We start from the raw sequence: 243,793 nt of genomic DNA on the forward strand, positions 1-243,793 counted from the left end.
GGCCCTTGGTGGAGTACAGGTTTGTATTTGCTGTAGTATCCATGATTCGACTCCACAATCTTCTTTGGAGTAATTCTCTCTTCATTCTTTGGATCTGGGATGCACTTTGGATAATGTTAGAGTCGGTCTAGTAGCCCTCCACCAGCGATCAAAGCTCTTTGCATTTGCATAAGTAGGTGTCTCATCAGTGTCATCTTATTGCATTCCATTAGGCATGCCATAACCCTGATGGAGGAGCTGGTGTCTTTATTCCCCTCTTGGCACTGCTGGATCAAGTTGTTTCAGTCATTAAACTTTTTCAAAGTTACTTGTCTTGTCTTGAGAGCAAAATTCTAGGTCTAGGGTTTTGGTCAAGTTTGTCTTCAAGGTCATGTTTCTGAAGGTCAATAGGTGCCCAGCAAGCCAGAGGGATGATTTTCAAAGTGTTTCTTCGAAAGATTCTATCTTGTACAGTTAATTTTCACCTTGGATTTAAAAACCCTGTTTTTAAAGCCAAGGTTATTTCTCAAAATTTTGTAAAAAATTGTAAAAATTCAAAGGGCTTCAAAGGATAGCATGTAACCCTGGCTCCCTTGCCAAGATCCCTCAGATGCTATCCCTGCAAAAATTATCAAAGAAAAGCATCAAATCAATCAATTTCAGGACAAAAGGAAACCAAAAAAGTCAAGTTTATAAAGTGTCATGGAAAAAACATTATAAAGTGGGTTATGATATGAAATTAATTCAAACAAGGCTATAAAAGCCCTAATCTCCCTCTATCAAGCCTCATTATGCATCCAAGTGATAGAACAACTGATTGCAAGAGAGTTTGAGCGAAGTTTGTGAGTTGGGAAGGCGCGCGACCCATTGAACCAGGCGCGCGACCCGTCAGAGGCGCGCGACCCGTCAGGAGCCCTCCGCCAGTGTTAAGTTATAACGCGCGCGACCCGTCAGAGGCGCGCGACCCGTTGGGTGAGGCGCGCGACCCATCAGCGCTCTCTCTGCAAAAACAGCCAGCAAACTTGCCAAGGAACCACGAATTGCCAAATTTTGCAAGGTAGGCCCTCCATCATGAAAAATTATTGCTTGCTACAGTTCAAGAAAGTCATGATTGTATTTGTAAAAGTCTCCATTTGCAAGTGAAAAACTCCATTGTGCTTTGGTTTGAAGTTGTAAAAATTGCTAGGGTTTATGATGTTGTTTTGAGGTATCCCATTGTTATCAGTTTTTCCCATCTCCCATTTCATATTCCTTATCATTCTATGTAAATTTCCCTTCCAAATTTGTGAAGAGCCCTAAACCCTACCCCTCTTCCCTAAGAAAGAAAAATTAAACCCTAACCCTACCTCTCATAATATCCTTGTAAATCAAATTGTATAATGATGTATATGCAATAATTCTTCCCCTAAACTCCCTGTTTTATTATTATTCCCGTTTTCCCTTTAAAGTATCCCTCCCCTAACATTTCCCTCGTGCTCCTTGTCCCCTTGAAGCAGCATTTTAATCAGCAGTTTACAAAGCAGAAACAGCAGTACATTTCAGACACTTTGCTCTTAAAACAATGTCAGAAACCGAAACCAATTATGAGCAAAGTGATGACCATGCATCAGCTTCAGAGTTTGAGATACAGAGGAGGCCTCACAAGGGTGGAAAGGGTGGTCATCATAGGAGAGAGGAGCCCACCTCTTTGACCGATTTGCAGGCTTGTCCAATGGCAGTATCATGCTTCCGTTATATGTCTTGTTATGAGTTTTGCGAGAGGATCTCTCGGATTCAACATCACAGGGAGTTGGCTCGCTTATTTGTTTTGCATTTGCATGATGGACATGTGAACCTTGTCGGGGTGGATTTTACATTGACACCCGAGATGATTGCTCAAGCCACAGGAATACCTAATGTCGGAGAGGTGTGGAATAAGCGCAAGATGTTGGACAATGTTTAGTATGAGCCTTTCGTTAGACCTGCATTCATGAGACACTTGACGGGTGTATTTCCCTTCAGATTTCTGAGGAGTGAGTATGCTCCCATGATGAGGCTTATCATGCTCTATTTCACCTGTGAGGGCAGATTTTCACAGATATATTCGTACCATATTCGCCTATTGATGCATTTCACACGGGTACGGATGATGAACATCCCTGTTTTCTTGTGCCGGAACATTGAGAGGATGGTGCCCGTGATGCAGAGGAAGAGCCCAGCACAACAATATAGGAGCCTCTATCATTATGGTTTGATTCAGCTTGTGGTCATACATCAGTTGGCTCAGCATGGCATCCCATGGGAGGAGTTTATCTCTCGTGAGTTCTTCACAGCACCACTACCACATCCTGAGATTGTTTATGAGGAGGGAGGACCATCACAGCAGTATGATATTCCTGAGACTAGACATGTCAGCTCTTCTCCATTGGTCACTTATCAGAGAGGCCACAGGGCCTTATTTGCAGCAGCTAGGCGAGTATTTTCTCCACACCAGGTGGAAGGGGTCTCGCCTTCTTCATCAGCACCACGAGTGTTATCTCCACACCAGGTGGAAGGGGCCTCGTCTCCGACAGCAGCACAGGTATCAGAGAGGGGCAAACAGCCCAGGATTGATGAGGGGCCATCAGGTGTTCCAGATATAGAGCTTGTTGATCTTGATGTCAGTTCTCCTAGCCTAGAGTCAAAGGAGATCATTCAGCACCTTAGAGCTGAAAATGATGCATTGCAGAAGAGATTAGAAGGGGCACAATGGACAATCACATATCTAGAACAGCGCAACAAGCAGTTGGAGGATGAGCAAACTCTTGATGAGTTGTGGAGGATTCGTAGTGACCGCAACTTGAATCGAAGAAGACCCGGTGATTTATTGCCCGTTGAGCGAGAGTCTATGCTTATCCGGCTCAATGCTCATTTGGAGAGGCTGTTGGCTAAGGCCAACCAAGATAAGAAATTGTTGAGAAACATGAAGAATCATTATTGGGCACGGATGCACGTGTGCAAGGCAAAGATGAAAGTGCTCCAAAGGCGGTTGGCCAAAGCACAAAAACGGAGAAAAAGGCCCGATCCCCTCCACATCTTGGCCGAGGCTTCCTTAAAGGAGCATGGCACTAAATAGCTCAGCCCCAACACAAATTCCAAGAAATTTTGAGCATTTTGGGTCAATTTTGGTTTTTTCAGGCAAAAAACAGGTTTTGTCCTCTCAACGGGTCTCACCCTCCGCGCGACCCTTTCATTTGGCAACTCCGTTCCGGGAAAACTCAGCATTTCTGGATTTTTCATGAAACGTTACACATGCTCACCCATTGCCAAGAGATTTTATGAAGTTTTGGGCCTCCAGAAAGTCAAAAAACAAGCAAAAAATGACTTTCTGCCACATTTTTGACACACAGAAAGTAGTCTTGGGAGATTGCAATTTTGGAGGGGCAAATGACCACCAAATTCAGAAATTCCACTTGGGTTGGAAAGTAGCCATCCAGAGCTTTCCAACAAGCCTACTCTTGCCCCATTTGGACACCTGGAAGTGCCCCAAAAGTGCTCTCAAAGGCGCGCAACCCGTTCAGGAATGGCGCGCGACCCATCAGGCAAATTGCTCAGGATTTCAGTTTACAGCTCAGCAAAACGCAGTTTTGACTATGTTTTACTTTTTGGAGTTGATTTTTATCCTCCTTGTTGTAAATTATGTAATTTTATGATACTTTTACACTTATGTATCTCTTCTAGAAGATTCATTCATGAGATAGGTGAAAATTAAATGAATGAATTGGTTTCCTAGTTTATAGAGGCAAGTTGTTTTGACTGCCTAGTTTTCAGTGCTTAGTTTAGAATTGGTTGAAACAACTCCTAGGATAGTGAGCTCGACCCCTAGAGGCAGGGAAATATGTTAGATGATCTATATTATGTACTCTCTTTCTCATTTTCATGGTTGGACTCTTGAGGGAGAAACTATTATTGTATTATTCACTGTATCTCTGCAATTTTTGGCAAAGGAAGACCAGGGTTTTGCAGTCCTTTTTGGGATTCTTGTGGTTACATGTATTGATGGTGTGTTTCTCTTTGTACTTGTAAGTGTGTTATGTGAATCATTTCCTTACTGTTCCTTCTGCAAATTAGGCAAATGAAGTGTTAAAGTAGAATTCATGACTGTCATGCTCTGCTTTTAAGTTTGCTTAATATCAATGTTTTCAACTGTTTAAGGAGAATTCAAAGTTATTGTTTTCTCTCCTTAGCTCCTCATCTGTCTTTCTCATCCATTCACCTCTATCAAAGGCATCAATATTGTCTCCTACCTCGCCCCAAAGAACCCCCTGCAGAAACTGTGTCCAATCCCCGCACCCAAAATTGCCATTTCCCCAATTTTCCACCAAAAACCCTAAAAATCCCAAATCAACCCTTTTGATCAGTTTACTAGCCTAAAATCAGTGTTACCCTATTGGTTATCTCGCCCATTGAAGATTTTGACCGAGATAGACCGGAGAGAGCCCTCTCCTGCCCCGTAGGGCTAGCTACGAGGCTAAGTGGTTTGATGTTGCCTTGAGGTTTACCTTTCTCAGCCTGAGGTGAAATTTCAAGCGCTAACAGATAACATACTTTTTCTTCTTTTGGATTGTAGGAAAGTGCATCGGCATAGCTTTTCGCACTATTCTTAGTGCTTGAGGATTCTCCTTTGAAACCTATTCCAAACTTGTCATGTTGAGTTTTTTGACTTTTTAGAATAGTCTCAAGTATTTGAGAGATTTTATAGCCCTTTTTAATTTGCTCCAACTCCTTTCTCAGAGACACTATTTCAGCCTCATGTTCTTCACAAGTCTCTTCTTTTTCTTTTAGCTTTGCTTCCAAGAGATCTTCTCTCCTTCTTGTTTCCTCGTTTTCCACTTTGAGAGAAATGATTTTATTCCATAGTTTCTCATTTTCTTCAATGGCACTTATTAATAGTTCATCTACATTTCCTTCCAGCCCTTAGTCATCATCATTTGTGAATGCCATGAATAATGTTTCTTGGTTTTCATCATGGTCACTTTCCTCATCTAATTTCTTTTTAATGACCATAAACTCATCCTCATCAAACTCTTCTTGCTTAGAGAAGAAGTTCTTCTTGTTGAACCCTTTCTTTTTGTGTGCCATTCTTTTAGAATTTCCTTCATCATCACTATCATGTTTATGAGGACATTTTGCTGCATAATGACCTATTTTTCCACACTTAAAACAGATAAGAGGGTACTTGCCTTTAAGCTTAGATCCTTTCTTCAGCTTTCGTACAAATTGAGCCAATTCGGATTCCACATCGGACTCATCACTACAGTCATTCCTTTCTTTCCCCTTCTTTGACTTTGAAGCCTTGAATGTTGCATCTTTGGAGCTTGGGCCACCTTTCCTCATCTCATAGGCAGTGAGGATTCCATGGAGTTCATCCATCTTGAGGGTATCTAGATCCTTTGCTTCTTCTATGGCGCTTATTTTGGAGTCAAATCTGTCTGGAAGAGATCTTAATACCTTTTGAACAATGGTACTTTCTTCAATTTTTTTGTCCAATCCTTTAAGGGAGTTGACCACTTCAGCTACTCGGAGGAGGTATGCTGCAATATCTTCTTCATCTTCCATCCTCAGATTTTCAAATTATCTTCTATGAGTTTGAATCTTTGCCTTCTTGAATTTTGAGTCTCCATCGTATAAGCCAACTAGCTTCTCCCACATTTCTTTGGCAGAGGTACAGTGCATGACTTTTGTAAACTCGGAATCAGTGATTCCACTAGTGATGGAGTTCAAGGCCTTTGCATTTGCAATGTAGGCTTTCCTCTCGTCTTGATCTGTTGGAAGAGTGGTAGGCATATGGTACTCATTTTGAACAAAATGCCAGACTTCAGGTCCAAGGGACATTAAGTAGTAGGTCATTCTTTTTTTCCAGAAACCAAAGTTAGTGCCATCGAACAGAGGAGGTCTTCCTGATGCTTCATGATTTCTCATCATGGTTGCGGATCCTTCTTCAAGCTATTAGGCTAGTATGAAGAAGCCTGCTCTGATACCAATTGTTGGAAATACTAGGGGGGTGAATCAGTATTTCTTTTTTTTTGTTGTTCTTGTTGTTACCAAAAGCACATATATATATATATATATATATGAAACACATAAATAGATAGTTGGAATTAATGATTTTATTAACACAAAAATAGTGCAATGAAATAAATACAATATATATATATATATATATATATATATATATATATATATATATATATATATATATAACTGGTTGCAATTAGTTGCCAAGCTCCAACTTGGACTTCAGTGAGGCTCCAACCTCTAGAGCACCAACTCTGTCTTGCAATAGTTCTGCACTTAGGAGCACCAACTCCCAAGGATTTCAATCCTGTTTAGTTCAGAGGCTCCAACCCAAACCTAGTATCAACTGTTTTGCTGCAATTTTCTGCACCCAACCCTGCTGAGCTTCTGCCTTTCTCTAGTTCTCCTGCTTCTCTGGTCTCTCCTGCCTCTTGCCTGTTCTTCGGCTTCCTCTCTTACAGATTATGCATTCATCAACAACACTTCACCTTGTTTTTCTGTTTTTATGTGTTTTAGACACCTCTGACTGATCGTTTCCACTTTCCACCGCCTTTTTGGCTTCCTCCTTGGTCGTTGTAGATTCCTCTGCCTCGCTTGATCCTTCGGATTCCCTCCGCAGTCACTGTGGCTTCCTCTGAGTTGTTCGAGTTCACTGATACTCCATGGACACGTAAAGAAAAACTCAGAGAAATCATTGTTATGAGTTACACTGTAACAACGTTCATTCTTCCAATCATTATGGACATACACAGGGTTTTTCCTCCAGTTTAACGGAGATGTTGTGTCCCAATCGCAATCATAATCGCCATGATTCACCCCTTTTAACTAACGTTTAGCCTCCTGAACCATCAGAACAATTATTATAAGCCTTTCGGCCTAAAACACCCCACGCAAACCAAATATTTATTTACACAGAGAATATGAGAAAAAACAGTCAAAGAGACTAAAGGGCAGACTTCAGGAAATATTACACCCACACCTATTCCTGTATTGGGTGGCAAGGCTTCATAATATGCGATATGTGACGAATGCGATGATGGATTAACTCATATTGCAATGTTGCGGCAGGTCCATGTGTATATATATATATCGCAATCGGGAGTTTCCCTTGGAAGAGGTCTGATGCAACATTGCTAATCGCTATCGGCGATCGCAATGGACCACTTGACATATAGTAACTCCGCTCCCGAAGTGCCGATGCGATATACATCGGCAATCGAAAGTCGCAAGGGATCAGGGATCGATGTTAGCGCAGACCACTCTCTTATAGTGATGCGATATTATATGTGCCAGACTACTGATAGTGTGTTTGCCATATACTTAAGTCTTTCGCCTCGATAATGTATTATGTGCATACTTATATGAACTATGCCTTTTCCGTTCCGATATTGTAAAAGCATGCATATACATGATATGTGCTCCCGCTCTGTCAGCTTCCTCTATAACTATGTTTTGGCCTCCGATGGCTCTGTTTGCATCCGTTTGCTCCTCTTCTTTGGCATATATGTATGGTATATATATATGGCTCCTCAGTAGCTCCGATAGCTCTATTTTGGCATATATGGCCCCCGAATGTTGTTTAAATGCATGCATATATATATATATATATATATATATATATATATATATATATATATATATATATATATATATATATATATATATATATATATATATATATATATATATATATATATAGATATCTGAGTTCTGCTCCTCTTGGCTCCTTTTGCTCCTCGAATATTGCCATATTGACATCAATGACAATATGTGTCCAACAAATGGTAGTTATTTTCTATTACTGCGTTTGAATGCAAAGTAAGTAACAATGTTGAATGATGCAAAATGGGAATAATAAGAATGTATCCAATTATAAATAGTTTATAGTTTCAAGAAGCAAACAAACATTATTTTATTTAGGATTAAAATTCAAGTATTGTATTTATGGTTGAATTACCGTAACACATAAGTCAATGCACGTCATGAATAATTTTTATGTGCTTACACTGAGAGAGTGTGTATGTTTTTGGGGTGAGAAGGGGAGACAAGGGGAGATAGAGATATAGATGGGGAGGAGAGAGGGAAGAAGATAGATGCAAAGAGAGGGAGGGAGGAAGAGATATAGATATGGAGAGAGAAATGTTAGAGAGAGAGAGAGAAGGGGAAGAGAGAGAGAGAGGGAGGGGGAAGGGAGGGAGGGAGAGAGGGATAGATATATATGAAGAGAATGTGTGTATGTTTAGGGGGTGAGATAGAGAGATAGAGAAAGAGAGACAATGGGAGATAGAGATATAGATGGGGGAGGAAGAGATGTGCTTACATTGAAATCAATGCACACTATTATTCTAATTGCTTTGAAATTAATGTACATCATACATATAGTTGCATCAAATCAGAAATCAACATCTACAGTAAAATTAATGCATCTAGTGCAAACAATCAAATAAGATTAGAAATCAAGATATATACTGAAATCAATGCATCTAGTGCAAGCAATGAAATATGATTAGAAATCAATATCTACACTAAAGCCAATGCATCTTATGCAAGAAATCAAATATGAGTAGAAATCAACATCTACGCTGAAATCAATGAATCTAGTGTAAGGTATTAAATAGGATTAGAAATTGACATCTACACTAAAATCACTGCATCTAGTGTAAGCGATCAAATAGGATTAGAAATCAACATCTACACTAAAACCAATGCATCCTGTGCAAGCAATCAAATAGGAGTTGAAATCAACATCGACACTAAAATCAATGCATCTAGTGTAAGGTATTAAATAGGATTATAAATCGACATCTACATTGAAATCAATGCATATAGTGCATGTGATCAAATAGGATTAGAAATCAACAACTACATTGAAATCAATACATCTATTTTAGTGAAAATCTAAAATATTCATGACTTTCTAGATCTAACTTCTATGTTTGTATTTGTCTCTGTGTGTCTCTTTCTTCTTCCCTCTCTCTCCACCTTCCATTTTGTGTCTATCTCCCTCCCCCTCTCCTTCTCTCTCTTACCCTCCCTCTCTCCCCCGTCTCTCTCTATCAGTCTCTCCCTCCCTTTCTCTATCTTTCTCTTCTTCCCTCTCTCCCCCTGCCATCTATATCTATACCTCCCTCCATATCTCCTTATTTGTCTCTCTATCTCAACCCCCTAAACACATGTCACACTCTCTCTCTCCCCTATATCTATCTATCTATCTATCTCTCCATCTTCCTTTCCCTCTCTATCTCTTCCCCTTCTCTCTCTCTCTCTGCCCCCTCCATCTATATCTCTATCTCCCATCTATCTCTCTTCCTCCCTCCCTCTCTTTGCCTCTCTCTTCTACCCTCTCCCCCACCCCATCTATATCTCTATCTCCCCTTGTCTCTCCTTCTCACCCCCAAAACATACACTCTCTCTCTCCATATCTATCTATCTCTCTCTCCCTCCCTCTTCCTCTCCCTCTCTCTCTTCACCTTCTCTATCTTTCTCTCTCTTTCTCGTCTCTCTCCCTCACTACTCTCCATCTCTTCTTTGCCACTCCCTCTCCACCTTTCTCTCTCTATGTCTTTCTTCCCTTTCCAACTCCATCTCTCTAAAGTCCTCTCTATTTTTCCTTCCTCTCTCTCCCCTTCTCTCCCACCTCCCTCCGTCTCTCCCCTGTCATACACACTCTCTCTCTCCACCATCCAACTCTGTCACTATCTCCCTCCCTCTCTCCTTCTCTCCCCCCCTCTCTCCCCCCTCCATATTTATGTCTCCCTGCCTTTCTCTTCCCCTTCTTTCACTATCTTTATCCTCTCCTTTTCTCTCTCTTCCCTCGATCTCCTCTCTCCCTCATTCCATCTTCATATCTCCCTTATCACTCCCTATCTCTCTCCACCTCTATATCTCAATGTCTTTGTTCTTCACTCCCTCTCTTTCCCCCTCCAAATCCATCTCTCTCCCTCCCTCTCTCTCCCCCTCCTCTCTATCTTCCTTTCTCTCTCTCACTCTCTCCCACCTTTATGTATGTCTCCCCCACTATATTCCCCCTTCCATCTCACTCTCTTTCTTAAATATGATCCCATTGTATTGTATTTAAGAAAGTATCTAAAAAAAAACCTTTATGTCTGTCTCCCCCACTATATTTCCCCTTCCATCTCACTCTCTTTCTTAAATATGATCCCATTGTATTGTATTTAAGAAAGTATCTAAAAAAACATAATTGGTTGTAAAATACTAAACCTAGATTTTGGATCAATCATTTTAAAGAAAATACAATAATAGAAAACTTAAAAGAATCATACACTATCTTTCCTCTATCATTGTTAATCACTTTGCTTTCTCACTTCGCTTGGATCCAAAATGCATCTATCCCGGTTTTTTATAATATTATTTATATTATATAAATTTCACATATGTATATATAAAAGTATTCTCACTTTTTGATTTATTAAAACCTCCATTTAATCTCTATGGGAATATTGTTAGTAGTTGTGAGGATGGAGAGTTTAGATATACCTCAAAAGTAATTATAACTTTTTTTTTCTCTTAGATTTAATTAAAAAAAGTTACAAAATTAAATTAAAATAAATAATTTGTAAAATATTTTGATTTTGAAATAAGTTATGGTTTTTCGGCATGCGGTACTGATAAGCCATGGTATTGGCCCGTGGTATTGTAACAGAATAATTAAAAGCCTAGAACCATAACATAACAATCAAGAGTCTAGATGGCCCATGGTATTAATAAACCATGGTAGTAACCCATGGTATTATAATTTTCTTCCCTCCTCTCCCTCTCTATCTTTCTCTTGTGGGTATTGGCCCATGGTATTGTAAAAAAACCTACTTAGAAGTTAATAATATCCATGGTAAATATTCATGATTAAAAATCTTGTCATATTGTAAATATTAAGTTTTTATCCGCTTAGTAATTAAATTTATATATGGAACACAACTATATTTATTTGTTAACTACAATTGAGCGACATTACAAATGTTTACTTACATAATATTTCTTACATTACATCTACACATGTGCCCTATACTGGGGAGCGACTCTTGGCCCAATAAGTGAATCGGGTGAGGGGAAAATACTAATTAAAATAGTGGCCAGGGGTGGGGAAAATACTAATTAAAATGTAATATTATTAAATTTTACATAATATTTCAAATCACACCCCATCCTAAATATTACATTCTACTCAATATTTCCGTTGAGGGGAAATATTGAGTAAAATGTAATATTATAGTATTATATTTTATGCAATATAACATAGTAAAAAGTGGATGGAGGTAGACAAACATATTAGATAAAATGTAATAATTACATTTTTCCTAATATTTCCCCACCTCTACAAACAAATTCTTGCCAACATATGCATAAACAAGTTTTACCTTTATAGGCTACATGGATTCAACGCCATCATTTTCTACAACTAATTATGTATCTAAATATGACATCAAACTAACATGAATCTAGCCTAGTTTAAACCCCCCCCCCCTAAATAGATTATATTCCAAAGGAATTCCATGAGTCAATATTTTGTTATTTTAATTTTATTTTCACAAGTTACGATGTTTACATTACATTAATTTACACACCTCTACCATATTTTAATTTTATTTTGACCTAGTCGAAATGTTAACATTATATTACTTTACGTTAAACATTTAACTTTAAGCACAAAATCTCTTGCATATACATATACTTTTTTTTCCCGGGGAAAATTCGTAATTTTTTATTAGAATGGAAATTTACATGTTGTAAATGCCAGTGGCATATGTTGTATGTGTGGCCATAGCCATCAAAATATATAGGTCTGTACAGAACTACCCACTAAGGGTATACAAAAATACAAAAAATTTATATAGCATAGATTATTGATATGATAGTGTACAAAAACTATAAATTTAGGGCCTATCGACCCTCTATTGTAGCTAGTCGATGTGGGGTCTATGATAATACTGAAAAAACTCCACCTCCCTCTGTTCTTGTATCAACCATTGACCTCTGGGTTGGTTCATTGCCTCCTTGGAAAGATGATATGCAATCTAGTTGCACTCCCTATAAATACGAAGATAAGAAATTTGTTCAAAATGAGATTTTAAGTATAAGGCATCATCCAAAATGATTATGAGAGAATGCACATGACATGCAGATGTGCAATTGAACCAACTAATGATGATTTTGGAGTCCCCAAATATATGAATTTATCTACAGTCTTGTGCCAAGGCAAAATATAATAAGTGTCTGAGCGAAATGAGTTTTGCAAAGTTGTTTGTGCCAACACCCAACCCCATGCAAATTGAGAAAGAATGGTTGTCTGATAGGTGAAGTAATATACACCCCCCACATCCCTGGTCTTGGGAAGATCCATCAAAGTAAGCCCAAGGATGATTATGGTTGATAGCTTCAGGAGTTATAGAGCAAGTAGGTGGGGGTTGATCATCATCAGGCAACTCATTATAATTATTGATGATCCGAGTAATAACTAATGGCCACCGAATTTGCAAGTTATTGAAGATGATGCGGTTCTGACTTAACCAAGTGTGCCAGCAGATAATCAGTGGGAGATTATGGATCTTCATGTTGGAGGAAGTTGCCCACCAATTGTTCCATGCCTCCTTGATATCATGCCCATCCCATTGCTGTGTGATAGCCAGGGAAGAGAGGACTTGTTCCCAAATGTGTCAAAATGTTGTGCAGAACAGGAAGAGGTGCTCATTTGATTCCTCGTCCTATTGACAGATGACACACCAGGTCGGACCAAAGTGAGATCTCTTCATCAAGTTGATGCCTGTAGGAGTTTTATTCATGATGACATTCCACATAAAGAGACGGGTTCGTGGGGGCACCTTAAGTTTCCAAAGAGATCTCCACCACCCCTCCAGAACAGGTGGCTTGTGCGCAACATGAATGATGGGGTATCCTACCTTAGGGGAGTATACTCCGTGTGCTTTAGGTGCCCATATGAGTTCATCTTCGTCATTATATATGCGGACATGTGATTCAGATAAAGCATTAATGTAACCCTCCCAATCATGAATCCACTGTTCAGGAATACCAAGTGTGTCTGCTGATTTCCAAGCCTGCATGAAAATAGTGGTGCTCTCCTGATCCGCTATTTGAGCTATCAAGGTTATGCCCCTGTCATTTAGGAATTCAATAAGGTCTAGTGGAAGTCGATACAAATTGCCACAACCCGTCCATGGATCTGAGCCAATGCGGACTGATGTTCCAGCTTTAATTCGCCAAGTAAGGTTATTCCTAATGGTGGGGAGGGTTTGAAGTACAACCCTCCAGATAACTGAAATACCCTGTTTGTGCCAAGTTGGGAGGCGGATCCAATCCATTAGGTGAAGCGGCCAAATGTATTTATTTATTATCACTTCAGTCCACAGGCTTCTGGATTTTAGGAGAAGCCAACCTAATTTGGCAGCCAAAGCATGTGCAAAGGCTGGAAGATCTTTGAGGCCCCATCCTCCCCATTTCTTGGGCAATGCAATATGACTCCATCTCACCCATGCGAATGGCTTCCCCTCCTTGTGCCCATTCCATAGGAATTTGTAGCATATCTTTTGGATTCTCGAAAGAATACCTTGTGGAATCCATGCTAAGGACATCCAATAAACCGAAGTGGCTTCCAATACTGATTTGATAAGCACCAACCTCCCTGCTCTGGATAAGAAACAATGATTCCAATTTAGCAACCTTTTTTCCACCTTAGTCACCAGCCAGATCCAGTCAGCTATTTTGTACCCATGGGATTTTATGCGGAACCCTAGGTATTTAAGTCCATCATCCAATTGGTGACTTTGAAAGGGGAACTTCTGATAAGCATATCTGGTTTCCTGTGGAGTGCATGCCGAGAAAGTGATGGTAGACTTTGGCCTGTTGATTTCCATCCCAATGGCAACACTGAACAATAGCATGATGTCATAGAAAGTAGTGAAGTCTCGGATGCCACCGCTGAGGAAGATAAGCACATCATCGACGAATAGAAGATGAGATATAGTACACTGATCAGTGATCTTAAGACCCTGTAGACACCCTTCTCTTCTTTCATGTAGGATCAACTTGCTTAGACCTTCCATGACAAGCAGAAAAAGTAAAGGGGAGAGTGGGCAGCCTTGTTTGAGGCCCCTCTCAGCATGGAAAAAGTTGGAGGCAGACCCATTGATAAGTACACTGAAAGAGACAGAGGAAATGCAACACATGATCCATTGTATGAATGAGATAGGGAATCCAAGATGAGTAAGAAGCATTCTTAGATAGAGCCAGCTGACCCGATCAAAGGCCTTTGAAAGGTCGATTTTGAGAATAGCTCCTTTAAGATGCTTCAATTTGATGGAGTGGAGTGCTTCCTGAGTAGTACCAATGGCCTCATGGATCTGTCGATTGTGAAGGAAAGAAAACTGTTCAGATGAGATGTTGGCCGAGAGAATAGGCTTGATACGGTTGGCAATGATTTTGGCTATAATTTTATATAAACAATTGCAAAGGGATATGGGTCGGAAATCATTGAAGGATTGAGGAGAATCCACCTTAGGGATGAGGGCAATGAAGGTGGAGTTGATAGCCTCATACATGCGCCCCGTAAGTCGGCATTCCTCAACAACCTTGAGAAGGTCCATGCCTAAAGTCTCAAAAAAGGCGAGATATAATTCTACAGTCCATCCATCAGGTCTGGGACTTTTATCCTTCTTGAACCATTTAAGTGTACTTTCCAATTCCCCCATAGATACAGGCTTGTTAAGGTCTTCAGATATATCAGGGTCTACAAACCGCGGGAAGAGACCAGCAATATGAATAATTTCTGCAAGCGAAGTCCCAGGTGGAGTCTTGAAAAGTTATTGAAAATGAGAACTTCCCAGATGAGCCAGCTGGTGGAAGGTATGAGCATACTGACCATGTTCAGTAGGAATCTTCCAAATAGTATTACAAGCCCGTCTCCCTTTGGCATAATTGTGGATTACACATATACTTATATTAGCCGACACACACACATATATATATATATATATATATATATATATATATTTATTTAATTTTTTAATGTAATGTTACATGACAACATCTCCCTCATGTACTGCGCTATAGAGCACCTCTCAGCGTAATTATTGTTAGATATTATTTTCAGGATTCAACTACATTAAATAAGTCATTCACGTATGACCATTTCCATGAGAGGTAGTCGTAACTGACTAATTTCTCATGATTTTTGAATAGTTCACTTAGCACTCATTACATCGGGTGATGCTCACAGGGGTGAAGAAGTGGTATTGAAACTAGTGAAATGAATCACATAGCGTCGATCATCACTTCTGGGGCTTGCACCCGGTAACCAGAACTTCCCGAGAGGTCACCCATCCCAGATCGCCTCTACCTCAAGCGCGCTTAACTATGGAGTTTTTCCCCACAGTCAAGCCCACTTAGCTTGCTACCCCATTTGCAAAACCTTAGCAAGTATTGTGCCTCATGAACCATTCAAGAAGAGATCCCTTCACTCTTTTTGAATTTTAAGTATTAGGGGTTTTACGCAGTGCATTATATTAGATTTTGGGATTCAACCGCGTTAAGTAAGTCATTCATGTATGACCATTTCCATGAGAGGTAGTCGTAACTGACTAATTTCTCATGATTTTTGAATAGTTCACTTAGCACTCATTGCATCGGGTGATGCTCACAGGGGTGAAGAAGTGGGATTGAAACTAGTGAAATGAATCACATAGCGTCAATCATCACTTCCGGGGCTTGCACCCGGTAACTAGAACTTCCCGGGAGGTCACCCATCCCATATCAACTCTAGCTCAAGCGCGCTTAACTGTGGAGTTTTTCCCCACAATCAAGCCCACTTAGATTGCTACCCCATTTGCAAAACCTTAGCAAGTATTGTGCCTCATGAACCATTCAATAAGAGATCCCTTCACTCTTTCTGAATTTTAAGTATTAGGGGTTTTACGCAATGCATTATATTAGATTTTGGGATTCAACTGCGTTAAGTAAGTTATTCACATATGACCATTTCCATGAGAGGTAATCGTAACTGACTAATTTCTCATGATTTTTGAATAGTTCACTTAGCACTCATTGCATCAGGTGATGCTCACAGGGGTGAAGAAGTGGGATTGAAACTAGTGAAATGAATCACATAGCGTCAATCATCACTTCCGGGGCTTACACCCGGTAACCAGAACTTCCCGGGAGGTCACCCATCCCAGATCGCCTCTGGCTCAAGCGCGCTTAACTATGGAGTTTTTCCCCACAATCAAGCCCACTTAGCTTGCTACCCCATTTGCAAAACCTTAGAAAGTATTGTGCCTCATGAACCAGTCAAGAAGAGATCCCTTCACTCTTTTTGAATTTTAAGTATTAGGGGTTTTACGCAGTGCATTATATTAGATTTTGGGATTCAACTGCGTTAAGTAAGTCATTCACATATGACCATTTCCATGAGAGGTAGTCATAACTGACTAATTTCTCATGATTTTTGAACAGTTCACTTAGCACTCAATGCATCGGGTGATGCTCACAGGGGTGAAGAAGTGGGATTGAAACTAGTGAAATGAATCACATAGCGTCAATCATCACTTCTAGGGCTTGCACCCAGTAACCAGAACTTCCTGGGAGGTCACCCATCCCATATCACCTCTGGCTCAAGCGCACTTAACTGTGGAGTTTTTCCCCACAATCAAGCCCACTTAGCTTGCTACCCCATTTGCAAAACCTTAGCAAGTATTGTGCCTCATGAACCATTCAAGAAGAGATCCCTTCACTCTTTTTGAATTTTAAGTATTAGGGTTTTACGCAGTGCATTATATTAGATTTTTGGATTCAACTGCGTTAAGTAAGTCATTCACGTATGACCATTTCCATGAGAGGTAGTCGTAACTGACTAATTTCTCATGATTTTTGAATAGTTCACTTAGCACTCATTGCATCGGGTGATTCTCAACTGATAGGCCTCAGCCTTAACTCTCCAACACAACTTACAAATCTCAAAAAGGCTCAATATTAGCCAAGTTATGCCTCAAATATTACAGACACTAATAAAACAAATTCAAACTGCTCTTCTTATAACTCCCATGGCAGGGGTGCATTGGTAAAACCTTTTATAATCCACGGGAAGGTCTCAGGGTCAAACCCACTCCCGGGATTGGATTTGGTAATACATAGCAATAATATAACTCGATGCAACCATATAGTTTTCAAAAGGATTAAACTGTTACCTCCCACCATATCACAAAACGTTAAATAAATATTTGTGCCCATATTATATAAAGCAATGTCGCGGTGTATTGGTAAAGTTTTGTGGTGTTGTTTCAGAGGTTTCGGGTTCAACCCCGACCTGGTAGTTTGACCTCTTCTGCTAAGTAGTTTGATTGCCACGTGTCTTGTTGTGAGACTGACATGCACCCTGTTCTAATATTGCCACTTGGCCTGCTCTGGCCCTTTTTTTGTCTATTTAGGAAAAACCTCAGAGTGCATTTTATCCCTCGTACGGAGGCCATTTTGCAAACCGAATATACCATTGGAATCATCATGACGAGCTCTTCGACTTGGCGCTACTTTCATGAGCATCTGATACTATAAAATTTTGATCATTTTGAGGAACCTCTTGGATCATTCCTCTCCATTGAAAGCTTTTGGACCACCAAAAGTTTGGTTTTAAGCAGATATGAGGTGAGAGTACAACTCCCTCACCCTTACGATCTTCATCCACCTTGCTTTACTTGGATTCGTGCCTTTGAGTCCCACTTGAAGATACTTGACATCTCCATGCCTGGAAGTGTGGACCTTTCTATCCAAGATGGTATCTTCCTGTAACTCAGTCATACATTCAAGTGAAAAATCATCTACAATTGGAATTTGAACATTTTCCTCTGGATCCATGATCATAGGAGGTTCATACAACTTCAAATTTTCAACATTTACAACTGAATATATGTGCATGTATGGAGGCAAATTTAATCGGAATGCATTGTGCCCAATCTTTTCAACAATTTTAAAAGGACCATACCTTATAGGTTTCAACTTTTTACCTTCACCTTTCATCCTTTCTTTGCTGATGTATAGCCATACTTGATCACCAACCTGGAAGTGATGATCCACCCGATGCTTGTCATGACGCATTTTGTACTTGGCCTGACTTTTCTCCAATTGATCCTGCACTGCTTCATGAATCTTTTGGATTCTTTGAATGAACTTGATTTCTTTGTCGACATCTCCATGTCCATCCTCCTTAGCTTCTTCACCAAACATAAAGTCCATTGGTGATTTTGGCAGGTACCCATAACATGTTTCAAAAGGAGATCTGCTAGTAGAAGAGTGCAAGGCCTGGTTGTAAGCATGCTAGACATAATGTAAGGATTCATCCCACAACTTAGGATGTTTGCTACAATAACCTCTGATCACATGCACTCTTTCTCCCTGTGGTATGCACAACTTGCCAAGATGGTACAATAACATGTCATGAATACGATAATTCAGTTATTCCAACTAAGCACCATGAGTTAGTGATTCATAAACATCTTTGAAATCAGTATCTTCAACACATTGTTCTATGTAACTTTCATGTGCTAAAGAACTATTTTGCAGAATAACTAAAGCATTCAAAGTAGGCCTTGATAACATATCAACTACTTTATTGGTGGTACCTTTCTTATATTTGATTACTAAATGAAATTGTTGCAAAAAACCCATCCATCTATAATGTCGAGACTGTTGCAACTTAGTTTGAGATTGAAGGTACTGAAGTGGCTAATGATCTGTATGAATCACTATTTCTTTTCCCATTAAATAATGTTTCCATTTTTTAACACTTTCCACTAATGCATACAATTCTTTATCATAAGTTGGATAGTTAGCAACTGCTTTAGAAAATGTTTATGAATGAAAACAAATAGGCTTTCCTTTTTATAATAACACTGCACCCATTGCATACCCACTAGCATTAGTTTCTATTTCAAATGGCTATTGAAGGTCTGGTAAAGCCAAGATTGGAGCTGTAACAATTTTCTGCTTTAAAGTATCAAATTCTTTTTGTTGTTTTCCTCCCCACTGGAAGGAGACTTTAGAACTTGTTAAAGCATGAAGTGGTGATGCAATAAAAGAGAAATGAGAAATAAATTTCCTCCAATACTGAACTGCACCCAAGAAAATTCTAACTTCCGTCACATTTTGAGGTCTTGGCCACTTAATAATTACATCAATTTTAGCTAGATCTATTTTTAACTGACCTCCTCCAACTATGTAACCAAGATACACTAAGGAAGTTTTTCCAAATTCACATTCAGAAAGTTTGAGATACAGTTTCTCTCTTTGCAACACATCAAAAACTTGTTTAACATGCTTTACGTGTTCTTGCAAACTTGAATTGAAAATAAGAAATATCATCTAGATACACTATGACAAACTTATCAAGAAAACGACAAAAAACATCATTCGTCACTCTCATAAAAGTTGTTGGAGAATTGCATAACCCAAACGGCATAACCAACCATCCATAAAGCCCCTGCCTAGTCTTAAATACGGTTTTCCATATATTATTCTCTGCAATACGAATCTGATGTTAACCACTTCTTAAATCCAGTTTGTAAAGTAAACAACATTCTTTAATTGATCAAGCAAATCATCGATTCTAGGAAGAGGATACATGTTCTTAATGGTGATTTTATTTAAGGCTCTAAAATAAACACACATTCTCCAAGTTCCATCTTTCTTTGGTTCTAATATGATTGGTGATGGAGAAGAACTAGGTCGAATGAAGCCTTTATCAACCAATTCTTGAATTTGTTTCTTAATTTATTCATTCTCTATGACTAACATACGATACATGTCGATGTTCGAGAGAGGGGCATCAGATTGAAGTTGAAACTCATGTTGTATTTCTCATTTTGGAGGTAAATCTTTTGATTCTTTAAACAATTCTTTATAAGAATCTACTATTTCAACCAATTTGTCCTTAAATTCAGAATCACACCCTTGGAAAGCATCATACTTATCTTTAGGTTGTTCTTTAACAATCATGAGAATAAACTTTTTACTTGAATTTATTAGCCTTTTCATTTGACTAACATTGATTAAATCCAAGTTTGTCTTAATTCTGTGTGCCCTGACAATGTATTCAATTCTGTATTTAAAGAGATGATACTTATTCTCACTTCTATGAAATATGACATCTCAATCATAGAGATACAGACTACCCAACACAACTCCACATATATCCAAAGGAATCACATCTAGCTCAACTTCATCAACAAAATTAGTTGTAATTGCAAACCTTAATCGACACTGTTTGTGACTTGCATCTGAGTATTTTCTTTCAACCATCCTAAAGGGTATGGTTTTGGATGATTTTTAGTTTCCAATCCCAATTTCCTTACTAGTTCCTCAGAAATTAGATTTGATGTGATCCACTATCGAATAATGTGTCTATCTCAGTGTGCTTGGATATGATTCTTATGTGAAACAACTCAACCCTCTTCTTTTCTTCAGTCACATTATTAGATTTTGAAGAAGATGCAGAACAAGTAGAACTAGAGCTAGTTTCAGAAGGAATACATGTTAGACCCATAGTGGTAATCTTATTTTCATCACCGGAGTCAGATCCCAAATCTTGTTGGACTGCAACATTAGCTTTCATTTCACCCTTCTTCTTAAGGAAATTCTTTGGTTTAAGTTCAGGATGAAGCTTCCAACATTTGGAGTCTTCATGTCCAACCCTATGACAATGAGTACAAGTAGGCCTTTCTCCTTCCTTCTTAGTTGTTTCTGATTTCTTCCCTTTCAACTTATTCTTTCCCTTGCCTTCTTTGGAATCTTTGTTCTTTGAATGCTTGAATGGTTTCTTTGAAAAGTTTGACTGAAAAGGTCTGCCACCTGATTCAATATGAATGGCTTATACACACACTTCATCAAAGTCAGTTGGATTAAACATAAGCAATGTATGTGGCAAATAAGATTGCAAACTTCCAATATACTTTAAAAAAGTTTCCCATGTTTCTAATGAAACATTAAGTGCTAATGCATTTTTCCTGAATTATTGAGTAAACTCTTGCACACTCTATCCTTTACCTTGCCTTAAATGATGCCAATCCATTACAGCCTATTGCATATATCCGAAAGGATAGAATTTCTTTCTAAGGGATTTAACAAACTTAGACCATGAAGAGATAATTTTACCTTTTTGCTTCAAATTTGATTGATTTTTACTTTCCCACCAAATCAAAGTTGTTCCCCTCATTTTAAGTGTAGCTAACTGAATTTTTGCAGATTCATCAACAACATTTTGAATTCTGCAATACACCTCAAGTTTCTTTATCCAATTATCTAACTTTTCAAGATTCATTTCACCATCATATATTGGAAACTCAAACTTAACATCAAGCTTAAAAAACAAAGATTTTTTTCGCTTCTTTTGTGAGTCTAAATCTGAACTTGAATGATAAGAGAATAAAGAAGAAGAAGACAAAGATGGAGGAGAAGGAGGTTCATTACCATCAACTTTTTCCTTGCCCGTTTGCTCTTTCGTTCCTTTAGAATATGAAGTTGCATCTCTAGTTTTCTTGTCTTCATAAATTTTTGCAATCATCCTTTGCATATTAAGGAACATTTGTTGATATGTCTCCTCTCCAATGACCTTTGTTTCAGGAGCTTCTCCTTCATTTGGCTCTACCATCTTCAACTTTTGAGAGACTTTCCTCTTTCCAATCTTTGGATTTATCTTCTCAAGTTTCCTTCTCCGCGCCGCAACCTAGATCTAGTCAAAATTCACATTGGCAAATATCCTACTTATACATTATCAACCTTGCTCTGATACAAAATATGATCCAAAAACAATAGAATTGACTATTTTCTCAATTTCACCAAATATTAACTAAGGCTGCTTTTAAGTGAATAAATGAGGAAAATTGATTTTTAAGTGTCGTAAATATAAAACTTGAAATCTGAAATTAAGCATGAACAACAAAAATAAGAAGCAAACACAACAAATTTGATGATGGAGTTCGTCTATCCTGGACTACATCTCCGGGTCTGCTTCCAATGGGCATCCGTTGTATTGAAAATTCTCATAAAGTCTCTTTACATCAAATTCACCATTTTCGAATGTGCACATAGGCATCAATGGCTACTGTCAACGATAGGCCTTAGCCTTAGCTCTCCAATGCAGCTTACAGATCTCAAAAAGGCCCAATATTGGCCAAGTTATGCCTCAAAAGACATATTACAGGCACTGATAAAACAAATTTGAATTGTTCTCCTTACAACTCCCATGGCAGGGGCGCATTGGTAAAACCTTTTATAATCCACAGGAAGGTCCCAGGGTCAAACCCGTTGGCCTCTCGAGATTGGATTTGGTAATACATAGCAATAATATAAATCAGTGAAACCACATGTTTAAACATGGAAATATGTTGCAACCATATAGTTTTAAAAAGGATTAAATTGTTACCTCCCTTGCCATATACAACATTAGTTATAACGGGGTTCATACCATTGGAACGACGGTAATATGTTGAAATATGGCAACAAGAATATTCCAATTTAATTTGTCCTTGAATTAAATTGTGAATTAAAATCGAATTTAGTCTTAACAGCTACATGGAAATAATTAATTAATTTATTTTAAATTAATTGGTTGGAGAAATTCTAGCCGATAATGGCTTAGATATCCGGCACCGGAAGAAGGATAACGGCGGGGAAGAGCACACCTGCGACAGAGTTAAAGGCATGATTGATCGCAAAGGGAGAGGGGTTAAATGGCGGCGGCAGACCAGCCAACCTAGCGATCACTACAGATCGTGCCACAAGTTTCAAAGCACCAAAAGAATTAATACCAGATCACCTGGAAGAAAACCGTATCAAAAGAAATCAGTAACTTTTATGTTCGCGATGATTCAGTCAGGAAGGCTCAAGGTACACAGCATGGGGATTCGGAAGAAGGGCAAACAGGGTCTGTCCGACTCCATCAGTTTCCATAACGATCGATCAGAGGTACATCACACTTGGCAATTTGATCAAGGGTTCACATGCCACCACATTCATTTTAAATCGACCGGCATCAGCCTCGCGTGTGTGAACATCAATCGATCTGATGGTAACTGTACTCTTATCATCAGCAAGATCCAGACCGATTTCGGAAGGATCAACACCCGCACAGGCTATAAAGCTAAGGGTCTTCATTCTGTCCTCATTACTGAGTCTTTTCATAGAGCAAACTCACCTTCAGGGAGAGAGAGAAAGTCTAGTGGGAGGAAACATAGCGAGGTCAGGATGGACGCCAGCGGTTGCCGGAGTGATGCAGCAAATCAGGACCTGTTGGAGGCGAGGCAAGGATATGAAACCCAGGCTGCCGCGAGGAACAAGCGCAAGGTTGAGGAGCTGGTTGCGAAGGTGAAGCAAGCGGAGGATGGGCGCACAGTTGAGGAGATTGCAGCGGAGGTCGACTAGTTAAGGGACCCTGGCACACCGTCGAAAAGGGCCACGCAATTCGTGAGGACTAAGGCCGAAAGCTGGCGAAGCAAAATGCTAATTGCCAAAGCCCTGGAAACGGTGGAGAATGAGAAGCAGAACATAGTTACTGAAGTGATTGTAACGGAGGAGCAGATGGGAAAGATAATAAACTATAACAATACTCTGGAAGGGCGGATTAACACAGTTCATGAAGCAGTGCAAGTTATCAACAGGAAGCTCACCCTCCTCATCCAGATTCTGAGAGACACGGTCAATGCAGCTCCCGGAACCTCGCAACCTGCCAAAACAGGGGCAGAGGACAATGAAACTATTGAAGCTATGAAAGCCAGGATGGACATCCATATGCGGCAGATGGGATTGGATACCATCAGCCAGATGGGAAAATATGTCTAGCTTCTTTCCCGGTGTGGCTCTCTTCGGCTTTATGTATGTCTCTGTTACAGTTTGTCTATGTCTTTGCTTCAGTTTGTCTGTGTATTTGTCTTGCTATGCACTGTCTTGGTTATGTCGGCTGATAGGAACAAGTTAAGGGCAAGCTGCCCTGCGAGGTATGCTGTTTACAGTCCTGTTTTGATGAAAACTCTGAGCAGATGTCAAGTCATGGTTCACTGTATTTTCCTGCTCTCGGTCCGCCATCGCGGTTTTTTTGTACTATATTCTGTTATATAATATAATCTCCTTACTTACAAAAAAAAAAAAAAAATTGGTTGGAGAAATTCAAGTTAGAAGTCTTTCGAAGTCATGCAAGAGTTATCCCTTAAATTAAGGAGATAAGATTGAGTTATATTTGAGTTGTAATTAGTTAACTCAGTTTACTAAGTTAAGTCCAGTTAAATTAGTTCCAAACTGTTTGAGGAACTAATAGTGAGTTAACAGTCAGTTGATGCATTAATGCACTCAACTAGTGCTACTCCAGTTAGCTGAAGATTCCCTCATCAAAAACTCATGCATGTCTATTCTGAGAAAGACCCAGTTGAGATTAATGTTCAAGGACAATGTATTATTAGTTGCATGTGTTTTCTCATGGAGAAAACTCATGCATGCAGTCAAGGATTCATCCTTGAGGATTGCGCAGTTTTGGAGGATTGGTTTTCCACTTGGTAAAAGGCAAATCATCCACAAGGAACAGCGCAAGGAAATAGGATCTTGGAGGGCAGAGAGGAAGGCTGGAGAGAAGCCAAGATTGCCTGTGAGCATCTGTGAGGATTGTACTGAGAGCTGGCTAGCTGTGAGAGCTAAGGCTTTGTATAATTCCTATGTATTTCCACCATGTATGATAATACAATAGTGCGGGGTTTTATCTGAGGATTTCCCCAAAGTATTTTCATGTGTATTGTGCCATTGATTCTTCTTCTTCTGGTTATATTGTTCAGCTCGATCTTTAAGCTTCCGCAAATTGATAGTAGAAGTAGGTTATAGTATTCTGCTTTGATTTATATTGCATTATCAGGTTAACCTACACAAATTTTGTACATGGTATCGAAGCTGTGAATAGTATACTGAGAAAAGAATTCGAAGTTTGAAGTTAGGGGTTGCAAGTGCAAATCGAATTCATATCATACTTCAAGGTTGGCCAATGGTGTTCTATGGCTTGAGACTCGAGTATGACTTGGAAGGTAGCTCGAATTACATAGCATGGAAAGATAGAATGGAGGCTGTATTAGAAGACAATGGCTTGAAGGAATTCATTGATCAAGAAATCCCAAAGCCAGCTTCAACTAATGCACAAGAGTTGGCTAAGTGGAAGAAGTGTGTGGAAAAGGCGAGATGGATCATCCTAGAGGGAGTTCAAGACCATATTGTCTCAAGTCTCCATGGGAAGGATACTCCATTTTCAATGTGGAAGACATCGAAGGACCTCTACCAGAACATTAGCGACCAAAGTAAATTGGCGCTCAAGGATAAGCTTCGAAGAATCAAGATGGAGAAGGATGATACTATTTCCACATATCTGAACAAGCTCACCACCTGCAGAGATGAGCTTGGCAGTGTGGGAATAACTACTGCCGATGATGATATGGTGAGCCTCGCTCTCCTTGGCCTTCCAAAGAGTTGGAATAGCTACCAGGACTCTGTGAATGGAAGGGAGAAACTTTCGGATTGGGAACGAATGTGGTCGGATCTTATGTAGGAGGAGATCAATAGGAGCACACGAGATCGTTCTTCATCCAAGAATGATGATGAAGAAAATCTAGCCTTAGCAAGTAAGGGAAGGGGAAGGCTTCCCATTTCAAATCGAATTCTTCTCATGGAGGGAAGAAGGGTGACATGTCTAAAGTAAGATGCTTTAATTGTCACAAGATGGGACATTATGTGACTAATTTCCCATCGAAGAAGTCCAAGAAGAGATCCTCGGAAGGATCAGAAGGTGAGGCATTAACCTCTCAGTTCGAAATGGACTTTACCCTCATCACATGCATGGTGTCATCGATGATGGGTTGTGTCTGGTATCTTGACAGTGGAGCCTCATTCCACATGACCGGTGATAAAAATTTATTCAGTGCTTTGGAGGAGAAAGACCTCAAGATGCGCATAGATATGGGTGACGACGGAAGGTATAGTGTTTTAGGAGTGGGCACAGTTGCTTTTCAGAGGGAGCATGGAGCTCCTCTCACCTTGACAAATGTGATGTATGTGCCTGGACTAAAGAAGAACTTGGTATCGGTCGCAATGTTGGAGGACAAAGGCCACGATGTTGTCTTCAGTAAAGGAAAGGCATTCCTAAGACACATAGCCACGGGTCAGACCAAGAGGATAGGGATTTAGGTGAAGAATCTCTATAAACTAGAGGTAGATGGTTGTGCAGCATTGAGTACGAAAGCAGAATTGGTGCAAAGCCAAGACATTGGCGAGTTTTGGCATAGGCGATTGGGCCATTTGCATCATGGGGCTTTGAAGATAATGCAGTAGATATCTACAGGAATTCCCAAAGGTAAACTTGAGCAAGTTGACACATGCAAAGGTTGTACCTTGGGAAAGTACACCAAGTCTTCCTTTCATGATCGAGGCAGTCGAGCAAAGGCTATCTTAGAGCGAGTTCATACTGATTTCTGTGGACCATTCTTGACAGCATCTACAGTGAAGCAAAGGTATTATGTGATTTTCATTGATGACTATTCTCGTAAATGCTGGATTTATTTCATGCAGAAGAAGGACCAAACCTTCACAAAGTTTTGTGAGTTCAAAGCTTTGGTCGAGAAAGAGTCAGGGAAGAAGATCAAGGCCTTGAGAAGCGACAACAGTGGAGAATATGTCTCTCAAGAGTTTAAGGACTTCTGTGCAGTGGAAGGAATTAAACGAGAGTTGACGGCACCTCATAACCCACAGCAGAATGGGGTGGCTGAGAGGAAGAACAGAACTATTGTAGGGGCAGCACGGGCAATGCTGCATGACCAAGGCCTACCACTTCACTTGTGGGCTAAGGCATGCAACACAGCGGTCTATTTGCATAATAGAAGCCCGCATCGCATACTTGGGATGAAGACACCAGAGGAAGATTTCTCCGATAAGAGACCAAATGTGGGTCACTTCAGGATCTTTGTCTCATCGGTATATTTCCATTTGACAAAGGATGCACAGAAGAAGCTTGAGTTGACAACAAAGTTGGGGATATTTGTGGGGTACACTGATACACCTCACAACTATCGGGTGTGCTTGCCTACCAGTCGAAAGACAGTGGTTCGCAGAGATCTCAAGTTTGATGAGCAGAAGGCCATGTGATTTTCCCTTGAGAGGGAGCTCCAACTACAAGCTATGGAGGAATTGTTGGTTCCTAAAGAGGAGGAGCCTCAGACTGATGCGGAGCAGCCGCATGCAGAGGTTCCAGGAGTGGAGACATCCACTCAAGCAAAGTCTTCCAGAGATGGACGGAAGCACACAAGAGAAGCTGGCAGATTGTTGGAGGATGCGAGAGAGAATGTGGGAGCACCATCCTCTTAGCACAGACAAAGGAGGTCACCTGAGAGGTACACCGGATACATGGCCCTTGCTGGGGAATGTGTTGAGACCGAGCCATCTTCCTTTGAGGAAGTAGTGCAGCAGCCGATTTGGGTTGATGCTATGGTGGAGGAGTATGACTCCATAGTTCGTAACAGTGTTTGGGATGTGGTTACGAGACCGGAGAACAAGTCATTTGTGAGTTCTCGTTGGCTTTACAAGGTAAAACAAGCTACTGATGGTAGTTTGGAGAAGCATAAGGCAAGATTTGTTACCCGTGGTTTTTCACAGGTCGAGGGGATTGACTATGATGAGACCTTTTCTCCTGTCGCAAGGTACTCATCTATCAGATCTATGTTGGAACTATCAGCACAGATGGGTTGGAAGATCCATCAGATGGATGTGAAGACTGCATTCCTCAATGGCCAGATTGAAGACGAGGTGTACATAGAGCAGTCGGAAGGTTTTGAGACCTTCGATCATGAGTCGCATGTGTGCCGACTCAAGAGAGCGTTGTACAGGCTAAGGCAAGCACCTCATGCTTGGTACACCAGGATAGACAACTACTTCACCGGGTTGGGCTTCAAAAAGGGTGAAGCGGATGCCAACCTATACCACATCATGGTGAAAGGTAAGTTGTTGATCATCGTAATTTATGTTGATGATCTCATATTGACTGGTGATGATCAATTGATCGTGTCTTGCAAGGAGGACCTTGCAAGAGAATTTGAGATGAAAGACATGGGTCTCATGCATTGCTTCCTTGGCATGGAAGTGTGGCAGAACGATGGGGAGTTGTTTGTGTCTCAAGGAAAGTATGCCAACGAGATACTCAGGAGATTCTACATGGAGAAGTGTAAGCCCATGCAGACTCCTCTAGCAGGTAACTGGAGGAAGGAGGTTGCTACTTCAAGAGAAGTGGTAGAGGCTACTGTGTACAGGCAGCTTGTGGGTTCACTGATGTACTTAGTGAACACACAACCAGATTTGTGCTATGCAGTGAACCAACTGAGTCAAGCGATGGTTCAGCCTACCAAGATGTTTTGGAAGGTGGCAAAGCATGTATTGAGATACCTCAGAGGCACATATCAGTATGGATTATGGTATAGATGGACAAAGGGTGTGAAGCTACAGGGCTTCACTGATGTAGATTGGGCAGGGAGTCCATCAGATTGGAAGAGAACATCAGGATGGATTTTCAACCTTGGGTCAGCGGCAGTTTCTTGGTACAATAGGAAACAGAGGTCGGTTGCACTCAGCTTGGTAGAGGCAGAATACATGGCTGCAAGTCAGACAGCATGTGAGGCCATGTGGATGCGGAAAATCATAGTTGGTTTGTTTGATTAGAGGATGGATCCAACTATGATCTATTGTGATAATCAGAGTTGTATCAAACTCTCTGAGAATCCAGTATTTCGTGATAGGTCCAAGCACATCGACATCCGGTATCATCATCTCAGAGACTGTGTAGCAAGGAGGATCATGTTGCTGCAGTATATTTCGACAAAGGAGCAAGATGTTGAAATTTTGACAAAGGCATTTTCAAAGTGTAAATTCGAGTTCCATAGAGACAGGATCGGGGTGGAAGATAATCCCTTTCTTGTTGAGAGGGAGTGTTGAAATATGGCAACAAGAATATCCCAATTTAATTTGTCCTTGAATTAAATTGTGAATTAAAATCGAATTTAGTCTTAACAGCTACTTGGAAATAATTAATTTATTTATTTTAAATTAATTAATTGGAGAAATTCAAGTTAGAAGTCTTTCTGAAGTCATGCAAGAGTTATCCCCTAAATTAAGGAGATAAGATTGAGTTATATTTGAGTAGTAATTAGTTAACTCAGTTTACTAAGTTAAGTCCAGTTAAATTAGTTCCAAACTGTTTGAGGAACTAATAGTGAGTTAACAGTCAGTTGATGCATTAATGCACTCAACTAGTGCTACTCTAGTTAATTGAAGATTCCCTCATCAGAAACTCATGCATGTCTATTCTGAGAAAGACCCAGTTGAAATTAATGTTCAAGGACAATGTACTATCATTTGCATGTGTTTTCTCATGGAGAAAACTCATGCATGCAGTCAAGTATTCATCCTTGAGGATTGCACAGTTTTGGAGGATTGGTTTTCCACTTGGTAAAAGCCAAATTATCCACAAGGAACAGCGCAAGGAAATAGGAGCTTGGAGGGCAGAGAAGAAGGCTGGAGAGAAGCCAAGATTGCCTATGAGCATCTGTGAGGATTGTACTGAGAGCTAGCTAGCTGTGAGAGCTAAGGCTTTGTATAATTCCTATGTATTTCCACCATGTATGATAATACAATAGTGTGGGGTTTTATCTGAGGATTTCCCCAAAGTATTTTCATGTGTATTATGCCATTGATTCTTCTTCTTCTTGTTATATTGTTCAACTCTATATTTAAGCTTCCGCAAATTGATAGTAGAAGTAGGTTATAGTATTCTGCTTTGATTTATATTGCATTATCGGGTTAACCTACACAGATTTTGTACATATGGTTTGTAACCATAGTCCGACGGTGGCGTATAGTTATAACATTATACCGGTGCTGACATATATGGATCCTCATGGCATATCGGTTGGAACTGTCAGTTAACTTTGGCATGCGGTTGTTGTAATATAGTTGCCTCGCATGCTAACTTTGGAGCTCTGGTAATCTTGTTTGGTAGTGTGTTAACATTATCCGAGGGTTTGGCGGGTCGCCGGGTATGGCGGGCTCTGCCAACCCTTCCCCCACCATATCACAAAACATTAAATAAATATTTGCGCCCATGTTAAATAAAGCAATGCCATGGTGTATTGGTAAAGTTTTGTGGTGTCGTTTCAGAGGTCGCGGGTTCAATCCCCGAACTAGTAGTTTGACCTATTTTGCTGAGTAGTTTGATTACCATGTGTCCTGCTATGAGACTGCCACATGCTTTGTTATGAGATTGCCACTTGGTCTGCTTTGGCCCTTTTTTTTCCTGTTTGGGAAAAACTTCATAGTGCATTTTCTCCCTCGTACAGAGGCCATTTTGCAAACCGAATATACCATCGGAATCAGTGCGATGAGCTCTTCGACTTGCCCCTGGTTTTGTGAGCATCTGAGACTGTAAAATTTTGAGGATCCTCATGGATCATTATATCTAAAAAGTTACGCTTTATTTTGTATGAGTGTCTTTTAGGAAAGTTAAATAAAAATAAAATAAAATTGAAAAACTAATGATTATAATTATTAATCAAATATTTTGACTCGGTATAATTACATACAAATAAAATAATAAAATAAGAAATAATAATATAAAAATAAAATAGAATGAAAAATAAAATTATTTAATTGAAATAAAATAACCAATTTACACTTATGAAACATTTTGACTCATGGTTTTCATGACCCATGGTTTTTTCCCAATGGTATTCTTCTCTAATCTAGCTTAAAAAAAAAAAAAAATGATAAACTTTTTTATTATAATTTCTTAATTAAAATACTTAATTTCTCTGTGTTTTTATCTTTATAAAATTATATTTTAAAAGAAAGTTTTCATGAAAAATATGGAATCTTGTTTCAATGATTTTGTTTATGTATTTATAGTCTTTATGTTTGAAAAAATAGGCTCTACTTTAAAATTTGATAAGACATTTTTCATTATAATTTCTTAATTTAATAAATAAATAAAAAGAAGAGTTATTTTCTTTATCATGTTTCAATGATTTTAATTCATGTATTTATACTCTTTATGTCTGAAAAATTAGGCTTTAGTTTTATATAATTATGTATTATGTAAACTAATGTAGATCCATCTTAACTCCAAAACTCGAGATCTATGAAGCTGAGAGAGATCAAATATTTCGAGGTGTAAACCTTTCCTCAAGTTCAATCTTTAAACCTCTCTTTTGAAAGCAAAACTTGAGGAAATGTTTGCACCTCAAGAGATTTGATCCCTCTCCAAGCTTGATAGATCTGGAGTTAAGATGGATCTAGTTGGTGTAAACATTTTGATTAAGTGAAATTACATAAAAATAAAATTAAATATTTAAAAATTAAAATTAAAATGAAATTAAAAATAATAATAATAAAATTAAATTGAGCAAAAATAGTCAATTTATCCCATTGGCAAGCCATGGTTGTCAAAACTTGGAGCCTAAAAACTACAAATGATCAATTAACTATTTTTGCTCAATTTAATTTTATTATTATTATTATTATTATTGATTTCATTTAAATTTTGTTTTTTTTAATATTTTATTTTATTTTTATGTAATTTAACAGAGTCAAAATGTTTACACCAATAGATATATATATATATATATATATATATATATATATATATATATATATCCACTAAGACCAATATGGTTTATCTACCTTAAGAAAGTAAGAGATTCTTTAATGCTTTATTTCTATGATCGAAAAGAAGGGACAAAATTGTTCCGAGATCGTCATAGTTTTACTTACTTAACAAGTCAAGAAGGTTGGTAATGTGGCAAATATTTTGAAAATTAAAATAGATGTGAATAAGAGCTGGGCATTCCAAGAGAAAGTGTTTTTCATCTTCAACCCTCTTAATATCGCAAATGTGACAGACTCCTTTGTCCCAAGGTGTTTTGGTAACTAACCAATGCACGATTTCACTTTGAAGCTCATGAGAATTAATTCTTATATTGACAATATTCATTTTCTTCTTAGCATTGGTCAAGTTAGAAAGATAATTCTGGTTATCAAGATTGAGGTTAATCACCTTCTTATAGTACCTTAGCTTCCTTAAGTGAGAGACTCCTTCATCCCAAGGTGTTTTGGGAATTAACCAATGCATGATTTCACTTTGAAGCTCATGAGAATTAATTCTTCTATTGACAATATTAATTTTCTTCTTAGCATTGGTCAAGTTAGAAAGATAATTCTGGTTATCAAGATTGAGGTTAATCACCTCCTTATAGTACCTTAGCTTCCTTTTTCCCTCTAACTCCTTATCATCCCACAACTTATCCTTAAATTTGGAAGTAATAATATTTTTAATATTATCCTTTATCTCCAACATATCTTCTCCTTTACTCCCCAATGGTCTGATCAAGACTGGACATCCTTATGCCAACTTTGCTTGAGCCAAAGGTGGGGGTTTTGGATAGAGTTAGAAGTAATTTTGGGGAACCTCTTGGCTTCCATGTTGTATAGCTTCTTCTTATACATGAGATACCTAATCATAACCATGCTTTCAATAAGGGAAATGTTAGCTTCAATAAAGAGGATAGGGTAGGGAGTATTTCCTTTAATATTGAGGTTGTATGTTATAAATTACTTTTGAATAAGCTCAATCTTCCTCCACGATTCTCAGATATACTGCAACCTCAAACCTCACATCCATATAAAATAATAAGGGTAATGAGAGTCTCTAAGAGGACTTTTTTTTACTCCATACCCAAATATCTATCGAATTACAATTATTTTCAAGCCCATAATAAGTTTTCCATCCCCCAATTATTCTTTTCTCAATGTTACAATTCCAGTTGAGTTGATGACGGATGTGGATTCCCAGATACTTGTATGAAGAAACTTTCTTCAAGTAGTTATTATCATAAATGAAATTATCATAGTTAATCTTTTTGGATTTAATAATCATGACCTTAGTCTTATTGATATTAATAGTCATACCCATCTTGGATCAGCAATCTTGGAGGATTCTAAGCTGCTTGTCAAGATCGTCATGGAGACTCGGTAGAAGAACGATATCATCAACATAAAGGAGAAGAATAATGACCATACTAGTGAGCCTGGGGCCATCACATCCTACAGCTTCCAAACACTCTCCTATATTATCAATGTAAATGCCAAAAAGGGTAGGGGATAGGGGACACCCTTGCTTAACTCTGATATTGCATTTAATTTCTTCTGACCAACCCTTGGTGGTCCTAAGCTTGGAAATAACATTCTCGTATAGCCTAGTCACAACAACCCTCAACTCAAGAGGAACCATTATCTCTTCTAGCCTCTTCCATAGCTTATCCTAAGGAACTGTGTTGAAAGCTTTTCTAAAGTCAACAAAACAACAAAAGATATCAATTTTATTATTGTGACATTCCTCTGCAATGATCCTAAGAGTAACAAGATGGTCTATAGTTGAGTGATGTCTCCTAAATCCAACTTTCCCTTTAGCTCTTTTATCATGGATTTCAAGTCAAAGGCTAATCTTCTTTTCCAAAATGAGTCCATAAAGTTTGGCTAAAATGTGGCTAATCATAATGACCCTATAGTTAGAGGGAATGTTTTTATCCTCACTTTTAAAGATAGGCACAATACGGCTTTGCGTCTAAGGCTTAGAGAAACCTTGTTTGTGCCAAATTGAAGAGTTTGTGCATATGAGGGATGAGGATAGACCCTTACCATTTCAAAAATTTTAACTTGGTAACCTTTCCCATTAGCAAGGTATTAGCGAGACGCTTAGTCCCAAACTCCACATCTTCTAAATAAAAGATATCCTCCTTTGTAGGAAAGTTCAAGATGGTGCCCATGATGTCAAGGGAATCATAAAGATTCTTAAGATAGATATCCCAGTTCTTTAAGGGGATCAAATTATTTTCTTTCATTTTACGAACAAAATTATTCCTCCAAAACATTCTAGGCTCAACTTTAGAAAGGTAAAGAAGATGATCTTACCTCTTATTTACATAGGATTTTTTCTTCCTTTCGATACGAGGTTTGTACAAATTTATTTTTTCAAGCTTTACAGTTTCATTAGGAGCATCTCTAATCACTTTCCTAGCAATTTTACAATCATTATCATACCAAGGGTTGGAAGTTCTATTATTCTTTTTATAAGACACCTTAGTAGAGAACTTGTTAATGGTAGTGGAAAGGGTTTTAATAAAATGTGGTAGATGTGATCAATGTTAGCATTGTACGTTAAGAAATCTAAATCCCCTTTTAATTTAAGAATAGATATATTTTACTTCTATCAAAATGAATGTGCTTTTGACTCTCATAATTCTCTTGCATGCGGTTGTTGTGCATGTCAAGGTTAGAGCCTTATGGTCAAAATCAGGCTCATGGTCATTTAGGAGGTCAAAAATTATAATACGGTTAAGAACCGTTGGGTAATAGATATCACATAATCCACAACACTATTGCCAAGCCCATGAATGCAAGTCATTTGGCTAGAGTTTGGTGATGAGCCACAGTATCTCAACAGAAATGTTGAGACTCCCAAGACTACCAGCTTTAAGTATCAACCCAGGTGTGACGGTGTTATATGCACAGTAGGTCAAGTTCTACTCATGCCACCTTCAAGCAATGGATCATATCAAGACATGTAGATATCACTCCTCCAACTAGCTTAAAGAACTAAATTGCATGAACAAGAGAGAGTTCTAATCTACTTACAGGAATGAAAACATTATTATTCTAATTGAATAAATGAAAGTGATATTCATCCAAATGTAAAGATTGACTCTAGTTGCAGAAATGTAAAGACTGTGCTAATTATAGAAATGAAAAGTGATAGTCTACTTGTAGAATGTAAATCTATACTGTAATTGTAGAATGTGGAAAATTGCTTTGAAAAAAGAAATTTGATATTTTCAACAACAATGCATGTGACTAAAAATCTTAAGAAAACATGAATTCAAGAATCAAGTCTAATCTAAATCTATGTTGCATTGATGAATCACCCTTTTTATCATTGTGTTCAAGGAAACTTAGCTTTAGTAACAAAATCCATGTGTATTTCATAAGAAAACAATCATTGTTATTCAAATGTGGAAATCCATCTTCTAATTCTAATTGCATATTTGTACTTGTAGTGAAGGAAATGTGGATCTAGACTGGTATTTGGTCCTCCCCATTCATGGATTCAGAGCGTAGGGGTCATTATTCAATCCCAAGAGACAAAAATCAAGCTTTTAGAGTAAATATGGTATAGTTTGGATAATGCTACAAGATGCTACACGACTGCTACAAGATTGCCCTGTTTTGCTACAGGATTGGATCAATGAGCATCCTGAGGGTAGAAAAAGTGTTTTGAAGGTGCAAAAAAGTAGATGGTGTATGAAGGCTACGTGATGCCTTTTCCAATATTAGCACCCCTCAAAGGCCCATCTTGCACTTCTCATGGTATCCTTCAATGACCCAGAAATGTGGTCTCGGTGGTAGAGTTTTGAGGGAAATGTGAGATGTTGAGGAAGAGGTTGATGATGAAAAAAGAGATGTAGGATGATTGTGCCAACCCTGAAAGCCATTGGTAGTACCTGCAGACCAACAATTAATCCATTCTTGTTCTTGAAAAGAATGCCAAACCAATGATCAAATTGCAACAAAACAAACTAGGCAAAAAAGGATGAGTTGAATTCTATGAAATAAAACAGAGAAGGATGAGTTGAATTTTATTTCATTAAGAAATAATCTATCCTACAACATGCATCTAACCTACATACATGAAAGCTTGTAAGAGATATGATTTTAACTCCTAGATTGCAGAAACAAAGTACGCAAGAGAACAATGAGCTACAACCTCAAAATCTACAAAGGAAGACAACTACATATTTTTGGTTTACTGTTGTAGACTCCTCAACCACACTTCCCACAAGGGAGGTGGTAATCAGGTCTGTAACCACAATTTTTCTGGCAAGTAAACTTCTACTAAAACAAAGAAGGAAATGCTACTACTAAAACAATGCATGAATAAGATACATAAAGAGAGACTAGAGCCTCTGGGTTGGGCCCTAACTCAAGGGGGACTCATCCCTCTGAAACTAACTCAGATGTGGAACAACAATAAACCTTTCATTAACGTAAAATGGAGTTCAAATACAACATGCAAATAAGAATGGAAATGACGATCCCAGGCACTTGGCTTTAAATATCTTTTCCTTGCTCCAAAATTTTGAATCCTAGTGAGCCCTTAGGCTTGTTTATTTATACAAAGATGACCGAGGGGCAACCTCCTTGAAAAGAGGACTACTTCCCTCCAAAATTTTGGAAAAAATGGATCTAGCTCCCTTAGATCTTTGCAATTGTTTGAGTTCATTGGCTACCAGTAGACCTCGAGTTGTTGATGAGTGATTCTAGGGATCAAGTCGAGTTGAAGGAGAGTAAATGTAGGGTAAAATCCTCCTACATCTCCTTTAGATGCCTCCAACGTGCCTCGGCATAATAAATGCACTAACAAATGCTCTTTTTTCTGCACATTAACCACATTAGGCCATGAATAATGACAAACACCCTTTAGTCTTCTTACTAAGCACATTATAGCAAAAAATATGTTAATTAATGTAAGAAAAGAAGAATTTATAGGTTGGAGGATAACAAAATTGGCCTTATAATATATCTATTGATGGGGCCCATTAGTTGGCCACCTATTAATTCCATTACAAATTATCAGGTCTTAGGAACTACAAAGTTTGATTAGCTCAGTACCAAATACGTTTTCGGTAATGTCTTCATAATTTCTTTTGAATCTATTGCCTGTGACAAAGTCCTCTTCTAGCCAGAGGGGATTAGGGTGAGAGATATTACTTAGGAGAGTAGCCTTGTTAGTAGTCATTCTAGCATTGAATTCCCCTAGCAAGAGGATATTACCTTCATTCCTTAGACTATGAATATCTTGTTCTAAGGTATTGAACCAACAGTTCTTATCTAGGTTGTTTTTCTTATGGGAGGTAGAGTTGATAGGAGAAAAATAAAAAATTGCAAGATAAATCATATTGGTGTTAAAGTCAGAAATTTCAATCCAAGTATACTGATTGAGGGGGTCGATCTTATGAAGCCAAATATGAGAAGAAATATTATTTTTTATATAACAAGTTATTCCTCCAAATCCCCAATGAGAGGATTTCTTGTTCCAGGTTGACCAAACAATGAATGCATCTATGTGGGAAACCTTAGATTCATCATGCTCCCAAGTTTCAAATAAGAAAATAATATTAATCACTTGGTATCCAAATGAACATAGAGCCTTTATGCCATGGAAAACCACAAAAGTTCTAGAAAAGGATCTGGAGTGTTCCCAATTCCTATTTATCACCCTTAATTTGGTCTCTATCTCTCATAATAACTTTCCTATTTCCAATGATTGCCCACTTGTCTGCCTTTCTTTCCTCGTTTATATTTTGAACCTCTTTCCTTAGTTCAACTGTGTCTTATGGTATAAGATCCTCATTTATAAAGATTCCTGACCCTTTTAGGCCTTGAGGTTTACTAATTATATCTAATTTATGGTCATTATAACTTACCTTAACGTGGATCTGTCTATGTTTATGCTCGAGTATCTTTACCACCATTTTTGCTTTTGTTAGATAAGTTGTTTGAATTTGTAACTTTGTTTTCAATTTTTCTTTTACTATTTCTAATGTTTCCTCGTTGTTCTGCTCTTTTATACCAGTGATTATAAGGTTCAGGGCTCTTTTATGGCGCTCATGATCTAGTTCAATTAGTTTGTTCATTTCTTCTTTTATGGATTTAATATATAGTTTATTCTCTATGCTACTTAGGGCCGAATTATTATTTATTTTTTCTTTAGTAATTTAATCTCATCTCTCAAGGTGCCATTTTCTTCAACCATTCATTGTTTTTTGTGTTCTATTTCTTGCACCCTATCTTTCATTCCTTGGAGTTCAATCTCGAGTGCTACCATTTTATTTTCTAATTATTTGTAGTTGTTGTCAAGCCTTGTGGATATTTCTAGCTTATGTTCCATAAGCATTGTAGATAATTCAAGTTTATGCTCCATAAGAATTGTAGATAATTCTAGTTTATGTTCCCTTTCTCTTTCTTCTCTTCACTTTTCTAAAGAGTCAATATGATCATAAAGACTCTCTAGAGTGATTTTGTTGGGCCTCCCTTTACTAAATGAAGACTTAGACATATGGGGAGAAGTACTCATAATTTTAACAAATATAAATACCAAGAAAAAGACAAAGTAGGTAAAAAGAACTTATGAACCTGGGATATTTGTGGAAGAAAATTTACCCTAGGCGTGAGTATTCACCGAAGAGTCGCATATTATTTTCATCGAGAAGCATAGATAGGGTTCACTATTGAGCCACAAAGATAATACAAGCCACAAATATTATAGTATGAGCTGCAAAAACTTCTATCCACCATTTAAAACATTATATTTAACAATGTCAACAACACAATTACTCAAATCTCTACACCATATATAGGTTTTGTCGCAGGGCTACAAAGATAATACTAAGACACACACACACACAAGCTTAGATCCATCTTAAGTCTGGATCTACCAAGCACCGAAGGGATCAAATCTCCTTTCACTCTAAAAGAGGTTTTCACCTCAAGAGATTTGATCCTTCTCAAAGCTTGATAGATCTGTATTTAAGATAGATCTAGGCTGGTTAATTATATGTTTCAAAATTTGATGATGAATCATTTTATTTACATTTATTTTAATGTAATATGCATATTGTGATTTTTTTGTTCGAAAAATTGTTTGTATTTTTATTAATAAAAATAAAATTACAATATAACAAATAAAATTGATTTGACTTATTGCACTAAGAGGCGCTCTCTAGCCTAGTATGGAAGAGATGTTGTGATGTTATGTATGTAAAAAAATAATAATAAAAAAATAAAAAATACTTCAAAATAAAATAATAAAATAAAAATTCCACCTTATTATTATTATTTTTATTAATTTTTGTTGGGTGTTAAGGTAAAGTTGGCTTGATCAAGTTATTGATGGCTTTTAAGATCTAGGTTTAAGAGAACCCATGGTATTCATGTGGAATATAGCCTATTTAAAGGGAGAAAGACTCTTTATTTATAGAAATTAAATGTTAATCTGGATTTTGTAGTTATAATATTTTCATGATATATTAAAACTTTTGAAAGGAAAAAGTTTATTTTTGAGATGTTTTCATAAGACAATGGGAAAATTCATTGTGTGAAAAATTTCCTAAATAATTTTTTTATTTACAAATTTTGAGCGTGTGAAGGATCAAAAGTGCCCTTCCATTGGCAGATCAAATTGTAAAAATATTTTGGACTGAGATCAAGCTTTAACAATCATGGATCGAACAATTAGCTCCACGGTGGGAGAAGATACAAGGGGAAGCCTAGGTACATCAATGGATGACATGACAGGAAAGGAACCTATCGATGGAGGGAAGTTTGTTTGTTTGTTTGTTTTTTTTTTTTTTTTTTTTATTTGTAACTTCACTCTATCACATTCTCGAATCTCACTAGGGTCGATGAGATAGTGGGACAAGGATGCCCAAAATTTAATGCCCAATATATATATTATGGTTAGCTACAAGGTGATTTGGATAAAAATTTGATAATTAAATACAATATTTACAAAAGTCATGTCTAGAAGTTAAGAAGAAATGCAAAAAATATACATTGTGACATTAAACATTTGCGCAAAACTACCAAATTCAGACATAAACAACAACAAAATAATCAATAATTTTAAGACTTTTTAGGGTCTCAAAAGGGTCGTAGAGCCTCAATTGCGAGAAATCACAAACTAAAAAAAAAAGAAATAAAAACTGCAAAAAATGTAACATATTATGAGAAGTATGCGTAGAAAAATATAGATGAAACAAGACTAATTTTATTAATAAAAAATGTTTGTGAGTACTTAAAAACCATAAACGCAGGTCCCTACGAATAACCATTGACTAGATCAAAATCTAAAAATCTGCAATGCAGAAAACCATATACAAAAATTTAGGAAAGAAAACAAAACAATAGAACAACCTTCAAAAACACCTTTGAATGCTCTAATATAAAGTGGGTAGCTTGTTTCTCTGCAAAATCAATGGTCTTTAGCACTAATTTTATACAAATTAGAACTTCAAACATCAATTATTATATCGGAAAACAAGTTAACTCAACCAATAGATGAGTGGAGTTTCTCATAAACATTATCTTCCCTTTGAAAGAGATTTTCTATCACCTATAGGTTTAGTCTCTTGTGACTCACAAAGAATTGTAACCAAGAGGAATGAATGACAGAAAAACTTAGTGCATATCTCTCATAGAAAAAAATTGTCAGCCTGCCTTCATAACCCTCTCCTTTATTTATACTTCATCAAGGTGGTTGGACAGTTGAACCACATAGATCATTAAAGATAATTGTGTTATCTAGTATGATTTTTATTAGAGGAGGAAGGAGGGGTTCTAAAGGTGTATATATATATATATATTCGTTTGAGTTCTCTAGTAGGTGGGACCCTCCGCTATTCCATAATAAAGGTCATTTCATATGATTATCTAATAATATTAATCAAATATAGGTGAAAAATGACCATGCAACCATGCAATATGTATCATCAATCATGTATATGTTGAAACTAATATCATCAAACAACAATATAAAATGTTTTATAAAACATTGTCATTGCATCACATGAATGCTGAAAAATATCATTCCTATGCAAACAATCCCTTGTGCCTCCCAAAATCAAATCTCTTTGTTAATCCATATGATCATGATCATGTGTAAGAAAATATGTTGCACATTTATTAGAACATATCATATGCTCCATATCACTCCCTCGAAAACCATGACATAAATAGGTACTACACACACACACACACACATATATATATACTAAAAATGTCATCTAGGTAAATCAGTGTATTGTTTACAAATAACATCCAAATGTGCATGAACATATTATTAAAAACATCAATTATTCATCACTTCAACCCGTGAGATGGAGCACTTTCGACCTTTTGCTCTTCCTGGCGAGGGTGAGATGTCACTGAATGAGAGGATCCATGAGAGGAATCAAACCTGGTAGTTTGAGCCTTCTATTTCTCAACACTGGCAGTAGGTTGAGGGTGTTTGATAGCAAGTTTGGAAGATTGAACAGCTGGATGAGACAAAATTAGTGTCTGGAAACCTAAGCAGTAGATGGAAGAGGATGATCAACAAGTGCAAAGGGTTGATGTACTGTCCATGGGGAATGTATAATACATGAGGCAACAAACTAAGGATGATGAGGCATGTTTGCCTCAGGAGGAGGAGGAGGCAATGAAGCAGTAGGTCAGCCTTGAATAGAGCATAAAGGTTATGCTTGAATTACATTTTGCCACCCATCTTCATTAGGGTGTTGGGTTGTGTTATATTCTTTCCATGACTATTCCACGTGCGCTAGCCCCCCCTGTACGTTGCGTCGAGCGCTGCCGGAGGGTCATAAGGGGGGTGTGTTGGAATTTGACAACTAATTATGTAAATATGTATAAAAATTGTATTAGTCACTGCCAAGTTGGTTTTATAACGAAACAACAGTTATGTAACAAAGGAGGCTCTTATAAAACTGATGAATGCCCGAACTATTGTAATCATGGAGAATCATTCTTGATCAAAGAAAGAATCCAATCCCTAGCCCCGTGGATATTTCCTTGACACACTGTCAAGGTTTTACCACATAAAATCTTTTGTTTTACTTGTGTGTTTGCATCCAGTTTCCATTCAGTTTCATTTCATTTATTTCTTGTTTAATTAACCACTCAATCCTACAAGAGGTATCAGAGCAATCTATTGAGTGAGTAGGACAAAGGCAGCCCCAAGAAATAAAGTCGTCCGTCGAAGAGCAGCATTGTCAGCGTCAAGAGAGAGTCGTTGTTGAACGCTGCCGCCGAGAGGTTGACGAGGAGACCATTTTAGATTTCTTGAAGATAGCAGTCGTCGAGGAGGTGATAACCACTGTTGGGGAAGAATGCCTCTGAATTTTGAAGCCGCCGAATTTTGAAGAGCAGACAGTCGCAGTTTTTGAAGCCGCCAAATTTTGAAGAGATGATTGTCGCAAATTTTTGAAGCCGCCAAATTTTTGAAGAGAAGACTCTAGCAGATTTTTTGAAGCCGCCGAATTTTGAAGAGGAGCTGTTGGCCCGCTCGAATTTTGAAGACTGCCACCAATTTTCTGAAAAGAAGAAAGAGTTGCCGTCTATCTGTCTGGAGTCCGGCTGTCCGGAAAAAGCCAACAAAAGAGACTATCGCAGAGACTCCAAGAGGTTGACCCTACGCGCGCCAAAATAAAAAATTGCAACTTCGATCAGCAGAAATGAGTCTGGGTATTTATTTTTGCTCATCTTTAAACAGCAGAAATGAGATTTTTTTTTTAGCGCTAGCGAATTTGAAAAACAAATTAGGGTTTGGATTTTTTGTTTTTGGAAATTGTTTTTTGTATACTTGAAGCAATCAATCTGTGAATGAAGATAAAATAAATTCTGGAAAAAAAAAAAAAAAAAACCAAAACAAAACAAACAAAACAAACAAACAAACAAACAAAACAAACAAAAACAAAAAACAAAAACAAAAAAATAAAAAAATAAAAACGAAAAACAAAACAAAACAAAAAAACAAAAACCAGGGTTAAAAGCAAAAAAGGGGCAACATAATTAGTTTTTTGTGTTGAAAATCAGAATCAGGAAACAAAAAAAAAAAAAAAAAAAACCTTGTGGAAAATCAGATAGAAACTCTAGTTGAAGGTAGATTGTGAGAAATTCAAATTCAGAAAATCAAAAAGAAACCCTAGTTGAATGTTAGGTCCCTATAATACTAGTGATTCCCCCATTTTTATTGTCATTGTATCCCTTATTGTTATTATTGTGCCCCTGTTGTTCCCATATTGTTATTAGTGTGCCCCATAGAAACCCACTATTGTTATTATTGTGTCCTTATGTTATTACTGTTATGTCGGCTTGATTATATTGTGACTCCTTAGACTCCTATATATAGAAGGGAGGTTTAGTCATTTGTATCATCCAAGACTATTTCATTTGTGTAATGTAAATGAGGTTGCCCCCTCGAAGAGGCTGAATTCTAAGTTGTTGATCTATCTTTTCTATCTTTTTGTGAGTTGGTTTCCTAACATTTGGTATCAGAGCTTTGAATTCTAGGGTTTCGCTGCTCCAAACAAGTCATCGTGGAATTTTCGCTATAATTTTTTTTCTGCGACGTTTCAGAAGCTAAACAAAAAACCCATTTGATCCGAAATCGTTCTGAACTTCGGGTCCGAATTTCAGAGATTTTCTCACTATATTTTCGGAGATATCATATGCGGAAGTCAGGGTTTTTGCAGACTCCCAAATTACATTCCAAACATGTGACTTGGGGAAAATCGCCATAAATTTTGTTCTGAGCATCAGATTGAAATTTCGTAAGAAGTTTCAGAAATAGGACGACCTTTGTTTGTTGTATATCAGTTTCAGGTACTAAGGTTGAAACAGTGACACGTGGCACTTCGTACAAGTTCGCTCTATTGAACTATTCTATAATCAGGTCACCATGGGAGATTTGGCATAACTCTTCCTTGGAGAATCCAATCTTGATCAGACTTGCGGGGTTAGAAAGGGGACTCAAAGGGCTACTGCAGGATATGATTTCAAATATTTGAGATCTGCAATTACAGAGATACAACAGATTCAATATCGAGCTCTTACAAAGTGAAAAAAAAAGGTGTGTAGTTTTTTTTTAAATTTTGCATAAGATTGGTTTGAAAAATTAGTTTGAAGGAATTCAAAGGGACTAATGAAGAATTATTAGCATTACTTGATGCCTCGAAGAAAGAAAATGGAAACACCTAGTAAGCAACCTGAAAGCTCTAGCATGACTCGTGAAGAAGAGGAAGAAATGCAACATGATATATCAAAATTACAAGACCAAGTACAACAAATTTCACTCTCACAAAAGGTAATTGAAGCCAAGATGAATGGCGTGGAAGCTCATATGAATGGCATGCAAGTCAAGATGGATGGCGTGAAAGCTAAGATGGATTTCATGGAAGCTAATATGAATGGCATGCAAGATAAGATGGATGGCGTGGAAGCTAAGATGAATGGCATGGACGCTAATATGGAAGAATTGAAGATAAATTTGAATAAGTTGCTACAAGAAATGGTTACTAATGGTGAAAAGATGGTAAAGGAAACTCGTGATGAGAAAAAAAGAAATGTTAATCATGATTTCATAGACTCTAATGTTGGATTGAAGATCCACCATGCTCCAAAAATCGATATGGGGAAGTTTGATGGCAAGGATCCCCGAACATGGATACTACAGATGGAGAAATTTTTCGATCTCCATAATGTGAAAAACACACAAAAGGTACGTATTGCAACTTTATATTTGGAACTAAATCAGTTTGTATGGTATCAATGGCTTTTCTCTCGTAAACAAATTGTCACTTGGGCAATTTTTACGGAATAAATGATAGCACTTTATGAGGATAAAAAAAGCAACACTTTTTTTAGCCAATTGATAAATTTCAAACAAAAGGGTTCAATGATGGAGCACATTGAGGACTTCCAAAAATTGAACATAAGGGTAAAAGATATTCCAGAGGAGCATAGGTTTGATGTGTTCATAGGGACTTTAAAGGATAATATCCAACATGAGGTTCGCCTTTGGGAACCTGATTCATTGGAGAAGACATTCAGGTTAGCAAGAAAAATGGAAAGCAAAATTATGGAAACCAGGAAGCCTACCACTCACAACTATAAATATGGAAGTGTTGTTGCCCCTAGCCTTCCACAACCTACAAGGTTGACACCACAACAATTGGAAGAAAAAAGAGCAAAAGGTCTTTGTTACAGTTGTGATAGCAAATACACTAAAGGTCATAAGTGTGCTGAGAATAAATTATTCTACATAGATTATGAAGAGGAGGAAGAAAATGAACAAGAAATGTCAAAAGAAGAGGATATACTCCAGGAACAAACCCTAGATAAAGAATAAATGAATCTGACCATATCTTGTAATGCATTGGCTGGAATTACCACTCCTCAAACTATCAAGATAGAAGGACATATCAAGAAGAAAAAGGTAATATTGTTTATTGATTCGGGAAGTACCCATAATTTTATTCATTGTAAGATAGCCAAGGAATTGAATTGCTTCCTATATCCAGCACCAGAGTGTCAAGTGATGGTTTCAAGTGGAGGAACCATAAATTGCTCTGGAAAGTGCCATAATATCAAGCTATCCATGGGAGAATATGTATTGAATAGCCCAATGCTTTCCATTCCAATGGGTGGTGTTGATGTTGTACTATGATTCCAATGGCTACAATCCTTGGGTACAATAGCTTTTAATTTTCAAGAACTTTTCATGAAATTTTGTGCGAAAGGAAAGGAAGTTGAATTAAGGGATATTGCAGGGAAACCGGGAAAGATAATCAGCTCTAACGGTATGACAAAGCTTCTAAAGAAGGAACAATGAGGCGTAATTGCACAATTATGTTCGCTAGAGGTTCCCACATCGAAATCATCTATTTCTCCAGATCTCCAAAAAGTCTTGGACAATCATTCCAAGGTATTTGAGACTCCCAAAGGTCTCCCACCTATTCGTGATCATGATTATGCTATTCATTTGATTCCAAGAAGTGTTCCTCCAAACATCAGGCCGCACAGATATCCCTATGCTCAAAAGAGTGAAATTGAACGTATGGTTGCAAAAATGCTAGAGGCTGGTATAATTCAACCTAGTCAAAGTTCTTTCTCTACTCCAGTAGTATTGGTGCACAAGAAGGATGGATCATGGCACATGTGTCCGGATTATAAGGAGCTCAACAAACTCATTATTAAAGATAAATTTCTCATTCCTGTCATTGATGAATTACATGGATCAATTTACTTCACCAAGTTGGATCTTCGCTCATGATATCATCCAATCAGAATGAAGACTGAAGACATTCTGAAAACAGCATTTAGAAGTCATGAGGGTCATTATGAATTTTTGGTCATGCCTTTTGGCCTTACCAATGCACCTTCTACATTTCAAGGTTTGATGAATTCCATTTTCAAACCCTTCCTTAGAAAATTTGTGTTAATATTTTTTGATGATATACTAATCTACAGCAAGTCTTGGAAGGATCATGTTGAACATGTTGACAGGGTGCTCAAACTATTGGAGGAGAAACAATTATATGCAAAAAGCTCCAAATGTTTCATTGGAGTACAAGAGGTGGAATATCTAGGTCATATTGTATCTCATGAAGGTGTTAAGGTAGACCCTAGAAAAATTAAAGTCATTAAGGAATGGAAAATCCCCACATCCATAAAGCATCTGCGAGGATTTCTCGGGTTGACAGGGCATTATCGCAAGTTTGTTAAGAATTATGGGAGAATAACAGCACCTCTAACAACATTATTGAAGAAAGATGCATTTTCATGGACTCTAGAAGCAACAAAGGCCTTCGAACATCTTAAAGAGGCAATGTGCCAAGCACCAGTCTTAGCTACACCGAACTTCACAAAACCTTTATTGTGGAATGTGATGCTTCAGGAAATGGAATTGGTGTTATTTTAATGCAAGATGAAAGACCCATTGCTTTTGAAAGTTGTCCAATCAAAAGAAAATATTTACACAAAGCTATTTATGAGAAGGAAATGTTGGCAATACTACATGCACTTAAGAAATGGCAACCCTACCTAATGGGAAGACACTTCAAGGTAAAAACGGATCATGATAGTCTTAAATACTTTTTAGAACAAAGATTATCCTTTGAAGAGCAACAAAATGGGTCACAAAGATGTTGGGTTATGACTTTGAAATCATCTACAAAAAAGGGAAGAAAAATGTTGTGGCAGATGCACTCTCAAGAAAGGATGAGGATTGTCGTGCGCCATTTCTATTATCCAACCAGATTGCATAAATGAATTAAGGGATGAATGGAAGAATGACGAAGAAATGTGAGCACTCATTCAAAAGATACAACAAGATCCCAGTGCATTGATACATTTAGCTGGAAAAATGATTCGTTATGGTGAAAAGATCTCTTATACCTATGTGAGAATTCCCAACTCAAACAAAAGATTCTTATGGAATTGTACACTTCTCCCTTAGGAGGGCACTCAGGATGGCCTTAAATCGGATATTCAAAAGTTTGTGGCGGAATGTTTGGTTTGCCAACAAAATACAGTTGAAAAAATTAAGTCCCCAGGGCTATTACAACCTTTATCCATTCCAAGCCAACATTGGGAGGAGGTTTCAATGGATTTTATCACAGGTTTACCCAAGTCCGAAGGAAAGAGTGTCATCATGTTGGTAGTTGACAGACTTACCAAGTATGCACACTTTTGTGCATTATCGCATCCATTTAAAGCCAATACAGTTTCTACTGCATTTATGGAAACAATTCAAAAGCTAAATGGAAACCCAAAGATTATTGTAAGCGACAAAGATCCCATTTTCACTGGAAATTTTTGGACAGAATTATTTTCTTGTCTCGATACTCAGTTAGCTCATAACTCATCTTATCATCCTCAATCTGATGGGCAAACTGAGATAGTAAACAAACGTTTGGAAGGATATCTTCGTTGCTTTGTATCTGATAAACAGACACAATGGGTCAAATGGTTGCCTCTGGCTGGATGGTGATATAACACTTCCTTCCATATTGCAGCAAAAATGGCCCCATTTATGGCACTTTATGGATATCATCCACCATCCATCACATCATATTTAAGAGAAATTTCTAAGGTTCAAGCAGTGGAAGATCACATCGAACATGAAAAACAAGTTCTCCAATTCTTAAAGGATAACCTCACATTGGCGCAAAATAGAATGAAACAACAGGTAGATCAACATCACAGCGAAAGAAGTTTTGATGTAGGTGACTAGGTATTCCTACAGCTAAAACCATATAAACAAATGTCCTTCAAGAAAGCTAAGAAGGATAATAAATTATCACCAAAGTATTAGGGTCCGTACAAGGTGTTGCAAAAGATTGGTGCTATGGCATACAAATTGGAGCTTCGTGTAGCTTCCTGAGTGCACCCAGTTTTCCATGTTTCATGTTTAAAGAAGGTTAAAGGTGACAAGCTCCCAGTTCAAACAATATTGCCAGAACTTGACAAGGAAGGAAAAATCATATTGGAACCGGAAACAGTCACAAAAACAAGAACTCGACAGCTACGAAATCGATCAATTTCGGAGTATCTCATCAAGTGGAAAAACTTATCCGCTAAAGATTCCACATGGGAGGATGAGAATTTTATATAGAAGCATCCAGAACTACTCAAGCGTTGAGGAAAATGTTTTTCGGAAGGAGAGGGGCATGTTAGGTCCCTATAATACTAGTGATTCCCCCATTACTATTGTCATTGTATCCTTTATTGTTATTATTGTGACCCTATTGTCCCCATATTGTTATTAGTGTGCCCCATAGAAACCCACTATTGTTATTGTTGTGCCCTTATGTTATTACTGTTATGTTGGCTTGATTATATTGTGACCACTTAAACTCCTATATATAGAAGGGAGGTTTAGTCATTTGTATCATCCAAGAATTGTTCATTTGTGTAATGTAAAGGACGTTGCCCCCTCGAAGAGGCTGAATTCTAAGGAATTGATCTATCTTTTCTATCTTTTTGTGAGCTGGTTTCCTGACATTGAAGGCAGATTGTGAAGAAATTCAAATTCAGAAATAAACCCTAGAAGCACAGTTAGAAGCAAATTAGAAAGAAATGGCTAAAATGATGAATGCAAAGTTCGAGGTGGAGAAATTCACTGGCAAGAACAACTTTGCTTTATGGAAACTGAAAGTTAGGGATTTGTTGGTGGAACAAGGGTTTCACAAAGCTTTGGACGGGGCAAATAAGAAACCTCCTAGCATGACATATTCGAACTGGGAGGACTTGGATGCCCGAGCTCTCAGTACTATTAAGTTATGCCTAGCGGATGAAGTTCTCTTCAACATTGTTGAAGAGAGTACAACTGTAAGTTTATGGGAAAAACTGGAAAAACTGTATATGACAAAATCGTTAACCAATAGAATTTATTTAAAAATACAATTATACAGTTATCAGATGAAGGAGGATGCAAAAGTTGCAGAACATTTAAATGTTTTTAATACACTTATATTCCAATTATCAGATATGGAAGTTAAAATTCAGGAAAAAGACAAAGCTATAACATTGTTGTGTTCTATGCCCGAGTCGTGGGAACACTTCGTAACTTCAATCAGTTTGAGCACTGCTGATTCCTTGAAATTTGAATCAGTGGTGGGAGCTCTCTTATCTGAAGAATACGGAGGAAATCCAGTACTAAAACAGCTGCACCATAAGCCATGATAGCCAGAGGACGGTCAAAGGAAAGAGGAGAAAAAACAAGGGGATTTTCCATATCAAAATCAAAGGAAAAGAAGTGTAAGGCGAAATGTTGGTACTGCAACAAAATTGGACACCTCAAGAAAGACTGTTGGAAACGAAAGGACTCTGATAACCCAAAGAAGGAAGCAAATCAAGTTGATTCAAGTATGATAGACGAAGTTTTATCCACTGAAGAATTATGTATGACAGATGAAACTTTACCTGTATGTAATGTCTCTCAGGATTTTTGAAAGTTGGTTGCTAAACTCTGGTGCTTCTCATCACATGTGTCCACACAGAAATTGGTTTACTTCATATGAAGTTGTAAATGGTAGTTCTGTGTTTATGGGTAATAATGTATCATGTCAGACTGTTGGGATGGGAAATATCAGGATTAAAATGTATGATAACACAGTTAGAACATTAACTAGTGTTAGACATGTACCTGAATTGAAGAAAAAATTAATTTCTTTGGGAGTGTTGGATTCAAATGGTTATAAGTTTACAGGTCAGAATGGAGCGCTGAAAGTCTCTAAAGGCACCCTAGTTGTTATGAAAGCAGAAAAGGTCGGAAATCTTTATAGACTCAAAGGAAGTACTCAGGTCAGTGAAGCAGCGATTATGTCAAAGAAAGAAGAAGAAGGTACTCGCCTATGGCATCAACGATTGGGTCACATGAGCGAGAAAGGTCTTCAAGTACTGATGAACCATAAATTACTTCCTGATTTGAAATCCTTGAAGTTGGATTTCTGTAAACATTGTGTGTATGGAAAACAGTGTAAACAAAGGTTTAAAAATGGAAGTCATAATAGTAAAGAAATTTTGGACTATATTCATTCTGATCTGTGGGGACCATCTCCTGTTGTATCATATGGAGGTGCTTTATATTTTTTAACATTTATTGATGATTTCTCCCGTAAAGTTTGGGTCTTTATGTTGAAAAAGAAAGTTGATGTATTCAATGTCTTTAAACAATTTAAAGCAATGGTAGAAAAAAGAATAGGAAAATCAATTAAATGTTTAAGAACTGACAATGGTGGTGAATTTACTTCTCTAGAATTTGAATAGTACTATAAGGATGAAGGAATTGTTAGACACAAAATTGATGTTTATACTCCTCAGAAAAATGGTGTCGCTGAACATATGAATCAAACTCTTATGGAAAGAGCCAGAAGCATGATCAACAATGCTAACCTGCAAAAGGAGTTGTGGGCAGAAGTAGTATCCACTGCTTGTTATTTAGTTAACAGATCACCTTCAGTAGCAATAAATTGTAAAATTCCTGAAGAAGTTTGGTCAGGTCAGTGTTGTGATTATTCACATTTAAGGATATTTGGTTGTGATGCTTATGCTCTTATTCCTAAAAATCAGCGTTCAAAATTAGATCCAAAATCGAAATGTTATGTCTTTGTTGGGTATGACTATGCGGTGAAAGGATACAGGTTGTGGGATCCTACGTCACGAAAGATAGTCATTAGCAGAGATGTAACATTTGATGAATCTTCTCTTTTAAAATCAAATGTTGAAAGAATTGAACAGGAACAGGTATCGCCAAATCAACAAATTCAGTTGGAGGCTAGACCTTTCTTTGAAAGTCGAAAGGAAGGAGAGACTTCTGGAGGAAAAGGTGATGAAGATACAAAGGAAGTTGTTGAAGTTTCTGAACCAATTCAGCAACCAGTCACTCTAAGAAGGTCTACTAGGGAAAGAAAAACTCCCAAAAGGTATGAAGATTCTTCTTCATCTTTTGCTTTGATTACTAAAGATGGGGAACCTTCTTGTTATCAGGAAGCAGTAGATGATACGGATAGCGAAAAATGGAAAACAACTATGGAAGAAGAAATGGATTCCTTAGCCAAGAACAATACCTAGGATCTTGTAGAACTTCTTAAGGGGAGAAGTGTTGTTGGATGCAAATGGGTCTTCAAATTGAAACGAAAAGTTGATGGAAGTATCGAAAGGTATAAGGTGAGGTTGGTAGCAAAAGGGTATTCTCAGGTTGAAGGTATTGATTTTCATGAGATTTTTTCACCAGTTGTAAAACTTGTTTCTATTCGTATTGTGTTGGCACTAACTGCATTACTTAACCTTGAGTTAGAACAGTTAGATGTTAAAACAACCTTTCTACATGGCGATTTGGATGAAGAGATATATATGGAACAACCAAAAGGTTTTGTACAAGATCGCAGTAGAAGATTAGCTTGCAATCTCAGGAAATCATTGTATGGCCTGAGGCAGTCTCCTAGGTAATGGTACAGGAAGTTCGACTCCTTCATGGTGAGCCAAAACTTTATTAGAAGTGAGTATGATCATTGTGTATACTTCAAGAGTTTCAGTGGCATATTCATTATCCTATTTTTGTATGTTGACGATATGCTTATTGAAAGCAAAAGCATGGATGAGATAAACAGGTTAAAGGCTCAGCTCTCTAAGACGTTTGATATGAAGGATCTTGGAGAAGCAAAACATATCTTGGGCATGGAGATACACAGAGACAGGAAAAATGGTAAGATTTGGTTATCACAGCAAAAGTATGTGGAAAGAGTACTTGAAAAGTTCGGTATGAACAATGTGAAACCAGTTAATGTTCCATTAGCTTCCGATTTTAAGCTTTCTTCGGTTTTGAGTCCTAGAACTGATGAAGAAAAGCAGTGTATGTCTCGTGTACCATATGAAAATGTTGTAGGCAACTTAATGTATGCGATGGTATCTACAAGACCTAAAATTCAACATGCAGTTGAAGTTGTCAGCAGGTTCATGGCAAATCCAGGTGAAGAACATTGGCAAGCAGTGAAATGGGTGCTTCGGTATTTAAGAGGCACAAGTGATCATTGCATCATCTTTAATGGTAGTGAAGGATCAGTTTGCGGATATGTGGATGTTGATTATGCAGGTGCTTTGGACAAAAAGAGATCTACTACAGGTTATGTCATTACTCTTGCAGGTGGAGAAATTAATTGGATGTCAAAGCTTCAAGAAACAGTTGTTTTGTCCACTACCGAAGCAGAGTATATAGCTGCTTCAGATGCCAGTGAAGTAGTCTGGTTAAAGGGTCCACTTGATGAGATTGGAAGGACGCGAGAGAAAGTGAATGTATTTTGTGACAGTCAGAGTGCTATTCATTTGGCTACAAATCCAGCTTATCATAGCAAGACCAAGCACATTGATGTAAGGTATCATTTTCTGAGACATGTGATTGATGGTGGAAAAGTAGCTCTCAAGAAGGTCCATACACGGGAGAATTGTGCATACATGTTCACGAAGCCAGTTACAGTAGAGAAGCTACGATGGTGTTTGGCTTCTCTTGGCTTGCAGAAGAGATGATGAATGGGCATGGGCAAGGGATTAGGATAATTGTTGTTAAGGTGGATTTTGTTGGAATTTGACAACTAATTATGTAAATATGTATAAAAACTGTATTAGTCACTGCCAAATTAGTTTTATACCGAAACAACATTTATGTAACGAAGGAGGCTCTTATAAAACTGATGAATGCCCGAACTATTGTAATCATGGAGAATCATTCTTGATCAAATAAAGAATCCAATCCCTTGCCCCGTGGATGTTTCCTTGACACATTGTCAAGGTTTTACCACATAAAATCTTGTGTTTTACTTGTGTGTTTGCATTCAATTTCCATTCATTTTCATTTCATTTCTTTCTTGGTTAATTAACCACTCAATCCTATAGGGTGGCTACCCCCCCTGTCGGGGGTATGCAGGGGGGCAGTATCCCCCCTGCACGGAGTCTGGCGCAGCAGCCCGGGAAAAATGTTTTGGACCCTATATTAGATGGGCAGACCTACCTATGGTTTTGTGCATGGATTTCGAACATGGTTTTGGGCGCGATGGTTTTCGGTCCATGGTATTTTGTAGATCTGGTCAAGGGAACTACGGTTATGTTCTAATCCAGGGTTAGTGGATTAGGGTTTATGGATGCTTCAACATGTATATATATGTATTGTAACATTGAAAGGAACATAATGAAAATCAATTTGGTAGTCCCAGTTTTGGAATCCAGGGAAAAATCTGTGTATATTTGTTTTATGTGTTATGCTCTCGCCATTGTTTATTTTTTGTTTTTAGAATTCGTATGTAGGTAATTTATGTACGGGGTTAAAACCTACATTTGGTATCAGAGTTGTTTTGGCTTCAAGGGGATGCCTTTGCTGCTGAGGGGTTTTGCTCGGGCCTGTGGTAGACCCTGTTCAGTGGGAGATCTGCGGGATCGATTCTTGTGGTGAAAGAAGATGGCGAGCAATGGAAAGATAGAGATCAAGAAATTTAATGGTCATAGTTTTGAGTTGTGAAAACTCGAGATGGATGATCTGCTGGTGGATAAAGATTAGTGGATCACGGTAGATCCAAGTACTAAACCAACGACAGTGTCCGATGAAGAATGGAAGAAGTTGGATCAAAAGGCAAAAAGCACAATACGATTGTGTGTCTCAGATTCAGTATTGTTGAATGTATCAGGGGAAGCTACGACGAAGGCTTTGTGGACAAATTAGGGACTTTGTACCAATCAAATTCTCTAGTGAATAAATTGTTCCTACAGAAAAAGTTGTATAACCTGAGGATGAAAGATGGAGACTCGGTGACAGAGCATCTGAACGCATTTAATACTGTGGTAAGCCAGTTATTATCTGTTGATATTGAAATTTCAGATGAAGATAAGTGCATCAGTTTGTTGTGTTCTCTACCATATTCGTGGGATAGTCTAGTTGTTTCAATAGGTAGCAATGCAACTGCCTTGCAGTTTGATGAAATAGTCTCATCCTTGCTGATGGAGGAGATGAGATGGAAAAATATGGAGAGCCAGAATGGTGATGCCTTGTCTGTACAAGGACAATCCCAGAACAGAAACAAAAATAAGTCATTGAGTGGGAGATCTAAATCTCCAGGAAAACCTGTAAAGGTGTGATGGAAATACGGAAAGGAAGGGCACTACAAAAGGGACTATAAATCGAAAGTTCATGAGAAAGAAAAGGGATATGATGATGCTCCTTCTGCAGACGCGAAAACCACCTTAGATGAAGGTGGGAATGTGTACTTGCTTCTTCTTCAAGTACACATGTAGATCATGAGGCATGGTTGATTGACTCAGGTGCATCCTTTCACTTCACTCCCCATAGAGAGTGGTTCTGTGAGTATGAGAAATATGATGGTGGTGATGTATTCTTAGGGGATGACAGGAAGGCTAGAATCATTGGTCGCGGAAAAGTCAAGTTGAAGTTACAAGGTGAAAGGATTAGAACACTTCTGGGTGTTCTGCATATTCATGCATTAGCCAGAAATCTGATTTCTGTAAGCAAGCTGGATGATGCAGGTGTAAAAACAGTGTTTAATAAAGATACCTGCAAGATGGTCTGGGGAGCACTGGTATTGATGCAGGGAGTTCAGATTGTAACTATGTACAAGCTGTAAGGTAGCACTGTTATTGATGGGTGCAACAGTTTTGTGGTTCCTGAAAGTGGAGCAGACAATCTAGTGGTCTCTGGAGAAAAGACCATGCTATGGCATCAAAGGCTTGGACATATTGGAGAGAAAGGCCTTCGAATAGTTCATGGTAAAGTTATGTCTAATAGCTCTCTAGATTTTGATTTCTGTGAAAATTGTGTAAATGGGAAGCAAAATCAAGTGAATTTCCTCTCTGGTGGTAAGAGGGTGAAACAAATATTAGAGCTTGTGATCTGATATTCACCCTATGAGTGCCATCAGTTAAAGATTTATTAAATTAAAGGTATTACAGACTCGTGTTGGTGTGTGTGTTCTGTGTCATTGTAACAACGGATCGATCAGATTGCCAATACACAGAAAATGGAATGGAAAGACAGCAGAGAAATACAATAAGCAACACAAAGACACAAACAGTTTTAATAAGGAGTGCACCCTATTCTCCAGGGCTACGTCTCCGGTCCAGCTTCAGTGGTGGCCTTATTTTATTTTGTCTTTCAGCAGAGAAATTACAATACAGGGACTCAATATGAGTTCTCCTGAAGCAGATTTTGCTTGGCAGGGTGGTTCTTGGATTCCCCAAGCCACTTGGAGTACACAGACTCTTCTTCCTCCTACCAGCGCTATGACCTTTGGTCTACAGTGGAAAGAGCCAAATGTGATGCTCAGTCCGGACAGATTCCTCTATGGGAAGGCTTGAATCTTCAAGCTCTCTGGTGCTCGACGCTGCCTGTGGTCAGCTCGACCCTCTGTCTCTTCTGCTTGGCTTTACTGTTCTCTGTGTTCAGTCCTCCTCTTAGGGTTCACTGTTCATTGTCTCTCTCGGTCGCTTGGATTCTCCTCAATTCGGATTCCCAGTCTAACTCTAACTGGTTCGACTGTCTATGTTCATGACTTTAGGGACTCGATCCCTATGCCTGTTCGGTTCCTCTTCCGCCTGTCGACTCACCTTCTGCAGCTGCGCTTGGAGTTCCCTGTGTTCGGCATCATCATGAACGCTCAGGGAGTGGCCACTTGTCCTCCTCTAAATGGTGCCAACATGCTTCGTCGGTTCGTTTCTTCAGTTACGCTGTGGATGCGTTCTTCCTCCACCGTGGCGGTCAAACGGATTCCAAATCCCTTTAGAACACGACTTAATTCCCTATCGATTCCGCTTCTTTCCATCGGGCGCAATCTCAGCCGTCCGATCTGGGCCCTCCAGATCCAACGCCATACGCATGTTTCGTGCGGTTGACTTGCTCGACCGATAGCGCGCGATCAACGGCGGTTTTCTCTCACCTCCGCCTGCCACGCGTCGATCGGTGTATGGAATCGCTCCGCTCCTGTCCAAAACCTCTTACCGTTCAAGGGCGCCCCGATCAAAACCGTTGGTTTCCAGAGCGCAGGTCCCACCTTTGTACTTTAGCGCTTTTACCTTTTTCTGCCCGCGGTCCTTCGGTTCCCCCACGCGACCGGGTGCTCAAGCTTTCCCATTTTGGCCCTGTTTGCTAATCGCGCATCAAAAACTTCACCCTTTTCCCATTCCGGGGCTCCCAGGGGCTACTTTGGCCTCATGCGCGATCTCCATGGGCCTCGGTCAGCGCGCTTTGACCGAGGTCCTCGTCGTTCCACGTCGACTACCATGGCCACTGGTTCAGGGTGTTTTTGACACTGTTTTGGATTTCATTAGAGATTTGTTCGACCTGATTTAGTCATGGTTCTTGAGAGTAGTGATGTGTTTGGACCTGTGTCGGTTCCATCACTAGAGTCTATGTATTATGTATCATTTATAGATGACTTCTCAAGGAATACATGGATATATTTCCTCAAGAAGAAATCTGAAGCCTTTGACAGGTTTAAATAATTTAAGACTCTGGTGGAAAACCAAACATAGAAGAAGGTAAAGGTGTTGAGGACAGATAACGGTGGAGTTTTGCAAGAAGGAATTTGAAGAGTTCTGTAAGAAGTGTGGTATAGCATGGCAGAAGACTACTCCATACACACCTGAGAAAAATGGAGTTACAAAAAGAATGAACAATATGTTGATGGAAAGGGAAAAAAGCATGCTCAGTGGTGTCAGGGTAGGACAGGAATTATGGGCAGAGGCGGTGGAGATTGCATGTTCACTGGTCAACAGATCACCTTTATCAACGTTGGAGGATAAGACTCCACAAGAGGTATGGACTAATAAGAAACCTTCTCTTTCACATCTGAGGGTATTTTGATGTGATGCATATGTACATGTTCCAAAGGAGAAAAGAACAAAATTGGATAGTAAATCTGAAAAGTGCATCTTTATTGGCTATAAGGATGGTTTAAAAGGTTATAAGCTTTGGAACCCAATAACAAGGAAGGTTGTGTACAGCCGAGATGTGGTGTTTAGAGAGGTGAAAGATGTTATTAAACATGAAGTCCTACCAAAGGAACCTGAGAAGATAGAGTTTGAGCTAAAGAAGGAAGAATTAGACTCTACAGCAGAAGAGGAATCAGAGGATAAAGAGCCACAAACTTCGATTATGAGAAGATCAATTCGAGAAAGAAGGCAGCCAGAAAGGTATAGTCTATCTGCTTTATGTTCAAATTTTGCTTTATCTATTACTGATGATGATCCCAAAGTTGTGAAGGAAGCAGTAGATTCAGAGAATGGAAAACTCTGGAAAGAGGCCATGGTTGATGAAATGGCATCTTTGCACAAAAATGAGGCTTGGGACCTGTTGGAGTTGTCGGCTGGAAGGAAACCCATTGGCAGTAAATGGGTGTTCAAGAAGAAGATGAATGCAAAAGGAAAGGTGAAGAAATACAAAGCTTGGTTGGCAGCAAAAGGTTATTCCTCAGCTGTTGGGAATTGATTTTGGTGATATTTTTTCTCCTGTTGCCAAGGTAGCTTCTATTAGATTACTTTTATCTGTTGCTGCTTCTTTTGATTTTGAGGTAGAATAGATGGATGTGAATACAACATTTCTTCACAAGGATCTGGAAGAAGAGATCTACATGAAGCAACTTGAAGGCTTTGCGGTGAAGGGTAAGAAAGAACTGATATGCAAGTTAAAAAAGTCTTTGTATGGGTTAAAATAGTCACCAAGGATGTGGTATCAGAAATTTGATACATTTATACGGAGACATGGCTTCACCAGAAGCAAAGCAGATCACTGTGTGTATTTTAAATTAATTGGTGACCGTGTTATTTATCTGGTCTTGTATGTGGATGATATGTTGCTAGTTGGAAATGACAAAGAAATTATCCAGGATTTGAAGACCAAATTGTCCTCCAAATTTGACATGAAATATCTTGATGCTGCAAACTATATTTTGGGCATGGAAATTAAACAAGATCGAGTAAAGAGGAAGCTCTGGTTAAACCAAAGGAAGTATGTCGAGACAATATTGCATAGTTTTAATACGCAAGATAGTAAATCGGTGAAGGATCCTATTCTTGTATGTGTAAAGTTATCTGCTAAATAGTGTCCCAAGATACAAGAAGAGGAAGAGGACATGTCCTGTGTTCCATATGCAAGTGCAGTTGGTAGCCTGATGTATGCGATGGTATGTACTAGACCAGAGATTGCACATGCAGTGGGAGTATTGAGCAGGTTTATGTCAAAACCAGGGAAGGAGCATTGGACAACAGTGAAATGGGTTTTCAGGTATTTGCGTGGCACTAGTGATTGTGGTTTGTGCTACCAAGGAAGACTAAGATTGGATATCCGTGGCTTTGTTGATGAAGACTAGGTTGAAGATCTAGATCGGAGAAGATCTACAAGTGGATATGTGTTTAACCTATTTGGAGGTGCAGTCAGTTGGATGAGTAAGAGACAATATGTAGTGGCACTTTCAACTACAAAGGTAGAATACATGGCAGCCACTCATGCAAGCAAGGAAGCAGTTTGGTTGCAGAGATTATGTTCAAGTATGGGGTTAGTACAACGAACTATAAGGATATACTGTGACAGCCAAAGTGCAATTTTCTTGGCAAAGAACCCTGCTTATCATTCAAAGACAAAGGACATTGATGTTCAGTATCACTTTGTGAGGGATATGGTAGAAGACAAAAAGGTGTTGCTAGTAAAGATGGACACTTTGAAGAATACTGCAGATGCATTAACAAAGTCTGTGAGAACTAAGAAGTTATCTTGGTGTAGAGAAACAATGGGCGTTGGATCAATGACTAAGTTCTCCTATGGAAAGAAAACAAGTGGGAGAATGTTGGGTTGTGTTATATTATTTCCACGACTAGCCCACGCGCGGGGGATTACAAGGTCCGAGGTAGCGCCTCGGAAATTTTTTTTGGACCCTATATTAGGTGGGCGGACCTACCTATGGTTTTGTGCATGGATTTCGCACATGGTTTTGGGCGCAATGATTTTCAGTCCATGGTATTTTGTAGATCCAGTTAAGGGAACTATGGTTATGTTCTAATCTAGGGTTAATGTATTGGGATTTATGGATGCTTCGGCATGTATATATATATATATATATATTGATTGTAACATTGAAAAGAACATAATGAAAAATCAATCTGGTGGTCCACATTTTTGGGATTCAGTGGAAAATCTTTTTGTATATCTGTTTTATGTGTTATGCTCTCACCATTGTTTATTTTCTATTTTTATAATTCGTATGCAGGTAATTTTTGTACGGGATTAAAACCTACATAGGGATATTAAGAGGTTAAGACATTTGGGGTGGCACAGGGATTTCGATGCTCGGTCTATTATAAATAGGGGGTTGTTGGGGTTGTATCATAGACTTAGGGAGATGCTGGCCTGTAAGGTTAACTACGCAAATTTGAAGTAACTACCTCAATTCTTCTGAATCTCCATCAAAGTGAACAGATACCCAAGCCCTCGTATATCTTCTTATCCCCAAGTTACTGTCTCTATTTCCCATTCCTCTGCCTCTACTTCTATTGAATAAACTCATGTTGTAAATATAAAATTCTAAGTTACTTGCAAGTAATGAAAGATAAGGCATTCATCATCAATAAATTAATAAATTACCAGATTGGGGGAGAAGAATTTTTAAGGGAAAAGGGAGTTGCATTGGTTGGTCGATAAGTTTGTCCAAATGTAAACTGTGTGAATCAATAACCTAAAACTCTTTTAAAAATTTCTAGAGGTGCCGCTAATTAGATATATAAAGAAAGTTCCAGAGGCTAAAAAATCGAGTTTGACTTATATATATTTTTAAATTTTGTAGAGACAAAACAGGGAATATATATATATATATATATATATATATATATGCAAGTATAGGTTTCGACTCATTCTTGTTTGAAACGAAGTAAAAACAGTGCCAAAATAGATGAGTATGTTATGTGCACTGAAAACTTTACAAGACACGAATGTTTGCCCTGGATAAAGCAACGATGTCTCAATGCATTTTTTTTAAGGGGTTAAGTGGTTTGATGCAAGAATATTACTTCACAATAATTGCCTATAAACAATTTTTTTTATTCATTTGATGAAAGGACACTGAAAGCTATAAAATGCAAGATCAAATTTGCTGAAGGAAAGAAGCTTCTACTCCTTTTACACTTATTTAATTCAAAAATCACAGGGACAAGGAGCGTATATATTCTAAACAGAGGCGGATATGTATAATATCGACTGTGGTATTATGACAAGGAGGAGCATTTTTCTCAAGTTACATTTGGTAGATAATCCAAATCCTTGCGCAATGACAACAGCACAGTTTTTTTCCCAAGACAATACAGTCTCAAAGGCTCCCATGGATGAGGGTTAGGTTATGTAATTGTAATTTTAGGATTTTACTAACAAAAATCCTGTAGCAAAAAACTAATAAGCGTTAATTAGGGCATTTGAGAATATAAAACTAAAATGATAGTTAAGTAATATTTGGACAACATTTGGTAGCAGGTGAATGCATACCATTCTTGACAAAGTATGATAGTGCTCGTCGTATGAGTAAAATAGGAGTTTAATTTTTTTTTTAAATAGAGATATTCTTAACCCTCACATGAGAAATCACAAGTAAAAACTATAATGACTCGTGAGAATGTATGTTAATTTTGAAGCTACAAGGTTTGCTTTGTGCCCAAGGTTTAACCTCGAAGGCTCACACCAAAATGTGCAAGGAGAGCAAGCGAAAAACTTGACTCTGAAGAAAGAGAGACTTGAATAATTCAACATAATCCCTAAAAGAAATGTATCATTAAGTCTCATAGCATTTGCTCGAATTTGCAGAAAAAGACGAAATTTTATACCAAATATATGACCACTCTAAGCAACATTAACCGAATATAGGGAAAAGGGTAATGCAAGGATGAACAACTCAGAACAATTTCCAATTCATTAATGCTAGAAAACTAGTTATGGCAGTGGATTTCTCAAGATTAGCTTTATGTTGACAGGTGGAAGATTCCCTCCTGCAAAAAGTGAGTATTGGATTAAATTTTGATTATATTTCAATGATTAACTAAACTATTAAATGAGAAACATACACCTTATGAACAACATATTTAATATATAACCAACATTTAACATGTAAATCATAGCATAACAACTTTCATGACAACATAAAATCAACACACAAATTCATTACATGTGAACACCAAATATAAGTGGAAACCCATAAAGGGATAAAACCATGAATTTTTTATTGTTGTGATGTAAAGGAAAGCCCCTACTCCCTTACACATTTGATTTTATGTAGGCTCAAATCTACAGAAGGATGCTACCTCAAGTTTTCTACAAGCTTCAACTTGCAAGGAAGCTCCAACTCCTACAAATTTTCTACAGGCTACAACCCATAGGAGGCTCCTACCTCAACATGTTCCAATATGTTCTTTATCAAGTTGCAACTTGAAAGGAGACCGCAATCCCCTAATACATATAAAAAACAACATGTTGGTTTTCCTGGTCTATAAATTTCCATACCCCCATCTCTATCTCAACTTCTTATTCTCCTAAAATTTGCTTCATATCAGCTCTATATGTGTGCCAAGTAACTAATGGACAACACCTCAATCAACTCTCACATTCTCAAACTCTCTAACCATTCAACCTTGCCAAAAGCACATATTTTTATCAACAAACTTTGATGGTTTGTAGTATCCCATACAAGAATATGAAGTGAAAAGACTTGTCTCTTAGCATTCCACTCATTTGTTTCACACCTTTTGATATTTTGAATATTAAAATAAATAAATGCTTCACCAAATATTATTTTCAGCCACCTGTAATGATTAGATTAACAAGCATAGAAACCATAGCCTTTGCAACATACATTAGCGATACATAACAACTATAACAATATCACAAACACAAAAACATTCTTCATGCCTTTTCCTTTGTTGTCTTTTCATTATACCTTTTCCTTTGCCTTGCATCACAACAATCTCTACAAGATTTTGTCATCAACAATCAACAAGCATATGTAACCAACAAGGATGTGTAACATAATAACTCCAAGACAACCATGCCATCAATGACATCCTACTTTGTTGCTCCTTTTCCATAAAAAAAATATGCAACATCCTCAACATGCAATAACAACATATGAAAGCAAGCTCTAACAAGCTATTCTCCTTCAGCTTTAAATCATAATAATACCTGCATCAACACAATCATGACATCAACAACACCTATTCAATTGTGCATACATTAATTGTGCCATCATACTTTGTTGCTCCTTTGTTATCAAATTTCTTCATGCATCAACATCATCACAACAATGATCAACAATATAGCATCATTACAACATAAGCAACCACAACATCATAACATGTGTTAATTTTAGGTATGTTCTATGCTAGAGCAATTTATTTAAATTTTCACGGTTAGCAATCACATCAGCATTAAGATAAACTGCAGATAGAACATAAATATAAATCGCAAAAGACAAGCCATGACATGAGGACACAAAATGTGGCGCTAGCCAGGGACAAACCCCACAATGTGTGGGGAAACCCTTGATCAATTCTTCTTTTATGTTCTTCAAAGTTCAGCAGAGAAAGAGAGAGAGAGAGATAGTACATTTACAACAGAAGTCAACACTTTGACTTATCTAGATCTAGCATAGATCATTTCGTATACGATGAGATCAGTTGAAGACATTCTGCTTCAACTGATTCTCCAAGGTGACAGCTTCGCATCTTGTCCATTTGCCACACCTTACCATGTAGCACCATGCTTCCCTATCATAGCGCTGGACCTAGATGACTGAGCTGCTTTGCTGCTCATCATGCTGCTTATTCCATGGTCTCATTCATCATCAAGCTTCCCATGCTTATGATTACATTCATCATGATACTGTCCATGCTCTATGTATCATTGTGCTGCCCATACACATGATCTCATACATCATGCTGTTGCCCATGCTCCATGCATCATTGTGCTGCCCATACACATCATCTCATACATCATGTTGCTGCCCATGCTCCATGCATCATTGTGCTGCCCATACACATGATCTCATACATCATGTTGTTGCCCATGCTCCATGCATCATTGTACTGCCCATGCACATTATATCATACATCATGCTGCTCATAATGCTGCCCATCATATTATCTTTCTGTTGCTTCATTATGGAATTCATACACATATCAGCCTTAGCTGCTTGCTATGGCTTGCAGCCTAGCAAAGTAGCTAGGCTATAGTTCCACGCAATACTCCACGCAGTCCCATTATTTCCATATAGGGTTTGCTTAGGGATATGACTGTGTGAACATGTCTTCTATGACATCGTATAACATCCACGTAGAGCAGCGCATCACATTCACTTAGAACAACAAATCACATCCATTATGAAGAGCGTATCACATCCATTTAGAACAGCGTATCACTTCCATTATGAAGAGCGTATCACATCCATTTAGAACAGCGTATTACATTCACTTATGAAGAGCGTATCACATCCATTTAGAACAGCGTATTACAGCCATGAAATGCGTATTACAGTCTCCATGATCTGCGGCTAGATGTACCCATTTCAGCGTATGAATTGTCTCCCATAACAGCGGCTAGATGAATTCATTACAGCGTATGAATTTTCTCCCATTACAGCTTAATGTCTTCCATAATCTAACTATGTGTAAGGATCTCAGTATAATTAGGGCAAGATCTGTTTCCATTGCTGCGTATATACAAGTGTTTTCATTTGTGACTGCGGCTAGGACTTATTAAGCCAGCGTATATTCTTCTTGTCTCGCTGCCTTCATTACTTGAGTTCCTTGACTGCGTTCATATGTACTGCCTTCATTACTTGTTGACTGCGTTCATATGTGTTGTGTTCATTTGGCTTGAACTGCACAGCATATAGATGTCCCTTTAGGGTTTCGTATAGAAGCTCCCTTTCACTATTTAGGGCTTGAACTCTACGTATAGAACCTCATTTTCTAGACAACGTTGAGACTTCCTCCATTAGTTGCGTTTTAAGTGTCTCCATGATCTGCGTTGGTAGGTTTTCATGACTGCGTAGGTAGGGCATCATCTTTGGGCCAACATGTGTTTCTCTTGGTGTCTCACTCCTCCAAAAACCCAAGACGTGGAGAGGAGGAGATCACTCAAGAATTGTGTCCCAAAATGACATCAAATCCTCTTCTATTTATACCAACAACGTATAGGTTGAATAGACATGACGTTTGGGCTTCTTAAGCCTACGTAAGAGCTGATCGGCTTGATAATAATTACATAATCAAAATAAATTCATATCTCCGTAAATTCTTATCGAAATCGGATGATCTTTGGATCAATCCTACACCTCTCGACGAGAGGGATCCAATAAAAATATCAGCTACCATAAATAAGCTGACCCACATGGAGTTTGGCCCTAGTTGCCAATTTTAACACTCCCTCTCAACTAGGGAGAACTCCATCCACTGATCCATATGTCCGACAGTACTATCTCTGCCATCAGTTCCTTGCACTGCTCTGCCCAGCTCTGCTGGCTTAGCTCAGCTCTGTTGGCTCTGCTGGCTTAGCTCTTCTCTGCTCAGCTCTGCTGGCTCTACTGGCTCAGCTCTGCTTTGCTCAGCTCTACTGGCTCTGCTCTGCTCTGCTGAACTATGAAGAAGAAGAATTGATCGAGAATGTCTCATACCATTCTCCACTGACCCGAAGTCAATCTCAGAGTGTGTACCACTGGTCCCAGACCAGTCTCAACCGACCCAAAGTCAACGTCATATAGGGTACTCCTACCATTGGTCCCAGACCAGTATCACAGGCTGAGAGAGTGTACCACTGGTCCCAGACTAGTCTCAACCGACCCGGAGTCAGCGTCATAGCATGTACCACTCTCACTGGTCCCAGACCAGTCCTGCACTGACACGAAGTTAGTCTCAGAGTATGTACCACTGGTCCTAGACCAGTATCATTGATCCCAGATCAATGAAGGTCATCCTAGCGTAGGGAGTACGGTAGATACAGCAATGCATCCATCGGTACTACTATGGTCCCTATCTTCATTTCCCTGCTCATTGATCAGATGAGAGGTACTTCCCATGAGTCCCAGACTGCATGGGTAGGATTCCTTGACAGGAGAACTTAATCAATCCCGTCCTCACATGAGAACTAATCATCTTGCTACATTTGTCATGGAGAACACATCATCTAGACCTCACAGGAGAACTAATCATCCTGCTACACAGGAAAGTGAATCATCATGTTCCACAAGAGAGCGAATCATCTTGTCCCACAAGAGAGCGAGTCATCTTGTCCCAGTGCACACCACCAGGGGAGGGTGAGTCACCCTGTGGTCGTATGTTGCTCCAGTAAGAACCGCAAGCCCCCAGAGCTCCCTAAGCTCAATGTATGCAACATGCAGGACCCTTGTACAAGGGTCTCTTGATGACTCCAAGTCGTTCGAGAAAATCACAGATTTGATCTTTCCCCCCGGGGCTTTGGCGACCTATACATCATCTCAGTGCGATGAAGCCTCCTTGCTCATCGACTTACCATATCCTGGATAAGGTAGTATCTGATGTCTATCTGCTGCAGCAATTGTTGAATACGGGATTCCTCAATAATCAAATCCCTCCTCTGGTTGTTACAGAGAATCACAGTGGTATTCATCATATGTACAAACAGCTCAATGAAGAGCTTTCCCCAATCATGCAGCTTCATACTAGATCGTACTCGTAGATATGTATCCGGTCTCGGCGATGCTTATAACAATCGACTTCTGCTTCCTGCTCATCCATGATATCGAAGCAGAATCCAAAGAGAAATAGCACTATGAAGTGCTCCAGTGATCCTTCACACTGCTTGCCTAATCAGCATTCGAATAATCATGCAGTTTCATATTTCCGGCAATGTATCTCAGTCCATGAGAGATTGTGCCCTGAAGACATCTTAGAATATTCTTGGCACCAATCCAGTGAGGCTCAACCAAATATGAGCTCCCTGTGCTAACTGTAAAACATATGTCTGGAATCCAACTCCCTCTTACTTCTGCAAATGAGAGGGTCTGCACCTGTCAGAAATAGTTCGTCCGCATAAGGTGCCGGTATGAGAGGTCTACAACCGTCGGATAATGTTTTGGATCGGTTTCACTCCTTAGTGAATCTCAGCTTCATCAAACAGCTATCAGTCCTCTCATACTACGCTCGGGGTGTTTTGCTTCAAGCCATAGAGGGCTTTCTTCCACCTGTATACATGAGATTCTTGTTCATGAATCTCAAACTCCACGGGTTGTTTCAAACCTGTGGACCTGCTACATGAGGGGAATGGTCCCCTTGTAAGATTTTCCTTCGGTACATCTCAGACATGTACTTTCATGCTATTTTTGAATTCAGGCTTCCCTGTCACCATCTGACTCATAGACCTCCAGTGCTATGTGTCAATGGACATGGTCCCCAGTGGACTTCCTGTAACTTAATACAACCTTGAACTCAAAAGCATCTTTGAAAATTCTATTTTCAAACACGTACCTTTCCATTGACGAATGCCACCTTAAAACCTTCGACTTCCATTCCTAGGGTTCCTTGCTTTCTTGAAGAGTCGGTCGTGTCCTTGATGACCTGCATCTCTGCCATTCGGACACTCCCTCGCATAAGGGCCGAACTTATCATCAAGACATCTACCTTTCCTTCTACCCTTAGATCCAAACTTCCCAGTGAAGTGATCTTTAGGTAGGCCATCAGAAACTTCTGTTGCGTCATTCTGATAACATTCTCTGCCTCGACTTCACTCTAGGTGAATTATGAGGAACCCATTGATCCTTCTGTCTTGTCCCAACTGTCTTCGGTGATTTCTCTTTCACTCTTGCTTGGGCATTGTCTTCATCTCAGCGCCGATACCATGTTAATTTTAGGTATGTTCTATGCTAGAGCAATTTATTTAAATTTTCACAGTTAGCAATCACATCAGCATTAAGATAAACTGCAGATAGAACATAAATATAAATCGCAGAAGACAAGCCAAGACAAGAGCACACAAGATGTGGCGCTGGCCAGGGACAAACCCCACAATGTGCGGGGAAACCCTTGATCAATTCTTCTTTTATGTTCTTCAAAGTTCAGTAGAGAAAGAGAGAGAGAGATAGTACATTTACAACAGAAGTCAACACTTTGACTTATCTAGATCTAGCATAGATCATTTCGTATACGATGAGATCAGTTGAAGACATTCTGCTTCAACTGATTCTCCAAGGTGACGGCTTCACCTATCGTAGTGCTGCATCTTGTCCATTTGCCGCACCTTACCATGTAGCACCATGCTGCCCTATCACAGTGCTGGACCTAGATGACTGAGCTGCTCTGCTGCTCATCATGTTGCTTCTTCCATGGTCTCATTCATCATCAAGCTGCCCATGCTTATGATTACATTCATCATGATATTGTCCATGCTCCATGTATCATTGTGCTACCCATACACATGATCTCATACATCACGCTGCTGCCCATGCTCCATGCATCACTGTGCTTCCCATACACATGATCTCATACATCATGCTGCTGCCCATGCTCCATGCATCATTGTGCTACCCATACACATGACCTCATACATCATGCTGCTACCCATGCTCCATGCATCATTGTGCTGCCCATGCACATTATATCATACATCATGCTGCTCATAATGCTGCCCATCATGTTATCTTTCTGTTGCTTCATTATGGAGTTCATACACATATCAGCCTTAGCTGCTTGCTATGGCTTGCAGCCTAGCAAAGCAGCTAGGCTATAGTTCCACGCAATACTCCACGCAGTCCCATTATTTCCGTATAGGGTTTGCTCAGGGATATGACTGTGTGAACATATCTTATATGACAGCGTATAACATCCACGTAGAGCAGCGCATCACATTCACTTAGAACAGCGAATCACATCCATTATGAAGAGCGTATCACATCCATTTAGAACAATGTATCACTTCCATTATGAAGAGCATATCACATCCATTTAGAACAGTGTATTACATTCACTTATGAAGAGCGTATCACATCCATTTAGAACAACGTATTACATCCATGAAATGCGTATTACAGTCTCCATGATCTACGGCTAGATGTACCCATTTCAACATATGAATTGTCTCCCATAACAGCAGCTAGATGAATTCATTACAGCGTATGAATTTTCTCCCATTACAGCGTAATGTTCATTACAGCGTAATGTCTTCCATAAGCTAACTGCGTGTAAGGATCTCTATATAGTTAGGGCAAGATCTGTTTCCATTGCTGCGTATATACAAGTGTTTTCATTTGTGACTGCGACTAGGACTTATCAAGCCAGCATATATTCTTCTTGTCTTGCTGCCTTCATTACTTGAGTGCCTTGACTGCATTCATATGTACTGCCTTCATTACTTGTTGACTGCGTTCATATGTGTTGCGTTCATTCGGCTTGAACTGAACAGCATATAGATGTCCCTTTAGGGCTTCGTATAGAAGCTCCCTTTCACTGTTTAGGGCTTGAACTCTGCGTATAGAACCTCATTGTCTGGACAACGTTGAGACTTCCTCCATTAGCTGCGTTTTATGTGTCTCCATGATCTGCGTTGGTAGGTTTGCATGACTGCATAGGTAGGGTGTTTGGTCAATTTAGTGATGTCTAAATTGCAACTTTTAAATGTCAACCCGGGGCTCGTAAGCTGATGAAGTGAGATGTACTATATGTACTTAGGTAACCGTTTTCTTAGTCTTTTGTCGTTTTTAGCTTTTTTAAGTTTGTTTTCGAATGTATCTTTCCTACTGTGATGTGATGGAAATGTAATAAAGCAAGTGAAATGTGGATGATTGTGGTGATCCCTAAGTGATTTCTCAAAACTTAAAAAGTATTCTAAAAGAAAGCTTGAAAAACAACTGCAATAAATTCAATTCTTAAAAGAAAGTAAAGACATCAAATAAAGGACTAATGACATCGGCCCACTGTCTCTGTCGCTGAATGAAAATGAAAATGAAATCTATATTAAATCCAACTAAAAGTAAAAACAACTATCTCACACTATTTCAACTCTTCAACTTGATCTTCTCTATGAAAAGATATCATGAAATGTTAAGCAATGTGAAATCTAAGTGAAACTACATAAAAGAGACTAGTCACAATACTTTAACTTCCTCTTAACCTTTTGCCTTTCAACTGAATTTACCATGTAAGAAACAGTTATGAATAAGTCAAGTAATGTGAGTTCTAAAACAAACTAAATCAAGCTATACTAAATGATATTTTGGCTCCCAATAAAGTTATTTGATTATGGAAAAGGAACCATCAATAGATGAACAACTTGATATCTAAGAGCAGAAAGTAAATATGCAAGTTAAAGAAATGACAGTAAGGAAAATCAAAACTGTAAAACAATGAAGGTCAGCAACATAGACAAGATGATCACGCATGCCACTAGTTATGAAAAGAAAAGAAGGAAAATTGTCCCGGGCTTGGCTAAGAAACCTGCATAACACACTAATCAGTCATGAACATAAAAGTGCATAAATGTAAATCAACAGAAATCAAAGTTTATGTACAGCTAATATACATGTTGAAAAAAAATAAAAACGCAGCAATTTAAAAGACATCTGTACAGCTAATATACATGAAACAAGAAAAGGAAATGCAGGAAATTAAAGGTTACTGTACAGGGCTTCAGCAAACAGGGGCCCTCTGCCTACTTCAGCTGGTTCAAGGAGCAGTTATACGCTTAAATGCAAAACAGTCTTCTCATGTATTGAACATCAAATGTAAAGTACAGTGGGGAGCTCAAAATTACATACAAAACGATTACAAAAATGATTAACTTTACAGCGTTCAAGGACGCTTTATTTATAAGGAGAAAGCAAAACTACTTTAACGAGATCTATGCTATTCAACCAGCTGTTTGAAAACACGTGAATCCTCTGCGTCCCCGGATCTAGGTAACTGTCATCGTGTTCATTCAATCTGGAGAGTATGGCTGTTGGATTCGTGCTTCTAGATTGTCTCTGTGGCTAAGGATGATGCCACCTAGCTTCACGTGCCCAAAAACAGAGCAACGCAGAGCCGTGCCACCGCTGAACACTTCTGTTGACCGGTATTTGCCTCCTTGTTGACCGCGGGCTTTTATGGCTGTTCTGGGTGATCTGGAGGGACACGTGCCATGTCCTTGACCCCTGGAACTTGCCCATGTGGCTCATCTTCTCAGAGGACACCTGTAACATATCGTTTAATAAAACAGCTGCGGAATCCTGTGCTGGCTGCAGAAACCTGGATCAGCTGCGGAAACCTGTGTTGGCTGCAGAAACGCAGCACTCTGAACCAAAATTCTAAACCAAACAACAGTCATCAGCGTAGTTAGAAAACCATGTGAAAAGTCCTAAAATACAATGATTTAATCAACTTGGTGGATGAAATGAGTGGGAAAAGGAGGCTGAGAGGTGTATGGGAAGGTACGGGTTCAAGGCTCTACATACCCCCACTGTGAAGGTGTTTCATGTCCTCATGCAACCAAAACTTAGTTCTTTTCCTCAATCCATGTGCTCTAATGCTTTTGCAAGAACATCCAGCCTTCTTCTCTTTCTCCTTGATGCCAAAATGGTCCTTGGCTTCTTGACTAGACACCTGAACTTCAAATTAATCAATGCCCTGCTCAGCTTCTTACACTTTTTCTTCAACTTTCTATTCTTCTTCTGCCATAGTCCTAAGTGAAGCATGGTATTGTCATGGACAATCTTGTCCACTTTACTTTGCTCTTTTAATGCTTCATTTTCTTGTTTAATGTGCCTGTTTAGGACTTCTAGCTCAAACACTTCCTGTTTTAAAGACTGCACTTGTGCATCAAGTGGCAAGGTGGTTCTTGGTCCTGCAGCTGATTGTTCCAAGGACTCTAGGTAGTTATATGCTTCTTGCTGGTTGGAATCTACCTCAGGTGTTTTTCTCGGCCTGAACTCAAATTCTGGTGAAGGAGGATTGTTTTCTCTTTCCTGCTGAAAAGGGCTTTCCTCACGTGGAGGACTTGGCTCAATGATTGGCTGAGTTGGAGATTTCTCAAGTGTCTCTTTATCCAAATCAATAAAATGAGACTGTTTTTCTTTGGTTTTATTCCCCTTCCCTTTTAGCCTAGTGCTCCTTCTCAGGTATGGACTAGTGCTCTCTTTCTGGGCACTCTGTTTTTCTTTTTGTTTTCTCTTTTTGATGGCAGCAGCATGAAGATGTGCTAATCTATCGGCCAGAGTTTGAGACTCTTCTTCTACAGATGGTTCAAGGGATGGATGTCACTTGAATAGTTATTTTACCTTTGTCCTTTTTCTGCTTTTTGTTTCTAGCTCCCTCCTCTTCTTCCTCCTGAACAGTTTCCTGAGTGTCTACTGTAGGAAGGTCCTGGGCTGTAACATTTCTTTCTTTCCTCCTACTTCTTTTTGGGATTTTTGGGGAACTGCTGGCAGAGGCTTCAGTCACTTCTTGGAAGTGATTTCTGATCAAAAACTTTTCCCAAGTATCGTTATTATTTTTCAATTGATCTTCAATGAGAATTCTGATGAGCCCGTGATGGTAAAGGTGGGATTCAATATGGCCTACATGTTTCTGAACAGTAGAGCTCATTTTCTTCAGGCTTGCTAACAGAAAGTAAGGTAAATTAAGGGCATGGCCTTCCATAAAATTCATCATAATCCTTGCATGATACATGTACATGGTGCCAAAACGACCTTCGCATGTAATAAACTTCTGAACAAGTAATAACAGCGTAGGCCATTCTTCTTTGATTACATGCACAGGAATTCCTTTAGTAAATATAGAAGTATCCATACCTGGGTTTTTGAGCATGACTTTCCATCTTTGATCATCCAGACCTCTGTTTTTAAACCATTTGTCTCCCTCTTGTGGTAAACTGGTTGTTGCTGCTATTGTGGCCTCTGTTATTGTAAATTTCAAATCCCCTACCTCCACTACGTGTCCATTAAAGGACCGAGAAAAGGTTTTAGTGACTTCCTTATTATAACCTCTGAACTTTTGAATAAATTTCAGCCACTTTGCTTTCTTCAATGACTCCTTCGTCTGCGGATACCCCTCCAGGTATTTTGGGCCCTCAGGTTCAGCTCTGAGTAACTTTCCCATTCTCGGCTTTCAACCCCGGCTGAAAATTTTACTGTGTGGACGTTCAAGGGAAAAACGAGCTGATTACGAGATTCTTAAGGTAAGTGGAGTGGCCGTAATCGAAATGCAAAGCGTATGCAGTGACTGTAATCAGGGTTTAGAGCAAATCTATGGAGGTTGCAGCGGAAATGGAGAGTAGGAAATAGTATGAGTACGAGGGAGTAAAGGATAAATAACAGAAACGAGTTCAATGCATGCGGGAGTGGAGTGATAATGGCAGAATAACGGCTGAGTCCTTTTGGGATCGGATGACTTACGCCACGTCTCAACGTTGGCTGCGGAAATTATGGTGGAGGAGAGCCGTAGTACAGTGGGTCACTTCTTCCACGTACGGCCAATAAATGAAAGAGCAGCCCCATTTCGAGTTTGAATTAATAGTGATTATGGGACCGTTAGAAAGGAATGAGGTGGATGGATTATCATCGTGGAAGAGGAGTGATATGGATCTTGCCGTATCAAATCATTGTATTTAGTGGAATTTCCATGATCTAATAACTATGCATACAATGACATTAAATTGTTATTTGGTAGAGATTTTGATCATACCTTTGGAAGTTTGCCATTTGTTGATTAAGGCTTCTGACCCATTATTGCTCTTTGATCTTGCAGATGCCTCATATCTTTGATGCCTTTGGTGTTGATGACACTAGCCTTTGACTGTGATTTTTTTTTGAAAACAGAGTGCTGTTGGCTGTAGAGACAGAGTGATGCTGGCTGCGGAAATCGTTTCTGGCTGCGGAAACTGGTGCTAGCTACGGAAACGGTTTCCAGCTGCGGAAACTAAGACAACACCCCTTTAACTGCACAAAGATAGTTAGAAAAAGAACTAACTGAATGAAAATAGTCCTGAAGGGGACTTTTATTGATGGAATGAAATGAAATGAGTGGAATGAGATGGAAATGAAATGGAGTGAAGTGGAATGGAGATGAAAATGAGATGGAGGTGAAGTGGAATGACAAGTGAGGTGAAGATGGAAAGAAAGAGAGATTTTTTTTGGAAAATATAGTGTCAGGTACCCCTGATTTTCACTCTACATTTTCTGTATAAGACTGCCAATCTATGATTGGTTTTCAGGGTTATACAAAAGATTTTTTTATTTTTTTTTTTAACTGAAAGAAACAAAGACTAGGCTGATGGAGGAGAAGGACTCTTCCCCACCAGCCTCATTGCAGAATTTTCTTGAAACATTTTGACAAAGTCCTCTTTTGAGAGTGGCTTATGATAAATTTTCAATCGGTGGCCATTCACAATGAGAGGAGTTTGAAACTCATCAATAGTCTTGACTCGAACTGCTCCATTGCTAAAGACTTCATCAATCTCATATGATCCAAGCCAATGAGTCTGAAATTTCCCTTTGAAGTCTTTAAACTTGGAATCAAACAGTAACGCCCAATCTCCCTTTTGAAACTTTTTCTCTTTGATATATCTGTCATGCCACTTAGTTCTTTGGTGCTGAACTAGATCAGTCCTTAAAATTGCATCTTGTCTTATTTCATCTAGCTCATTCCGCTGCTCCATTCTGTGCTTTTGGGCTTCTGATAGATTCATCCCCAACTGAACTTCCATCTTGAAGGTCTTGACTTGAAACTCAATGGGGAGCAGGACTTCTTTCCCATAAACAAGTTCATAGGGAGAATGTCCTGTTGTGTTCCTCCATGTAGTTCTATAGGCCCATAAGACTTCAGGAAGCCTTTCTGCCCAATCTCTTCTGTGGAGATGAACAGTTTTGGTGATGATGCTCTCAAGAACTTTGTTTGTAGATTCCACTTGACCATTTGCTTGCGGATGGTATGGAATAGATTTTCTATGCTTGATTTTGTATTCTTCCATCAGCTTCTCCATCAAGTTAGATGTAAATTGACTTCCCTGATCTGTCACAATTTCTCTTGGGACACCAAAACGAGTAAAAATATCCTCAAAAAGAAATTGAACAACCGAATTTTCAGTGGTAGAAGGCAATGTCTTGGCTTCTACCCATTTAGTAACATAATCAGTGCAAACCAATATATACTTCTTTTGTCTAGATGGTGGATTAATAGGTCCAATGAAATCTAAAGCCCATTTTTCAAAGGGTTCGATGAGTACCTGTGGCTGTAATGGCATTTCATTTGAAAGAGTTGGTCTCCCAACGCTTTGGCAGCTGTCACACCTTCTAACATATTGTTTTGCATCTTTGAAGAGAGAAGGCCAATAATATCCTAAAGAAAGGATTTTATAGGCCGTCCTCTTGTCAGCAAAGTGTCCACCGCACGGTTCATCATGACATGCCTTAAGGATGTCAGGCATTTCATCTTCCCGAACACATCTTCTGATCACACAATCTAGCCCTGTTTTGAACAATTCATTAGAAATCCATGAATAATTTGAACTCTCCCGAATAATTTTCCTTTTCTCATTAGGAAATAAGTGTGGAGGTAGCTTCCCTGTAACCAAATAGTTAGCAATATCTGCATACCAAGGAGTTTTAGTAATTACTGCAAACAAATATTCATCTGGAAACTTATCCTCTACAGGAGAATATTCGTTAGTATTTTGGATTCTAGACAAGAAATCAGCTATTGTATTTTGTTTCCCTGGTCTATCTAACACAGTAATATTGAATTCTTGTAAAAGTAAAAGCCATCTTGTAACTCTGCCATTAGTAACAGGTTTGTTCATGAGATATCTAATTGCAGAATGATCAGTATGGACAAAAGTTTCATAGCCAGTTATATAGTGTCTAAACTTGTTGATTGCATGAACAACGGCTAAGAACTCTTTTTCAGTCACAGTATAATTTAACTCAGTAGGAGTCAAATTTTTACTGGTGTAGTAAATGGCATAAGGAACTAAATCCTTTTGACCCAACACAGCTCCTAGAGCTGTATCTGAAGCATCTGTAGAAATATGGAAAGGAAGTTTCCAATTTGGCCCTCTCAAAATGGGTGCTTCAGATATTCTTGTTTTCAAAGTTTCAAATGCAGATTGACAGTCAGGATCCCAATTGAATTCACAGTCTTTTGTAAGTAATTTGAAGAGCGGAGATGCTATCTTGGTGAAGTTTTCAATAAATCTTCTATAATATCCAGTAAATCCAAGAAAACTTCTAACATCTTTTTGACAATTTGGAATAGGTAACTTGGAGATGACTTCAACTTTTGATCTATCAACTTTAATTCCATCTCCTGAAATATGATGTCCTAAAACAATCCCTTCAGTAAACATCATAAAACATTTTTCATGACTTAATGAAAGATTTGTTTCTTTACATCTTATAAGGACTTTTTCCAAATTTTCTAATGCCTCTTCAAATGAATTACCATAAACTGTAAAATCATCCATATAGACCTCTACACAATCATGAATTAGATCAATTAAGATTCCTAGTACTGCCCTTTGAAATGTTGTGGGTGCATTACATAATCCAAAAGGAAGTACTCGGTAAGCAAAAGTTCCCCATGGACAGGTAAATGTGGTCTTGTCCTGATCTTCAGGTGCTACCTGAATCTGATTGTAACCACTAAAACCATCCAAAAATGATAAATACTTTTTGCCTGCTAAAGTATCTAATACTTGATCAATAAAGGGCAAAGGAAAGTGATCCTTCAAAGTTGCTTTGTTCAATTCCCTGTAATCAATGCAAACCCTCCATTTACCATTCTTTTTAGGTACTATAACCAAAGGAGAAACCCACCGGCTATCTGAAATGGGGTAAATGAAGTTTACATTAAGTAACTTTTGGAGCTCTTCTTTCACTATCTCCCTAAGGTTTGGATTCATCCTTCTTTGAGGTTGTCTGATTGGTCTACTATTTTCCTCAATGTAGATGTGATGAATGCAAGTCTTAGGGTCAATATCTTTCATATCAGTATACTCCCATGCAAATGCAATAGAATGTTTTTGCAAGATTTTGGTTAGCTCCCCCTGTTGTGATTTTTCCAAGTTTCTGTTGATATTCAATGTTTTTCTTGGAAAAATCTCAATGGCAGAACTACCAAACTCTTCCATAGAGAAAAGAGACATTTGTCTAGATGATAGACACTCAATGTCAGAATCCAACTGAAATTGTGTGTGGTCATATTCTAAAGATGGTTCAAAGTTTTCTAATGTGTTCAGAATTTGACTATCTTCACTAATCTCAGAAATGGTAAAGACAGGTTGTATAGTGTTTTCATCATCAACCCACTCATTATCTCCTATTTCTGTAATTGCTTTTGCTGGAGGATACAGATTGAACTTCTTTTTCGAATTACCATCAAAAATATACATATCCCCAGACCTACAACTTATGAAAGCATCAGCTGTGGCTAGCCAAGGTCTTCCTAAAATAAGAGGATGTCCTCCTAGATTACTCTTGGGAGTTAAAATCATGAAATCCACTGAATATTCCCAAGAGTCTAAGGAGACTGGAATGTCTTCTAATACACCATCTGGTTTAATAATTGATCGATCTGCAAGTTGCAATAAGGTAGGTATAAAAAGAAGATCAGGAAGTTTTAGCTGTTCCATAGTCTGTCTACTCATGATGTTGATAGCAGCCCCTAAATCAATCAAAGTATTTGGTATTTCTACCCCATTGATATGTGTTTTAACAATTGGGCTACCGAGATCTACATATTTCTGCATAGTAATTTTTCCCATCATGATATCTGCAATTTTCCCTACCAAGTGGATCCTTCTGGTATCTCTTGGTTTCCTTCCTGGTCTTTTAAGACTCAACTCCTTTATTGTTTTTGCTAGAATAGGAATCTCTTTAATGGCTTGTAACAAGGGAATCTTGATACAGACATTCTTCAATTCATCTAGAAAATTATAGTCAGGCAACCAAATTTGTTTTTCCACTCCTTTGTCAATTTGTAATCTTTCAGGAAAAGGAGGTGTGGATAAAGATGCAAGTTGCTCAACTATGGGAGTTGTGGGGGTTAATTCTTTTTCTTTTTCTTTTTGAGTGTTTGGGTTTTGAAGAGATGCTTCAGAACCCTTATTGGCTTCAAGAGACTCTTCCTCAAAAATGCATTGCTTTTGAGCATTTATAGAAGGTTTATCTAGGACTCTACCTGATCTGAGTTGTACTTCATTGAGAGGAACAATCATATAGGTAGGAAATTGTTGACCTTCCATCATGTAAGCATTTTGAGGGTTTTTATTATTGGGGTTTGGCAATGGCTAAGAAGGAAGTTGATTTGACTTCTGTTGGAATGGAAGCAAGAGTTGAGAATTTGGATTCCGTTAAGAAGGTTGTTGTTGTTGTTGTTGTGGAAATGGCAATGATAGTTGTGGATTTTGATTTGGAAGTTGTGGAGCTTGTTGGTTTTGAAAAGATGGAGGATATTGGTAAAATTGAGCAAATCTCCCATAAGGATTTTGCATACCTTGTACCCATGATTGAAAAGGATTTTGAGGTTGGGACCAAGGTTGTTGCCAAGGATTCCAATTTGGTGGGGGTTGAAAATTCATAGAGTTGCTAAACCCTTGATTTTGTTGCCCCTGCCAAGGTCTCCTTGCAACAAAACAGAGAGATTCGATTGTATTTGGATCTTCTTGAAAGACAGCTTTGAGCCCAGGAATTGAAGGACAATCCTTGGTCTCATGATTCTCTGAACAAATTACACATGTTTCTACAACTTTTGCATCCAAGAGACATTCCCTTAGAGCATGTTTCTTCTTACATTTTGGGCAAAAGATGGCCAAAGCCTCAGCTTCTGCTTTCTGTTTATTGTGAATCTTAAGGGTGTCTAGTTGTTCACTAAGACTCCCTAAGATGTCAGTTTTGAATTCATCAAGCATGTTGCCAATCTCAGCCCTACTTACTGATCCAGTTGCAGATTTGTTTGCTCTGATGAGGGAAGGATCTCTAGGCCCTTTTTGAGTTTTAGATTTCCCCCTTGAGAGATGGACACATAGCTCTGCTATATCATTGAGTGAAAGTTGAGATATATCTCCCTTCCCCATCATGTTCAAAATATCTATCCATTCATCTCTAATGGCTTTTAATAGAAGGGCTTTCAAGGTCTCCTCATCTAAGTTACTCATTTTTTCTCTTTTCAAGTTGTATTGAAATCTTTCAAGTAAATCCTCCAAGTTTTCATCTTCTCTTTGCACCATTTTGAATACCTCATCCTTGTGATTGGTGGGCATACAATAGTCCAGGTACCTATCCAAAAATGTTTGTTTCATATCATTCCAAGACCTAATGGATTGAGTGAGTAATCCCATGAACCATTTCAAAGCTGCTCCTTTCAATGTTGAAGGAAACAGTTTGAGTTTTTGAGAGTCTTCCAGATAATCATAAGTTCGACACACGACTTCAAACTCAAATAGAAATGTTTCAGGGTCCTCATTCCTTAACCCATGGAAGTTTGGGAGGACAGATGGTGAGATGTTTTTCATGGTGGCTCGAGAGTCCTCATCGACTATAGGAAATCCAAATGAGTTATCTCCATCCCTATTTCCCCCAATGTTACCTCTACCTCCTCCATTGTTTCCTCCTCCTCCTCCTCTACCTCTACCTCTACCAAATCCAGTTGCTCCTTCCTCTGTCATAGTAGTTTCCCTAGAGACTTCAGAGTCTTCTGGTTCTTCTACAAAGGGTGAACGAGAAGGAATTTCTCCCTCTTCTTCTTCAGATGATTCTACTTCTTCAATTACAATTTGTCTTTCTGTAGAAGGAAGGAAAGGATCTCTTTCTAATTCAAATTCGATGGAAGGTGTAGGAGAGTCGACTCCTGCCTCTTGAATTCCAGGAATCCTAGGGCTAGGAGTGTAAGTTGGAGATGATAGAGGTGTCTCTTGTCTATTCCTTGAAGTAGATGGACTTGTAAAAATCGAACTCTTGGCTCTAGCTAAAAACCTTCCCCTAGAATCTCTTGCTCTATGCATGTCATTTTTTTTTTATTTTTTTTTCAAGTCGGGCTAATAATTCTCTTTCTAATCTTCCAGGTCACTCTAGGTGCAAGAAGAGAGCATACTCAAGAAACTATTAAACCAATAACTTTCTCTTTTCTGATCCTCCAGATCACTCTAGGTGCAAGAGGAGAGCATACTTTGAGAGGTTATCAATTTTCTTTCCTTGAAATTTTCTTAATTTTTTTTTTAGAAATTGGCTACCTAATTTCACTTCCCCGGCAACGGCGCCAAAATGTTTGGTCAATTTAGTGATGTCTAAATTGCAACTTTTAAATGTCAACCCGGGGCTCGTAAGCTGATGAAGTGAGGTGTACTATATGTACTTAGGTAACCGTTTTCTTAGTCTTTTGTCGTTTTTAGCTTTTTTAAGTTTGTTTTCGAATGTATCTTTCCTATTGTGATGTGATGGAAATGTAATAAAGCAAGTGAAATGTGGATGATTGTGGTGATCCCTAAGTGATTTCTCAAAACTTAAAAAGTATTCTAAAAGAAAGCTTGAAAAACAACTGCAATAAATTCAATTCTTAAAGGAAAGTAAAGACATCAAATAAAGGACTAATGACATCGGCCCAGTATCTCTACTGCTGAATGAAAATGAAAATGAAATCTATATTAAATCCAACTAAAAGTAAGAACAACTATCTCACACTATTTCAACTCTTCAACTTGATCTTCTCTATGAAAAGATATCATGAAATGTTAAGCAATGTGAAATCTAAGTGAAACTACATAAAAGAGACTAGTCACAATACTTTAACTTTCTCTTAACCTTTTGCCTTTCAGCTGAATTTACCATGTAAGAAACAGTTATGAATAAGTCAAGTAATGTGAGTTCTAAAACAAACTAAATCAAGCTATACTAAGTGATATTTTGGCTCCCAATAAAGTTATTTGATTATGGAAAAGGAACCATCAATAGATGAACAACTTGATATCTAAGAGCAGAAAGTAAATATGCAAGTTAAAGAAATGACAGTAAGGAAAATCAAAACTGCAAAACAATGAAGGTCAGCAACATAGACAAGATGATCACGCATGCCACTAGTTATGAAAAGAAAAGAAGGAAAACTGTCCCGGGCTTGGCTAAGAAACCTGCATAACACACTGATCAGTCATGAACATAAAAGTGCAGAAATGTAAATCAACAGAAATCAAAGTTTATGTACAGCTAATATACATGTTGAAAAGAAATAAAAACGCAGCAATTTAAAAGACATTTGTACAGCTAATATACATGAAACAAGAAAAAGAAACGCAGGAAATTAAAGGTTACTGTACAGGGCTTCAGCAAACAGGGGCCCTCTGCCTACTTCAGTCGGTTCAAGGAGCAGTTATACGCTTAAATGCAAAACAGTCTTCTCATGTATTGAACATCAAATGTAAAGTACAGTGGGGAGCTCAAAATTACATAAAAAACGATTACAAAAACGATTAACTTTACAGCGTTCAAGGACGCTTTATTTATAAGGAGAAAGCAAAACTACTTTAACGAGATCTATGCTATTCAACCAGCTGTTTGAAAACACGTGAATCCTCTGCGTCCCCGGATCTAGGTAACTGTCATCGTGTTCATTCAATCTGGAGAGTATGGCTGTTGGATTCGTGCTTCTAGATTGTCTCCGTGGCTGAGGATGATGCCACCTAGCTTCACGTGCCCAAAAACAGAGCAACGCAGAGCCGTGCCACCGCTGAACACTTCTGTTGACCGGTATTTGCCTCCTCGTTGACCGCGGCTTTTATGGTTGTTCTGGGTGATCTGGAGGGACACGTGCCATGTCCTTGACCCCTGGAACTTGCCCATGTGGCTCATCTTCTCAGAGGACACCTGTAACATATCGTTTAATAAAACAGCTGCGGAATCCTGTGCTGGCTACAAAAACCTGGATCAGCTGCGGAAACCTGTGTTGGCTGCGGAAACGCAGCACTCTGAACCAAAATTCTAAACCAAACAATAGTCATCAGCGTAGTTAGAAAACCATGTAAAAAGTCCTAAAATACAATGATTTAATCAACTTGGTGGATGAAATGAGTGGGAAAAAGAGGCTGAGAGGTGTATGGGAAGGTACGGGTTCAAGGCTCTACATAGGGCATCATCTTTGGGCCAACGTGTGTTTCTCTGGTGTCTCACTCCTCCAAAAACCCAAGACGTTGAGAGGAGGAGATCACTCAAGAATTGTGTCCCAAAATGACATCAAATCCTCTTCTATTTATACCAACAACGTATAGGTTGAATAGACATGACGTTTAGGCTTCCTGAGCCTCCGTAAGAGCTGGTCGGCTTGATAATAATTACATAATCAAAATAAATTCATATCTCCGTAAATACTTATCGGAATCGGATGATCTTTGGATCAATCCTACACCTCTCGACGAGAGGGATCCAATAAAAATATCAGCTGCCATAAATAAGCTGACCCACATGGAGTTTGGCCCTAGTTGCCAATTTTAACACTCCCTCTCAACTAGGGAGAACTCCATCCACTGATCCATATGTCCGACAATACTATCTTTGCCATCAGTTCCCTGCACTGCTCTGCCCAACTCTGCTAGCTTTGTTGGCTCTGCTCTGCTCTGCTCAGCTCAGCTCTGCTGGCTTAGCTCTGCTCTGCTAGCTCTACTGGCTCAGCTCTGCTCTACTCTGCTGAACTATAAAGAAGAAGAATTGATCGAGAATGTCTCATACCATTCTCCACTGACCCGAAGTCAGTCTCAGAGTGCGTACGACTGGTCCCAGACCAGTCTCAACCAACCCAAAGTCAGCGTCATATAGGGTACTCCTACCACTGGTCCCAAACCAGTATCGCAGGCTCAGAGAGTGTACCATTGGTCCCAGACCAGTCTCAACCGACCCGGAGTCAACGTCATAGCATGTACCACTCTCACTAGTCCCAGACCAGTCCTACACTGACACGAAGTCAGTCTCAGAGTATGTACCGCTGGTCCCAGACCAGTCTCAACCAACCCGAAGTCAGCGTCATAGTAGGTACAACTCCTACCACTGGTCCCAGACCAGTGTCATTGATCCCAGATCAATGAAGGTCATCCTACCGTAGGGATTACGGTAGATACAGCGATGCGTCCATCAGTACTACTATGGTCCCTATCTTCATTTCCCTACTCATTGATCAGATGAGAGGTACTTCCCATGAGTCCCAGACTGCATGGGTAGGATGCCTTGACAGGAGAACTTAATCAATCCCATCCTCACAGGAGAACTAATCATCCTACTACATTTGCCATGGAGAACACATCATCCAGACCTCACATGGGAACTAATCATCTTGCTACACAGGGGAGTGAATCATCATGTTCCACAAGAGAGCGAATCATCTTGTCCCACAAGAGAGCGAGTCATCTTGTCCCAGTGCGCACCACCAGGGGAGGGTGAGTCACCCTGTGGTCGTATGTTGCTCCAGTAAGAACCGCAAGCCCCCAGAGCTCCCTAAGCTCAATGTATGCAACATGCAGGACCCTTGTACAAGGGTCTCTTGACGACTCCAAGTCATTCGAGAAAATCACAGATTTGATCTTTCCCCCCGAGGCTTTAGCGCCCTGTACATCATCTCAGTGCGATGGAGCCTCCTTGTTCATCGACTTACCACATCCTAGATAAGGTAGTATCTGATGTCTATCCGCTGGAGCAATTGTTGAATACAGGATTCCTCAATAATCGAATCCCTCCTCTGGTTGTTACAAAGAATCAGAGTGGTATTCATCATGTGTACAAACAGCTCAATGAAGAGCTTTCCCCAATCAGGCGGCTTCATATGAGATCATACTCGTAGATATGTATCCGGTCTCGGCAGTGCTTATAACAACCGACTTCTGCTTCCTGCTCATCCATGATATTGAAGCAGAATCCAAAGAGAAACAGCACTAAGAAGTGCTCCAGGTATCCTTCACACTGCTTGCCTAATCAGCATTCGAATAATCATGCAGTTTCATATTTCCGGCAATGTATCTCAATCCATGATAGATTATGCCTTGAAGACATCTTAGGAGATTCTTCGCACCAATCCAGTGAGGCTCAACCAAATATGAGCTCCCCGCGCTAACTGTAAAACGTATGTCTGGAATCCAACTCCCTCTTACTTCTGCAAATGAGAGGGTCTGCACTTGTCAGAAATAGTTCGTCCGCATAAGGTGCCGGTATGAGAGGTCTACAACCGTCGGATAATGGTTTGGATCGGTTTCACTCCTTAGTGAATCTCAGCTTCATCAAACAGCTATCAGTCCTCTCATACTACGCCCGGGGTGTTTTGCTTCAAGCCATAGAGGGCTTTCTTCCACCTGTATACATGAGATTCATGTTCATGAATCTCAAACTCCACGAGTTGTTTCAAACCTGTGGACCTGCTACATGAGGGGAATGGTCCCCTTGTAAGATTTTCCTTCGGTACATCTCAGACATGTACTTTCATGCTCTTTTTGAATTCAGGCTTCCCTATCACCATCTGACTCACAGACCTCTGGTGCTATGTGTCAATGGACATGGTCCCTAGTGGACTTCCTGTAACTTAATACAACCTTGAACTCAAAAGCATCTTTGAAAATTCTATTTTCAAACACGTACCTTTCCATTGTTCAATGCCACCTTAAAACCTTCGACTTCCATTCCTGGGGTTCCTTGCTTTCTTGAAGAGTCGGCCATGTCCTTGATGACCTGCATCTCTGCCATTCGGACACTCCCTTGCATAAGGGCCGAACTTATCATCAAGACATCTACCTTTCCTTCTACCCTTAGATCCGAACTTCCCAGTGAAGTGATCTTTAGGTAGGCCATCAAAAACTTCCGTTGCGTCATTCTGATAACATTCTCTGCTTCGACTTCACTCTAGGTGAATTATGAGGAACCCATTGATCCTTCTATCTTGTCCCAACTGTCTTCGGTGATTGCTCTTTCACTCTTGCTTGGGCATTGTCTTCACCTCAGCTCCGATACCATGTTAATTTTAGGTATGTTCTATGCTAGAGCAATTTATTTAAATTTTCACAGTTAGCAATCACATCAGCATTAAGATAAACTGCAGATAGAACATAAATATAAATCGCAGAAGACAAGCCAAGACAAGAGGACACAAGATGTGGCGCTAGCCAGGGACAAACCCCACAATGTGTGGGGAAACCCTTAATCAATTCTTCTTTTATGTTCTTCAAAGTTTAGCAGAGAAAGAGAGAGAGAGAGATAGTACATTTACAACAGAAGTCAACACTTTGACTTATATAGATCTAGCATAGATCATTTCGTATACAATGAGATCAGTTGAAGACATTCAGCTTCAACTGATTCTCCAAGGTGTCGGCTTCACCTATCGTAGTGCTGCATCTTGTCCATTTGTCACACCTTACCATGTAGCACCATGTTGCCCTATCACAGTGCTGGACCTAGATGACTGAGCTGCTCTGCTGCTCATCATGCTGCTTCTTCCATGGTCTCATTCATCATCAAGCTGCCCATGCTTATGATTACATTCATCATGATATTGTCCATGCTCCATGTATCATTGTGCTGCCCATACACATGATCTCATACATCATGCTGCTGCCCATGCTCTATGCATCACTGTGCTGCCCATACACATGATCTCATACATCATGTTGCTACCCATGCTCCATGCATCATTGTGCTGCCCATACACATGACCTCATACATCATGCTGTTGCCCATGCTCCATGCATCATTATGCTGCCCATGCACATTATATCATACATCACGCTGCTCATAATGTTGCCCATCATGTTATCTTTTTGTTGCTTCATTATGGAGTTCATACACATATCAGCCTTAGCTGCTTGCTATGGCTTGTAGCCTAGCAAAGTAGCTAGGCTATAGTTCCACGCAATACTCCACGCAGTCCCATTATTTCCATATAGGGTTTTCTCAGGAATATGACTGTGTGAACATATCTTATATGATAGCGTATAACATCCACGTAGAGCAGTGCATCACATTCACTTAGAATAGCGAATCACATCCATTATGAAGAGCGAATCACATCCATTATGAAGAGCGTATCACATCCATTTAGAACAGCGTATCACTTCCATTATGAAGAGCGTAGCACATCCATTTAGAACAGTGTATTACATCCATGAAATGTGTATTACAGTCTCCATGATCTGCAGCTAGATGTACCCATTTCAACGTATGAATTGTCTCCCATAACAGCGTCTAGATGAATTCATTACAGCGTATGAATTTTCTCCCATTACAGCATAATGTCTTCCATAATCTAACTGCGTGTAAGGATCTCTATATAATTAGGGCCAAGATTTGTTTCCATTGCTGCGTATATACAAGTGTTTTCATTTGTGACTGTGGCTTGGACTTATTAAGCCAACGTATATTCTTCTTGTCTTGCTGCCTTCATTACTTGAGTGCCTTGACTGCGTTCATATGTGCTGCGTTCATTCGGCTTGAACTAGACAGCGTATAGATGTCCCTTTAGGGCTTCGTATAGAAGCTCCCTTTCACTGTTTAGGGCTTGAACTCTGCGTATAGAACCTCCTTGTCTAGACAGCGTTGAGACTTCCTCCATTAGCTACGTTTTATGTGTCTCCATGATCTGCATTGGTAGGTTTTCATGACTGCGTAGGTAGGGCATCATCTTTGGGCCAACGTGTGTTTCTCTTGGTGTCTCACTCCTTCTCCAAAAACCCAAGACGTGGAGAGGAGGAGATCACTCAAGAATTGTGTCCCAAAATGACATCAAATCCTCTTCTATTTATACCAACAACATATAGGTTGAATAGAGGCTTCTTGAGCCTACGTAAGAGTTGGTCGGCTTGATAATAATTACATAATCAAAATAAATTCATATCTCCATAAATATTTATCGGAATCGGATGATCTTTGGATCAATCCTGCACCTCTCAACGAGAGGGATCCAATAAAAATATCAACTGCCATAAATAAGCTGACCCACATGGAGTTTGGCACTAGTTGCCAATTTTAACAACATGGCAATATATGTAAGTAGTTCAACATATATATAACAACATAACAACATTTGTATACGTAAGCAACCTCAACTTCTCTGCAATCTTACCCTACAACTAACAACAAGAAGCAAACAGGCTGCTCCAACAACATGCCAACATACATCAATTGATGTCACCTTTGATCAATGTGACCTCTATAATATATCGTGTTGATTTTTCCATGGCACTCAAGAATTTGGTTTGAGTATAAAATCACGATCACAAACACACTCAAATTCCACAACACTTCTACTTTGCACAATGGAAAATACACAACAATGAATCAACTAGTACACAAGACACATTTTTCAATCCAACACTTATATTACAAATCTTTAATACAATAGAATTAGGGCTCTCATACTAGGGATCATGGCCCTTGCATATAACCCTTATACAAGAAAACAACTAGGACTTGGTATCAACAACTATGATGACCAAGTTACCCTGAACAAAGTACACTTGACCTACTTGCTGATGTAGTGCTTCCACAACCTTTTCAGTCCATGTAACTTGAACTCATCTACAGATCCTTTTCCTTCCCTTCTGCTCATCACATAACTTCTACCTCTCAAATAGCATGCATCTCCTGCACAACAATCTGCCACTATCAATGATCACTGCTCCTTTTGTGTCACTGAACATTGGCCCAATCCAATCTTCCCACTAGCTGCTCTTTTTCTCCTTCAAGGACACCAACACATAGGGTCTTCACCACATCCCACTTCTTACCTCCCTGTTTCTCCAAAGATGATAAACTTAAGGTTTGGAGGTTTCCCTCTTATCCATGATCCAACCCTATGTCAATCATAGAACTAGGGCACAATGACTAGCCCTCTTGATTGCTCTTAGTCTCCTCCAAAAGTCAATCCTTGGGGCATCACAAATTTTCCCACACACAGTGAAAAATATGTATTTTTCCCACTATACTAGGGCTCTACAAGTAGCTTCTAACAACCCACGAAACATTGTACATAAGTTGATTCTATCTGTTGTTCAACACAGAATAGAACAACCCTCCATCCCTAGCAACTCATCAACTTGGAAAGATAAAACAACATACCTCTAGGACGACTTCTTCTGTCCTCAAAAACTCGGCCCTGTGCACACAAAGGCTTGATGTTTTCATCCTTGGTTAGGGCACCTGTATAGCCCATGTCTTGGCCTCTAAACCTCCTTAAAACTTGCGCAAACCCTCACCACAAGGCCTGATTTCTTGCGTTGTAACTCTACCCTTTTCCACAATTGTTCCAAGGTGAAATCTACCTTAGTTTTGCTCCAAACTAGGGCTTGACTCTCCTGCAATAGACACAGAAAATATGGCCTATATATAGAGAGTTTACCCACAAAACATGTTCTTAGAATATGTCGTTCAATCTCAACCAACGATCTACCTAACTCAGCCTATCCAAAATCACAAGAGAGATGCCAAACTCATCCTTCTCTCACTTCAAATCTTCTCCTATAGGTTGTGACTACCTCATAAGTCTTTCTCCAATGATGAATTTCTCTTGGATGGTGTGTGAATGAGGTAACCTTTTCCTTCTTTTTATAGAGTACATGGTGGGTTTCTTTTTCCACCAAGGGTCACCATATAACATCAGAGCCAACCTTAACAAATTAAAACTCCATAAAATCACATGATAAAAATGTTTTCATTCTTATAATGCCACCTCATTGATGCCTTTGGTGCCCCTCATCCCTTCAAGGGTGCCCCACATGCTCTCAGTGATCAAATCATCCAAAACTCTTCTTGGTTTCATGCCCACAACTTTGGCTGCAAAACCCATTGCTTGGGTACTTTGCCCACAAAGCCCATAATGGGTTAATCATCTCCTAAACCTTGCACCCTAGGGTGTGGGAGTACCTCCCAAGCTACACAAATCAACACTCCCTCTTAGCGAGGGAGGTACTTCCACCACTCGGAAGCATCTCGTCATCATCATCACTACTGGAGAAACTATCCCAACTCCTAGCATTCACCACTTCATCATACCCTATAGAATGAACCACACTCATCTCGGTAGTGTCTTTGCCACTAGAAGCCTCCTACTTCTTCTTCCTTTCTTGATAGGCCTTCATGCCATCCCACGGCTCCTTGTCGGCTATAGAAGTCCCCTTACTCCCCACTGACCGTGCACTCTTCTTGGGTTGCAAATTCTCCCTCTGAACCTGCATACTCCCACTATAACTTGGCTCCCTCTAAGCCTCAGGAGCCTACACCTGTTTCTTTCATGATATATAGGCTTACACGTCAGTCGGTATAGACCATGCTCCCTAACTCCAATGACAACTCTAGCAGAGTTAGAGCCTTTGTGCCAGAGTCTCACTTTTCCATCCTAGAAAATCATCTCAAACCCCTTCGCCTCGATCACTGAGACATATAACACATTGTATTCGAGCTCCGATACAAACAATACATCCTGAACTCACAACAAATAACCTAACTCCATCTTGAATAGTATGACACCTAATCCTATGATCTATTTCTAACTCTTGTCACCAACCACCATGTGTAACTTGAAGTCCCATTCAATTAGAGTCTCGAACACATCATGTGAATCTGTGATATGCTTCGATGCACCAATGTCCACATACCATGCAGTCTCGTTGATGGCACTCTCGGAGAAATAAGAAACCAAAAAAATTCCTCGTCCTCCAACCTTCTCGATAGGTCATCCAACTTTGAAGAAGTAGTGACACCTGTTAACTCCTTCCCCTTCTTCTTCTCACTATCTCCCTTTTCTTCTTTAGACAGTTCGTCGAATAATGACCATATTCGCCACAACTAAAACACTTTATCTTACACAAGTCCTTCTTTGACTTGCCCTTCATCCTCCCTACAAGAGTTGTGTTATCATCAGAAGTTTTCTTATTCTTATGAAGGTCCTTGTCTCTCAGTTCCTCCTGAATGAAGTCATCCCACAACTTGTTCTACCATGGAAACTTTTCTCTAGCAACGATCCCTTTGATAAAGGGCTTCCATTCCTCAGTAAAGCCTTTCAAAGCAATCTTCAACATCTCAAAATATGTAATAGTCTCACCGATGGCAGTAAGCTCATCACAAATCTGAGACAATGTCATCAAATACAGGGCCACTGATCGACCATCCACCATCCTGGTGCTCTTCAACTTATCCTTCAATACCAACAGTCGGTTCTCGTTCTTATTTTGGAACATATCCTGAAGAGCTTTCCACATTTCATGGGCAAAGCTATTCCTGATAGATGAGGTATCAAATGATCCTTGACACCATCTAACATGATCAACTTCACCTTCGCATCCAACTCCTCATACACTTCCTGCTCCTTAGGGTCAACTGGTTTCTTGATCTACTTGTCGACAAATTCCTAGATCTTGTTCACCATCAAGACCAACTTGTTCCTTTCCTTACAAGGACTATAGTTAGACATCCCATCCAACTTGTCCCTATGATTCACTTGGCCCTTCAAATTAGCTCTGATACCATGTTGCTTTTTCCACTGCACCTAAGAATCTAGTTTGAGTCTAAAATCACGATCACAAACACACTCAAATGCCATAACACCTCTACTTTGCACAATGGAAAATATACAACAATTCTATTACACAAGACAACTTTTTCAACCCAATACTTGTTATGTTACAAATATTTAATACAACAAACTTAGGGCTCCATACAAAGGATCATGGCCCTTACATACAACCCTGATACAAGACAATAACTAGGGCTTGGTATCAACAACTATGATCGCCAATCTACCCTAAACAAAGTACACTTGACCTACTTTTTGATGTAGTGCTTCCACGCCCCTTTCGGTCCACGTACCTTGAACACATCTACAAGTCCTTTAACTTCCCTTCTGCTTATCACACAACTTTTTCTCTCTCAAAAAACATGCATCTCTAGCTCAACAATATGTCACTATCAATGATCATTGCTCATTTTGTGTCACTAAACTTTGACCGAATCAAATCTGCCCAATAGCTTCTCCTTTGGTCCTTCAAGGACACCAACACATAAGGTCTTCACCACATCCCACTTCTTTCCTTTTTGCTACTCCAAATATGATAGACTTAGGGCTTGGAGGTTTCCCTCTTATCTCTGATCCAACCCTCTGTCAATCACATAACTATGGCACAATGACTAGCCCTCTTGATTGCTCTTAGTCTCCTCCAAAATCCAATCCTTAAGGTATCATGGATCTTCCCACACACACTGACAAAATTTTCCATTTTTCCAATGTATTAGGGCTCTACAAGAAACTGCTAACATCCCTCCAAACACTATACATAAGCTACTTCTATATGTCGTTCAACACACAACAAAACAACCCTCCATCCCTAGCAACTCATCAACTTGGAAAGAAAAAACAATGTACCTCTAGGACAACTTCTTCTATCCTCAAACACTTGGCTCTATGCACACCAAATTATGAGATTTTTAGGTTAGGTCGCCTATACAACCCATGTCTTGGCCTCAAAACCTCCTTAAACCCTGCAAAAATCCTCACCACAAGCCCTGATATATTGCATTGTAACTCAACCCTTTTCCACAATTGTTCCAAGGTGAAATTTACCTTAGTTCTGCTCCAAACTAGGGCTCGACCCTCCTGTAATAGATAGAGAAAATTTTAGCCTGTACATATAGGGTTTACCACAAAAACATGTGCCTAGAATCTTCCTTTCAAGCTCGACCAACAATCTACCAAACTTGGCCTATCCAAAATGACAATAGGGATGTCAAACACGTCTGTCTCTCACTTCAAATCTGCTCCTATAGGTTGTAGCTACCTCAAAAGTCTTTCTCCAATGATGAATTGCACTTGGATGGTGTGTAAATGAGCTAACCTTTTTCGCCTGTTTATAGAGTTCATGGTGGGTTTCTTTTTCCACCAAGGATCACCATATAACATCAAAGCCAACCTTAACAAAATGTTAAAACTCCATCAAATCACATGACACAAATTCTTTTCATTCTTCAAAAGCCACCTCATTGATGCCTTTAGTGTCCCTTAACCCTTCAAGGGTGCCCCACACACTCTCAATGGTCAAATTATCCAAAACTCTTCATTGTTTTGCACACACAACTTTGGGTTCAAAACCCATTGCTTGGTTACTTCGCCCACAAAGCCCATGTGGGTCAACCATCTCCCAAACCCTGTACCCTAGGGTGTGAGAGTACCTCCCAAGCTACACAAATTAACATCAAGCATACCTTGTTATCAAACATCAATTGCAACATACCTTGTTGCTCTTGTCGTTCCTTTGTCATCAATGACAACAATGCCAACATTATCAATATAAGGGAAACAAAGTCTAGAAAACAAACCATTCTAGGGTTTCTTTTGGAGAGAATCTAAACCCAAACAAACTAGAACAAATAAACTAACTTAACTTAGATTTTTCAATTTGGATTCTCAATTTTCTAGATGATTAAGGGAAAGAAAAACCTATCTTTGTTCTTAAAATACTTGGAGGAAGGGCTTAGCTCAACAAAGGATGAAGTAAATAGAAAATAAACTAACTTGGCACAAGATTATACATCCCATGGAATATAATACCAAGATAAAACAAATAAAGCAACTTACTTCACCATGTAACATCCAAGTTCACCCATGAGCATGTTGGCATTATGATTCTGGTATCGCTTTATGATACATATGTTGTACTTGATGGCAACCCACTCATCTCAGATGATAAATTATAGTGCAGAAAAGTTCACGCACTTATATGCAGAGAAAAACTTATTCTATGTAGAGAAAAGTTCACGCACTTATATGCAGAAAAAGTTTATTTCATGTAGAGAAAAGTTCACGCACTTTTATGCAGAGAAAAGTTTATTTCATGTAGAGAAAAGTTTATTTCATGTAGAGAAAAAGTTCACGCACTTTCATGTTGGAGAACTTACCTTTGGTCCATGGTAGTTAGTCCTTGGTATTTGAACCTATGGTTTTGGACCATGGTACCTCGTCAAAAGTGTGTATATGTTGGAGAACTTACCTTTGGTCCATGGTGGTTAGTCCTTGGTATTATTGAGCCCCATGTTTTTGGGCCCCTTGTATTGGTTATCTATGGTATTGATCCATGATTTTAGGAAGAAGCTTGCCTATAAAAAGCAAAGGAAATCACTTGGCTAATTCATTCTTGCAAATCGAATATCTTAAGATCTGAAATATTGGGTTATTGTTTTAAAAGTTTGATCTATGAAAGGGAAGTTGAAAGCGAATCTGTGAAGGGTGATCTCTCGAGCGCTGCAGCTGCAGAAGTGCGGAGGCGCCACAGAAGGCGCAGTGCGGAGACGCCACAGAAGGCGCAGTGCGGAGGTGCCACAGAAGGCGCAGTGCGGAGATGCCACAGAGGCGCCACAGAAGGCGCAGTGCGGAGGCGCCACAGAAGGCGCAGTGCGGAGGCACCACAGAAGGCGCAGTGCGGAGGCGCCACAGAAGGCGCAGTGCGAAGGCGCCACAGAAGGCGCAGGTGCGGTGGTCGCGGCACCACAGAAGGCGCAGGTGCGGAGGTAGTACAGATATCCGCAGATCTATATAAGTGAAGTTGCGATCCTTGCTTAAAATTTGTTTTAACTGCCTTTGACTATTCTGCAGGGTTTTGGGTGCATAACTGATGTTTGGTCACTGGTATTGAGTTCAGATAACAGCATGATTAATGACTTATCTTTATGTACTAGATCTGGTTGATAACTCTCATAATATCATTGTATATGTATGGATCTGGTGATTGGGTGATTCAGAAGGTTGTTTGATTATGAGCTTCAATGTTGTTGTTGGATCCAGTTTGAAAATTTATGAAAAGTGGTCCTTGAAAGAAAAGAAGTAGGGGGTTGTAGCTCCCTTCCAGGAGAGACTGGAAAACGAGAGAGAGTTGTAGCTCTCTACAGGTTGCAGCCTGCATATTGGTAAAGGACTGCACCAGTGCAAAATCATTGTAACAGGGGTTTCTAATTTGAAAGAAGATAGAGACATATTGCAGCAGGTGGTTTTCACCCACATTGGGTTTCCACCTTATATCTGGTGTTCTTTGGTGTGACTATCTGTTTTTCTTGTTCATGCTCATTATTTTATGGTACTGATATGCAAAAATAATTCAAAGTGTAAATAAGGAAGATTTGTTAAAAGAACTTGATAATACTGATTCACCCCCCCCCCCCTCTCAATATTATTTTCAACAGAGCATCCATGAAAAGAGATCACATAACATCAAAAGATCCACCCAAGAAAAAATCACTCTACTAATCCTCCATTGCACAAAAGAGAGAGAAATTGCAACATACCTTAATGCTCATGTTGTTCCTTTGTCATCAATGACAACAATGCCAACATTAACAATCTAAGGCAAAAAAAGTCTAGAATACACACTATTCTAGGGTTTCTTTTGGCCCAAACAAACTAGAACAAATAAACTAACTTAGATTTTTTAATTTGGGTTCTCAATTTTCTAGATGATTCAGGGAAAGAAAAACCTAACCTTGTTCTTAAAATACTTGGAGGAAGGGCTTAGCTCAACAAAGGATAATGAAGTAAAAACAAATAAACTAACTTGGCCCAAGATTATACATCTCGTGGAACATAATACCAAGATAAAACAAATAAACCAACTTCACCATGCAACATCCAAGATCCACCATAAGCATTCCTGACAAGAGATCACATCACATCAAAAGATCCACCCAAGAAAAAATCACTCTACTAATCCTCCATTGCAAAAAAGAGAGAGAAAATTACTAATAGATAGATGTATTAATCCACGTGTGACAATCATCCAAGGGAAATCAACTCCTCTCTATTTATATGAGGGTAATGAAGTTGATAGTCAAATCAATGCAATAACATAAAAGTAAGCCTCAATTGTCCCACACATGTGAGCTTAAGGTTCTCCAAAGATGGCATCATCATCAAAAGGTGTGTCTATCCATGTAAAAAAGTGTAAAGAATAACTTAAGTGATGTATCTTATCCCATAAGTCAAGGATCTCCTCCCAAATGAGGTGGCATATCACAAAAATTACCTTCTCAAGTCCACATCATCTTCAAAAAGCCCTCATGTCATCACCAAATGACGAACTAGGATGATGTCCTCAAGGTAGACGATGCATTTACCCCTCCAAAGGGGTCCCAAGTGATTAACACCATCAATCACCATCAAGGGAAGAGCAATGTCCATCAAGGAGGTACAATGCCAGCGTAAGGGAATCTAGTCATCTCAATGGTGCACCATCTCTCAAAATAATCTCCTAGCACCAAAGCTCAACGTCAAAGGTCTTGGGGCTATACGAGGATCACATCATCAATGCAAAGTCATCATGAATGCCAATGCTCCTCTAAGGGGATCCAACCCCCTCCATCAAATGGCTCGCGCCATCATAGAATGGGGTTGGAGATGCTCTACAAAGTGTTGGAGAATCCTAGCTACATCTACAAGAATCATCTAACACATACTCAAGGAATCAAGTGAGATTGGCATCATGGATACAAAAACCATAAAAGCATCAACATGGACAATATTTAATGTTAAATCCATCAAAGTACTTCACACAAGTATCATCTCCAAACGCCCTACTAGCTTATGATTTTACACAAGTTACCTCACTTAAGTACATAAGGGTTATCACATGACCTTATTAGGTGTTTGCAACCCTAAGGGGAGAAACAGTCCCAAGCCATCCCTTTCAAATGATAGGTGCAAGTGATAAATGTTATAATTTAGGGTTTATTTCATGAAAGGTGTCATAGTCTTATACTAAGTTATGAAAACCATTGTCAACACCTTTGTAGAGGGAGTGCTTAGCTACTAAAGTTATCTTCCCTTGCCTTTGTTTTTCCAAGTAGCCGCATTTTTTTAAAATTTCTTTCTTTGATATGGCTTGTTAAACAAGCTCTATGGGTTTAGCAAGTAAATAATTATTATATAGTCCTCCTTTAATGATGTGTGTTTTATCACTTCATTAGGGTCATATGTTTACAGAGAGTTCATTTTACTTTGATAAATGTGATATGCATGAATACTCTCAAGGACGAGTGGTTATATAAGAGTAGATAGAGCTCAAGCTAAAATTAGCTTTTACTTGCCTTACATGCCTTGCCATTCTTTGGCATTTTAATATTTGGCTCATGCTCTTTATTTTCTTATATTTGCATCAATCTCGGGTATATTCAACCTCTTCTCATAGGATAGGGCCAATAAGGAAGTAACACAAACAACTAACTATTAACAATCAAAAGATAGAATAATAGACATAAGGAAATGTAATGAGCGGAATATTTAGAATATTTGAAATATGTAATAATCCATTATAATTTCCAACCCCCCTTGTCGGTCTGGGCCATGCCTTGACCCTCGAGAATATTTGTAGGGCTCGCCTTTGGTTTGGGCCCAAACTTTACAAGGGTTTGGACTCTATCAAGTGCTCTAGGCCCAAAAACCCTAGCTCTAAAACCCTAATTTTGAAACCCTCATCTCGATGGTTGCTCTAGAGGGGGCCTCTCCCCCTCCCCCTCACCTTTATCACCCGAAGAAGAGGTTGCAACTTTTTGGGCCCTAGTAACCTCCCTGCCAAAGCGTCAGAAACCTGTTGAGCAATAGTCCGAATTTGTGAAAAGGAACGAGGAAGTTCGATATATTGCGTTGTCGACTGGGGCCAGGAGAACCACGCTGATGTATTCTGAATGAGCTTTGATTGGGAAATTCACGGGCATGTGGCCCTCACCAAGAACGATCGAATCATGGACTGAGAACACTAGGAAGGCTAAGATGAAAGGTAACATCGCAATTTACATCGCAGGAAATGGGTTTTTTGTTTTTTTGTTTGAGTTTCGAGAAGACGGGGATGTGATATTCCGTAATGGGCCTTATTTTCTTGGGTCTTGGGGGATGAACTTGAATAAGTGGACTCCGAAATTTAATCCAGACGAAGACTTCCCAACTTCCATTCTAGTGTGGGTGAAGCTACCTCGCCTTCCGCTGTCATGCTAGAGTGATGACTAATTAAGGGCGATCGGTAATGGTGTTGGCATGTATATTGACAAAGCTGAATCGAAGGGATCACAATGCGCTTATGCCAAGATCTGTGTGAAAGTGGACCTAGATAAAGGGCTTCCAGCAAAAGTTAAGGGTTTCCAGCAAAAGTTAACCTAACTCTGTGAGAATGGAAACATAGACAGGTTATGGACTATGAACAAATCACATTTAAATCCCGACATTACCATGAATATGGTCATTTTGCGAGGGACTGTTCGAAAAACCTTCAGCCTTAGGATATGAACAAAACTTGCCTGTTGAAGGACAATGGAAAGCACAAAGAAGGATGGGTAATAAGGGTTTTGACACTGGAAACAAGGCTTAAACGAACAAAGGAAACACCATGGAAACAACTTCGTCAAACCCTTTTTCGATGTTGGAACAAGAAAAAGAAAGAAATGAGAAAGAGGTAGGATAGGGAGAAGCCCAAGAAAATACCTATAGTGGCGATGAGGATGAAGAAATGGAGGAAGGGGAAATGAAAGAGAACACCCCTCCAAAAAATAGCCTGGTGGTATCGACGTCCTCTCATGGCAAATCTATGTCACCTAATCCGAAGACCCCTCTTCAACAAAAAATCCCCTTGAGTAAGGATATAGCAGGAGTTGTCACAAGGCATATGGATCAAATTTTGGTATGGGCGAACAAGGGCAACAATAAAGAGACTAGAAGCACCAAGAAGAGAGGAAGACCAAAACATCAAACCCTGATGGAGAAGGAGACAAAACATAATAAAAAAATGGGTAATCAACCTATAATCACATAGATATTAAAAATTCAAGGGACTAAAAACAAAGTTGGAAAGGATGGCCAGTCATCACAAACCCTCACCTTAAAATGATAATTCTATCTTGGAATATTACGGGTCTAGGGAGCCCCATTAAATCCCAAGAAATCAAAGATATGATAAAACAAGGATCTCCCTGGATTCTTTGTTTGCAGGAGACAAAAATGGAGGAACAAGAGGTTTATAAGGCAACTAGATCCTTTTGGAAAGACAATGTGGGAGTTGCTCAACAAGCTAGGGGTGCCTTAGGAGGCCTTTGTATCTTCTGGTCCCCCTCCCACTTCCATTTAGTAGAAAGTACGAAGCATCAGTTTTGGATCATGGCAGTTTTAGACAACAAGGCAAATGGAGAAAGAAACACTGTGATAAATGTGTACGCACCCATTCTATATGGACAGAAGGCGGAATTATGGAAATCCATAGCTGAAATTAAATAGGGGGGGTGGGTGTCAAAATTGCATAACAGGAGGTGATTTCAATATAGTGCTCATGGCTTCAGAAAAAACGAGGGGGCTCATTGGTCCGAGACCCGTTCAAGGACAACATGGAAGATTAGTTGTGAGATTGGGATTTGATAGATGTGGTTCCAAAGGCTGGTAAATACACTTGGACAAATAGAAGAGTTGGGGAGGCTTATATAGCGGCAACGCTATATAGATTTTTTATCCACAGTGGTTGGCTCCTTAAAGGTGTTGATTGTTCTTTTGCTATTATGTCAAATGGTGTCTCTGACCATCGACCTATAGTTTTACGGATTGACAATGTTGTAAATTACGGGTTGATTCCCTTTTGCTTTAACGTAGCTTGGGTTCAAGAAGAAGGAGTGAAGGATCTCATCATTGAGGCATGGAAATCATCAGTCCAGGGATCCCTGTCCTTCATATGGGAATCCAAACTCCGTCTCGTCAAAGGATCTCTCAAGAAGTGGCTGAAGGATTCATATCAGCCTCCAAGGAAAAAAAAAAAAAAGAGTTGATGGGTCAGCTAGAAAATCATTATAAATTAATCGATCATGCTCATATAGAATACTGGCATCTGACAAAAGAAAGGGAACTGAGAAAGGAAATCTTCTCAGCCAACAGATAGGAGGAAGCATTATGTAGGCTCAAATCAAGGAGCCTCTGGTTGAAATAAGGGGACCTAAACACTACTTACTTCCATAAGCAGGCGAAAGCAAGGGAAGTAAGGAATAAAGTTAAAGAAATAGATCTAGAAGGAAACTAAAAGATTACGGAATTTGAAGAAATAAAAAAAGAAGCTTATCATCACTTCATAAAATTATATACAGAAGAAAAGGTCCTCTTGGAAAAGGTAAATGAGTTTCATAGCAATATTCCTTCAATTATCTCCCAATCGGACAATCTAAATCTGATGAAGCCAATATTGGAGGACGAGGCTTTTTCAGTTATCAGGTCTCTCAACCCGGATAAAGGCTCGAGATCAGATGCATTTCCTATCTCCTTTTACTGTGCCTTCAGGCCCCTAATAAAAAGAGACCTTAAAATGTTAAACCATGCTCGAGAGAAGAAAAAAATAGGAGGTGGTACCCATTCTGCCTTCCTGGCCCTTATTCCAAAAGAGTCGAATCTAGTAAATTTATCCAGATTCTGCCCCATCTCTCTGTGTAATGCCTCCTACAAAATTTTCACTAAAGTCATAGCCAAGAGACTTAACCCACTCCCCTCCCCCTTCATCTCAGAGAATCAGGGTGGGTTTATGAAACGCATGAATATTTTGGATAACATCATACAAGTCCAAGAAGCGGTCCACTCCAGCAAGGCAGGGGGACAAGAAGGAATGGTCATCAAATTGGATATGGCAAATGCGTCTACTCGGGTAAATCATCCCTTTATTTTCTTTGTTCTGTCAAAGCTTGGGTTTGGTCAAGAATTTTTTCTTTGGATTAAGGCATGCATCAGTGATCCTTGGATCACTCCCATTATTAATGGGCATCCAACCCCCCTTTTTATGGCCTTTCATGGCTTGAGGCAGGGATATCCCCTTTCCCCTCTTCTTTATATTATCATGGCTAAAAGCCTCCGCAAAAAACTTGAAGCAGTAAGGGAGGTTGGTCATCTGCCAGGATTAAGAATTGCTAGGAATGTTAAGGAAATCAATCACTTGCAGTTTGCAAATGATACTCTCCTTCTTGGAGGAGCATCTAGAATCAATGCCTCTCGTTTTAAAGAAGTCTTAGACTTTTATATGAGTTTTTTGGGGGTATGGTGAATAAGAAGAAAAGCTTGATTTTGGGATAGAATAGCACTGAAAGCACTTTGAATGATATTTCCCACATTCTGGGATTCCCTCTAGCAAAAACTTGGAGCACTTTCCCTTATCTGGGCCTCCCAATTTCCTTGGGTCCTTCCTTCGAGGAGGATTAGGAAGTGATTCTTCAACAAATTCAAAAGAGAATCCTTTCATGGGGTGCAAAGTGGTTAAATGTTGCTGGAAAGGCTTGTTACCCACCATTTTGTGGGTGATATCCCTAGGAGAAAATTTTCTCCAAGATGGTCCTCAGTGGGTAGCTAGCAGTCCCTTGCAGCCACAAACTAGCTTGTTGTGCCATTTCTCTATCACCTGAGCCAGCCATGTGGTCCATCACCCATCTGTCATGATCATATGTTTGAAGGCGGGCCTCTCGAACCTAAAAGTATGCTTTGTCATTTGGTAATTGAGTAATGTAGTTTGCTTATCATGGACACTTCTGGGCATGGATTAATGGGGGTATTCAGAGGAAACAGTGGGCTAGGTCTGTGCTCTTGTCCCCTAGACCTATTTTGGATGTTAACTTTGGACCCTAGTCCCGTGGGATCTCTTTTACTGACCTTTGGGCTTTAGGGATGGTACTACATAGGAAACCCTTATTGTGGTTGCGTGGTCCTGCTCCCTCATCCACATATATTACTCCCCTTCCACTCATTATAACCCCATTCATCATTTCTCCCACCTAAGTACACATTCCTCCATTAGGTCCACATAGGGTTAGCCTTCCCCTTCCCCTTGCCCACAACTTGGGTCGGGCCTAGAATGATGCCCTAGAGGTTGATGCAGCTGAAAAGAAAGATAAAAGCATAATTGACCACATTCAATAAGAAGATGTACCACAGAATGTAAAAGATGGTCGGGACAAACACATTTAGCACGTTGGAAAAAGCCAATACATGCGTGCCCGCTTCATCATGGCCATCACCTTGGTTCCTACAGGCCCTAGATGAGTCTCCTTTATCATTTAGGAACCCATGATTGTCCCAACCCCTGGTGGGAAATGAACCGCCCTACCTTAAAGGGGGCATCCACTGCTATGTCTCACACATCATGCTCTTACCCCTTCAGCGCCGAGAAATTAATTAAAGAAAAATCATAAAAGACAAAATTCATATAAAGAAGGGTGGAAAAATCAAGGCCGGGAGACATCATGTACCACGATTTCTCTCTCCTATACATTATATACCTAAGTGTGGGCTTCCCTTGTATTAGCTACCCTTTTACCCCAACATGTGACCCAAGGCTGCCCCTTTTATTCCCTACTCCATTCATCTCTCCATCACATGTGACCACCCTTTTAAAGGATGTGCCTTGGACATACTATCCCCTTTAGAAGTAGAAACCACCTAATAGGATACCTGGTTAACCCCACTTGGAGCTTGGAGAAATTAGCACATGTCAAAGCCCATTAACCCCACTTGGAGCTTGGAGAAATTAGCACATGTCAAAGCCCATTATAGAAGGGCATGCCATTATGAAGTCCCCACCTGTTGTCCATGGTTTGTAAGCTCCTTTACTCGATTTCCTTGACGATGTGTTGTACTGGAAGACTAGGGGACACATTGAATCTTATGCAGGATTGCAAATGGTCTCCATCTTGGGTTTGGTCTCCCTATACAGGGTCATAACCGTCCAAAGGGATGCATTAGCACATGTAGGGTGTGTGTTGAGAGCCATGGGCGTCCACAAACAATAGACAACAGTCCATAGATCCCCAGAGATGTTCATAGATTGCTCAAGATTCACCTCTTGAACGAGGAAGATGCACCTGGTTCACCTTTGCCCAGACAACCCCACAGTTGTACTATGCACTTGGCATATGACCCAGGACTTGTATGCTCATGTGGCATCAATTACACCATCATCTAAGCCCTTACAGATGGTCACCAGGCATCTTTGACTTACTTGGAGACCCATGAGGTCACTTGTGTGCCCTCACACCCATTAGGAGCACCATAGGTTTATTATGTGGATAACAAGGGGCCAACCCCTTGTCCATTACTTTTGGAAGTCCTATTAATCATTATGGCACTTATCGACTTCATCAAGCTTCTTAGAGAGCCCAATGATATGTATTATTGATCACGCAACCTCTTGAGAGGCTTGTTATTTTGTTTATGAGCTAGTTTGGTGGGCTTGTCACCAAAAGTTAGATATTTGCACATTATTTCTATTTTAGGGGCTAATGTAGGCTCAAATAGCTAAATCAAACTCCTTAGAGGTGTATAAATACAAATGATGAGAGTTCATTTCTCATCATCACCTGGTTTGGACTTGTATCTCTCTTGAGATTTTCACTATTCCTTCTTGGTGGACAAAATTTTGGAGCATGGATGAATTTTGATGTATGGATTGTCTTTTCTCATCTTGGAGCTTCTTGATTGGCAATTTTATTGGTGGTTGGATATATTTTCTTACATGTAAGTATAAATTTAATGCTATTTATTATTTTACTTTGTCACATACATTGATAATGAGATTTTCACTATACAAGGGCTAGTTGTTGCATGCATTTACTATGAAATTGTGGAATTATGTTTCTATATAGCATATCTCTATGTATGGGTCATGCATGTTGAATGAATTCTCCTAGGGATAATTCTATGGTTGAATTTATCTTGATAAACCCCTTCACCTTGCAAAACGGAGTATAAAATCTTTTAAGGTCACTCTTCTTTGCCCTAATGACAAGCGGAGTTAATCTTAGAGCCTCCTTGACCTAGAAACAAAGTATATCTTCATATTCTTCTTGACTCCAATCTCCCCAAAAGATTAGGCACTGGTCTACCATAACATGATCACTTAAAGAAACATTTTTATTCACCTCTCCTTCTTTATTCTAGGTCCAGCCACATTAGGGTTCCTAGGGAATCATTTTCCCGAAAAACCACCCATGGAAAAACATCGATCTTTTGGCCTCAACTGCGTTGGTGTCTCTCCTAGGCCTCCTCTGACTTTGAGGAAATTCCGACGATGGGGTTGTGAGATACCTCAAACCCTAGCCTCGAGATTGGGTTTTGCCCTAAGTGTCCCTAGGCTAGTTCCTCATAGGGATCATTTTGCACCTTCAACTGAAAATCAATTCTTTGATCCCCTTCTCCTCCTTGTTTAGGTAAAGTATATCATTGGTTGCTAAACTCTGTCCTCTTGAACTAACCTGGGTCCACTTGGTCCTGTGTGGTCCCATACCTTTGAAAAGTCAACTCTTCAAAAACCACTTGGGAAACCAAGTTCAAAAAGGATTTTAGGGTTTTGGAAGCTCCTTTACAATTCACATTCCGCAACTCTAGCCCTTAAATCCACATCCCCTTCTCCTAGAAAGCCTTGTACCTTGCTTAAAAGGAAAGCAAGTCCCATTCTTGAGCCTCCCCTAGGAAAGGGTACCCGAGATCACTTCACACCCATTTTAGTTGATCTAACCTTCGTAAGTGATTCTCTATATATCAGGTCTCCTCCCATTGGTGAAAGTCCGTAAAGAGTAGGAAGCTTTAGCTGTGGTGACAATGGGCTTTAGCTTCATTGTTGCTCTTGACCTAGCAAGTGCCCCTCTAGGACCTCCCTGCTAGTTTGAGCAGTAACATTTTGGCGTCATTGCCGGGGACACGAAACGTGTGTTTTGTTCCCCATACGACATATTGACATAACATTATTGGCGACTCCATTGGAAGAACGAAGCCCTAGTTCTTCATTGAACTTTAAGGTCGATGCTTGTAGGGTGAAGCAAGCATTTTTCTAGGCATCTTTAAATTCACCTTGGTGACTCCTACATATTTTTCATGTATATCTCAAATAGGTTGTCTTTCTTTGATAAATTTCCCGCTTTGGACATTGCTAGCATCCTTGGGCATCCTAATCATGTCGCAGGAAGGATGGTACGTGGGGTGTCCGTGTTTGATGGTGATCCACTCTCTGCAATTGACCACATAGAAAGATTTAATGCACATGCTTCGAGAGAGAATGTTGTTCACCAACTTTGTCCTTGTGTTATTGTTCATGGGATCTCTCGGTGGTCATAACTCATGGATGCATGATCATGAACCTAGGAGCATCTCATATATTGAAGAGTTCATTGATGGCTTTCTTAAACATTTTCAAGTACACCCCGCATTAAGCATCCAAGAGGGAACCTTCATCGAGCATCATGAAGACACTGAGAATCTATGTAATGAGCAGGAATACGAGACCTCCTTGGGTCCACATGATGAAAAGGATGATTTTGAGGACACGTGTTGGGAAGAATGAGTCTATGGAAAGTGAAGTTGAGACTAACCTTACCTTTCTCAAGGATAGTACTCCCGATGATTCTCCTTTTGAGAACCTTGAGGAAGGTGATCCCATTAGCCCCTTAGAAGATGACATTGGAGATTATTTCCATATTGAAAAAGAGAAATGGGAAGTTGTTGGCCCTCAATTTGACTATGCTCCCATTTATGACATCGACAAGGAGGATGAGGTTGAGAGTGGTCCTCCCTTTCTCCCAAGCATTATTTATGAGGACATATCCATCGATACCCTTGGGAAGGAGTATTATCACTTTCCCTTGCATGGAAAGGAGCAATTGGAGATAATTGATTCTCCTTTTTGGGAAGACCATATATTTGATACCAACAATGATAGGATTGATAAGGCTCTTGCTTATACCTACCTTCCTTATGATTCTGGGAGTATATTCAAATCACTTGAGCCTCTAGAGTTGGATTTTCAGGAAAAGGGTCCCATTGAGACTTCACCTTCCCCTTTGCCCTTTTATATTGTTCATCATCTTGAGTCTTCATCAAGTGATTCCCTCACCCCTTGTCATATGATCTCACGTAACTGTGAGCCCTTTCCCCCTTCCAAGTATAGTGTCAAGGAAGAACCCCTCATTGATTACACTTTAACTCCTTGGACACACCCTCGGGGTCTTGATCACTCCATGACCTCCCCTCTCCAATGTGACCATCACCTTGAGCAACCTATTTATTGCCCCCCTTCCTACCCTCGCCTTTCGTTCCCCTCTCATCACGACCTTGTGGCATCTATAAAGCATGATATTATAAGCAATGATTGTGATAGGGAGTTCTTGAGATTGATCTTTCATTCCACCATTGCATACTTAGAGGAAAGCCCTGCGATTCTAGATTGGCTTATTCTCCTTCTCCCAGGGCTTCCTTTTACCTCGAATGGAGATCATATTTTCCCACCTCCCACACGCTTCATCCTCCATACAAATGTATTCACATCCACTTCGGGATTTACTACATGAGTAGTCATACTGGCAGGCATATGTATATTGATATGATGATATGTTGGTTGCATTGGCTTTATGATGACAATTAGCATTAGCATTATTATATGCAGGTTAGGGTAGGATGCATTGCATGCTAATTTTTGCATTAGAAATAATGACATGATATTTCTCATGATAGATTAGCTGCATTTATATTTAAAAACTGCATTTACTTCTATGAGTCGATTTTATGGGTCTAATACAAGCATGTGCAGTCATGAGACGCCGCGAAAGCATGCTACCCCATGAATTTCATCTATTATTTGTGCATGTAACATGTCTACGGTAACCAAGAGATTTTTGGATTTCAAGTGACCTCCCATTCGATTAGCTTCGTCCACTTTTCGAGAGATACATCCAAGTTGGAGCCAAATATTACCCACCATTTTCTAGGTGATATTCCGAAGGAAATGTTTCTCCAAGATGGTGCTCAGCTGGCAACCAACGGCACCTTGCTACCAATTAGCTCATTGTGCCATTTCTCCATCACCTAAGCCAACCATGTGGTCCCTCACCCACCTGTCATGATCGTATGTTTGAAGGTGGGCCTCCTGAACCTCAAGGTATGCTTTGTCATTTGGTAATTGAGTATTGTAGTTTGCTTATCATGAACACTTTTGGACATGGATTAATGGAAAGATTCGACGAAAAAAGTGGGTTAGGTCTGTGCTCTTGTCCCCTAGACCTCTTTTGGATGTTAACCTTGGACCCTAGTCTCGTGGGATCTCTTTTACTGACCTTTGGGCTTTAGGGATGGTACCACATAGGAAACCCCGATTTTGGTTGCGTGGTCTCGCTCCCTCATCCACATATATCACTCCCATTCCACTCATTATAACCCTATTCATCAATTCTCCCTCTTGAGTACACATTCCTCCACTGGGTCCACATAGGGTTAGCCTTCCCATTCCCCTTGCCCACCCCTGTTGAATTTTCTAAGTCTATCCGTTAGAAAATTAATCTCTATTCTACTGGTTTATTTCTTCTACTTGTAAATTCTGAACAAGTTATTTAAAACATTTAAATACCGAAATAAACACAATACAGTCACAACATCTACAGATCATCAGCTACAAGGAAAACAAACACACAAGTGACACCGTTATTTTTGGACAAATGTCCCCGGAAAAACCCAATGCGGGAAAACCGGTGCAGCTATTCTGAGGGTTTATTATTATGCAGTATTTCCTTGAGTACAACTGGGTGCCTAACCGGCTCACCCAACAGAGAAAAATACATGGCAACAATACCTCTATATTTGGAAACAGGTATTCAGAAAACCTGTCCCACGAAACCCTCTCCGGCACAACTGAAGCTCAGCACTGACCCTTCTGGCCTCTGCGTCAGTCTCCTGCTAACCTGTTTCAGCCCCAGGACCCTATGTGTCAGCCCTCTGAGGCATTGTGCAGCCTCTGGGACCCTCTACGTCACTCCAGCAACCTCTGCATAGATGATGCAGCCCCTCTGGCCTCTGCATTGTCTCTAATGGGCTCTGCGTGGCCTGAACTGGCTGTTGCTCTCGCTCTCTCTGCTTTTGCATTGGTCTCTCAGTACTGTCTCTGCCTCTCTGTCCAGTACTCACTGCCCCTCGTTGTTGATCACTGATTCACTTTTGCTTAGCAACCCCGCTCTAGCAAAATGAATGACTGGTCACTCTAGTGTGTTCTCCAAATGACCCTCAAGCCTCCTCTTATACTTTTCTCGTTGGTCCTTCAACGGCTGAGATTAAATCTCTAATCAACGGCTAAGATTAGATTTGGCTTGATCCATGACTTTTGGAACCTTCTAACCCAGTTTTATATTAATACCCATTAATATTTTATTTTTCTTAAGTTTAAACTTAGGAACTCCATTAAAAATATTAATTATTTTAGTATCTCCCAAACCAGGTACAATCTGTCCAAACCATTTCTACGTCTTGGAGATCTCATGTGCTTTAGCCTCTCCACTAATTTTCATGGCTAGAGCACATCCAATGCTACCCCAAATCAACACTCCCTCTTAGCGGGGATTGTGCTCTAGTAATACTCCTCACTGAGCATCACTGATTATCTGGCACCAGTACTTGTGCTGATGCTAGGCCTCCCCGCCCAACATCCTCTGCACTGTTGCATCCTGTACTGCTGCCCATGGCCCTGCCACTGCCACTGTTGCATCCGTACGGCATTTCCCTCTGCATTCGTGTGATGTTGGTCCATCCTCCCAACACTGCATCTGCATTACAACCCCTTCTCATCATGTTGCATCGTGCTACTGCTAACTGCTATTGCACTGCAACTCAGTTACTGAGAAGTAATTGATCCACCCAACTTCTGACATCCCTGTCAAGCTAGAAACACTCCCGATGCTGAAGCCCTCTCTGCCGCTAACAAGTGCTCCCTTTACTGACCTCTGTGTTGCTACAACAACTCCCCGCATCTCGCACCGTTGCACACCTCTCTGTGCCATCCTGCACTGGTGCAACACTCTCTGTGCCTCTCGCAATGTTGCAGCCTGCAAGCCTCGCGTTGCCCGGGGACTCCTGCACTGTAGCACTCTCTGACGCTCCATCCGCACCCATCTCTACCCACATCTGCCAGTCCTGCTACTCCTCTTCGGGGCTCCTATAGCAAGGTATAATCCAAGAGGTTGGGTACCTCAAGGATCCTGCCCCTCATTGCCTGTAGTCTTCCTGACTATAGCTCGATGTCTCCCCACTTCTTCTCAAGTGGCACATGAGCACTCATGGCACAATCATCATCCTCCTCGACTTCTTTCTCTGCCTTCGATGGCGCTGCCTTCAAGTCGGAAGCCTCTTCCTTACTCTTCTTCCTCTTCTCTTGCTTTCCCGTAGATGCCAGAGCCGCATCCTCTTCCTCTTCCTTCTTGATCCTGATCCCTTTGCTACTACTTCCCGTCTTGGTCACTCGTCTGATCTCTTCTTGACAAAGAGCCGCCCACAGTTCTTCCCAATCTGGAAGACTCACCCTGCCTAGTATGCTCTGGACAAATGTCTCCTACTCCTCGAAGACTGCGTTAAGTGCGGTCCTCGCCATCAAGTCCTGATCCGACGTGGCCCCTATGGAATTCAGTTGGTCACAGATCTCCTTCAACCGGTCAAGGAAGAGATCTATCTGCTCTCCCTTCTGCATCTAGTATGACCTTAGCTGATTCTCCAGGAGCATCTTCCTCTACATGGAAGTATGATGGTACAATGTCTTCAAAGTATCCCACATCTCCTTTGTCGTTTGCTTCTCAGCGATATGTTGGACCACATGATCCTTGACCCCATCAAGGATGATGCATTTTGCCTTAGCCATTGCGTCCTCGTACCTTTCATTAGCTACTGGGTCAACTAGGATAGCCATTACTCTCAAGGCGAAGCCCTTAATACGATGTCTGTCTAGAATGGACAAGATCTTGGCCTTCCATACCACAAAGTTGGACGCTCCGTCCAGCTTGTCCTGATCTCTCAGCCCATTAACGGCCATCTCTCTCCTCTTCTCTGTCGACTCCTCTGAGTCTCTCTACTTCCCACCTAGAAGTTCTCGGTTCAACTCCTGCTGAGTCTCTCTATTTACCGTATGGAAGTTCTCGGTTCGACTCCTCTGAGTCTCTCTACTTCTCGCCTGGAAGTTCACTTCTGGACTCCCTCTGAGTCCCGATTTCCCTCTTCGAAATCCTTCTACCAACCGTCAAGTTGCCCCTCTCCGATCTTCTATGCAACTGCAACACTGATCCGGATTCCTTGGCTAGAAATCCACCTCGGCAGCAATACCCTCTACCTTGGTTTTGCCCTGTTAGGTATTGTTCTGACCATAGTACCACACCAGCTTCACTCTCGCAAACTGCCCACAGCTTCCTTTGCCCCAGCAACTGAAGGATTGAGCCTCTTGGCTCTGCGCAATCCCGGCACCGGCAAAACAACTCCCTCAGCCAACTGCATCAGCCCTCCTAGCCTCTGCGTGACCCTGTTTCTTCCCTCCTCAACCTCTGCGTTGGCCTCTCTCAGGCCCAGACTGATGATGCAACCCCTCTGCGTCAACCCTTCCTCTGTCGCTTCTGCAAGGATCAGCTACTGTCACTCAGGACAATTCATTCTGCTGCAAATGCTCTGCTCAGCTGATGCCTTCAGCTCTCCTGTGACCTACAACAACGCTCTAATACCATGTTGAATTTTCTAAGTCTATCCGTTAGAAAATTTATCTGTATTCTGTTGGTTTATTTCTTCTACTTGTAAATTCCGAACAAGGTATTTAAAACATTTAAATATCGAAATAAACACGATACAGTCACAACATCTACATATCATCAGCTAAAAGAAAACAAACACACAAGTGACACCGTTATTTTTGGACAAATGTCCCTGGAAAAACCCAATGCGGGAAAACCAGTGCAATTATTCTAAGGGTTTATTATTATGTAATATTTCCTTGAGTACAACTGGGAGCCTAACCGGCTCACCCAACAGAGAAAAATACTCGACAGCAATACCTCTATATTCGGAAATAGGTATTCAGAAAACCTGTCCCACGAAACCCTCTCTGGCACAACTGAAGCTCAGCGATGGCCCTTCTGGCCTCTACGTCAGTCTGTTTTTGACCTGCGTCAGCCCCAACACCCTCTGCATCAACCCTCTGAGGCACTGTGCAACCTCTAGGACTCTCTGCGTGGATGACGCAATCCCTCTGGCCTCTACGCTCTCTTCTAAGCTTTGCGTGGCCTGAACTGGCTGTTGCTCTCGCTCTCTCTGCTTCTGCGCTGGTCTCTCAGTACTGTCTCTGCCTCTCTGTTCAGTACTCACTACCCCTCGTTGTTGATCACTGATTCACTTTTGCTTAGCAACCCCACTCTAGCAAAATGAATCACTGATCACTCTAGTGTGTTCTCCAACTGACCCTCAAGCCTCCTCTTATACTTTTCTCGTTGGTCCTTCAACAGTCGAGATTAAATCTCTAATCAACGGCTAAGATTAAATTTTGCTTGATCCATGACTTTTGGAACCTTCTAACCCAATTTTATATTAATGCCCATTAATATTTTATTTTTCCTAAGTTTAGACTTAGGAACTCCATTAAAAATATTAATTATTTTAATATATCCCAAACTGGGTACAATCTGTCCAAACCATTTCTGGGTCATGGAGATCTCATGTGCTTTAGCCTCTCCACCAATTTTCATGGCTAGAGCACATCCGACGCTACCCTAAATCAACAACACTTTGGGTCGGGCTTAGAATGTGTTGGAATTTCTAAGTCTAACTGTTAGAAACCCTTCATGCACTTCTTTGATTTATTTCTGCCTACTTGTTCTGATTAGTTAACAAGTTATTTACCATGTAAATACTGAAAATAAATACAAGTACATGCTCAACACATTACAGATCATCAACTAAAGGAAACAAAACAAGCACACAAGTGACACCATTGTTTTTGGACCAATGTCCCCGGAAAAACCCAATGTGGGAAAACCAGTGCAACTATCTGAGGGTTTTAATTATTAAGCAGTTTCATAATACAATCTGGGTGCCAAAACCGGCTCACCCAACAAAGAATAATCTCAGCAGTAGTACCTCTCTACCCGGAAGCAGATATTTTGGTTGAAACAACGGATAAACACTCCGACAGCTCCCAGCGCCAATTTGCCCCATGAAAACCCCAACGTCAACCTCTAGGACTGCGTCAGCCCTTTCTTTTCTGGCCCAGAGTCTGCCCAGCGTCACCCTGGCTTGCCCTGCGTCAACCTCTGGAGGCACTGCGTTAGCCCTTAGAGCCTTTGTGTCACCTACGTTGGCTCTCTGAGGCACTACGCAGCTCCTGGCTACCTCTGCGTGAGCCCTGGATGGCTCTGCGTGAACCTCTCGCTGGCTCTGCATCCCTCTCTCCCGGATTCTGCGCTGATCCTCCTGGTACTATCTCTGCCTCTCTGCTTCTGTATTCACTGCCCCTCAGCTGCAACTCTGATCACTCTTTCGACTTCCTCAACAAACCCTGCCCCATAAAATCAAAATCTTGATCAACTCGATGTGTTCTCCAAGTGACCCTCAAGCCTCCTCTTATACTTTTCTTGTTGACAATTCAACGGCCGATATTAAGTCCCTAATAAACGGCTAAGATTAAATCTGGCTTGATCCATGACTTTTGGACCATTCTAACTCAGTTTTATATTAATTCACATTAATATTTTATTTTCCCTAAGTTTAGACTTAGGGACTTCATTAAAAATATTAATTATTTTAATATCTCCCAAACTGGTTAGATTTTGCCCAAACTATTTCTGGGTATTGGAGATCTCGTGTGCTTTAGTCTCTCCACCAATTTTCGTGGCTAGAGCACATATGATGCTACCCAAAATCAACACTCCCTTTTAGCGAGGACTTTGCTCTAGTAATACTCCTCACTGAGCATCACCCTGATCATCAGGAATCAGTCCCTATGCTGATGTTAGGCCTACTGCCCAACATCCTCTGCACTATTGGATCATGTACTGCTACCCATGGCCCTGCCACTGCCACTGTTGCATCTGTACGGCAGCTCCCTCTGCATCTGTGCTGCTGCCCATGGCCCTACCACTGCCACTGCTGCATCTGCACTATAACCCCTCTCATCGTGCTGCCCATAGCACTGCCACTACTGCATATGCACTGTAACCCCTCTCATCGTGCTACCCATAGCACTGCCACTGCTAACTGCAACACTGCAACTCAGTTACTAAGAAGTAAGTAACTGATCTCCCAACTCTGACATCTATGTCAGGCTAGAGACACCCTCGATGTTGAAACTCCCTCTGTCGTTGACAAATGCCCCTTCTATGACCTTTGCGCTGCTACAACAAGTCCATACATTTCGCACTGCTGCCTCATGTTGTCTTGGGAATCCTGCACTATAGCTCCCTCTGTCGCTCCATCCTCATCCGTCTCAACTGGCATCCGCTAGCACTGCTACTCCTCTTTGGGGCTCCCGTAGCCAGGTATAATCCAAGAGGTTGGGTACCTCAAAGATCCTGCCCCTCATCGCCTGTAGTCCATCTAACTATAGCTCGATGTCTCCCCACTTCCGCTCAAGTTGTGTGTGAGCACTCATGGCACAGTCATCATCTGTCTCCACCTCCTTCTCCACCCTTGCTGGCGCAGCTTTGGTCTCGGAAGCCTCTCCCTTGCTCTTCTTCCTTAGACACTGCGTCACACAATGCCCCAGTTCCCCACAGTGGAAGCATTTGACCTTGGAGAAGTCCTTCTTCTTTCGTTTCTCCTACTTTCCCTCAGATGCTAGGGCAGCATCCACCTCCTCCTCCTTCTTGATTCTGACCCCCTTGCCGCTGCTTCTTGCCTTGGTCAGCCTTCTGATCTCTTCTTGGCGAAGAGCCGCCCACATTTCTTCCCAATCTAGAAGGGTCGCCTTGCCCAGTATGCTCTGGACAAACACCTCCCAGTCTTTAGAGACTACATTCAGGGTTGTGATCACCATCAATTCTTGATCCAGCGTGGCCCCTATGGAAGTCCACTGATCCCGGGTCTCCTTCAATCGACCGAGAAAGGTGTCGATCTGGTCTCCCTTCTGCATCTGGTATGACCACCGCTGATTTTCTAGTAGCATCTTCCTCTGCACGAAAGTATGCTGATATAATTTCTTTAGGGCCTCCCACATCTCATTTGCCGTGTCCTTTTCGGCAATATCTGGTACTACACGGTCCTTGACCTCGTCAAGGATGATGCTCTTGGCCCTCGCCATTGCCTCCTCGTACTTGTCGTTCTCAACTAGGTCAACTAGGATCGCTATCGTCTTCAAGGCAAAGTGCTTGACACGATTCTCGTCTAGAACGGACAAGATTCTGGCCTTCCAGACTACGAAGTTTGAGGCTTCGTCCAGTCTGTCCTGGTCTCTTACCCCGTTCACTGCCATCTCTCTGCTCCTCTACTTCCCTCCTGGAAGTTCTCGGTGTGATTGCCTCTGAGCCTCGATTTCCCTCCTGGAAACCGCTCTGCCAATGTCGAGATGCCCCCACTCTGATCCTTAGTGCAGCTGCACCACTGATCCGGATTTCTTGGCTAGAAATCCTCGGCAGCAACTCCCTCCTCCTTGGTCTTGCCCTATTAAGTATTGTTCTGACTACAGTACCCCACCAACTTCACTCTACAACTTACCCACAACCTCCTAAGCCCCAGCAAACTGAAGGTTAGAGCTTCTAGGCTCTATGCAATCCGAGCACCAGCAAAATCTGCACCTCCTGGCCACAGGCGTCAATCCTTCCGGACTGAGAAAGATGATTGGGCACTGTGTAGGTTGAGTCTGCTCCCCTCTGCCACTGCGTTGATCCTCTTCTTGGCTCAAACTTGATGATGCAGGCACTGTGTCACCCCTTCGTTGCTACTTCTCTGCTAGGAACAGCGTATGTCACTTCGGACAGTTGTTTTCTGCTGTTGTTGCTCTACTCGGCTGATGTCCTCAGTTCACCTGTGATCTGCAACCACGGTCTGATACCATGTTGGAATTTCTAAGTCTAACTGTTAGAAACCCTTCATGTACTTTTCTGATTTATTTTTGCCTAATTACTCTGATTAGTTGACAAGTTACTTACCATGTAAATACTAAAAATAAATACAAGTACATGCTCAATACATTACAGATCATCAACTGAAGGAAACAAAACAAGCACACAAGTGACACCGTTGTTTTTGGACCAATGTCCCCGGAAAAACCCAATGCGAGAAAACCGGTGCAGCTATCTGAGAGTTTTAATTATTAAGCAGTTTCAAAATACAATCTGGGTGCCAAAACTGGCTCACCCAATAGAGAATAATCTCGGCAGTAGTACCTCTCTACTCGGAAGCAAATATTCCGGCTAAAACCCTGGATAAACACTCCGACAGCTCCCAACTCTAATCTGCCCCACGAAAACCCCAGCGTCAGCCTCTAGGGACTGCGTCAGCCCTTTCTGGCCTAGCTTCTACCTAGCGTCACCCTGGCTTGCCCTGCGTCAGCCTTTGGAGGCACTGCGTCAGCCCTTAAAGCCTCTACGTCACCCATGCTGGCTCTCTGAGGCACTGCGCAGCGCCTGGTTACCTCTATGTGAGCCCTCGCTGGCTCTGCATGAACCTCTGGCTGGCTCTGTGTCCCTCTCTCCCGGCTTCTACGCTGATCCTTCTGGTTCTATCTCTACCTCTCTGCTTCTGTATTCACTGCCCCTCCGCTGCAACTCTGATCACTCTTTCGACTTCCTCAGCAAACCCTGCCCCAGAAAATCGAAATCTTGATCAACTTGGTGTGTTCTCCAAGTGACCCTCAAGCCTCCTCTTATACATTTCTCATTGACAATTCAACAGCCGAGATTAAGTCCCTAATCAACAGCTAAGATTAGATCTGGCTTGATCCATGACTTTTGGACCATTCTAACTCAATTTTATATTATTCACATTAATATTTTATTTTCCCTAAGTTTAGACTTAGGGACTTCATTAAAAATATTAATTATTTTAATATCTCCCAAACTGGTTGGATTCTGCCCAAACCATTTCTGAGTATTGGAGATCTCATGTGCTTTAGCCTCTCCACCAATTTTCGTGGCTAGAGCACATCCGATGCTACCCCAAATCAACAAAATGATGCCCTAGAGGTTGATGCAGCTAAACAAAAAAAAAAGCATAATTGGCCACATTCAACAGGGAACATGTACCACAAAATGCAAAAGATGGTCGGGACAAACACATTTAGCACGTGGGAAAAATCCAATACATGTGTGCCCCCATCATCATGTCCATCACCCTGGTTCCTACATGCCCTAGATGAGCCTCATTTATCATTTAGGAACCCATGAATATCCCAACCCCTGGTGGGCAATGAACCGCCCTACCTTAAAAGGAGTATCCACTGTTATCTCTCACACAATATGCTCTTACCCCTTGAGCCCCAAGTAGTTAATTAAAGAAAAACCATAAAAGGAAAAAGACATATAAAGAAGGGTGGAAAAATCAAGGTCGGGGAAACTCATGTACCATTATTGCTCCCTCTTATACATTATATACCCAAGTGTGGGTTTCCCTTGTATTAGCTACCCTTGTACCCCAACATGTGACCCAGGGTTGCCCCTTTCATTCCTTACTCCATTCATCTCTTCATCACATACCACCACCCTTTTAAAGGATGTACCTTTGACATACTATCCCCTTTAAAAGTAAAACCACCTAATAAGATACTTGGTTAACCCCACTTGAAGCTTGGAGACATTAGCACATGCCAAAGCCCATTATGAAAGGGCATGCCATTGTGAAGTCCCCACCTGTTGTCCATGGTTTGTAAGTTCCTTTACTCGATTTCCTTAATGACTTGTTGTACTGGAAGGCTAGGGGACGCAATGGATCTTATGCAGGATTGCAGGTGGTCTCCATCTTAGGTTTGGTCTCCCTATACGGGGTCCTAACCCTCGAGAGGGCTACATTGGCATATGTAAGGTGTGTGTTGAGAGCCATGGGCCTCAACAAACAATACATAACACCCCATGGATCCCCAGAGATGTTTAGAGATTGCTCAATATTCACCTATTGGACAAAGAAGATGCACCTGGTTCACCTTTTCCTAGACAACCCCACAGCTGTACCATGCACTCGACAGATGACCCAGGACTTGTATGTTGGTGTGGCATCACTTACACCATCATCTGAGCCCCTGCAGATGGTCTCCAGGCATCTTCGACTTACTTGGAGACCCATTAGGTCACTTGTGTGCCCTCACACCCATTGGGAGCACCACAAGTTTATTATGTGAAGAACAAGGGGTCAACCCCTCGTCCATTACTTTTGAAAGTCCTATTCATCATTATGGCACTTATCGACTTCATCCGGCTTCTTAACTCGACCTCTTGAGAGGCTTCTTATTTTGTTTATGAGCTAGTTTGGTGGGTTTATCACCAAAAATTAGTTATTTGCACATTATTTCTATTTTAGGGGCTAATGTAGGCTCAAATAACTAAATTGAACTCCTTAGAGGTGTATAAATACAAATGATGAGAGTTCATTTCTCATCATCACTTGGTTTGGACTTGTATCTCTCTTGAGATTTTCACTATTCCTTCTTGGTGGACGATATTTTGGAGCATGGATGAATTTTGATGTATGGATTGTCATTTCTTATCTTCGAGCTTCTTGATTGGAAAGTTTATTTATGAAAATATATTCTCTCACAAGTACAAATTTAATGCTATTTATTCTTTTACTTTGTCACATACATTGATAATGAGATTTTCACTATACTAGGGCTAGTTGTTGCATGCATTTACTGCAAAATTGTGGAATTATGTTTCTATATAGCATATCTCTATGTATGGGCCATGTATGTTGAACGAATTCTCCTAGGGATAATTCTATGGTTGAATTTATCTTGATAAGCCACTTCACCTTGCAAAACAAAGTATAAAAGCTTTTACTGTCACTCTCTTTTTCTCTAATGACAAGCGAAGTTGATCTTAGAGCCTCATTGACCTAAAAACGAAGTCTATCTTCATATTCTTCTTGACCCCAATCTCCCCAAAGGATTAGGCATTGGTCTACCATAAGGTGATTACTTAAAGACAATTTTTCTTCAACTCTCCTTTATTCTAGGTCTAGCCACATTATGGTTCCTAGGGCATCATTTTCCCGACAAACCACCCATAAAAAAACTTCGATCTCTTGGCCTCAACTGCGCTGGTGTCTCTCCTAGGCCTCCTCCAAATTTGAGGAAATTTCGATGGTGGGGTGTTGAGATACCCCAAACCCTAGCGTCGAGATTGGTTTTTTCCCTAAGTTTCCCTAGGTTAGTTCCTCATGGGGATCATTTTGCACCTTCAACTGAAAATCAATTCTTTGATCCCCTTCTCCTCTTTGTTTAGGTCAATCATTGGTTGCTAAACTCTTTCCTCTTGACCTAACCTAGGTCCACTTGGTCCCGTTTGGTACCATACTTTTGAAAAGTCAACTCTTAAAAAACCACTTAGGAAAACCAAGTTCAACAAGGATTTTAGGGTTTTGGAAGCTCCTTTACAATTCACACTCTTTAAACCTAGCCCTCAATTCCTCATCCCATTCTTGAGCCTCCCCTAAGAAAGGGTCCTCGAGATCACTTCACACCCATTTTAGCTTATCTACCCTTCATAAGTGATTCTCTATATATCAAGTCTCCTCCCATCAGTGAAAGTTTGTAAAGAGTAGGAAGATTTAGTTGTGGTGATAGTGGACTTTAGCTTCATTGTTGCTCTTGACCTAACAAGTGCCCCTCTAGGACCTTCCTGCTAGTTTGAGCGGTAACAAGGCTATTCTCATAAAATCTATTCTATGTACTCTCCCTATATATATTGGTTATGGACTTCTTTCCCCCAAAAATATAATGCATAACATCAACTGTATGTTAAGAAAATTCTTGTGGCAGGGAGGAAAGGATAACGAAAAATGGTTCCACCTCATAAATTGGAACATAATTAGACTACCAAAAAAGTGGGGAGGATTAGCAAATAAAGATCCAGAATACATGAATTTGGCTCTTGGATCCAAATTGGTATGGAGATTAATGTCAAATTCTAAGAATGGTGGAAACAAGCCTTCCTTAGGAAGTACTTTCATAAAAATCGGTTGTTAAGGCCAGAGGAAGAAATATGGGAAGGGGTAGGAACTAAAATATGGAAGCTCTGTAAATTCGCGATCCTGGTGGTCCTGGAAAATGTGGGGTGACAAGTTGGGAATGGGCGACGTGTCAAAATTTGGAAAGATTGTATAATTCACAATGAGATAATTTGTGACTCCCGGGAGATGAAGGATTTGGTCAGTTGGATGGAGACGCAAGGAATAAGGAAGCTAGCAGATATTTTGGTCTGGGATGATAATGGATATTGGGCGGGAGGGTCAAGCATAAATCATCCTCCATAATTGGCATCGTCCTCGGACAAGTTTGTCAAGGCTCTCAAGGTATATGCTCTGATTGCTATTGATCGATTAGATCGAAGAATCTGGACAGGGGGTAAACTGAGGCATTATACAGTGAAGGAAGGGTACGAAACATTAGTGAAACAACCCCCGCACCCTCAGGCTTCAAGCATTTGGGGTAGAATCTGGAAAAAGGATGGCCTCCCAAAGGTAAATATTTTTTGTCAAGAATTGGTCCATGAGAAAATTTTAACAGTGGAGAATTTGAAAAAAAGGCAGATTCAAGGACCATCCTAGTGCATCCTCTATAGGAATGCAAAGGAGGACATTCCCCATGTTTTCTTTCAATGTCCATTCACTTTAGAAGTATGGAGAGTGGCTTTACATCCTAATTGTCAAATTCAAACCATCCTTGCAAATTGGTCAGAAATGTTTGAGGGATAGTGCTCTGTTGAAAAGTTTAACTAGGTTCGGTCTTCATAATGACATGTGATTATGATTTTATGTAATGTGATGTATAGAAGAAAAATAAATTTATTGTCTTGCTTGCTTCATGGGTTTCATGAGCAAGAGATTTTATTTTTGAGTCAAGACTCCCATTGAGAGTCTTTAGGAATTATTTGTCATCTAGTCAGAAAATTACAGTCATTGTTATGTAATGAAGTCATGTTACACTTTGTAAAAGGTCAAATTTGTCTATGTAAAGTATCCTCCAAGGCCTTGTCACTTATCCTCTCCAAGTCGGCCTACAACAAAGGAAGAAATTGCTAGAAGAAGTCAGTTTAACCTCTAGTGTTCATGTCGGCCTAAAGGACATGAGATGAGGTGTATATAAAGCCTAGCTCGGCCTCACTTGAAGGCAAGTAACTTGTCTTGAATTCGATCAAGCAAAAGTGCGAAGAAGAGGTGAAACAAGAAGTGCGAAGAAGAAGTCAAGAAGAGGTGCGAAGAAGTAATAAGGAGTTTCTTCTGGACAAGCGAAGGATTCTTCTGGGTATTGCGAGGTAGGGTTTCTTTTGGGATCAACAAAGAGAGGTTTCTTCTAGGGCAGCAAAGAAGAGATTCTTCTGGGGCAGCGAAGGAAGTTTCTTTTGGGCCAACGAAGGAGGTTTCTTATAGGTGACCGAGATAGAGATCTAGAGACCGAGTTTCCCTAGAAGCGACCAGTGGAAACCTAGAGACCGAGATTCTCTAGAGGAAGCCGAGAAATAGCAATGTGAAGTATAGAGACCAATTTTCTCTAGAAAGAGTCGAGGAGAGCAGTTCGAAGGAAGTCGAGAAAGGGAAGAGGCAAAGCATCAAGGTTAGTGACAAGGTTCTTGGGAGGATACTAGAGTCAAGGATCTTTGTCATGGTCTTGGTATTCATCAATTGAAGATCTAGAAGAAGAATTTTGATCGGGTTTTCCTCTCAAGAGGTGAGAGGTTTTGGCCCTGGCTGACAAGCCTACATACTATGTCACTTGTCTTTTTTTGTGCATATTGGTAATTGTCTTGATGAAAAGAACACAATAATAACATAACGAAGAAAAGACTATAAGCTAAGAAGTAAAAGTATATCACAAGCAATTATCAAGCAGAGAAATCTTTTAACTATCAATGCCCTAGACTTCTCAACACTCTCACCCTCCATGGAATCATGCCACATCCTCGTGTATTTGTAAGTGTTGGAATGCGATTTTGAAATATATTTTCTGGGTGGCCTAGCTCGCAAGAAATCATGTGATTTTCAATGGAAGGGAGCCCAAAGCTCTCTCTTCAGCTTGGAACGTCTCTTAATTGTTATTTGATGCAGTGACAGCGAGAGGATTTGATCCAAGCGATATGGATAGCTACTCAGAGGCAGAGAAGCAATGGCTTAGAGTTAAAAATTTGTAGCCAAAATGGGAGGCCTTACTCGGGAATTACCCAAAAAGTCATTCCTCATTCACATGACAGGATAACAGTTTGAGAAATGGAGGGAAGCGTTGGGACAATTTCAGCTATTTTTTGATGGAGCAACGAAAGGAAACAGGGGTTGGGGGTTGGAGGGGGAGGGGCTGTTATAAGCCTCGATGGAAAGATTAGGAAAAAGTTCGCTTGGGGATTGGGAGTAACCACAAACAACCAGGCATAAGAATATGGATTATGGCAAGGACTCTGGATGGCAACAGCTGAAGGTATAACTCAATTAAGAGTTCTTGGAGATTACCTAATCACCATTCAGTCTTGTGTAAAGTGGTTAAAACAAGGACCTAGTTCCAAGCCGAATCATGCAAAGGATATATATTATGATGGGTAAATTTGAATATATAGAATTATTTCACATTAAGAGGGAGCATAACAGGTTGGCGGTTGAGCAGGCTAATCAAGCCGCCAAACTGGAACAAGGAGAACTAAGGGAGGACGAAAGCGCACCCACCATATGTTATATACCATGAAATCGCATCATTGGATGGTCTCGAGATGCAGGAAGAGCATCGAAACAGGAGAAATGTCAGACATGGGGATTAATTTCCTTATTTATCCCTGGGCACAGTGGTTAAGCAATGGGAATTTCTGCCCCAAGATGGACCCATCAATCTCCAGATGGACATTAATGAGAATTCAAGGCAGGCTTAATGACATCTAGGAGGCCGTAGGACATGATTTAAGGCAGGGAGGCTGTGAGGGAATGGTGAACTCCAAGCTCGAGGAGGTTCAAGACAGGTCGTTCATGCGGGAGATTGCCCCAAAGCAAGCTGCAATAAATCTAAATTTGGTTACTGGGAGGGAATTAATGCGTTGCATTAAACCTGAAAGGTCCCCCCGCGCCATCAATTTGAAGCTGGTTGTGGCTATAAGAAGATGGGTTTGGAGAGCTTACACATTGTGGATTGTTGCACATCCTTTCAGGGCTGAAGCTATGGCTTCTCTGTCCGGAAATGGTGCAGGTGGACCTTCAGAGAATGCCCTTGGCATGTTTAGGAAGGAGGTTGAGGACATGATCTCAAGGATCGGTAATACTCCACAATAGGCTTTAACCTGAGATAGTCTTCAAAGGAGAAGTTGGCAAGGACCGATGTATTGTGTGTTATGCAGATAACATGAAAAAAGTTTCTCTCATCTTTTTCTTTCATGCCAGTTTACAAAAGAGGTTGAGGCTGTTGTTAGTAGAATCACCGGAGGAAAAGGTTGAAGGGATGGACAGTTTGTTCAGGGAGCCATCCAGAGCTGGTTATAGAATGAGGTAAGGAAACCCATAACTCCCTACCAGGTTTTGTTTTCTGGGCAATATGGATAATGCCACTTCATTTCAAGAGGACTGTTAGCAATCCGATGACCGTAGCTTCAGAGCAGGGAATAAAGGATATTCTGTTTACTGGGGGATCCAACTTGGTTGTATCCTGGTTGGATGGATCCTTGCAAGCCATAAATCTGAACCTTCATGGGGCAATTCAGATAATGCTAGATTTGAAAACAGAATTCCAATCCTCATGCCATCATGTGTATAGAGGATACAGCCAGGAGGTGAACAGATTGTCAAAACAGGCATGTGGCAGGGCAAATGGTTTCCTTCAGGTCATCAGATGAAGGGATGGGAATAAGAGATCCTTCCTCCCAGACAGCTCTGTGCATAGACTCTCCCCTCAGTCCTGGTATGTCTCTTAAGGCTCTCAGTTTACAGAATTGACTGTTCTTGACTAAATCCTTTTATTTCTTCACAGAAGAAATACATCATATTAATGATAGTGGTAGATATATAGATTGCTTATGCCAGGCATATTTCAGCTCACAGGCATTTTATGCCCCTTAATGGGTGAAACCTCTAAAAATATATATATAATGAAATAAACCAGCATAGATTCATCTTGAGACAAAGAGGTTTATATCTTGGTTTTTGATGCCTCTCAGCACTCAATAAAAGCTGTATACAAATCATGACCAAAAGAAGACTGAAGAAGAAAAATGTGTTAAATGAAATGTCAGATAGGTCACCACTCGGTTTCCACACACTTGTGACAACGTTACCATTTGAAGATGGAAAATCAGAATGAATATAAAACTGAAGTATCACTTGCCAAAGTTATGCTCTAGTATTCACACAATGCAAAGCTAGCTTTAACTGAAAGGGTATCAACAAAGCTAAATTGCAATACAAGTAAAAAGAAAAAAATCTTTGGAGATGAGTTAACAATTATTATTTTCTAGAAATTACAAATTTCTTTGCTGGTAATAAATTGCTTAAGAATAGCTTTCTCTCCATCAATTCGTCTCTTCTCTGACAGGTTTGCTGCCTTTATCTGTCTCTTCTCCTCTAAAATCCACATGAACAGCTGTCGCTGTTCATCTTCAGAAATATGCTGAGTCACAACTGGAATCACAGAAGGTGATGTGGCACTTGAGACAGGTTGACTGATTGTCTCATTTTCAGCATCTTGAACTACTTGTTCCTTGACTTCATCCAAATTAGCAGATTTGGGCTTTGTTCTAAGCAAGACATAACCTGAAAACAAAATCCAATATTTAGAAGTTGAAAAGAGGCTCGATACAGATATGGAACAAAATGATGAGAAGGGACCAGGCATTATCTAACATGAAAAAAAATGTTAGAATCATTATTTTCAAGCCTTCAAATGGATGTTCAATGACCAAAACTGGATCAATACATACAGGGAGGAACTTTGAATAACAAAATGCAAAAAAATAACTTGCAACAATCAAAACTCACTTCACACAGTAACAGTCATAGAATAGATGTAAGATGGGAACTGGAAGCCTCCAAAAGCCAAAGCCCATATAATTTCAAAAAAAACCTGTAATAGATTATGCTGTAACCTAGGGTTTTTTTTGTTGGGGCATCTCAAGGAATTTCAGGTATGTGTGGGCTGGGGTTATTGCCTTTCTAGGAACTTCTCATTTTTTCTCTTTGAAATATGCTGCTGGTCAAGCAACAAATAACCAAGCTGAGCTCTTTGCCCTTTGCATTATTTTGAAAACAGCTGCAGAAAAAAGAATTGTTATGATCTTTGCACCTTAAAAATGATAAGAAACCAATAATTACAGTCCACTTCAAGGGGGACACATCATTTTACAAATAATACTATGAACAAGACAATATTTGATGATACTAAGACTAGGTCTCCTTAGTATATATATAGGAGACAAATGATACAATTATGATAAAATGGGACCATGAGTGGTTCTAACCACTGTTTTAAAAATCGGCTGAGCCAGTTCGAATTCCGCTGAGCTAACTGAACCATACCCCTGGCCGGTCCGGCTCGGCAAAAAAACTGGTCCGGTGGCTGGTTTGTTACTGAACCAGCCGAGCCGGTCACCGACTCGTCCGGTTCGGTAACAAACCAGCCGGCTCAGCTGAGCCCAAGTTAAACCGGCCAGTGACGCCCAACGATATCTTTTGGAGGGAAAAACGGATCCCAAACATAATTCTAATTTGGTTTTAGGTTATCTTTAAGACCATTTACCTCTCCCAAGCCTATAAAAGCTACCCAACCCCCTCACATTTTCTCACAGCTATCTCATTGCTTTTGTGTGAGAATTTGTGAGGAGTTTGTGAAGAGTTGTGGAGTTCATTTTTGGAGCAGCAGTGAAGAGTCTTGGGCAATCATTGGAGCAGCAATGAGAAGCTTCTTGGGCAGCCATTGGAACAACATTGAGGAGTTGGTTTGTTGGAGCAGCATTGAGGAGGCGGTTTGTGCCTAGAGGTAATTTTTTTTTCACTTCTAAAATCTATTTTTTTTTTTTTGGGTGCAAATCTGGAAATTGAAAAGAGTAATTTTTGTAAAAAAATATCAAAATGAAAGATGTTGCTTGGGCATATGCTGAAACGATTGATAATCAAATTAATTGCAAATTTTCTAATAGAAAAATTAAGTGGGCTGGAGGGGGCATTCATAGGCTGAAACAACACTTGGCTCGTGTTAGAGGCCAAATTACTCCATGTGAAGCACCATCAGCACAAATTGGGGAGATTAGGAAGGAGTTGCTAGATAACTTTGAGAAGTTTGAGCAAGAAAAAGCTAGGCAAAAAAAAATAGAGACTGAAATTGGGAGGGAGAGGAGTATAAAACAAATGATGGCTGCCAACCCCAATTTTGATTATGAGGGCTCTTCATCTATCCCTTGCACTGATGCATCGAACCCCTTTCACTATGTTCCTCCCTCTTTGGAGTCTATTCAAGAACAGGGTAAGGGTAAAATGAAAAAGAAGGGTGATATCAAAAGTTATTTCACACCCTCCTCTCCCTCTGACAGTGCACATGGTCCTCAAGCTAATAGAGGTCAAATGCAGCCCGCTTTAGATGACCATTGGAAGAAAGAATTGAGAGAGACTGTCTGTGATTACATAGCTAGATGGTGGTATGATGCTAATATCCCCTTCAAAGCTTCTCGTTCACCATATTATGAACCTATGTTTGATGCCATATTTGCTGCTAGAAAGGACTTCAAAGGCCCTACTATGCATGAGTTAAGGGGATCTCTTTTGCAAAAAGAAGTTTCCTCCATTGATGAATATTTGAAAGATTTCAAAAGCTCATGGGCAAAAACAGGATGTACCATCATGTCAGATGGATGGACTGATCAAAGGAACCGTACCATCATAAACTTTCTTATCTTTTGCCCACAGGGAACCATGTTTCTAAAATCAGTTGATGCATCTGATAGGGTGAAAGATGCACACTTGTTGTTTCAGCTTTTGGATGAGGTTGTTGAAGAGGTGGGGCAGCTAATGTTGTTCAAATCATCACAGATAATGCCTCTAACTATGTTCTTGTTGGTAAAATGTTAGAGGAAAAACACAAAACCATCTTTTGGACCCCATGTGTTGCACATTGCATAGACCTCATGCTTGAGGATATTGGTAAAATAGATTGGGTCAAGAACATTGTAGAGCATGCCAAAAGCATAACAGAATATATCTACAATCACTCATGGATTTTGAGCATGATGAGGAAACACACAGGGGCAAGGATATTATTAGACCTACCATCACTAGATTTGCAACTCATTTTTTGACATTACAATCTATGCTTCCCCAACATAAAAACTTGCAAAGGGTGTTTTCTAGTGATGAATGAATGAATGTCAATGGTCTCACAAACAAAATGGCCAAGATGTGAGAAAGAATGTTAATGAAAAAATATTTTGGAAAAAAGGCAGCAGAGATTGTGAAGGTTGTTGAGCCACTGGTTAAGGTGTTGTGGTTGGTGGATGGGGTAAGATTGGCTATGGGCTTCATTTATGAGGCTATGGATCAAGAAAATGAGCAAATAAAGGCATTATACAAGGATAGAGTGGCTAAGTATGGGCCCATTTGGGAAATCATTGATCAAAGATGGAACAATCAACTCCATTGCCCTATACATGCAGCTACGTTTTTTCTGAACCCAAGGTATCATTATAAAGCTCTTGAGCTAGAAGCTTTGACTAGGGAGGTTAGAGATGGATTGATTGACTGCATTGATCGCATGGTCCCTAAGGAGAGTGATCAACTCAAGATACATCGACAGATCACTTGTTTCAACAGAGCCACAGGTACCTTTGGCAAGAACCTAGCAAGGATTGCAAGGGAAGCAAATGAGCCAGGTAAACAAAAATTTCAATTCTCAAATTCTTATTTTGTTAAATTGTTTATAATTTGAAAGTTGGATATAATTTGTTGAGCTAATTCATTACACTACTATGTTTTTTGCAGCAGAATGGTGGGAGACTTTTGGTAGCCATAGTCCTCAATTACAGAAGTTTGCAATCCGTATTTTGAGTCAAACTTGCAGTGCTACTGGGTGTGAGCGCAATTGGTCTATCATTGAGAGGATTCACACGAAGAAGAGAAACCATTTGGAACAAAAACGGTTAAATGATCTAGTCTATGTTCAATACAACCTCCGACTAAGACGCAACCAATTGCTAAACAAAAGACCTGATACAAATCCCATTGTGTTGGAAGATATTGATCCAGCATCAGATTGGGTAGTGGAGAGTCATCCTACAGAGTTTGACTCTAATGAGGATATTGGTCTTGATTTGGATTTACAGATGGAGGCATTAGTTGAACATAATGTTCAATTGAATGCAGATCCACTTGTACCAGGCCCAGCCCCAAGTCCTCCAGTTGCAGGCACTTCCTCTACTTAGCCACGACGGAAGCGCATATCTTGTCTATCTCAGTGTGCAACTGGTGCGCCTGTTATGCTACTACTTCTACAGTTACAGTTGGAGATGGTGATGAGGAGGAGGAGGAGATGAGGAGGAGGAGGAGCCATCGGTTTCCCTATCTGACTCTGATTCAAAGTCTGAGCCAAATGATGTTGGCTTCTCTAGCAGTAGCCAGTAGTACTAGTGACTAGTGATGTTTTACAGTTTGCTTTTGTTGTAGAGGCCATTTAGAGCCTCCTTGGTTATGTGTTTTTGTTTTGATCTCTATATCATGTATGTATTAGACAGTACACTAGGTGCCATTTTGATATAATGGATATATTCATGAGCCTACTTTGATCATATGTTGTCTTCTCTCTATATTCTAATGCTTTGTGTTTGGAAACATGAACGAAAATATTTAAAATTATGGTTTTTCATAAAAAATAAATATATATTTAATGTATTTTTTACAACAACCGACTCATTGAAATCAAACCAGCTGAGTCGATACCGAGTTGGAGTCGACCCTCGGCCGGTTCCAAACTCGAGTCACAGTTTTAAAACATTGGAACTTCTAACATACATAACAATATAACAATAGCAATGTAATCGATCAATATTCAGGGCTTAATATGGGGTTTTTGGGTTAACATGGAGCTTATATAAGGCTTAACATGCCTCTTCCCTTCAAAGAAGTGTTGAGCACAACACTTCACTATTTGTGGGTGTTTTGCATAAAACACTCATCTTCCAATGCCACTTCTTCCACTGGTAGGTTCTTCCATTTGATGAGGTGCTCAGTAATTGCTCGATTTCTCAATGAAGCAACAAAACTTGTAGCTTGTTTGTGCTTTAAACGTAAATACACAATGTATTGTAGTGATATTTCTATTAATAAGATGAATGTACAAGTATGAATGAATGTTCCTAGGCAGGTGCCCTTTCATGAACGGTTATGTCTTTTAGACATGCCTTTCTATTTAACTAAAGATTATTTAATATATAACTACGATTATTTATCATTTACTTGCATTTATTTAATTTTGTCTAAATTATATTCATAACATTGCCCCTTAAAACATTGCCCCTTTCTCAAAAGTGTTTTGTCCTCAAAGCTTAATCGTTGAAAATTTCTTCACGTGCCCACGTCATTTCAGCATGTATTTTCGTCGTCTTATTTTTTTTTGTCTTATATGTATTGTCCCTTTTATATATATTTTTATAACTCTCTTTTTTCTTTAATCTATTTTTATTATTTAAATTATATAATTATAATAACAATTTAATAATTACAATTAAATTATAATTAATAATTATAATGTTATAGTTTTATGTAATGTAACAATATCGAAAAAGGGTGCAATGGTCGGGGAAGCGATGTGTTGACTGGTGGCGATAATTGGGAACTGTGGATTATTTGGAACAATGTGGACAGGCGGCGGATAATTGGAACAACGAAGACAGGACAACGTGAGACAAAACAGTGGAATGGACGCAGTTGGCAGGGGCACGAGGGTTCCAACAGCGCAATATGAGTGGGTGCGACGTTTCGACCAAGGAAGTCGCTTCCTCCGCCTCATCTATATCATCTAGTCTATAAGCTTACTTAGTTCATCTTGGATTATCCTTATTAATTGTAAATTTCTCTCAGACATTACCAAATCGTCGCTCAAATTGTTTTACTATGTCACGGTATGTTGTCATTTCAAAATCAGTTACTTCTCCTATGATTTCAGAAACTGCAAAACGTGGAGCGTCATTTGACAGAGAATCCACCAATTTGTTTGCTTCTCCTGTATTTTCTTTTTTAATGTCGCATCTTTCTTCTTTGAGTTAAATTTCACTAAGCATCCAACATTCGACTGCTTTCTTTTTTGCTTATTACCATCAATAACAGTGGTTTTGTCCACCTCTCTTTTCTTTGTTGCTACTTTTAGGTATCCTCTTTCTTGTTGATTTCTGGTAGCATCGGATGTGCTCTAAGCCTCAAAATTTGCGGGGAGGCTAGGACACATGTATTCCAGAATACCCAAAAATCATTTTGGGAAATTCCACTCAGAGACGGTTTTATTAAAATAATTAATTATTTTTAAAGGGTGCCCAAGTCTAAACTTAGGAAATTAAAATAATTAAAGGGTATTAATGAAACTGGGTGTGAATCTTCTAGAAGAAGACGAAGATCGAATCAATATGATTTGAGGCATTGATTAGAATGTAATATGGGTTGTCGATTACTCAACTGGAAGATTATAAGGACTTCGATAGGCATTTGGAAAACACGTCGAGTGAGAGATCAAAGATCGATTTTCTCAAGAGAGCAACAACAGTAGTTGTCAGAGAAGTCATCGAGGAGATTTCTTGCAGTGAGGGGCAGGGATAGTTTTTTGGTTGGAGAGTTTCCTGATCCGTGGATACATTATAGAGGAGGCAGAGTGGAACAACAAAATTTGTAGCTTGTTGGCTTAAACGTAAAAATACACAGAAGTATTTGTAATAATAATTTATTAATATATATATAAATGTACAAGTGATGTTGAATGTTACAATGAGGCCCTGCTTATATACTAGGCAAGTGTCCTTTCACGATTGGGCATGTCCTTTAGACATTCCCTTTCACTTAACTAATGACTAATTAACCTATTCACTACTTGATTATTTATTTTTACATTTATTAATATTTATTGTTATTTTATATAACTTATATTCGTAACACTACCCCTTCCTTCAAAAGCTTTGTCCTCAAAGCTTTAATGCTGACAACTTTCTTCACCTTGTGTTTGTATAATTCGTTAATCATTTCGACATGTAGCTCGTCCGTAATATTCGTTTGGATTTTTTTTTTTTAATTTATAATAATAATAATATTAGTATTTTGATTTTGATATTTTTTTTAATAATTAAATTAATTTAATTTAATTATTATATTGTAACTATTATATAGTTATTGTGCAATCGAAGTTATGTGGTGTGTGTTATAATGTCGAACCCCAATATAACATTAACATATTTATCGAGCCAACATGTACTTGACGTCACGTCTTTCAACCTGGGGACACAACGTTTGATGGCGGAGACGGAAGTAACGTTTAAACAATGTGTATGGGTGGATGGTTCGTCAGCTATCGAAACAACGGAGCACGGGCTTGCACAATATTTCACTGTGTAGCGTATGGGCCGAAGCACTAAGGACACAACGTTTGATGGCGGAGACGGAAGTAACGTTTAAAAAATGTGTATGGGTGGCTGGTTCCTCAGCTATCGGAACAACGGAGCACGGGCTTGCACAATATTTCACTGTGTAGCATATGGGCCGACAGCGTATGGGTAGTGTGTATGTAGCGTATGGGCAAACAACATATTGGCAAGCATCGTTGGCGTAGTAGAGCAATTCCATTATGGGGAGAACTTTGGGGGCCAATGTGGCCACGTTCTTCCTCACCGCGCCCCTTGTGACATCGATCAATGTTGTGTGGAGGCCGATTGCCATAGAAACCCTCATTGTCTTCTTTCGCCATGACGCAGCCGTATGCCTCATCGTTGGCAGCAACATTTGTCCTGACAACGTGGAGGAGCTTCATCTTCGCCCGGACTACGTCTTTAGCATTGTTCGATAGCAGCACCGCGTTTCCGCCTAGTCTGAATGTCGATCTCCTGTGAATGACAATTTCTTGCGAATCCACACACGTCTTGGCGAATAGCTCGTCCAGAACAACTTGCCCAGAACAACCATGAGTATTAAGGGTCGATTCGTTACGAGGCACACCTGCTGCCTCCATTTCAACGAGGATCTTATTGGCTTCAGGAAAGAGCCGAAACGGGTCCTTCTCTCTGCATAACTTGCAAATGCAATCGGGCAAAGCATTGTAAGCCGTCACCCCCATGGAAATTTGTCCAACTGACATCTCATTCACCATTCTCTTGGCTTCATTCAATTTCCTCGCAATGCACCATCCTTTGACGAGTGTATTACAAATCTCTTCATCTGGATAATACGTATCTGCCAAATTTTTCACTAAATTCTCTACATAACTTATAAACCCTCTCTCGCAAATCCATTAGACGACAATCTTCTAAGCCTCCTCATTCTGCTTAAACCTGTACTCCTCCATTTTATTGAAGAAAACAACAACCTACTTCTCTTTTCCTGCCTTGAACAGTATCTCAACAGCATTAAGAAGATGAGCAATGACGTGGAGTAGGGATCGAGCGCCACGCTGGAAGCTCGTCGCGATTTGCTTCATAAATATGACAGAGCCCTCTGCATCGTGGAGTCCATTTAATATAATGTCAACTCCTTCTTTATCATCCACGATAATGTCAAGGGAATAAATTAATCCTAAATGGTCGCCAATAATATATTTATTTCCATCCATAGGTGCTTTGTCATATGCTCCGAAAACAGTAACCTGATTAATTTCAATTGATTTAAGCATATTCAGAGCATTAAAGTAGTTAATTGATGTCTGAGCAACAACAATAAACCCTTGTAATGGCTCTTGCATAGGTATAAGCAATGTAGCATCATTTGCAATCTTCATGGTCCAAAAATCTTTATAACTCTTACCATGAGGATCAATATCATAAGCACTCAAATGTCGTTCCATGTTGGAATCCTCATATAACACAACTATTGTGATCACTGAAAGCTCATGCAAGAACTTGAGATCCAAAACCTTTTCTGTAATAATCCTGAATTCAAATGACTCTTCTAGCTCTCCTTTGCTACCAAGTGGAGTTACCTTGAAATGACCAACATTGAGATGTATTTCTATAACCGTACAATACTTAATAAGTATTGATTATGCCAATCTATTTATTATAAATTGGCTAGGTAATATTTGTGTTGAAGTTTCTAAGTTTACTTAGTTTAGAAACCCTTCATGCACTAATTCTGATTTATTCCTACCTACTTGTTATTTTCTTTAACAAGTTATTAACAAAGTAAATACTGAAAATAAACACCAATGCATGCTCAACATATTATAGATCAGCAAATAAAAGAAACAAGAACAAAAACACCACATGACACCATTATTTTTGGACCAATGTCCCCGGAAAAACTCAATGTGGGAAAATCGGTGCAACTATCTGAGGGTTTTCTTATTAAGCAATATCAGAGTACAATCTGGGTGCCGAAACTGGCCTACCCAACAAAGAATTTCCTTAGCACCTATACCTCATAGTTTGAGAGAAATATCCTGGCTGTAACCCCGGAAAACCCTTCCGGCAGTTCCTCAGCACAAAACTGCTCTGCAACCCCAACGTCTACCCAATCTGGACTGCGTCAACCACTCCTAGCCCGGCGCTGGCCCTGCGTCAGCCTTCCTTGGCCTGCATCAGCCCCAGGAGACCCTGCGTCAGCTCTGGGAGCCTCTGCGTCAGCTGCGCTGGCCCCTCTGGTGCTCTGCGCAACACTTGGCTGCCTCTGCATGGCCCTGCATGAGCCCTTGTTGGCTCTGCGTCACTCTCCTTGGCTGCTGCGTTGGTCTCCTGGAACAATCTCTTCCTTCTTTGTTTCTCTGTACTCAATGCCCCTCAGTTGCTCTCCCGATCACTGATTCTATCTCTCTTAGCAAACCCCGCTCTAGAGAATAGAATGACTAATCACTCTGGTGTACTCTCCAAGTGACCCTCAAGCCTCCTCTTATACTTTTCCTGTTGACATCTCAACGGCCGAGATTAAGTCCCTAATCAACAGCTAAGATTAGATCTGGCTTGATCCATGTCTTTTGGACCACTCTAACACAAATTCATATTAATACACATTAATATTTTATTTTCCCTAAGTTTAGACTTAGGGACTCCATTAAAAATATTAATTATTTTAATATCTCTTGATCTGTTTAGAATCTGCCCAAACCCTTTCTAGGTATTGGAGATCTCATGTGCCCCAACCTCTCCACCAAATTTCGTGGCTAGAGCACATCCGATGCTACACCAAATCAGCACTCCCTCTTAGCGAGGACTGTGCTCTAGCAATACTCCTTACTGAGTATTACTCTGATCATCTGGCATCGATACCTGTGCTGATGCTAGGCCTTCCTGCCCAACATCCTCTGCACTGCTGCATCTGTACGACAACTCCCTCTGCATCCGTGTTGTTGCTAGTCCTTCCTCCCAACACTGCATCTGCACTGCACCTCCTCTCATCATGTTGCATCATGCTGCCCACTGCTGCACTGCAACTCAATTACTGAGAAGTAAGTAACTGATCTCCCAACTGACCTCCCTGTTGGGCTAGAGACACCCACTGATGCTGAAGCTCCCTCTGCTGCTGACAAGTGCTCCCTCTCTGACCTCTGCGTTGCTGCAACAACTCCCTGCATCTCGCATCGTTTCACACCTCTTTATGCCTTCCTGCACTGGTGCAAGACTCCTGTGCCTCTCACACTGCTGCAACCTGCTAGCTCTGCGCTGTCTCGGGACTCCTACACTGTAGCTCTCTCTGCTGCTCCATCTGCATCCGTCTCTACCCACTCAGCTAATCCTGCTACTCCTCGTCGGGGCTCCCGTAGCAAGGTCTAATCCAAGAGGCTGGGTACCTCGAGGATCCTGCCCCTCATCGCCTGTAGTCCGCCTGACTACAGCTTGATGTCTCCCCACTTCCACTCAAGTGGCGTGTGTGCACTCATGGCACAGTCATCGTCTGTCAAAACTTCCTTCTCTGCCCGTGCTGACGCTGCCTTAGTCTCGGAAGACTCTCCCTTACTCTTCTTCCTTGGGTACTGGGTCACATAATGACCCATCTCCCCACAGTGGAAGCACTTGATCTTAGAGAGATCTTTCTTCTTCCGCTTCTCCTGCTTTCCCTCAGATGCTAGGGCCACATCCTCCTCCTCCTGCTAAACTTTGATCTGTTTGTCGCTGCTACCTGTCTTCGACTGCCGTTTGATCTCTTCTTGGCGAAGAGCTGCCCACATCTCCTGCCAAGGTGTTGAAATTTGGTACCGGAGGACAGGTGGTTCACTTAGGCTTTGATCTTTGGCCTAGGGAAAAGTGTCCAAAAGAATTTGATTTTTCTTCTAAAGTGACTTTATAATTTTATAAAGTTAAATCTAATTTAAAAGTGACTTTAAGTGATAAAGTTACTAAGTCTAATTTTAAAGCAACTTTTATAAAATAAATGAAAAATTAGAAAGGAAAAGTGACTTTGGAAATAAATGACTAAGTGGGTCTTTATTAAAGTGGGGTGAATTAAAAAATAGAAAGTGAGATTTAAATGAGCATTTAATCTCAGCCATTGATCTAAATCTATTTCAGCCATTGGATTTAGAGATCACCCAAAAGTCACTTGGATCACCCAAAAGTCACTTGGAGTTATATTAAAGGAGGAAAAGGTCATTCATTCTTTCATGAGCAGATTGGGAGAAGGAGAGCAAGAGAGCAAGAGAGATTTCTGAGCAGGGAGGAGGAGACAGCAGCTTGGCACACATTCCAAGGCAGCAGTTGAGCAGATTTGTACAGCTGATTCAGCACATAGTGAAAGGCAGATTTTTGCACAAAAATCGATGAGCAGTTTGCTGATTTTTCTGCACACAAAACGTAGGCCGTACAGCATTTATTGCTGTCCTGTTTGCTGTAATTTCCAGATTGCTGTGAGGCACGGGAAAGGAGATAAGTTGTAAATTTGCTTGCTGATTTTTTGCTGAATAATTCTCACTGTAAAAAGGCAATTTTCAGAAATAAAGAAGAGCTCTCAAACTGGTTTTCCCCAAGAGTTGTAGGGGGTTTTTCCAGGGTCAAGTTGACCAAAAAGAGTTGTCTATAATGCGACTTTTTGAGATTCCGGTGACGGAAAAGAAATTGAGATGAAATCATGATTTGTTGCAGTTAAAATGGTTTTTTAACTGCATATTCGGATTCAGCACCCTGAAAAACTGGGACGCTTTCATTGTGCAGAAATTAGCTATCAAACTTGGATTCCAATAAATTACTGCCGGATTTTCACCGGAAAAAATCGCCGGAAAGCTTTCAAAAAGTCGCGTTAAAGACTACTCCGACCAAAAATATCAATGTTTTAATGTGTTTTAATGGCTGTTTTTGATTGCTGATTTTTAATTCTGCAATTTCCAGCATTCTGAAAAATTTCCAGAATTTGTGTTTTCAACAATATTTATTTTTTTCAGTCTGTTAAATGTATGGTTATGGGAATGGGCATTTAACTACATGGGAGAAATAAGAAGAAACTGAAAACCGGGGTGGGAAAACAGAAATTTCTTCATGGTATCGGAGCTTGAGTGCTGAAGGGCAGTTTGGGACAGCAAAAGGAAAAATTACAGTTGCTGATTTTTCACTCGGAAAATTCCAGCAAGCTGATTTTTTCATAAACAGCAGTTTTATCTTTACTACAGCAGTGCTGTCTTTCAGTTTTAGGACAGCAGGATGTCATTGGGATTGAGGGTGGAGGATAGGTTGGATGGGCATACAAATTACAGTGTTTGGAAGGAGAGAATGCAGAGTATCTTTGAGGAGGCAGAAGTCTGGGATATCATGGTGCATACCGCACAGAACCCTGTTGTTGTGCCCACTGATGTTACTCAGTTGGCTGAGTATAAAAAGAAGAACAATAAGGGTAAGAGGCTGATTCTAGACGGAATCAAAGACCATTACATTCCTCATGTGAGAGGAAAGAGCAATGCCCATGAGATGTGGACAGCATTGTCCAATCTCTACCAGAGTACCAATGAGAACCGGAAGATGGTCCTGAAGGAGAAGCTGAAGAACATTAAGATGGGTAATGATAGTGCAGCTGGATATCTCACAAAGATTACTAATGTGAGAGATGAGTTGGCAGCGATTGGAGAGGCCATTCCACCCACTGAGTTGGTGCGGATTGCAGTGAATGGCCTCCCCCGTTCATGGTTGAACTTTGCTGATGGGGTTTGTGCACGTGAGACCCTTCCCACATGGGAGAGGTTTTGGGATGATTGCATTCAGACAGAGATCAGAAAAGGTCAGCTTGGGGCAGCCAAGCCAGTTGAGCAGGTTGAGGATGTAGCACTGGTGGCAGGAGGCAAGAAAGGCAAAGGGAAGAAGCAGGCTTCCACAAGCAGTGGTGAGGACAAAGGCAAAGGTAAAGGTAAACAGGGGAACACACAGAAGGACTATTCCAAGGTGAAGTGTTGGAATTGTCAAAAGATGGGACACTATGCAGTTGTGTGTCCGGAGAAGAAGTAGAAGAAGGGGAAGAACCAGGACATGGCAGCTTCAGCAGAGATTGAGGACTTTGCTGGTCGTTTTGACCGAGAGTTTGCGTTCACTACGTGTGAGTCCTCTAGTGCAGGATCATCTGCCACACAGGTTCAGAGGGAGCATGCTTTTCCCTCGATTAGCGGAGCATCTTCAGGTATCTGGTATGTGGACAGTGGGGCTTCACGTCACATGACAGGAGTCCGTGAGTACTTCTCAGAGCTTTCAGAGAGTGGCACTGATATTGAGGTAGTACTCGGTGATGACAGAGTTGTTAGAGCAGTCGGGGTGGGGATGACATTTCAGAGGGAGTCCAAACCTCCCTTGAAGGTGTCAGAGGTTCTTTATGTGCCAGGGATGAGGAAGAACCTCATATCAATCTCAGCTTTGGAGGACAGAGGATATGAGGTACTGTTCAGGGGAGGACAGGTGTTGATGTATCCCAGGGGCACTCCAGCGGATTCAGCTAGAGTGATAGGTGTACGCCATGCAAAGGTGTACAAGTTTGCATTCCAACCCCTTTTGGCATTGAGCAGTAGTACCAACAGCAGAGCTAGCAGTTCTGAGCTGTGTGAGATTTGGCACCGCAGGATGGGACATATGTATCATGGAGCCTTGAGGACATTGCGGGAGATCACTACAGGTGTGCCAGATTTCAGTACTGATCACTTTGATACTTGCAGAGGTTGTGCGATGGGCAAATTTGCCAAATCCCCTTTTCCCAGCAGAACGACGGGGATACTTGATTTGATTCATTCCGATGTGAGCGGTCGGATGTCTCATGTTTCCTTGAGTGGATATGAGTACTATGTTTTATTCATTGATGATCACTCCAGGAGGACCTGGATTTATTTCTTGAAGACCAAGAGTGAGGTCTTCAAGCGGTTTCAGGAGTTCAGAGCTCTTGTGGAGACTCAGACAGGTCGAAAGATCAAGTCCTTGAGGTCGGACAATGGAGGAGAGTACACCCTTGGAGAGTTTGTTGACTATTGTGCGGAGGCAGGCATTAGGAGGGAGTTCACTGTTCCTTACAACCCCCAGCAGAACGGGGTTGCGGAGAGGAAGAACAGATCCATCATAGGGGCTGCCAAAGCCATGATACATGATCAGGGGTTGCCATTGTTCTTGTGGGCAGAGGCCTGCAACACAGCTGTTTACTTGCAGAACAGGAGTCCGCATCGTGCCTTGGGGCACATGACTCCGGAGGAGGCTTTCTCTGGGAAGAAGCCTGATCTTGGTCATCTTCATATCTTTGGATGCATTGCATACTCCTATATACCCAAGGAGAAGAGGACCAAACTAGAGCCCACCGCAGAGAAGGGTATCTTTGTGGGCTACAGTGAGACCTCAAAGGCCTTTCGAATTTACATTCCTGCACAGAGGAGAGTTGTTGTCAAAGGGGATGTGAAGTTCGAGGAGGACAGGGCCTTTAGGAGGTCACGGGAGTTAGAGTATCTGGATCAGCCAGACCCTCAGCAGCAGTTGAGTCAGTCGCAGGGATCCAGTGGGCAGGGATCAGGAGGATCCGGAGGTACATCTATGAGGATGTCAGGTCCGTCAGTGAGCAGTGGCTCGCCGAGCCAGAGGGGTGGTGCTCCGGGCAGCATGCAGAGCAGTTCACAGAGCAGTTCACTAGGGAGTCCATTGATGGACAGTTCACACAGTACCTCAGCTTCTACAGGTTCAGGTGCAGGCAGGAGGACAGCAGACAGACAGTCAGGAGTTCAGGCTACTGATGATGATAAGGAGGAGGAGTTTCATTCTCCGGTGGGAGAAGTGCGCTCAGGGAAGAGGAAGCCCAAGTGGCTTCAGGACACCTTGAGAGATGCCACATCTGTTGCTGAGCCGAAGAGGCCGGTCAGAGAGAGTAGACCACCTGAGAGGTTTTGTAGCTATATGGCGATGGTTACCAGCATCCTTGACTCTGAGCCTTCTAGCTATGAGGAGGCAGCTAGCCAGCAGGTCTGGAGAGAGGCCATGCAGGAGGAGTATTCTTCTATCATGAAGAATGATGTTTGGGAGGTGGTGCCGAGGCCTGAGGGCAAATCCGTGGTTACTTCCAGATGGCTTTACAAGGTAAAGCATGCTGCAGATGGCAGCATTGAGAAATTCAAAGCGAGGTTTGTGGCTAGAGGGTTCTCCCAGGTAGAGGGAGTTGATTATGAGGAGACCTTCGCTCCCGTGGCTCGATATACTTCGATCCGCTCCATTATATCGATAGCAGCAGAGATGGGTTGGAAGATCCACCAGATGGATGTGAAGACCGCATTTCTCAATGGCTTCATACAGGAGGAGGTGTACATTGAGCAGCCACAGGGCTTTGAGGTGCATGGGAAGGAGTCCCATGTGTGCAGACTGAAGAAGGCCCTTTATGGCCTGAAGCAAGCTCCCAGAGCTTGGTACTCCAGGATAGATGCATACTTGCAGGGGATGGGTTTCACAAAGAGTGAGGCAGATCCGAACCTTTACTTTATTGTGATTGGTGAGGAGCCTCTCATTCTGGTGCTGTATGTGGATGACTTGATCATTACAGGTGCAGAGAGACTCATAGAGCACTGCAAGAGAGATCTTGCGGCGGAGTTTGAGATGAAGGACATCGGCTTGATGCATTACTTTTTGGGTTTGGAGGTGTGGCAGGAGGAGGGGCATTTCTTCCTGGGGCAGGGGAAGTATATTGTGGACATCCTTAGCAGATTCCACATGGAGGATTGTAGACCCATGTCGACACCGATGATCACCAACTGGAAGAAGCTTCATGATTCGGATTCCGAGTTGGTGGATCCCACATTGTACAGGCAGCTGATTGGTTCCTTGATGTATTTGGTCAACACTAGACCAGATATCTGTTTTGCAGTCAACACGATGAGTCAGTTTATGTGTGAGCCTAGGAAAGTTCACTGGGTGGCTGCAAAACACATTTTGCGGTACTTGCAGGGGACAGTGGATTATGGTCTGGACTACAGGCAGGGAGATGGAGTGAGATTGGCAGGATACACTGATTCTGATTGGGCAGGTTGTGCTTCTGATAGGAAGAGCACTTCAGGGTGTTGTTTTGGGTTCGGTTCAGCAGTAGTGTCATGGTTCAGCCGGAAGCAGCAGTCAGTAGCACTGAGTTCAGCGGAAGCAGAGTATATGGCAGCCAGTCTAGCTAGTTGTGAGGCTATCTGGCTTCGCAAGATGTTGTTTGGCTTATTTGGTCAGCCGTTGAGACCTTCAGTGATTTACTGTGATAATCAGAGTTGCATTAAACTCACGGAGAATCCATTATTTCATGACAGGTCAAAGCATATCGGGATCAGATATCATTTCATCAGAGACTATGTTCAGAAGGGAGTTGTGAAGCTTGAGTATATTTCCACTGATGAGCAGGTTGCAGATATCCTTACCAAAGCCTTACCACGGGGCAAGCATGTCTACTTCAGAGACAAGATGGGTGTGGTGAGGAACACCTTCCTCGGTAAGAGGGAGTGTTGAAATTTGGTACCGGAGGACAGATGGTTCCCTTAGGCTTTGATCTTTGGCCTAGGGAAAAGTGTCCAAAGGAATTTGATTTTTCTCCTAAAGTGACTTTATAATTTTATAAAGTTAAATCTAATTTAAAAGTGACTTTAAGTGATAAAGTTACTAAGTCTAATTTTAAAGTAACTTTTATAAAGTAAATGAAAAATTAGAAAGGAAAAGTGACTTTGGAAATAAATGACTAAGTGGGTCTTTATTAAAGTGGGGTGAATTAAAAAATAGAAAGTGAGATTTAAATGAGCATTTAATCTCAGCCATTGATCTAAATCTATTTCAGCCATTGGATTTAGAGATCACCCAAAAGTCACTTGGAGTTATAATAAAGGAGGAAAAGGAGGAAAAGGTCATTCATTCTTTCATGAGCAGATTGGGAGAAGGAGAGCAAGAGAGCAAGAGAGATTTCTGAGCAGGGAGGAGAAGGAGACAGCAGCTTGGCACACATTCCAAGGCAACAGTTGAGCAGATTTGTACCGCTGATTCAGCACATAGTGAAAGGCAGATTTTTGCACAAAAATCGAGGAGCAGTTTGCTGATTTTTCTGCACACAAAATGGAGGCCGTACAGCATTTATTGTTGTCCTGTTTGCTGTAATTTCCAGATTGCTGTGAGGCACGGGAAAGGAGATAAGTTGTAAATTTGCTTGCTGATTTTTTGCTGAATAATTCTCACTGTAAAAAGGCAATTTTCAGAAATAAAGAAGAGCTCTCAAACTGGTTTTCCCCAAAAGTTGTAGGGGGTTTTTCCAGGGTCAAGTTGACCAAAAATATCAGTGTTTTAATGTGTTTTAATGGCTGTTTTTGATTGCTGATTTTTAATTCTGCAATTTCCAGCATTCTGAAAAATTTCCAGAATTTGTGTTTTCAGCAATATTTATTTTTTTCAGTCTGTTAAATGTATGGTTATGGGAATGGGCATTTAACTACATGGGAGAAATAAGGAGAAACTGAAAACCGGGGTGGGAAAACAGAAATTTCTTCACAAGGTAGGAGAGTCCCTCTGCCTAGGATACTCTGGACAAACACTTCCCAATCTTTTGAGACAGCATTCAGAGCTGTCCTCACCATAAGCTCCTGATCTGGTGTCGCTCCTATATCAGTGAACTGGTCTCGGATCTCATTCAGTCCTCCGAGGAAGTTGTCAATCGATTGACCCTTCTTCATCTGATATGACCTCATCTGGTTCTCGAGCAGCATTCTTCTCTTGACAAAAGTATGCTGGTACAGGTTCTTGAGAGCCTCCCACATCTCAACTGTCGTTTCCTTCTCGGCTATATGTGGTACTACATGATCCTTGACCCCGTCAAGGACAATGCACTTGGCCCTCGCCATCACCTCTTCGTACCTTTTATTTTCATTAGGGTCGACTGGGACAGCTATAACCTTCAAGGCGAAGTTCTTGACACGATTCCTGTCAAGCACTGATAAGATTCTGGCTTTCCAAACTGCAAAGTTCGATGCTCCATCCAACCTATCCTGGTCTCTTACCCCGTGTAGTGCCATGACGCTCCTCTACTTCCCCCCTGGAAGTTCTCTGTTCGACTCCTCTGAGTCTCTACTTCCCGTCTGGAAATTCTCTTCTGGACTCCCTCTGAGTTTTGATTTCCCTCTTGGAAATCCTTCTGCCGCTTGTCGAGATGCCCCCTACTCTGATCGTCTTGTGCAACTACACTGCTGATCCAGGTTCCTCGACTAGAAACCCTCGGTAACAACTCCTCTGGCCCTGCTCTGTCAGGTACTATTCTGACTACAGTACCTCACCAGCTCCACTCTGCAATATTCCTGCAGCCTTCTAGACCCCAGCAACTGCCTCTCTGTGAACTGCGTCAACCCCTCTCTGCCTCACACTGGCTCTGCGTCACCCCAGATGGGTCTGCGTCAGCCCTGGGATGCCCTGCGTCAGCCCTCTGGCCCTCTGTGTCAGCAACGCTGGCCTTTCTAGGGCTCTGCACAGCTCCCAGCTTCCTCTGCGTGGACCTGGCTGGCTCTGCGTCACACTCCTCGGCTTTTGCGTTGCTAGAAACAGCTTCTGTCACCTCGGGATAGTTGTTTTCTACTGCTATTGCTTCGCTCGGTTGACGTCTTTTAGTCCTCCTGTGATCTGCAATCAGCCTCAGATACCATGTTGAAGTTTCTAAGTTTACTTAGTTTAGAAACCCTTCATGCACTTATTTTGATTTATTCCTATCTACTTGTTATTTTCTTTAACAAGTTATTTACAAAGCAAATACTGAAAATAAACACCAGTGCATGCTCAACATATTACAGATCAGCAACTAAATGAAACAAGAACAAACACACCACATGACACCATTATTTTTGGACCAATGTCCCCGGAAAAACCCAATGTGAGAAAACTGGTGCAGCTATCTGAGGGTTTTCTTATTAAGCAATATCAGAATACAATCTGGGTGCCGAAACTGGCCTACCCAACAGAGAATTTCCTTAGCAGCTATACCTCACAGTTTGAGAGAAATCTCCTAGCTGAAACCCCGGAAAACCCTTCCGGCAGTTCCTCAGCACAAAACTGCTTTGCAACCCCAGCGTCTACCCAATCTGGACCGCGTCAGCCACTCCTAGCCCAGCGCTGGCCCTGCGTCAGCCTTCCTTGGCCTGCGTCAGCTCTGGGAGCCTCTGCGTCAGCTGCACTGGCCCCTCTAGCACTCTGCGTAGCACTTGGCTACCTCTGCGTGGCCTTGCGTGAGCCCTTGCTGGCTCTGCGTCACTCTCCTTGGCTGCTGCGTTGCTCTCCCAGCACAATCTCTGCCTTCTCTGTTTCTCTGTACTCAATGCCCCTCAACTGCTCTCCCGATCATTGATTCTATCTCTCTTAGTAAACCCCGCTCTAGAGAATAGAATGACTAATCACTCTGGTGTACTCTCCAAGTGACCCTCAAGCCTCCTTTTATACTTTTCCTGTTGACATCTCAACGGCCGAGATTAAGTCCCTAATCAACGGCTAAGATTATATCTGGCTTGATCCATGTCTTTTGGACCACTCTAACACAGATTCATATTAATACACATTAATATTTTATTTTCCTTAATTTTAGACTTAGGGACTCCATTAAAAACATTAATTATTTTAATATCTCCTGATCTGTTTAGAATCTGCCCAAACCCTTTCTGGGTATTGGAGATCTCATTAAAAGAAAAAGTACATTGTGTTCCTCTTTTTGAGGTTTGAAAAGATTAATTGATGCAATTCGCCCATAGATTGGTGTATCTAACAATAACTCCAAGTTACCCCCATCGGTAAAGCAATGTATCTTCAATTTCATGCATTTTCCAATGATGAGATTGATGTCCTTCGGGGAAGTGAAGTTTCTGACGCAAGAATGGGTGACGCACGTGGGCTTCTGAGCCAAACCGACGTAATTCCACAAGTCCAACTTCAACATCTTGTTCTTGTTTGCCTAAATCAATTTTCGTTTCCATAACGGTTGCTTCCACCTGTCCTTACCAACCAACTTTCTTTCACATTTTCCTCTTCATTGTCATCAATGTCTTCTTCAACATCTCCCTCATTGTTATGATATTGTTCATCGTTTTGTTTCTCAAGATATTCCTCATCCACATCATCTTTATCTGGGTCATCATCTTGATCTACATCATGCTCATCCCCATCAAGATCAACTTCATCTGGATCCTCATCTTGATCAATATCATTTTCATATTCATCATTATCTATTACATCTTCATTCTCATTATCATCATTCTGATCAAAATCCTCTTCTTTTGCTTCACCTTGTTTCATTTCTTCATTGTCGCTATCATCTTCCTTATTATCGATTTCCTTTATACGTGCTTTAACTTCTGCATATGATTCTTCTCATTGCTGAAGATTTTCTTGAATTTTACTAAACTGCTCCATGCATTCAGGGTGAAAGCTTAATGGCATATTGTGCGGCGAACAACGTTCAAAGACTCACATGATTATACTGTGCGCCATGGCTCTGATACCACTGGAGCAACAAAACCTGTAGCTTGTTGGCTTAAATACGCAGAAGTATTTGTAATAATAATTTATTAATATATATAAATGTATAGTAATGTTGAATGTTACAATGAGACCAGCTTATATACTAGGCAGGTGTCCTTTCACGATTGGGCATGTCCTTTAGACATGCCCCTTCACTTAACTAATGACTATTAAACCTATTCACTACTTGATTATTTATTTTTACATTTATTAATATTTATTGTTATTTTATATAACTTATATTCGTAACACACACAGAGATCTAGAAGAGGCAACGCAGAGCCACGCTGAGGCAATGCAAAGCTTGAGAGGAGATTCGCAATTTTGCTGAGGAGCAGATCAGATCCAGTGTTAGGAGCCAGGGTGTGAGACCGGAGGGCTAGAGGATTAAGCATCCAACCAGCAAATCGATCAACCAGAAGGAGTGACGCAGTGACCATCAGCTGTGACGTAGAGCAGCGCAATGATTGCGCAAAAGCTACGCAGAGGCAGCGTGGGACTAGCCATTCAGTGGCTGGATAAGTGTCGGACCTTCAGTGATAGTGTGAGGTATTTCTCACTAGTTTCTCTGCCAGTCAGATTCTCTGTATCGAATAGCTAGTAAGGCATCCAAAGATTGTATTCAGAAACTACTACATAATAATACAAACCCTCAGCTACTGCACCGGTTTTCCCACATAGGGTTTTTCTGGGGACATTTGTCCAAAAATAATGGTGTCCATTGTGTGTTGTGTATTTCTTCTTGCTCAGTTCTTGTTTCCGCATATAATTTAATTAGTGAGCGTTGCAATGTATTGGTTTCGATATTATTTACCGTAGAACACAGTAAATAAATTGTTCAGTTATTTAACCAATAGAAGAAACTTAATCAGTTGTTGTAGTAGAAATTTGGGTCACCAAATTTTCACATGGTATCGGAGTGCAGGTGAAGCAAGAGAGCAGACCAAAAGAGCCCAGAGTTGAAGAGGAGGGAGATCGAAGTGTTGTATAGGCAGCAGATCGAATCCCCAAACGGATTGCGCAGTCCAGGCCAGGAGGGAAAGATTCTCAAAGAAAATCTCTCTCTGAGTGAGTTGACAAATAGGTAAGATTTCCAGATCGAGAATTGTCACAGGCAGAGGGAGCAATGCAGCAGAAGCTTCAGCGCAAAGCAGTGTTCAGGTGAGACGCAATTTTCTGCATCAGTTGTTGGGGCAGAAAAACATCAGAAGAAGGAAGGAGACACTTTTTGAGGGAATTTCTTCCTCAGAGAATTCCTAGCCAGGGAATTTGATTTCTCAATTGTTGAGCAACAGTAGAGAGGCGTAGATCTACTAACACCAGCAGGGAGTGCGTAGGCTAGCCTAGCAGCAACGCAGAGGAGAGAGGAGCTAGTTCGTCATTTTGTTGGTAGAGATGGCAGCTAATGGGCTGAGAGATCAAGATCAGTTGGACGGAGCATCCAACTATGTGATCTAGAAGGCTAGGATCTCCTGCCTTCTGGATGAGCATAATCTCAAAGCCTATGTCAATAGTGTGGTAGCTGAACCTACAGATGCGGATCCACTCAAGAAGTACAAGGTTGAAATGGCGAAGGCCAAGCGGTTGATCCTCGACGAAGTGAGGGATCACATTGTATGTCACATTGTTGGAAAAGGGATGACCAAAGAGATATGGGATGCCTTGGCTACGTTGTATCAAGGATCTTCCAAGCAGCAGAAGATGTACTTGGAGGAGAAAATGAGATCCACGAGGGATGCAGAAGGGGGAACGCATTGCTCCGTTCCAATCGAAGCTTCAGGAGGTTCGAGACTCATTGGCAATTGTAGGATCAGCGCCTCAGCCCACCGAGATGGTGAGGTTAGCCCTGAATTCAGTCTTAGAAGAATAGCAAGTATTTGTCCAGATTATCCTGGGCAGAGAGAGATTGTCAGATTGGGAACGGATGTGGGCCGCTCTTTAGCAGGAAGAGATGAGGCGAGACTTAGTAAAGTGAAAACTTGATAGTAGTAGCAACAACAGCAGTGGGACGAAGCCCAAGGAGGATGAAGAGAATGCAGCCCTTGCATCAAAGGGGCAGCAGGAGTAGCAGAGGCGAAAGAAGGACGTCTCAAAGATCAAATGTTTCCGATGTCGTGAATTTGGTCACTACGCTACACAGTGTCCTCTCAATAAGGAAAAGGATGAGAAACATGATCCGCAGGCTGCAACTGCTAATATCGAGGAGTTTGCCATGATTGCCCAAATATCTCCGAGGGAGAGGTGGGGTGATCTAGTACTGTAGTTCGAAAGAACTACAAATGGGCAGGGTCCTTGAGGAGTCCACCTCTAGGATCAATACCTTCCTACGGGAGCCCATATCAGAAGTAGCAGGATGGACTAGTGTCAGTTGGTGCAGAGGAGTGTCGGAGTGACAGTTGCAGTGGCTAGGAGCGCCATAGACTGAACAACGCAGAGTAGAGTTGGTAGCAATGCAGTTGGCACATTGCAGAGTCGGCAACAACGCAGAGGCTTCAGAGGGTCAGTGCAAAGAATAACAGTAGTCAAAACTCCAACAACAGATGCATCATGTTGAACACCTGTTCAATATTTTGGATGTATTTCCGTTGTTGTTGTTGCAAAAGGCAACAACAACAGTTGGAGCAGAGTTGCAGAGCAAATGCAGTTGGCAACAACATGCAGAGTCAACAGTAGCATGAATGCAACATTTGCGCAATAGTTGGTGGGCAATGATGCCAGACATCAGTAGCGCAGAGGGAGATGTTACAGAGTCAAGGTGATGCTTCAACAGGTTGCATTACTAGAGCACATTCCTCACTAAAAGGGAGTTTTGATTTCTGGTAGCATCGAATGTGCTCTAAGCCTCAAAATTTGCAAGAAGGCTAGGAAAAATGTATTCCAGAATACTTAGAAATTGTTTTGGGAAATTCCACCCGGAAACAGTTTTATTAAAATAATTAATTATTTTTAATGGGTGCCTAAGTCTAAACTTAGGAAATTAAAATAATTGAAGGGTATTAATGAAACTAAGTGTGAATCTTCTAGAAGTAGACGAAGATCGATTCAATATGATCTGAGCCATTGATTAGAATCTAATCCGGGCCGTTGATTACTCAACTGGAAGATTATAAGGACTTCGATGGGCATTTGGAAAACACATCGAGTGAGAGATCAAAGCTTGATTTTCTCAAGAGAGCAGTAGCAGTAGTTGTCGGAGAAGTCATCGAGGAGATTTCTTGCAGTGAGGGGCAGGGATAGTTTTCTGGTTGGAGATTTTTCGGATCCGGGGATACATTGCAGAGGAGGCAGAGAGAGATCCAGAAGAGCCAGCGCAGAGCCACGCTGAATTGATTCGCAGTTTTGCCGAGGAGCAGATCAGATCCAGTGTCAAGAGCTAGGGTGTGAGACCGAAGGGCCAGAGGATTGAGCATCCGGCCAGCAAATCGATCAACCAGAAGGAGTGACGCAGTCAACATCAACTGTGACGCAGAGCAGTGCAGTGATTGTGCAGAAGCTACGCAAAGGCAACGTGGGACTAGCCATTCAGTGGTTGGATCAGTGTCGGATCTTCAGTGATAGTGTGAGGTATTTCTCACTAGTTTCTTTGCTAGTCAGATTCTCTGTATCGGATAGCGAGTAAGGCATCCAAAGATTGTATTCAGAAACCACTGCATAATAATACAAACCCTCAGCTACTGCACCGGTTTTCCCACATTGGGTTTTTTCGGGGAAATTTGTCCAAAAAAAATGGTGTCCATTGTGTGTTGTGTATTTCTTCTTGCTCAGTTCTTGTTTCCGCATATAATTTAATTTAGTGAAGGTTGCAGTGTATTGGTTTCAATATTTACTGTAGAACACAGTAAATAATTTGTTCAGTTATTTAACAAATAGAAGAAACTTAATCAATTGCTGCAATAGAAATTTGGGTCTCCAAATTTTCACATTTCCAACCGTTTTCTTCATTGTGTGGTCCTCATCAACAACTTTTCCCTTTTCCACTTTCACTTCTTGCGCAAGATTTTCAACAGACAAAGAAATTTTGTCCACCTCTTTTGTTGTTGTTGTTTTTAGGAATCCCCTTCCCAATCGCTTTCTTCGCTGAGTTTTCCTCATCAACTCCTTTAATCTCTTCAACTTGTGCTTCTTGCGTAGGATTTTCAAGAAACAAAGAATCATTTTTCCCTGTTGCATTTTCCTCTATATTTTCTTTCACGATCTGTTATCCTTCTATTTCTACATCTGGTTGAATCTCAACAGGCCCAACTCCATTGCACCTGCCTCTTCTAGTAGGTGGTTGTCATCTAGGGCATCATGGTCTGTAGTCACTACAACCTGCTCAACTGCCACAACAGTATCAACAATTGGACCATGTCTCTTCTTCTTTGTTTCATACTTTGGTTTCTTGGGCATAGTATGATTTTCCTCCTTTCAGATATCTGATGAAACTCCACTTTGATTATCAGCCTTATTAAAATCACCCTAAGGAGATCCTAATTCAACATGTTCAACATTATTTCTATAGTTAGAACATTCTTTATTGTTAGTCTCTTTCACGTTAATGTCCTCTTCCATTATAGGTGTTGAATTTGGTGTTCTAAAAGCCTTTAATGATTCTGCAAATGATTTTTTTATTTGTTGTATTTGTTGTAATGCTTCTCCAATTTCATTTAACAATTTAAATTTATGATATTCACTTAATTCCATGATTTCAGGACCTAAACTTAATGGCAAATTGTGTAGCGCATAACATATAGAGGATCGAATGGCTCTGATACCACTGAAGCAACAAAACTTGTAGCTTGTTTGTGCTTTAAATGTAAATACACAATGTATTGTAGTAATATTTTTATTAATAAGATGAATGTACAAGTATGAATGAATGTTACAATGAGGGCCTGCTTATATACCTCGGCAGGTGCCCTTTCATGAATGGTTGTCTTTTAGACATGCCTTTCTATTTAAATAATGACTACTTAATATATAACTACAATTATTTATTATTTATTATTTACTTGCATTTATTTAATTTTGTCTAAATTATATTCATAACATTCAACTTCTTAGTCTTTGTTGCCAAATTTTTTTTCTGGTTTAGTATTATTTTCCCTTCTTCATTAATCTAGTAGAAGAGTTTGAACTGGGATCTTATCACCGATGACCTTCTTTAAGCAAGAAACATGGAAGACTGGATGTACATGTGAATATGGAGGCAACTCTAATTTGCAGACCATACTTTCAATCCTCTATAACACCTTATAGGAGCCATAATACCTTGGAGCTAATTTATTGTCCTTTTGTTGTTTGAAAGACATTTGTTTATATGGTTGTAGTCTCACAAATACACAATCCCCCACTTCATATTCCCTTTCACCGCAATGTTGATCTCTTGTTGTTTCATCCTATTTTGTGCCATAGCCAACTTGTCCTTCAATAGTTTGAGAACCTCTTGTTGGTGTCGGGTGTGGTCCTCTACTGTTTGAGCCCTAAGAATCCTCTGAGTTTCTTCAAGGAACTAGGGATTGCCATTCCCTCATAGCTTTGTTTTTGTTAGCATCCGACCTTGACACCATCGTGTGATACAATATCACCCAAATATTCCATTTCTTGAACCCCAAAGACACTTGGAAGGCTTTGCATATAGTTGTTGCTCTTCTAATAGTGTCAAGGCCCTTTCAACATGTTGCACATGCTTTTCCCAAGATTTCTTGTAAATTGATATGTCATCAAAAAATACTAGTACAAATTTTCTAAGGGAGGGTTGAAAAATAGAATTCATCAAGCTTTCAAATGTTGACAGTGCATTTGTAAGTCCAAATGGCATAACAAAAAACTCATAATGTGTAATGTCCCCGACCACGTAGGAAGCTTATGACGAAGTCTACTAGCCTAAAGTGGTTCCCATAGGCTAAAGCGGGGAAATATTTAATAAGGGTACTTAAATGGCCTAAGGAAACATTATAAAGTTCAAAAAGGAGAAAGGGTGATATTTCTAGGCAAGTGAGAAAGGCACTTTTATAAAGTGAAAAATCATAAAGTGACTTTATAAAAGTGAATTTAATAAAAAGGGGAGGTGAAAAGGCAACCCTAAACTCATAAAAGAAGGAAAATGAGGAGACTCTCCTCATTCGTGCATTTGTGGGTTTGGAGAAGGAGCTCTTGGAGAGAGTTTGAGGGAGAAGCTTAGAGTTTTAAAACCTTAACCGCCATAACAGAATTCAGTGTTGAAACTAGACACCCTAGTTTGGAGTTGAGAGTGAAATCACTATGATTTCACCGCTAAACTTCAACGGAGAACAAGATTTCAGAAAAATATTGAGGTATTCAAGTGTTATCAGTTGATTTTAAGAGCTTATTTGGTGTTCTTCATTTCATGTTGACAAGTTGAAGAAATTAGTGGAAGAGCCCACCCTAAAAACCAATACTAAGGTCAATTTCATGGTTGAATCATACATAGTTGAAGGAAATGAGTAACCTGGAGCTGTTGGTTGAGTTCTGGTGACATTTCAGGGATTGAACCACATGTTTCTCTGTTGGACATACTTTAAGGTGGGCCAAGTTTTCATTAAGAGCAAAAAGGAGTCGAGTTGCCTCCCTATTAAAGATTGAACGAATTGTAATCTTCTGGGCCGAGTCTCTGCTAACAAAAATCAAGCTCTGGGATCCAGAGTGCCATCTTTCCATCTATTAGTGCAAGTCGTGGGCTATTCTCATTTGATGGGTGTCTATTTCCTCTATTAGTCCAGGCCGTGGGCTATTCTCATTTGTTGGGCATATATTTCCTCCACATAACGCCGTATTTTGGGAGTAAACTCAAGTTTGTTGAACGAGTTGGTGCCAGAACGAGCAAAGGAGCATTTGTGTGCTGGTCTGGAGTCTCACGCCTTTCCTCTGCTATTGTGCACGAATTTTGAGTCAGCCGAAGGCCAGAATAGCGAGCAGTCACCACAAATATAGTGATAACCGTCACCTGGTATCCGCTGCCAAAGAGACACGCAGACTTCATCAATGCACTAGAGGATAATTTGTTGATTTGAGTGTCAGGTTCATCTATTTCAATATATCCCTGTCGTTTTCCCTTTGTAAATGTTTGACTGCCCAATGTTATACATTGCTCATTTGATTCTAATACAAAATTGTGTGCAGACCCCTATTCTTTGTTTATAAATTGTGACAGTGTTGTACGTATACCTAGGTGCATTTTCAGATCAGTTTAATATACATATTACAGTCTTTTACATTGAAAAAGAAACCAAGGTGTATGTGTGTAACATTATTTATTGAAAACACTCATCTACGGCAACATGTCTAGACTCTCATTTATTATAAATTGAGGCGGGAGTTTATAGCATTTGACAGAGACAGTGGTACTTTTTGGAGTCATTTCTGAACTAGAATATTACAATGGTGTCAGAGCCTTAGTCTTGGCTCAGCCATGGGTTGTCAATTTGAAAACTTAGTTGCATATTGACAGTGCTTTCATGACAGAAGAAAATCCCTATACCGGAATAACATATAGGAGGAAACATACTTACAGAGAACCAACTCCCCTTACAGAGGAAGACATCCCTGATACATAGAGTAAAGAGACACCAAAAAGGGCAAGGAGCTAGAGAAAACACCTGAGATTGAAGAGCTCGATATAGCTGACAATGCAGAACAAGCCTTTAACAGTCTACTCAATGCAATAAATGACTTAGCTAAAGGACAAAAAGAGATGGTCGACTTGATAAAAGGCATGACAAATACAAGGGCTTCCACTGGGAAGGAACTGTTTAATGGGGAAGGGTCCAATAGTGCTGAGGGCAATCAGGAATGTACTCATCTGCAGAACCAATCACGCACGGCTAGTAAAGTGCCCATACCCAATATGCCTCAGTTTGTGCATGAGACTGCAGAGGACTTAACTAAACAGGTTGATATTGGAATCCCTTACGCAGACTACATGGAGCAGTACCAAGCACTGGGATAGGACTTCCACGCTGCGATGAGTTTTACTGATTTTTGCCACCTTCAGTTGAAGAGCAAGCCCAAACCATCTTAGAAGTTCCCAAGGAAGAATCAGGAACTACAAAAAACATTGGGGAAGGTGACAATCCCCTGTTTTGATGGGTCGTCCAAGTGTTTCGCCCGATCATGGGTACAAAAATTGGACACTTATTTTTAGCTGCATCACATGACAGAGGAGGCTATCAAATTGGCCACCTCACCACTTGGATGGTGAGGCCCATGAGTGGTGGTACCAGGGGTAGGTGATGTTGGGATATGGCAACATCACCTCATACACAATTCACTTAAAGACTTATTGAGCCCTTTGACAGGAAGGATCCAGAGATTCATTTTAGAGAGCTAGCACAGCTCAAGCATACAGGTAGTCTGGAGGCTTATATTGCAGAATTTCAGAGGTTAGCAGTCATGGTCCCAGATATTTAAGAGGCCAGATTGGTGATGCTATTTGTAGAGCAGTTGGAAAAACCTCTACGTGGATCGGTCAAGAGTTTTGAACCCACCACACTTCGTGTGGCAATCAACAAAACCAGGGACTTACAGGATGTTGCTTCCAAAAATAAATTCACTCCTAAACCTTCTTTCCCTCAAAAGGGTAAAGAGGTCAAGCCCCTTCAAAAGGAGTGGATCGGGAAACCGAAGATGGATGAGGAGACCTGGAAAGAGCTGAGGAAGAAAAAACTTTGTTTCAGCTATTAGGAACCATGGGCACTAGGGCACAAGTGTGTTGGCAAAGACAAAGTGGGCAAGGCCCACTACATTGAGGTGTACTCGGAGAGTGACAATGGCTATGGGGATGAGGAGCAGGTACAAGGACCAACACAGGGACAGGTGTAGGGGCAGATGCACCAGACTGTTGTAGGTGATTCCTCGCATGCAGACGGCAAAGCTCTTATTTTTGCCTCTATGTCGGGATTCCCAACATATCACACTTTCAAAGTTATAGGGGTGATAGTCGAGCACAAGGTGACAGTACTAGTTGATGGTGGAGCTTCTCACAACTTCATAGATGTAGAGTTGGTGGAATGGAGGGGAATTCCTACTGCGGAGTTTGATGGTTTTACAATCATCATACCAAGGAAACATCAGATGGACTGTAACAAGTACATTCTCAAGCTACAACTCACCATGGGGAACTATACAGTGATAGATGACGACTTCGTGGTGGATGTGTCAAATGCTAATGTGGTGTTGGAATGTCAGTGGTTTTACTACATCAGGAAGTACACCACAAACCATCAGAACATGGAGATGGAGTTCAATGACCCAGTTGATGGCGGGATGGTAGTTTTAAGAGCCATGCATAAATACCCGCCAAAGCTTGTATCATCCAACCACATGGAGGTTGTATCTAGACGAGGTGATATCGGGTGGGCAATAGAGTGCCTTATTACAAACAACAGGCAGCCAAAGAAAACACAACACTCAGATGACATACAGGTATTGCTTCATAAACATCATAAAAAATTTGTTGACATTGCTCCAGGTAGACCACCAGATAGAGGCGTTGAACATGTTATAGAACTTGAGGACAGTGTGCAGACAGTAATAACCACTCCTTATCAACATCCCAAGATTTATAAAGATGAAATAGAGAAGGTTATTAAGGGGCTACTGAGGTTGGGCCATATCCAACAGAGCTCTAGTCCGTTCGCTTCTTTGGTAGTGATGGCTAAGAAGAAGGACGACACTTTGCCGATGTGTATAGACTACCAAGCCTCAATAAAAAGACAATCAAGAACCAATATCCTATTCCCAGGATCAATGAGTTGATGGATGAGTTGAAAGGGGCCAAATATTTTTCGAAGATTGATCTTCGTTTTGGCTATCATCAGATCTGGGTTCGAGAGCTTTCATCCTGACGACAACTTTCAAGGTGCCACTATGGGCACTACAAGTTTTTCCTTATGCCATTTGGGCTAACCAACGCTCCCACAACTTTCCATTCCTGTGTGAACCATCTGTTCAACAAGCAGTTGTGGAAGTACTTGCTAGTCTTCTTCGATGACATATTGGTCTACAGCAAGACATGGGAAGACCACTTGAGACACTTGGACGAGGTGTTGGGAATTCTGGAGGAGAAGGAATTATATGCAAAAGAGTCCAAGTGTGAGTTTGGTATGACGGAGATGCTCTATCTAGGGCATGTGATTGGTCACGATGGGGTACAGGTGCATCAGGAGAAAATTTGGGCAATCATTGAATGGCCCACCCCAAATAATGTCACAGAGTTGAAGAGCTTCCTTGGTCTTTGCACTTACTACAGGAAATTTGTTAAGGGGTTTTCACAGTTAACAACTCCTCTTACAGACCTCACTAAAAACGAAGCCTTCAGCTAGTTGGAGAAAGCCCAGGAAACCTTCGAGAGGATGAAGGAGGTGATGAGCACTTGCACTGTGCTTGCTTTACATGATTTCACCCAGCGATTCGTGCTAGAATGATATGCTTCAGGTACATGAATAGTAGCAGTCCTTATGTAGAATCAACTATTGCAATTTGTAACTAGGTTCGGTCTTCATAAATATATTTGAGATGTACTTATCAAAAGAAAGAAGAAAATATTTCTATTATTATTATGACTTATTAAAGCATGGGTTTTATGCTTGGGTCATCATGTTTTAGGTCAAAGTCCCTATTGAAGACTTCTAGGATTTATTCTAAGTCATTAGAGTCATTGTACATTTAAAGAGACCCTTCTTGGGTTTTAAGATCATGTAAAGAGAATTATTTTTGAGTCAAAAATGAATTTAGTCTCCTCCACACCAAGTCGGCCTCAAGACAAGTAATTTGACCTCACAAAAGGGCTATAAATACAAGGAGTTCGAATTCATTTGGAGCATCTCATTCTCTCTCACATAGTTCAATCTTTGAAGCTGGAAGCTGGAAAAGTGCGAAATTGTCTAAGGGCTGAAAAAGGAGCTGGAAATAAGTGTGAGTTTCTAGAGGAAGATAGAAGGCCTCAAAATCGAAATTTTGGGACAAGTCTCACTCAATTCCGAGGTGTATCAAGGGAGATCGAAGTCTTCCAAGTTTGGTCGAAGCTGCTGCTGCTACATTTGTTGGGTCAAAGCTACTACTGGGTCGAAGCTGCTAGGTCGAAGTTGCTTGTGAAGGGTTGTCATCTGCAAGAAGGATTGAGGGTTGACTTGGTGTGGAGGGAATCTTTGTCTGGGTCTAGAGTCTTGGATTATCTCGAGAAACTATTGAAGGAAGAATTGTTGATTGGGTTTTCCCCTAGATAGGGGTTTTTCCCTAGTTGTTTGCCTACATTTGTTGTCCTTGTGTTATTGTTTTGGTAATTGCTTGATGAACTAAAAGATAAAAGAAGAACATAAAGATAAAAGAATCACAAGTAATTATCTATATAAGAAAATCTTTCTACCTTTCTGATTTTCTAACATGGTATCAGAGCTAAGGTGAAGGAGGAAAAAGGCAGTCTTGAGTATCTACTAGAAGGAATCTAAAGGATTGATCTAGGGATCATATAAGGAGCTCTTATAAGAAAAGAAGCTCACTATCTTCAAGGACAATGTCTAACACATTAAAGAGTGGGAACAAGTTGGAAGGAGCATCAAATTACAGATCTTAGAAAAAGAGGATTGACCTCATTCTTGAAAAGAACAAGGTCTTGAATGTGGTCAGAGGAAAGGTAAAGAAACCTACTAAAAAATCCAGTGATACAGACAAGGTGAAGTATATGAAATTAGAAATATTGGCTATGACTTTGATGGTAGAAAGCATTAAGGACAATCTTGTCCCATATATTTCCAATATAGACCATGCTCAAAAAATGTATGAAGCATTGACAAAATTATTCACTATCAAAAATATTGTTCAAGTAGCAGGCTTGAAGAATGAGTTAAGAACTGCTAAGATGACAAAGGAAGACATTGTGGCTTCCTTCTTTGTAAGGATATCAAGGATTAGAGATGAACTTGAAGCCATAGATGAAATAGTACTGGAGATGGAACTAGTAATCACTGCACTATTGGGATTACCACCTACTTGGAGTTCTTTTGCTTCAGATCTCAATAGTTGGAAAGAAGCTCCCACCTTTGAAAAATTATGGAATGCTTGCACCCAAGAAGAAATGAGAATTTCATTAGTATCCAACAACGAAGAAGAAAAGGTGTCAAATGCATACTCCGCTTCCCACAAGAAAGGACACTCCAAGAAGTCAAGAGGGCCAAGAAAGAAGGTTGATATGTCCAAGATAGAATGCTATCAATGCCACAAGATGGGTCACTATAGAAGTGATTGCCCCGACAATCCGAAGAAAAATAAGAGAAGCAAGGATCAAGCCAATGTAGTTGAAGAAGGATCTCCAAAGAAAACTAAGCCCGAAGAATTGGATTTAAGGGACTTACACTACTAAAGTCCTTTGATCTAAGCTTTTGTTATTTCACTTTGATTTCTAGTTTTTAGGTTTAACATATTTTGGAAAAAACATTTTTTATTTGTTTTTAAGATTATAGGTATCCCTCAAGCTTGGAGGGAGCCCTCTTCAACCTCTAAAGATAAGTATCTTATTACCAATTTTCACTTTTAGTTTTCCTTACTTATCTGGTTTTGTTTGTATTAAATACTAATCACATTTCTCCTCTTATTTTCTTTGTTTAGGAAAAACTTGTTGAAGACTCAAGGAAGAAGGCCTCACAAGACAAAGCATTGGATTTACAAGGTTTGAAACAAACGATATGTTTTGAATTACAAGTTTTGCTCTCTCCATATTCATTCTTGATAAACCATTACTAACATCATTTTGTCTAGCTTCCATGAATCTTAAAAGATTCTTGATTGGTTGATTCATCATTAGATAAATCTACCCTCCTCATATCTTTGATTGCTCTTGTGGAACCCTAGAAAGGTTCATTGTGAAAAACCCTAACTTAAGGGTATGTCGATGATTATGTGTGAAACCCTAACCTACTTAGGGTTATTGTTGAAAGAAAATGTCTGATGTTTTGATGAAGTCATGTTTGGGGTTTTGGTATGGTTATGGAAACTCTAACTTGTCAGGGTTGCATCTGAAATTCTAAACCCTTGAAGTATTGGTAATTTAGGGTTTGCTATGTTTTGTAATGAAACCCTAGTTCATTAGGGTTTGGTAAGGTGTATAAGAAAGGCCCTTATTATGTCTTAGAAATGATTTCCTTGGGATGTGTGTGTTTGTCTGATCAAATCCTAGTCTGATCAAGTTTGTTATATGTCTAACTCTTATTGATATTTGCGTAGTTGGGTTTGACTAACACTTGTTATATGTTTGTGCATGATGATGAAATCCTAGATGTATAAGTTGATATGTTTCTTGCTGGTCATGAGTCCTAGGGTTTGGAACTAAGTCCTAGTCAAAGTTTGTTTCTCTAGGATGAAAGTATTTGTGAATTCTAGGGTTTTGGAGTTAAACCTTAGTAAAAGTGAAAATCTTTGATGATGACAATGTAATAATTTGAGATTTGTGTAAGATTGTTGAAATCTGAGTCTTAGTTATGATTGATGTTTGATTGTTTGAGAAAATCTAGGGTTTGCATCAAACCCTAGTGGAAGCTAGTCATGTTGTTACTTTGAATTGCGTTGTGATTGGTTTTGGTTGTTAAAAGCTCATGTATGAAATCTAGGTTCTCGCACAAAATCATAGTGAGAAGTCTACCATATGAATTCTGAAAGTTGTTAGATACATTGTAGATCTATATTTGTTTGAATTGTTTCTAGGGTTTGCAATATGTTGTAGTAGGGTATGTCATACCTCTGGAAGAAACATTGAAACCCTAGATGTAAGGAAAGTTGTTATGAAATGCTCAAAGTCTTGATGAAGTAGTCTAGGGTCTAGGGTTTATGACACAACCCTTGCAAGAAGTTGAAGAGTATGTGTCTCTTGCTTGTAATTATGTTTGGGCATCTGATATATAAAGTTGAATGCTTTCGTGATTTTGATATGCTTAACTTCATGCTTCTACAAATTTGATTGTACTTGCTATCTAAGTTGTGCAGGTACGTGATCATCAAGATAGTGAAGATGTTCGTAAAGAAAATTTGATGTGATAAGCATGATGTGAATGGTGATGGTAATGATAACTCTGATGAGAAGGATGAAAGCCATGAAAGATTCTCCGATGTCATAAGTAGAACTCCCTAAAATTAAGAGGGACCCTGGATGGAATCTCCCTAGGACAAGAGGGAGCTTGAAAGAAAGAAATCTCCCTAGCTTAAGAGGAAGCTTGAATGAAAGAAATCCTCCTAGGTTGAGAGGGAGGTCATAACATAGTCATAATGGACACCTTGATAGAAGAAATTGGAGAATGTATTTTTGAAGATAAGAAAAGTCGAATCAATTTATGGAATATGTTGTTGCATGAGAATTAGGAAAGGAAACTGCATGATTGAGGAATCTTATCTCAAGATTCATTGGAAGAGCTCTAAGTCCAGTTACCCACCATTTTGTGGGTGATATCCCTAGGAGGAATTTTTTTTCTCCAAGATGGTCCTCAGCCAGCAGCCAGCAGCTAGCTCATTGTACCATTTCTCCGCCACCTAAGCCAGCCATGTGGTCCCTCGCCCATCTGCCATGATCGTATGTTTGAAGGTGGGCCTCCCGAACCTAAATGTATGCCTTGTCATTTGGTAATTGGGTGTTGTAGTTTGCTTATCATGGACACTTCTGGGCATGGATTAATGGGCCGATTTGTTGATTTTTAATGTACCTTGGACAAGTGGTTTCCCATGGGTTAGTCTCTACCTAGGGAAAAGTGTCCAAAATAATTATTTTCCTAAGTGTGACTTTATAAAGTGACAGTGACTTTATAAGTGGTAAAGTCAATGTTTAATTATAAAGTGAAATGTGACTTTAGACATAAAGTACAATGTGGGTAATTTATTTAATGGGTGAGTTAAAAAATAGAAAGTGAGAATTAAACGCACATTTATTCTCATCCCTTGATCTAAATGAATCTGAGCCATTAGATCTTAGGGTTGCCCAAAAGTCATTTAGGGAAACAAAAAGGGGAAAATAAAAGAGAGACTGCATTCATTCTTAAAGAGCAGATTGGAGAAAGGAGGCTAAGAGCTGGAGAAAAGTTCTAAAGGAGAAATTTGTTGCAGCAAGCTGAAGAAGTGATTTCTGGGTAAATATGGGCACGGAAATCAAGGCATAGAAGACAGTAGAAGGTACAATACGAACAACATTTAATGTTGTGAGCTGCACACCGTTCGAGAGAAGTTTTTGAAAAAAAAATGAGCGGTCTATACGGAATCCGTACACTACAATCCGTACAGTCAGTATCCATACAGTACATATTTTCAGCTTCAAGTGGCACGAAAATCGAGCCCAAGTGGGCACAATTTTCAAGGAGTTTTGGGCTGAAGAGATAAGTTGTATTTCACTGTTTTAATTTGTTTGCAAATGTATTTTTCCTAAACTTGAAAGATAAATATATTTGAAAAGCTCTCTAATAGGTTTCCCCGGAGAAGATTGAAGGGGTTTTGCCTGGGTCTAAGTTGACCAAAAATCTGTGTGTATTTTTATGTGTGTTGCTAATCTGTTCATGTCCATATTTATTTTCAGAATGTGTTGACAGTCCCATGTGTTTTAATTTGAAATTTTCATTTCCAGAATTCTATATGTTGAATGTATGTTTATGGGAAAGGGCATTTAACTCAATGAGAGTGATAAGGTGAAATTAAAACCGGGTTGGGATTGCAGGAAACCTTTTAGTCATCAAATTTCAACATGGTATCAAAGCTACAGGTTGAAAATTGCAGTTTTAATAACAGATAATAGTTTGGGACAACAAACAGTAGTTTGGACAACAAACTGAATTTTTGGACAGCACACTGATATTTTGGGACAGCAAGGTGAAATTTCACACAGAGTGAACTTTTCTTGGTTTTGTAAATTTTGGACAACAGTCATGGCCATGTTCTTAAGGATAAAGGACAAACTGGATGGGATATCCAACTATGTCGTTTGGAAGGACAGAATTTCGACAGTGTTTGAGGAGGTAGCAGTTTGGGACATAGTGCGGCAAATGGTTGTACCTCCTATTGCTGCAGATGAACTTGTTGAATTCACAAAAAATAATGCAAAGGCAAAAAGGATTTTGATGGACAGTCTGAAGGATCATGTGGTTTCTCAGGTGAGAGGAAACACATATGCATATTAGATGTGAACAGCTCTAACCACTCTCTATCAGAGTACCAATGAAAGCAGGAAGATGGTACTCAAAGAACAATTGAAGAAAATCAGGACGACAAAGGCTGAAAGTGTAGTTCATTATCTTGGCAGGGTCAAACAGGTACGTGATGATTTGACTGTTATTGGTGAGGCAGTTGCACCCACAAAGTTAGTCAGGATAGTTGTAGCGAGACTTCCTAAGTCTTGGGAGGTCTTTGGAGATGTTGTTACCTCTAGGGAGAATCTTCTCAATTGGGACAGATTCTGGGATGATTGTCTGCAGCATGAGATACGAAAAACTGGCAGTGGTGGGGTGAAGATAGCAGATGAGGAGGATGTAGCCTTGACAGCCAGGGGGAAGAATAAAGGGAAGGCCAAGAAAGGGACCTCATCAAATGGGGCTAAGGGAAAAGAGATGAAGAAAAAGATAAAGATATTTTGTTGTTTTGTTTTGTCTGCAAATGTATTTTTCCTGAACTTGAAAGATAAATAAATTTGAAGAGCTCTCTAACAGGTTTTCCCTTGAGAAGATTTAAGGGGTTTTCCTTGGGTCTAAGTTGACCAAATATCTGTGTGTATTTTTATGTGTGTTGCTAGTTTGTTTATGTCCATATTTATTTTCAGCATGTGTTGGCAGTCCCATGTGTTTTAATCTAAAAATTTCATTTCCAGAATTCTATATGTTGAATGTATGTTTATGTGAAAGGGCATTTAACTGAATGGGAGTGATAAGGTGAAATTAAAACCGGGTTAGGATGGCAGGAAACTTTTTAGTCATCAAATTTCAACAGGATTCAGCGAAAAGAATGGGTTAGGTTTTTGCCCTTGTCCCCTAGACCCCTTTTGGATATTAACCTCGCATTCTAGTCCCGTGGGATTTCTTTTACTGACCATTTGGCTCTAGGGATGGTATTTCATGGGAAATCTTGATTTTGGTTGCGTGGTTCTGCTCCCTTATCCACTTATATTACTCTTTTTCCACTCATTATTACCCCATTCATCATTTCTCCCACCTGGGTCCACATAGAGTTAGCTTGCTCCTTCCCCTTTTCCCACACCTTGTTCATGGCGTGGAACAATGCCTGGAGGTTGATGCAGCTAAAAAGAAAGATAAAAGCATATTTGGCCACATTCAACACGAAAATGTACCACAAAATGCAAAAGATGGTCAGGACAAACACATTTATCACGTGAGCAAAATCCAATACATGAACTCTACCCCATCATCATGACCATCACCCTGGTTCCTACAGGTTCTATGAGTCTCCTTCATCATATAGGAACCCATGTTTGTCCCAACCCATGGTGGGCAATTAACCGCCCTACCTTGAAAGGGGGTATTCACTGTTATATCTTATACATCATACTGTTACCCCTTGAGCCCCGAGCACTTAATCAAAGAAAAACATAAAAAGGCAAAAAGCATATAAAGAAGGGTGGAAAAATCAAAGTCGGGGCACCTCATGTACCACGATTGCTCCCTCCTATACATTATAAATACCAGTGTGGGCTTCCCTCTTATTAGCTACCCTTCTACCCCAGCGTGTGACCCAGCTCTGCGCCTTCTCATCCCCTACTTCATTCACCTATCTATCACATGCCACCACCTTTTGAAGGATGCACCTTGAATATATTACCCCTTTAGAAGTAGAAACGACCTAATAGAATTCTTGGTTAACCCCATTTGGAGTTTAGGAGACATTGGCACATCCCGAAGCCCATTATGGAAGGGCAGACCATTATGAAATCCCCACCTGTGGTCCATGATTAGTAAGCTCATTTACTCGATTTCTCTAATGACTTCTTGAACTAGAAGGCTAGGGGACGCATTAGATCTTATGCAGGATTGCAGATGATCTCCATCTTGGGTTTGGTCTCCCTATACGGGGTCCTAATCCTCCAGAGGGCTACATTGGCACATATAGGGTGTGTGTTGAGAGCCATGGGCCTCCACAGCAGTAGACAATATTCCATGGATCCCCGAGGATGGTTAGAGATGCTCGAGATACTCCCATTGGACGAGGAAGATGCACCTGGTTCATCTTTGCCCAACTGGGCCCACAGATGTATCATGCACTTGGAAGCTGACCCATGACTTGTAGGACGATGTGGCATCCCCTACACCATCATCAGAGCCCTTGCAGACAATCTATAGGCATCTTCGATTCATTTGGAGACCCATGAGGTTATTGTTGTGCCCCCACACCCGTGGAGAGCACCACAGGTTTATTATTTGGAGAGCAAGGGGCCAACCCCTTGTCCATCACCTTTTGAGGGTCTTACTCTTTATTATGGCACCCATGGACCTCATTAGGCCTCTTAGAGGGCGCTACAACATGCAAAGATTATCATTTGACCTCTTGAGAGGCTTATTCTTTCATTTGTGAGCTAGTTTGGTGGGCTTGTCACCAAAAGTTAGATTACTTAACACTATTTTATTTTTGGGGCTCATGTAGGCCAAGGATGCTAATTCGAACTCCTCATTAGTGTATAAATACAAGTGAGATGACTTCATTCTCTCATCATCACCTTGGATTGGATCTCTTCTCTCTCTTGAGAATTTTGCACTTTTTCTCGGAGCATGAATTGGAGCTTTATGGATGAATTTTAATGCATGGATTTGGGTTATCTTGTCTTGGAGCTTCTCTATTGTCAAATTGTTGATGGTTGGATATACTCTATTACATGTAAGTACATGCTTTTAATGTTATTCTTGTTTTACTTTGTCATATACATTGAATTGGGATTTTCGCTATTTTCAGGGCTAATTGTTGAATGCATCTGCTGCTTTAAATTGTGGAATTTTGTCTCTATTATAGCATCTCTCAATGTATGGGCCATGTAATGTGAACAAAATCTCCCAGGGGTAATTCCATTAATGAATTGACCTTGATAAGCCATCACCTTTTTGCACATCGAAGTACAAAAGCTGAAGGATTGCTTCTCTCTGAACTAGAAGGCTATCGAAGTAGTCTTGAGGCCTCCTTGAGCAAGAACCAAAGGTCCTCACTCATATTCATCATAGACTCCATTCTCCCAAGACTAAGGCACTGATATACTAAGAGGTGGTCACCTAAAATCATACCCTTTTCACCTTTTCCTAGGTCTAGCCAAATTGGGTCACCTAGGGCATCATTTTCCCGGCAAACTATCCCTCCAAAAAGTTCGATCTCCTAGCCTCTCCTGCGTTGGTGTCTCCTCAAGACCTCCTCCAAATTTGAGGCCATTCCGACGATGGAGTTGTGAGAAAAGCCAAGCCCTAGCTTCGAGATCAAACTTTGCCCTAGCATCCCCAAGGCTAGTGCCTCATAGGATCAATTCAACACCTTTAAGTGAAAATTCGTTCTTTGATCCTTTCCCCCACCTTGTCTAAGGTAAGAACATCATTGGTTTCCATACTCTTTCCTCCTACCCTAGACTGGGTCCACTCAGTCCCATTTGGCCCCGTTCCTTTGAAAAGACAATTCTTCAAGAACCATCCGGGATACCAATTTCAATAAGGATTTTAGGGATTGGGAAACTCTTTCACGAATCATATCCCCTAAACCTAACCCTCAAATCCTCTCATTCCTCTCCTAGAAGTCATTGTACCTTGCTTAGAAAGCAAGCAAGCTCTATCCTTCAACCTCTTCTGGAAAGGAATCATTTGGGTCACACACATCCATTCCTTCATTTATCTTTCAGTGGTAACTCCATAAGGTACCGGGTCTTCTCCCATAGGTGAAAGTCCGTAAATAGTAAGGAGCCTTACTTGAGGTGACAGTGGGCTAAGTCTCCATTTGTTACCCTTGGTCTAGCATTTGCCCTTTAGGGATTCCCTTTAGGCCCCTTGCTACTTTGAGCGGTAACAAGTCCTACTACGAAAAGTAGAGAAGCAACATCAAGTTGTTTGGAATACCCCGAAGGTTTGTATTTGTTTATGTACATTTGAAAGTTTGTTACTGATTGGGGTTGTGTTTGTACAGGTAAATCTCTCGAAAGTTTGATAGCATGTTTTGACATGTTTAGAGTTGTCGATCAGTTTGATTGGGAGAGATTTGTAAGTATTTGTTACCGATTGGAACAATCGGGAAGTTGAGGCTTTGTGTGAGACATTGCCTGGGAGGACATCTGGCCGACACTTTGTGTTGATGTCTAGTTCCCAAAGTAGGGAGGGTGGCGTTGGTCATGGAGCTCTGACCTCAGATATGCACCTAGATCCCTGGGTTGATGGTTAGTAAGAAAGCCTGAGGGTACCTAGAAAGGCTGAAAGCTTTAGTCCATCTTAAGTCCCACCTGGATAAATTGCCCTGGTCAAGAATCTAGTCCATGGCATTGCGATGCCTAAACTGGTGGAGGACCTTGAATAGATTGCCCTGGTCAGGAAGCTAGTCCATGGCATTGTGGCGCCTAAAATTCATGGTTCATGTATTCTAAGATCTTCCTTGTACTTGCACTGATGAATACGTCCCCAGTTAAGAGGGAGTGTTGAAATTTGTAACTAGGTTCAGTCTTCATAAATATATTTGAGATGTACTTATCAAAAGAATGAAGAAAATATTTTTATTATTATTATTATGACTTATTAAAGCATGGGTTTCATGCTTGGGTCATCATGTTTTAGGTCAAAGTCCCCATTGAGGACTTCTAGGATTTATTCTGAGTCATTAGAGTCATTGTACATTTAAAGAGACCCTTCTTGGGCTTTCAGATCATGTAAAAAGAATTATTTTTGAGTCAAAAATGAATTTAGTCTCCTCCACACCAAGTCGACCTCAAGAAGATCAAGTCGACCTCAAGACAAGTAATTTGACCTCACAAAAGGGCTATAAATACAAGGAGTTTGAATTCATTTGGAGCATCTCATTCTCTCTCACATAGTTCGATCTTTGAAGCTGGAAGATGGAAAAGTGTGAAATTGTCTAAGGGCTGGAAAAGGAGCTAGAAAGAAGTGTGAGTTTCTAGAGGAAGATAGAAGGGCTCAAAATTGAAATTTTGGGACAAGTCTCACTCAATTCCGAGGTGTATCAAGGGAGATCGAAGTCTTCCAAGTTTGGTCAAAGCTACTGCTGCTACATTTGTTGGGTCGAAGTTGTTGTTGATGCTGCTAGGTCGAAGTTGCTTGTGAAGGGTTGTCATCTGCAAGAAGGATTGAGGGTTGACTTGGTGTGGAGGGAATCTCTGTCTAGGTCTAGAGTCTTGGATTATCTCGAGAAACTATTGAAGGAAGAATTGTTGACTAGGTTTTCCCCTAGATAGGGGTTTTGCCCTGGCTGTCCGCCTACATCTATTGTCCTTGTGTTATTGTTTTGGTAATTGCTTGATGAACTAAAAGATAAAAGAATAACATAAACATAAAAGAATCACAAGTAATTATCTATATAAGAAAATCTTTCTGCCTTTCTGATTCTCTAACATCAACACCCCATAGTGTTCGAAAGTCGTAAGCATAGAGATTATGAGTTGCACTATTCAATATATGACAGGGAAATGTTGGCCATAATGAATGCATTGGCCAAATTCAGACGGTATCTGGTAGGATGCACATTTAAGATAAAAACATACCATAACAGCCTAAAGTTCATCATGGGGCAGAAGGAACAGAGTGAGAGGCAAGATAGAGTATGTTAAGGGCAAGAACAACATAGTGGTTGATGCTCTATCGAGGATGCCACCCACTTTCTCATGCATAGAGATGATGAAAGATTGGAAGTCGTTGTTATTGGTGGAGTATTCAAAGAATAAATTCGCTTGTGAGATTTTAGATGGATTGACCCATGATGACAGATACGGGGTTATGAAGGACATTATCTACTATAAGGACGGATCTATCTTGTACCAAAATCAAAACTCAAAGAGAGAATCATGCAGGCAACTCACATCTCACCCTTAGTAGGACATCCGAGATATCTAAATACCTACAAGAAGGTTAGGAAGAGATTCACCTAGAAAGGCCTCAAGACGAATGTGTTGAGATTTGTGAGGGAGTGAAACACTTGCCAACAAAACAAGGCAGAGCACACCCATCTACAAGTTTGTTGCCGCGCCTCCCTATCCCGAAGAAGAAGTGGGAGCGTATTTCCATGGACTTTATCACTAGCTTACCTCTAGTGCAGGGCAAAGATTGCATATATGTGGTGGTAGATCGACTCACAAAATTTGCCCATTTCTTTGCCATATCATCAAAATATTTAGCTTCATAGGTGGTCGAGCTATTTTTCAGGGAGGTTTTCAGATTGCATGGATTGTCGAAAAACATTGTCAATGATAGAGAAAGCGGGTTCATGGGTGGCTCTGGCAGGAGCTTTTCAGACTTGTGGGGATTGAGGTTACTCCAAGCACTAGCTACCACCCACAAACTGATGGGAAAACAGAGATAGTCAACAAGTGGCTTGAACGTTATCTCAAGAATTGCGTGACCGACCAACAAAAGACATGGGTGAAGTGGTTGCATCTACAGGAACATTGCTACAATACCACTTTACACATGTCCATTGGCATGACTTCGTTCAAAGCATTATATGGATATGATGCCCCAACTTTTGCAGATAGGATATTTGGGCACAATCGGGCACCATCGGCCAAAGATTGGATCCAAGGGAGTTGGGACATTTTAAAAGTCCTCAAGGACAATCTACATGTGGCTAAGAACCAACAAAAATTGTATGCAGACAAACACAGGGTGGAGTGCAAATTTGAAGTGAGAGAAATGGTATACCTCCATCTTCAGCCCCACATACAATCTTCACTAAAAGCCAAAGGGGCGAAAAAGTTAAAACCCAGGTTCTAGGGGCCATTCAAGATTTTGAGAAAAGTAGGAGAGGTGGCCTATGAACTCGAGCTTTCAGATGTTGGAAAATGTAACTAGGTTCGGTCTTCATTATGGTACTTGAAGTCAAAATGTAATATATTTGTCAAAAGAAAGTGAAAAGAATTTTATTATTATTTTATTTGACTTATTAAAGAATGGGTTTCATGCTTGGGTCAAATACACAGGCCAAGCCTCCACTATAGGCTTTAGGATATTTGTCAAAGTCAAATTATGAAAGACTCCTCCATCCATCGAAGTCTCCTTGCCATTGAAAGGATCTCCATCAAGTCGGCTTCCAAAGGGTGATCATATGTCAACTTATATAGTCACAATTGTTCAAATGCTCATGTCGGCTCAAGTATATTGGACAACCACTAGACTTTCGGACAAGAATCTCAGAGCAAACATTTCGGTGATACAGTTTCAGATTTCAGAGAAGCCTACTTTTGTTGATTACACAGAAGTTCAGACATTATTTCAGAGACATATAATTTGGGATATCACAGTAGGATGACTTCAGTTCGGTGCTACTTCTGTAGAAGAGGTTCGTTGTCTTTATAGAGATAAACTCGCATTGCTATTGGGTGCTATAACAGTGACATTACAGTGATGTTATTACAGTGGTGCTATTACAGTGATGATCTCTCAGTATCTCGGTATAATGATGTTATTATAGTAGATAAAGGAGCTCAGATTGTTTACAGAGGTGATCTCTTCAAGGACAAATGTGAGGAGGACTAACTGCTACAGGAAGCCATGGAACTGATGCATGACAAGGTTGATGGATGGAGGATGTCTTGGTCTAGTTTGTAAGGGTCTTGGTCGTCTCATCTTAAATCGACTGAAGGAAGAATTTGTGATTGGGCTTTCCCCTTGAGGGGAGTTTTTCCGTGGCAGCGTGCCTATATCTTTTGTTCTCTTCTATTTGTTGCTTGGCATTAATCTTGATGATAAGAAAAGATGATTAAGATGACGAATACTAATAAAAAAAATATCACAAGTTAATGTCATTAAGAGGAAAATCGTTTAAACTACCTAACCTACGGATTTTCCAACATGGTATCAGAGTGAGGTTATGGCCAAAAGGAAGCTTGAAGAAGGGTAGTTCTGGGCTAATGGAGCTAAGGCTACAATGGGCTAAGACACCTTGAAGAAGGAGAATTTTGCTATACCTCAAGGTGACAAGTCAAGATCCAATTCAGAATGAAAAGTTCAGGATAATAATAAACTCAAGACATCCTAGTATCACAAGTGTAAGTATGATGTAAGCTACAACGAGACAGCTCGATCACTTCAGAGATTGGGTTCACAAATTTTCAGTGAAGTTACAGTCATAAAAGAATTCGGGTTCTATGATATGAGGTCAAAAGTTGGAGCATTGTTAAGAAGCAGTAACATTTATAAGAATTGCACAGTGATAAGGGTTCTCCACAGCAAGAAGCTTTCGCTGCCACCACATTGTCATCATTAATGAACGATGCCACTCCTACAACAACAAAGAATAGGATGATGGATATTATTACTACGTGCAAACCGAAGTATGAAGCTTTTTAATAGACTGTGTCATCACATGAACTATCCGAAGTTTGTCCTTACAAACTCAAGCACAAAGGAAGCACTCTTTCAAGATCTGAGTAAAAGGAACCAGGTAAGTATTGTTACTACATCAAGGTTAATCAACTCTCAAGAATCAGAGGTATGTAAATACAAGGTAAGTATAATCATAAAGATTTTCAAATATATCTAACTTCAAATGGTACACATCTAGTCTAGGATGAAATTGTAATCCCTAGATAACATGCATCCTTATCTTCTAGAGTTATACAAATAATCTAGGATTTCAAGCAAAAGTACTTTATTGAAAGAAGAAATAACCTTTTTTTCATCCTCCATGGTTATGTAGAAGATCTAACTTGAAAAATTAAATCATGTTCTTGGTATCACGTGTTTTGCTTGAAAGTATGTATTTTAGAAGACCATGACTTGCTGAATGATCAAGGAGTATGGAAGAAGGCCTCACAAGACAAAGCATTGGAGATAAAAAGGCTTGTCAAGAAACAAAGGTATGCCTTTAATTATGAATCATTGATCGTTTCACAATAAAGGTTTATACATTCGATATTCTACATTACTAACATTGATATGACTAGCTGTATTGAATCATAAAGATTCTTGTTTAGGGAGATTCATCTCTCGATAAATCTACCCCTCTCTACATTCTTAATTGATTTTATAGAACCCTAGACAGGTTCTCTGGAAAACCCTAACCTAAGGGTATGTTGACAATGTGTGAAACCCTAGCCTGCTTAGGGTTATTGTGAAATGCTATTTGAAGTTCTTGTTGATGATGTCATGATTGGGATTTCGGTATGATCATGAAATCTTAACTTGTCAGGGTTGAATGATGTTTTAGATCTCGAACCTTTGAAGTTTTGGTATTGTAGGGTTTTCTTTGCTATGTTATGAAACCCTATATTCTTAGGGTTTGGTTGAGTCTATATGCAAAACCCTTGTTATAAAGTCTTAGGAATGAAACCCTAGGTATGTGTCCATTTGGTAGAAACCCTAAATTGTTCTAAGACGAGATATGTCTAATATATTAATGTTGTTTGACATATGATGTGCCTATGCATGATGATGAAGTCCTAAATGTATGAGTTGATCTATTTGTCAGTGGTCATGAATCCTAGGGTTAGAAACTACACTCTAGTCAAAGTCTGTCTTTCTAGGATGATAGTCTTCTAGGGTTTTGGAGTTAAACCTTAGTAGAAGTGAAAATATCTTATGTATGATGACAATGTGATAATTTGAGATTTGTATCTAATTTTTGGTTGGGATTGATGTTTGATTGAAAATCTAGGGTTTGCAACTAACCCTAGTGGAAGTTGGTCATGTTAATGACTAAGTTGTGATTGGTTTTGATTGATTCTTTTGTATGAAATCTAGGATTTATATGAAACCCTAGTGAGAAGTCTAACATATGAATTTTGAAAGGTTGTTAGATGCTTTGTAGATCTATATTTGTTTGAATTGTTTCTAGGGTTTTCTATATGTTGTAGTAAGGTATGTCATACCTTTGGAAGAAACATTGAAACCCTAGATGTAATGAAAGTTGTTATGATGTAGTCTAGAGTTTATGACAAAGTCCCTAGCAAGATGTTGAAAAGTATGTGTCTCTTGGTTACAATTGAGTTTGGGTATCTGATATATATATAATGTCTAAATGCTTCAGTTGTTATAAGTTTTTGATATGGCTAACTTCATGCTTCTATAATTTTTTGTTGTACTTGCTATCTAAGTTGTGTAGGTACATCATCTTCAAGTTGGTGAAGATGATCATAAGTAAAATTGATGTGATAAGCATGATATATGAATGACTCTGATAAGAAGGATGGAAGCCATGAAAGATTCTCTGATGACGTAGACAAGAAGTAAATCTCCCTAAATTAAGAGGGAGTCTGGATGATATCGTCCTAGGTTAAGAGGGAGCTTGAATGGAAGGAATCTCCCTAGAATAAGAGGATGGTTGAGAATATTCATTGTATAGGAATAATTAGATCCTCTTTGTTTAAGAGGGAGTGACAGATATGATTCTCTGCTTCATGTGTCATGCACTAGACCAAGATTAACAACTGTAAGTTTTAGCAAAGGCCATGAATAGGAGAAGGAAATTGGAGAATGCATTTTGAGGTGTTGCTAAAAGAAGGAAAACAGGGTCCGATTGAAGAATATGTTGTTGCTTATGAAGTAGGAAGGAAAGTGTATGATTGAAGAATCTTTTATCAAAGATTCAGTTGATAGTCCTACTATAAGTTGAGAAGCAAAATTCAGTTGTCTGGAAGACCCCGGAGGTTTGTATTTGATTATGTACATGTGAAAGTATATTATTGATTGGGGTTGTGTTTGTATAGGGGAATCTCTCGAAGGTTTTGATAGCATGCTGGTTACCAATCAGTTTGATTGGCAGAGATTGTAAAAATTCGGAAACCTCGAATTCTATTGCAGCAACCAATAATATTTCTCCTATTTGTTAAATTACTTAAAAAAATTATTTGCAGTTTTCGACGGCAAATATCGAAATATATACACTGCAGCCTGTTGGGGAAAATACTGAGAGGGGGAGTGAATCAGTATTTTCAAATCATTAAACTTTTCAAATTTATATCCTAATTTTTGTACGCGACTTTACTGAAGGGAACCCACGCGTGTACGCGACTGTTATTAAGACAACTAGCGTATATCCATTAAACTTACCTTTCAGTTCATTCATCTTCTATTTATCTTGAGTCAGTGCATCAGTACTTCATTAAACATTAAATAGACAGTAACCATGTGTAGTAAGAACAAAATAAACCATCACACATAAGAAACACACATGAACACCAAGATTTAAGGTGGAAACCCAATGTGGGAAAAAACCACCTATTGTTGTCGTCTCTGTCTTCTTTTTAATATAAAGAAAAACTTTTACAATCTTGTACTGGTGTAGACTCATACCAGTATGCAGGCACCCACCTGCAGAAGGCTACAACCTTCACTCATTCTCCAGCACCCACTGGAAGGGAGCTCCAACCCCCTGAATCTTGTATTGGCGTAAACTCATACCAGTACACAAGCACCTACCTGCAGAAGGCTACAACCTTCGCTCGTTCTCCAGCTCCTACTAGAAGGGAGCTCCAACCCCCTAAATCTCATTTACCAGCCACCACTAGAAGGAAGCTTCAACTCCCTCATTGAAGGCTCCAACCCTCAATACCTCCGGGGACCACGTTTCATAAATTTTCATACTGGATCCACCTGCTTCAACACATCACAACTTGTAGGCCACGTTTCATCAAATTTTCAAACTGGACCCACTACCAACATTTAAGCCCAAAACCAATCATCAAAATTGAATCTTATCACTGTAACTCAATCATCAATCTCTGACCCAACTGAATCAATCAATCAATGAATCAACCAAATCAACAAAAAATAACCAATCAACTGAAACTTAAACATAAACAACCAAAACAGTCAGATCATTGTAACTAGAATACCAATCAACATACTGCACATCACAGAAATCAGATTATGTTACTGCAAACCTTGATCAACCATATATCAAAATATATACGCTACTTTACAGTAGCAAACCCGTGTGTGGATGCGCTTTCCATGAAGCATACCCCTTAGAGATCTTGAATCACTGAATCCTGAAAACTTAACCATTGTCACTCTGAAACAAATACTGAATCATACTCAGATCTACTGCATCATTCTGAAACAACCACAGAACCTTCACTGAACTTCAATCACAAACAGCAAGTATCATCATCATTCTTCAATCAGTCAATTCATAATCAAAACATCACTGTTTAAGCCCATATCATCAAGAAGACTTCATTGACAAACAGCAGAAACACAGTAAGACTGATTAAACTGATCAAACATTCTTTTCATCAAAACCCTAATTTCTGTACGTGCTTTCCTTAAAGCATATCTGCGTGTATGCGCGCTTTTCAGGAGACAAACCCGCATGTCCGTGGCTTACCAGTATCACACTCGCATGTGTACGTGCCACAAGGAACAGTGAGAGTCACTGTGGGGTTGATCATTCGGTCGCTGATTTGTTGGAATATCTATCGCCAGATAGAGGTACTACTACCGAGGATATTCTCTATTGGGTGTGATTTCTGGCACCCTAGTTGTATTCACAAAATCTGCATAATAATAAAACCCTCAAAGCTGCTGCACCGGTTTTCTCGCATTAGGTTTTTCCGAGGACGATTGTCCAAAAATAACGGTGTCCCTTGTGTGATTGTCTCAGTTTATTTCAGTGCATGATCTGTATATCTGTGAAGGCTGCATTTGTGTTTACTTCGATGTTTATGCAATTAAATAACTTGTTAATGTAAAGAACAAGTAGGAGATAGTAAACCAAAAATTGCAGTAGAGGTTTCTGATGTGTTAGATTTAGGAATTTTCACACAAAGGGTGCCCTGATGAAGAAATGGACTCCCAACATAGTGGACAAGGGGTTGGCCCCTTGTTTTCCAAGCAAAAACCTGTGGTGCTCCCACGTGGGAGTGGGGGCACAAGGTCATCCTCATGGGTCTCCAAATGGATCGGAAGTGCCTGTAGACCATCTGTAAGGGTTGGAATGATGACATAAGCCCTGCCTCTGCAGCGGGGAACAATCCTCTGGACCCTAGAACATCCGCCAAGTGTATGGAGCATTTGTGGAGTTGGTTGGGCAGGGTGAACGAGGTGTATCATCCTCGTCCAAAAGGTGGAATAGGATCAAACAATGAACATTGCTGGGGATCCATGAGGTAATCTCGGCTATGGTGGAGGCCCATGGCTCTCAACGCTCACCCTAGAAGTGCCAATGTGGCCCTCTAGAGGGCTAGGACCACGTATAGGGAGACCAAGCCCCAAATGGAAATCCACCTACAATCCTGTATAAGATCCAATGTGTCCCCTTGCCCTCCAATACAACAAATCATTAGAATAATCAAGTAAAAGAGCTTACAAGTAATGGAAACAGTGGGGCACTTCATGGTGGCATGCCCTTCCATAGTGGACTTTGGTATGTAAAAGTGTCTCCAAGCATTATAGTGGGTTAGCCAAGGACCCTATTAGGTGGTTTCAACCTCTAAAGGGGGTGACATGTCCATAGTACATCCTTCAAGAGGTAGGGGGCAAATGATATAATTATGGAATGGAGTGGGGATTAGAGGAAACATCCAGACCACATGTCAAGGTACATTGGGTAGCTATAACAAGGGATGCCCACACTTGGGTATATAGGTGTAGGAGGGAGAAAATCGTGGTACATGAGTTACCTCGGCCTTTGTTTTTCCACCCTCCTTCATATGCCTTTTGCCTTTTATTGATTTTTTTCATAATTGCTCGGGGCTACAGGGGATGAAGAGCATGATGTGTGAGATGTAGTAATGAATACCCCTTAAGGTGGGGCGGTTCATTGCCCACTAAGGGTTGGGACAATCATGGGTTCCTTAAAGATAGAGGGGGCTCATCTATGGCCCATAGGAACTAGGGTGATGGCCATGGGTAAGGGGTAGAACTCATATTTGGCTTTTGCCCACGTGCTAAATTTGTATGTCTTAGCCATCTTTTGCATTTTGTGGTACATTTCTTGTTGAGAGTGGCCAAATTATGCTTTTACTTTTCTTTTTAGTTGCATCAATCGCTGGGGCATCGTTCCAGGGCCGACCCAAGGTGTGGACAAGGGGAGGGGGGAGGCTAACCCTATGTGGACCCAGCAGACACATGTGGACCCGAATGGGAAAATAGATGAATGGGGGTAAAATGAGTGGAAGGAGAGTGGTGTAGGTGGTATCGGGAAGTGGGACCATGCAACCAAAATCGGAATTTTCTGTGTAATGCAAACCCAAAATCCAAATGGTCAGTAAAGGAGACCCCACGGGACTAGGATACAAGGGTAACCACGAAATCGGGCAATGGAGACAAGAATATAAGCCTAACCCACTCTTTCCTTCAAATCCCCCCACCAATCCATGTTCAAAAGTGCCCATGACAAGTAAGGAAAATTACTCAACTATACTAATGAAAGGCCATACCTTTGGGGTCGGGAGGCCCACCTTCAAACATAAATTCATGGCAAATGGTTGAGGGACCACATGGTTGCCTCAGGTGGCGAAGATAATGGCACATTGAGCTATCTGGTCGCTACAAGGGGCTGTTGACAGCTGGCTAAGGACCATCTAGGAGAAAACTTTGTCCTATATACATTACCCACAGGTGGTGGGTAACATTTGGCTCCAATTGGGACATGAGCTCTCGGAAAAATGCACGAAGCTACTTGAACGAGAGGTCATGAGAACACCAGCAATCTCTAAGTTACTGAACACCTGTTACCTGCACATACAAAGAGTAAGCACACAGGGCAACATGTTTTTATGGTGTCTTATGATCACCCATGCTTAGTATTAGGCCGTAAAAATCAACAAGAAATAAAAGATATGTAAATTTAATCTAAATGCAACTACTCTATCATGAGAAAATATCATATGATGTTAGTTATAATGAGAAACTTGGCACGCAATGCATCCTATCCTAACATGCATATGGTAAAGCTAATACTAAGTGTAATCATAAAGCCAGTGCAACCAACATATCATCATATTGCTATACATATGCTGACCAGTATGATTACTCATGAAACAAAACCCAAAGCGAATGCGGACATAATCAGATGGAGGGTGCAGTGGGTAGGAGGTGGGAAGACATGATCTCCATTTGAGGTAAAAGGAATCTCTAAGAGAAGGAGAATAGGTCAATCTAGAAATGTGGGGGTTTCCCTCTAAGTACACAATGGTGGAATGAAAGATCACTCTCAAGAACTCCCTATCATAATCATTGCTTACAATATTATGCTTTGTAGATGCCTCAAGGTTGTGATGAGAGGGGAATGAAGGCTGAGAAAAAGAAGGAGTGCAACAAATAGGTTGCTCAAGGTGATGGTCACATTGGAGAGGGTAGGTCATGGAGTGATCAAAACCCTGAGGGTGTGTCCAAGGAGGTAAAGTATAATCAATGAGGGGCTCTTCCTCTACACTATACTCGGAAGGGGGAAACGGCTCACGGTCACTTGAGATCATATGAAAGGGGTGAGGGAATCACTTGATGAAGACCCGAGATGATGAACAATAGAAAAGGGAAAAGGGAAAGGGATCCTTTTCCTGAAAATCCAACTGTAGAGGCTCAAGTGATTTGAATATACTCCCGGAATCATAAGGAAGGTAGTTATGAGCAAGGGAATCATCAATCCTATCATTGTTGGTATCAAAGATAGGGGCTTCCCAAAAAGGAGAATCAATCATCTCCCATTGCTCCCTTTCATGCAAGGGAAAATGATAACTCTCCTTCCCAAGGGTATCGGTTGATGTGTCATCATAAACAATGCCCGGAGAAAGGGAGGACCATTCTCAACCTCATCCTCCTTGTCGGTGTCATAAATGGGAGCACAATCAAATTGAGGACCAACAATTTCCCATTTCTCCTTTTCAATATGGAAATAATCTCCAGTGTCACTTTCCAAGGGGCTAATGGGATCACCTTCCTCAAGGTTTTCAAAAGGCGAACCATCAGGAGTACTATCCTTGAGAAAGGTAAGGTTGGTGTCAACTTCACTTTCCATAAACTCATTCTTTCCTACACACATGTTGTTAGAATCATCTTTTACATTGTGCAGACCCAACAATGACTCGTCTTCCTGCTCATTACTTAGATTCTCAATGTCTTGATGATGCTCGATGAGGGTTTCCTCTTGGATGCCAAATGCAAGGTATACTTGAAAGTGTCTAAGAAAGCCATCAACAAACTCTTCAATAGATGAGATGCTCTTAGGCTCGTGATCATGCAACCATGAGTTATGACCACCGAGGGATCCCATGAACAACAACATAAGGACATCCTAGTGACCCACTTTCTCTTTTGAAGCATGTGCGTTAAATCTTTCTACATGGTCAATTACGTAGAGTGGATCACCATCAAACATGGTCACCCCACGTACCATCCTTCCTGTAACATGATTAGGTGGCCAGGGATGCTAGCGATGTCCAAAGAGAGAAAATCATCAAAGAAAGGCAACCTATTTGAGTAATGCATGTAAACTATGTAGGAGTAGCCATGGTGAATTTAAAGATGCCTAGAAAAATGTGTGCTCCACCCTACAAGCATCGGCCTTAAAGTTCAATGAAGAACTAGGGCTTCGTTCTTCCAATGGAGTCGCCAATAATGATATGTCAATATGTCATATGGGGAACAAAACACACGTCTTGTGTCCCCGGCAACGGCGTGATTAATGTTACTGCTCAAACTAGAAGGGGTCCTATAGGGCAACTACTAGGTCGAGGGAAACAATGGAGCGATAGCCCACTGTCACCTCAGCGAAGCCTCCCTGCTCTTTACGGACTTTTACCGATGGGAGGAGACCCGGTAAAAAGAGGATCATGAAGATGAATGGATCAATGATAGGGTGAAAGGTGATCCTAAAAACCTATTCACAAGAGAGGCTCAAATGTGTGGCTTACTTGCTTGGAAAGCAAGATGAAAGGCTCTCTAGGAAGGGCTTAACGGAATTCCAAGGGCTAGGGTTTGAGTATATGACTTGTCAAGGAGATTCTTAGCCCCTAAAATCCTTGTGGAAACTTGGATTCCAAGTGGTCTTTGTGGATTGATCTTTAAAATGTTATGGGACCACACGAGGCCAAGTGGACCCAGAATTAGGTCAAGGGGATGGAATTGATCAACCAAGGGTGTGCTTGACCTAATTGAGGGGGAGAAAGGGATTAAAGGAGAATTTTTCTTTGAATTTGATGCAATAATCCCAATGAGGTCACCAACCAAAGGAAACCTAGGGCACGAAACGGTCCTCGAGCTAGGGTTTGCAATATCTCGAGACCCCACCGTTTGATTTGCTTCAAATTTGGAGGGCCTCTAGAGCAAACTCCAGTGCAGTTGTCGACCAAAAATCGAAGAATTTGGATGCCTAGATTCTGAGATAAGTGATGCCCTAGGTGACCTATGTAGGTCAGGCATACAAAGAAAGGGAGAAGGTGAGAAAAATATTCTTTAAGGTGATCACCTATGGAAGACCAGTGCCTATTCCTTTGGGAGAAATGGAGTCAAGAAGATTCAAGTGATTAGGATAGTTTCATTTAGTCAAGGAGGCCTCTAAAACAATTTCGCATGACAATTAAGGCATGAGGAAAATTGCTTCAAGGTCTTTATACTTCAATGTGCAATATGTGATGACTTATCAAAATAAATTTCAATGAAATATCTCTAAGAACATTCACTTATTCGAACATGCCCATAACATGATGCAACGCTAATAAAAGACAAATTTATACCCTTTCACCAAAGAAAGGAAACAAAATTTCAGCCTAGTATAGCAAAAATCCCACCATCATTTATGTGACATAGAAAAGAATGAGAAAATAGCATTAAATGAGCACTTACATGTGAGAACAAGTATATCCAATCATCATCATATGCCAATGTAGAAGCTCCAAGACAAAAATGAAGATATACAAACATCAAAATTCATCCATCCATCCAATTTCGTCCTCCAAAAAGAATAACGAAAATCTCTTAAGAGAGAATGATCAATCCAAGTGATGATGATCAAATGATTCCATCACACTGCTATTTAGGCCTAATTTAGCCCCTAGAATAAAATAATGTGCATAATAACACTAACTTTTGGTGACAAGCCCACCAAATAGCTCAATAATACATGAATAAGCCTCTCAAGAGGGTCGAATGATCAACTGAGTGAGTCATTGGGCCTTTGAGGAGGCCTAATGAAGTCCAAAGGGTGCCATGATGAAGAAATGGACTCCCAACATAGTGGACAAGGGGTTGGCCCCTTGTTTTCCAAGCAAAAACCTGTGGTGCTCCCAAGTGGGTGTGGGGGCACAAGGTCATCCTCATGGGTCTCCAAATGGATTGGAAGTGCCTGTAGACCATCTGTAAGGGCTGGAATGATGACATAAGCCCTGCCTCTGCAGCGGGGAACAATCCTCTGGACCCTGGAACATCTGCCAAGTGTATGGTGCATCTGTGGAGCCAGTTGGGCATGGTGAACCAAGTGCATCATCCTCGTCCAAAAGGTGGAATAGGAGCAATCAACGAACGTTGTTGGGGATCCATGAAGTAATCTCGGCTATGGTGGAGGCCCATGGCTCTCAACACTCACCCTACAAGTGCCAATGTGGCCCTCTGGAGGGCTAGGACCCCGTATAGGGAGACCAAGCCCCAAATGGCAATCCACCTGCAATCCTACATAAGATCCAATGCATCCCCTTGCCCTCCAATACAACAAATCATTAGAATAATCAAGTAAAAGAGCTTACAAGTCATGGAATCAGTGGGGCACTTCATGGTGGCATGTCCTTCCATAGTGGACTTTGGTAGTTACAAATGTCTCCAAGCTCAATAGAGGGTTAGCCAAGAACCCTATTAGGTGGTTTCAACCTCTAAAGGGGGTGACATATCCATAGTACATCCTTCAAGAGGTAGGTGGTGTTATCATTCCTCCGGATCTCCAAGGCTGAGGAAGAGTCCAGCTGAAGTAACCACAAACCAATCTTTTGACTTGGTAGCTAGCCCTACCAAGCCAGAGAGGGCTCTCTCCAAAGGATCACAACCAAGAGGGCTAGATAGATTAGGGTTTTAGGCTAAATATAGTAGCATCAAGGTTTGTTTGATTTGATTTGGTTGGGGTAGTCACTAGATGAGTGAATTAGGTCAGAGAGTGAACAAGGTCAGGGCAAAAGAGAATCAGAATTGCAGACATCTGATGGGGCAAGGTAGGCAAGTTACTTTAACACTTGGTAGTATAGTGATGAGATGGTTTAGACTAGTGAGGTGCTAAAAAGAGCATGAAGATCATGAATTCTTTTTAAACTGAAGAAATGAAACAATCTATGATGATTTTCCCAAAACAGAGCATACAAGATGAATTTTGCTTATCACACCTTGAAAATCAAACATATTTAGAGTGAAATGAATCATGAAGGGTACAAAACATTCATACATATGTAACTGAAGAGAAAACAATGTCAAAATACCATGCCACAGGAATCCCACCAAAATAGCTGCAACTCATCCAATATATTTCATGCCAAAGTCTGAAACACTAATACAACATCCAATAGAGTCCAACCTGTAGAATGACTGAGAAATTACATAATATAGGCCTCAAACCAACTCATCCTAGCCTCAGGGGTCGAATCCATGAGAGGAGGAGCAGTTGCAACAAAGACTGAACTGATAGCTAGAGTGTAGGGTGGTCAAAGTGACTCATCCCTAACTTAAGCAAATTGATTCATTACAAGTCATAGTGAGGCCATTTACCTAATGTATTTACCCTAGGTAACAGTAAAAACATAATAATTACATCATCCTTATCAATTACATCAGTAAAACACTAATTTCCCATAGGTAAAAATCAATTTGGAGAGAAACAGTGAAAATCTGGGCTAACTGTCAAACGCGCAGCGCCAGTGTCAAACGTGCAACGCCAGTGTCAAACGTGCAACGCCAGTGTCAAACGTGCAGTGCCATCTTCAAGCTGACTTTTACCTGCCTTGCTGATGTCCAAATCTAGCCCAGGATAGCTCATTGGAAAGCTTATCCTGTCTAGTTTCCAAAACTGCCCTTGGTTTTCAAAATGGGCTTGATTTGCCCCTCCAAAATTCCTTTCTCCCAAGACTACTCAAACGCGCAGCGCCTGGTCCAGAAATGAGGCAGAAACATGATTTTTAGGTGGTTTTTTGCCTTTTTCACCCACCAGTTTTGCTTTCTAGGGCTGGAAACATGGTTTTCCTGGATGTCTTGGTCCTTCTAAATCCAATGGTGGTGGCCATTCCTCCAAAAAGTGCGCAGCGCCTTACCAAACTGCTAATATAAAAATTGCCTTAAAAAGACAGGAAAAGCAAGATGACAAAAATTGAGTCAAGGGTCTTCAAAATTGTTCAAGAAGCTGATGTCTGAGGTGGCTAGGCATGGAGTGAAGCCTCTGCAAGTATATCAAGCTTCTTCTTCTCCTCATGGTGAGTTAGGGCTTCAATTCTTGCCCTAGCAGCTTTGAGCTTTGCCCTTGCTATTTGGTGTCTTCGGCAATAATACTTTTCCATCTTTCTCTGAATGTCAGTGTCTCTTTTGGCCTTGTCTAAGAGGCTTTCAAGATGGGTGTTCACTCTCTATAGCCAATGCTCCCGGTTCTCATTTACCATTTTGGCAAATTGCTCATTTAGGGTGAGCTCATTAGCTAGTTCAGCCTCCTTTTGTTTTTCTAGCTCCAAAGCTCTCTTTAGGCCTCTAGTCCTTGGCCTTTTTCTTGGCACTTGTTCCTCCAGCTGGTCACTATATTCTCCATATGCTTCATCAAGTAAGGCCTTAGCCTTTTCAGCCTCCCTCTTTGCCTTGATGAGTTGAATCTCCATGAGCTCATGTTTGGTCTCAAACTGCTTGTTTTCCTGCTCATAGTATGAAATGATGTATTTTTCCCTTTGCAAATTGACCTGGAGCTCTCCTATGAGTGCATTCTTCTCTTTGATGACAATGGTTGTGCTTTCTGTTGAAATTTGATACCGGAGGACAGGTGGTTCCCTTAGGCTTTGATCTTTGGCCTAGGGAAAAGTGTCCAAAAGAATTTAATTTTTCTCCTAAAGTGACTTTATAATTTTATAAAGTTAAATCTAATTTAAAAGTGACTTTAAGTGATAAAGTTACTAAGTCTAATTTTAAAGTAACTTTTATAAAGTCAATGAAAAATTAGAAAGGAAAAGTGACTTTGGAAATAAATAACTAAGTGGGTCTTTATTAAAGTGGGGTGAATTAAAAAATAGAAAGTGAGATTTAAATGAGCATTCAATCTCAGCCATTGATCTAAATCTATTTCAGCCATTGGATTTAGAGATCACCCAAAAGTCACTTGGATCACCCAAAAGTCACTTGGAGTTATATTAAAGGAGGAAAAGGAGGAAAAGGTCATTCATTCTTTCATGAGCAGATTGGGAGAAGGAGAACAAGAGAGCAAGAGAGATTTCTGAGCAGGGAGGAGAAGGAGACAGCAGCTTGGCACACATTCCAAGGCAGCAGTTGAGCAGATTTGTACAGCTGATTCAGCACATAGTGAAAGGCAGATTTTGCACAAAATCGAGCAGTTTGCTGATTTTTCTGCACACACGCATTTATTGCTGTCCTGTTTGCTGTAATTTCCAGATTGCTGTGAGGCACGGGAAAGGAGATAAGTTGTAAATTTGCTTGCTGATTTTTTGCTGAATAATTCTCACTGTAAAAAGGCAATTTTCAGAAATAAAGAAGAGCTCTCAAACTGGTTTTCCCCAAGAGTTGTAGGGGGTTTTTCCAGGGTCACATTGACCAAAAATCTCAGTGTTTAAATGTGTTTTAATGGCTGTTTATTACTGCTGATTTTTATTTCTGCAATTTCCAGCATTCTGAAAATTTTCCAGAATTTGTGTTTTCAGCAATATTTATTTTTTTCAGTCTGTTAAATGTATGGTTATGGGAATGGGCATTTAACTACATGGGAGAAATAAGGAGAAACTGAAAACCGGGGTGGGAAAACAGAAATTTCTACATGGTATCGGAGCTTGAGTGCTGAAGGGCAGTTTGGGACAGCAAAAGGAAAAATTACAGTTGCTGATTTTTCACTCAGAAAATTCCAGCAAGCTGATTTTTTCATAAACAGCAGTTTTATCTTTACTACAGCAGTGCTATTTTTCAGTTTTAGGACAGCAGGATGTCATTGGGATTGAGGGTGGAGGATAGGTTGGATGGGCATACAAATTACAGTGTTTGGAAGGAGAGAATGCAGAGTATCTTTGAGGAGGCAGAAGTCTGGGATATCATGGTGCATACCACACAGAACCCTGTTGTTGTGTCTACTGATGCTACTCAGTTGACAGCTTATAATAAAAAGAACAACAAGGGTAAGAGGCTGATTCTAGACGGAATCAAAGACCATTGCATTCCTCATGTGAGAGGAAAGAGCAATGCCCATGAGATGTGGACAGCATTGTCCAATCTCTACCAGAGTACCAATGAGAACCGGAAGATGGTCCTGAAGGAGAAGCTGAAGAACATTAAGATGGGTAATGATAGTGTAGCTGGATATCTCACAAAGATTACCAATGTGAGAGATGAGTTGGCAGCGATTGGAGAGGCCATTCCACCGACTAAGTTGATGCGGATTGCAGTGAATGGCCTCCCCCGTTCATGGTTGAACTTTGCTGATGGGGTTTGTGCACGTGAGACCCTTCCCACATGGGAGAGGTTTTGGGATGATTGCATTCAGACAGAGATCAGGAAAGGTCAGCTTGGGGCAGCCAAGCCAGTTGAGCAGGATGAGGATGTAGCACTGGTGGCAGGAGGCAAGAAAGGCAAAGGGAAGAAGCTGGCTTCCACAAGCAGTGGTGGGGGCAAAGGCAAAGGTAAAGGTAAACAGGGGAACACACAGAAGGACTATTCCAAGGTGAAGTGTTGGAATTGTCAGAAGATGGGACACTATGCAGTTGTGTGTCCGGAGAAGAAGAAGAAGAAGGGGAAGAACCAGGATGTGGCAGCTTCAGCTGAGATTGAGGACTTTGCAGGTCGTTTTGACCGGGAGTTTGCGTTCACTACATGTGAGTCCTCTAGTGCAGGATCACCTGCCACACAGGTTCAGAGGGAGCATGCTTTTCCCTCGATTAGCGGAGCATCTACAGGTATTTGGTATGTGGACAGTGGGGCTTCACGTCACATGACAGGAGTCCGTGAGTACTTCTCAGAGCTTTCAGAGAGTGGCACTGATATTGAGGTAGTACTTGGTGATGACAGAGTTGTTAGAGCAGTCGGGGTGGGGACAGTGACATTTCAGAGGGAGTCCAAACCTCCCTTGAAGGTGTCAGAGGTTCTTTATGTGCCAGGGATGAGGAAGAACCTCATATCCGTCTCAGCTTTGGAGGACAGAGGATATGAGGTATTGTTCAGGGGAGGACAGGTGTTGATGTATCCTAGGGGCACTCCAGCTGATTCAGCTAGAGTGATAGGTGTACGCCATGCAAAGGTGTACAAGTTTGCATTCCAACCCCTTTTGGCATTGAGCAGTAGTACCGACAGCAGAGCTAGCAGTTCTGAGCTGTGTGAGATTTGGCACCGCAGGATGGGACATATGTATCATGGAGCCTTGAGGACATTGCAGGAGATCACTACAGGTGTGCCAGATTTCAGTACTGATCACTTTGATACTTGCAGAGGTTGTGCGATGGGCAAGTTTGCCAAATCCCCTTTTCCCAGCAGTGACAGCAGAGCGACGGGGATACTTGATTTGATTCATTCCGATGTGAGCGGTCGGATGTCTCATGTTTCTTTGAGTGGATATGAGTACTATGTGTTATTCATTGATGATCACTCCAGGAGGACCTGGATTTATTTTTTGAAGACCAAGAGTGAGGTCTTCAAGCGGTTTCAGGAGTTCAGAGCTCTTGTGGAGACTCAGACAGGTCGAAAGATCAAGTCCTTGAGGTCGGACAATGGAGGAGAGTACACCCTTGGAGAGTTTGTTGACTATTGTGCGGAGGCAGGCATTAGGAGGGAGTTCACTGTTCCTTACAACCCCCAGCAGAACGGGGTTGCAGAGAGGAAGAACAGATCCATCATAAGGGCTGCCAAAGCCATGTTACATGATCAGGGGTTGCCATTGTTCTTGTGGGCAGAGGCCTGCAACACAGCTGTTTACTTGCAGAACAGGAGTCTGCATCGTGCCTTGGGGCACATGACTCCGGAGGAGGCTTTCTCTGGGAAGAAGCCTGATATTGGTCATCTTCATATCTTTGGATGCATTACATACTCCTATATACCCAAGGAGAAGAGGACCAAACTAGAGCCCACCGCAGAGAAGGGTATCTTTGTGGGCTACAGTGAGACCTCAAAGGCCTTTCGGATTTACATTCCTGCACAGAGGAGAGTTGTTGTCAGACGGGATGTGAAGTTCGAGGAGGACAGGGCCTTTAGGAGGTCACGGGAGTTAGAGTATCTGGATCAGCCAGACCCTCAGCAGCAGTTGAGTCAGTCGCAGGGATCCAGTGGGCAGGGATCAGAAGGATCAGGAGGTACATCTATGAGGATGTCAGGTCCGTCAGTGAGCAGTGGCTCATCGAGCCAGAGGGGTGGTGCTCCGAGTAGCATGCAGAGCAGTTCACAGAGCAGTTCACTAGGGAGTCCACTGATGGACAGTTCACACGGTACCTCAGCTTCTACAGGTTCAGGTGCAGGCAGGAGGACAGCAGACAGACAGTCAGGAGTTCAGGCTACTGATGATGATGAGGAGGAGGAGTTTCATTCTCCGGTGGGAGAAGTGCGCTCAGGGAAGAGGAAGCCCAAGTGGCTTCAGGACACCTTGAGAGATGCCACATCTGTTGCTGAGCCGAAGAGGCCGGTCAGAGAGAGTAGACCACCTGAGAGGTTTTGTAGCTATATGGCGATGGTTACCAGCATCCTTGACTCTGAGCCTTCTAGCTATGAGGAGGCAGCTAGCCAGCAGGTCTGGAGAGAGGCCATGCAGGAGGAGTATTCTTCTATCATGAAGAATGATGTTTGGGAGGTGGTGCCGAGGCCTGAGGGCAAATCCGTGGTTACTTCCAGATGGCTTTACAAGGTAAAGCATGCTACAGATGGCAGCATTGAGAAATTCAAAGCGAGGTTTGTGGCTAGAGGGTTCTCCCAGGTAGAGGGAGTTGATTATGAGGAGACCTTCGCTCCCGTGGCTCGATATACTTCGATCCGCTCCATTATATCGATAGCAGCAGAGATGGGTTGGAAGATCCACCAGATGGATGTGAAGACCGCATTTCTCAATGGCTTCATACAGGAGGAGGTGTACATTGAGCAGCCACAGGGCTTTGAGGTGCATGGGAAGGAGTCCCATGTGTGCAGATTGAAGAAGGCCCTTTATGGCCTGAAGCAAGCTCCCAGAGCTTGGTACTCCAGGATAGATGCATACTTGCAGGGGATGGGTTTCACAAAGAGTGAGGCAGATCCGAACCTTTACTTTATTGTGATTGGTGAGGAGCCTCTCATTTTGGTGCTGTATGTGGATGACTTGATCATTACAAGTGCAGAGAGACTCATAGAGCACTGCAAGAGAGATCTTGCGACGGAGTTTGAGATGAAGGACATCGGCTTGATGCATTACTTTTTGGGTTTGGAGGTGTGGCAGGAGGAGGGGCATTTCTTCCTGGGGCAGGGGAAGTATATTGTGGACATCCTTAGCAGATTCCACATGGAGGATTGTAGACCCATGTCGACACCGATGATCACCAACTGGAAGAAGCTTCATGCTTCGGATTCCGAGTTGGTGGATCCCACATTGTACAGGCAGCTGATTGGTTCCTTGATGTATTTGGTCAACACTAGACCAGACATCTGTTTTGCAGTCAACACGACTAGTCAGTTTATGTGTGAGCCTAGCAAGGTTCACTGGGTGGCTGCAAAACACATTTTGCGGTACTTGCAGGGGACAGTGGATTATGGTCTGGACTACAGGCAGGGAGATGGAGTGAGATTGGCAGGATACACTGATTCTGATTGGGCAGGTTGTGCTTCTGATAGGAAGAGCACTTCAGGGTGTTGTTTTGGGTTGGGTTCAGCAGTAGTGTCATGGTTCAACCGGAAGCAGCAGTCAGTAGCACTGAGTTCAGCGGAAGCAGAGTATATGGCAGCCAGTCTAGCTAGTTGTGAGGCTATCTAGCTTCGCAAGATGTTGTTTGGCTTATTTGGTCAGCCGTTGAGACCTTCAGTGATTTACTGTGATAATCAGAGTTGCATTAAACTCACGGAGAATCCAGTATTTCATGACAGGTCAAAGCATATCGGGATCAGATATCATTTCATCAGAGACTATGTTCAGAAGGGAGCTGTGAAGCTTGAGTATATTTCCACTGATGAGCAGGTTGCAGATATCCTTACCAAAGCCTTACCACGGGGCAAGCATGTCTACTTCAGAGACAAGATGGGTGTGGTGAGGAACACCTTCCTCGGTAAGAGGAAGTGTTGAAATTTGGTACCGGAGGACAGGTGGTTCCCTTAGGCTTTGATCTTTGGCCTAGGGAAAAGTGTCCAAAAGAATTTAATTTTTCTCCTAAAGTGACTTTATAATTTTATAAAGTTAAATCTAATTTAAAAGTGACTTTAAGTGATAAAGTTACTAAGTCTAATTTTAAAGTAACTTTTATAAAGTCAATGAAAAATTAGAAAGGAAAAGTGACTTTGGAAATAAATGACTAAGTGGGTCTTTATTAAAGTGGGGTGAATTAAAAAATAGAAAGTGAGATTTAAATGAGCATTCAATCTCAGCCATTGATCTAAATCTATTTCAGCCATTGGATTTAGAGATCACCCAAAAGTCACTTGGATCACCCAAAAGTCACTTGGAGTTATATTAGAGGAAAAGGTCATTCATTCTTTCATGCGCAGATTGGGAGAAGGAGAGCAAGAGAGCAAGAGAGATTTCTGAGCAGGGAGGAGAAGGAGACAGCAGCTTGGCACACATTCCAAGGCAGCAGTTGAGCAAATTTGTACAGCTGATTCAGCGCATAGTGAAAGGCAGATTTTTGCACAAAATCAAGGAGCAGTTTGCTGATTTTTCTGCACACAAAACGGAGGCCGTACAGCGTTTATTGCTGTCCTGTTTGCTGTAATTTCCTGATTGCTGTGAGGCACGGGAAAGGAGATAAGTTGTAAATTTGCTTGCTGATTTTTTGCTGAATAATTCTCACTGTAAAAAGGCAATTTTCAGAAATAAAGAAGAGCTCTCAAACTGGTTTTCCCCAAGAGTTGTAGGGGGTTTTTCCAGGGTCACAATGACCAAAAATCTCAGTGTTTAAATGTGTTTTAATGGCTGTTTATTACTGCTGATTTTTATTTCTGCAATTTCTAGCATTCTGAAAAATTTCCAGAATTTGTGTTTTCAGCAATATTTATTTTTTTCAGTCTGTTAAATGTATGGTTATGGGAATCGGCATTTAACTACATGGGAGAAATAAGGAGAAACTGAAAACCGGGGTGGGAAAACAGAAATTTCTATACTTTCACTGTCATCATTTTCACTTAGGTCAACTAAGTGAAAATCTTGCTCTGTCTCATGGAGGTCCTCCTCCTGCTGCTAGATCTCTGCCTCTGTCACTTTTTCCTTGCCCTTTTGTACCTGCTTTGCTGATGAAGAAGGCAAGGCCCCTCCCACAATCTGTGGGGAAAACACTTGCCTATGCCCTCTCTGATAGGTATGTGTCAAGGTACCCAAACTAGCCCTTTTAGGCTTGTTGATCTCACCATGTTCAATGTGCTCTTGCTCTCTGCCTTCATCTCTGCTAGGTGACTGAATAGGCTCATGAAATGGTGATGATGGAGGTGATGGTGTGGCTGACTCATCAGATGAGGATGAATGATGTATGGGCTGAGATGGAGGAATGGAGGTGGATGGATGAGATGATGAAGGGATGCTTTGAATATTTTGAGTAGATGCATGAGTGAATATGGGATTAGCTATGAAGGTACTCCATGCAATGTTGAGTTCCTTGAGATGGTAAAGGACTATGATCTTAATGAGGGAATGATGAAATAGGCTCTTCATTTGATCTTTGTACTCCCTCTTTTGGGCAATGTAGGCCATCTTCTCAACACTTCGGAAAAGATAGTAGGGTATATTGAGCATTTTTACCCTAGTGAAATGCATTAAAAGTCGGATATGATAAGAATAGACCCTAGAGAATCTGCCTTCACATGAAAAATATTTCATAATAATCTTCATCATTGGGGCATATCTGTCAAGGAGGTGTGAAAAAGGAAAATAGCCCCTTCTTTCATTTCTATACCTTGGTTTCATGTAAGGCTCATAATAATGCCTCTCCAAATCACCCTGTTTAAACCATTTCTCCCCAACATCTGGAATTTCGGTGGCAGCTGATATATTGGCAGTAGATAAAGTGAAAGTTATACCTGCAAGAGTGACTTGGTTGTCTTGGAGTTTAGAAATGAAGAGCCTAGTCAACTCAGGATGATGTTGGACTGCCTGCACTTGCTCACAAAAATCATAACAACCTAGCCATTTGAAGGATGTCACAATCATAGGGGATGCTAAGAGTTCCCTGAGATTCGTGGGCTCAAACCTGTGTATCTGGCCTCCTTTGTGTGGCCTCCTCTGTTCCCTGTCTTCTTCTCTATCTATTTCCTCTTCCTCACTATGTAGTCTGTATTCCTCCTCTGCCATGGTGTTTAGTATCAAACCCTAGGGAGGTGTAAGGTAGGGGGAATGCAGTTTTTAGGGAATAGTAAATGGGGAAGGGTAAATATGAAGATGATGGGTAAAGGGATATTTGTAGTGGAGAGGGATATAGGGTAGTAGTATGATAATTTGGGGATGGGGGAAATTTGTTTGCCATATAGGGGGTTTGGGAGCCTAGGTAGTTGTATCACCTAGGACTTAGGGTTTTAGGACAAAGGGTTAGAGGGTATCTGGGATAAAAAGGTTTAGGGAAAGGGGAGGAGGATAGAGGGAAATGTATAAAAGGGAATGAGAGTGGAAGGTAGTTTTTGGGGGAAATCTACGGTTTAGATCTAACAATTAAGCTAAATCTTCAACAAAACCTTTCAAACACTTAGGAATTGACTTGAGGAGGAGGATAAGCACATCCCTTAGTTGCTACTTACTTGCATTGAGGTCGAAAACGTTTTGGAGGAGCTAAGGAGGTGACTGGAGCGTTGTTGGACAAACGCGCAGTGCCAATGCAGAGTGCGCAGCGCCTTAAGGGAACGCGCAGCGCCTTAAGGAAACGTGCAGCACCAGAAGAGAACACGCAGCACCAGAAGGAAACGCGCAGCGCCTGCCCTATTTCTGCTGATTTCGCCCAGAACTGTGAAAAGGCTCTCTTGGGGTTTGCTCAATGAGTGCTAGGAGGCAAATGAAGGTGAGTTTGAAGCCAAGAAGTCCTTTATAGGTGAGTGAGTTTGATCTTTTGCTTTTCAAACCCACTTTCTAATGTTTCATTTGACCCCTTTTTGACCTCTTTGCTAATTTGTTTTCTGACTTTTTCTTTGCAGGTGGATGATGCTGAAGCTTTGGCAATGTTCACTTTTGACTTTTGTTTGGATGATATTGGAAATGGAGTTCGAGAAAACAGCTAAAAATAGTGACTTATTACATATGATAAACATAAAATTACATAAATAAATAAAAATTATTACATCTCCCTTTTGAAATAAAATTACAAACTAGAATGAATTTCTTTCTTAAAATCAAAATTGGAATTTTAGCAACCATGGTTACATGCTTGTAAACCCTTATTTAATTGAAAATGGGATATTATTTGCTTCTCTCTCATACTTTGTTGGTCTTATGCAGTGAAATGATGTTTTATTGGACCTTGGAAAATAAAACCTAGTGACCTAATGGGACCTTGAATGACTGGACTTCAGGTGGATTTGACTGACACAAAACATGATGAAATGAGCTTTTATAATAAATGTATGCTCAACAAGACACATGAAGGTGGGCCAACAAATTTTGATTTTTGACGGGGGGTGGGTTTTAACTTGGGCTACCATCAGCGAGTAAATTTTTACATGATGACCTAGGTGGAATGACAAAAATTTCAACATGGGACACTAATATGATATAAAAGAGGAATTTTGATCACTGATGGCAGTATGCAAATACTGACTCTAACATCAGCCTTATTTGGGGATGGCAGCTCCTTGGAGGTGCCAAGAACACCGTAGACCAAGTGCCTAACCATATGGGCCAATACGGTCAAAAACTCAAACTGGAATGCATGAGTAAATGCTGACAACTCAAATAACTCATACTGACTCAAAACTGACTCAAAACTGACTCAAAACTGACTTACATGACTAAGGACTGAATACTAAAAATGGCAGAAAATCAGTGAAGCTCCATGGCCTTCACTTCAGGCTCTGAACTCCAATGATCTTTGCTTCACACTTGCAGAAAATTTAAAATGTATGTACAATGAAACCAGGACAACTCAGAAAAGATAATGCTTTAGGAGCCTACCATTGACTAGTCCTCCTAAGCATGGTTCTCCATTCATCTCATCCAACAAGAAAGCATTTTGTCCTCGGAAAGCTGAAATCTGATAAGGGCCTTTCCATAGGTTCTCAAATTTACCATGCTTACCCTTGTCTTCGTTTCTGGCATCCCAACGAAGTACCACATCTCCAATTTTAAAATCATCTTCCTTTATTTTCCGATCATATATCCTCTTTATCCTCTCATGAAGCTTGGAGGTGTTCTGAAATACCTCATCCCGTGTCTGCTCTAAGTGAACCATTTGATTGATCCGGCGTTGAATATCATTCTCTTCACTTCCCGCTTCTTGTAACAATTTCATGACCGGGACTGCTAATGATGAAGGAAAAACAGTATCTACTCCATACACAATCTGAAAAGGAGAAAGCCCAAGAGATTTCTTGCTACTCACCCGATCTGCCCACAATGCATTGATCAGCTTTTTGTGCCAATTCTTTTTATTGGCCTCCAACAGTTTCTTGATGATGTTGATTAAGGATTTATTGGAGGACTCCGCCAAACCATTTCCTTGTGGATAGTATGTTGTAGAATGCCCCAACTTTATGTTGTATTTGTCACAAAACTCAGTCATCTTTTTGGACTTGAATGCTACCGCATTGTCTATGATAATCTTATTAGGACAACCAAAACGGGACAAGATATTAGTTTCTAAAAACTGAATGATAATTGAATCTGTTGCTTGCCTGGTTGGGATCGCTTCGATCCATTTAGTAAAGTAGTCTGTAGCTGTCAATATCCACTTGTGTTGTGCGGATGATGATGGATTGATCTCACCTATGAAATCTAGGCCCCACTGCTGAAAAGGTGCATTAACTGATATAGGTTGTAGAGGCAAAGGAAGAAGCTTTCTTTTACCTTGGAAAACTTGACACTCGTGACAACTCATCACTGCCTTGTAGATATCTGCAAAAAGTGTAGGCCAATAGTAACCCGCTCTCAGTACTTTGTTGGTTGTGGTCTTCCAGTACAAGTGGCCCCCACAATCTCCTTTGTGGAAGTCATTTATTACTTCTTTGGACTCATCTTCGGTCAAATAGTTCAGCAACACACCTCCAGGATCTTTCCAATAAAGTGCATTGTCCATGATACAATATTTGGAAGCCTTCTCTCCCATGTGATAAGGCTGACATGTCATCTAGTGTAGGCCGACAACTCCTTTTGAAGGCCGACTTGTTAATTAGCACTTGACAAGGTCTTGGAGGTTTATTTGACATGACCTTGACTCGAATAATTTTTTCTTACAATATGTAACATGCGCAAATGGGTCATTCATACATGACAAAGATTATTTTGATTTATGACAAACCTAAGAGCTCACAATGGGAGCTTGACCTAAAAAAATAAATTTCCCTTGAGCATGAAACCCATGCCTCAAGATTAATAATAATAAAATTATTTTTCTCATTACATTAAATACATAAAATCATGATTACACATGGCATTATGAAGACCAAACCTAGTTACATATTTCAACACAAGTAAATATATATGAGCAACATTAAATGATTCATTCAAAGATATAAAAACATAGACTAGTGCTTAAACAAATAATTGCTCAAAGTAAATGACAAGTACTTGCTCAAATGGAAATTTCAAAATATGATGATAAACAATCCTGCAAAAAGGAACAATGTTAGATTAATAATGAAATATGAGTACAATAAAATATCAATTGCAAGATATAAATGGAGGTTGTACTTGAAAGGAAAGGATCAATGACAACATAACAACATCAAACAATTGTGAGCTAATTAATCAAATTCACAAGTACAATGAATGAATAATATTGCAAGTAAAACAAGATGACTTAAATCAAAATGGTGTGTAACCTATCTATGTGGGATGCAATTATCTTGCTTATTTTTATTCTATATGGCTATTCAAAGTGAGAGATTCTCCTATCAAGTTCTTACCAAGGGGTAAAGATTGGGGTGACTTGCAAGGAAGAGGGGTTGAGGAGGCACTGAGTCCGTTGTTAACGATACCCTTCCCTTAATCCTTACAAATCATGTGTGCCATCATTCCTACAAGGGGACAAAGCCACCTTCATAACTGCAGGGACACACACTTTACCTTACTTCGTACCCAATGGAAGAAATTTTCAAGGAAAACTTATTGAAATGTGTAACTAGGTTCGGTCTTCATAATGACATGTGTAATCATGATTTTATGTAATTAATGTAAAGAAGAAAAATAAAATAATTTTATGCTTGAGACATGGGTTTCATGCTCAAGGGATTTTATTTTCAAGCTCCCATTGTGAGCTATTAGGGTTGATCATTAAGTCATAAAGTCAATTGAGTCTTTGTCATGTATGAGAGACCCTTCTTGGGCATGTTACATATGTATTTGAGTCATTGTTAGAGTCAAAAAACCCTCTAAGGCCAAGTCCAAGCACTTCTAGCAAGTCGGCCTTCAAATGAAGCAATAAGCCTACACCAAGATGACATGTCGGCCTAGGATCCAGTCAAGTCAGCTTATTTACATGGGTAGATCACTATATAAAGGAGCACTCAGCCTCATTCAAGAGACACCATACAACACACAAGAAGTTTGAGTACAAGGTTGAAGAAGAAGTCTCACATCCAAGCGAAGAGGAGAAGATCAAGATCGAAGGAAGAGTGAATAAATTACAGGTTTGTTTTGGGGTAATACTGCTCACACGTGCGAGGAAACTAGGGTTTCCCTACCTACTACAAGTCTGAATTACCGTCATCTCAAGAGGGTTGAATCAAGGCACGAAAGATAGCAATATACAAGGCCGAAGTCACAAAGAAGCCAACTCTAGCAAAGTGAAGGAGAAGGAAGGCAGAAGTGGCCCTAATTCGGTTACACGTGGGAAATTGCAGACCGCAGTCATCTACAAGTAGCTGAGAATTGCAGAGAAGGAAACCGAGAATTTCAAAATTAAGTTGTTGAGCTAAGGGGTAGTGAAGAAAGGAGAAAGTGTAGCATCTTAACTTGGTCTTGGAGAGGTCATTAGGTCAAGGATCTTGGTCTTGGAATTCATCAATTGAAGATTCTATAAGAAGAAGGATTCGTTTGGGTTGTCCTCTCAAGTTGGAGATGTTTTGGCCCTGGCTGACCATCTACATTTTGTGTCCTTTGTCTCGTGATTATTTATGATTTGGTAGTTGTTTGATGATAGAAAGCATTAATATAATCAAGTGGAAGAAAGAAGCTAATAAAGATTAAGTAAAATTGCATCACAAACAGTTACCATTGCAAGAGGAATCACCTCATCTCTGCCCTAAATTTCTCAACATGGTTTTAGAGCTAAGGTGACAAATCAAGGAAGGGCAACTCAATACAGGACACTCAACCATTCAAGGAACAAAGTTATTGAAAGGTATCAAGGGCAACAAAGCATCAAGAAGATCCTATCATCTCCAAGGCTTTTCGAAGACAATGACTACATCATCATCTTGAAGAAAGTATCAATACCCTAGCTCGTTCAAGGAAAGAGTCTATACTTGAAGCATTCTTGGGAATCTCGCTCAAATCATCATCACAAGGAGACCACAAAAGACCCTACTTCTACTCAAATTGAATAGATCTACAAATCAAAGCATCTTGAGGCTAGCGGACTCCGTCATAAACTTCCTAAGTGGTCGGGAATGTTACAGTCCTCCTCGCCCAAGATTGCTTGTCCTTGAGCAATTTCAATTCAGGATGTGTGAAAATTTCATCTAATTGTAAGAACTGGAAATTTATTCTTCTAACTATAAATTATGCAGTTAATTTGCTACGGTAAACACGAATAAATCACACTGCAATTTTTCACCATCAAAAATAAAATACTGGATTGCGGAAATAAAATATTGGAAACTGAGAAAATTACTGGCACACACATAAAAATATGACAATTATTTTTGGACAAATGTCCTCGGAAACCCAACTTGGGAAAATCGGTGCAGCAGCTAAGGGTTTTATTATTATTATGTCGCAGTGAAATTTTGAGTACAATCTGGATGTTGAAAACTGGCAATCCTATAGATAAAAATACTGGAAAAAATCTAGAGAGGAATTTTCCTCACCCCACAGGGGAATCCGGGCTCTGACTACAGCTCCAAGTGAGTCGTACAAACTGCCTCTGTGCAGACCCGCATCACGCTTGCGCAATCCCTTCCATGCTTAGCCTGAATCAGTTGCTACTCAAGCCGTCTTGTCTGCCACTGAATGAGAAACTGTCTCTCTAACCCTCTGGAACACTTTCTCAACCTCTGGAACTGAAACTTGGCTTCTCTTCAACTAAACCGAACTTCCTCTAGAGGCTTCTATGCAGCCCCTGCGTCAACCTCACTATGGCCCTTTCTGCGTCTCTGCAATGCACTTCACCAGATCTGGAAATCTTCCTCTGGCTTCACTGTCTCCGCCCCTCTCTGACTCTGCTTCCTTCTGAAGCTCAAATTCTTTCGGCTACTGCCTCTGGAAAATCAAACTCTCCAAGGAAATTGAACTCTCTATGGTTCTCACAAGTGTGTCTTTCATCTACCCATCGATCCCTTCTTATATCTTCCTGTTGGGTCTCTAACAGCCAAGACTAAATCTTAATGAAAGGCTCAAATCATTTTAGATTGATCTGTGTGAGTTTCTAGATGATTCTCACCTTATCTTAATTAATTATGATCAATTGACCAGTTTTCCTAAGTTTAGACTTAGGAAACATTAAAAAATAGGCTAATAATCTAATTGAGACACTTCTAGGTGGAATTTCCAGAAACGATTTCTGGGTTTTGGAGATCTCATGTGTTTTAGCCTCTCCACAAAATTTCGAGACTAGAACACATTCGATGTTACAGAAATCAACACTCCCTCTTAGCGAGGACTGTGTTCTCTCTCTCTCTAGCGCTGCACCAACTCATGCCGCATCCTGCTACTGCAATAACCTGTTCCTATAACATCCTCCATCCATGCTACTGATAACTGAAAGCTTCGTCCAGTCTGTCCTAGTCTCTTACCCCGTTCACTGCCATCTCGTTGCTCCTCTACTTACCTCCTGGAAGTTCTCGGTGTGACTCCCTCTGAGCCTCGATTTCCCTCCTGGAAACCCCTTTGCCAATGTCGAGATGCCCCCACTCTGATCCTTAGTGTAGCTGCACCACTAATCCAGATTTCTTGGCTAGAAATCCTCGGCAGCAACTCCCTCCTCCTTGGTCTTGTCCTATTAGGTACTGTTCTGACTACAGTACCCCACCAGCTTCACTCTACGACTTACCCACAACCTCCTAAGCCCCAGCAAACTGAAGGTTAGAGCTTCTAGGCTCTCTGCAATCCCAGCACCAGCAAAATCCACACCTCCTAGCCACGGGCGTCAATCCTTCTTGACTGAGAAAGATGATCGAGCACTGCGTAGGTCGAGTCTGCTCCCCTCTGCCACTGCACTGATCCTCTTCCCGGCTCAAACTTGATGACGCAGGCACTGCGTCACCCCTTCCTTGTTGCTTCTCTGCTAGGAACAACTTGTCACTCGGGACAGTTGTTTTTTGTTGTTGCTGCTCTGCTTGGCTGATGTCCTCAGTTCTCCTGTGATCTGCAACCACGCTTTGATACCATGTTGGAATTTCTAAGTCTAACTGTTAGAAACCCTTCATGTACTTTTCTGATTTATTTTTGCCTACTTGTTCTGATTAATTAACAAGTTATTTACCATGTAAACACTGAAAATAAATACAAGTACATGCTCAACACATTACAGATCATCAACTGAAGGAAACAAAACAAGCACACAAGTGACACCGTTGTTTTTGGACCAATGTCCCTAGAAAAACCCAATGCGGGAAAACCGGTGTAGCTATCTGAGGGTTTTAATTATTAAGCAGTTTCATAATACAATCTGGGTGCCAAACCTGGCTCACCCGATAGAAAATAATCTCGACACTAGTACCTCTCAGTCGGAGGCAGATATTCCGAAAAAACCTCAGATAAATAATCCCACAACTCTCAGCTCCTAATCTGCCCCACAAAATCTCCAATGTCTGCCTCTAGGGACTGCGTCAACCCTTTCTGGCCCAGCGTCTACCCAGCGTCACCCTAACTCGCCCTACGTCCGCCCTTAGAGCCTCTGCGTCACCCATGCTGGCTCTCTAAGGCACTGCGCAACCCCTGGCTGCTTCTGCGTGGGCCCTGACTGGCTCTGCGTGATCCTCTCGCTAGCTCTGCATCCCTCTCTCCCGGCTTCTTCGTTGATCCTCCCGGTACTATCTTTGCCTTTATGCTTCTGTATTCACTGCCCCTCAGCTGCAACTCTGATCACTCATTCGATTTCCTTAGCAAACCCTGCCTCAGAAAATCGAATTCTTGATCAACTCAGTGTGTTCTCCAAGTGACCCTCAAGCCTCCTCTTATATTTTTCTCATTGACAATTCAACGGCCGAGATTAAGTCCCTAATCAACGACCAAGATTAATTCTCGCTTGATCCATGACTTTTGGACCCTTCTAACACAGTTTTATATTAATTCACATTAATTAAAAATATTAATTATTTTAATATCTTCCAAACTGTTTAGAATCTGCCCAAACCATTTCTGGGTATTGGAGATCTCATGTGCTTTAGCCTCTCCACCAATTTTCGTGGCTAAAGCACATCCGATGCTACCCCAAATCAACATGTCGATCAATTTCTTCAGAGGTACCTTGAAGAAGGTACATGTCAGACACTATGTCTTAACAAGTACAATAAGCAGGAGACCCTGATTTTGACATCTAGGTTGCAGTATCAGTTGTCTCGTGAGGGAAGATCATGATTGAGGGCCAGATGATCATCTTAAGAGGAAGCTATAAAATCCCTGGATTAATAGCCAGTTGCAAATGGTTGCATACTGGACAAAGTTACCCTTCTCGATATTTAGAGGGAGCTATGAAGTTGGATATAGCATAACAAGTTTGATGAAGTCTGCATAATTATCTGAACCAAGGCTTCAAAGGGAACCACAGAATCCTTGATAAACTGTATAAATGACTATGGCACATGGATCAAAAACAGAAAGACAAGAAAAGTAAAAGGGAGCAATGATTGAAATGTAGTTTTAAAGATGCTTGTTGTACGACTTTCAAAGCCAAGATAAAAATCCTTGATACACTATTCCCTGCACTTGATCTGATGAAATGGAGAAACCGTTGATCCCTGGTTTTCTTAACAAACACCTAACATATGCCTCTAGGTCAAGCTATGAATGTGCCTCATTTAATGATAGCTAATTGCTTCTAGTAATCAGAAATTCACTGCCAAAATATGAGACTCCATGGATATTCTGATACTATCTCAGTTAGCAAAGAGATGAGTAAAACAAGTACATCTAATGCCATATGTCTTGATTTTGTTACGATGAGAAGCTGAATGCATGGCTTAGGATGGAGCCTGTTCGTTGTTGAAGCTCTTCAGTGAGCTATTTGAGCATGTGCTGGAAACCACCATTGCATATTGAGATTCATTTTTCAGAGAATCATATTGGCACCCAGTATCACTTTATTCGGGATATTTTACAACAGGGAGCAATCAAACTCCTACATTGCAGATGGATGTACGGATGCCTCTTGATCAAGTTTTCTCAGAAAGAGACTGGGAGTCATGGATAGACCCTACTATTGTTGAAGAATCTAAGGCAATTAGCATTAGATAGATTCTTCTATACTTGATAACAATTTGTGAAATGCTTTTACTATTTACCTTATCTTGATCTTCTTCTTATTATGAGTATGTGTGTTCACTTCATCAAACTGCTACCAAAACAAAGAGACAAGAACACAAAAAGTTGGCATTCTGTCAGGGCCAAAACCTCTCCCTCTTGGAGAGGAAAACCCGCATATTATTCTTCTAATAGAGATTCTAATTAACGAACACCAAGACCATGACCCTTGACCTACTAGGCCACTCCAAGACCAAGGCACCAAACCTCTTCTTTGTCACTCTTGAGATCATCATTATTGTTGTACCATGACTGCTCCTTCACTGAGATCACTTTTGTACCATGACTACTCCTTCATTGAGATCTTCTTTACTGTTGCAACCTTCATCAAGATCTTGACCTTATCTTTATTATGATCATCACTGATATGAATGCAACTTATGCTGAGGATATGATTGTGTCTAGGATGTATGCTGCACCGAGATCCTTCTTATTATACCGGGACTATGAGAGGGTGTGACTATATGAGATCACCTGGATCCTTTACATCATACTTGAGCCAAGATTATGACTGTGTTAGATATGCTGAGACAGAGTTCTTCAAAACTTCAGGGAGACCAAGATTTCATCTGAGATCCTTATCCGAAAACCACAGGTATCCTTCTCCATACGAGGTCTTGTATCACTGTACCTTGTCTGAGATCTTTCCTGCACCCATTTGAGATAACAGAGACTAGACTGAGATTTTCTGTCTCACTGTGCCATCCGAAGTTCTGTACCATACCTCCGAAAATTTCAGACAAGTCTGAGATTCCTGTTCTTCATTTTCTGTGCAGACCCTGACTGGGTATATATAGTGGTTTTCCCCTATATTTGAGCCGACATGTCCACCGAAAATATGTGTCTCCATATGTGAGTTGACTTGATGTTAATATTCATTTTGAGGTCGAGTTAACAGTTCTCTTCATCGTTTTGCAGGCAAACTTCTTTGTGCTTGACTTGGAGGATTGTGCTTGGTCTTGGAGGGCTAATCTAGTCACTAGGTAGACTCATAGACATTACATATATGCTCAAGAAGAGCTTTTCAACATTATTTTGACTCTTTGACTTTCCTAGACCTATGGAATGAGCAAGAAACTCATTCGTATAATTTATAAAAATAATATTTCTTTTTCTTGACAAGTACAAAGATCAAAATTACATTGACAAATACCAAACCTAGTTACACTTTTCTTCAACACTCCCTCTTAACTAGAGAGGTATTTACAATAGTACTTGGTTATTCTCAATCTGAAGAATTTCTCATAAGAAGAATCAGATTGGTAATCCCATCTGTATAGCATCATATCAATCAGCATTGTCATAGTGCAAGGCCTTGACTAACAGCTCCATCTCTTTACGAGACCATGAGCTACAATGTTGGCAAGACCAATGATTTATAGACACCTTCATCATTGTCTCTCAGGTACATACCCACCTGGATGTTCATTGAGTATGACCTTCTAGGACTATTCTTATCTTGGGTTCCCAACCCTCAAAGAATATCAGTCCTCTTGCCTACTCTTATCTTGGATGCCCTACACATCCTCAAAGAGGATCGGATGCCAGATGATTACCCAACCCTCCATTCTTTCTTCCTAGGTGAAGACAAGAATGATGTGTCTATCATGTGTCTACATTTCCATTCATGCCCTTCATATAGACTTACAGTTGTTAGTCCTGGTCTAGTGCATGACACATGAAATAGAAAAACACAATTGTCACTCCTTTGTAATCAGGGGTGACCTAATTCAAACTCCCTCTTGGTCAAGGACTTGTTAGAGCTCCCTCTTAGCTATGGCCTCTTCTATATATCAGCACCTTCTTCTTCGAGGGTCCTTCAGCTGCTTGATCAACTTCTCTCCTTGATGTCATGAAATTTAGTTGAGCTTCTTCCTTGTAGGGCAACAACCATCGATCACTTTCCTTCTTATTTTGTCATGTCATTCCTTTCTTCATGGAAAGTGGCCTTCTTGATACATATCTGGAACCTTCTTCATATTTCTACTTCTTTTCTCTCCATGCTTCTTTCAGGAGTTTCCATCCATCGCATGAATGTTGGTTGCACTTGTACTTACAAGTCTTGTTCTAGTAGCCCTGCATGAACTCATCCAGATATTATTCAAGAAATCAAAACATTATATTAAATTAAATCATACCTTACGAGATGGCTCTTCATCATGACATCTTCTTGTAGGTATCAGCATCCTGCACACATATTGTCACATCTCTCAAAGATATCCATTGTCAAGGGTCTTCATCTTTTTCAGACTTCCATCAGAGTCTTCATATCTTTCTGGGAGATTTCCTAGTCAAATCTTCTTGGTCTTTTGGATGTTGATTGTCTTCATCATGGTTGCATATCTTATGATCTCTTCCTTCCTCACACATTCCATTCCCAGTAGCTTTCAATCAAAGTTTCTTCATTGTAGTCAATCACCTCATACTTCATATGAGGACATATTATGTTGATTTCATCTAATGTGACTTATGCTTTCCTGCATCCTTTCAAAGGAGGAGATCCTTTTTCTTTTGATCATGCTTCTTAAGATTGAAGTGATGATCTGTTTTACCTACAACCATACAACATGACATTATAATATTAAACACAAGCATACATAGCTTATTTTACCTTCAGGTCATCGAGGCTTCTTCTAGCAGCTTCCTTGATTGAAAAGATCTCCAATCCCTTGATCTGCTTCATGTCATCACATCATCATCTCATGGATTCCATAAGTTGAAGTTCTTGTTGAAACACTTGCTTCCTCTCTAGATTAGTGAACCCTTCGATGAGGATTCCATCAGAGAATTTTGAGAATCTTGTATATCCCCAACTGGCAGATGTTTCCTTTTTGACTTGATGTATGATGAGCCTTAGATGACTCCTTTCTTTTCTTCAATGTCCACTGAGGTTCCCAAGAGCTATATACCCTACATGTTTGTCTGCCATGGATTTTGTCCTTTATGATTCCCATGGTGATGTCACGAGCTCTTGTTTCTAATGCTTCCATGATGCCATGATGCATCTTATTATCATTGTCATATCTTATAACACAAGATATAGGAGCTTATGATAGGATCCTTTTGTGAGGGATATTATCTTACTCATAGGAGAGATTTGATACTCCCTCTTTCCTTGGCCCTTTTCTTTAGCTTCCTCCATCTTTCAGTGATATGAGCTTCCAAAATCTTTTTATAGCATTGAATCTTAACTATACTTATTTTTGTCTTTGCTTGAGGACCAACCTTGCCTTTCCTTTCTGCACATGGTTGAATTCTTTTATCCTTTAATACTATAGACTGCAACTTGTCTTTCTCTATCTAGCATAGAGACCACAAATTGTCGGGTGAGGTAACCTTCTTTGTTCATTGATATTTGTTACCTTGCTCATCAATGATGACTACCTTCTTATCATCTTTCCTAGATCTTCATGAAGTTATTCCTTCATTCTTTGATACCTTTACTATTGTGTAGGTCTAAGTGACCTTCTTTACTTTAATTTCCGAGAGTATATCTAGCATTTCATATATCTCTCTTTATGTCTCCTCTTCTGCTATTTAGGTATGAGAGGACTTTTGAGTGATATCATATGAATCCTATGAATCTCTTGATGGATTCAAACAATGCTTGACCTTCATAGACCTTTTCATAGATATCAATGATTTTCTCTTATCTATGAGGATTATGATAATCCTCCTTGTTCTATGCAAGGACTTTCGATTATCTAACCGATTTATAAATCCCCTTTGAAATCATGAAATCATTTAACCCAATCTGATTATAAAATTGAAAGATACTTACTTGGTGTGTGAAGAGGAGATCTTCACCTTGATGCTTCTTTTGCTTGAGCTACCCATCATTAGTATCCTTTCATCACGACTTCCTTGGAGGCCTTCTAGCACCATGACATCAGTGGTCTTGACATCACCAAGACTGCTTCACGACCTTCCCAATTCATTTTTAAGGTACTTTTGACTTCAACATATTGTTGACATGTTAGTGATACTATGTTTTGATCTGAGCACCATGCTATTGAGATCATAATCATAGACAAAATTCGAGACTGTGACAAGTATATTGATATGGTACTGCACAGTGATGTCTATGTGCATTGTGTAGAGAGGCAATGTATTGAGAGCCCAAACTTGTCAATGAATAACATAACTAAATTGTGGGTGGTACTGTATAGATAGACTGTCTCATCACCGAAACTACCTTGATGTAATAACTATACTGAGACAGTGATGTAATCATGGATTGTGAGAGGTATTCCTTGGATTACTTCTACAATATATATATATATATATATATATATATATATATATATATATATATATATACTACTGAGACTATATTTTATGGCATGGAGAAAGTTCAGTGATCAAGAAGTGAGGATCACTGATCTGCTCCATCAAACTAAGCATGAGTTGAGTGCATGATTGTAAGTATTGAAGTTGATACTCCATGACTGTTGTAGAGCTGCTTGTTGTAGAGCTGCTTGTTGTATACTTGCTCCTTTAATCCTTTCAACCTGCTTTGATGTCCTTAAAGACAGATCCTTGTATGTCTCTTTTGTTGCCCTTCATTTGACTTTAGCACCTTAACTCTAATACCATGTTGAAGAATCTAGGGCAATTAGCATTAGATAGATTATTCTATACTTGATAACAATTTGTGAAATGCTTTTACTATTTATCTTATCTTGATCTTCTTCTTATTATGAGTGTGTGTGTTTACTTCATCAAATTGCTACCAAAACAAAGAGACAAGAACACAAGAAGTTGGCATTCTGCCAAGGCCAAAACCTCTCCCTCTTGGAGAGGAAAACTCGCACATAATTCATCTTATAGAGATTCTAATTGACGAACACCAAGACCATGACCCTTGACCTACTAGGCCACTCCAAGACCAAGGCACCAATCCTCTTCTTTGTCACAGCTGAGATCATCATTATTGTTGTACCATGACTTCTCCTTCACTGAGATCATTGTTGTACCATGACTACTCCTTCATTGAGATCTTCATTACTGTTGCAACCTTCATCGAGCTCTTAACCTTATCTTTATTATGACCATGATTGATATGAATGCAACTTATGCTGAGGATATGATTGTGTCTAGGATGTATGCTGCACCGAGATCCTTCTTTTATACCGAGACTATGAGAGGGTGTGACTATATGAGATCACCTGGATCCTTTACATCATACTTGAGCCAAGATTATGACTGTGTTAGATAAGCTGAGATAGAGTTCTTCAAAACTTCAGGGAGACCGAGATTTCATCTAAGATCCTTATCCGAAAACCACAAGTATCCTTGTCCATACGAGGTCTTGTATCACTGTACCTTGTCCGAGATCTTTCTTGCACCCATATGATATAACAGAGACTAGACCAAGTTTTTTTGTCTTACTGTGCCATCTGAATTTTTGTACCATACCTCCGAAAATTTCAGACAAGTCCGAGATTCTTGTTTTTCATTTTCTACGGAGACCCTGACTGGGTATATATAGTGGTTTGCCCCTGTATTTGAGCCGACATGTCCACCGAAAAGATGTGTCTCCAAATGTGAGTCGACTTGATGTTAATATTCATTTTGTGTTGAAATTTGATGACTAAAAAGTTTCCTACAAACCCAACCAGGTTTTAATTTCACCTTATCACTCCCATTCAGATAAACGCCCTTTCCCATAAACATACATTCAACATATACAATTCTGGAAATGAAATTTTCAAATTAAAACACAAGGGACTGTCAACACATGCTGAAAATAAATATGGGCATAAACAGACCAGCAACACACATAAAAATACCCAGGCAAAATCCCTTCAATCTTCTCCGGGGAAAACCTGTTAGAGAGCTCTTCAAATTTATTTATCTTTCAAGTTCAGAAAAAATACATTTGCAGACAAAAAAAAACAACAAAATGCAACTTATCTCTTCAGCCCAAACTCCTTGAAAATTGTGCCCACTTTACCTCGATTTCCATGCCCACTTGAAGCTGAAAATATGTATTGTACGGATACGGACTGTACGAATTTCTCAAAAAAAAAAAACTCAAAAACTTCTCTCGAATGGAGTGCAGCTCACAGCATTAAATGTTGTTCGTATTGTACCTTATGTTGTCTTCTATGCCTTGATTTCCATGCCCAGCTTTGCCCAGAAATCACTCTTTCAGCTTGCTATAACAAATTTCTCCTTCATAACTTTTCTCCAGCTCTCAGCCTCCTTTCTCCAATCTACTCATGAAGAATGAATGCAGTCTCTCTTTTCTGTAGGAATTTACAAGGTAAGTTCCTCAGATAGAACACCAAAGGACATCACTCACAAACAGATCACAGATCAGTACACCAGTATTCTTGACGTGGTTAAAACCCTCAAAGAGGGAAACAGTCCACGGCCTGAGCCAACGCAGCCACTTCAGGCAATTTATCAATAAAAAAAAGAAAATTTACATAAGCTTCTCTCATGAACAATCACCCTACAAATGACCCTCCATGCTCTTTAAATAGAGATCATGAACAATCGGGTGTTAAGCCACGGATCAAGTGTAGATAATACTGAGGAGAGAATGAACCATCGGATCAATTCATGTCTAGAACATATCGTGACCGTCAGATTGTAAGTTACAAAAGTACATAGTAAAGAAACACACTTTACTTAACTCTACACTAGACGAAGTTATACTTAACTATTTCCTATGGGTCGGAATATCCTAACATCCTCCCTTAAGAACAACTTGGGATAGGATTGAAGGATGTACAAATATGACACAATAGGAGAAGGAAGGAGGCATTAGAGCCTATCCCCCATTAGTGACAACTTTCTGAACTCCAACCATTAATCGAAGTTTAGTGAACTTCGCCTCTGTGAGAGCCTTTGTAAAGATGTCTGCAACTTGATCATCGGTTGAACAATATTGCACTTCAAGAACATGGTCGTGAATGAGCTTTCTGATGAAGTGCATGTGTAGTTCAATGTGTTTGTTGCACTGATGTTGGACTGGATCTTTGCATAGTTGAATGGCACTTTGATTATCACACCAAAGTGTAGTGGGATGTTGCTGCTGAAAGCCAAACTCTGACAGGATCTGACGAAGCCACATGACTTCCTTCCTCGCTTCTACAACACCACGATACTCTGCTTTTGCTGAAGAAAGAGAAATGGCACTTTGTTTCTTGCAAGCCCATGTAATAGGTCCAGAACGAAGAGTGAAGACATAACCTGCAGTAGACTTTCGATCATCAGGTCACCAGCCCAATCAGAATTAGTGAAACCAACCAATAGAGGAGACGCTTCTGCACTATAGTGAATCCCAAACTGAATTGTACCTCGAACATAACGAAGTATTCTTTTAGCTTCTTTCCAATGAATTTCACATGGGTTTTGCATAAACTGAGCAATAAGGCCAACAGCAAAGGAAAGGTCAGGACGAGTATGGGTCAGATACAAAAGTTTTCCTACAAGCTGACGGTATAAGGTAGCATCAACTTCAGGGGAAATACAAGTGGTTGAAAGTTTGGCTCCAGACTGAAAGGGAGAAGGGGCTGGCTTACAGTCTTCCATGTGAAAATGGCGTAGAAGATCACAGGCATACTTGGACTGGGAAAGGGAAATACCTTCCTTGGTTTGCAAGACTTGACGACCAAGAAAATAATGCAAGTGTCCTAAGTTTGTTAGTTCAAACTTCTTTTTAAGGCTGGACTTCAAATGGTTTATAAGGTTGGGATCATTACCAGTAAGGATAAGATCATCAACATAAAGAACAAGAATGATAAGATACCCACTTTCTTGGTGTAGACAGTATTGTCAGAATGACACTTAGAAAAGCCAGTATCTAAAAGAAAGTTATCCATTTTGGCATACCAAGCCCGAGGGGCTTGCTTGAGACCATAAAGGGATTTCTTAAGCCGACATACAAAGCTAGAGTCTGTTTGTATAAAGCCAGAAGGTTGTTCCATATAGATTTCTTCATGCAAGTCCCCATGAAAGAAGGCGGATTTAACATCTATCTGATGGACTTCCCATTTGAAAGAGGCAACAAGGGAAAGAACAAGGCGGATAGAGTTCATTTTGGCAACAGGGAAGAAGGTTTCAGTATAGTCAATGCCTTCAACTTGTGAAAAACCCTTAGCAACAAGACGAGCTTTATGTTTATCAACTTTCCATCTGGTCCAAACTTGGTTTTGTAAACCCATTTTCATCTAACAAGTTTTCGTCCCTTTGGAAGAGGAACAAGATCCCATGTATCATTTGCCAATAATGAACGAGATTCTTCATTCATAGCTGTGTCCCAATCTGGATGGCCTAAAGCTTTTGCAAAGGTGTCAGGATCACAGTTCGCTGAAGCTTGAGCCAGTAAAGAAAAGGCTCTATCGAACTGAGAATGTGTACGTCGCTGATCTGTAGGATCACCTGCAAGAGCACCTGCTGCATCCCGAGTAGCACAGACCCATTTTGGAAGCTGAGGAACTGAAGGAGGATCCTGAGAAGGTGGGGGAGGATTGTCATCCCCGTTGTCATCATCTGAAGAATAAATATTTTCAGAAGTAGAAGGGATAGAGAGAGGTGGCACATCCGCCGAACTAGGCTCGTAGGCCAATATATTTTCAGAAAACTTTACATCTCTTCTAATGATAACATTTTTGGACTTAAGTGGAATAAGTCTATATCCTTTGACATCTTCAGAATATCCGACAAAAATACATTTTTCACTCTTAGGTTCTAAAGCTTTATGTTTCTGATCTGGAATATGGGCCCATGCTTCACTTCCAAAAACACGAAAGTGACTTACATCTGGTTTAATTGAGCTCCATGCTTCTTCTGGAGTGATATTCTTTAAAACCTTAGTAGGAGTGCGATTTACTATGTAATTTGCACAGTTAATTGTTTCTGCCCAAAAGTTAAGACTAAGTCCTTTAGATTGAAGCATACAATTAGTCATTTCCTTTAAGGTGCGATTATTCCTTTCAGCGACACCATTTTGTTGTGGAGTATATGGAACAGTATGTTGCATTTGAATTCCATGCTCAGTGCAAAAGTTGATGAATTTGTTGTTAACATATTCTCCGCCATTATCAGATCAAATCTTAGCTTAAGAATTTGATGTCCAGATTGTTTCTCAACAAAGGCCTTAAAGGCCAAGAACATGTTAAATACTTCACTCTTGAGTTTTAAGAAGTATACCCAAGTGCGCCTGGAAAAATCATCAATGAAAGTTAAGAAATACTTGTAGCCAGAGAATGAAACAACTGGAAGTGGACCACATAAATCACTATGCACAAGCTGTAAAGGGGCTGAGGCGTGCCAAGAGGCACGTTTTTCAAAACTATCCCAATGATGTTTTCCGAGTATACATCCGGAACAAACACCATCTCTGCAAGATACCATAGGAAGACCTGTCACCATATTTTTTTTACATAGATTTTGAAGGGAGCGATAGTTTGAGTGACCAAATCGCTCATGCCAAAGTTTGCTCGTTTCATCATTATGAGCAACAAATACTGAGGGAAGAGTTGATGACCCAAAGTTGTTAAACTTATACAACCTTGTAGAATCATCAGCAATGCCAGTAGCTAAAATTTGTCTAGGATCTCTTAGGTCCTTAATTACAACATCATGAGGTGAGAATTCATCGATTTTACCTTCACCTGAATGAGTTATCTGATATACAGATAGAAGGTTGCAGAATAAGGTTGAAACACATAATACATCATTAAATTGACCATTGTCTAGATGAATATTTCCAGTCCCTACAACACTAAGAGATCTATCATCACCAACATATATATTTTTGGTTTTACAATCATTTAAAGAAGAAAACATGGCTTTGTTTTTGGCCATGTGATAAGAAGTTCCAGAATCAATGAGCCACTCATGAGAATGAGAAGAAGAAGATACATTTAGTGCATAACCAGACCGAGATGCTTGACAACCACATGCAGAAAGTGTTATCCCTGAAGATGAAGTTGAAGTTGAAGAGTGCTCGAAATGGATGTTATGCTTCTTCATTACTGCTTCCAAGGCTTCCATCTTCTTAAAGCATTTGGATTCTAAATAGCCATCTTGATTACAAAAGTGGCAATGTCTATCAGTCTTCTTCCCTTTGTTTTTATTTTCCTTATCATTTTGTTGAAATGATTTTTCATTTTGAGACTAAAATTGCTTAAGATCCTTGTTTGGTTTAGGACCATTCCTTTTAGGATACTGCTTCTTAGGATTCTTTGAATTTGGTTGATGCTGGGCGGCTAAGGCTTTCTTAGAAGAGTTTCCAAGATTAAGGAGACCAAGATGTAAGAGTTTTTCTTGTTCTCTTATTAAAGAATCACAAAAGGCATCAAAAGAGGGGGACTTGTAGTCTTGTCCTTGAGAAATAAAGGCTTCTCTAGTAGCATGGAAGGTGGAAACAAACACAGAGTAGGTTGGTCCCAATATAGTAAGAATGGAATAGATAAGGCTACCATCTTCTTTCTTAACCTTAACACCTTCCAAGAGAAGTCTAAGGGTCTTGAACTTGGACAAAAAATCTTCAATGGAAGAAAAATTATTTGGGTACAACGTAAGCAGCTCATTTTCAAGTTGATGGGCTCTAATTCCATTTTTAATTCCAAAAACTTTAGTGAGTTGTTTCATTGCTTCATTAGGGGTATCAAGTTCTACAATATGGAATCTAAGGTCTGGAGAAATGGACATTACTATCAACCCACGTGCTTGATCTTGCCTATTTTCCCATTTGGCTGTCTTATCTTCATCTTTAGGTTTAGTTTCTTGGCCTGAGGCTATTCTGTAAAGACCTTTACTTCTAAGTAAATCCACAATGTAGGACCACCATTGGAAGTAGTTGGTGTTGTCAAGAATAACTTGGCATGGACTTTCCATTTTAACAAAAATTGATGCTATAGATTCTGAAACTAAGTGTTCCAATGGAAAGATCTCGAAAAATTAGGCCGATTCAAAAAAAACGGCTCTGAAAACGGCTTCCAAATGAAGAAGTTATGACTTTTTGAAGAAAAGTTGTTAAACACACACATGGCAGCAACAACATAGGAAAGATAAACAGGAGAGTACATTTATTATTAACAAATGATATACATTTATAGTACATGGTGTGACCCTTGGATTCATATTCCAAGTGGTCTCTTGGACTCCTTTTTGGCTATTCAGCTTCCACACCAACCCTTAAGAGGATTAGGTGTCCAACATTCCCCCCTTAATCCGAAGGGTTATGAATGAGTCCAAGAAGAGAGTTGTAATACAAAATGTGCAAAAATGCATGGCAACACTAGGCTAAATGTGCTCTCTGAAATGTTGGTATAAAGGGCGGTGGTTTAAGGATGACCACCAACACTGGAACGCTTAGTGCAGTTCCCGGAACTCTTCCAATTCGAGCATGAAGCTCAAGTCTTCTGCTAGAGGAAGTGTTCCTGATGTTTTGAAGAGGGAAACCTTCAACCATGAAAGGGATGTCTCACCCCTCATAAAAGGGAGAACCTCAACCTGAAAAGGGAGGTCTCAACCTGTGATGGTTTAAGGATTACCACCAACTTTGGAATGCTTAATGCAATTCCTGGAACTCTTCCAAAACTGGCATGAAGATGAAGTCTTCTGCTAGAGGAAGTGTCCCCAATTCTATTCCTAGAACTCTTCTGAAACTGGCAAGAAACTGAAATCTTCTGCTAGAGGAAGTGTCCCAAATTCTTTGAAGAGGTATCACTGACTGAAGGCATGCTTAGGGGCATCTTTGTCTCTGGCTACAACTCCGAATCTGGTATGGCAGGTTGTGGCTCAAGCTGGCTTGATGTGGATTTGAAGCTTGTAGATGACCATCATTTCCCCCTGTCAGATACAAGGTGAGAAGATGGAGAAAACTCAACTGCAAGACTGTTCAATACTCTAGAACAAGTTCTCACATATGACTGAAATATCTTCTTGGCTGTTGATGCCCATTGCCAAGAAGCGATCCATCCAAGATGAATCTTTATTCTTGCAGGAGGTTTGTTTTTGAAGCATCTGTTTGAAGAATGACTGGTTTTATGATAGTGCTTACATGGATGAAGAACAAAACAGTGATCTTTCAGATGGCCAACTCGGTCACAGTGTTGGCATTTCATAATCTGTTGTTGTTGCTGTGGAAGAGGGGCAGAATCTGGAACAACTGGAGGTGAACTGTCATGAGGAGCAGGTGAAGATGAACCGTCCTGAAGAAATCCAGCACTTTGAAATTGGATTGCTTTGGAGTAGTCTGGAATATAAAAGGACACGTCCTTCTCATATCCAAGACCTGTTCTGTGCTTGTTATGGACAAGCTCTTCCCAAGGTCTGATGACCGACTTGGGAAGTGCAGACTAAATTTCTGCATCTGCATGTACAACTGCTGCTTTATTGGGCACTGGATCTGAATCAACTGTAACATTATTGTCTTGCTATTTATGGGAGTCTGTTTCATTGTTCTGAACAGAAACAGGTTCAGAATGATGACTCCATTGTTGTAATTCTGCTCGCTGTAGCTGAGATTCAAGCTGCAAAAAATCAATGTTTCCCTGTGCATTTTGCAGACAGGTTTGGATGTCAAAGAGAGTGTCTTTGTTGATTTCGACTATGTTTTCGACACTAGAATGTATTAGTGTATTCAGTAACTCTAATACTCCATAAAGTCTTCCCATTTTGTCAACAAATCAAACTCTGTAAATGTGGAGTGTCAACTTCAATTAAAAATACACGTATTTAACTTATTTTCAAAGATATTAGAAGTTGCTCCAATTTCGATTTGCACCAAGTTTTCGCTGAATGGTGAAATCATACAACGTTTGGAATAAGGGGATAACTTCTATATACTTTAATACTCTACTAGCATACAGGCAAAATCATACAGAGGTCGCCTCGACCCATGGTGCCAACAGGTATTTAGTAAGGTAGTGAAATGTAGGAAGACGTAATTTATACCCACCTGGAGAAAAAGGGAAGCGCCTTAACTATTGAGGTAAATAAATGAACCAGAACTCAGCTGGAGCTGTAAAGGTGCGATACAAATACAATAAGTTTCATAGAGAACAATGGAAAGGATATATATATAGCAACAAAACAGGGATAGAGTTTAACTAGTTAGGCTATGGACTTGGTCATCCTTATTCCTAGATAACCTCACGAAAGGCAATGTGGTTGCGGAGTACTTGGTAGCTAACCTTCCAGTGTTACTATGTGAAGGGAAAAGAGTGAGCAACCTCAACCACCTATGAAGGGTCATTCGTCGAATGCTCTCTCGACACCCCTTAGGTGCCACCAAATCCCCACATTCATGCCTTTGTGCCAAGTATATAACACCAATAGTGTTGTGCAGGGCTAAGAGTGTTGCCTCTTCAAAGTCATTGGAGATACCGGAAGCAATTCAACAAGAGAGGCAATACATGCAACAAAACAAGGCTTTGTTGTTGGAATGCATGCTGCTCTTCACATTAATCCTTACTGTGGAAAGACATCACATGAAGGAATGGTGTTGCATTTTAGAAGTGTGCTTTCAATGGGTCCAACCATTATATATAATGTCCCTGGCCGAACGTGGAGCAGCGTTCACCAAATATCTCCCAGTTGACTGCACATCTAGTCTCTTCTCACTGGGTTCATATTTTCCTTTCTGAAGCTCTTAACGATAAATCATAGCAGAAACAATGTAAGCTTTGTCTTCTATAGTGACAAATTCACGCTCACCTTGACAGAGGGCCGACTATTGTATGTGCTGGTTGTGAATTAGAGTTGGCTGCGTATATGAGCAAGGAGCAGCATATATTGGGAGGAGGCTGCGTATACCAAGAGCTGGCTACGTACCAACTTTGCAGTGTGCATTTATTATGTTGTTGTAAATAACTGAATTCACTGACATACATTTCTTCTTAGCCTCCTCAAACCAATACTTCAGCATCTCCAATATTAGGTTCCAAACGTTCTGTTCGTACCATTCCGACCTCTTCATACATAGCACGAGCTCATTGAAATGAATGGAATGAGCACTATTACACAGCACTAATCAACACATAGAATGGATACCAACATGAACATGCAACTATGAATTAGTAACTCTATGACCAACGTACGCACTGTAATACCAACCAATTAACAGAGAAAACAATCCCCACTGGAAGAGTGAAGAAGCATCACAAGACAACGCCCAAGTTCAGCGAGACACACACAAAGGAAGGCCACAAGAAAACAATGGCTCAGAACGCAGAAACATTGTAACGATTTCTTCAGGGTCGACAACACCACAAACTTGAGAAAGGTAATGGGTTTGTGTGCTGACTGGTAACACATGCAGGAAGATAGGTTATGTTATGGACAGAATGTTCATTTGGAAAAACAAAACGCTCATAACCGATATCAAACACATATGCCAAAGATATGATTTCACTCGGACTTCAAGATGCACAAAATTTCAATGGCCAGGTGATTGAAACTTCCCACGAAGATGCGCCAGGGAAGAGCTGAGAGACGTTACCTCTGTTCTGACAAATGCTCTGAAAGGCACAAAAAACGTATTAAACACATATGATAGGTATGGCAGCATATGGTAGGTATGGCAGCGTATCAGGGATGGCAACGCAGGAATTCACCTGCCACTCTGAGCGTTTTTCATGCTAGTTGTCAATATAAACGCAGCTATCTGATGACTACCAAAAACGCAGCTATATAAACGGAGTTGGTAATATTTTAACGCAGCAGTGGAGTGGAGTTTATACCAGAAACCGGCGCTGGTTGATATATCGCAGCAGAGTTATATATCGCAGTTACGATACCACTCCATAATATCGAGTATGGCAACCGGTGGGGAGAGCGATAGGCTGAGCGTTAGGCTGAGAATGGCAGAGCTAAAATGCACACAAATGCCACAAAACTAGTGGCTCACACAAGATTTGAACAGGTTAGGAAGGAACCTGCTCTGATACCATGTTAAACACACACATGGCAGCAACAACAAAGGAAAGATAAACAGGAGAGTACATTTATTATTAACAAATGATATACATTTATAGTACATGGTGTGACCCTTGGATTCATATTCCAAGTGGTCTCTTGGACTCCTTTTGGCTGTTCAGCTTCCACACCAACCCTTAGAGGATTAGTTGTCCAACAAAGATGCTGACGAAATGCGTGAATATGCGGAAGTGAATGATAATGTTATATTTTAAAAAAAAATCCCCCCCCTTCCAAACTTAATCTAATTAGCTCACTTTAAAAAAAAAAAAAAATTATGTGACCCACTTTTATAAATAAGTGAAAGTCACTTTTACAATGGTACTTTATGAGCTACTCACTAAATTGTAACTTAAATAAACGATAAAGAGACTTTACAATTATAAGTGACTCACTTTTTATAATGGGTGAGAACACTTTTACATAAAGTAACTTTAAAACATAAGTTACATGTGCTTTTTGAAAAAGTAACTCAACAAAAAGAAAGACTTGAACCCAAAACCTCTATTCTCATAAAGTAACTTTGGACCAAGTGAATTAGTTTAAAAGGTTAGTAATTTTTGGAAAAGAAGAAGGGGTTTTTTTTTTAGTCACTGAAGCTTTGGGGTGCGTGCTTACTTGAAAAAACTCTTTTTGCCTACAAAACAAAAAATGACACAACCCAACACGGACATACAATAAAAACCAAAACTTATGGCTTGAAGTTAGCTTTTGCCAGAAACTAAATATTTTCCTCAATGTTTCTGATTTTCCGAGATCACACTAAAGCGCGGCGAAAAAGAGCATACACATGCGAAAAATCCTTCATTTTTGTTTCTGATTTGCCCAGATCGCACAGAGTTGCAAGGCAAAGAGCATACGCAGAAATGAAAGGTATAGATCCGGTAATAAAAAACAGAGAGTTAAATAAACCGAAATAAACAGAGAGATGAATAACTAAAACTGCAAATAAAGACTGTATACCTCCAGATCTTAAAAATGGCATCGCTAGGGCAATCGGAAACCTTTTCGCATGAAACGAAGGGGGTTCCTCACTGGAACAGATGCTCTTAACACAATAAAGCAGTCCTCTCAGCCCGAAAGCAGTCAGAAACAGTAGATCTAGGAAACGACAGTCAGATGCAATTGTATCAGCTTTGGATTTGGATCACCAACGGATGCGGCCCTCAAATAGCTCTAATACCATGTAGGAATTTGCAGGGTAAGTTCCTCAGATAGAACACCAAAAGACGCCGCTCACAAACAGCTCACAGATCAGTATACCAGTATTCTTGACGTGGTTAAAACCCTCAAAGAGGGAAACAATCCACGGCCTGAGCCAACGTGGCCACTTCAGGAAATTTATTAATAAAAGAAAGAAAATTTACATAAGCTTCTCTCATGAACGGTCACCCTACAAATGACCCTCCATGCTCTTTAAATAAAGATCATGGACCAATCAGGTGTTAAGCCACGGATCAAGTGTTGGTAATACCGAGGAGAGAATGAACCGTCGGATCACTTCATGTCTAGAACATATCGTGATCGTCAGATTGTAAGTTACAAAAATACATAGTAAAGAAACACACTTTACCTAACTCTACACTAGACCAAGTTATACTTAACTATTTCCTATGCGTCGGAATATCCTAACATTTTCTTTTTCCCCTTTTGTTTCCCTAAATGACTTTTGGGCAACCCTAAGATCTAATGGCTCAAATTCATTTAGATCAAGGATGAGAATAAATGTGCATTTAATTCTCACTTTCTATTTTTTAACTCACCTATTAAAAAAAGTACCCACATTGTACTTTATGTCTAAAGTCACTTTTCACTTTATAATTTAACATTGACTTTTCCACTTATAAAGTCACTTTCACTTTATAAAGTCACACTTAGGAAAATAATTATTTTGGACACTTTTCCCTAGGTAGAGACTAACCCATGGGAAACCACTTGTCCAAGGTACATTAAAAATCAACACTCCCTCTTACCGAGGAAAGTGTTTCTCACCACACCCATCTTGTCCCTGGAATGGACATGCTTGCCTCTTGGCAAGAACTTCGTGAGAACATCGGCCACCTACTCATCTGTCGATATATACTCCAACTTCACTGCTCCCTTTTGAACATAGTCCCTGATGAAATGATATCTGATGTCAATGTGTTTTGACCTGTCATGAAACACTGGATTCTCCGTGAGTTTAATGCAACTCTGATTATCACAGTGAATAACGTCGGTCTCAACTCCTGATCAAATAGGCCATACAACAACTTGCGAAGCCAAATGGCCTCACAACTAGCCTGGCTAGCAGCCATATACTCAGCCTCAAAAGAGCTCAAAGCAACTGACTTTTGCTTTCGACTGAACCACGACACAACTGTCGAACCCAATCCGAAGCAACACCCTGAAGTGCTTTTCCTGTCAGAAGCACACACTACCCAATCTGAATCTATGTAATCTACCAACCTCACTCCATCTCCCCGACTATAGTCCAGACCATAATCAACAGTGCCCTGCACGTAGCGAAAAATGTGCTTTGCAGCATCCCAGTACACCCTCTTGGGCTCAACCATGAACTAGCTAAGTGTGTTCACTGCAAAGCATATATTTGGCCTAGTGTTGACCAGATACATCAAGGACCCAATAAGCTGCCTATACAATGTGGGATCCACCAAACTAGAATCTGAAGCATGAAGCTTCTTCCAGTTGGTGATCATAGGTGTAGACATGGGTCTACAGTCTGCCATGTGAAATCTGCTCAACACATCCACAACATACTGCCCCTGCCCCAGAAAGATATGCCCCTCCTCCTACCACACCTCAAGCCCCAAAAAGTAATGCATCAGCCCAATGTCCTTCATCTTAAACTCCATAGCAAGATCCTCCTTGCAACCACTAATCAGTCTCTCTGCCCCAATAATGAACAAGTCATCAACATACAACACAAGAATGAGCAAATCATCCCCTACAACAATGTAGTATAGGTTCAGATCTACATCACTCTTCGTGAAACCCATCTGCTACAAGTAAGTATCAATCCTCGAATACCAAGCTCTCGGAGCTTGCTTAAGTCCATAGAGTGCTCGCCTCAACCGACATACATGGGTCTCCCGCACAAGTACCTTAAAGCCCTGTGGCTGCTCAACATACACCTCCTCCTCTATAACTCCATTCAGAAATGCAGTCTTCACATCCATCTGATGGATCTGCCGACCCATTTCTGCAGCAATAGAAATAAGGGACCGAATAGAAGTGTATCGAGCTATGAGAGCGAAGGTCTCATCATAGTCAATTCCCTTTATTTGTGAGAACCCTCTAGCCACAAACCTCGCCTTGAACTTCTCAATGTTGCCATCCGCAGCATGCTTGATCTTGTAGAGCCACCTGGAAGTCACAACTGACTTGCCCTCAGGCCTAGGCACCACTTCCCAGACATTATTCTTAATGATAGAGGCATACTCCTCCACCATAGCCTCTCTCCATACCTCCTGGTTGGCAACCTCCTCATAGCTAGTAGGCTCAGAGTCAACAATGTTGGTAGCCTTGGCTACATAACTGCAAAACCACTCAGGTGGCACACTCTCCCTGTTCACCCTCTTCGGAGGACCAACGGACTTCGCTTCCTTCAAGGTGTCTTGAAGCCACTTGGGCCTCCTCTTCCCTGAAGAAGCTTCCCCATAGGGAACCTCATCCTCTGCCCCCCAGTCTGGTGAACCTGAAGGTCTGCCAACTGACCCTGGTGTGCCTGTACCAGCACCTGTCCTCGAAGAACCTGTACCGACACCTGTGCCTATGTCAGCTGAAGTGCCATGTGAACTTTGTACCAATGGACTCCCTAAATAAGTGCTCGGTGAACTCGCCACTGGTGCCCCAGATGTCACTGACACTGAAGTACCTCCTATACCAATCGATCCAGAACCCTGAGGTCCTGCTCCTTGTACTTGACCTCCCTGCTGAGGAAAAGTATGTGACTCTCTCTCATCATACTCTTGTGATCTCCGACAGGCCCTCTCCTCCTCGAACTTCAAATCCCTCCTAATCACCACTCTTCGTTTAGAAAGAATGAAGATCCGATAGGCCTTCAAAGTCTCGTTGTAACCCATAAAGATTACCTTCTCTGCCATGGGTTTCAACTTCATCCTCTGCTCCTTGGGGATATAAGAATATGTGAGACATCCAAAGATACGAAGATGTCCCACATGAGGCTTCTCTCCAATGAAAGCCTCCTCCAGAGTCATATTCCCCAATACTTTGTGAGGACTCTTGTTTTGAAGATAAACAGTAGTATTGCAGGCCTCAACCCACAAAAACAAAGGCAACCCTTCATCATGAATCATCGCTCTAGCAGCCCCAACAATAGCTCTATTCTTCCTTTCAGACACCTCATTCTGCTGGGGGTTGTAAGGAACCATGAACTCTCTCCTAATGCCCTCTTGTGCACAGAAGTCAAAAAACCCACCATCGATGTACTCACCACCATTGTCTGACCTCAAGACCCAAATCTTCCTACCTGTCTGCTTTTCCACAAGAGCTTTGAACTCTTTAAAGCGACTGAAGACCTCATCTTTGGTCTTTAGGAAATATATCCAAGTCCTCCTAGAGTAGTCATCAATGAATATAACATAATACTCATAACCACCTAAAGACACATGAGACATACGACCACTAACATCAGTGTGAATCAATATACCTGTAGATCTATTGTCGCTCACTGGGAATGGTAACTTGGTGTACTTTCCCAAAGCACACCATCTGCAGACCTCATAATGCTCGACACTGAAATCAGGAACTCCAGTAGTGATCTCCCTCAGTACTCTCAAAGCTCCATGATGCATATGCGCCATCCTCTGGTGCCATAACTCGCACAAGTCTCTATTGTTGGTGGTACTAGTGTGAGTGTTACCAGATGTGCTACTCACCAATGCTCCTGATGATTGAAAACTGAACCTGTATTGTTTCCCAGAGCAGACTCCAATCACTTTGGCCGAAGTGATGGAAGCTCCCCTGGGATGCATCAATAGCTGCCCTCCTAAGAAAGTGACGTCAAACCCCTTCTCCTCCATAGCAGACACTAAAATCAAGCTCTTCTTCATCCCCGGAACATACAAAACATCCATGACCTTCAAAGGAGGCAAAGACTCCCTCTCAAGGGTCACACTCCCCACACCAACAGCGCTCACAGTGCGGTCATCTCCTAGTACAATCTCAATATCAAGTGCCCTCTCTGTAAGCTCTGAAAAGAACTCCCGTGCACCTGTCATATGGCAAGAAGCCCCGTTGTCTATGCCACACATCGGATGATGTACTCCTACTAGATGTAGAAGTAATAAATGAAAAGTCCTTGTTAAATTGTGAAGCAAACTGCTCTACCTCTGCTGAAGCTGCAGTACCCTTCTTCCCCTTGTTCTTCCTCTAAGGACACGTAGGAGCATAGTGTCCCATCTTCTGACATGCCCAACATTTGACTTTGGACATATTCGTATCTTTCTTCTTCTTCTTCTCCTTTCCATTAGCCCCATCTGATGAGGCCCCTTTCTTGACCTTCCCTTTGTTCTTCCCCCTGGCTGTCAAGGCTACATCCTCCTCATCTGTTATCTTCACCCCACCACTGTCAGTGTTCCGTATCTCTTGCTGCACACAATCATCCCAGAATTTGTCCCAATTGAGCAGATTCTCCCTAGAGGTAACAGCATCTCCAAAGACCTCCCAAGACTTGGGAAGTCCCACTACAGCTATCCTGACTAACTCTGTGGGTGCAACTGCCTCACCAATAGCAGTCAAATCATCACGTACCTGTTTGACCCTGCCAAAATAATGAACTACACTTTCAGCCTTTGTCATCCTGATGTTCTTCAATTGTTCTTTGAGTACCATCTTCCTGCTCTCATTGGTACTCTGATAGAGAGTGGTTAGCGCTGACCACATCTGATATGCATATGTTTTTCCTCTCACCTGAGAAACCACATGATCCTTCACATTGTCCATCAAAATCCTTTTTGCCTTTGCATTATTTTTTGTGAATTCAGCAAGTTCATCTGTAGCAGTAGGAGGTACAACCACTTGTCGCACTATGTCCCAAACTGTTGCCTCCTCAAACACTGTCTGAATTTTGTCCTTCCAAACGGCATAGTTGGATATCCCATCCAGTCTGTCCTCTATCCTTAAGAACATGGTCATGCTGTCCAAAATTTACAAAACCAAGAAAATGGAGAAATGAACTTTCCAGCACACCTTGCTGTCCCAAAAGTTCAGTCTGTGTGAAATTTCACCTTGCTATCCCAAAATATCAGTTTGTGCTGTCCAAAAATTCAGTTTGTTGTCCAAACCACTGTTTGTTGTCCCAAACTACTGTCTGTTGTTCAAACTGCAATTTTCAGCCTATAGCTCTGATACCATGTTGAAATTTGATGACTAAAAAGTTTCCTGCAATCCCAACAAGGTTTTAATTTCACCTTATCACTCTCATTCAGTTAAATGCCCTTTCCCATAAACATACATTCAACATATAGAATTTTGGAAATGAAATTTTCAGATTAAAACACATGGGACTGTGAACACATGCTAAAAATAAATATGGACATAAACAGACCAGCAACACATAAAAATACACACAGATTTTTGGTCAACTTAAACCCAGGCAAAACCCCTTCAATCTTCTCTGGGGAAAATTTGTTAGAGAGCTCTTCAAATTTATTTATCTTTCAAGTTCAGGGAAAATACGTTTGCATACAAAACAAAACAGCAAAACACAACTTATCTCTCAGCCCAAGACTCTTTGAAAATCGTGCCCACTTTGCCTCGATTTCCATGCCCACTTGAAGCTGAAAATATGTATTGTACGAATACATATTGTACGGATTTCAGTATCATTGTAAGGATTGTACGAATTTTCCAAAAAAAATCTCAAAAACTTCTCTCGAATGGCGTGCAGCTCACAGCATTAAATGTTGTTCGTACTATACCTTCTATTGTCTTCTATGCCTTGATTTTCATGCCCAACTTTGCCCAAAAATCACTCCTTCAGCTTGCTGCAACAAATTTCTCCTTCAAAACTTTTCTCCAACTCTCAACCTCCTTTCTCCAATCTGCTCATGAAGAATGAATGCAGTCTCTCTTTTCTTTTCCCCCTTTTGTTTCCCTAAATGACTTTTGGGCAACCCTAAGATCTAATGGCTCAAATTCATTTAGATCAAGGGATGAGAATAAATGTGCATTTAATTTTCACTTTCTATTTTTTAACTCACCCATTAAATAAAGTACCCACATTGTACTTTATGTCTAAAATCACTTTTCACTTTATAATTTAACATTGACTTTACCACTTATAAAGTCACTTTCACTTTATAAAGTCACACTTAGGAAAAGAATTATTTTGGACACTTTTCCCTAGGTAGAGACTAACCCATGGGAAACCACTTGTCCAAGGTACTTTAAATATCAACTTTTTGAGGCCGACTTAATAGTTCTCTTCATCGTTTTGCAGGCAAAGTTCTTTGTGCTTGACTTGGAGGATTGTGCTTGGTCTTGAAGGGTTAATCTAGTCACTAGGTAGACTCATATACATTACATATATGCTCAAAAAGAGCTCTTCAACATTATTTTGACTCTTTGACTTTCCTAGACCTATGGAATGAGCAAGAAACTCATTCATATAATTTATAAAAATAATATTTCTTTTTCTTGACAAGTACAAAGATCAAAATTACATTGACAAATACCGAACCTAGTTACACTTTTCTTCAACATCTATGAGGGTCCTGACTATACATTGAGCTTTGTAAGACCAGTAAGGAGTAAGATCTGCAAATTGCTAAGCGCTGTCAAGATATATACATTTGTAGTACTGTTGAATGGAGCTATGAGGCTCCCATTGATCTAGTTTTGATTTTCAGAAAGCAGCTCGGCACTATTCCCTATATGAAGGGATTCTTGACTAAAGATTGAGCTCTGGGAGCTCCTGGGGGTTTGGGGTACTTATTGAGCTATGAGCGACCATAGGGTGACTAGTTCACCTTCCCCTAGTGGTGCATTGTGTACAAGGTGAGTGGTTCACCTTCCCCTGTGATACCCCATGGTGGTTGACATGTGTGTAGGGTGAGTGGTTCACCTTCCCCTATGATTGTGAACACGTGTGTAGGGTGAGTGGTTGTTAAAATTGGAAACTAGGGCCAAACTCCATGTGGGTCTTCTTATTCATGGCGGCTGATATTTTTCTTGGATTCCTCTCGTTGAGAGGTGTAGGATTGATCTAAAGATCATCTGATTATGATGTATTCATGGAGATATGAATTTATTTGTGTTATGTGACAATTCGTCAAAGTCGGCCAGCGACCAAATTACCCCCATCTATCCTCAACGTTGCATTATAAATAGAGGTGCCTTGCAAGTCATTTTACACACACTCTTGTGATCTCTCTCTTCATTCTGTTTTGGGTTTTGATGAAGGAGAGATCTAGAGGGAGTGCCCTAGGCCCTACGCTGCCCTAATAAAAAAGACTTAACGCAGTCTTGGAGGAGTCTTGCAAGCAGCCATGGAAGGGTCTAATACATTGGCCTAATGATGCCCTAAATCTCTAATGTTGTCATGGAAGGATGCCCTAGACTCTAACGCAATCATAGAAGAAGCCCTAACGCAGTCAAGGAAGAAGGCTTCCATATCACAGCAAGGAAGTGACCTAAAACGCAGGTCTAATGCCATTGTTCTAGAGTGCCCTAGACGCAGTAATGGGAAGATAGAATCACAATTAAACGTTGTCCTAAGTGAAGACATCTAGATGCAGAGATAAGAGGGTCATGTTATGTAAAACGCTGGCCTAATCTATACGTTGTTCTAAAGGAGACTCCTATGTAAAAGGGAGCTTTGATATGCAACAAAAGGAGACCTGTCTATGCAGCTAAGAGATGTCATAATCCACAATGAAATGAGGGTTCTATGCAGCAAGAAGAAGGATCCTAATACGTTGGGAAGAGGAGGCCTTAACCAGCCCTAGACACAGTCAAAGAGGGGTCTATATAAGCTGCCCTAGCCGCTATCCTCAAGGGCTATCAAGGAGCCCTAATGCAACCTTCTAATCTGTTGTTATACATGGTTCAGATGAAGCCCTAAAATGTTGTTAATAGAGGTCCTTATACTCAGCTACGTTCACAACAAAGGTGGCTGTAAGGAAATATCTTATCACAGCATTAATATATGTTTGCTGTAGCTAACTATGTGATGAAGCGAGCTGGTATAATCATGCCCTAAGGACTGTTTGATAAGCCACAACTTTATTGTAAAGAAAAGTGTTGAAGTCTGCTCCTTGGCATTGTTATGTGCTAGGCCATAGGCCATAGCATCATAGCAAGGGTTTATTAAGGGTTGATCCATTGAGATTAGTGCCCTCATCAGTTCAGCTACATATCACATAGCAAGGGAGTTTAGGAGCAACTTGTCATATGTGGATTTGTTAGGGTCCAACCCTAACCCCTTTATTTATGTAATAGGGTCGAGTCATAGTTATAGTTAGTTAAAGAGTCAATAAAGCCCGTATTAATAATTGTAAGTGGTTGACTCGCATTTAAGAAAGGGACCACAGTTAGTTGCAAACAGGCCATGGTATTAGATAGATGGTATTGAGAGAACCATGGTACTGACCCATGGTATTGCATGTATGAATCCTATATAAAGGATAGAGACTCCCCATTGAGGAGCGTCGTGTCTTATTTTGTAATTGAGCTCTGCTCTACTAGAGGTTGCCCCCTCGAAGAGGCAAGTGAACATTGCTTTCATCTCTGAATAATAAAATACTTGTTGTTTTTCTCATATTGTTCTGTGTTCTGGGTTGTATTTCTTCGTATATTTGGTATTCTGGCATCTTCTCGCAGGTCAAGAGCATAACAAGTGGTATCAGAGCGCTTTCCAGGGTCAGTGGTATCTCCATTTTTAGGCAGAAATTTTTTTTTAGGCTAGAGACGTGTTCTGGTGTCTTTAAACCACGGGATCTGTCGTTGAGCACATAACCCTGCGAATTTGGGGAGGCATGCACGTAGGAAATACAAGAGGTGGTCATGCTTGTTGGACTCCCTTGTAACCCTTGTGGGTACCCCTTCGAGTAGTAGCGCATTAGACAGAACCGCGCACGGACTGTCTTCCACGTACCCTCGGGGTATATCGGAAGCCCCCTAGGCTCACCTGAAACCTTGCCTTAGATAAACTGTCGGTCGTCTTGCTGCTATAGTACACCGAGAACAGCACTCGGGGAGATTACTCGCGTGTACAATAGGGTAGTCGGGTAGTACGGCTAAGGGTACGGTTGATCCTCCTTAGTTAGTGCCCTGAAAGATTGGGTCGAGTACTACTGTTGGACCCTTATGTATATTGCGATCTGTAGCACCTGACACTCCTTGAGACCATAGTTCCCTCGTCTCTCTGAAGATCGCCCATTATCTTCTTTGCCAGATCAGATCTAGCAGTTGGGGTTCTATCGCCGCCGCAACAATCAGATCCACCAGTTGAGGTTCTATCGCCACAGTACCATTCAGATCTAGCAGCTGGGGTTCTGTCACAACCGCAGTCCAACTCACATTCAGTAGTTGGGGGTTTCGCAAGCAAATCTGACCATTTGTGCAGTGAAGCTTGTGGCTCCTATACCCTGGGGCGATTCTCGCAGGGCATTGGGCAGGATTAAGTTTTCTGGAAATTGGCCACTGCAGTATTGATAAGCGGGGGAGTAAAACTCCATTCGGAGTAAGTCTGAGGCCTTCCCAAGACGCTTATAAGAGACTTAGCCCATAAGAATCAGGACGACGAGCTAATCGCGGTGGTACCATTCACTTGTCAGCTTCAATTTTCAGGCGGTCCCAAATTTTTTCAAAGTGACGACAAGTGACCAGGATTTGTGTATGGTAGAAACCAGAGCTCAAGCCATGGCCAACGAGAAGATCGAGAGCCTTGAAAAACAGTTGGCTTCTTTCCAGATCTTAGCGGATCAGATGCAGAAATTCATGGACACATTCAAAAGGAGCTCATCGGGGTTGCATTCGGAGGCACATGGTTTTAATGAAGACCTTGAAGGAGAATCTAGCCATCATATTCACTTCCATGGAAATCACCAACATTCCCACCCTTGACCACCCAAGCTGGACATGTATAAATTTGATGGCTCTAATCCGGCAGTATGGGTAGCACAAATGGACCAATATTTCACTCTGAATGATATCCTAGATGATGAAACTAAACTACGTGTGGGAGGCCTTTACTTGGACCAAGAGAGATGGCAATGGTGGCAGTGGCATCGAAAATGCTATCCCAGGAAAATTACTTGGCAGGTGTTCTCAAAATCCATTTGTGACCGCTTTGACCGCGAATCTAATTTTTTGGGTCGTCTTACCAAGCTCCGACAGACAGGCACAGTAAAAGACTACATTGCAGCCTTTGAGACATTGGCCATCCGCACAGAAGGTCTGGGAGATGAATTCTACTTGGAATGTTTTATAAGTGGTCTCAAAGAAGCCATCCAAGCCCATGTCCAGATGCACCACCCACCTACATGGATGGACGCTTGCAAAAAGGCTATCAAAGTGGAACGTGCTTTAGCTGCCCAGTCGCCTCGTCCAAATTTCATAGCCAAGGGACACCCCACCCAGGCTCAGGGCACTACCCAAACACTTAAGGTTCAAAAGGTGTCACCAGCAAAAATGGCCGAAAGAAGAAAACAAGGATTGTGCTACTACTGTGATGACAAATACTCCCTGGGGCATAAATGCAAGGAACCCAAATTCTTTCAAATTGATGTTACTGATCACAACTCATCTGAGGAAGCCCCACCCCTTGAGGGACCAGAGGAGGAAGATGAGGACACCCAGCAGGACAATGAGCTCCCAGCTACGCCAGAAGAACCAGTTATCTCGCTACATGCTTTGGCAGGCATTTCTGTGCCCCAAACTCTCAAAATCAGAGGTTTTATTAAACATCGCCCTATAGTAGTATTGATTGATAGTGGCAGCACTCATAACTTTATCCATCAGAGAGTCGCCAAAGCTGTTCATTGTTTTGTTAGGGCAGTCTCTAATTTCCAGGTCCAGATTGTTGATGGGGGGACAATGAAATGTGAAGGCTACTGCGAAAATATCAAACTTTAGATGGGAGATTACCACCTAAAGACCCACATGTTTGCAATCAACATGGGTGGTTGTGACATTGTCTTGGGTGCTGAATGGCTTCGCACACTAGGCCCAATCACAATGGATTTCCAGGAGTTATATATGAGTTTTAAGCAGAATGACCACATGCATACCCTCTGTGGACTCCAGGCAGGTGCTCCTTCTATCATCAGCTCGCATCGAATGGAAAAGTTGTTGAAAAAGGGCCATCATGGAGTTATCGCCCAATTTAATGCCATCCAGGCCATCAAGCCCACTGCTCTTCAGATTCATCCTGAGATGCAACAAGTCTTAAACCGCCACCAGCAGATCTTTGACAAACCTAAAGAGCTTCCACCCTCTAGAGGGGAACATGATCATAGCATCACTTTGGTCCCAGGGGCACAACCACCGAATGTGCGCCCATATAGATATCCTTTCGCCCAAAAGAATGAAATTGAAAAAATCATCAAGGAACTCCTTGAAGCCGGTGTCATTCGTCCTAGCATCAGTCCTTATTCATCACCAGTGGTCATGGTGCTCAAGAAAGATGGGGAATGGCACATGTGTCCAGACTTTAGGGCCCTCAACAAACTCATGGTCAAAGACAAATTCCCTATCCTAGTTGTTGATGATTTGCTGGATGAACTACATGGTGCTCAATTCTTTACTAAGCTAGATCTTCGCTCGGGCTATCACCAAATACGCATGAAAGAAGTAGACATTCCCAAGAGCCTTTCCGAACTCATGAAGGCCATTATGAATTCTTGGTCATGCCATTTGGTCTCTGTAATGCCCCATCCACTTTTCAAAGCCTCATGAATCACCTGCTCAAACCATATCTCAAAAAATTTGTCCTCGTTTTCTTTGATGACATTCTCATCTACAGCCTCACTTGGGAAAAACATCTTCAGCATGTAGACCTGCTCTTGCAACTGCTCCGGAAGCATAAATTATTTGTCAAATTGTCCAAGTGCTCTTTTGGCATGGAAGAAGTCGAGTATTTGGGCCACATTGTGGGTCGTGAAGGTAATGCAGGATTGGCCCCAACCAAAGACATTGAAGAGTTTGAGGGGATTCTTGGGTCTCACAGGCTACTATCGCAAATTTGTCCGCAATTATGGTCGCATTGCTAGACCCCTCACTAACCTTCTCAAGAAAAATTCATTCCTCTGGACTGATGAAGCACAACAGGCATTTATGGCTCTCAAACAGGCCATGTGTTCCACTCCCGTATTGGCACTACCCAACTTCACCAAATCTTTTGTGATTGAATGTGATGCTTCAGGTACTAGTATTGGTGTTGTCTTAATGCAGGAAGGTCGACCCTTGGCTTTCACCAGCCAACAACTAAGTGGGAAACATTTGGGACAATCTACCTATGAGAAGGAGATGATGGCCATCTTACATGCAGTAGATACCTGGTGACCATACTTATTGGGGCAGCGTTTCCAAATCCGCACAGACCATCAAAGCCTCAAATATTTTTTGGAGCAACGTCTATCCTCGCCCTAGCAAAATAAATGGCTGACCAAAATGTTGGGATATGATTATGAGATAATTTACAAGAAAGGGCACGAAAATGTAGTAGTGGATGCTTTATCATGCCAATTTGAGGATGAAAGCACCCTGCTATCAATTTCTCTCCCCAATTGGATTGAAGAAGCCCGCAAGGAATGGTTTTCACATCCCTCTCTCTCCCAACTCATTAATAACTTGAGAGCAGATCCTAATTCCACAGTGGGCTACTCTTGGAAGGATGAGATTCTTCGCTACAAGGATAGAGTAGTGATATCGCCGACATCCACCCTCAAAACGCGCATTTTGGCAGAGTTGCACTCATCTCCCACTGCAGGCCATGCAGGCTTTCAGAAGACTTATGCTCGCACTCGTCGTTCTTTCTTTTGGACAGGCATGAAAACTGACATTCTTACTTTTGTAGCTGAATGTGATGTGTGTCAACGCCACAAAGGAGAAACAGTCAAGTCCCCAGGCACCTTACAACCATTGCCCATCCCTGCCTCAATCTGGACGGATGTTTCTATGGATTTCATTACTAGTCTTCTGAAGTCAGGAAACAAGTCAGTCATCATGGTGGTTGTGGACAGACTTTCTAAATATGCTCATTTTTGTGCCCTACCCCACCCATTTACCCCCACTTTGGTGGCTCAAGCTTTCATGGACCAGATATTCAAACTGCATGGCATGCCCACCTCCATTGTGTCTGATCGTGACCCGACCTTCACCAGTAACTTTTGGCAAGAACTTTTCAAGCTACAAGGCACCCAACTCCAACTAAGTACTTCCTATCATCCCCAAACTGATGGTCAAACTGAAGTAGTCAACAAATGTTTGGAAACCTACCTAAGGTGCTTCACTTCAGAAAAGCAACATCAATGGGTACAGTAGTTACCTCTAGCTGAATGGTGGTATAATACTAACTATCATGTAGCCACCAAGATGACTCCATATGAAGCAGTGTATGGTCAACTCCCACCTTCACCTACTTCTTATCTCCCTGGATCCTCTAAGGTGCAAGCAGTGGATCAACTCCTACAAAACCATGCAACCATGCTAGCCTGTCTCAAAGATAATCTCCATCAAGCTCAGAATCGCATGAAGCAACAGGCAGACCAACATCGTTTAGAGCGCACATTTCAAGAAGGGGATCAGGTATTCTTGAGGCTGCAACCATACAAGCAAACATCACTCAAAGACAAGGGCTGTCAGAAATTAGCTCCAAAATTCTACGAACCTTATCAAATACTTTAGCACATTGGAGAAGTAGCCTACAATCTAGCCTTGCCACCAACTTCAAAAATCCATCCCGTCTTCCATGTATCATGCCTCAAGAAAGTGGTGGGGAACAACCGCAACATTCAAACCAGTGTATTCAGGTACACTCTGGCTTCGACCTGAACAGGTCCTCGACACGCGAGAACAACATCTGCGCAGCCGCACGATCAAGGAAGTCCTCGTCAAGTGGAAAGACACCTCTCCAGAAGATGCGACCTGGGAACCAGCCACTATTCTTCAACAGTTTCCGCAACTTCAGCCTTGAGGATAAGGCTACTTTTTATGGGGGAGGGCATGTTAGGGTCCAAGCCTAACCCCTTTATTTACGTAATAGGGTTGAGTCATAGTTATAGTTAGTTAAAGAGTCAATAAAGCCCGTATTAATAATTGTAAGTGGTTGACCCGCATTTAAGAAAGGGACCACAGTTAGTTGCAAACGAGCCATGTTATTAGATAGATGATATTGAGAGAACCATGGTATTGACCCATGGTATTGCATGTATGAATCCTATATAAAGGATAAAGACTCCCCATTTAGGAGCGTCGTGTCTTATTTTGTATGAGCTCTGCTCTGCTGGAGGTTGCCCCCTCGAAGAGGCAAGTGAACATTGCTTTCATCTCTGAATAATAAAATACTTGTTGTTTTTCTCATATTGTTCTGTGTTTAGCGTTCTGGGTTGTATTTCTTCATATATTTGGTATTCTGGCATCTTCTCGCAGGTCAAGAGCATAATAGGATTAGTGCAGCATGATGAGATGCAGCATAGTGAATTAGTGCAGCATGATGAGATGCAGCATAGTGGATTAGTGCAGCATGGTGATGAAATCACCTTGGAAGAATGTTTGCCTTCACCCGAGTTCAGAACTGCAGTCCATGTCCTCAGATCTGCAACCTCTTTATGTCATCTTCATGGTGAAGATCTCTGCTCTTATTTTGACAAGTCAAAGTGTTGACTTCTGATGTATATGTACTATCTCTCTCTGCTGAACTATTGAAGAATATAAGAAGAATTGATCAAGGGTTTCCCCACATTGGGGTTTGTCCCTCGCTGGCGCCACATCTTGTGTCCTCTTGTCTTGGCTTGTTTTCTGCAATTTATGTTTATGTTCTATCTGCACTTTACTATCATGCTAATGTGATTGCTAATCTAAATATTGTCATTGGGATAATATGAAAAATTGAAGTAAATTGTTCTAAGCATAGAACATACCTAAAATTAACAGTGGTTCACCTTCCCCTATTGTTGATGACATATGCATAGGATGAGTAGTTCACCTTCTCCTATGGCATATGAGCAGGATGAGTGGTTCACCTTCTCCTGCGGATACCTCAGTGAGAGATTCATATAGGCATCCGCTGACATGTCAGTGGGACGTGGTTCATCCTTTCCCCACATGTAGGATGCTCATTCCCTACGATTATTGGATGACATGTCGGTGGGACGTGGTTCATCCTTTCCCCATGCGTAGGATCCTTCCTACGATTGATTCTTGTGACTTGTGTTTGTAGGACGTGGTTCATCCTTTCCCTACTCTCGGTGATTTGCATACGTAGGATGTGGTTCATCCTTTCCCTACGTGTGGTTGTGATGTGTGACTGTAGGATGTGGTTCATCCTTTCCCTACATGTGATTGTAGGATGTGGTTTGTCCTTTCCCTACGTGTGGTTGTGAGCATGATGTGATACATTCTTTCCCTCCTATTGATTTAGTATCATCCTACCCATGTAGTCCAGGACACATGGGAAGTACCTCTCATCTGGCCAATGAGTTGGGAAAAGTGGTTAGGGACCATAGCACTACCGATGGACGCATCGGGTACTGTCGTACTCCCTATGACTAGGATGCATGGTGTTCTTCAACTTGATCTGGGATCAAGTCTGATTGAGGTTTTACCTCTAGACTGACTTTTGTCAGTGGAGAGTGGTAAGGTCTTGTGACTCACTCTCGATCAATTCTTCTTCATTATTACATCAGTGTTCAGCAGAGTAGAGCAGAGACAAGATACAGAGATGGTTCATGGTGACAGGATGGCATGATGATCAGTGACAATGGTTGATGGTTTGACAGGTGGAATTCTCCCTAGTTGAGAGGGAGTGTTAAAATTGGCAACTAGGGCCAAATTCCACTTTGGTCAACTCCTTTGGGGAAGATAATTGTGGCATTGAATTCCTCTTTTCAAGAGGAATAAAATTGACCTAAAGATCACTGAATTTGGATAAGGGAAAATATTTATTTATTTAAAAGAAATTCTACAAGACATGACCTTATTAAGGTGGGAAAATTGAAAATTTGAAATTCAAATTTGCCTCCAAGTGTCAAGGTCAGCTTCCTCTCTACAAGGAATTCTACAAGACATGACATTATTAAGGTGGGAAAATTGAAAATTTGAAATTCAAATTTGCCTCCAAGTGTCAAGGTCAGCTTCCTCTCTACAAGGACAAATTGATATATCTATATATATATATATATATATATATATAGGTGTCCTCCATTCTCATTAGACACACCATTTTGGGCATCAAACTCATCTTCTGTGGGAGCCGCAACACAAGGAGGACAGGGCCGAGGTAGCTAAGGGTTGTTTGGAGATCTGTTTGTGGGCATTGATGGGTTCGAAACGCAGCAGGAGTAGACCAAGGCATATCGGTGGAGGATTTGTGTAAGGCCGCAAGCCATGAAGTAATTACAGGAGGTCCGCAAGCCTATTCTGGGCTAGTTGGAGGAGTCGTTAGGCCTTATTCCCTCAGCAAATCAAGTTACAGGCAGCCATGACAGGCAACATGAAGAAGTATGCTAGCCGCAGTGATTGGAAACCCTGTTGAAGGAATCTGAATGGGCTAACCAGGTTCGAGATCTTCTGTTGTTACATCATCATTGCCCAGTATATATCCGTTTTGGGTTTATTATAATCAGTTATGAAGGCCGCACAAATTAAACTAGGACTGAACTCTATTTGGAGACTTCCTTGTAGCTACTCTGTCTTCTATTGATCTCTGGTTAGGGCAGAATCTGGTTGCTATTGTTTGAAGGCAGAATGGAAGACTTGCCTGGGCTGCCTCCTTGTCATTAATTGTATTTTCTCCCTCTCTTTCTCTATTGAACATTTGAAGTTAATAATAAGAAGATTTGATCAAGGGTTTTCTCCATCTTATGGTTTTTTCCCTGGCTTGAGCCAATCTCAGTCTTCTCTTGTCTTGGCTTGTCTTTTGCATATGTTATTTATGTTCTTTCTTCAATTATTGTCAATGAGATAATAGTTTATGTGATTTCTAATGAAGAAAATGGAATTAAACTTGGGCTCTTATGAATTATTGAAGTAATTGACCTAAGCAAAGAACATGTTACACAAATTAACAATTGTCCTAAGCTCAAGAAGGACAACAAAAAAAGAGGAAGGGAAGAATCCCATATCACTGAAGAAGTGGAAGAAGCTGAAAAGAAGAAATCCAAGGAGGAGGAAGTAAAGGATCTCTACTATGATTGAGATTATCTTCCTCACCAAGTTCTTTTCAAGTTTCTGTTTCAAGTCTTTTGTTATAAAGTATAAGCTATCATGGTAGAAAACATTAGAAGCATGATAGGATGCATCAGGTTAGGAGATGGCATCAAGAAAGCATACGATTAAAGCAAGAGCTTGTGACATCGTCATAAGAATCTTGAAAAATATTTAAGTAGAAGTCTATGGCAGTCATCTATAGAAGGATGTAGCTCTTGGTAACCTCATTAGAAGCATAAGTAGTACTTATGGGAAGAAGAAAGTCATCTAGTATAGAGCTCATCATACATTATTCAAAAGGGATCATTTGCAGGATGAGGATAATCAAGATCCTCTTGAAGAAGCAAGTGTCTCACTGAGAACTCCACCTTGGATGGGATTCATTGTATAAAAGAATAATGGTATGATGACAAGGTGTTGATTTTTTGTAGCATCAGATGTGCTCAAGGTATGAAAATTGGTGGAGAGGCTAAGGCACATGAGGTCTCCAAGACCCAGAAATTGTTTGGAGAAATTCCACCCGGCTGAAGAAATATTAAAATAATTAATATTTTTAATATTAATTATTTCGATTTTCTGGGGCGAGGTTCGCTAAGAAAATCGAACCAATGATCAGTTGCATCGAGGGGCAGTTCGGCAAGAGGCCGAAGAATACATATCAGAGAGGCTGTAGAATACCAGAAGAGGCAGCGCAGAGCCTTGGAGGGCTGACGCAGAGGCAGCAAGGGTTGACGTAGAGGCTAAGGAGGCCAACGCAGAGGACACAGAGGGCCAAAGAAGCTGACACAGAAGCCATAGAGGCTGACGTAGAGGACGCAGAGAGCTTCTGGGGTTGCATTGAGGTGATTCAGTGGGACAGACTGAGAGTTGATTGGCTGACGCAAAGCCAGAGAGGGTGACACAGTTCCAAAGAGGGTGACGCAGTTCCAGAGGAGTGCGTGGAGCAGCTTTCGCTGTCCAGCACAAGGAACAGCCGGAGTCACTGTGGGATTGTTCATCCGGTTGTTGATCAGCCGGAATATCTGTCTCTGGATAGAGGTATTGCTGCCAAGGAAATTCTCTGAAGGGTGAGCCATTTCTGGCACCCTAGTTGTATTCAGAATCTGCTTAATAATAAAACCCTCTATATGTTGCACCGGTTTTCCCGCATTGGGTTTTTCCGGGGACAATTGTCCAAAAATAACGGTGTCCCTTGTGTTGTCTCAATTTATTTCAGTTGTTGATCTGTATATTTGTGAAGGCTACAATTGTGTTTACTTCGATGTTTATGTTATTAAATAACTTGTTAATGTAAAGAACAAGTAGGAGATAGTAAACCAGATATTGCAGTAGGGGTTTCTAAAGTGTTAGATTCAGAAATTTTCACATGGTATCAAAGGGATTGCAGATCAAGGAGGACTGAAGACACCAGCAGGAGAAATCTGAGGATTTGCAATAGTGAAGCAGCTATCCCGAGAGACAACGTTGTTCTAGAGCTGAAGAGGCAAGAGGAGGAGTGACACAGTGATAAGAGGGTAATGTAGAGCCTGCGTCAGCATTCTGAGCCAGGAGGAGAGTCAGCACAGAGGCAGAAGGGGGGCAGATCAAGCCTACGTAGTGCCCGATCATCTTTCCCAGCCAGGAAGGATCGACGCTGAGGCCAGGAGGAGTTGATCCAGCTTTCACTATGATTGCGCAAAGCCAGAAGGGCTCAGATTCTTCAGTTGTCGGGGCTAAGGGAGCTGTGCAGATTGTGATTTGAGGAGCTAGTGGGACGTTGTTTCTGTCTATGAAGAACAGTGTCTAAGGAGATGGAACCAAGGTAGAGGGAAGCACTACCTCAACGGATTTCTAGCCAAGAAATCCAGATTCGAGTTGCAGCAGCAAAGGGGGATTGGAGAGGAGTGATTCGACAGTTGGCTGATTTCTAGGAGGGAAGTCGAGACTCAGAGGGAGTCTAGAAGAGGAGCAGAGATGGCAGTGAACGGATTGAGGGATCAGGACAGATTGGACGGGGCTTCCAATTTTGTCATCTGGAAGGCCAGGATCCTGGCAATCCTGGATAAACATCGCATCAAGGACTATGCCTTGAAAATCGTAGTTGTCCCAGTTGACCCGAATGCTAATGAGAAGTATGAGGAGGCCGAGGCGAAGGCGAAATGCATGATCCTAGACGGGGTCAAAGATCATGTCATACCACATATTGCTGAGAAGAACACAGCAAGGGAGATGTGGGAGGTGTTGACCACCTTATACCAGGGCTCTTCCATGCAGCGGAAGATGTTATTGGAAAATCAGTTGAGGTCATATCAGATGCAGAAAGGAGAGGAGATAGATCACTTCCTCCTCAAGTTGCAAGGAATTCGCGACTAGCTTACTTCCGTGGGGTCTACATCGGATCTAGAGTTTATGGTCAAGACTGCTCTGAATACAGTCTCCGAGGACTGGGAGACGTTTGTCCAAAGCATTTTGGGCAGTGCTTCAACTGTGGGGAGTTGGGACATTATGCATCTTAGTGCCCTAGGAAGAAAGGCAAGGGAAAAACTTTCGACTCAAAGGCAGCTCCAGCAAAGGCGGAGAAGGATGTCAAGACTGACGATGATTGTGCCATGAGTGCTCATGCACCTCTAGAGAAGAGGTGGGGAGACATCGAGTTGTAGCCAGGAGGACTACATGCGGGGGCAGGATCCTTGAGGTGCCTAAACTCTTGGATCACATACGGCTACGGGAGCCCTTAACAACAGTAGCATGATGACAAGTGTCAAGTGGAGCAAGGTGTGATGGAGCGGCAAGGCAGTGATAGAGTGAAGAGTCGGTAGCAGTGCAGTGGAGGTTGCAGCAGTGTGAGAGGCACAGAAGAGGTTGCAGCAACGCAGTGGCAGCAGAGGGAGCACATGATAGCAGCAGAGGTAGCTTCAGCATCACGAGGCTTCCAATCTGACCAGGATGTCAGTATTGGGTGAAGTCAGTTACTTACTTCTCGGTAATTGAGTTGCAGTGCAGCAGTTAGCAGTGGTAGTGCTATGGGCAACATGATGCAGCATGTTGAGAGGGAGTTGCAGTACAGATGTAGCAGTGGCAGTGGCAGTGTCATGGGCAACAATACAGGAAGCAGCAGTGCAGTGGATGTGGGGCAGCAGGCCAAGCATCAGCACAGGTACCGATGCAGAGGATCAATGTGATGTTTCTATGGTGAAGCATTACTAGAGCACATTCCTCGCTAAGAGGGAATGTTGATTTTTGGTAGCATCGGATGTGCTCTAGCCATGAAAATTGGTGGAGAGGCTAAGGCACATGAGATCTCCAAGACCCAGAAATCGTTTGGAGAAATTCCACCCAGATGAAGAAATATTAAAATAATTAATATTTTTAATGGGTTCCTAAGTCTAAACTTAGGAAAATTAAAATATTAATGTGTATTAATATAATATGGGTGAGAAAGTTCTAAATAACGAGGATCAAGCCAGATCTAATCTTAGTCGTTGATTAGGGACTTAATCTCGGTCGTTGAATCGTCAACAGGAAAAGTATAAGAGAAGGCTTGAGGGTGAGTTGGAGAAACACCAAAACACCAAGAGAGATCAGTCAGTTCAATTTTCTGGGGCGAGGTTTGCTGAGGAAATCGAACTAGTGATCAATTGCAGCGAGGGGCAATTCGGCAAGAGGCCGAAGAATACATATCAGAGAGGGAGTAGAATACCGGAAGAGGCAACGCAGAGCCTTGGAGGGCTAACGCAGAGGCAGTAAGGGTTGACGCAGAGGCTAAGGAGGCCAGAGTAGAGGACGCAGAGGGCCAAAGAAGTTGACGCAGAAGCCATAGAGGCTGACACAGAGGACGCAGAGAGCTTCTGGGGCTGCGCTGAGGTGATTCAGTGGGACAGACTGAGAGTTGATTGGCTGACGCAGAGCTAGAGAGGGTGACGCAATTCCAAAGAGGGTGACGCAGTTCCAAAGGAGTGCGTGGAGCAGCTTTCGCTGTCCAGCACAAGGAATAGCCGAAGTCACTGTGGGATTGTTCATCCGGTTGCTGATCAGCCGAAATATCTGTCTCCGGATAGAGGTATTGCTGCCAAGGAAATTCTCTGAAGGGTGAGCCATTTTTGGCACCCTAGTTGTATTCAGAATCTGCTTAATAATAAAACCCTCTATATGTTGCATCGATTTTCCCGCATCGGGTTTTTTCGGGGACGATTGTCCAAAAAAACCGGTATCCCTTGTGTTGTCTCAATTTATTTCAGTTGTTGATCTGTATAATTGTGAAGGTTGCAATTGTGTTTACTTTGATGTTTATGTTATTAAATAACTTGTTAATGTAAAGAACAAGTAGGAGATAGTAAACCAGAGATTGCAATAGGGGTTTTTGAAGTGTTAGATTCAGAAATTTTCACACAAGGGAATGCAGTATGTCAAGATGGTTGAAGTACTCTCAATCAAGGATAGGAAGTTGCTAAAGGAAGCCTAGATGACCAAATGAAGGAAAAAGTATGTATGCATATATTTAATTAAGTCATGTCATTATATGGTTGCATGGGTAAAAGCTCTATCTCATGAGCATGACCAAGAAAGAGGGATCTCCTCCTTTGGAAGAATGCATGAAGGCATGGTTCACATCAGTGTTGACAATATTGCCGAGATATCGCCGATATTCGCAAATATCGCGATATTTTCGGGGAGACGAGATATCGCCGAGGAAATATCGTGATATTTTGTCTCCCTGAAAATATCGCGATATTTCCGAAATATCAGCAATATCTCGGGAAAATATCGCGCTATGATGCAAAATATCTCCCAGGCACAAAAAAAAAATCGCTGCCGTGGCTAGAAAAGGCCGATTTTGTTTTTTTTCATTCATTTTCATTTCTGATTGCTGGAGAAGGAAGGGGAGAGCTATGTGCTTGCTGCCAAGGAGGATTTGAGTGTTGAATAGCCATTATCGCCACCAACAACGAAGATTTTGTTGATCTAAGATTGAAGAACAGTGAGACAATTTCATTTCTTCCATTAACAGGTATGTTCAAATAAACCCCTATGTTAATGAATTTTTTGATAGTTTTAGGATTATTCTTGCTTGCCTATTTGCCTACAGACATTTTGCTCATTTTTTTTCCATTTGCTATGATTTTCATGCCTATGAGAAAATGCAAGGGTTTTCTCCATATTTGGACAGCAAACTCCATTTTTTTTTAACTTTCAAATGCACCCTCTTATTGTCATTTATGGTTTTTCATTGAATTCACATTGCAAATAATGTAGCAAAAAAAATATTTTGTAAAATGAGGTGGTTATTACTTATTAATTCCAAATATAATTTTTTTGGTGCCCTAGGTTTGAGTTAGCTCACTACAAAATTCAAATATGCCAAAAGCCTTGGACCCATTTTGGGAGTATGGGGAGCCTGATGGTGGGACAAATCGGGCATATCTTACATGCAAATTGTGTGGGACCAAGATGACAGGAGGGGTTACACGATTGAAATACCATCTGGCTAGACTCACTGGACATGATGTTGGGATTTGTACAGTTTCTAGTCCGGAGCTTATACAAAAAGCTCTTGAGGCAATTGATGAAAAAGACAAAAAGAAGGAAGAGACAGAAAGAAACAAGGTTGAACGTGCAGGTAGATATTTCGGTATATCTTCCCCTAATTTTGATGTTGAGGGTAGTGGTAGGGGCTCCACAGCATCGTCTGCTATTGCTAGTGCGAGGTCATCATTTTTTGTTCCACGAACAGGACATGGATCACAACCTGGCATAAAATCACTTGTTAAAAAAAAGGAGAAGCAAGAAGCAGATAGAATCATGGGGAGGTGTCTTTTCTGGAGCGACTTACCTCTCAGCATCACCAAAACCAATCCATTTTAGCAGCCAATGTGTGATGTTATTGCTATTGTGGGCCCAAGGTACAAAAGTGCTACATATGAGGAGTTGCGGGGGCCAATTCTTCAAGCAAAAAAGCAGGACATCAACTCTAGATTGGCGGAGTTGAAAAAAACATGGGAAGTTACTAGATGCACAGTAATGTCTGATGGTTGGACGGATAGGAAGGGTGGGACCCTTCTAAATTTCTTGGTACATTGTCCTAAAGGTACCATGTTTATTAAATCAGTGGATGCATCAAAACATATCAAAGATGCAGCAACAATATGTGAGTTGTTAGATGGGTTCATTCGGGAGATTGGTGTGCAGAATGTGGTGCAAGTCATAACAGACAATGCAGTTAATTATGTGTCTGCTGGCAAGATGCTTATGGAGAGGCATCGCACATTGTTCTGGACTCCGTGTGCAGCTTATGGAGAGGCATCGCACATTGTTCTGGACTTCGTGTGCAGCACAGTGTCTCGATTTGCTGCTTGAGGATATGGGGAAACTCTCCTTCATCAAGAAGGTGGTTGATATGGCTAGGAGCGTCCCCAAGTTTATTTATAACCATGCTTTTGTTCTTAGCCTCATGAGGAAGTTCACTAAAAACAAGGAGTTGCGGCGTCCAGCGATCACATGTTTTGCCACAAACTTTATTACTCTTCAATCTTTGCTTCGATGTCAGTTCGAGTTGAAGCAAATGTTTGTGTCTGATGACTGGCGTAATTGTAGATACAGCAGGAGACAGGACAAGAAATCCATTGCAAAAATGGTGTACTCTGAGACGTTTTGGCGTGGAGTAGAAGAAGCATGCTCAGTTAGTGAACCTATAGTAAAGGTTCTCAGATTGGTAGATGGGGAGAAGCCTGCAATGGCTTATTTGTATGAGGCCATGGATAGGGCCAAGGAGGCCATTCGTTCTTATTATGCAGACAAGGGTTCTGCTGGCCTTGATAGGCATATGATGTTATGGGATGTGATTGATAGTCGGTGGGCAGGGATGCTTCATCAACCCATTCATGCAGCAGCACTCTTCCTCCACCCCGCATTTTCATACAAATGTGGCTTTGATTTTGATGGCGAGGTGGTGGAAGGGCTCCATTCCTGCATTCATAGGATGGTACCTGATCCTGAGCTTCGTAGCAAAATCAATCGCGAGATACAGTTTTATTGGGATTGTGTTGGCCTATTTGGCTTTGATGATGCTATTAGGGAAAGGACCCTCTTCATGCCACGTAAGTGACAAGTCATCACTCATTAGAAATTATAATTTTCAATTTAGAATTTCCTTACGTATAATTCTATTTTTTTTAAATTCAATTATGTAACTTTTATTTGAAAGTTTAATTATGTTTCAAGTTTTTGAATTTTTTATTTCTTTATTTTGTTGTAGATATTTGGTGGCGAAGCTATGGTGCAAGGGCACCAAATTTGCAAAAATTGGCCATAACAATCTTGAGTCAAACATGTAGCTCTTCAGGGTGTGAGCACAATTGGAATGTATTTGAGAAAATACACGCAAAAAAGCACAATAGGTATAACCTTGAGCTCCAGCCTTCAGTTGAGCAATTACACTTCATGTAATTTTTAATTTTTAATTTATGACCTTCAAGTGTCAAGAGTCAAGAGTCAAGACTCATTAGTTTTTTTTACACTCTTACAGGTTGGAGTTTGCACGCCTTAATGATTTAGTGTATGTGCATTACAACATCTGACTTCGAGTGAGGCAAATAGAAGCACCAATGGATCCAGATGCCATTTCCTTAGACAATATTGATGTATTGTCTCAGTGGAGGGTGGAGTCTGAGGAGCCCATCTTGGAGGAGTCACCTTCATGGTTAGAGCCAGATGATCCATTAGAACAGGGGCAGCAAGAGGAGGAGGACTCGGAGGAGGAGCAGCACTCGGAGGAGGAGCAGGAGGAGGAGGAGGAGGAGGACACTGTGGGAGCATCAGCATCAACACCATCTGCTATAGATATAGGAGAGCACAACTCCATACCTAGCACTCATTATTTGACATTAGGTGCAAAGGCAGGGCCAGGGCCTTCTACTACTAGGGGTAGGCCTGGCAAACAGCCCATCATGTTTTCCCGTAAAAGGGGGAGAGGGCAGTGATTTCAGATAGATAGTTGCTAGTTTTATTTGTTTTGCTACATATAACTCATGATGATGAGATACTTTTATATGTGTGATGTTATTTGTATTGGTTCTCCACATTTGAGTCCTTGATTGGACAATTATCAGGGGTCAACAGGATTTGGTATCGCCTTTGATGTATCTTTTCTATTTGACATCATATATATCAGTGCTTTCTTCATATTTATGTGCCAATGTGTTTATTTCATGTTGTTATTGTTTTATATGTTTAAAAATCTGATTAAATTATTAAAAAAAAAGGAATATATTATGCATTTTTTATGCTTGTCGATATTTGCCGATATTTTCGCCGATATTGTCGATAAGATGTTTTCTGGACCCTCGCCGATATTTTCAACACTGGCTCACATATTGACTAAAGATGAAATCAACATAATAAGTCCTCGTATGGAATATGAAGTGGTTGACAAAAATAAAGGAACTATGGATGGAAGTTCCTAAGATACAATATGTGAAGAAAGTAAGCATACATCATAAAAAATGCAACTATGGTCACATAGAAAAGGAAATCAACATCTGATGACTAGAGAAATTGACTGTGACATCTCTAGGGAAAAGGTATGAAAACTCTGATAAAGTTTGGAAAGGATGATGACCCTTGACATATAATATCTTTTTGGAGATGTGTCAATATGTATGCAAGGTGTAGATATGACAACAAGCAGATGTCATGATGAAAAGACCATCACAAAGGTAAGTTTGATTTAATGTTCATTCTTGATTTTTGAACAATATCTGGATGGGCTAATGTAAGGCTATCAAAGGAAGAGTTGTAGATGTCATCTACAACTGATTTTCATGTGATAAGATGAAAGATCCTGAAGGTAACATGCTGTGAAAAAGGTAGCAAGGCATGAAGGAAGGCCAGATATGGACTAATGGATCACTTTTCGATGAAAGGAAGGATGACATGACTGACATGATTCATAAATGAAAGTGATGGATGGTTTGTGCCCTACGAAGAAGTCCCAAAGATGAAGGCTCCATAACAAAGAAGATGAAATTCATGACATCGAAAGAGGGAGCCCCTCAAGCAACTAATTGTCCCATGATCTCCACCTAAAAAAGTTGCTAGAAGTAAGCCCCAAGTTAAGAGGGAGCTTGGTCAAGTCCCTAAATAAGAGAGAGCTTGGGTACATTCATTATATAGGAATGGGTACATTCCTTCATAGGAATGGGTATATCCTCCCTGATTGAGAGGGAGAGATAGACACATCATTCTTGTCTTCACTTGGGAAGAAAGAATGGAGGATTGGGTAAGCTTTTAGCATCCGATACTATTTGAGGATGTGGTAGGGCATCCAAGATAGAAGTAGTCATAGAGGACCGATATTCTTTGAAGACTAGGAATCCAAGATAAGAATAGTCCTGGTGGAACATACTCTGAAAGAACCCCAGTGGGGTATGTTCCGAGAGAGACAATGATGAGAGTGTCTATAAATCATTGGTCTCGCCAGCATTGTGCTCTGATCTTGTGGAGAGATAGAGTTCTTAGTCAAGGCCTTGCTATGTGACAATGATGGATGATATGATGTTGTTATATAGATGGGTTACCGATCTGACTCTTCTTATGAGAATTTTTCAGATTGAGAATGTCCAAGTACCTTATATGGATTATGAATACCTCCCTAGTTAAGAGGGAGTGTTGAAATATGTAACTAGGTTTGGTCTTCATAATGACATGTGTAATTATGATTTTATGTATTTAATGTAATGAGAAAAATAAATTTATTATTATTAATCTTGAGGCATGGGTTTCATACTCAAGGGAAAAAAATATTTAGGTCAAGCTCCCATTGTGAGCTCTTAGGATTGTCATAAAGTCAAAAGAGTCTTTGTCATGTATGAATGACCCATTTGGGCATGTTACATATTGTAAGAAAAAATCATTTGAGTCAAAATCATATCAAATAAACCTCCAAGACCTTGTCAAGTGCCAATTAACAAGTCGACCTTCAAAAGGAGCTGTCAGCCTACACTAGGTGACATGTCAACCTTATTGCATGGGAGAGAAGCTTATTAAAAGGAGGATTCGACCTCACTTAAGGAGCACTCACACAAGATCTCAGAAGTTCGATCATTGGACAAGAAGGGAGTCTCTCATCAAGCGAAGAAGAGGAGATCAAGAAGGAAGGAAGAGCAAAATAATTCTGAACCTGTTTTGGGCTAATTTTGTTCACACATGCGAGGAAATTAGGGCTCTCACTACAACAAGAAGATCGAAATTTACAGTCACTCTAAAGTGACCGAATTGAGGTGGCAAAGAGATCACATTGCAAGCCGAATTTTTAAAGAAGAAGCATAATACCAAGTGAAGAAGAAAGGAGGATGTTTTCTCCATATTCCTACTCTCACGTGTGGCCTAGGGTTTCTGCAGTAAGGCCAAGTTGCAGTCAAGGAGTTGCAGGTCCGAAAAAGGAGTTTGAAGGAGAAGATGTTGCTGCTAGAAAGTGATGTTGACTGGAGTTGACCTTGTTAAAGAGAAGTTCATCAAGGCAAAGAATTGACATGGTCTTCGAGGGGTTTGTGTCAAGGGTCTAGGTATTGGAATTCGTCAATTGAAGATTCTATAAGAAGAAGAATTCTTGTGGGCTTTCCTCTCAAGCTTGGAGAGGTTTTGGCCCTAGCTAATTGCCTATATCTTGTGTCCTTTGTCTCTTTGTTCTTTATGGTTTGGTAGTTGTTTGATGAAGAAGAACACATCATAATAATCAAGTCAAAGAAGAACCTAATTAAGAAAAGGAAAAAATCTTCACAAGCAGTTATCATTGCTAGAGAAATCATCTCATCTCTCTAACCAAGATTTCTCAACAACTTGTTCATATCATGGAATCAAGTTATTTTTTATAAAGCTTTCCATTTATCTTAGTCTCCAAGAAACTCACATTTCCTCCATTAACCTTCTTTAGGGACCACCCCCCTTAGCTTTAACTAGGGAAGAGCTTTAACGGAGAGAGTTGGGATTAGGTGACAGCTTCATCTCTTAATTTGCCACCAAGATCACACCTTGTGGGGTTGAGGATTTTCCCCACACTAACCTAGGTGTGCAAGCGAGGCGGCAACAAGGCCTCTTCAAGATCTATACGAACATGGATCAATAAGAACTAAAAACAATGATGAAAAATAAGGTTTCAGTGTCATTTTGCGAGTGAGGGTTTTACACCTTCTTGTTTGAAGACAAAGCAAATCGGGATCTCATTTCAAGAATGGCCCCTACTTCATGGGGGGCAAGGGTTATATCTAGACCGTTGGAGTCTGGATTTTAATCATGAGTGTGATGTTCCGTTCGCGGTCCCAGTATGGGTCAAGCTTCCCTTCTTCCTATTAACTTTCAGGAGTATAAGAAATGTTCTTGGAAAATACATTGACCAAGTTGAGCCATGAGAAGGATTGCAAGTCTGTGTCAGAATATATGTGGAGGTGGACCTAGACAAGGGTTTACCATCAATAATAAATATAAACCCTAGACAATTGGTCCCACATACAGGAGAATGATTACGATCAACTTCCATTTAAATGTAAGTTTTTTCCACGAATATGGCCACTTCGCACACAATTGTAAGAACAAGGTAGAAGAGCAGCTAAAGCAACTTGAATGATGGGGAACATCGGTAGCAAAAGAACAAGAGAAGAGGCCCCACAAGGACGAACAAACAAATTCCTCCTCAAGTGACCACAAGGCAAAAAGAGAAAGGGCCCATGTCTCCAAAAAAGCAAGGGCCAATGCCTGGAGAGAAAACCTCTACTAGTAATAACAAGAGATCCACAAATCCAAACAATAGTTTTGATATCTCTGAATGCAGGCTTCTGTGATTCATGATCATATACCAAGTCTCTTCCAGGTAAATCACAAAGAATTTTTTAAGGTTGATGTACTTTGAACCACTTACTGTGGTTCATCATCAGGACAGAGAATAGCTTGAAAATTTCTATAAATGAAAACCACATTAGTTTGGGTTAACAGTAATCATTTGAGCAATCTCGTCACCTCGCCTCTTTGTGTAGCTGACTATCTAGCGATAGAAGCAGCACGAGGTAGACCCCTTTGCTTGTGCAACATCGGGTAGACCGGGTTCAGCTTTGCACGAGACAATAGTAGACGAGGTTTAGGTTCCCACAAAGGCACTTTAATTTCCCTTACGACGCCTGCTCGCCTTTCACTGCTGAAGCTGGGACTAACTAAGCAACATATATAAGAACAGCAGCTAATGACACTACTCCTAGGAACACGCGCTAATGCACATTTAGGAACAGATAGTTTAGGTTTCCAAGTCCAAACACTTTACTTTCGACTCCCATATTTGGTGTAAAACTTTCCTCGTTGAATAATTTGTTAAACAGACAGAATTAGCTTAGTTCTAATTACACACCAAATGCACAGATGCTTTCGGGTGTGAAATAACATGAAAAAATAATTGATGACATATCAATCTGAGAAATGAAACCCTCATAAGGTAAAATAAACAAGCCAATAACTCACCGCCAACAACCAAATTTAGACCTAGTAAAGCTGGCCATGCAAATCTGTAACGCCGAATGAAAGACGGGTTGTGAGGTGATGGTGATGAAGAAGAAGCAACGGTCGCGCCTAAAGCCTCTGTTTTCGATCCTGGCCCTGCTTCTGGCCTTGCACCTGCCACATCTGTTTATATGTATATAAATCAGCCCCTGCACTCATTCAATTTGTGAAACAATACAAACATTGAAGGAAAATGGCTGGTGGCATACTTTTCTTATACTTCATGACGCTGACGATGGTAAGTTATATCGCCGACACAGGTAGACAGAATTTAACAAGCTGCCATGATCGGTCTGACCCTCCCCCAAGTTATATTGCCCCAAATCCAAATACCTAGCTTCAACACACTCAGTTTTCACGTCTTCAAATGCAACTTCCTCCCCGACAATCTCCCTAAGTACTTTTCACGGTGACATCGATGATACGGAAGGAGTTCGCTGAACGACGCATTTTTTTTAGCTTGAGTGTCTATTTATGTTGCATATGTATAGTTTAACCTGACCAATTCGATTATTATTATTTTTTACTATTATTTGATTTTATAAGGGGATTGGTTAAGGTTTTAGGATTGTTTAGTAATTTCTATTTTTATGAGTTACAATTTTTTTTTGGTGTTTAAGTGTTATTTCTTCTTTTTATTTTTATTTTTTTCCTATTTAATTATACCATTTTTTATGAATTATAATTTTCTAATATGACTTATTATTATAGTAAAATAAATAAATAAATATATATATATATATATATATATAGTGCGGATATAAACAGTGCGGCTCATATATATCTCTTTTGCAGTCCATTTCTTTTATGTTTATTGTGGTTCATATATAAACAGTCTTCGGATCTCTTTTGTGGTTCATACATAAACAGTCTTCAGATCTTTTCTGCAGTCCATATATAAACAGTGCGGTTCATATATATCTCTTTTACGATCCATATCTCTTCTGTGGTTTATATATATCTCTTCTGCGGTCCATATATAAACAGTGTGGTTCATATATATCTCTTTTGCGGTCCATATCTCTTCTGTGGTTTATATATATCCCTTCTGCAATCCATATATAAACAATGCGGTTCATATATAAACAGTCTTCGGATCTCTTCTACGGTTCATATATAAACAGTCTTGGGATCTCTTATGTGGTCCATATAGTTGATCAGTTGCGGTTCTCGGCAGGATCTAGGGATTGGAAGCACATTTGAAAGACAGGAAGTTTGATACATTTCACGGTTTTGAAGGCTTGGTCTGCGGGCTGTAGTGGGCACGTGCGATCCGCAGTCAGGTTTGTTGATATCAGGTGCACACATTCCTTTTTCAATACATATTTGCTCATATATATATATTCAAGTATGAATACTTCACC

General features: G+C 40.6%; 1 protein-coding gene across 1 annotated transcript; it reads right to left on the reverse strand.

Annotated features, from left to right (window-relative positions):
* Nucleotides 1–121,501: 121,501 nt before the first annotated feature.
* Nucleotides 121,502–242,880, reverse strand: LOC149185502 (uncharacterized). The gene is made up of 3 exons (XM_089412422.1): nt 242,639–242,880; nt 242,391–242,552; nt 121,502–121,953 (listed from the first exon to the last, which is right to left on the reverse strand). The coding sequence occupies exons 1-3, from the start codon at nt 242,652–242,654 to the stop codon at nt 121,655–121,657; spliced, it is 477 nt and encodes a 158-aa protein (XP_089268548.1). The 5' UTR covers nt 242,655–242,880; the 3' UTR covers nt 121,502–121,654.
* Nucleotides 242,881–243,793: the final 913 nt, after the last annotated feature.

Source organism: Pinus tabuliformis, chromosome 3_1 (assembly GCF_031772625.1).
Source record: "Pinus tabuliformis cultivar Carrire ecotype Pingquan chromosome 3_1, CPIR1, whole genome shotgun sequence".
Taxonomy (NCBI): domain Eukaryota; kingdom Viridiplantae; phylum Streptophyta; class Pinopsida; order Pinales; family Pinaceae; genus Pinus; species Pinus tabuliformis.

Excerpts from the sequence above, each read along its gene's own strand:
- LOC149185502 (XM_089412422.1), bottom strand. Across the intron at positions 121,954-242,390 it reads TCTAAATTTGGTTGTTGGCG|GTTATGTCTTGCTTAGAACA; the intron begins GTGAGTTATTGG and ends TTTTGTTTTCAG.